This window comes from Centruroides vittatus, unplaced genomic scaffold (assembly GCF_030686945.1).
Source record: "Centruroides vittatus isolate TY-2023 unplaced genomic scaffold, ASM3068694v2 contig_371, whole genome shotgun sequence".
Classification (NCBI taxonomy): Eukaryota; Metazoa; Arthropoda; class Arachnida; order Scorpiones; family Buthidae; genus Centruroides; species Centruroides vittatus.
In genome coordinates this window covers 2567472-2809606 of record NW_027122194.1, presented here as the reverse complement: position 1 = coordinate 2809606, position 242135 = coordinate 2567472, and the positions used below count along the sequence as shown (strand labels likewise).

Below are 242135 nucleotides of genomic sequence, written 5' to 3'. Positions count from 1 at the left end.
TTATGGATTCGATAATAGATTTCATCAGAATTTCAAATCAGTAACTAATGCATGTTTGATTAAAACCGAACACGAATTATGTCATCATTCAAAAGAAAATTAATTAATGGAGAGTTTTCCTTCCTTATAACCACGAAGGAAGTGAGGGTTTGTTTCACAAGAGAACGGAAGCGTGGATAATATTACAGTTTATGCAACGTGGCCATAGTACTATAGTAATAGACCTATATATTCGTTGCTAGACCATGCACAAAATGACTCTATTTTGCTTGTCAGCAAAGAAATTATTCTACATTATAATGCTACAAAATTATACTTTAAAGAAAAAAAAAAAGAAATCTACTCGAGGACATCTACAGTCTTTCCATAATGCAACGAGGACATCTACAGCCTAAAGGAATTACAATTCTATGCAAATTTAGGGGGAAAAAATTACAAACATATTCATGCTAAGAAGCATCTTTAAATTGCTTCATTTCGGGTCAATGCTTTCTCAAAAGAATTAGACGAAATAACATTAATTGTGGGAGTTTATACAATTTATAAAAATACTTTTTTAAAATTATTACAAATTTGAAACTTTAAATATTTAAATTTTCAACCGAGAATATTGCTAAAGGAAATTAGTAACTTCGATTGTTACGCTTGAAAAGATTTACAATTGAGTCGATGCTTTCTGTCTCGTGTTCCCTGGCAAATTTACTTGATGTGTTCTGATTACTATTAAGTTTGTGACAGTTTCGCTTTAAGAACGAATCACATGGGAAAACCAAAAACAAAACTTAATTCTACGCAATTATCTAAAGTAAAACTTCGAACAAGAAGCGACTTTCTTTCTTAGATCAAATTACATTTTTCCGATTTAAAAAAAAAAAATTATATATACAAAAACATCCTTATATTTCCAAATTTAGAAAGTTTCCTTGTTTTTAATTATTACACAAGCTAAATTTCCATTCGTCCGAATTTTAGAATAAATTTTAATATATTTTTCTGTAAAAACCTCTTTATTTTTAAATAATTCTAAACTTTTAAAAAAAGTATTTAGCATAATATGCATTATCTTAATTTTTGTAATAGGTTAATATCAACAGCGGATTTAAGACATTGGAGACCTCGCTGCTCAATAGTAAAGTACTTTTCACTTTTGTAAAAAAATAGTAGATAACCTTACTTTTTTACTAAAAAAATATTAATTTTTTTAAGGTACTAAAAACAAAACTGTTTTTCTTCTCTAAAATCAGCTTTAATCTCTTAGAACAGAATAAAAATGGAAGTAAATGAGCCTTACTTAAACTTTTTTCTTAAAATTATAAGAAAAAAGTTTTTGAGGCCACTGAATCGCTGGGCCCTTCTCATTTGCAAAGTGTGTGAACAAATAAATCTGCCATCGATTGATTCTAATTTTTAAGAAGCGAATCTGTGATTATTCACGAATTTAATTATAGTAATTTATCATTTTTATGTATTTAAAGTTATAATAAATTTTAAATAAATAAGAAATTCATCAGCGATTTGGCTTTTCTGTAAAAATTTCGTGTAAAACTTAAAATAAAAGTTTTCTTAATTTTATTATAGACGATAACGGACTTTTTGATTAACAAGAAAGTTTATGTATATTTAAAGACAACTCTATATTTAATTATTTTTACTAAAAAGATTATACTATTTGCATGGAAACGATAAAACTTTATTGAAAATCCTAACAAGTAAATTGTATTTTAGAATTTAAACTAAACTTTTGAAAACTTTGTTCTCCTGCTTTAACAAGGCAACTTTAAATTGAATTTAAATGATCAAATTTAAATGCATTTATCTAATAAACATCTAAAATAAATCCTGAAAATAATAATAATTTTGATTATAAAATTTACATAAATAAATTTTAAATTCGAATAGAATAATAGTTTCTTGATTAATAAATTTTATATTTATTATATTGAATGGTTCTTACAAATTCTTATTTAGAAGGTTAATGTCAAAAATGAGAAATGTCATTGTTCACAATTAAAAAAACGAGAGAGAAGTGAAGGACAATACATTTACCAGCGGAAGAACGCGTAGTCTGCTAAGAAATCAAGTTGGCTTCTTCCTATTGTCGTAAAACAAGGCAAAACAATGCGAAAGTCAGCATCTGTGAAGCCTGACATCCACCATTCAGCTTTAAGCTTGACAGGAAGGCATCGGGAGAATAGGTTAAACAACTTTAACCCTTCTATGTCCTAAATGTATTTTTGTCATTGTGATTAAAAAAAAAAAAAATTTACAGCAAAAAGTTGAAATATGTATTCTATAAATAAAACATCTTGTAAAAACATTTTTCAGACTGAACTAAATAACTTAAAGCAGAAAAACATTTGTTAAGACATTAAAAATGTATCTAAAATTTAGTTTATAACACATATCTGTAATGGTATGAGAAATTGTGGCACCCCTATGAGAAGTTTGCAGTACATTGATGCTGCAAACTTCTCATAGGGGTGCCACAATTTGAAAATATAATTAAAAATTCTAATTGTTGCTTTACTTCTTATTACTATTTGCATAGTTTTTATATTTAAAAAAATCAATCTTCAATTTATACATTTAAGCTGCACCTTTGACATACCAGTCACATTGATGTGCCACCAAAAATTCTTTTGCCAGTAACTCAAAAAAGTTAAAAAAAAATTGGGTTAGTGCATAATTTGATTATTATTATTATTAATGAGTTTTCAATTATATTAATAATGCAAATATTGAGACATTGAAAATGACTTATTCCAAATACATGGTGCCATCTGGTGATACAGATATGACCTTATTTTTACATACTAACAATGTAAAAAATATGCATCCTGTACTTTCTAACGTATATGCAAAATTTATCTTTTAGGTCCAGGTGCTTTAAGCCCTTGTCCCTCACTTATGTAATCCATATCTAATATATTATTCTATAAATTTCAATTCTTAATATGAACAATAAATCTTTTTCTTATTTAAAAAAAAATTAAAAAAACAATTGTATATAAATAATACTTTATTGTTGACATTCAATAAAAGCATTTAGATATCTTGCAATATTATACTATCAGACAACATTAATAAAAACTTTGTACATAATAATATTTATCATTTTAAACTTTATTAAATTTTATATTAATATATGAGAATTTAATTATTTTAATTTACATGTACCGGTACATTATAATAATACACACTGAATGCATAGATGTTTTGTAATTTTTAATTGTACATAGAAAGAAATATTTAAACAATTCTAAAAAAAAACCAATAAACATCCTTGTTATAGTTGTAAAATCATTAATTTAGCTTAAAATTTATTTATTATACATTTGAAATAAATATAAAATGCTGGTTACTGGTTACACATTTATATAATTTCAAATAATTGCATTTACTATTTTCAAATAGTTTATATGATAATTATATTTAGGAGAAATGAAAACAAATTTTAAACATTTTCTTCAACAATAATTCATGTAAACTATATGAAACTAGTTTATAACTAAAAAAAGAATTAAACAGTCCATGTATTAAATCATTTAATTTACTGAATAAAATAAAATTTAAAATTTTTTATCTATAAAACATCTTTTTAATAAAAATATTATACATTTTATATAATCTAAATCATGTACCAAATGTAACAAAAGTATATTTTCTGAAATTATTATATCTTAAACAATCTTTATCAATAAACACTTTTTATTCTTGGCATAAATTCACAAAAATATATATATATTTATACAATATATATTTATCTACATTATAAAATATATTCTTAGGCACTAAAATAATCTATTTTGAAAGAATTTAAATTAGCTTTATATAATTTCAAAATAAAATATGTAATTGTATAAGAATAACAAATTTTAGTAACATGAAGTGTTATATTTTTCAATTTGTTTTATATATTAACTTTTAAACATTCTTTCTACTTGATTAAAATAAGAAGCTACTTCATATAAAATATTATTTCAATTCAAGTGACCTCTCTCACTATTTTATAATTATAACATATGTTATTTTTTTAAAAATAAATATCAAAATCAATAATTCAAATTAATTTAGCTGCTCACAATTTAAATATCAATAAAAAACTGGATTTTCTTAAATATTAAGAATAATTTAAAAGTTGCCATATACAGCACAAATAATTTCTTTCTTGTTTTGAAATTATATATCTGATTTTTCTAATTAAATATTTTATTTCTGTTTAACATTACTTCTATACAATGTTATTACAAAATTTTATAAAGTACCAGTAATTTACTATTAGTAACAACAACATTTAATATTGACAAGCAAATTATAATATCCAAATTTAAATTTATCACATTAAACATATCTCTGCAAATTGTCTGATGAAGCTAAAAAAAATCTTTTATAAACTTAATTTTAAGGAATGTCACTTGACATCTTTTATGTGATTTTTCAGGTATTTCATCATTCCAAACATTCGAACTCTTTTCGTACCTTTAACAAAAAAACATAAAATCATACATAAAATATTTTATACATAATTAAATTAATTTATTTATATAATGTTTTAAACTTACCAAATACTTTCTGTAATTGGTCATCACAGATTGCAAACTGTTTATTTTTTGGATCCTAAAAATAAATTATCATTTAAAAAATTATATATATTAATATATATACTTTTACACATACACACAGAACCCATTTATTGTAATCACTTTAAAATATTCTTTACTGATACAGTAATAACCTATTAACAACATTAAGCAATTAGCAGATCTTATAGATGGAGTTATATTTTAATTCAAACAAATATCCTCAGTTGTTAACATTAAATAGGGTAAGTCAATAAGACTATAATTAGCAGAAATTCTTGTTTTATTGAATCTGACATTAAAAGGACACATTAAAACAAAAAGTGCATACTTAAAGACTTGTTAATATAATTATTACTATTAATTAATTAATAATAATTCATTCAATATTGTTTGCTGCATTTTTTAAAACTTGTGTTTAGCAGTAACTAGAGTATAATTAAAATAAGAAATGTTAACAATATTTAAACTATTGGATTTTGTGTGTTAACACACACACACACAAAATCCAATAGTTTAAATGTTGTTAACATTTCTTATTTTAATTATATTAGATCGCCCTAAAGCTGCGAAAAGTGGGCAAGGGCTACCTCACCAGGGGCAGATGAGGTTAAGGAAGCAAGCCCTACTTGAGGAAAAGGTGTTGAGAGTGGGAACACTGAATGTGGGAAGTATGACGGGAAGAGGAATGGAGGTGGTGGATATGATGCGGAGAAGGAGGATTGATGTCCTGTGCGTGCAGGAAACGAGGTGGAGGGGAGACAAGGCGAAGGAACTTGGAGATGGATGTAAATTGTTTTATAGCAGTGCAAACAGGAATGGAAGAAATGGGGTTGGAATAGTGGTGGCTGGCGGGTGGAGGAGCGAGGTACTGGAGGTGTACAGAAGAGGTGATAGGATGATGCGAATGAGGCTGAGTTTTGGAGATGATCTACTTGTGGTGTTTAGTGTGTACGCACCCCAGGTAGGATGTGCAACAGTGGAAAAAGAGTGTTTTTGGAAGGAATTGGATGAAGAAATGAGGACACTGGAAAGAGGGGAGAGAGTAATTGTGGGAGGCAACTTCAATGGGCACATAGGGGGGCGGAACATGGGCTATGAAAGGGTCCATGGAGGCCATGGGGTTGGGGAACTCAATCAAGAGGGGGAGAGTATATTGGGTTTTGCTGTGGCTTTCGACCTGGTGATTGTGAATTCGTTTTTCACCAAGCGGGAAAGTCATCTGATAACTTTCAACAGTGGGCCTCATAGTTTGCAGATTGACTATATCCTCACTAGACGAGAGCACCTTGCAACGGTGATAAATTGTAAGGTTATACCAACAGATCAGGTATCGGCGCAACATCAGTTGATGTGCATAGACATGAAGTCAAGAATGCATAGGAAAATTGGAAATACACAGATGAAGAAAATTAAATGGTTTCGTTTGACGGAGGAGAGGGTGAGGGCGGATTATGTGGAGAGGGTGCTGCTACAAATCTCGCAAGATTGGGAAGGGGTGCAGGACTGGTGGGCATATAATGCCCAGGCTATCAGGAACTGTGCGGAGGAGGTGCTTGGTGTAACATCTGGAAAGATTAGGGTGCAAAAGGAAGGTTGGTGGTGGAATGAAGGTGTGCAACAAGTTGTTAAGGTAAAAAAGAAGGCAAAACGGAAGTGGGACAGGTCACGTACTGAGGAAGATAGATTTGCGTATAAAACGGCAAAGCGTGAAGCTAAGAGAGTAGTGGCACAGGCAAAGGCAAGAGCATATGCGAATTTATACGAGGAGTTGGATACAAGGGAAAGACAGAAGAAAATATATCGTTTAGCCAAACTCAGGAATAGGGCAACGAAGGATATTTCGCATGTAAGGCAGATCAAGGACACGACAGGGATGGTCCTACGAGGGGAGAACGATATAAGAGAAGGATGGAAGGCATACTTTGAGGGACTTTTGAATACAGAGAATGAAAGAACAAACAGAGAGGAAGGAAGCCGAAACATGGGCATGGTACAGATGGTAACTAGAGAAGAAGTGGAAAGGGCCCTAAAGAGGATGAAGAACGGTAAAGCGGAGGGCCCGGATGGAATCCCTGTAGAGGTGTGGAAGTCATTGGGGAGGAAGGGTATTGATCTGCTATGGGACCTATTCAAAAAAGTCTTTGAGCAGGAGGAAATACCTAACGAATGGAGAGAAAGTATACTGGTACCTATCTACAAAGGAAAAGGGGATGTTCAAGATTGTAAAAATTATAGAGGAATAAAGTTGATGTCCCACACGATGAAGATTTTGGAAAGGGTTTTGGACGGAAGGTTGAGAGCAGAGGTGACCATTTCAGGAGAGCAGTTTGGATTCATGCCAGGACGATCAACAGTCGATGCCATTTTTGCCCTTCGGCAAATGTTGGAAAAATATTGGGAGAAGCAAACACAGCTGCATATGGCATTCATTGACCTGGAGAAAGCTTATGATACGGTGCCTAGACAAGAGCTCTGGAGGTGTCTAAGGGAAAAGCTGGTTCCTGAAAGGTATGTTAGATTGATCCAAGAACTGTATAGGGATGTGGCCACAAAGGTTAGGAGCTGTGTTGGAGTGTCCCGGTGCTTCAAGGTGGGAGTTGGTTTACATCAAGGGTCAGCACTGAGCCCCTTCTTGTTTAACATGCTGATGGAGGTGATCACGGACGAGGTCAGAGAAGAGGCGCCTTGGACCATGTTGTATGCAGATGATATCGTTCTGTGCGCCGAGACTAAAGAGGAGCTGAGGGTTAAATTGGAAAGGTGGTTGGGTGTGTTGGAAGGGAGGGGCATGAGGGTGAGCAGGAGTAAAACAGTGTATATGTGTAGTGGGGAGGTGGATGGTGCCCGGGAGAGTGATCTGGAGTTGAGGGGAGACGTATTTCGCAGAGTCAATACCTTTAAGTACCTGGGGTCAACTATGGCGGAGGATGGAGGTGTGGATAAGGAGGTGACAGGCAGGATTCAGGCTGGTTGGAGGAATTGGAGGGATATGTCAGGTGTGTTGTGTGATAAGAGGGTGCCGCTTAGGTTGAAAGGGAAAGTTTATCGGACGGTGGTGAGACCAGCTATGCTGTATGCTATTGAGACTGTGAGCTTAAGGAAAACCCATGTCAAAAGGATGGAGTTGGCGGAGATGAGGATGCTCCGTTGGATGTGTGGGGTTACGAGAAGGGATCACATTCGAAATGAATGTGTGAGGGGGACTGTGAAAGTTGCGAACATAGAAGCAAAGATACAGGAAGCAAGGTTGAAGTGGTTTGGTCATGTGGTACGAAGGGAAGAAGAGTATGTGGGAAGAAGGGTTATGCAGATGACAGTGAGGGGGAGGAGGAGGCGGGGACGGCCGCGGAAACGGTGGATGGATCTTGTGGCGGAGGACTTGAGAGAAAGGCATCTGAATGTGGAGGCAGCCCAAGACAGGGAGCAGTGGAGACGACTCATCAGAAACAGCAACCCTACATAGAGTGGGAAAAGCTGAGGAAGAAGAAGAAGAAGAAGAAGAAGATTTTGTGTGTGTTATCAACTACACATTTAGACAGTTTAAAGGCTGACAGTGGAAAAATGCCTGTGTACTGAAGATAATCATAACAGTAACCAAAAGTCACTACAATAAGCAAAATTTTAAAGTGTATTTTAATTTATGTTTAAGCTAATTCTGACATTAGTCAACTTGATACTATTTATGAATACATTATGCAGATCCTATTGTGTATGTACACACATATATACACAGAGAATTAAAATATTTAAATAGATATTCTAACTTACAAATAAATTTCTTTCACGAGCTATTTCCCACATCTTTTTTACAACATCATGCCTGGCCATCTGAGAAAAACAAATTTAATATATATTAGTCTTTTTTAACCAAATAAAATATTTTATAAACAAGAAAGAACAAAAGTTAATGTAAATATTTTCCATTTTATTTATTTTATTATTTCATAATGTATAAAAACAATTACAGTAGAGCGTCGTTTATCCAAATCAATTTGGGACTGGAGTTGTTCGGATAACTTACTTTTTGGATAACTGATTATGTACAAAAAAATATATTAACCTATCCCATGTTGAAATTTTTCTCCGTTGCATGTCACTTCATGTTGAATTTTCGTCAATTTTAAGCCTAATGAAAATTTTTATAACAATAATCGTGGCTATTGTATCGTTAAAAATTATTTCTTTATTTTATACAAACAAAATAAATATATTGAAAAATATAAAAAGAAAAAAATTATACTTTAGAAGTTAATCTAGTATCAAAAACGTTCGATTCAGCACGATACAGTCCGACTGGAAAGCTTTTGGTTAACTGATGTTTTGGTAGATCGGCGTTTGAATAAATGATGCTCTACTGTACTCACAAAATAAACCAAACAAAATGCCAAATTATTAGGCTATTATATGGCTAAATTAAAGATTAGACACTATTAATTTGTCTAGAGATAGATTGTCTATCTCTAGACAAATGAGTTAGTTTCTAATCTTCTAACTTATAATAGCACAATAATTTGGCATTTTGTTTGGTTTAACTAATAAATCAGGTTTAGAGATGATGCTGATACTCACAAAATAATTAAAAATATTAACATTATAGATGTATCAAATTCTACATCATATTTAAACTTCATTTGTCCTGATGCTTTTTCATAGCATTTTGAAATAATTGGTTTTATAAATAAGACCTTTTCTATTTTCCATTTATAAAAACCTAATACAATTATGCATTAAAAAATATTCAAAATTTTCCACACAATTTTGGTGAAAAAATGGCATTTAATAGTCAAAATCATCTGAAAAGTCAATAGAAATTTGTAGTATGCCATGAAAACCAAGGTAATGTGAAATAACAAATCATAAAAGCTGTGATTAATTTTTTTTTTGTATAAATGCAACTAGCCATGGTTATTAATGGAGAACATTAATATCGTATTTCTGATTTGAAAAACTAAATTTCTGGAATAAACAGGAATTTCAGATATTTTTTTTAATAAATCATAAAAAAAGTTAAATCATTTTAGGAATAAATTTAAAGCCAAACACATTAAAAAATTGAAAATTTACTTAGAGAAACAGGCTTAAAAGTTCAAAACTAGAATCAGAAAGAAACTGATATCCACTATAGGCATGCTTTCATAGATAAGGATAATCTGTAATTTTTGTGCATCAGTATGTGGTAATCATGATCATCAGATTTGAATCCTTGTGATTTCTGATCTGGAACTTAAAAATATTATTTATTATTGCCTATTATGGTACTAAGATGGATGTTATGAACATGTTGTTTTATTAGTAATAATAACAATAATCAGTTAAATATAAGCAATGATAATCAAAAGTCTATATGCTTTTTGAGTAACTTTATAAATAAGTCTTTATTTAAGAAATTTGGATTAAACAGTAGAAGGGTGACAGTGAATCACAATGTCATACCTTTTATAACAGAATGCCTGAATATGCTTTTAAGACTAAAAGTAATCAATCAATTTTATCATTTGCTCTGACATATCATAAATGTACAGCATACAAAGCAACCATTTTATGTACTAACAGGATAATCTGTTACTTACAGATGAGACTATGTCTTGCCTATAAAATTGTGCTGCTGTCAACGGCTGGACACTTTAGAGGTATGAAGGAGTACATGTCAGGAGTTACAATTTGGCACAGAGTATTTGGTGCCCAAATCATGTGCACATAAAAAAACCAGACTTGTAGGTCGTCAGGGAATCAAGAACTGAGTCAAAATAAAATACAAAATGGCGACACTGTTTCTACAAACAGGTGCTAGTACGAGATTTGTGCATGCGTTGCTTGTTGGAAATTTCAAAATGCGAATGTTGCAAAATCGAATTTTGACAAACGTGTGACACACATTAGGCATGTAGTCTCTTGCTCTTCAGGATATCAGGTACAATTTGGGTACAAATATCTTCCCGCTTACCATAGCTAAGAACAGGCTGTGACAATGTGACCTGTTGTAACCACGATGTCAACAAAGCCCACCATAATCTACACCAGGACCCCGAGTACTGGTGTTGGCTTTTCCTCGTTGGTTAGTGCTCATTTTTCTCTTTTCCTTAGAAAATGGTGTGCAGTTGAGTCCTGAGTCTCCAAGACATAGTCTCGTCCAAAAAATGGTGTTGTCATTTTACTTGTTTGTACATATTTTATTGTGTTTTAATTCAATTGATTTCCTAAAATGTAAAGTTTTAGGTTTAAACTTTAATGCATTATAATTTTTCCCATGTAAATAATGGGATGTAGTAATAATTAGTATTTTTGTGCAGGATGTCTGAGCATAAACAGAATACTGATGTTAAATGCTTGAATATATTTCTTTTAAAAATATTTCTACAAGCACAAAATTCAACATTATCTTCAAAAGATCTGTTGATTCCATTATATTTAAATTTATACACAATCAAACAATGAAAGAGCCAGAAAATATTTAATTTATTAACATTTTTTGGATAGATTCATCTCATCTTCAGATCATGTTGAAATGTATCTCTAACTCAATCAACAGTGTCTCATGCAAGATCTCAACCTGACTACCCTAATCATTTAGCTAGCAGAACTCAGGCAGCCAGTTTGTAAAATTTTCTGTCTCTGTACGTGAATGTTTCCCAAACTTGGTCAAGAACCAGCACAACACCATTGGAAAGGACACAGTTCTAGCAAAGTCCAGGACATAAAATGCTTTCTAATTTCTAGTTATCACCATTTTCACTTATAGTAATCACATGTAAATTTATGCCATGCACAAAATTAAAAAATAAACCTTTGAGAGTTTTTTTAAACTCAAGCTTCATTCTTGTAACTTCAATAGTTCATGTACAATTAATTTTTGAAATCAAATAGGGATGTAAGGATAACCTTGTATTATATATAAGGCTAGGGCATCAAGGCACTTAAAAGATCGTATAAACAGTTATATTAATAAAATGAGAGATAACATATTATTTTTAGTGCCTACATGTCCTCTAATTTTATACATGTTCTGGTTAAATCAATAAATCTGGTAAATATGCACAATCCAGAATTAACAACATAACTGTCTATTGATGTTACAGAAACAATTTATTTAAGTGAGTACTTTCAACAGTTTATACTGTTCTCTTCAAGCTATATTATCATACACAGAGAACAGGTTTCTGTAATGCAAATAGACAGTTGTGTCGTTAATTCTGTATCATTGCTTGGCATAGAGTGTCTTTACATTTTATATTATGCATAATCACTAGATATTTTGCATAATAGCCAGTTTTGGTGAATGTGATAAATTAGTCATGTTTTTGTAAAATTAATTACATTAATTTATTATGAACAATAACCAGCATCCTCTGATTAAAGTGATAAATCTTACTTTTCTGCAAGTTTGAACTTGTCTCAGTATTGAGTCTGATTACATGTGTGCATAGTATTGCCAACTCTTGCAGAATTCCACTAAATTACTGGGTTTTTTTAAATGTATAATGGCATAGCAATAATGCTAGTCTAAACAGATAAATTTTTATAAATGTATAACAAAATAAAAACAATGAAATAAATTAATTACAGAAATGATTAGTATCTTTTTACAGTAAAATTAGACTTCACACACAAAAATATATGCTTTGAGAATTATAAATTTAACAGTACCATTAATTCAATTGCCTCTATGTCCTTATTGTATACTATTTTTGTTATATTATTGTCTACTTAGCATATTATTAGGACTTATTATACAGGTGTTTTCATTTCTGCAAAAAAAGGAAGTCTTATTCAGAAAAAAACAATCTTTACTTTTCACCTCGTAACTTATAATAAGTCCTAATAATATGCCAAGTCCTAAGTAGACAATAATATAACAAAAATAGTTAACAGTAACTATTTTAATCTGTACAAGCAGACATTATGGACAATAATAAAAATCAAACTGAGACTGATGTTACTAGTCCAAATCAAAACAAGAGCAGTCCAGAAATATCAGTTTGTCCTGTTCCAACAAGTAGGAGGTTGTCTGTATAAAAATGGTAACAATAAAAACATTGTACTTTATAATAAATCACTTGCCAAAAAGGTTTGGTTGTTATGTAGAATAACTGGTAAAAATAATTAATTGTATGTATTTTATCACATTAACCACAAATATTGATTATTGTAAAATAACCTATGATTATGCATAGTAACCAATTTATTAGATCAGCAGTTCCCAACCTTTTCTTCAGTATGCTCCCCCAGCATATGAATAATTGTTTATTGCTCTGTATTCAATATTTATGTATTTTTTACTACAAATTAAATTATACCAGTAAAGTTTGATTGAAAATATGAAGCAAAAATATAATTGCACTACTAAAAATACAAAATAACTACCTACAGCACTTTGCACAAATAAAATAGGAAATTTCTGTACATAGTGTACAACCATTTATTCCTTCTGAATAAAGTTATAATAATGTAAATTTAAAAAGTGTTTTCCATATTTTCACAAACTGTAAACATTAATGTGGAATTTGAGCTTATTTTGAATTGCACAAAATGATCAATGTTTGGTTCTAACTGTCAGTTCCATGCAAAGGTCATTTTACTGCCGGAGCTATGGCTTTCACTCAAGTTAGAAGGCAGCTATTCTTTCCTGCCATAGCTGCAGTGCCATTGATGCATAAACCTATACAATCAATCCAAGTCAAGCCTTCAGCACAGACAAATTTATTAAGTAAGTGAATATGTCTTTGCCTGAAGTTGTTGTTGGGACTGTTTTACAAAACACTAACTCTTCTCTTATATTTCCTTCTATGGCATATCTCCCATAAAAAATAAGCTGAGCCAGTGATGAAATAGTGATTGATTCATTGAGTTGTAACATAAATATTTGATTTTGTTTTACTTCTTGAATTAGATGCATTTTCAAATCCATAACCAAGTCATTGATTCACCATGAACTGTGTTATTTGACAGTGGAATATTTTGTAATGCCTTTGCAGCTGCTTCTCCATTCATAATGTGACACATTTCTAAAGCTGGCAGAAGCAACAAATTCTCAGCAATAGTGTGCGATTTCTTTTTTAGTGATTTTCAAAGTCACTACATAAGAAGCTTTCAACACTTTGTCATACCATGGCTTCTTTTGACATTACAGTCTTCTGCCATTTCAATTCCATCTTTTTTCTAACAAAAACTCACAATCCTTTTATAAATAATTTTCATGCACTGTTTCCAGTTATCTTTTAAGCTTCATGAGTTTTTAAGGCTGTCATTGATGAAAACTTGAAAATAAGTGACACACCGGGGCTGTTGAATGCCAGATTTGATACAAAAACAAGAAAATCCAAACTTCATATAACTTGTCATATTGTCTGCACTTTTTCTTTCCTTTATCAGGGGGGCATATACTTATGCTGTCCTGCTACTATTATTAGGTTTACTTTGGTCTTCAGATTCTGCACTATTCATAGTTCTCTTCAAATAGTAGTCCATTCTAAATATCAAGACGATTGGTTTAATTTAGTAGATTAAATAAAATATGGTGACAGTCCCAATAAGCATTAAATGTGCAACAAAGAAAACAAATAAGAGTGTGACGGAAAATTATCATGTGCTTGTGGAGGGTTATCACATTGTGTTTTTCTGTTTTTTATCCACATACACTCACTCATCAGCCATATTACCAAATAGCATTGCGTGCATCAGCTTGGCCTCCCGTGAAGATATACTGTGCCTCCCAAGGAAGGCATGCCTTGCCAGTTGGGAATCACTGTATTAGATTAACTGCAACATATACATGGTGATTCACTGGTGGAGTTCAGTAGATTTTTTTTCTTGAAAATCATTGGAAATAGGAAGATGGAACTACAAGTTTATACGACAGATGGGAACATTTTGGTGACCTTGGATAAAAACTATCTTGAAAACTGTAAGGTTTAAGAAAATGTGACCTATTACAAAAGATGCTTATTTTGTCACATACAATTCACATAATAGTTCAAAAGCACCCCTTATAATTTATGAAAAAAACCTTATTTTGTTTTGTATCTCAGAAACTACTGATTTTTAAGGTCATGCAAGGTCACTAAAACTGTCACTGTCTGCTCTATAAACTTGGTAATTAGTCCCATCTTCCTACCATCTACAATTTCAAGAAAAAAACTTCTTAAGGCCACTAGAGAATCACCCTGTATACTGTATATAATATATATAATTATTTACATTTCAATCAATATATTATTAAAAACTATTAACGTTGGTTTTATTTTGTGAAATCTTAATCAAAAAGAGCCAGATGAACTGATTGATCAATGAATATGGTTTAAATTTTTATATTGTTTGAAGAGTCACTAAAGATATTCCTATTGATAAGTTGTATTCTTATTGTACACCTTTTAATACTTTTATTAATTATGCATGAAGTGAAAATTTTTGTATATACAGTCAAACTTCAGGTTTCAAATGCTTTGTTTTTTGAATAAACTTTTGAATGCCATATTTGCCCATTGCTGAGCAAGCCTGGTGTCATTAGATGTCATGACATGCACTATCAATTACATTGTTATTCATATTATATTTCAATGTGCATGCATGTAAGATACTACTTCTGTTTATCAGTAAGCATCTCAATTGAATTTAAATCAAATTAATTAATAAAACCCATGTTAATTAACATTCACATAATATAAATGACATTCACAAATCCATGTTTAAAGGTGCTTAACTTAAGTCAAATGACAAAAATTTATTAATGTAATTATATATTATAATACTGTATTAAAAGTTAATTTAATATTTATTAATACTAGATAGCCAGTTAATTAAAACCAAAAGTAATACAATGATAATTAAAACTCTGGTTTTAAACTGAAACTGAAATTAAAAATAAAATCAAAATTAATTAATTAAAATTAAAATCAAATCAACTGAAAAATAATATGTCAAAAAGTGTAGATAAAATACTTGTCAGTCATGTTTGATTTGGTTATATTTCATGCAGGCAGTCAGAGTTGGCATTTTTATACTTAAAATATAGCTAAAAAGGTAAAAAAATTCCTGTTTTGGGGGTCGGGAATGAATTAATCTATTTTACATTGTTTATGGGAAAATTTGTTTCGATTTAAGAACAAATCGGTTTTCAAACTTTTAAGAACAAATTAAGTTCATAAACTGAGGTTTGACTGTAAAATGTTGTAATATAGAATAAAAACCAACCCGATACATTAAATTTTTCAAATGATCTGCCAGATTTTTATCAGGCTAACTTACGGCTTCTTGATGATTAAAAAAACTGGTTTTTTTTTATTGGACTAACTCCATAACTTAGTCCAATAAAAATCCAGTACATTGTTTAGAAATTCTAATATAAATTAACACATGTTAATTTATAATATGTATTATGTATTAAACATAATAAAAAATTTACAGCATATTTTTAAGCTTTCTATAAATATTACTTAATTAGAAAAAATTTTACAAATGAAAGAGTAAATTGAAATATAACATAATAGATGTATTGTATATTGAAAATAAAAAGAGATAAACAATAAAAATGTTAAAAATAAATAAATAATTTTCTTCTGCGAAAATGGATACTAGTGGAAGAAAATGTTATCCAATAAAAATAATAAAATGTAATATACTCAAGAAATTAAAACACTGAAAATAAAATAAATTTATTTTCAAATAATCATCAAATTTTATATATATATATTTATTTAAATAATAGTGCCATTACAACTGTAAAATTTTCATTTTTAAGCATAAAAATGGATTTGTAATAAAACAAGAATAAAAGACTGTTTCAAAGATATGAAAAAATTAAAGTTTAGTGTTACTTTAAGTAATAGTTTTAAAATTTCATAATTACCTCATTAGCTCCAACAACTGCAGCTAATTCAGATGATAAAATACACTTTTTTGTATATGTTGTCTCTGAAGAATATTTATTAAAATATATTTACCTTTTGTTCAAATAAAATTTTTTTTTTAATATAAAGCATTATACCTTTCTTAGTTCTTACAATCTGTTTAGGTTTTTTTGGTTCTTTTCTTTCTTTTTTGTTAGACTATTAAAAACAAAAACGTAAAATTACAAAGAAATGATCACGTAAGTAAAAAAGAAATATTAATCATTACAGTTTTTTTCACAGCTCGACTCCTGGATTGAACTTCTTCTTCTTGAAGTTTCCTTGCTAGTGCCTCATCATCTATATCCTGTATAAATAATAAAAATTAATATTTTAGTATTTTTTAAATTTATGCTTTACAGATTAAAGGTAATTAAGCAAATGCATTTTTTACATCTTAGTTTCAAATATTTTTAGGTAAAATCAAATAAAAATAATTTTAGCCATCTTTATTGACAGCATAATTACCGAATCACTATCTTCATGAGAATAACTTTTCTCCTTCTGTAAAAATGAATTTTAAAAATAAGATAAAATAAATAAATAATTAATTTTCAGATTATTTATATCAATATGTTGTAAAAAAATGAATTTCTACCATTTTTTACAGCTGTAAATAGAGAATTTGATATTGAAGCTTCTTATAGAATTTTACCTCTCAAATGATACAGAAATAAAAGTATAATAGGAGAGGCCTATCCTAAAGTCTAAAATTGAAGCATCATAAATGTATTTCAAGTTTAAAATACATTATTAGCTTCAATTTTAGACTTTAGAATAGATATATATATATATGTTATGGACAAAGTGATTAATCAGGCATTATTCATAATGACCAAAAAGGGCACGCAGTGTGATAAATATTGATTCATTTATCAAATTGACCGGTCATTATGAATATTGCTACCATCTAGTTAAGCAAAGTGATAATAATACGTTGAGGAGTGATCATCCGACATACGCTAGCCAATCGGCACTCGGTCGCATGTGTGTATCGTGTTTAGTACTGAATTTTAAATTTGCTTAAAAAAACTCCACTTATTTCATTTAGAAATATTTATTTTTTGTGAATTATTTCAAAGTACTATTAACTGGTATTCGGTAAGTTAGAAGTAACTTCTATTTTTGACTCTCACTTTTTCTATCATTAACAAATATGCTGATTTTGTAAAATTTAATTGTTTTCGCCTTTTTCTGCTATTAACTCGTTTAATCGGTTGTTCATGTCACTTAATTATTCCTTCATGATTGTTACTTTTGTCAAAGAAAAAAGATTAGCTACTGGTCACGTAAATTTAAAATTCGGTACTAAATGCAATACGCATGTGCAACTAAGATGTAAGTTCTGATTGGCTAGCGTATGTCGGATGATCACTCCTCAACTTTGCCTGACTAGGTGGTAGCAGTATTCATAATGACCGGTCAATTTGATAAATTTTTGAAATTTATTACAATGCCCAATTTTGTTGGTTATTATTCATAATGCCCATATTAATCACTTTGTCCATAACATATATATCCTTTACATATACATTATGTTGTTATATATATAACAACAATGAATATATTGAAAAGTCAAATCATAACCTGTTTCCAACAAAGAACCAATTTAAGAATTGAACCCATATCCTAGATAGGAAGAGCAAAATAAAATTCATTTGCATTTTAACAACAAATCAAACTATAGTATTGTAGAATCAATTTCTTTTTTAAAGAAATATATATGTAAAATTACATATACAATAAAAAATATATATGTAAAATTACAAAACAAATCTTCCCATAAACACTATTTGGTGCACAATGTACGTTAATAAAATATGATATAACAAGCAATTATTTATTGTGACATTTTCATAATGCCAGGCTGCAATTTTTAATCATATTTTTTAAATTAATTTAATTTAAAATATATGCTCTCCACCTCAAATTAGTAGTGTCTTTCCTCTGTACATCATACTTTTCCTGTTAGCAACAGTCATGCTATCTAACTCCTTACAGGGGAAAATTTTTAAATTGAAATTATGTTACTTCTAGTTTACATTGGAAGTTCATATACAGTTAATTGGGGCATAACCTTTCATATCTGGTCTCAGATTTCATCTATCTAATGCTGTTCTCGGGATTAAGGAAAGACAGACAAACAATAATGGGAATTTACAGGTCTACAATTTTTTCAAATTGCAACCCAATGAGAAAAACTATTCATCAACACTTCAATTTCTTTTGGTCAAATATGACAATAAGCAATTTCCTACAAACAAATTAAAACTCAATCATTATTCCAAACAGATACTTATTGAGAATATCAATATAAGAAAAGAAGACATTGTTAACTCTCATTTCATAATATGCCTCATTTAATATTGGTACACTATAGAGCTATTACCATTATGCTTGAAATTTTGTTGTGCAACATATGAATACAGTGTGAGAATTACACATCAGACTAGCTCCAGTTTTTGAGTTTTTGGTAACAGTAAATCTGGAAAAGGAGAAAGACAGAAATAATTTAAATTTCAGCCTTTTTTTACTGGAAAATTGCTAATATAGTCATAAACAGCTGGTCAGATGAATTGACTTGAGATAAAAAATTAATATCTCAATAACTTGCAAGTAATGTTATTCACAAAAAAATTTCAGGCAGAATTTTGTGAACTAAATATAAAAACAAATCAGCAAAGTAATGAGAATCTGAAAATGATTAAATGTATATAGTATAACTGAACATTTAAAAGTTGTTTCAAACATTATCATTTACATTAGTATTTTTAAATGCTAATATATTTTGTAAATACAGTCAAGTCCGCATAAGTCAACACCCGGATAACTTGACACCATCGGTTAAGTAGTCAGTTTTCTGTGGTCCCGGGCGACTTACATAGGCATTAATGTTAAAAAACTCTGGTTTACTCGACACCATTTAACTCGTCACCACTGAATAAGTCGACATGCTTTTGCTGTTCCACACTGTAATAAGTCGTCACCCCCTCCGAAAAAATGAATTCACTCTGCATGTGTGGTACGAACTCATTTTTTTTTTCAGGAGGGGAACTCGATTTATTTATTAATATATATATATATATATATATACACATATTAATAAAAACGCCTTAACATTTTATGTATAAAATAATAACAGATAAACAAAAAGAAAATATACAATCTATATCATCACACCAGAATCCAATTTTGCATTTTCTCATTCCAGAAGCATTAAGAATCCTTAGATGTTACTTGCCAACAATTGACAATTGTGAAGATGATGTTTTCAAGGCGTTCCTGATAGTTGAAAAAGAAAGTCGAGACAGTTAAGTGCTTAAAACAAACAACACTAAACGAATTTTTCAGTTTTTCATCTACAGAGTAATAGTAAATGGAGGACACAATGTATTGTAAGCCTATACTACTGTACAACACACTACTGCATTTTCTTAATTGTAGTTTTCTGTTTTTTTTTTCTAACCTTGCTTTAGTCGTCACATTGGATAACTCGACACATTTCCACTTCCCCTTGGGGTGTCGACTTATGCGGAGTCGACTGTACTTAAGAAATTTCAAATATAATGATTAGTTGATTAGTATTTAAAATTACTAAATTACAATTGTTTCATAAATATAAAATGCTTTTAATAATAAAACTGTTATTTTTATGTCAATTGTGCTTACAATTATATATTATATTTTTTTTAAGTTCTAACAACTGATGATATAATTTCTACTATAAATAATAAAAATTATTTGCACAACAATTTCAGCAAAGATAACAATGAAAAATAAGAATAAAAAATTTTGATAGGAAGACAGCTATGGATAAAAAGATCAATACATCATTAAAAATAATAAAACATAATGTATATAGGAAATTGTATCATTAAAAACTATTTCTTTATTTTGTGCAAACAAAATAAATATATTGAAAAATATAAAAACAAAAAAAATTTATACTTTAAAAGTTAATCTAGTATCAAAAACGTTCGATTCATGACACAGTCCGACTGGAAAGCTTTCGGTTGATTGGCTTTCGGATAAACAACGCTCTACTGTATTATATTCTAAATAAATCACATGAATTGTGCAGTTTTAAAATTTTACTATTTAAACTAATGGTAGATGCCATAATTGCATTAAGCACAAGTGAATCTATCTTACTAACACATTATAGACATGAATAATGGAATATGATGATAAATAGTTTCAATACATTTTATTCATGCTAAAAACATTTAGCATGAATAAAATGTATTGAAACTATTTTAAACTTATCCAAACTGCTATCATTTTAGCATGGATAAGCTAAAATTATGAATAAATCACAAGGATTTTTTCAAAAAAGGATTCATTCTTGAAAAGTTCTAAAAACAGAGATGAAGAAGAAAACAAGGTATAATCTGGGATGAAGAAAAAAAAAATATAGTTGAGTCCTCATAAGTCGACACCCCAAGGGGAAGTGAAAATGTGTTGAGTTATCCAATATGATGACTAAAGCGAAGTTGAAAAAAACCACAATACTATAATTAGTAAAATACAGTAGTGCAATGTATGTCTCTGACCATCCATCACTGGCACTAAAGTTGGTTTCTATTCCAAGTACCCCAGCAATTTCCATCGCCTTTTGTTTCAGTATCAGTCCCAAAACAGGAAGATTCAATGAACGAATTGGCTTTAGCCAACATACAAAAGCATCTTCGATATCTTTGTACGGCGACATTCTCTAGCATTTTCGAGATAGCCGCAACAAAAATCCAAGGAAAAGTTTCTTAATTTCCTCTTTTTCCATTAACAGCCAAAGAATGTAACTGTGCTATATGTGTAATTTTGAATCATGAAGGTATTTTGAACAATGTATACTGATTTTTCTATCCTGTTATTTTAAAATTCGGTCTTTCAAACATGCACAATTTGCAAAACTGCTGTATATATAAAATTTATATAATTATGAACAATTGCTTACAGAATTACAATGTATCTAGTGAAGACTGTAGAAAACTTAAAAAATATTTTTTTACTCTGTAGCTTTCACTAAGCTACAGAGTGAAAGAGGTATGTTTAAAAATATAGAAAAACTTTTTATGTATATTCTTTAATATAATATTTTACAATAAAGTAAATTAACAAATTTTTGATTTGTATAATATAATGTAATCTGATAAAGGCTATTTCTTAAATATAATTAAAGTATTCTAAATTTTTTAATCATTGAAGTTATCAATAGGTAGTGATACTTTAATCTCTAATGTCAACTTACTGTAATTAATTAATTAATCATCAACAAATATTCTAGTATACTTCTGAGGTCACTTGGAAATTCAAAATCTAATAATGCTGAATATATTTCAAACAATAAATAAAGTTTATTTCTGAATTTCATTTCTAAAGAATTACAAATTACAAATGTTTAATACAGTTATCCCAATTCAAGATCTGCTCTTTAGCCAGATGTAAGAAAATGAGCAGCTAGTTCCTAATTCAGTTATAGGTTTCTAAATAGAATCCCTTGGATGGCAATAATGAAAAATATAGTGTATTAGAATATAAAGTTAGAAATAATAATATTGAATTATCTACTTTATATTAATTAAGAGCTGATATTTTGAAAATTTCATAAAATATTCAATAAACTTCCCTAAAATTAAGTTTAATTTTTAGTGTTTTCAATCTTATATATCTAGTGTATTTTAAATGAGCTTTATATATATAATTTAATTATGTAAATAATATAAACAAAAAGTTAATTTAATATATAGTTATTTCTGCATTTCTCAATCAGTTTATGCTTTCTTAACAGCTATCAATAACTTACCTTCATATTTCGCTTTCTGTTAACTGTTTTGGTTTTCTTTTGTGGTGGTTCATTCACCTGTAAAATAAATTTCAATACATATCAGAAAATGAAAAATAAGGTTTATAAAATAACAATAAATTTAATCTATTTGAAAAACCAATGATCATATAAAAAATTAATAAATTATATATAAAAATTTGATTATTATTATGTTTAGTGAGTTATACTCGCTTGACACCAGTTACTGTGTACTATGACAGACCAGATTCAGGGCACAGCAATGCAAACAAAACAAAAATTAAATGTGTCAGTGTGTGTGTCTGTATTCAGGAATTTCCTAACAATATGGTGTATATTCAATATAGTGGCCTTCTGTATTGTGATGTATGTATTTCTATTCAACTATAATGTTCCCAGGCTTTTGTGTAGTGTGTGTGGTATGACTGTAGGAAAGAGAATGACAAGTACACTATCCATCCTCCACAGATGCCTTATTTCCTGGGCAGGTTCCATGTACTTGCTGATTTTTTCAGTGCAAGCATTTTGTATATTGTGAGTGTTTGGAATGGATATGTCTATAATGTATGTGATTTTATTGTGTTTGTCAATAAATGTGATGTCTGGTCTGTTGTGGTAAATTGTTTTATCTGTGATTATGGCTCTGTCGTAGTACATTTTGTTCGTGTTGTTCTCCAATACTGTCTGTGGAATGTATTTGTAGTATGGTTTGTGGATGTCTAATAATTTGCGTTTGTTTGCAAGCTCTTGGTGTATTATATTTGCTACTTGATTATGTCTATGTAAATAATCTGTCTGTGCCATTGGGCTCCTCGGAAATGTTGTTTAACTCCGATAATCTTATGGTGACTAAATTAAACTATGGGAGATTTTCTTGTTCACTTAGTCAAAGCTTGATTATTGTTCTTGTTTATATGAGAATAGATCTTTATGATTTTCTGTTAAAAAAAAAATGGAAGACTTGTTGATGAATTTCCCTGACGATGATATAGTTATTTTAGGTGACATGAATGCCAGAATAGGCGAGGAACTAGATAATTTCTATGCTGGGAGTAATATTAATGTTCTAAATTCCCAAAGATCTAATGACTTAACATTGAACCAAAGAGGAAAAAGTTTTTTACAACTGATTAAGTCACACGGATTATATATTTTAAATGGTCGATGTGCCTCAGACAATCCGGCTAAATTCACTTTTCTTTCAACAGTTGGTCTATCTGTTATAGATCTAATAACAGTAAATGTTTATTTACTAGATAGATTATTGGATTTTAGAGTTCTTGATATTTTCAATTCTGATCTCTTTCCAATCTCAATTTCATTTGAATTTATGACGGATAGCGTGCAGACTCTGAAACTCCCAAAAATTCGTTACGTATGGAAACAAGATAGATCGGATGACTATTTATCTTTGGTTAGCTCGCTGTATACCTTGATTAAGACAACTTTTTCTCTGGATGCGTAGAGTTACTATAATGAACTATTAAACATTTTGTTGACTTCAACTTGACAATGTGGGATGGTCAAGAAGAACGTTTCCTTGTTATCATTTGAGAAGCACTGGTTTGATCCACAGTGTCTACATTTAAAGAAATCTAAGAACCGAATGCTATGAATGTTTTGAAGAAACAAAATTATATTTGCTACTTGATTGTGTCTACGTGAATAATCTGTCTGTGCCAAGAGCTTGCAACCAGAAGTGATGTGTTGTATAGTTTCTGGCATGATGGTGATAATTTCTGTATGTGTCATTTGTGAGTATTGTATCTTTGAGTATGTGTTTTCTGTAGTTTTTTTTAGTATTTATGACCTGATCCTATATGGCAATCATAAAGCCTTCTGTCTTCCCAAAGAGGCATCCCTGAGGTAACCAGCTGTTTGATGCAGTTTTGTCAACAAAATCCTGGGTCAGGTTGTGGGTTTGCCTGCCATGGAGTATCTTTCGAGCCCACAATTATTTAATGGTGTCATGTCCATATGATGTGAGTGTAAGTTTAATGATGTGTTATTTGAGTCTGCTAGAATTACTGCTTTTATGTAACTGTGATGTTTCTTGTGTTTTGTAAAAAAAACTCTTGCAACATCTGTATTTGCTTATAATGTAGGTTTACTATGTCAATCAGGCCATGTCTGCCATCTTTATGTGGAAGGGTTAATCTTTCTATGGCAGATTTAGGATAATGTTTATGCTTAGTAAGCATTGTTCTTGTTTTACTTTGAAGTTGTTCAAGATCTGTGTGAGTCCAATGTATAACTCCAAAAGAATAAGTGAGTATTGGAATGACATATGTGTTTATTGCTTTAACTGTGTTCTGAGATTAGTGTTTAACCTACATTGGTATTATTTAATTATTTTTTGCTTTATTTGTGTATGTTCTGTTAGTTTGGTCTGTTGGAATCCTAAATACTTGTAGAATTTGCCCTCTTCCATGGATTCAAAAACACGTCTCCATTTCCAAGTGCAAAATCTCCTTTCTTTGGGACTCCTTTTTCTATGTGAAGTGTTTTGCATGTCCTTGGAGTACAAATATGCAATTTGTAGAAGTTGAAGTGTTCTTGTGTGGATGCATAAAGTTTTATGTTGTCCATGTATATGACAATATGACAATATAAACTGTGTTCTTTTTACATGTCTGATATTGTAACCATGTTGTGTGTTGTTTAACGTGTTAGATAATGGGTTCAGGGATAAGCAGAACCAGAGAGGACTCAAGGAATCGCCTTGAAAAATGCCTTGCCTAATGAATATTTGGCTTGTTTGTATGGAAGTGTTATGAATCCTGAGATTTAGTGTTGTTCTCCAGTGCTGCATATGTTTTGGAAGAATGTAATGAGTGATGGATGTATTTTGTACATGTGCAGAATATGTAGCAGCCAACTGCATGGAACACTGTTGAATGCTTTTCTGTAGTCTATATATGCCATGTGTATGTTTCTGTGTTGTTTGTGTGCTTGCTGTAGAATGACTGAATCTATGAGTAACTGTTATTATTATTAGTATTATTATTATGGTGTTGGTGGAGTATATCATACATGGCATATATACCTGTGCCTATTGCTATGCTGGACAAAGGTGATGGCTTAAATATAAAAAAAAAAACGAATGTTTTGTTTATATGTTGTTTGTGCATGTATCTGTATTTAAGAATTTCCTGACTATGTGGCATATTATGTTTAATTGACAGCCTTCTGCAGTCCAATATACAGTATGTACTGATTTGAAGCCCTAATGTTTTAATATGCTTGAGTAGTGTATGTGGTAAGATACAAGAAGGGACTACTGACACAATAAATACCTCATCCATTCTCCACAGATGTTTTATTTCATGGGTGAGTTTTGAGTATTTATTAACTTTTTAGTTTAAGTCTTTTTATGTTGTGGGATATTTGGTATTGCTATGTCTATGATTGTAATTTTGTTTTGTTTGTCAATATGATACCTGGTCTGCTTTAATGAACTGTTTTATTTGTGATTACAGCTCAATCATAGTATATTTTGTGTGTGTCATTTTCTATGAGCAACTGAGGTGTGTATTTCTAGCATGCTTGCTGGGTTTTTAACAGTTTGTGTTTATGTGCAGGCTTTGATGTGTAACATTAGTTATTTAGTTATGTTAATGTAAACAGTTGGTTTTTATTAAAGCTTGCAACCTGAAGTAATGTATTATATGGTTTCCTATATGATGTGGCATTTCCTACAAGTGCTGTTTGTAAGTGTTGTGTCTTTTAAGATGTGCTTTCTTTAATTTTCTGTATTTATGGTCTGGTCTTGTATGGCAATCACGAATCCTTCTGTCTCTTCAAAGAGACATCAATGAGTCAGTCAGCAGTTTGATGCAGTTCTGTCAATGTAATCTTGGTGGTGTCTATATTTTGTGTACTGCATTGGTTCCCAAAGTGTGCGCCGCAACTTCCTCACAGGGGCATCACAAAATAATATAAAATTTTCATAATTTTACTTCTACTTTCAATTCAATGTGATAAGATGCGACATCTAGCAGACCTGGTGCAAATCATTAACTCAGTAATAAAGGTGGCATATATAATTGCAAAATGTAAAAAGCCTCATACCATCGCAGAAAAATTCATTCTACCAGCTGTTGTAGATATGGTGCTTCCCAGTAGACTCACCAATCATTTTGATTGGTGAGTCTACAGGGAATCAGCTATCAAAAGTGCCTTTGTCCAATAACACCATCACATAATACAGCACATAGCAAAGGACCTCCAATATGTTCAGTTAATCGAAAAAAAATAAAAGGAAAGGAATTTGGGTTGCAGCTGGATGAGGATATACATAATAATAATGATACTTGATTTGCTGTGTACAGTTTTAGATAGTAATAACATTGTAGAAGAATTTCTCTTTTGTAAAAGTATCACTGCTGGTGCTAAGGCTCACAACTTGTTCAAGATCCTTGATATTTTTATATCCAAAAATAATTTGGTATCCAAATGCATTGGTATCTGTACTGATGGAGTTCATTCCATGTCCAGGTGTTATGGAGGATTACAAGCACTTTTTTGAAGCAAAGACCCTGATGCACTGTGGACCCATTGTGTTATTCACAGGGAAGTACTCAAATCAAAATATCTGAGTTTTACATTAAACCAGCCTTTAGAATATGTAGTAAACTTGATAAAAACTTAAAAACTCAGCTGTTGAAGGCAAGATTTTTCAAAAAACTATGTGAGGATATGGGATCCAAGCACACATCTTTGTTGTATTACAGCATTTTGAGAAAGTACAAAATATTACCATGAGAAAGCAATGGCTCTCTCGAGGTAATGCTTTGTCCCATATGTTTGAACTGCAACAGGAAATTTATATTTTTCTTGGAGGAGGACCACAAGTATGCCTAAAATTTTGTGAATGAGTTTTTGGTAAAGTAGCTTACTTATGTGATATTTTTGAAAAGCCAAATGCTCTGAAGCTCTCTCTTCAGAGAAGCAACATGCATCTTTTAAAGTCAATTGAGAAAATTTCAGCTTTATAAAAAACTTAAAACTATGAAAAAGAAAAATAAATGAAAATGAAGGAAAAGAATGTTTCCGCTTGTTGCAACAGTTTTTGACCTTCAATGGAGTTGATTTCTCTAGAAGTATGAAATCTATTTTTGAAGAACATTTATCACAGCTTATCACCTGGTTTGAGAAATATTTTCAAAACGGTAATATCAATAAATTTGCTTGGATTCCTCGATGAGGCTCCTTGTGTCTGGAAATTCTGATCCCTGATCTGGAAATTCTCTTACAAGGCCTAACGAATAGGCAAAAGGAATATTATCGCTGGATGGCCACGTTGAGAATCAAGAACTCCAAGGAATCATCTGAAGTAGTGGATCTGAGAGACAAACTACGACATACTGTGCATTGGATGCAACTAAATAATGTCACTCTTGTCAGGGCGACGAAACAGAAGCCATGGTTTTCATGAAGCGTGACACTTATGAAAGGGGCCTACAGGAACACTTATCACTTACCCATTGTGATAGAGTAGAAGAGGGTTTTATTGATAAGCTACATTTCAGAGTGAAGCGTTTTGCATGTACCAGTCTCGCTAAATGCTTAGCATTTAACAACTTAACTGTTGACTCTCCTGACGTCCCTAAATTGTTTGCCTTTGCAATGACACATAAACCGGGCCAACAACTCTGCCCAGTCGTGGACAAAGCAAGAGCGCCTACCCGTAATCTAGAGAAGGCAGTGCACATCTTTCTTGCTCCACACTTGGAGGGATATCCTTACACAAATCGCTAGTCTGGTGGAGCTTATAACACACTTGAAAGAGGTCACATCCTCCTATTACATCACAGTGTTGGAATTTAAGTCCCTCTACCCCTCCACTGAGCTCCCTCCCACTTTCTATGTGCTCAGGGACATCTTATTTCATATTGTCGGAGATCATGCATTGTACAACCAAGTGCTAGAAATGGCACATTTAATTTGCTATAATTCAGTGTTCCAGTTTAACGGCAATATCTACACACAGGGCACAGGAGTCCCCATGGGTAGCCCGGCTTTAGGAGTCCTCTGTGAGATGGTTGTGTGACAGAGAATAAGATCCTCCCTCAGTTCCTCTCCAACATCAGATTATATAGGAGGTATATTGATGATATAATTATTTTTTGGAAAATTGTACTGGATGTAACAGACTTGGTTGATTCTTTTAACAATCATCCCTACGGGTTAACATTGGAAATAAAACAATCTGACCTTATTAAAGTCCACTTTCTAGATATAAATATTAGGGTGGAAAATTCAGACATCTACACTTTGGTGTACCATAAGCCAGGATCTATGTCTTCATACATCCCAGTAGGGTCATGCGATCCAGTTTCATACAAGATGGCAGCCTTTAGAGCCCTAATCAGAAGAGCCTTCAACATCCAGGCTCGTGATACTGAATTAGCGTATATAGAAAGTGTAGCCACTGAGCATGGTTATCACAAAATTATACATAGGATGATACAATGTTATCGTCGTAAGCATTCAGATAGTGCACGAGAAGTAAACCAACCGATTGATAACCATCCAGACGACATGGAATGGATCCCCATCACCTATAACCCTTACCTAAGATCTATATACTCCTAGGTTGCCAGGAAATGCCAGATACGTCTCACTTTCAGGAGGTACCCTACTATTTTAATGTCTTATGTAATGAGAAGGACCCTCCTAACCCCAGCAGACAACCTGGAGTCTATAGTGTCCCTTTAAGGGATAATAGATGTGATAGGGACTTGATATATATAGGCTCTACTAAACGATCCATGGGCATCAGAATGCAAGGCAGAACATCATGCGGATATTCGTCATGGGAGAACTCCACGGCCCTTATGTACTTATGTACTACTTATGTAACAGATCCAGACATAATAGCCGACTTTACACGGACCAATCTCCTCGCTGCACCTCCCATTGAACACCTAAAATGGTTAGAGGCTATGCACATCTTTAAATCTTCCATCTCAACCATGTGCATAAATTTTAAAGAGGAAATGGTTTTGTCATTGGCCTGGCAAGAGTTGATTCACAGCACGCTCTAGCCACTCGTTGTATCTGGGCAGGCTGACACATTGCGCATGTGCGACGTAAATTTTTTGTAAATCATTCAAACTCTTAGTTAACAGCATTCGTTAATTGAATTTCTATCTAAAAACCATTATGAACCTGAAGCAGAGCCCAGAAGGGGTTCGAAAATGTTCTTTTTTTTCCTCAATGTTTTTTCGATCACACTGTATATTGGTTCCGAGTACATAATTTATAAAAAAATTGCAAAGAATCAAACAAAATTTTTTACAAATAAGCCTTGAACTGACAGCTGTCAAAATATATAATGACAATATGATTTAGAATTAAAATTGCAGGTAAAAATACAATTAATCCCTCTAGTGGTAAAAATATGAAATTACTTTCTGAACAATCCAATACTTAAACCAAAATAAGACTTAATGAATATCCTTGAAAAATGTCTTATGTATTTCATTTGTTTTCAGGTAGATATCGTGAAATCTTAGATCCAAACAAAAACATCTGAGATGTAAAAACATTGCACCAAGTAAAATCTTATGACAATTTACATGACAGTCAAAATTTTTCTTAATAGTTTTTCTTTGGTAAAAATAAGCTTGGCACTTAAAGTGATACCCACAAGATTTTTACCTGTTATTTATCTGACCATCTAAAAGGAGGTTTTTGGACTATTAAACAAATTGTTATGTCCTTCTAATCCAACTGTTTACTGGAGTTCAAGAATTACTCAGAAGCAATTTTAATTTCCAGAGTTTTATTTAACCCATATCACAAAACCTTTGGCATAGATGTACTATTGTAAAAAATATTTGCATAAATATTACTGAGGAGGGATCAGCAAAAACATTAGATCCAAAATGCATTTAAATAAAACATCTGGAAATCAAAATTGTTTCTGAGTAATTCTTGAACTCCAGTAAACAATCGGATTAGAAGGACATAATAATTTAATAGTCCAAAAAACCCCTTTTAGGTGGTTAGATAAATAACTGATTAAGCCGACTAATATTGCTATGTTTATTTTTTTTATTTGGTGCAATTTTTTTTACATCTCAGACGTTTTTGTTTAATAATTGTATTATTACATCAAGACATAAGATGATTAGGTCAGCACTTGCTGAGCTCCAATTGAATGTGCTACCAACCAAATGGTTTCAATATTCATTTTGGTTGTGTTGCCAACAAACATGCTGCCAATCAACACTTTTCATAGTTTAGAAAAATCACTATAAAAATTTTTAATTCACATAAATTTGAGCTTTTGTTATTCCAAGTAACATTTTGAATAAAATTCATTTGTTTTGATGCAATTTTATACTTATAAGCATAAAATTAAGCCATAAAACTGAAATAGCTGTATGGGAAACCCCCTGTAAACTTTGACTGGAAGTTTTGCCAGCACGTCACTGATCACAAGTAAGGCTTAAGTTTAAAATTTGAGCTTTCTAGACCCAGTAGTTTTTTTTTCTAAAAATGTATGCAGTGCTGGATGAAGGAAAAGAAGAAGAAAATAAGCTTTTTTGGCAATTTTTGCACTTCAATTATTTATATTTCAGCAACTGTTTTATAGAAAATCTTGAAATTTTGCACACTACCTAAGAAATCAATTTTCTTTCGAACAAGATATTTAGAATTACTTTAGATGTTTGGAGGTGGAGAAACTGGCCACCAGAAATCCAAAAATTGGCAACTCTGATTCCTGTTTATATAATATATATATACTTATTGTAATCTATGAGTAACTGTTCTGTAAATCCCTTATGGTTTCTATGACAGCCTTTTTGCTGTTTTGTGAAAATGTTATGTTGTTCTCTATGATTGTATATTTTAAAATTATTTCAAAAAATTCTAAAAATAAAGATTATTCTCAGATTAAAAGAACAAGTAAGAAACTACTCTTTTTTTAACCGATTTCGAGTAATTTATATTAGTGAGCAGATGATTAACTAAAAAGAAATACCATACTTCAACCATAACCAATTCTCGTTGTTTATTAGGTTTAAACCTTCGCATTTAAAAAAAATTTTTCTGGTTTTTAGATTTAGTGTAGTTGTTCATTAATTCTAAGTTAACCAGTTGTAAAGTAGCAGTTGTTGTTCCATGCTGAGAATATTTCATAACCATTTTTCTTCACAGAAGTGGGTATGTAGGGAGTCCACTTAAGCATCTATCCACAGTAAAACAGCTCTTTCTAGCATTGGTTAGGTTAGGTTAGATTAGCTTAGATTATGGATTGCAGTAGACACATAAGTTACACCATATATTATGGACATGTATCCATTCTACTGCTATTTGCAACCAGCATAGCATGCTGAGGTTGCTACACAGTGATTAGAGCAGCACAACATGATGTTAAATTTACAACATAATAAACCACAATGCCTGCACATTTTATGGACTGACAAAGCAATTTTCTTAGAATAAAGTGTATAATTGTCACAATGTGCACTACTGGGCAGAGCATGCTCCATAATGCATATGGCACATCAAAATCAAGTGTGTTTTACCCTAAATGTCTGGTTTGAAATTTGGGGTAAGTAAACAGTCTGTTCCCAGTAGGATGGTACCTTAAATAGGGGTCAATATCTAAACATTGTAAACACAATAGTGGATGAATGGCATAATGACATGCCATTGGTGCAACTAAAGCAGATTTGATACAAACAGAGTTGATACCAGCATAATGGTGCACCTCTCATTCCCAGAGATCAGTTTGACAACTGCTGGCTAGGACAACACAGCCCTGTTCCACATCCACTAGATTCACCAGATTTAACTCTTCTGGATTTTTTTCTTTGAGGCCACCTAAAAGCATTGGTATATTATGCACCCACAGCACTGCAGAATGTTGTCAAACTGGAGATGCTTACAACAGGTCTGTGAAATGGTGACAACAGAAATGTCAACCCTAATGCCACACTCAACTATTTACATCTTTGTATTGCTGCTGAGAGTGGTCATTTTAGACATGCTCTCTAACAAAATAAAACTTACTTTTTTGTAACAATTTCTGCAATATTGTCTATCCTTTATAGTAGATATTATTTGTATGTTATGCTAAATTGTCTTAAATTGATTCCCTTCAGTTATTTTAGTGCTGGAACAAGCATACCCCATATACAATGCTGGAAAGATCTCTTTTTCCCCTTGATAGGTGCTTAAGTATAAACTCTATATATATCTAAAGCCAAGTGTTTATAAATCAGGTCTCATGATTTATAACATGAGAAACAAATGCTGTTTAGCAACCTCACCTCTAGTCTGGATCAGACACTCTTGTAGATCACTTTTTACTTCATTTCTTCCCATAAACCTTAGTGGCACTAGTGGTTTACTGGATGCTTGCATTGATATTGCTCTATGGTTCATTGAAATTATTAAGCTCTCTCACCTCAATAAAGAGGGACAACACAATTTCAACTTGTGTTGTCCCACTTTATTGGTAACTAGCAAAAAGAGTTATTATTATGGTATTGGTGGAGTGTATCATATATGACATATATAGGATATGTCTGGATGTCATAAATATATTTCTGCAATATTGTCTATCCTTTATAGTTTTGGCCTAATTTAAACATCTTCAAGTTCTATCATTTTAATGGAATACAAAGATTGTGATATTTAAAGTTTAGAATAAACATTTGAAGATGCATTCCATTAAACTGTACTGTACATACAAAAAATGCTGTTTAAACCTTTAAATACAATTATAACTAAATTTATTTTAATTACAAGTCCTCACTTAACATTGCCAACAAAAATTGAGATGGTAAGAAAATGACATATATCAAAACCAATTTTATTGCAGGTTAAATGTTAAATGATATAAAAAGGATATAATTCAGTTAATATTATTCTAATTGAATCATGTTTTCAACCTCCACCATTTATTTCCCAACTCTTAGAATAGATTTTACTGTTTATAAAGAAAATTCAACAACAATAATTGTAAATGATTACAAATATACTTGTATCTTTCCTAAATAATGTTATAATGAAATGAGTGAGGACTTGTTGTATTATCAAATTTTTTATGATTGAAACTGGAAAATATTGCTGCTTCTAATAAATCAAAACATGAAGGTTGGTTCAAAAGTCTTTGGCATAACTCAAAAGTGGTGCCAGAGTAATAAATCAGGACTACTTTTCAACATAATACTCCAAGATATCTACACACTTTTTCCATCAGCAGTGCTGCAATGAATTGATTCCCTTGGAATAGAAGTCAAGGGTGTTAAAAATAGTGGTTTTCAGCATCACACCTTTCCTTGAAAACACACTCCACAAAAGTGGCTTTTTACGTTTGGGAAAAGAAGATAGTCTAATTGCTTTAGATCCAGTTTATAGGGGAAGTGTTGAATCAATTGAAAGCCATTTTGACAACCAATGCACACATTAACCTATATCTGATACATTATCTTAGTGGAAAAGAACATATTTGCTGAACTTTGCCTGGCATTTCCTCTTCAAGACCTGCATCAACTTATGCAATAAATCTGTGTAATAAGCCCTGCTGATTGAGTGTCTACATAACAAGAACTAAAGCAGAAGAACTCCACTATTCCAGAAAACTGGCATCACCTTTCCATCAGATGAGACTGGCTTGATCTTTTCTGGTGATGGTGAAGTGGTGTTTCTATTGCCAAGATTGTTGTATCAACATTCATAAATCACAGTCAGTAAGTCCTCGGAATCTCGTATACAGGACTTGATTTTCATGAGACATGTCTTGACAGACAAACTTTTGTTCAGGAGTCAGAAGTTTTTAAAAATGTACTCACTAATAATACCAAACTTAGAATAAGAATAAACTACACTGTTTTTTGGCATTAAAGTTGTTTACTTGAAAAGTTAACTACAAAAAAGCACTTTTGACATTTTGAAAATTTGATAGCATTTCTTTATAGTTAAAGTAAATGACTATAACACTGAAAAACAGTGTAGTTTATTGGGCTGCAATTTGAAAAAATTGTAAACCTATAAATCCCCTTTGTCATCCATACATCTGCTGTCTGTTCTTCCTTAATCTCAAGAACAGAATTAGATACATGAAAATTAAGACAAGATAATTGAAAAGCTTAGGAACAGTAGGCCCAATTAACTATATTATATTATATATAAACTTTCAGTTTACACCAGAAGTTGCATTATTTCAATTTAAATATTTCTTTTTAAAAGAGTTAGATAGATGACTGGCATGACTCTATTGCTAACAGGAAGAGTATAATATACTGTACAGGGGCAAGACACTGCTAATTTAAGATGAACATATAGCCTATTTTAAATTAAATAAGTTAAAAATTGCAGCCTGACATTGTGATGTCATCACAATAAAATAATTGCTCATTCTTAGTCAAAGTTTTGTAGCCTATAAGCTGAAACCTTTATCATCTCCAAGTGTTCACATATGATCCATTTAACTTTTGCAGGTGACAAGTCCAGTTCCTCTGCTTTGGAGAAATAATTCATTAGTCTTGCTTAATGGGATTCTTTCGTAGACTTTCCTCACATTTTCTTGGGTCATGAATTCAACAGAACAGCCAGGGTAAAGCTCATCTTTGATGCTCTGTCTCTTATGCTTCAATTTAATTGTCCATTTCTTGACTGCACTATATGAAGAGGTATTCTCCGGGATGTTTGTACAACACCTGCATGAATATTGTTTTGGGCTTAAACCTCTTTTTCTGGATATATTTTATCACAGATTAGATTTCTTCTGCCTCCATTTTTCACTTCTTAAGCTACCTCATTTACTTCAGGAACTTGTAACACAAAAAGGAGAGACCAATGGATAGAGATTTATATGCAACCATACAAAGACTTCTAGAGTGTGTATAAATCCCTTCTGGGTTGGCCAAGTACTTTTGGACTGATCCTCTTAGAAAACCCATTTCAGATGGTAAATTTTTAATTTCCTAAACCATTATATATAAAACAATCTTTTGTATTTTATATTGTGAAATTGCTTTTAACAATTTTGATTCAGTGTTATTATTAAAAACAGAACTAAAATTGTCTCCAAAATATTTTACAATTAAAAATTGAAACTATTCGATTTTTTAGCCTGATGATGGCCTATAGAAATAGGCCGAAAACGTGTTGTTTAAAATTAAACTTTCTCAGCGAAGATAAGGTGTTAGATTTTGTTTAAAAATTGAACTTCTTGAACAAAGTTAATACATTGATTATTTCGTAATACTAACATTATTCTAGATATATATAGTGTATATAGAAAAAAGTTTAATATCAACAATTACCTCATAATCTGATTCAACATCTGATTCACTTTGATCATCAGAGTCGTCATCATTATTTTTCAGGTTTGAAGTAATCAATTCCATCACAATGTCATCAACTTCTTGTTTCCTAAAATTTAAGTTTAAACAAAATTTTGAATATTGCATAATAATAAAAAATGCACAGTTTTTATTTTGTTTCAGTTTTTCACGATCTTAATATTAAGCAATTAAAATAATTCAAAGAAATAAAAATCTCATTATTTAATACAGATAACAATAAAATAATTTATTAAATATATTATCTAAATAAAAAAAATACAAAATTAAAAATGTACAAATTATTAAATAAAAAATTTAACTTATATATCAGAAATAAATAAACTAAATTTTAATAAACATTATTAATAATAGTGTCCAACAGTAAAAATAAATGTGAAAAATTAAATAATTTGAGAAAAATCAAAAATACATTTCATAATAAAATTACAAAAATATATACAGTAGAGAGTCGTTAATCGGATCGCCAGTAATCGGAACGATTTTCAGTCGGACTGTGTCGTGCTGAATCGAACGTTTTTGATACTAAATTTACTTCTAAAGTATAATTTTTATGTTTTATATTCTTCAATATATTTATTCTGTTTGTACAAAATGAAGAAATAATTTTTAACGATACGATAGCCTCGATTATTATTATAAAAATTTTCGTTAGGCTTAAAATCGACAAAAATTCAACACGAAGCGACACGCAACGGAGAAAAATTTGAACATCGGACAGGTTAATATATTTTTTCGTACATAATCGGTAATCGGAACAAATCACTAAGCTGAACAACCCCAGTCCCCAATTGATTCCGATTTTTGACTCTCTACTGTACAAACTTAATAGAATATTAAACTTTTTGAATTAATCCTCTTATTGCATATTTGTGATATGTGAGTTTATATTAAAATGTATTTAGTGTCTTCATGAAAACATACACAGATTTATTAATTCATTATTAGCATTTATTTATTATGTATCAACAGAGAATTGATTAACATTTTCATTCTTAATTTAATTGTATTTTACCACTAGCATCTAATTGTATAATTTATGAATTAATATTAAAAAAATGACTCGTTTTTATAACATCATCATATTGATATTTATTTTTTTATTGTTATGTTAAATTTAAAAATCATAATTTTAAATTAATTCAAATAGATTTATTTAATTTTATATTAATTCAATTAATTCAAATAGACCAGTGGTATTTAATCTATAGGTCGCGACCCCATTTGGGGTCGCGGAAAATTACCTTGGGGTCACACTGTTAAAATGTTTAAATACCATTGAAATAGATCATTTATCATTAGTTAAAAAATTTTTATATAAAATTCAATAATAAAATTTGCAATAAGATAATCAATAAAGAAAAAAAATATTTTAACATTTGATACAGTCAAACCTTGGTTAAATGCCTCACTTTTCGAACAATTCAGTTTAAAATTTTGAAAACTTTTTTGCCCTGGTAACTGTATGATAACTTGATTGCCGAACAAGTGCTCGACACAGCCAGCCACTGATAATCAACTTCCTAAACATCCTATGTTAAAGAAAGTTGAAGGCCCTACCAATCAATGACAGGACTAGTGATTCAGAAGTTAGTGGTATGGAGACCACCTCATGTCATTAGATCATATCGTAACACAAATCATTGATGACGTTGCTATTTAAATTACATTTCAATGAACATGTGAAAAAAGAACTATTTCCATTTTTTGGTATGTGCCACTGCTGAATTTAAATCAAATTAATTAATAAAAACTGTATTAATTAACAAACTCATAAAAAACACCAGATTGTAAACAAATCTTCAACAAAAACCTAATAACCGGTGCAAGTCCAATCAAATTTTTATCGCAAACGGTGTCTGAAAACGTTTGCGATAAAAATTTGATTGGACTTGCACCGGTTATTAGGTTTTTGTTGAAGATTTGTATTAATTAACATTCATGTAATATAAATGGCATTCAAGAATTCGTATTTAAATAAGTGTAAGTTAAATTAAATGAAAAATTTATTAATATAATATTATATATTATAATATTAAATAAAACTAAAAATAATAAAATAATAATTAAAGCCTTTATACCAAAACTGAAATCGAATCAATTGAGGCTAAAGTATCAAAGTATCACTCTTGATTGATTTAGTTATATTTCATCCAGACAGTCAGAGTTGAGTCGATTGGCGATGATGGAACATTTCGCTTTTAATATATATATATATATATATATATATACTGTATATTTCCGCAGATAAGATGAGGTATAAATTTTCAGCAAAGTTTTATAGTTTTAGCATATATCTGTCCTATAAAACAACCTCCAAACTATCAATGGCCTATGAATTTAGTTTAGATCAGTGATCATTATCTGGATAAAAATACTGTATAGCGTATACAGAATTATGTCCTATTTGTAATTTTTTGAATGAACAAATTTTATTTTCTGCCTTGCTATTGTTGCAAACGTTTGCACTGATTCAGGCATTCGGGTAATGCCCTTGACTATTCACAAAAACATCGTATGGGTTATTCTATTTTGTGGACATGCCCTACTCTCTAGTAGTAAATAATTATGGTTTGTCCATTTTTTTATAATGGTTTTAATTTATATAAATTTCAATTTAATTGTTTTGTATCTGTCCTATAAAACAACTCTGGATTTTGGGGGCCTTTTTTTATGATTCAACTATTGTCTTATCTGTGGAAATATATATATATAATGAGAAAGATAGATATAGATATAAATAATATAATATTACATTGCCTTTATAAGCATTTTTATGCACGAAATACAATTAAAAAAAAGTTTTTGTTTTGGGGTTGAGAACAGATTAATCTGTTTTATATTGTTTCTTACAAAAAAATTTGTTTCAGTTTTAGAACAAATTGGTTTTCAAACACCTTTTAAGAATGAATTAAGTTCAAAACCCAAGGTTTGACTAATACTATTTGGATTATTTAATGCCTTAAGAATTATTTACAAATGAAAAAAGCAGTACACCTTATATAATTCCAGCAATAAATTTAATTAACCAAAATGTTTTGACCTATTACTATAGACCTTCTTCAGTTCTTGGCATTGTTAGAAATTTTTAAAGCTAATAGAAAACACTTGTGCATCAATCATAGGGATGCTGACACATTATTGACGGCCTGGAAATATATATATGAGCTTTAATCCTCTGATAGTTGTTTATTTTTATTGTTATTTTATTTTTCCACCTTTTTTTTTGCTTGTATTTGCATTTTTATGTTTTGATTATACTATGTATTTATTTATTTCTTATATCACTTGTATTTAAATTGTATGATTTAGAACATTCTTCCTTTTCTTTTTAATTTAAATTATTTCTGTCGAATTTAATGTTTTCGAAACGTTCTTTTTATTCCTTTTTCATTTAAGTTTGTGTTCCAACTGAAGAAGGCCTATAGTAGTAGGTCAAAAACATTTTTGGTTAACTAAATATATTGCTGAAGTTATACAAGGTGTACTGCTTCTTTCATTTGATTACTTCTCCTGTTGTGTCATAATTATTTTGAGTTATTTATATTTAAAACAAATGAATTTCATAAGATTTCTGCATATACAATTAAAAATGAAGTACAATAAACATTAAAAGAAGAAAAAATGGTACAAAATCAAGAGACAAGTAAGGCATAGCATGATATTCCCAAAGAAAAGGATGGATATCTGTGCATATGCTAACAGGCTTAACTGCCATGGTAGAGATTTTGAATAATACCTTCATAACACTTGTTTTGATTTGGTTGAATTTTGCCAAAGTATATGTGCTTATAAATGCAAGTTATACTTTGAAAAAATTCAAAAGCAAGGCTTATGAAAACATTATTTCTGATCTCCATCATGGCAGTTAAGCCTATTAGCATATGCACATGGATATCCATCCTTTTCCTTGAGCATTGTCACACAAAATCAAAAGTGGGTTTTCTTAAAAAATGTTATAAATTTATTTTAAAAATAACTGTTATAAGTAATGTAATTTGGTTATATCAAAAATATTCTTTTATAATGTTTTGGTGCTTGAATGAATAGATAATTTTTAAAGGCAAATGAACTGCCAAATTATCAGAGTATAATATGGCTATATAATTAATTAAATACTAAATAATTTATTTAGAGGCAGTCAGTTTGTTTAACTTTAACTATAAATCAGGTTTTTGAGTTGATATTCATGTATAGATAATGTGTAGCATTAATATAGATAAGCATCAAATTTGATTTTAAAAATCTTATACCAGTTGATGTTGATTACTGGTATCCTAACTAATAAATCACAATGCTTCTGAGTTGTGAATCATATGACATCATATTAAAAATGGAACTGTCAACAAATAGTTGGAAAATTCTTTCCTTAACTAGTTTCTATATTTCTTTCTCTTACGTAATTTGAAACAATATCATCTAAAAAAACAAAATAATATATTTTTTATTCTTTTCGACATTGATAAAATCTCATTCTTCATATAAGGAATAAGAACAGTTTGAGACTTGATCAATCATTAAAAAAAAATTCTCTTAACAGAAGTATTATTCAAAATTAACATTAGAGCACCAATCACATTTGTAATGAACTAATACATAAATTCAATTCTATAATTTTTATACAGCTTTTTTAAAATTATTTTGATGAATATTAACTAGTTCAGTTGTTTCAATCAATAAAAATAGATTAAACAGTTAATCTAGATAGTTACTGATATTTTATAAGTGCTAATTTAAAGAAAACAAAATTCCAATTTTTTTACTTAGAAATATTTTCAATTTATTTTTTAAATCAATGTCATCAACATTTCTAATGAGAATATCTCCCTAAATAAGTATTCAAAAATGTTTATAGTATGTGTTTCACACAATGTTCAATGGAAGTTTTTTTTTTCAAATGAAGAATTAAAACTAGTAAATTCAATTATTATTATAAAGTGATACAAAAAATGACTCTAAAAAGAATGCAATATTCTCCTATGAATTTCTTTATAAATTAATTACAAATTTATATTAATTGTATATCTTTGATATCCTATATAATAGTTATAATCATTTCAAAATATTTTATATCTTTATATTACAATTCTATCTGATATCATACCCATTTAAAAGTTAATTACAATTTATCACAAAGCTAGACTGATAAAAATCAAGCAATTTTGCTTTATACTTTTTATTAGACTTGAGATTTCATTAAAATAACAATAATATTGTATTTTCCTATAATTTTAATTGTACAAATTTTTTTTTATAATTATTAATAATAGAAAAGTTATAATGAATTTAATAAATTAGTAAACAGAATATAACATTGTTTGAAATGAATAAATTTGTATTGGGTTTTTATATTAAGGTAAGCAATTACTGTGGAATAATTTGTTATTTTTCATTACACTTAATATAATTAAAGCCATATATGTGGAATACACAGGTAGAAAGAATAGTTTATTATTACATACATACACATATATATAATATATATATATATATATATACACACCCAAACATATAAATATTGATAATAAATTTAAAAATATTATATATATACAATCTAAATAGATCAAGAATTTATGAACCTTTGACTTTGAATTCATAAAATGTGATAACAATTATTCATTATGCATTTTGTTAATATAAAATACAATCAATTAGTTTTACATAAGGCATAGAAAGTCTTTAAAAAAATGTATCTACTCTCAATTTCATATACATAAACAATTTATCTAAAGACTATAATGTGATGCCAGAAAAAATTAACCTTTAATGATGATCAAGAAGATGAGGAATGCACTTCAGTGAAATTAGAATGTTAATCAATTACTAATTAGACAATCAGAGAATGACATTTCTGAAAAGGTTAAAGACCATCTTCTATACACATGTATACAACAGGATAGTGGTGCCATCTATAGATTCTTCCAGTTACTATAAAAAACTTAATATTTTACAAATAAATTTATTAGTATTTAATTAAAAATTTTCTTTTTAATTAAAAAATGTTCCTTAGTTTCAGAAATATAATATATTTTTTAGTCAAAAATGTTTATAAACTAATAATGTAATCAGGTTCAAGATTCTGTTAGACAAAATAGAAATGAAATAAACAATCAATTAAATTTATTTGATTTCAAATTAACTACTGCAGTTTAATTTAATTTTATTCATAATGATCTAAATGATAATATGATACATTCAAATATTACAAAAGAATTTTTAAAATTTCATAATTGTATTTTACAGAATAGTCCATATTTACCTATTACATTTAATTAATAATTGTAATAGGTAATAAAATATTTTTCTATTTAAGAAATTCACATGAAAAAACTGATATTATAAGAAAGTTTTTACAACAAAATATTAAAATTCTTTTAATGATATTTTTAAAACTGATTATAGTAAATGTGCTATGCTGCAGTACATAACCCAAAAAATTTGAAATTGTTAATCTAATGCACTTATAAAATTTGAATTAAATATTAAATCTCATAAAAACAAATTTTAAACATTAAAGTATTTAAATATGTTAGTTTTTATTTAAAAAATACATTATTACAAGAAAATAAAATATAGTTTTGATAATTTTACTAAAATATTATTATTATATAACTTTCTCAATTATATATTTGTACATTTAAAGTAAAAATATACAATGGCTTAACATATTTTATTTTGTTTATTTCATTGATCATATGTTAGATCAATGAAATAAACAAAATAAAATTATAGAATGTTTTTAAACTTTTAGAAAATAAATCAATTCATAGAATAATCAATATCATACTTTATATACAACATGCTTGTTTATATATGTTAAAAAAAATTATAAAATGTGCAGATAGAGTTTTCACTCTCCGAGTTTGTGAATTACATTACATAATTTAAAAATCATTCATATTTTTAGTATTACCCACTAACGATACATTGCATTGATTTATAAATAAGTTCTAAACTGAAGTTTATTTGCCAATAAAATGTACAACAATAAACTTTAATCTAATATATGTTGACAGTCAATATTCATGATTTCTTGCCATTTTTTTTGGCAACCTGTCAATTCCCTTGAATAAAATTCTGATAGTTTTGAATTAAAAACTCCTCAATGAACTCATGAACGTGGTCATCATTTTGGAAGTGTTGCCCTTGAAAAGCATTCTACAGTGACTGGAAAAAATGAAAATCTGTTGGTGCCAGGTCCAATGAATATGGTGGATGAGGCAAAACAGACCAACCAAGCACCAAAATTTTTCCTTGTGTAATCTTTGCTGAATGTGGCCTTGCATTGTCATGCAATAAGATGATTTTTTTTTTTCTGTTAACATTTGCAGGATGCTTTTCTTGAAGTTTTAGCAAAAGCTGCTCTAACTGTTGAATGTATACATTTACAGTAACAGTCTGATTATGTGGCAACAACTTGAAATGGATAATTCCTCGACAATCCCACCATACACATAACAAAATTTTTCTTCTGCGCACACTGGGATTGAGGTCCACTTAAGGCTAATCATCTTTGTCAACCAATTGTCTTTTTCAAACGACATTTTTGTATGTGATCCACTTTTAATTGCTCATAATAATTTTAGCCAAAAAAACAAGGTAGCAGCTATCGATCTTCTGTCAGCCCTTTATTCTGTTCACTGAAGTTATGCAGAACCCAAGCTCCCAGCTCGTTCACTTTTCCTAGTTTTTGGAGGTGACGATTGATGGTTGATTGGGATGTGTGCAATTTCTTTGCTAACTCCCTTGTTGTCAGGACTTTTAAAACGTCGTCATCAAAGTCTGAGAAGCAGCCTGGTCTTTCTTCATCTTTTAAGAACAAATCACTGAAATGGAATTTTGTAAACCACTTTCAAATTGTGCTGTCTGAAATTACTCCACTGTCATAGACGTTGCAAATCTTTTTTACTGTTTCTATAGCATTATCACTGAGTTTAAACTCCAACAACATGATATGGCATATGTGCATTTTCAAATGTTTCATTTTAAATGAATTCAAAAACAATATTTTATTACATTATTGACACATGATTGGATACAAACCCAAGATTAACCAACACTGTTCAGTGGTTTTATCCACTTTTTCCTTTTTGTTCAGCATCAATATTTAAGCAAATACACCAACAACTGCCATAAATGATCAGGCTAAATTTTGGATCCTTTACGGCAGTTGTTGGTGTATTTGCTTATGATATCGGGTTAGATTTGATGTATGTTTGTATCAATATTTAACATTGCTTTCCAGGTATTGTTGTTGTAATGGAATTAATATTTAATTTGAAAATACAGTACTTACTAATTTTTGTTCCGTGATATAGGGAAAAAAGTGAAAAAAGTGAATGATTTGATGTTGGAAAACAGAGTTTCAAAACAAATCATTCAATGTAGAAAGTGACAGTGCTATGAACTCATTTTGTGAAATCTATAAATTTTTATATTTAAGTTTATTTAACTTTGACATAAAAAAATTATTTTTTGTTATGGTTGTGAATTAATTAATAATAAAAATATGAAAAAATTTTAAAGAAACACTTTATATATATTAATATATATAAATGCCCCAAGAAATAAAAAATAAATTTTCTTCAGCTTTCACAATATTTTTGGTATTACGTGAAAAAAAATAAAAGCATGGGAAGCCCATAAAAATTAATAGAAAGTGTAACTAAAAGTATTTCTAAACATGAGCATCCCACACTTTTATTTTTGATCACATAATACCAAAAAATATTGTGGAAGCTGAAGAAAATTTATTTTTTACTTTTTTGTGTATTTATGTGAATAAAAAGCATTTCTTTAAAACTTTTTGTTATAATTTTTATTTTCTACCTTTTAGTTTTATGTATGTGACACTGAATTATCAAAACTTAGCATTTAATTGGAAAGTGGGTGAAAAATTAAGTTACAAAATTTTATGTAGACTAAAAAAGAGCAATGGTTTGCCTGGTGTCATCTGTTATCAATTTTTACAAATTTTAATTTTTTGCTAATTGCTAAAATAATTTGCACACTGTAAAAAAAGTATCATTATCAGAAATAAACATGCAAAGTTTCAACTAGAACTAAAATGGGAAGCGGGTGAAAATTTTGTTATTTTATCTGGACAGACAGATTGACAGACAAATTAATTTAATAAAAATGTTTATAAACACCATTCATACTGGCATTATAAGTAAATTAATTATAAACTTTTTATGAATACAGGTATACCTCACCTTACATCGGTAATTGGTTCCAAGAGAGGCAACTTAAGTCAGATTTACTTGTCACTAGGCTAAACCACAAATAATCACTCCCAGTTCTGTATTTTATTTATTAATGCATTTTTAATAATATATGATTAATAAGAATCTATTTTAAGCTTACAAACAAATTATTTTTTTTCTGTACTATATTAAAAATTAAAATTTATCTAAATTTATGAATACATGTACAGTACGTACATACTTATAAATGTACATGTTTACAATTTGGCGATGTTTACAGTACATCGCAGACACTTTATTTGTTAATGTTGTTTGCCCTAAGACATTATAAAATAAAATGATTTTGTAAAGTTAAATAACAAACACAGTTATTAAAAAATTATTTTGCAATAGTAGAAAATAAACTAATTTACATTAAATTTACCAATAAAGACCACTAAATAAGATGACAATGCAGAGTCACAGATGTTTTCATATTTCGTTCTCTAGGATTTATGATGTACAGTATTAACATTTAATGTAAGTGTATGTATTTTAATATGATTTTATATAATTTTATTCTTATTTATTGTATAGTAACATGACTTTATGTGCTTCTAATGCTTTTCTAGTGATATTATGACTTCAATATTTGTGGCGGACAGATGTAAAGTCAAATAAAATGATTTAAACTTGATTTTTATTTTTTCATACATATATATTTTTTGACAGTATAATTGAGAAAGACTTAACCTGAGGTTTACCTGTATATTATTGTGAAAAAACACAGAGTAATTGAAGTTAATGGCACTGCCTCTAGCAGAGAGCAAGAGATGTGAATTATTTTTTGCAAAAAACATTTTTCTGAGAACAAATTAATAAAAAATAAGATTCAAGGCAGGAATCCTAAATCATAAGTAGTTTATCTGTAAAAATCTGTACAGTAGTTTATTACATCCAAGGAACATTACAATATTTATATACAAGGGAGGATCAATAGATAATGTAACAAGTGGATTTCTGAACATACCTTTGTTAGTAGAAATGTGAAACTATAGTCAGACATACATAGGTAAGAACACTGTTTCCAAATAACTACCAAATTTGTCCAGGTACTTGTTCCATTGGTAATCAATGCATCCATTCCATAAGAATAGAATTTTGTGTCAAGACTCTCAATTTTGTGTCAAGACAGTCATGTGATGCACACACTCCACAGTTGAAAATTGTTGTCCATAGAGATGTTTTTTATGGGCCCAAAAGATGGAAATCACTGAATCCAGGTTCAGACTGGAGGGTCTTGACAAAAAATTCTTTTCTGATGGAACAGATGTATTGATTAACCTGTGAATAATGTGAGGTTGCTGAATTGTGCACTCAAGTCAAAATGAAAGAGAGGTGGCGATTTGTATGTGGGTGTGACAGACTCAACAAACAATACAAAAAAATATCCCAATTTACTCATACTAAAAAGGCTTATAGAAAGTAGTGCTCTTGGTGTTCTCTGCAAGTGATGAAGAAGTCCTTAAGTCTTTTGTTTTTCCGTGGAAGAGAAATCTGAGAGAAGAGAATCTATCCAAAAGAGAAAGATCCTTCTGTCATTTCAGCAGCCCTGGGGCAATGTTGTTGATGGTCCAGAAAGGAGGTGATATCAATCTGGATAGAGAAAGAAAGACAGAATTGAGGGTGAAATTGAAGATGCAACTAAGAAAGGTCCGACACTCAGAAAAATTGGCAGCAGAAACTCTCTCATTCTTGAAATTCAGAATTATTATTGTTATTTTCTGTCCCTAATCACCCATTCAGATTGGTCACTTTTCTTTGTTCTCACTTTCTAAATGGTCAGTCACTCATTACTAAATGTAACAAGATTTCATTTTGGAGTACAAGATGAGTCAAAATTAATATTTAGTTCAATCCCAATCAGAGATAGTTGATCTTGGGACTTACATAGTCTTGTCCTCCTTTACCATGTTTCTGAGAAAAGGTTTTTTTCCATTATTATTTTTTTTTTCCTTTTATGGAAGAATATATTAAATATTAATAAATTTAGTAAGTTTCCAGAACATTTCTGGAGTCTCATATAAATGCCTAGACAAATATAATTATGTGGAAACATAGTGTTCTTACCTATGTTTTCCTGACTGTAGTTTCTATTTCTACTAACATACATATGTTCAAAAATCCACTCATTATCTTATTTATTACCTTGTAAATGATATTAATATTACTGTAGTTCAATAAAATACTCACAATAACTATTTAGTTAAACTGGAGATTTTTCTAAATTGCAGTGTACAGTATATAAAGTTAAGCTCGCATTGCCATAAATTTTATGAGCAAATTCTAGATACTGAGTCAAGTATATATGTATACTGTCATGATACAGACAAATAATCATTGTAAGCACAAAAACAAAATAAAGTTTATTAAATAAATTAAAAAATTATAAGAAAAAACAAATTAAAAACCCAGTAATTATAATTCACAACAAACACATACACATTTGTTCTTAGCAAAGTTCTTGGAACTAAATGGCTCCATGAGCATCTGTTGCAATTGAACAGTTTTGAAAATGATATGGGTTTAGTTCATTGGCTGAGAGTCCATTTTAATATATGGACTGTTTATTTTGAAAGTGGTGTAAGTCTGTTTTTTCTTCTTTCAAAATATTTAAAGGTTTGCATTTTAGTTGATTCAAAAATATAAATAAAGTGTACTACGTTTGACAATGTTTCTATGACTTTATAAATTCAATTTCACTTGAAATAGATTGTATTTTATTCTGATTTCGTTTATAAATAATAACAAGAAATAAAATACTGTTGTTTATTCTCAACATTAAAAATATTTACTTATTGTTAAACTATTTTATAAGTTTATCATTATTATGAGCTTATCATTAAACACTGCTTTTCATTTAGGCTCATTATGCAGATCTTTTTTTCATTCCATCTATTTCCATTCCATCAAATTGTTACACAACCAACCATCACTGTAATAATCAGGCAGATTACAAGCAACAAATATTAAATTTGGAAATTATATGATAAGACATTGCTTGTAATCTGCCCGATTATTACAATTGATGATTGGTTGTATATTAACTTATATTTATTGCGTTAATGTGATGTTGTGTTGTTGCAATCAAATTGTGCTTTTGTTGGTAAAATTCGTAGTTTTACTCTTCTCTTATAAGAGAGCTGTCCATAAATGATATTCACACTGGAAAAAAGGGGAGGTTGAAAATTAGTGGGCATCCATTTATTTCATAATGGACAGTTTTAAATTCTATACAGTTTATGCATTTTATTATATTTATTTCAAAATTTCTTGTATGTTTTATTTCTACTTATGGTTTCTATCATTCATAAAGTGATGAAGGTTTTAATGGGGGGTTGAATTATGTTGGACATCTAAAGAGAAGAATGGGTTACAGAAACTTGGACAAACTGGGAAAAAGAGGGGGAGAGTAAAATTTCAAAAACATGCATAAGTAATTTATGGACAGCTCATAAGTGCTTAATTAGACTGCAGAAAATGAACTTACACTACTTTCATAATCAATGGTTATGCAATGTCATTTACTGATGCATGTTTAATTGATCAAAGCATATGGTTATTTTAAAATACTAACAGTAAGTGTAAATTGTTTATAAATAAAAAGTTTGCACTAAATTATATGTAAATTATGTGATTTCTCAATTTTTCCAAAAATGGACTTGCACTACTTTCAAAATAAACGGTCCATATATAAATTGAAACCCCCTTATCGGTTGGGATGCACTTGTAAAACTGAAAAAACTATCCCTTATAGAAAGATAAGCACCCAAAGAAGTTTTATAATAATTACCTTTAAATGTAGACAGCACTATTTTTGTTTACAAATAAATATCAAATGTACCATGCAAAATTTATTAATACAACATATTACATTAAGTGATGAATCATCATAAGAAGGTCAGTATTATATTTTAAAAATTCAGTTACGTTTATTTGTTTTACAATTATTGCTTATAACAGCAAGGACATCATGTATAAGAGCACATACAACAACACACAACACCGGGTTATAGTCAATAATGCACTCTATGAACTGATGACCGGTGTGTGATGATAAAAAATTTTTGTTTGTTTTTTTTTGTTGCACACCAGTCATCGGTTCATAGAGTACGTTACAGACCACATTCTTCAATTAGATACATATGTCATTGCAATGGCATGCACAGTGCTGTAATATGACTTTGTTGACAAAACAATGAATAATAAGGTTCACATGCATCAAGCTAGTACTCTCCGGGCTATTCACATCAGCCAAAACATGAGTGGTGCAATTATGACCAATCATGGACAAGCACACATCTCCCATACATCTAGAAAAAGGCATGCACCAAATTCTATCCACACATCTACAGGACTATATATTTGAGGTCTCTGACTTCAGTTGACAAACCAAAAAATTGCAAGGAATCACCCTAATGGAGGATGAATACCTTACTGTGTTCAAGTTTATTTCCCTGTACCTCTTCAATCAAATACAGCCTTGTTTCTGCTTTCTAACAGACTTCCTGTTAATCCATGTGATAAATTCCAGTGAACATCACCAACATGTTTTGGAACTAATGACCTTCTATTGTTTTTAAGTCACAACAATCAGACTTAAAAAAAAGAGTTTCAATGGGTTCCATTGAGACTCCTCTCAGGATCTGTGGTTATCAGAGAACTTGAATGAATGATCTTACCATGTTCATTCCAACATAGTTCTGAATATGAGGTATTTGATGACATCCTAATTCTCTGATGATCCAAACTTGACAAACAGAGGTTCATTGAGCATATCAATAACAACCCATATGGACTCATTTTAAAATGTGACCAGGAGAGTCATGCACAAATGTTCTCTCTTGACCTAACTAATAACTCTGAAAGGAGGATATCACCACCAAATCTATCATAAACTAGACACCAGCATCTTGTCATTCTGGCAATGATCCCATGATCTGTACACCTTCAAACTCTCAGCCTTCCATGTGCTCATAAAAAGGATCTTCATCCTCTGCTCTGACATCCTAAATACACTGAGGAATGTATATTGTATCATTACAACATGGATACCCATGGATACTTATATGACAATTAATCACCAGTTACACCTGTAATGACACAACAATCAAAGCTCACACACTAGACTTGTGAGCTATGACAGAAACTGCTCTTGTATTTACAGAAAAATTGTGATGGTTTCAACATGAAATTATACTATCATAGAAACTCAACCATGTACTGTACAAACTTCAAAAGAACAACAAGATATCAAGAATAAGAATCACAGCAGTATATAGACACCTAGTAACAGATATGGTGAGGAGTTAGAATACATAGGGGTTACCAACCACTCATTATGGGACAGGCTAAAATAACCTAAGTATATGGTTGATAAGAGAACCAACTACAGTTTGTTGTCCATGCCTCTGATATGGACATAGAAGTCAAAGTCAATGAGGCACATCTCACTCCAGATTAGTTATCTCCCAATAATTTAGAACATTTCTTCCAGAATGTTCTAAATTATTTAATAAATTATTATAATTGAAGCGTGCAATGCCATAAGGTTGTAAATGCCAAAAAACAAATTTTTCAGGAGAGAGAAAAAACACTTTTTCTAATGAACAAACTTTAATCAAATGCTAGAAAAATTATTTTAACAATTTATAGTTTGGAATAAAACATTGGGTTTAATTTCAAACACCTACGAATAATAGTAAGGAAACAAAAAAAGTTTAAAAACAGGGTTAGAGCCATAACGTTGTAAATGCCAAAATTGTGCAAGTGCATAAAGTTGTAAATGCCAAAAACGATTGCAGTCATAAAATTAATGTTTCTACAGCTGAAAAACAGTTTTGAATACCAAAAACTTACATTTAAATTATTAAACACAATTTACAAATTCAATATCAATTTTAACATTAAAAACTGACAATAATCTATTAATGACTTGAACTGGGCTGTAATCTTTATCAATAAGGTATTAATTTAGTGTAATAAAAGTTAAAACGTATTTAAAAACTTCAAATTTGAAAGATTAATGGAAGTCCAAATATCATTTTGAAATATCAAATAATAAAGTGACAGGTTAACTATTAATAAACTGGCATTTAGTTATCCGGTTCTGCTAGCATCTCCTTGAAATAGGTTTGTGCTATTGGATTTAAAAATGGTATCATTTTACCAATGTCAGGTTTCTTCTTTTGAGGAATCCCAAAATGGGAGCGAGCAAGAGGAAGTGGAAGATTTTTGAAATCATCAATGCTAACTCCATCTTTCAGCACATTAAGCCCAGTGCACCATCTTGCTGCTTTACCTCCATCTTTAGCAATCATAACTTTACCAAAGTTATTTGATGAGAGTCTAATTTGGGATGCTGTTGAGATTCCCAGGTCTTTTGTATTCAAAAATGCGTGGGCAATCGATTTAAAGTCATGAAATTTCTCAAATACGATGCAGGTAAAAGGGTTTTTGGTCCCTGCACTTTTAATGATGTCCACAAGATCCTTTAGTGTGTAGGCTTTGCATTTTTTCCTCCGTTTTTCAATTAGAGCAAAGTCTCGATCACAGCTGAGAAATGTGTGACCCTTTACAGGGTATTTATGTGTTATTTCTGAAAATACATTATTGGCCAATAACACCAGATACATGGCTATCACGTATTGATTTTTGTTTTGACCAACACAATTGTCTGTCCACAAAGTCAGCTTCTTTCGGTCACCAATAGCAGCCTCAGTAGTAATATAATGGTATATACAGGATGATATTTCCAAAGACCCTCTTCCTCCAAAATTCTCACTCCACAAACACATGCATCCTTTCTCTTTAATTGAATCGTGAATTCCAAGGTTGTAGCATGCCAATTGTTGAGCATAATACATTTCAGTGTGTGTTAATTGTGGTATATACATTTGCTGCTGCAAGTCAAAAGATATAACATACGAATCTGAGGTTTTAGCATTTTTTGTGTCATCAGACATGTCTTTTGTGGTTACTTCAGCTCTGTAATGATGTAATTCCAGTTCTGTTTTTGCTGATGCATCACCAGCTTTTATTCGTACATCAAGGCGGTCACAAGTTGAGCAAGTGTCCATGCGAGGTCTTTGAAAAGACAGATTGAATTTGGTCAGGAAAATTTCATTGTACCATTGTCGAGTAACTGGGGCTTTGCTCCCAGCATACTGTTGACAATATTTCTCAAGGAAGGCTCTATACATTCTGCTAACATTGAGATCAGGTGATAAGTACATTTTATCTGTACTTTTGGCTCGAGCATAATGACTTTCTTCACTTGGAAAACTCTTAATGTGCTCAATTATTTTTTCCGTCCACAACTGCTTTTCAGTACATTTTCGCTGGCCTCCTCTTTGATCAGTAGCATCCATTTTTCCTTCCAAAATCTTTTCTCTAATCAACTGAATTCTTCTTGCAGTAACCCCGAATGTATTACACAAAGTCTTAAGACAAACTCTTATTTCACTTCCACCGGGAAGAAGCAAATGATAACTGAAAGAGTGTTGCCTTCTACTTCCAGAAGGATGGTGGTACTTCCCATATCGTCTCCTTTTTATCATCTGGGGATGAACAAGTCTTTGAAGATAACTCTGTTGCTTATTGTAGTCAGCCAGTTCATAAAATTGTTGGAAGAGTTCCTGACGGTAAGCCAACGTTACGTTTTTGCAAGCGAAGGAACACTTGCATGTCACCTGTAACGTAAACAAAAAGTTTGACAAACTTGTTGGAAACAGTCATATACAAGTTGTTCACCCATGCATAGACACAATAACTATCCATATCTTGCAAATCTCAAATCTACGTCTATATTTTTGAAGTATTAAGTCTTTTACTTACCCCTGTTGGTGGATCCTTTCTCGGATTAACTTTCTGTGATATGGGAGAAATGTACTCTAAGCCACTATTTTTTTGTTTCTTTCGAATGTTCTTCTTCCATTTTTCTGCACATTTCTTTCTTCTTTTAGGTATTTCATACTTTAAGGAATTCATTTCACTCGTAAAAAACTCACTGCGTTACAAATTGGAATAACAAAATGATGTAAAAGTAAACCGTAACATTTTACGCGCCAAAAGTCACGTGGCTTGCGCTTTGGCGCTTAAAACGTTATGGCTTGCACATAACGTCATCTTCAAAATATAGCCACTTAGAGCGCCACAATCGCCACAATATTTTTTTGTAGGAAAAAACATTGCATTTAAAATTCATTTCTTCAATAAAACGAATTTTGAGAAAAATGGCATTTACAACCTTATGGCATTGCACGCTTCAATTATTAATTTAGATAAGAGATGGCATCTACCTCTAATGTCTATCTGTAGTACCAAATTACCTAGTTTCTAATTATTAATTATAGCATAATATTAGCCTGATTAATTACAGAAACTGTTCGGCATAGTATGAATAAGGCAGTGGTTGGTGACTGGCTTTGGTGATGGCACCTAATGTCTACCTCTAGTAACAAGTTATCTCCCATTTAAAACCTTAAAATTTAATTCAAATGTAAAATCTGGTCTTCCAATATTGAGAATTTGACTTTATAACAATTTAATTGATTATAGCCTGAAGAAGACCTATTTAATAAGACTAAAAATTTAGTTTTTATTAAATGTAGTTTATGCTGAAAATGAAAGGTGTTGAGTGGATTTATTTTTGCAAATAAATAAATAAATCATTGGTAATTTCAAAAAGCTAATTTTTATTACTTAAAAAAAATGTTTCTGGCCAAGATTTGATCATTCTCAGCTTACAGTCTTAAATTTAATAGTTTAGAATAATGTGGCATAAAATACACAAACTAAAACATGTTCAAAATTAATATTCCGAGCAGTTATTTATTTATGGTATTACTTATTTTATTTTATATATTCTACTCTATTTGTTTCAAATTCAAAAATTATAACTGTGCAGGATGTTGATTTTCAATGTGTTCTAATTCATATATTCTAATCTACATTATTCTATACTATTAGATATAAGATTGTAAGCTGAGGATAGTCAAATCTTGACCAAAAAACATTTCTTTTAATTAATAAAAGTTGTTTCCTGAAATTAGCAGTGATTTAATAATTTATTTACAGCAAAAACTATATACTTTACATTTTAAATGCAATAATAAATGAATTACATAACATTCTTCATATTCTTCCAGCAAGAAAATACTGTTTTTATTCAAATAAACATTTTCGGCTTCATTCAGGGCCTGTCTCAGGCTTCAACTGTTACAAATCAAATGCTTGCTGGGATTCTAAATTGAAACTTAATACAATTTTCTTCTTTTGATGTCATAACATTTGAATAATTATAAAGTTTATCAGAAAAGGTACTTGTTTAAATATAGATATTATTTTAATAATTAATAGTTACAAAATAATAGTAAATAATATTATTGTTATAAAATATAAATGAAATAAAATACAGGCAAAACTTAAAATTACTGTTATTTATACTAAGCCAAACAATTGCTGTAAGTAATATGGATAATATTATGCTATAATTAATAATTAGAAACTAAGTAAATTGGTGCTAGAAGTAGATATTAGGTGCCATCTCTTATCTAAATTAATAATTATAATAATTTATTAAATAATTTAGAACATTCTGGAAGAAAAAACTAGCCTGGTGCAGAAATTGGAGGTTGTGGGCTCAAGTCCCACTTGGGGCTAGTTCTTTTCTTCCAGAATATTCTAAATTATTTAATAAATTATTAAATTATTATAATTATTAATTTAGATAAAAGATGGCACCTACCTCTAACATCTACCTCTTACCAATTTACCTAGTTTCTAATGATTAATTATAGCATAATATCAGCCTGATTAATTACAGCAACTGTTTGGTGTAGTACGAATATAGCAATGGTTGGTGACTGGCTTTGGTAATACAATGTATCTCAGGTTTTAGTAGTAGTTGTTTGTTTAGTATGACTATATCAGGTTTCAGGAGGTTGTTATATATTTACTGTTATTTTTCATTCAAAGAAAAAGAATTTTTTTTTCTGGCTACATTACTGGTTATTATAAATACACTACTCAAAAATTGAACTACATATTCTGTTTTTATTTATTGTAACTTTGGTTTCAAACAAAATGAAATAATAAATCCTTATAAGCTAGCAATAAAAAAGTAATGATGGTAATAATGCAGCATAATTTTATTTTCTAATGTTGGCAGCAATGTGGTGTGCTGTAAATAAACCATACAGATTAAGTATTGTGTGACTCTAAACGAATATATAAGTACTGCAACAACATATATGTTTATTGCTCTAAATATGTTCTGTTATTATTATTATTATTATTATTTTGGAGTTATACATTGGATTCACACAGATTTTGAGCAACTCCAAAAGAAAACAAGAAACATCACAGTTACGAGGTTCGAAAACATTTGCGATTTACAGAGAGAGAGAGAAGAAGCACACCAGTCAAAGGCACTTCAGTTGTTCAATCTAATTTAACATCACAGTTACATAAAGCAGTAACTCTAGCAAACTCAAATAACATACCATTAAACTTACACTCACATGGGCACAACACAACATAGACACCATTAAGCAATTGTGGGTTCAAAATACATTCCATGGCAGGCATCTCTATGAGCTGGCCCAGGATTTTGTTGACAAAACTGTCAAACTGTCTTTGGGGAGACGGAAGGCTTCATGATTGCCATACAGGATTAGATCATAAACACTAAAAACTACAGAAAACACTCACAAATGACATACAGAAAATGTCACATTATGCCAGAAACTATACAACACATCACTTCTAGTTACAAGCTCTTGGCAAAGACAGATTATTTACATAGACATAATCAAGTAGCAAATATAATACACCAAGAGCTTGCAAACAAATGCAAATTATTAGACATCCACGAACCATACTACAAATACATTCCACAGACAGTATTGGAGAACAACACGAACAAAATGTACTACGACAGAGCCATAATCACAGATAAAACAATTTACCACAACAGACCAGACATCACATTCATTGACAAACACAATAAAATCACATACATTATAGACATATCCATTCCAAACACTCACAATATACAAAATACATGCACTGAAAAAATCAGCAAGTACATGGAACCTGCCCAGGAAATAAGGCATCTGTGGAGGATAGATAGTGTACTTGTCATTCTCTTTCCTACAGTCATACCACACACACTACACAAAAGCCTGGGAACATTATAGTTGAATAGAAATACATACATCACAATACAGAAGGCCACATATTGAATATACACCATATTGTTAGGAAATTCCTGAATACAGACACAAACTGACACATTTATTTAATTTTTGTTTTGTTTGCATTGCTGTACCCTGAATCTGAGCTGTCATAGTACAGAGCAACTGTTGCCAACTGAATATAATCCATTACACCCAATATAATAATATTAATAACAATAATAACTTTCTTGCTGAGATGAGAGAGTTCAGTAATTCTGATGAACCACAGAGCTATGTCAGCTGGAGGTCTGCTCCTGGTAGGGTCATTCATGCTAGTGAGATGTGTGGAGAAATGAAACCAAGAGTGACTGAACCCACATCTGTGGAGATTTAATCATGGTTTAACATGATTCAAGTGTAATACTGGCTTGGATGACACCTGGGTTAACAAGGTCTGCACTCTTGAGTTAGCCAGAGGCTCATATTTGAAAAATGTCAGTCTTCCTAGGCCACCAGTGGTGAAAGCAGCACTGGTCCAAGTATGGCTACTGCAATGCCTGCATCAGTTTTGGGAAACCTGCCTAATTTTGATGTTTCTGAGGCAATCCAGCCACAAATCACTAAGACAGGTAAATCGTTCTAACAAAGGACATTAGAAATGAACAAGTTTATCATCCATACTTACTACACCATCACAAAACTCTTAAACAGATATAGCAGTATACAGACAACTGTTATATCACTTGTTTTCACAATATCCTCATCTCACAGTCACTGTACAAAGGTTGTTGATCAACAAAGAACAATTATATAGGGTTGAAATGAAACTTTGTTTGGGTACTTACACAATCACTTGTTTGTGTCTTGTCGTGCTTATCAAATTTTAACTTGTTTAAGTGGTCATTATGTATACTTGCACATTTAATATGTAAGTCTAGTTACAGTTAACTTTTTAAATTCCATTATCTTTTAAGAAAAAAACATTAAAATGAAGGATAAGAAGATGCATTTTCAATATCTTATACTGTATTATTTCCAAAAAGAAAAAATGTGACAAAAACTTAAAAGAAGATATGTGTTGTATATGAGGATGATGCAATTACTGATTGAAGATGCCAGAAGTAGTTTGTGAAATTTAGGGCAGGAGATTTTTTTCTTGAAGATACACCATAACCATAGAAGATGAGTCCATAATGGCTTTAATCCAAAATGATTGGCATAGAACAACACAAGAGATAGTCAACACCTTAAAAATATCCCGAACATTTGTTGTCAGACATTTGGCTAGCTTTGGATACATTTCCTGTTAAGGTGTTTGAGTTCCCCATCAGTTAAGTGAACAAAACCTTATTAAATATTCGAAAATTTTTGAATGTCAATGGCCAGCCTAGTTGAAATAAGAATTGACCTGAAGAAGTGCCCAGAAGGGGTAACAAAAACATTTGTCACTTAAACGTTATTCACACCGGGTAATTGGTTCGTGAGTCGTAAGTTTTATTTTCTAATGGATATTTTTCCATATCAAAAGACAAAGACAAATTTCTAATTATAAATCAAATTCTGAAAATAAAATCTAAAATTTGATAGATTCCTATTTAATTTTTCAATAATAAGGCTACATTTTAGTTAACATCTTACTTGTGCACATTTATATTTTTTGTTCTAGACTGATTATTTCATTAATAAATGTAATGTTTATATTAAAATGTGTATATATATTATCAGCAAATATAGTCAAATGCCATTAATACAAAATTGAAGAGACTTATAAACTGGCACATTAACTGAACTCAACATTCAAATGCTTATCCTCACATCCATGGGACTGCAGATCTACTTTACATTAATATGGATTTCCTATAAACTGATAACTTAATAATTGAGTTTTACTTCACTTATTATATAAATGGTTTGAGAAACTGATATAAAGTTTTATTACATTTTTAAATAATCGATCCTTTTCAAACAATACGTTATACTTGATTTCTGATAATCTACTTATCAACACAATTAGAAGACAATCAATTAACTGCAATAATATTGCAAATAACTTACATACCTTATTTATATGTATTCATTATATATTCCTTGTATAAGTTACTTTTTAGGAACTTTATACATATATAAACATATAAGCAAAATGATAAAGGGTTAATGTTACCTATAGTTCCAAAATGGTGGCTCGTCTCTGATTCCAGCAAATATTGGGTTGTTTGGAAAGTAATTTCGTTTTTTCCATAGAAAAATAAACACAATATTCTTATAATAAATAAATATTTTATTGAATTATATATTGACCATTTTGGTCAAATACCTGTTGTCATTGTTTCTGGTAGTAGCATGATTTCACATTCATAAAAATTTTGATCGTTCTTTACAAAAAACTGATCCAAGTGATTTTTGACATTGTCATTTCAAGTAAATGTCTTACAGTTAAAAAAAAGTTTGTATAGACCGGAACAAGTAATAATCTGAGTGTGCCCGATCTGGCAAATATGGTTGGTGTGATAACACATCCCATCTAAGCTATAATAGTTTCTGACGAGTCACCAAACTTGTGTGAAATTTGGCATTATCATAGTAAAACACTACAGTTTGTTTGTTGATTAATTCTGGCCTTTTCTGTTTGATGATATTACTCAATTTGTTTATTCGATGTCAGTACACTTTCGAATCAATTGTCAAATTGTCTGGTAAAAGCTCAAAAAAGAAATTTCTTTAAAATCCCACCATAGAGAGCATCTCTCGTTAATAACATGTGGAACCCATATATCGAGCTTTGAAACGAAACCAATTCGTTTTAAGTAATAATAAACGGTTCAATTTAACAGATTTAATCTCTTAGTGATTTATATACGGCAGATTGCTTCAATCAGTACCCTTATTTTGTTTTCATTGGCTTCAAATGGCCATCCAGAATGTGGTGTATCTTCGATATTAAAATTGCCAGAACGCAATTTTGTAAACCAGTTTTGGCACTGTCTTTCAACACATCTTCTCCAAACATGTAGGGTAGATGTACCAGTTTTGGCCAGTAGTACCAGTTCTGGCCAGAAAACAAATTTAACTTAAAAATATAATCACAAATGAAACAAACTTTTATTGTTAACTGTGTGAACAGTTAACAGTAAAAGTTTGTTTTATTGGACAGATTTGAATATGTGGTGATTATATTTTTAAGTTAAAATTGTTTTCTGGCCAGAACTGGTACGCTGGCCAAAACTGGTACATCTACCCTACCACAGTTTTTTTCTTGTTTAAACAGCATTTTAATTTTTTAGTTATAAAAAAACAAAATATGCCGAAAATGATGCTTTCGATTTTCCAAATTTGACGGGACACCGAAAAAAAAAAAACAATTGTACAGAATCAAACAAAATTTTTACAAATAAGCCTTAAAATGTCAGCTGTCGAAGTATATAATGAAAATGTGGTTTAAAATAAAATTGGCTGGTAAAAATACATCTAATTCCTCTAGTAATAAAAAAACGAAATTACTTTCCGAACAACCCAATAGAAGAAAGGAAACAGTGGGGACACACGTTCTAACCTAACCTAACCTATTCTAATAAATTACCATAATTATTACCAACAAAATTATTAGAATAGGTTAGGTTATGTTAGGTTAGAACGTGCGTCCCCACTGTTTCCTTTCTTCTATTTGCTGGAATCAGAGACGAGCCGCCATTTTGGAACCATAGGTAACATCAACCTGATAAAGTAACTATTGCCTCGTCTTTGTACCGCACATAAAAATTTTATGTACGAATATATTTTTATATATTTTAAATTATGCATTTGTTTGCATAATCAACTATTTTTACATAAAAATAATTAAATAATCAAACTTATTAGAATAAAATTTTATATACTATTACCTTAAAGTGAGATCTGTATCAAACTCTTCTTCCAACTGTAATCTCACTTTCTTAGATGACAAAGAATTTAAGTCAGCATCTTTCAAAATTTCTAAAGAATTAAAGGATGGAATATTTACAATTCATAACACAATAATTATATAAAACTTAATTGAAATAAATCTTAATGTAAATGTACTTGTGATCCGCTTCCTTAAAACTTTTGTTGTTATTTCTGTATCCGACATGTTGACAGAAGCACGTGGTACACACGTGAATGATATGACTTATAGCCCTCTACTGGTAAAAAATCAAAATGTTTATAAATTAATACAAATTATAAATGCCGTATTAGCCCGAATATAACGCGACCCCGAATTTAACGCGACTCCAAAATTTTCATAAAGATATTTAGAAAAAAAAATAATACTCATAAAAGAATTCAAAGAAAGTAAAATTCAATCAGATAAGCATTTATTTAGGTATTTATAGCTAATAACACAGGTTACATTCATGTCAATAAAATTAAGTAATGTAAAACAAAATTAATATTACGTAAGTAACAACAAAAAACGGAAATGTTTATTCAGAATCTGAACTGTTTTCAGAATGAGAACTCATTGACTTCCGTTATTCATTATTGACTTTCGCGTTAGGGGGTAAAGCGGGTCTATTGACAAATTTTCTCGCAGTAGTACGAAATTTCTACTGACTTAACTTGAATGAGTCATATTTCTTCCCCATTTACAAACAAACCCGATGGCAATCGGTGAAACATGAGATAAATTACAGCGAGTTGAAATTTGATATGTTTATTTTTTGCGTTTTACGTATCAAATTACATTAAATTCGACACAAATAAAGCATTTTTGTCAATATAGAAATATTTTACATTGTTTAAAAGTAGAGAAAATAAAGAAAAGAAAGATGTAATAATAATTTTTCGAGCGAAGCCAAAAATTTCACAATTTTAAGATAAAAAATGGCGTCTGTGAGAGCCCACGTGACTAAAAGGCGGTCGAAAAATCACGTGACTAATGAACTTCGAACAAGCGGAGACATAGCCTTACTATAGTAGCGCTATGCAAACAAAAGCGCAGGCCTACTAACTAGATCACATGGTTGTTTTGAAGTGGTCGGTCGAGCTAGGTCTGACGTTCAGTCGCGTTTCAATCTCTGTAGGAAAATGTCCTTGTTTATATTACATTCCATTACTTAAACCCCGAATTTAGCGCGAGTCGATTTTTTAACGGAAAATAAATGGTCGAAAAATATCGCGTTATATTCGGGCTAATACGGTATAAAAGACAAAAATACTGAATATTATATTTAGTTTTGTGTAGAATTAGCTTAAATAAAAATACAGGCAAGTCTTTTGCAAATTTTTCTATGGTAAATATTTAAATACGTTTTAATCTCGCTAATCCAAACTACGTAATTATTATTTTTCAAATTAGTGAAAAGTTCGGATTAGTGGAGGCTTTTTTTACTTTTTATTTGTGGTTTTAGTCCTTTTCTCGCTCAAGGAGCCCTAAAAGGCCAGTGGATTAGTGGAATTATATATGAAAAGTCGAAAATGTCTACAAAGAAATCCATAGTTTTAAAAATGTGTAGAATTTTTGTGCACAATTATTGGACTTAATATTATTTATTTTATTATCTTGAGAATGTGTAATGGTAAATTATAATAATTGCAATTCAGAATGTTCCATTATGAAATATATATCATCCTTCCAATATTACTTTGCAAACAGAAAGTTTTCATTGCACGAATGCTGCAAGAATACTTTTTACACTCATTGTATGTTGACGGCCGGATGGCCGAGCGGTAAAGGTGGCAGCCTACCGCTCTGGGGGACCCGGGATCGAATCCGAACGGGTCGAATAATCCCCAGGAATTTTTCGGGGGATGGTCCGTTCGGATATGTCGGGCCCCGTCCCTCACCACCCGGTCGCCCCATTGTGGGCCTGGCCGAACCCATAATGGGCCTACTAAAAGAGGCCGTCTTAGTGCCCACAGGGCGGAAAGAGTTAAAAAAAAAAAAAAACTCATTGTATGTTTATATTAAAATGTATTATATTAAAAGTAATACCATATATTAATTCTGCAAATTCGTCATGTTTTTTAAAAATAATCTATGATGAGCTTTCTTTTTTGCTTTTAGTTGGAAAATTTAACGGAAAAATAAGGCAAAATTATATCGGATTAGCGAGAGTACATAATACCAAACACACTGACGACCGGAAAGGCATCATTATGGAAAGCCCGAATGGCAGAGTGCAATCTTGGAGCAGGGTCGTCGAGACCTTGTATGGAGCCCGGAGGTAAAGAGTGAGTCACGTTTGTCCCTTAGTGGATTCTTTTGTCTTTTATTCGTTCAAAACAAATTTTTGTTTTGAATAAAGGAAATACATAGAATATTTCTTTATTAATAAAAAGCAGTCTTGAAGATTTTATTTTTTGTTAGTAAAAATAACATTAGGTCTAATTTATAGTGGTAGGCGCCTAAATTTTCTCCGGAGCGGAGGAAAAATCTTCAGCTTTCCCTTCTTCGACGGTCCTACCTTGGAGTAAATCGCCTCTAATTACATTACGAATGATTGTAAAAAAAATCAGAAATATATAATAGTTTGTTTTACTTCATATAGTATTGATAAACTGTTTATAATACGCTATAGCCTATTAAAAAAGAAAATATGATTCTTTCTTTGTAAAACTGAATGAAACAAAGTTCAGTTACAGTGTTTCAAATACGAACCAATTGTTAAATATGTGTGCAAATTAAGTTAATTAATATTTAACAGAATCAAGCGACTATTGTAGCAATGTAAAAATATATTATACTTGTACTAAAATAGTTCGCGCAATTCTCTTAGCCTAAATTAATACCCTATTCATAGAAATGATAATACAATTAAATTAAATAAAATACCAAGTAACCATATTTGAGAATAAATTTCTGTTTCTTGTAAAAATTGGAATTTTATTTTAATTCGACTAATGAGCAGACAAATTAATTAAGTTTTTGTTAAAAATTTATCTTTAAAATTTCAAAGAACTATTTGCATTGTTCATGATTATAATTAGAGTAAGCTGCTTTTGTACTTGCTTCAAAACTTTCAGTTGATTGTTTAGAATAAATTATATAAATTAAGATTATCACGCACCGTTATTTTCTCATTTTTGAACGTATTTTCGTGCGACTGGATTTTTATAAATATATTAAAACAAAATAAATAGAAACAAGATTGGAAATATAAGAAGTTTTGTATTTTCTTTTTTATATTACAAAATAAAATTGTAAAAATTGAATATTTATATTGTATTACGTTTTCATCAAAACTTCCCTTGGGTGTCCTTTTTTTTTGAACGATTTGGTTATGGTAATCCTATTTAAATAATAATGAAAACATTTCTTTCACTTGGAATTTATTGCACTTTTATAATGAAAGCTTTGGATGTTTTGGCTATATCTATTAAGAAGAAAAATATATTTTAATATGCCTGAATATTCTAAAAAAGTTTTAGATAATTTAAGAACCAGAAGACTGAAAATATTAAATATATAAGTTACATTTTTTTTATAAAGATATAAATTAAATGAGAATTACAAATACATATTATTAATAAAAAGCTGTAATCTCACTGCATATTAAAACTTATAAAAAGCACATCCATTAAGGATCTTCAATAAAAAATTTCGATTATAATTTACCTAATTTAATGATGCGTAAAATATTTCAAATTATTATAATCAATAATAGTTATTTATTTTAACCTGAAATTTCTTAAAATGAAAGTTAATTACTCTCTTCTTATTTAATAATATTTTAATAAATGTATTATTAAAATTATACTTTTTTTAAATTAATAAACTATGTATTAAAAAGTTATTTTTTTGGTATTATAAAATTTTCAGAATTGTAATTTTTTTCCTGTATTTTAATTATTTTATCATTACAATTTACAGCATTATAATTTATTCTAAATATATTTAAATAATTATATAAACAGCGTAGAACATGTTTCCATTATTGTAATTAATGAAAGTATAAAGCTGTGTTTAAAATATAGTAGTAAAACGGAAATAAGAAAATTTTTAATTAATAAAATATATAAAAGATTATATATTTGCTTTTCATTGCATTATAGCAGTTATGTATTATATGTTAGCAAGACATTAGCATTATGAATTAGTCTGATTATCATATTCCCATGGCTTAATAAAAACATTCCTTCCATTTTAATTTACACAACAATTATCTATTTACATAAATTATTATATATATTAGTAATTTATATAAATAAATTAAAAACTAAAATAAAAATAAATGTCATTATTTTATAAGAAGGTTGCGATTAAACTGTTTTTAAAATTTAAATAACAAAAAAATGTAAAATGATTATTATTTTGATGCGGTGCTGCTGGTGACTTTTGTTAAGCACTTCACTTGTGACTATAAGCCTGAAGTTACTAATTTGATTAACACGCCGATTTTATTACTGAAGAAGATTAACAGTTGGATATTTAACCTTAATAAGAAATTTCTAATATTAACGAAAATGCAACTTTCTCCAGTTAAGCGAGGAAGGCCACCACTTAACAGAACCAAACCAGTGAGTAAACGCAACAACTACACTGCCACAACAAGTTCCAAGTTAATTACGGATTATAATTTACAAACGGATGAAAATATAAATGCTATTTCCAAGGAATATGAGAGTATTAGTGAAGATTTAATACCCCTACACATTCAAGAACAATCAGGTGAGACATTCTTATTATCTACTTCAGTAGCTACAGGACACGGACAATCTGTTAGACACTTCTTTGACAGTTCTATGGAACAAAATCTCCAACCTTATAGAAGCAACTAGTGATAAACTATCCAACCAAATTACTAATATAAAGGAGGAACTGAATCTAATCCATGAAAACCTACGTGAAACCAAAGAAAGACAAACTAAGATAGAAGAACAGATAACTAAATTATATCAACAGACTGACACCTTGCAGATCGGAAAAGATTTTACACAATTTAAAATGGACACTCTAACCAATGATTATAATCGTAATAATATCATATTATACAATTACCCCACTTCAAGGGCTATTACTAAGGAAGAAATTTATAAATTTATTGACTCTACTAAATACTCAGTCTGATATAAGAAGATATTTTAGAGATAATTCAACTAACTAAATTACCTAAATTGACTTTAAAAATAATCTTTGGTAATAATCAACTTCGAAATTCTGTCTTCTTTACTTACATTCGGAAAAAACAACAAAACCAACTTGAAGGCTGGGAAGATATCCAACTATCACCAGACCTTACAAAAAATTCAAGGATCAGACGTAAAAACTTACTTTCAACGCTTTATGAAATTCGAAAACTAAATCCACAGGCCAAACTACATAATGATATTATAACAACAGGAAAAGAGAAAATTACATACAATATCAATGGAAAAAGTCTGGTTTATGCAGATTCATTTTTATCATTTTCTAACTCAACAAGATCCAATAGCTGATACACTATAAAACAAAGTCAAACGCAAAGTCACTCTACTCTCGAAAATAACAATCCAATATCCGTCATAAACTGGAATTGGCAGGGACTTAAACATAAAACTTCATTTGTTAAATTTATGCTGGCTAAATATAAACCGTTCATTTTTGCTATGACAGAAACTTGATTACAACTGACAACTTCTATATATCTAATTTTAATAATTTTACGGTAGTAACCACTTTAGCAAGTAATTCAGCAGGTCCAGGTCGCCCAAGAGGTCTTTGCATGTTGATAGAAAAAGACTATGGTACAATAATTCAAGTTAAAAAAATCTATTAATTATATTTTACTTCTCATTTCAATAAACAAAAACAAAGTATTAAATAAGAATAATAATTTATTGATGATAATGCTAACTTATGTGCCGCCTGGTGATCTAACTTCAATTAATGAAATTTTCAAAATGATCGATACATGGTACCATATAACTCCTTACATTATTGTACTAGGAGACTTCAACTCCAGAATTGGAGAATTGATGGATACTAAATATAAGGGTTCTAATCATTTAATTCATAATTACCGAAAATCCAAGGACAAACAGACCAACAATATGAGGAAAAGACTAATAGAATTAATAACTGAATACAAATTATTTATACTGAACGGACGCATTAAACCAGATTTTCCTGCGGAATATACCTGCTTAACCAATACTGGTAAATTCACTATTGACTATACAATATGTTCTGATCTATTGCTGGACCGCTGTACGGAATTCATGATAACTTCATTTGATACATCTGACCACTTCCCTACAATAGCAAAATTTTTATTAACCTCATTAAAGAAGAGTAGTAATCAATTTATAAATAGCCCAAAAATAAATTACAAAATGTCAAATTATCGAACTGAGATTGATAATCGTATGCTTACCATCCCGGAAATAACGGATACTAATAATATAAAGATATCAGTGGCGTGCCGTCATTGGAAGCGGTGGAAGCGCCACTTCCACCTTCCAATGACCTTCCCTTGTAGTTTCTAAAATATAAATTTTCATATTTTAACGTACTTTAAATTAATTAAAATTAATATTTTATTATAACTGCATTATGTATCTTATTAAAAACTTCTATACTATATGTGAAAAAAACGATAAGATTGCTATTGTATATTCGAACGTCAGTGGCGGAATGGAAGCGCTTCCGAGACAGCTTTCACGACGAGAATAACTGAATGGTGTAAAGCAGCCAGAGGGCATTGGCGCATGCGCTTTACAGAGCACCAACCTCAGCCGGTTTAGCTGGTGGAAGCTACACACGTGTAACCTTTCCAACGTTTCTATTCCTTAGCCACTGGGTAAGGAGCTATCTGACTAAGTGAATTGTTTAAGATTGAAAAAGTAAAGAGTATTCAATGTTATTTTTATGTACGTTTTTTTGCAAAGTTATATTTAATTACAGTATAATTAAAAGAAAATTATAATTATATTGACAGATTTTCAGTCATAAAATCTTTAGAAACTTTATCACTTTTAGATGTTTTTCATAATACTAAAATTATTAACAATTTTTCCAAGCGTGTTTTAATTCTTTAAATTAAGTAAATTTTATGGGAAATTTTTTGATTTATCTAAATTACGTAGCGAATCGCAATATTTATATTTGTGTCCGGACTATATTGACAAGTAACTCTTAAACATAAAACATATTATAATTAATGTCGATTCGAACAAATTATAAAAGAATTATATGATTTAATATCATTAATTTTTACGGTACCATCTACCAGTGGGTCTGTTGAGCGCCGTTTTTCGACCAGGGAGCGAATTCATACATTGGCCAGGAACACTCGGTCGGAGGAAAAATTGTCGTCGCTAGCGTTGCTTTCTTCTCCTCTCTGGTTCATATGGAGGTTATAGCCTTATATTCGCCTTTCCTCCGAAGAGTGGTGCCATGATCGCTATGCGACCGAAGAGCCAGCCGTTTATCTCACGGCCTAAACGTATGCGCGGGAAACCGTGCCTTCCGGGAGGACTTTTATGGGGAACTGGCCTCCTATTCAATCGTTATTGGCTAGGAGGAAAACTCCTAGCAGCCAGCTTGTCCGAGTCGCGGCGCGAACCCACGACCGAACTTCCCAGTGTTTAAGGTCTGGTCACCACTAACTATGAGCGGCAATGGAGACCACTCGCCCACTGGTGGGGCTAGCGTTGCTTTCGATAGAAAAAGTGCTTTTAAATACGTCGATGGAGTCGATAAAGTAATTAACGACTTTGCGGAAAAAATCGCCGAATAGAATTAGTTTATAAAAAATTTAAAAAACAAGTTTTTCTATCATTGTTTGTATCGTATCAATTTGTATTATGTATGTATTATTTGTATTTTAGAACTAAAATACATAAATTGTTTATTTTTGTCATTTCAAGCATTTGTTTAAAACTTTTATGGAAATGTGAAGTTCCGGACAGGTCTGACCCGTCACGAAAGACGCGAAAAAAAGGTTAATTTAGAGAAATATTTATTAGTTTAAAAAACCATAGGTAAAAGTCGGTTGTAGTCGGACACCCATTGTTTATATCAAACTGCCAGGCAGAAACCATAAATCGCGGAAGGAAGTCGTCCTATGATCGGTGGAAGATCGTATTCATCTTCGATTTTGACTTTTCTCGCGCTCCAGGTAAGAGTCTCGTTACGTTTAGTAGCCAGGGACCAACCACTCGGGAAGCGTGATTGAGGGAGAACGACCAATCAAATGGACGAAAGAAAGAACGGAGATTATATTAATCTCCGACAATCGAGGGCACCTGGCACTCGGTTAACGTTCCTAATAACCAAAACGCCGTGTGTCAACGTGCAAAAAAACAAAAAAAAAAAAAAAAAACAGTTTCTCGTCTATTGTGCCAACCTGTAACCCGTGCCACTTCGGACTTAGACCGTGTCCCCGACGCCAACAGAGGAAGTCTCCCCGTGCCCTACAGACTTATCATCGCCACTGTCCCGGAGCCATCTTCAATCGACCATCGAAGAACCATATCGACGCCCAGGATGTCCGAACGGCTGATTGTCCTAAAGCAAACTATTTTGTACATAGTATATGTTTATTTTATGTTTCTTTTTTTCGGCTTTTGTCAGGTACGTCTCTTCCGCCACCACGCACGTACGAATGGACCCTAGGCCATCACTGACGCGCAATTAACTGATTGCCCCTGGAAGTCGGCTTCTTACAGAAACACAGCTTCCCTATCATCAGATGTCACGGCATGCCACTGAAAGATATACAAGCTAATGATGATGACAATTTTAAACGACTACATATCCCTTTAAAAGTAAAAGTAACCTTCAAAATAAAGCTAAAGAAATGTGGTTTGACTCTGACTGTTACAGAATGAGAACGAAAAAACGAGTAATTAAATAAATTTAGGCAAAATCTTAATAATGATACTTTTGAAAACTATAAAAAAGCTAAACGATCCTATAATAATCTACTTAAAACTAAAAAATCAAACTATCTTTGCAAAATTGAACTAAACCTAATTAAAAATAATAAAGATGGTAAACTGTTTTGGAATACAATACGAAGATTTCGGCCTAAGTTAATCGGAAGTTCTATCACAGTAGACTGGAAGGAGTTTTATCAAAGATTTCCACAAATTCATACGGAATTATCGTTAAATACAAGTTTAGAAGTTTACAACGAAATTTTAGATTCTGACTTTACTATTACTGAATTGAATAATGTCATTAAAAAAACAAAAAGTAAAATAACTCCAGGAAATGACAATATTCCAACTGATTTCCTAAAAATATTACCACACAATTCTAGACTAAAAATATTAAATTTATTTAATAGTATGTACAAATCTGCTTCCTATCCCGATTTCTGGTCTCAGTCATTCTTACTATGATCTATAAAAAGGGCGATCATTCCTCTCCTAGCAATTACAGACCGATAGCATTGTTATCTACTATAAGGAAATGGTTTACCTCACTCCTTGCAAACAAATTTAAGCTATGGACTAAGATTATGGAATTAGAAGCCGAATTTCAATATGCATTTACTGTAAATAAAGGAACCGAATTTGCAATTTTTACCTTATTAATGATAGTTCAACTTTATCTATTAAAAAAAACATAGGAAAATATATGCTTCCTTCATTGATATACAAAAAGCATTCGACTCAATATACGTTCCTCTGTTGGTGCATAATCTGAAATCCTGTGGTGCAAGTTTCCGATTTACTTCAGCAATTCTTATACTCAAACTATAATATCAAGATAAAACAAGGCAATAATATCTCTCAAACTTTAACTTTATCCCGTGGAATTCTTCAAGGTGATCCTTTTTCTCCTTATTTATTTAACTTCTATCTCATAGGTATTGATCACCTTTTTACCGAATCAACTGATGGAATTGAAATAGGAAATAGAATTTTTCATTACATTCTTTTTGCGGATGATCTTGTGCTTCTGGCTCCAACAAAGATTTCATTACAAAGGAAAATTAATCAACTTAATAAATTTCTTCAATCACTACATTTAACAATAAATTCGACCAAAACGAAAGTCATAATATTCCGTAATAATTGCAAAATATCTGAAAATAACACTAAAATATATCATGAAAATACTCTTTTACAAACTGTAAATGAAATAGACTATTTGGGAGTCAAATTTGATTGGAACCTATCCTTTAAAGCACATTTTGATAAAATAAAACAATCAAAGCAAAGCAAGCCATAGATAATCTACTATTTGTATGTTCCAAGTTGAAAACTACTAATTTGAAAATTCATATTAAACTATTTAACTCAACTATCATACCCATAATATATTATGCAAGTCCAATATGGAGTTTAGATTATATTTATAAATTGGAATATCTTCACGTCTATTATTTACGCAGATTATTTCATCTGGAAAGAACTATTCCAGGATATGCTTTGCGGCATGAAGTAAACCGAATTTGGTTCTTCCCGTTCTTACTGAAACGTTTAATAAAATTTTACTACAGAATCAAATTTAAAAATGATAATACTATAATATATTTACACCAACAAAATATTAATCAAAGTAAAAATCAGAAATTTAAGCATCTATAGCATTACAAATTAAGCCAAATCCTAAATAGTTTTGGTGTATCGGAGTCATTATTTAAAGATAACATTAATGATTGGAAATTTGGATATTCACTTTTAATAAACTCCGCAATTTCCAAGGTAATAAACAAAGATCAAAATTCACTATACCAATGTACTGTACTTATCACCCATGATATATTGATTTATTACAAATTCCGTCTTCACAACCTTATGTCACAACTAGTTAGTTTAAATGTAAAACGATTAATAATTCAACTCCGTTTAAATAAATATACTCTTTTTATTAATAATATTTATATTTACTTAGCAAGATCTTATTGCACTTTATGTAATTCTGAAGAATTTTCATTATATCATCTAATTCACAATTGTCAAGAACTTCATAGCTTGGTGACTATTATAAAATACCTCAAATATGCAATTATAATTCATTACTCGACTTCCAACTTAATTGAAATAATCTCAGTAAAACGAATCCTTACAAAATATACAATTATTTTGTTAAAATCTCCGAAAAGTACTATTTGAAACATTAAAATTAATGATTGTTATTGTATTCATTGTCTTTGTAATTATAGATGAAACATTATGTATGCAATCATAAAATCGTTGTTTATAGTGTTTAGACTTATCTTTGTACTTTAGATTTGCTAATTTGTAATCCTTCGAACCACTTGTATTATTCCCCCCATAACAGAGAAATTGTTCTCTTTTTGTATTGCTAATTTGTATTGTATTATTTTTATGTTATTAAACTCTCTATGATTATTATTATTTTGATGCATTTATTTGCAAGAGAAATGAAAATTTACTTAATTAAAATAAAATTAAATTGACTTTTATGTAATTTAACAAATTATAAATCATTTGGAACAGTCTGATTTATAAAAGTGTATTTATTTTTTTTAATTTAATTTTTAATGGTAAATAAAATTGTATAAAGACCTTTTTCTTAATTGCTAATTTAAGAAAGATAAGTAACTTCTAGTTATAAAAACTAAATTTTTAATGATTTAATCAAATCATTTGACATTTAAATATTATTTTTTATAATTAAAAATATAATATAATACTTCATTTTAGTAGAAAATTTTGCAAATGAATCATTTAAAAAATAATAAAGCTTTATTTATGATTTAAAAACATCTCAATATGTTTTTAATATTTTTCATTCATAAAATTGGAGATTAATTCAAAAATATTGAATTAATAAAGATTTTAAATGTTTTATATTTTTTTGTGAGCTATTTGATATTTTTTAAAAGTTTATCAACATAATAACTTTTATATTGTAAATATTATTAAAATTTATTTATATATTTCTTGTTGTTATATAGATTTTTACAATTTTAATATAAAATATTACAAAAAATTAATTTATAGTAAATAATATAATGAAAGTATAGTATTTTCTTTGTTATTTAGGTATATGTATAGCAGAGGGTGGGGAACTTTTTTAGCCATTACTCCAAAATATATTTGTGTAAGTCGATATTACCTTTCTCATTTTGAAAAGGAAAAAATCGATACAAATTTAAATTAAACACTATTTATTGAATCATTTTACGAAAATGAAAATAATAAATAATTTTATTTGGTTTATCTATTATCATTTTGGAACACAATAATTTCATTGAAAACTTTTACTCTTTAGATTTTGAAGAAACTCCTTATTACCCCCAATAATTTCATTTTTACGCCATTTGGGGTAATTTACCCCGGTTCCCGACCGCTGATGTATAGGGTGGACCAAAAGTCGATGTGATTTTGAAAGAAATTTGCAGAAGTATTTCAAAACATTGTAATTTATGCCCTAAACAAAAAACGAATCTCACTTTGAACAATTTTTACAAAATTTGTAAGTAATAAAATATATGAATAAGACAGCAATTTAGTCTTTATTTGACTTTTAGACAAGTTTATATTTTATGATATATTTTAAAAATCGAATATATTTTTTAATATTTATTATTTTGTATACATTTCTATTCTTCAATAATGTATATATTAAATAAAATTGCAAATTTTGGAGGTTTTATAGGGGGAAAAATAAATACTTCAGGATATATATATATATATATATATATATTATTTAATAATAATAATATTTCCTGAAGTATTTATTCTTTTATTTTATATTACAAAGTTTGATATTGTTTATAATATATAAAATATATTAAAAACATAAATTAGTATATAGTATAAAGAATATATTAATTTTAAGAATATAATTTTAAAATTTTTTAAAAATAATTTTATTTTATCCGAAAAATAATTAAAAGATATTTATATCTTCTAATGACAATTACATAAAATATTTCTCGGAAACAACGTTTTTGATTTCTTATAAAATATAATTTAAAAGTTTTGTCAATACTTTTATTATAAGAGTGCTATTTTGTGTTGGATAAAAATTTGTTCAGCTGCAGAATGTCGGCTTCACTGAAGCGTGGTACACTAACAGGAGATCTGAAAAAGCAGGGAAAGGTTATCTTTTAAAACTAATACAGCAATATTTTACGAAATATTTCGACAAAAAATTTATCATAGAAGATACTTATATGAGCGTAAAATTCTCATGATATTTCACGAATGATGATGGTATCTTCCTCCTCCGCATCCTTACATAACTACTCAATAAAATAAGAAAAAAATTTATACATTTACGATAAACTTAAATAAATATAAAAGTGATAAAATTGGATTAAATATAATATAAAAAAAACTTGCTATTAAAATTATGAAACTATTTTCCGGATCAGTTTTTACCAATAGAAAAACCACATTTATAGAAATAGAGATGTTATCGATCGAGAGATGGAGCCACATGTAGTTATTGATAAAGTGGATGTTTGCCTTCATTTTCCTCTTCGCAGCTTTAGTTTGTATTTGGCTTCTGCCAGTTCTAACCATAAACTCACTTTCCTTAAGGTTAGACGATCGAAATTTATCGTTCAATAACATGGATTACGAAACTTTCCAACATATATTTCAAATCGACACGTGCTTTTCATTGACTCAATATTGAGTGACTGGTGCAAAGGTAATTCTTTATAATTGTTGTTACTCTAGCTCATTATGTATATCACATATAAACCTTATAGTCAAGGAACGATTCGATAAGTGATCTTGCTTTTAGTTAAGTAAACATAAGTGAATATAAACCTTACTATTTAAATTAATTGAAAATAAACAATCTTTTATACCACAGAATAATGAACATTATTCACTTAAGAAACACAAATATAACATTTATTGTATATGAAACCAAATATAAAACATATTTTAATAAATATAAAAGAAAAAACTTATTCAATAAACATATAAAATATATTTTTATACATTTATCCACTGTTTAATACATGTTTTAGGCAACTTTATACAGTGTATACAGTTTTTTATAGCAGTTATTTATATTGATGAAATAATTGGATATATATTTATTTTCATGAATATAATATAATTAATTTAGCTTTTAAATTTTAAATATCATTAATATTAAAAGAAAGTTTATAATTCCTAATTATTGGGAGAACAAATGTTATTTATCCTGTATTTATATAAAAACAGTATATAAGAATGAAGAAGAGTTTTGTGATGTTATAGTATATTATGTACAATATTATATTTATTGTACAATCTTCTTATTGTAAATATATTAAATATACATTATGTGATGTATTAAAGAAAATAAGATGATAAGTACAATTGTTTGTCTATGATTAAAATTTCTGATTAAGAGATAACTTTATAACAGCATTTTTCTAATTTACGGAGGTTTTCAAACAGAAAGAATGTTATATTTATTTTAAAAATTTATATTTTATTTTTATACAAAAATAAATGTGTAAAAATATATTTTTATACATATTCTTCCATTGTTTAACACATGTTTTTAGATGACATGTAAAATAAAAAATGATATTACAATAAAAATATATTAACTCTGTGTTTATGATATATCTAAATATTTTATATCGATTCTTATTTATTTATAAGAAATTATTTACCTATGTACAATAATTGAATATAAAATTGATAAATGTACTGTACACAAGTTAAATAATATATGTATGATATATATGATCTCATATCTGTTAAATTATGAAGATATATATATGTATTATATATGTATTTGATGTAAAAATTCAAAAACGATGAGTTAAACAATACAATATTACATTCGAAATGGTTAGTTACGCAGTTTTACTTTTAAAATAGATAAGAAACAATGTTTGTATAGGGCGTAACGTTTACTTACTTACCAGAATTTCTATTTTTATTATTTTATTTTTATTATAAATAATATAAATAAAAGAAAATTAAGAAGGAAAAAATGTAATATTTTTAATAAACACTATCGCCTTGACGATTTTCAGAATGCTGCATTCTACTTCTCAGGCTTTAGCCATGGATAATACCGCAACAAAACGTAATCCTTTCGATCTCTTCGCTTCTATATTCAGGTAATAATTCTGAAAGGTTTGCATTTTATACTTTACTTTCCTTTTATCGATTGGTAATAAAATCAGTATCAAATCATTGGAGATGTTGGATATCAACAAATCTAGAATTGCTAAGTATCTGGTTTAGATATTCATTGTGGAGAGTGGTGAAGTAGCGTAATACTTCACTCGAAACCATTTCCTTTGAAGTACGATGCTAGTTATACAATCGTTCATTGCCATTTACTCGAAGAAGATGAAAATTTTAAGTGATTTAGAGAATAGTTACCTGAAAATTTTGAATTATTTATTTCTTTATTACTATTTTAAAGATAATTTAATTTAATAATTAAAATATTTATTATTAATAACTAACTTTCTAGCATATTTATATAAAGTTTTTAGTTCTTTAAATGTTTTTATAATAGTTGAATTTGAAAACCAGTTTATTTCTATAGAATTTAGTTAGGGATAATAAAAGCTTGAGTAAATAATATAAATATTGTTTCTATGGAGAAGTAAGAGTCGTAGTTGTAGTGTGTGTTGCTTGTTTCCGTAGTTATCTGCTTTGTATCTGCTCTTTGCTTCTTCGAAGATTCCGTCACTATATCGATTATCGTGATTGTGACCTTTACCAACCTTTTATTTTTACTTTCTCAGACGAAAAACGCAAGAATCTGACAACGATAACATCGAAAGTGGAGAAGATAATATTGAAAATAGAAATTCTTCAAATCAGGGTAACGATGAGATCGTTAGTAAAAAAGCACGAAGTTCTCCAGTTCCAATAACAGGAGGTACCACCCATTATGATCGAACTCCCGAACTATCACGCAGCTCCTCGCCAGCTTCCGTAAAAACACGTGATGTGGATAGCGATATGGCCGCACTTAGATTATCCAGGCAAGATAACCCTTATTTGCAGCAACAGCTGGAAAGAATGTCTTATCAAGAGGATATTCAGTCGTGTCAATCTTCCCGTTCGACTTCTCCACAAAAATTGCCTCAACTAAAATGCGAAGTGGACAGTACGGAAGAGGATTGCGTCAGTCTCCATCAACATCTGATCAGGAGCCCGCCTCCGCAGTTTCCTCAAAATATCTCGCAGTTTGTCTTTCTTAGTAAATCTGATTCTCCTCAGCACTTTCACCGAGAAATGCAATGGATCGAAGGGAATATGGTTAAAACTATGAGCGTATCCCCAACTGTAAGTAGATTATCTGCCTTACAAATTGAATTTTGTCTTAGTCAAATTATTTCTTAAGAATTCTTATATTTTAAATATCATTTACGCGATGTTATAAGCTCAAATTTATTCTGCTGTTTATTAATAAGTGCTCCCTCTGCTTACAGACTTACAGAGGTAGATGAGGATAAACATAGTCTCAACGCTCTCCGAAAGACATAAAAATATATGAAAAAATCAATAAAATACATTAAAATTTCACCACTTATCAAAATACACTTTAATTTATATCGCTTTTGTATTCTTTTTAAATAATAGAATAAATTTGAGGTTATATATTTGAGGTGCTCTATCTAATTAGCAAAGGTAGGCTGTAAGACAGGGTATCAAATTGTCCTGTCTTCCAATCTGCCTCTGATAATTAGTTAAAGGAAGTAAATTTCTGATTATATCTATATTACTTTGTTTTTAAGTATGCTTAAAAGCATATCACATGTTTAAACTTTGTTAAAATTCACACAACAGTGAAATATGCCTAAATATTGACAGATCTCTACTAGAACTTTAATCTTTACATGCTACAACTAAACGTTTTAATAGCTATTTTAATGGCCAATTTTATTCATCTGATTTTCGTCACGATAAAAATAAAACACTTTCATATAAAGAATTGCTCGAAATTATTATAAACAAATAATTTATTTTGGTATGCGATGTTGCATTTTTTTTCTTATGCGAAATATTTTATAAAGATAATACAAATAAATTATTCATAAATACCGAAAGTCAATGTACAAAGGGAGGGAGGAGTCGTCGACCTTCAATACTTTATCAATCACGTGACGTTAATTGGCCAATCTCAAAAGGCAACACATTAAATTGTCGACATATCGAGCGATATTTAATGCAGTGTTTTTTCTTGGAATAAGATGGACTTCTGCCAAACGGATAGAAAGTGATTCTTGATTATAAATATCAAGAAAGAAGTATGTAGAAAGAAATACCTACAGTGATAAATGTAAATATCATGAAATCTTTAGGTGTTAGAGAAAGTTGTATTATCCAGTAATATAATTTTAATAATAAGGAGAAAGAAATCATTTTTCAAGTGACAGTATACAATTTAAGATTGAATTATACGAAGATCGATTATATCATTAACTCCCTCAGTGGGAGAGAATCAGGTGCATCCTCTTTTATGTTCTGACTCATTCCCTACAAGTTATTTTTAAGAAATGATGCAACATCTGTGTGGAATACAAGAGCTCAATATATTCTATACTAACATGTCAGCCGAATAGGGAAGTAGTTCTATATCAAATAATACTCTTCTGATATTCTGAACGGATGTTTTTTTCATTTGAACCAAATCTTTGAAAAAGTAGACTTCTACTCCGAGTAGCTGATACATGCGGAGAAACATGATTTACAGGGGCGCCTCTGCATCTAATAATAGCATTTAATGTATTTTCATTCGTATTTACAAAAATTGTTCAAAAATGAATATTTTGTTCTTTCTACATTTAATATTTGTATAATCTATAATCTTATTGTTATATTTGTAGCAATTTGATTCCTTGGAAGGGCAAAGATTGAAAGATTTAAATCCTCTTATGACAAAAGCCGGAGTCGATGCCTTAGATCCCAGAGTGAGGGAGGTGTTAGAGTTTCAAAGACAAAAGTATCATTCAGGTCAGAGCAATTTATAATATTAATGTGATGATATAGCCTTTGCTTTATCCTAAAGAATGTTACTTTTTATCGTCGTTATGACAAGAAAGCTTTTATTTTTTCTAACATAAATTTCGTGTGTAAATATAATTTTTTTCACGATTGGAAGGAGCGAGAGAGAGAGAGAGGAAAAGAGTCAGCTAATACAAATAATATATTTTATCTATTAACGATGGTATCGTTACCACACAGAGTTTAAGGGCATAAATTGTTGTTGGCATTAATCACGTGGTTTTGTATTACACGATTAGAAGAGTAAAGATGACGTTTTAAAATAACAAATATTAGGTAATTAAAGAAAGGATTTAACATTTATGTATTAACAAGATAACAACCTAAAGGAAATGATGGTATAATGCGAAAGTATCTGGCAGGAGGCCAAAGACTTTATCTCTTTAGTGGTTAAGGATGGAGTACTTCACAATAAAGCCGTTTTAACTGTTCGTCTTTTGTTATTCTGCGATTAAAAGAGAAAAAAGAGATCTTTATCTTTGCTAGAATCCAGGCAGACACTTCTTTATGGGTTTCGTTTCCTCTTACAGATCAAAGAAGTTTCGATACTCACGTCTCTGAACTCGGTACGAGAAGAGCATCGGATATATCACCAGTACCCAATAAATTCCTGTCGATACCTTCAAAAACGAAGTGGTTGGCCAAAGCGGGATTTCGTCCATTTTCATTTCCTTCGGTACCTATGGTTACTGGATCTTTACCTGGCTTATCGGGAGTTAATGGCGATGTCGATTCTAGATGTTTGGCACCTGTTAAGGATAATCGACAGCTAACAGGTAAGATATATTATATTTTACCTTTGACAGCATTCGATTTCTCTTATATAACACCTAATAATTGATGGGTGACATTTATTTAAAAGTCCCTTCTTACGAAGAAAGAAATAATTAATTTTTAATTAAAAAATAAACATGATAATTTATTTTGAATATGTTATATTTAAAAATGCTTATTTTTAATTATCCATTTAATATATTCAGGTAATACAGGATAGTTAAAAAATCATTTACCTATTGTAGAGATCAAATTTCTGCCTTATTCAATTGTTTGATTGTGTAAAACTTGTTTACACTCTCAAATGTATCTTGAATACTCGAAATAAAAGTGGGCAAGTGACGTTTGGGCCACCCTGTATATATTAATGTGATCGGATACGATCATTAATTATAAAAATATAAGAAAAATGTTTCATAATGCAAAATCAACGTTGTAAAAACCGGAAAATGATAACGTCTCTTTAGAATTTTGATTTATTATTATGAAAGTGTTTTTTTTTTTAATTTCTCAAGAAATATTTTTATCAAAAACGTTTATATTTAATCTCGTTACATTCATTTTTATCCTTTTATTTTTTCGAAAAATATGTCATTTATTTTTAAATAGTTTGCTTTATGCAAGTTTCTGTATATAAATAGAAAAGCTAGAACAATAAATTTCTAAGACAAAATTTATATAAAATAAAAAATTGTAAAACTTTAAATAACCGACTGAATTCTTGAATCTTTTTGAATAATTAAAAAAAAAAAACTGAACTTTTTATGCCTTTTTCTTTTTACATTTTCTAAAATAATGTCTCTAAAAGAGTGCTACATGATACGTCGTAGGTGCTTTTATACATGTATATTGTTGGAATAATTTATTAAATTAAAAATCAATTCGAAAAGAAACACATTTGTCACTAGAATTTCTGTCTAGAATAAAAGAATAAAATACAATTATACTGATATTATTTAAACAAAATAATTATCTTTCCGCTATCTTCATCGGTCACTATATAATTAATTCGTCCTTAATTTAACACAGAATGGCTTTAAATTAATTCGTAGTTTTATGCTTAGAAATTAATGTTCTCGAAACATGAAAAAAAGAAATTTATTAACTTTTTTTTTTCAGGAGGACCTCATTTAGTAGCATCGTCGTCGGTTCAAGATTTATGCACCAATAACCATCAAAAACAAAGTGTATTCGCGCTGTGCGGCATGAATCATACTAGTAGCTTAGAACCTCTTATAAACAGCCGAAGTAAATCATCTTTGGATTCGGGATGACAGCGGAGAGTGTTTAATTATGGACACAAATAGTTAATACTTTCTGTGATGAATAATTGCCTTTATTCAACACAACAGCTTGTATATATGTGTAAAACACGTTTTGTTGCTTGTTAAAACTTAAAGGCAATAATAAAAATAAAATATTAAAATAACATTTTTAATATTTAGTTTGACAATTCTCTCAACAGATTTACTGAATGATAACATTTATCTGCTTGGCATAATAGTAATTTCGATAGAGTTTACAGGCATATATTTAGAAAGGCAAACATTTAAATATTTATGAAGTCTCTTCCTTATTTTTCTTTTTTTATTTGAACTATTTCACTTAAAAACAATAATAATTTAGTTTATTATTTTATTCTTCCAACGTTTAAGTAATTTTTTAAATAATATACTTTGTAAAATCAATTTTTTAAAAACCCATTTATATGTAAAATAAAAATTTTACGCGCTTTATATTTATGCAAGGAACTTTAATATATTATTTTATTTTTTTTTATATTTATAAAATTATATTTATTATTATTATTCATTTCATTTTTATATGTTCGTGCTGAAATTTTTTTAAAGAAAATGAGTATAAGGAAGAGAGGGAGGAGTAAAATAACGAATAAACTGCAGGCAATTTTTCTACGAAACTTACTGGTTTCTATACAAAAGCCAAAAGAGTCGTCAAAGAGACAAACTGTATGATGGAAGAAACTCCCTCTCGCACACACATATATAAAGTCTACATGATAGATGTCACGGAAAGTAGCTATTTAAGCATCTACAACTTTCTGAAAGCGATGGTTTTGCCAGTGTTCTGTGAAAATCGGAAGCGATAATCGTATCTTTAATACACGCCTTGGACTGTTCGGAAAAGACTTATTAAGCCACGTAAACCTTCGAAAACTCTCTTCTTTCCTTCTTTCTCCCCAACATCAGAAGCGAAGTAAGCCGGAATGGGTACAATTGATCCGATTGTATCGCTAGAGTGTGACCTTCGACTGTTGCGGTTAAACAGTGACGTCATATTCGATCGATCCCTTTTAGATTGTGGGAATGATTCACTTCGATGGGGAACCTCGTCTGATGCTCTTGGGAATGTCTGGATACTGATGAGAATAATAAATATTGTCTGGCTTTAATAACAAGAGGAAAATAAATCAAAAAATTTAAACCCTTAATTGTAAACTGTTCTATAAACATAAACTACTTCCTGTTTTTTTTAAAAAATAGTTTAAGTTAAATACGATGAATAATTGTTAAAACTTCCATCTATACGCTTATAGATGAGTAGTTTTAATTATATACAGAGTTGGTCTTTCGCTTTGAATATTATCATTTGAATATGAGGCCCTAAACTATACTCCATTGCACGAGAACTTAAGCCCCTAGCTAAGTTCTTATGCTAGGGGGTACAGTTTAGAGCTTTATATTCAAATGATAAATACAATAGCCTGTGTAAACCAATCAAAATCCGATCCTGATTTACGTAGATACAGTGTGTGTGTGTGTATATATATACAAAGTTTACTATTTAAAAATTAATTTTATTAATTTAAAGATGTATTAATGGTTACAGAATTTTAATAATCGATTTATTAATATTTTTGAATCGATAATTTTGAAAATCGCGTGACGTTATTAAAATACAAAATTATTACTATTATTTTATCTTTATTTATTATTAATTGTATTATTTTAAGATTTATTTTTTATTGATAATTATGTATTTTAAGTAAAATAAATTTTAAAATGATTTTTCTACTTTTAAAAATTGATTCGCTACATCGTGGTGCCATCTTAAGTATAAATTTGAAACTAAGATATTTAAAATTTGTTAAAATTTAAAAATAAATATAAAATAATATTTTATTAATATTTATTAAAACATTATCGTAATTAATAATAGAGATTAAATATCACGTGATAATTTGAATATTTGTTTACTGAGGACTTGTAGCATAGCATTAATGTTTTATTATTGAAAATCATTTGTATTCAATTATAGATGGCAACAGTCACACGATACGGTACACGTAATTGCAATTTTAATTTCAGATATATTCAAAGTCTCTTTTTTTTTAATTCTAAAACACATACAAAAATAAATTTTGATTAAATAAAAAAGTTATATAATTAGATAAGTTATTATATATTATTAGAGTATATTTTTATTTAATTATTATTTTAAAAATTATGTAATTTTTCTGGCAACACTTAATAATTATCATATAATTAAGTTTTAAAATCGATCACGTGATATTATTTTTCGTTTAAATAATTAAATATTACCTTTGAAATAAACTATATTTACAAAAGTAAATTGCATTATAAGTAAAAAAAATGTTTAAAAAATGTTTCTTAACTTCGATTCGACACGAAAAATAAGAAAAAAGGTTTCAAAATCGATCACGTGACGAGCCGTTTTTCTATTGGTAATTTGAAACGCCTTCTTCTACGGTATATTTTCACTTTATAAACACATTAAATTTTAACGTAAAGATTAAAAAACAGTGGTATAATTAATTGGCGTTAAGCGAGGTTAACGCACCATCCTACATAACATACCAAAGTTTAATGCAATTCAAAATACTGTATAAAAGACGGGGGCGACCGCTATTGGCGTAGGTTGAAGTCACGAAGTCATCGAAGCGGCGGTTCCTCAAGCAGCAGTTTTTGGAGAGTACAACGATAAGATGTCCACTCCAACTATCCAAGCTCATCTGTCGCCCGAATGGAAACTTCCTTTAGTCAAAAATTATCAAGAAGATAAACTAGAATTGGCTTTTCTTAAAGATAAAAACCCGCAATCGCACGATTTAATGATCATCGCCGCCGAAACGGGATTAGATATCCAGGAAGTTAAGGTAAAATTCTAAAAAAAATAAAACAAAAATGTTGTTATATAATGATTATACAGAATTATTTAATTATTATATTTTTTAATAATGCAACATCTTTCTTAATATTAGCTTTAGTCGTGGGATGTTTGTTTATATTAGTTTCTCCGAAAGAGGATCAACTGGAAATGTAGTTATTTTTAGTGCGGAGAATAATGAGCGTGCTTCGTGTTTTTTCGGATAAAAAGTAATTTTTTCTTTCTTAAAAAATTAAAGAAAAATATGATCGAGTTATTCAACCGATTGTTTACGTTTTAAGAAACTTTTCGTGTAAATTTTGACATCGCGTGGCCACATTTTCCAAATTATTTGATTGATGAAATGCGTTTTAAATACAGGAAATTAGATTCATACGTCCCACATTTAGTTTGTTTATTTTTCTTTTGAAAATATTTCTGATGGATGATGATGATGATGATGATCAGTCCCGGATTTTTTACTTCTCTTAACCTCATGTTTTAACATAATAACATATAAGAAGTCTTTCTTCTCTACCGAATAATAATGAATTTAATAACATGAGGTCCTAAACTCTAACTTGTTTAGTTTATTCGACTCTTGATGATGATAAACTATGCAGACATTTTCCAAATGATTTGGTTGATAAAATGTATTTTAAAGAGCGGAAACTACATTTATATACCCTATATTTGTTTGTTTATTCTCCATTTGAAATCCCTTTTGATGATGATCAGTTGATTGATATTTATTATGGCCCTAAGCTATAACATTTAAAAGACCTTTTCCCTCCACGAAATAATGAATAAAATGAGAGTCAAAAAACTGAACCTTCGCAACTAAGTGGTAGTTTAGTTTAAATGTAAATCCAGATTTGATGATGATGATAAAATATGGCCACATTTTCCATATTATTTTATTGATGAAATCTGTTTTTTAACAACAGAAACTACCTTCGCACGTCCTATATTTAGTTTGTTTATTTTCCTTTTGAAATCCCTCGATAATGATGACAACAGAATTATTAAAAATTTGAAAGTTTGAAGACGATTAAATTGGCAGAAATAAGATAAGAATTATAATTTTTTAAATGATTTTCATTCACTCCAAACATAATATTATTTAAATATTATTCATATGCGACGAGTAATGATAGTGTTAAAAAATGGTTTCTGGGTGCATACATATACTAAAATTAGCATCGGATCCTCTTTATCATTTGACACGCATTTGATAGGTAAACTTGGAAAGTTGCCATTTTGGCACTTCTCTCCGATGTCATAATTGACTCGTCTAAATCAATGACTATGTTTGTCAATAACGATCAAGTTTCTCGATGATGGTCACTTATAGGAGGTCACAGCTGGATTTTTATTATCCCAATAACGGTGGAACCAACTGGAGAATTTCGTGGTAAAATTACACAGAGAAGTCCCATATAATTTGATTGAACGGTTAGATAGAGGTTGAAAACATTGAACTTGTGGAAGTTTAAAAATAGTGTCTATATTTATATATAGGGTAGACAAAAAGTGTGTCAACTACAATAAAAATTAAATCTGCAATTATATTTCTAACCTATTCTGAATTTTCTAAACACCTATTTACATCAGACACAAAACACAGTTAACTAACTTAAATACAAATAGACCTACCTTATGTTTTCGGTTAAAAAGTTACAGAAAACTAGCAACGTCAAGACAGATTTTGTAACTTTTTTTTACAAAATATCTGAGTCATTTTATGATAAAATTCGTATATTTTCTATCTTTGTACGTCTATTTTTCAACTGTTAACTTTATTCGTACAATAACGACAATTTTATCACGATCAATATATTCCTATTATGATTGCATCGTGAATGAATGCTTTCTACTATAATAATCGGTAGTTATATTGTTATTTTTAGCATTTAATATCGCAAAATTATACTGCTCACGGTTATGATTCTCGTGTCGAAACCAGGTAATAATCCTACATTTGTCGATAGAAAGAGATATGTGTAAAGATTTAGACACATATATCAGTTCAACGATCTTGCAGATGTAATAAAATAGTGAAGACAGACAGACGTTTCGTAACCGAACAATAAGTAACCTGTTTATATATATGAAAAAATCAATTTAAAAATTTTTTCGATAAGGATGATGCGGGATGATAAAATTTTTCTTTCTAATAGTTGATGTTCATCTATAAAATTTTGGATTTAGATGAATGGTCAACGTACTCTTCTATATATAACTGTCACGGATCTATAGAACCTTTAAACAGTATGCGGTTACAGAAATAATCAATTGAAAGAACATAATATTTCACTATTATTTTGATGTTATTGACGTAAGAAATAGAAAATTTTAAATAAATTGCGCTCGTCTCGAAATGCGTGATTGATAAATCTTCCTTCTTCGATTTATATAGGTATTTAGTAATTTTGAAATATATATATATTTTTTTCAGGTGTGGTTCGAACATAGATTGGCAAAATGGAGACAATCTCAGGGTCTGCCTGCTAATGGAAGTTTTGTTAATGCCTGACGTAAATTCTTATTCTCGAATAATCGAGAATATTGTTTTTTAAATTTATTATTATTAATAAAATTTTATAAGCTACATGTTAATTATAAATATAGAGTAAGTTATTTCAATTTATTGTTTAAAAGAGCTATATCTCGAGACGGTGAAACAATGAGGAATGTATAGATGATGATTTATATTTTTTTAATTGAAAATTTCATCAGGAAAAGAGTTAATAAAATTATTATTTATTAAATAATCAAGATTCGTGTTCAATTTTAGAAAAATATGAATTTTTTTCCTCATTTTTAAATAGAATATTATGATTTTTATATTTTATTGGCTCACTCAAACTTTTATATTATATGCCTTAAATTATCGAGACCGTACATAAATTTTAACGGAAATGATGGTTCTTATCAGTTAATATTGGAAAATTTCATCGGTTCATGCTGAAGATTTGATATAATGAATTAATATTTTTATATTTCAATAAGAGATTCTTAAGTGATTTATTTTAACTGCAATTTAAATTATATATATATATATATATATAAAGATCAGGACAATGAACCTGTTCTAAATGTCCCTCCCTTTCACGTTTTGAATGGCATACAGATTAGTAATTATCTTTATTTTGTCACGAAATGTATGGACTGTATATATATTTTATACAACACGCCTAAATTTATAAAGCTAATTTTTAAAATGTTTTATACTGCTACTAATGAAAATATAATTTTAATTCGTTTTTAAAAAAAATGTTTTCGTGTTCTTAGAGAATCAAAAAATAACAGAAATATATGCAATTAATTGTAGTTTTAATTTCCAATTATATTTTTACAGCATAGAAGTAGAGAACAAAAAAGAAACTTGACTAATTTAATCTGAAGGTAGAAAATTCCAGTGAAATTCTTCGTAGTTTTTCTACAATAAAAATAAATATTATAATTTTAGAATTTTAAATTCAAATAAAATATAATTTATTCAAAATATATTTTACAAAATAAAATATTAATTTAAAAACTTACTTTAAATGACCATACGTGGCATCCCTGTTTAAAAAGAAAAAAATAAATTTGAGTTTATGAATTATATTTTAAAAAAATTTAATTATTATTTTAAAATGTTAAATTTTAAAAACTTTTTACACAGTATAAATTGATCAATAATCGGAAAAAATAAACATAAAACGTTAAGGATTGAATAAATAAAGTATTAAGTTTAATAAATAATAAAAGTAAAAAGTTGAATGAATTTTGTAGGTGTATTCTATAAAATTTTAAAATTTTATTAAAATGATAGTGTATTTGAAAAAAAAAATTTCTAATAACTAAAGCAATATTTAAAAAAATATGTAAAAGCAATCAGTATTTATCATCATCAAATACAAAAATAATCAGTAAAATTTTTCAAATTGATTTTAAATATTAAAAAAATACAGGGGAATATAATTTAATATATATTAAAAATTTAGTATGTTCAATTTGTTCTACTGTCTTTTTACCAAATAAATTAGAAACGAATTTTACAAGAAATTCATTAATTTATAAAATTTTTTTATCATTATAATTAATACATTCAATTATTTGAATTTATTGTATACAATTGAATGCATCTATTATACAATGTGCAGAAAAGACATGCATCAGTTTTCTTTTCCAATTGCATTATCAATAACATTAATAATGTTATTGATAATGCAATTGTGAAATTTATTTTAATAAGAATTAATAAAATAGTGTATTCATTTAAAAAATAATCTAAAAATTTTTACTTACAGTCTTTCAGAGTTCTCTTGGCTATAAACAGAGAATTTATTATTAAATAAATATTATAAATAAACTATTTAATTTATATATAAATTTAATAAAATAGAAAATTTTTAGTTTGTATCTTTAGATATTTGCTTTTTGAAGCCAGAATTATAATTTTGGCAAATAAGAAAAAAATAAAATAAAATTGACTAAATAATTATCTTATTTGAATGAATTAGATTTATTAGAATTTTAAATGATCATAAAAAGTAGTAATAATTGAAAAAATGAAATAAATGCTAGTATAATGTATGTAACATTTTACATAAAATAAATAATATATAAGAAATTTAATATAAACTATAAGATATATCTTCAGAACTTCAATGAATTAAATGAATTTGAAAAATGGATACAATTACTTTTTAGTGTCAATCTGCAAATTTTTCCAACTCATTTGTAATATGAGTTGAATTAAAAAATAAGCCACATAACAATGAGTGAGTTTCAGACAGGACCACGGAGAGGAGAGAGATTGAGATTTTATCATAGGCCCAGAGTAAAACCTAGAGGCTCCTAATGGTTCTTACCCATATAAACTTAACATTATTTCTTACTAACAGAAAATAAAATCTTTAAGATTGCTTTTTCTTATGAAATATGTAGAATGTTTCTTTAGCTTTTTGTTTTTTGAACATAATAAAGTAGTCTGCTAAAATGCAAAAAGGCTCCACTTGGATCCCTTTTGCATTTTAGCAGACTACTTTACCCTTGGATCCCATACAGACTCTCAATGGCCCTGGTTACAGAATATACAGAATAAGTAAAATATGCTCATTTTAAATAACATTATTATTAAATAAAATAATTTATAGTTCTTTTATACTAAATATAGTTGAATTTTACTTTATTTTTATAAATGACAGTAATAAGAATATTTGTAATAAAATATTATATTTTATAAATAGTTTCAAAGGATATATCTTATTGAAATACATAATTTTGACTTGTAAAATCTTAAAAGTATTACAAATAAATTATTTTTGTTTGTTTTATGAACATAAAGCATTGCAAATAAAATAATTTTGCAACATGTATAATAATATTTGTATCTACAATCAAAATGTACATATAAAAGACTACAATGCAAAATTAAATTATTACTATTATAATTAAAATTACAGTTAAAATATAATTTCAATGATTCAAAGATACAATTTTTAAATTTTCAACACACTTCAAAACTTTATATAAATTCATTACAATAAGAATTTTGAAATATTTGGTATTAAGTTTATACTTATAACTGATGTTATACAAATAATGTTATTTATGTATGTATAAGTTAATTATTATATTGAAAATTTGTGATCATTATCATTAATAATCAATATACAATACAATTACCAATACCATTAATAGTAATATTAATTATATATATAATATCATTAATAATACAATTATTAAAATACCATACATAATTTAATAAATTTAATTATAATGCAATTATTACTAATGATTATTTTTCAAAACTATTATTAGAAATAGTGTTTAAAAATGTTGAAGGAATCTGAATACAGTAACTTTAACTGCTTTTAGAAATATTTTTAAATAAATTTACTAAATTTTCTTATTAATTTAATAAAATATATCACAATAAAAAATCAGACAGTATTATCAGATCTGAATAAAAAGATGCAATAATTCTAAAAATAAGAACATTTTAGATAAATAATTATAATCACAACATCTACAGAAAATTTTCCTGGAGGACAAAAGTTGGAGACAAATAATTATATCAATAAATTTTTATTTAATTTTTTGGGGTTTTCTGCAAGTAGATTATAGAATACAATATTGCACCAAAACATCCATGGTCAAGGGTGTACGGTTACATATCTCAATCATTTTTATGATTATAATTTGTAGAATTTTTTACTAGATTCCAGGGAAGGGCAAATACCCTGTTTGCTCTCTCTACAGAGAGCCATGATTATAATTCATTTTTTAAAATGTTTTTATTTAGTGTTTGATTTTATTAAAATGTAACAAAGAATATTAATTAAAATTACTCACCCTGATCAGATCGTTTGACTATAATAAATAAATAAATTATAAATAATTAGTAATTAAGAACTTTATTTAATAAAAAAAATATATAAATGAAAATGAAAATTATATGATTCTATTTTTAATTTTTTTTAACTTATTGATGTCATACAATATTATGTGATTTGTGGCATTTGTTTTATTTTATTAAATAAAAAATATAAATTAAAATATTAAAATAAAATGTTGTATGGTATCTACATATAATGATTCAAACTTACTTCAGGATTCAACACTTAAATTTTTATTTTATAAACTTTTTTGAATGTATATGTGAAATAAATTTTTAAGATCTAATTTTAAATACAAGAATTATTTACTAAACGTATTGTAATTTAAATTAAAGTTATATTATTTTATGAAAATACTTTTTCAATATATATTGATAGCCATTTTCCCTTTGCATGTTTATTTTAAAAATATCAAAATTATTTTTTGTTTTGTAACTTATTTGCTGTTTTATTTGCTTTCTAATAAAATTTATATACATTTAACCTCTAATAATAAATATTTCTTTTCTTTTATTTGTATTATTTATCATCTTTATCTTTTCATACATAGGTCAAGTCTTAATTAGACATATCATTACCATCTCTCTGAACAATAACCTTACTAAAAAGTAATTTGTAAAATATAGACACTAGAGTCATTTTAAATTTACCCTACAAATTTGATACATTCAAAATAATTCTTATTGTTTTTAGAGTATTTTTAACTTGATTTGAAAAAAGTTTTTAAATGTGATAAAGACAATTAATTTAAAGTATATATATTATAATTGATTTTTAACAAAAAATACATAAACACCAGCTTTTAGCTCATGTGTTCATTTGATTAATTCCTTTTCTTTTTCACTGTTTATATTATTGATGTTTCAATTATAATAAATATCATTTAGACATTCTAATGATATATATTATAGTTAAAGATTATATTGTATCCATTACAACTTTTCTCACTCTTAGGTCTTCCAATACAGACTAGAATCATTTGGTTTAAAATACATGGCAATGAAGTCTATTTGTTAACAATTTAAATTGTCCTTTGTATCCATGTGATACTCATTCAGCTTACTTGTTTTTACTTTCTTGTTATCTTTAGTTTATAATTGTTTTTAGCAAGATTTGACATTGCAACACCATCTATTGTATTTTTAAACAGTTATTTTTAAACATTATCTTCAAAGTTTTTTAACAGAAGTCTTAATCACACAACAATTGAACAATGATAAACAGTGTGCATAATATTTAAATCAGCTGGCCAAATAGCCAAGATAAGTAATGCATCATCAGCCTATTGCTCTTGAAACCCAGGATTTAACCCAGGTAGTCAAAAAAAAAAAAATTACAAGAAGTTTTTGGGTAGGGTCTGTTCCAGATATGTTGGGCCCATTTCTCACCAGCCACTTGCCCAATTGTGGGCCTGGTCAAATCCTTAACAGGCTTGCTAAAAATAAGCTTTTTTTTCCTCTTTCTGTCTTGTGGCACTATTTGTAAGTTATCTTTTAAGACAGTTTCTAAACATGGATGCCAATTTTAAAGAACAAATATTTTTTGGGGATCAACTGGATTCTAGTCACATAGAGCTGACATCCATGCTCCCATATATTTTTAAGCAATTTAAAAGATTTTTAAATATCTTTTAAAAATATAAATGTTAAATTCAATAACAATAATTTTAGAATAAAATCATTATTAGATAAAACATAGTATTAATTTTATCTGATTTCATCACAGTTATTTAAAAAAACTGCTTAATTCCACAGCAATAATTAAAACTTAAAATTTATAAAGAATGCAAAATAAAATTTTAATATTTTTATTGTTACTTTTTATGTACAGTATACCAGTATATGTATTTATGAAATAATATTAAGAGAATAAAATATACTATAGATAGGTATGAATATTTGAAAATTAAAAACATTTTAAATGATAATTTTAATATTTCTATTATATCAAAATAAACTTTAATAAATATTTACCTGCCATTTTTGGAGCAGCTGTAATCATGAAAATAAATTGTAGTAGAATTAGTATTCAAATTTAATTTATTTAAATATAAATAAATTTTTAAATATCTACTTTAAAATATCTTAAATAATAAGCCCAATTTCAGGATAATTTTTTAAATATATTATACATTTTAGAAAAGTAGATGTACAAATTGTTTTCAAAATACTTTCAGAGTTGCTATGTAAAGGATTATTTATGAAAAATTGCATAAAAAGAATTATGTATTGAAGTACATAAAACATTTTATCTTGGTATTATTTTTAAATTGAATTTTATGACACTATAATTGAAGCAAAATTTAACAGTTGTATTTAAAAGTTAGTAGTAAATAAATTAATTATTGAATTCTGGATGCAAACTGTCTGAATTCGTTGAATTAAAGTATTATTATATAAGTAATATTTCTCAAATATTTGTATTATAAGTAAAAATAGTCGACAATTTAAATATATTATGTTTTTACTTATTAAAAATTTGATAATTAATTGAAATTAAAATTTTGTTAATAAATATTTTTTTAAAAGTAAATAATATGCAATAAAATATTTTATATATTTAAAAATTAAATCTCAAAATCAGAATCTCAAAATTAAAAAGCATTAAAGTTTTGAGATTTTTTTCTTTTAATATTTTTCAGTTTTATTCTTTTTCTAGCATTTCAGATAAAATATGGTTCTTTTGAATCTCTAAACATTCCTATAAATAGGATACTTATGCACATAATAGTCATACAACTATTATTCTTATATTAAAGATGAAAAATAAATAAAACATAATTCAAAATAAAATATATAATAATTAGTTAAAGAAAATTTGTTTTTTACAAACTTATGAATTTGAATATAAAAACAATTGATATTATTGTATAGTAAAATTAAATAAAAGTCTAAATTTTGATGCAGTCAATCGAAATGTCCAAAGATGCCAAAATCATTGACATTTCTGAACATCTTTGACATCCAATAAAATGTTAATGCAAACTATACCCTCACTATGCAAAAAATTGCTGTAAGTATTGTAGATATGAAATATAAATAAATGATAGAAATAAATCTTTTATTGGAAACAAAATTACAATAAAATCTGTATTTTTGGAATATTGTTTACAAAATTATAATGCCAAATGTTAGATTGTGGGCCAAAAATGTTTGGGAGTAGAATCTTATATAAAGTGTGTTCTAATAAAGTATTTCTTTGTTTTAATATTATTTATATGAATATAATTATTAAAGTTTACTTCAATCATCTCTAATAAAAATCATTGATATGTTATTAAAAATACTTTAGAAATATATTTTACAACTGCTATCAAAAAAGCTTCAGAAGACTAAATTCAGATGCATGATAAGATACAAAAAAATCATAGCATTTCAAAAACAATTTGCATTATATACTCTATAGGTTTACATACCAAATGTTGATTATATAAAATTAATTAATAGTAGACCTGTATCTAGAAATTAGAATTTGAAATAAAAATATGGCTTAAAGTTTTCATTAATTTTTTTAAATTATCATCACTTAAATAATAGAAATAAAACAAAAATTATAAAATTAAATTTAAAAAAATATATTATTTAATGCTAGATGTAAAAATGATTTTACTTAGGTTACATAATGATTGATTTCATTATTAGGAAAATTTTGAAATTAATTCTAATTAAAAATTTAAAATGATTTAAACACTATGAAAATAAGAAACTTTGAAATAAAAACTTTTTTAACTGAGATAAACCTAAAATTTACTATTATTAACGATTAAAATTTTATTTATTGAGGGTCTATAAATGAAAAACGTTTTTGTTTATGATATAAATATTATCTGTTTTTATAAGTAAAAAATATCTATTGGAATAATTTAATATTAAATCATCTTATGTGTATGTTAAAAAGCATTAGTTAAAAAGGTTATATGACAGATAACTATGTTATGAAATTATGACAACATATTCTAATCATAATATAATGGCAAAAAATAAATTTTATGTTAAGAAACTTTAAATAAATTTATTAAAATACACTTACCTGCTTTCCTTTTAGGAGCAGCTAAAATTTAAAAAAAAAGTAAATTTTAATTTTAAAAACTTCTTACATTTTAATATAAATTATAATTTATTATTATTATAATTTTAAAAATGAACATAGAAATATAACATACCTCTTTTCTCGCCTGTAATAAAATCAATAATAAAAAAGTTTTAAAATTAGATTATAATGAAAAAATTTAAAAAATTTAAAATTTTGCTTTTATATTGATAAACTTATCTGAACTTAATTATTATTATATTATGATAAAATATAAATAAAATTGTATTTAAAATTTCCATTTTAGCCTATAGTTGCAAAATATATAACTATATATTTTGCAACTATTATACTCACAATATAAAAATTAATGCAGTAATCTAACTTATGAAAATTGAGGTGTATTTTCATATTTTAAAAAATTAAAAATTGTAATTTCTCTAAAGTTTATTTTGAAAAATATATAAAAATTAAAAAGTATTTCTTGTATTAAAAACATAAATATAAATAATATGTAGAAAAAATGCCTGAAATGTTGAAAATGTTAACATATTCAAACTAAAAGAATTCTAACTCAAATTATATTATTAATGCATGATTTAATATACTATTACAAAACAAATTATTCTAACATTTTCATAAATTAATTAATTAATAATTGATACATAAAATAAATATTTAAATGTTATTTTTGTATATGCCTAATTACTTTTATGATGATCTTTAATTTTTAATAATACTTTTAATTTTTATAAATTCATTAAATTCTTAATTAATAGCCATTATTTATAATTTTATGTTTATTACATTATAATTATTAATGATACATACATAATTAATTATTACTGTAAATAATAACTATATTATTATATATCATTAAAATTATTTTATCTTTTATAAAATAATTTTAATAACAATCTAAAGTACAGTATATGGATATTTGAATATAATACAATAAAATTTTGAATTTAACAAGTTTCTTTATTGAAAATTTTTTACTATTATAATATATATATATGTATATATAAAATTTCATAAATATATATATACTGTATATTATTTTTATTTAAATACAGGTAATACTTACTTAAATCAAACAAATCCTCTAAAGTTTCATCCTCATCTTCAGGAGATGATGTATCTGATTATGAAAAAGAAATTGATTACATTTTAACAGGAAATATATTTAAATAATAATAATAATAAATGTATACATTATCAAATATAATTGTTAGAAAAATATTCAGTTATATCAATTTCAATAAAGTAATTTAATTGTCACCAAAATGTATTTTCATGTATTAAAAACACTAAACCATAATTTCTTTTATTTTGCACGTGGGCCTGATATTGCACAGTTCCCGACGGAATTCGAACCCGGATCCTACAGCACTAAACGGTCTTATTGCGCTGCTACTTGACCGCTTTAAAAAATGATTATTAAATTGCAGAAATGATTTACCTCTTTTCTTATCGTCATCTTCTGTAACAGAATATTAAATTGAATGTAATTAAAATTACTATATAAAGGTGTGTACAACATTAATATTTAAATTAACAATACCGAATACAGCATCCAGAAATTCATCGACAGCTGAAAATGGAGATAATATTTTAAAATTACTAATTAATTCATTGTATTTTTTCTAATCATAATAATTAGATAACTATAAATAAAAATAAATCGTTTTCTGTATAAGTTTTATTAGATATAATTATATGTAGCAATGAGCCGCCATGTTTAGTTCCGATGTTAACATTCTATTCGTTAAGTACTGCGTATCGCGTTATTTTATTAAATAAAAAATACTTTTTTGCGTCATATAAGATAAAGTTCAATAGATAAATAAGCGTTTTAAAATATAAACTGTAAATGCAATGTTGTAAAAAAGGACTAAATATGGCGATATGTAGCCCCCCAAAAAATCAACATTGCCATCTAGTAACAAATTAAAAAACTAATTTCTGGTTTTATATTAGATTAGAATTAATATTAGAAATTCTACTTTTTCTTGAAACTGAGAAATTAAATACCTTCTTCTACATCTTCCTCTGTAATATAAGAAACATTAATTTTATTACATTTATATATAATAAATATATTTACAAAAATATAGATTAAAATTTTACCTGTATCGCGTTCGACTCGCATTTCTGAAAATAAAATAAATAAGTTAATTAATTAATTCAAAACTGTAAATGCTTTGAATTAAAATTAAAATTATCAACATTAATAAATCTTATATGTAAGAAGGAACTGAGAGAAGCGAAAGCATTTAGGGCCTCTTTGGGTTCCGAACCCAAAGAGGCCCTAAATGCCTTCGCTGATTCTTTTTCTCCTTGATTCTTGTATTATAATGCCTGCTCAAACGTCGGATTTTCGGGCCTCAGACCCAGGCCCGAGCTTAGAGGCGCTTGGCACTTTTAAATTTCTAAGGAAATTTAAGATCTTTTTTGCAAATATTTTGGGGCCCCAATAATCCTTAATTTAATCTCCAATTTTTTTAATAAAAGAAAAAAACTTACTAGATAAATCTCGAACAAAACGACTCATATCTAAAAATATATATTACTAAATTAATTATTTGCCATAAATATTTATAATGTTAAATACTAAACTAACAATTAACACAGACCTGGTATGAATGAATTAACTATGCTTCTGATTTTACGAACGTTATGAACACTTTTGGCTTCTCCTATTAAGAAAAAATAAGAAAAAAAAATGAAGTTTTTACGCTTTCAAAAAATGACTCTAATTGAAAATTTGAAGATAAAGAGTAAAAAGTTATCCCATTATTAATTAATCTAGAGAGCTTATTGATTTTAATTAATGTATTCTAATAATATTACTTACCAAGAGAGAAAACCACGACTAAGCAAAGAGCGATGCAAAACACTTTCATCTTTGAATTGTGTAAGAGTTGGACCTAATGTTGAAGATAGATACGTTTAATGATTACGATATCCGGTAACGACTTATACAAATATAAACTTACTTCTGAACGTTCCTGAATTAACTGATGAAATTTTTAAAGTATTTACGAATTTATATCCTTTTTCTAATTATATAAATGCGCATGATCAGATTTTTGTTTTATTATACGTTGCATACTGTTTTTTTTTCCTGTCTTAATTCCTGGACGGAAGCTGTATTTTGCAGATAAAAGTTCTGTTACGTTTCCTTATAGTTTGATAAAGGCCAATTAAATGTTAATAGGAATTTCATTAAATGATAAAATTTCGTGAAATTTTACAATTTATTATGTTCTAATATATATATATATATATATAAAGACTAAGAAATATTTATTATTATTTTTTTTTTGTAGATTTGGCAAATTCTTTACTGTAATAAGGGTTTTATGCATATAATACATCCATCTATAACATTAAACATTAAGGTTAAGATTTCTATAGCACATTCTCTTGTTATCTGAACTCAGTATTACGTAATTAAGTGGCATTAGTCATCTGTTAATTAAACGTATTAAAAATTAATTAATAATCTCAGTTAATATTCTAATATTTTTCATTATTTAGATGATTTCTATGTGTTTAGACATTTAAAGGTAGATACCAGACATATTACAACTATATATTTTTGGTCAGCATTGTTTGTCGTAGGATTCAATAAGTTTATTACCATAAAATATGATAAAATATCTCAGAATATATGAAGTGAAATTTAAAAAATAAAAATGGAATTGTATTTAGATTATCATAGATAAAATGAGATGCTGTGCATCATAAGAAATTTATTTTGCGTAAGTATAGTAAGTTGAAACAGAAAAAGTTGTAGAAAGAGTATGAGATGATAATTCTTCCTGAAAATGTCAAAATTTCTGTAATATGGCTTTATTAAGAAAACACCGGAATTTACCGCTTTGTATATAACAAATTGTCATTTGCATCTGCAGAACATCTAAAGATCAAAATGATAATAATATTTTTTCTTCGGTGGCTCAATCTTTTTCGCAAAATTGTTTATTTACTGTATGTATTCAAGAAGATAGCTCCCAAATTTTATCATAATCCATTCATAAGATCTCGTTCCAGATAATACAGAATAGGAAAAGTTTTCAATCATCTGTAATTTATATTTGCTATAAAAATATATATTGTCTATATATCAACCTTTTTTCCCCATTGAAAATATATCAACGTTCGATAAAAATAATCAATAAAAAATTCTCAATTTATGTTTTGTTTTTTGACTCATTCCGTCCTAAAGGAACTAAGAGGGCTTTTTTTAGGCTCATCGTGTGTTCGGCCAGGCAGGTTTTTGTTTGAAGTTTAGTCATAAAGAAAATTTAATTTTTAAGTTTATTTATTTATTATTTATTACAACAGAAACCAAAAAGCAATTATTTGAAAAATTGTTGAAGTATGGAGGACGTTTGTATCTTGTAATCTGATTTTTATTATTTTTTTAAACGGATGCCAATGAATTTCCTATCTCATAACGTATTCAAATATTCAGAATTTTAAAAAATGTGTTATTATTACTTTTTTCTTATTATTACTTATATATTTATTTTAAAACAATTGAATGTAATGTAAATTATTAATTTAAAAGGATATGGAGAACAGAAAAAATTCTAATATTAATAGTTAATACATAGACTGAAACATAAAACTCATTAAATTTTTGATGAAATTCTTTTAACAATTCGATTTTATACATTAAAAATGTATATAAAAATTTGAAATTTCAAAATCAGATTAAAATTTAATAAACAACAAGAAAATTAAACATAAGCAGAAATTTTTGAATAAAATTATTTTATTATTTGTAATTAATTTTATATGTATATAATTACATATATTTTGCAGTTTTAAAAAATTATTACAAAAGTATAATTGCAGATCAAGGCTAGAAATTAATCTAAATGAGATCAAGGCTAGAAATTAATCTAAATGAGATCAATGCAGAATGATAAAGTAAGAAATTAATTCAGTGAAGCTAATTGCTTAAAAGTAATTTCGAGTGAAAGTTTTATGTTAATAATTCGAAAAATAATTAAATTATTAATTTAAAAACATAAAAAGTTATATTCGAATGTTAAATTATAATATTTAATTATTAAAAGTTTCTGAAGATATCTATAAAGGAAACAGTTCAGTTCAGCATCTGTTTTTAGCTGAATTTAATTATATCATATAGAAATTTAAATCTAATTTGATGAGGGAAAACAACCCTATTTTAAGCTAACATTGTCTCAATGTAATTAATTAGAAATATATTGTAATGTCTAATTAATTTTCATTTATTAAATATAATAATTTTCGTTTTAATTATATAGCTTATTAAATTTTAATCCTAATAATTAAAAATCGAACCACAAACACGGAAATCACATGGTCCCAATTTCCGTCTTTGTAGATACACATCAGAAATACAGGATGGTTTAATTAAGAATTTCCTTTATTAAGGTGTATTATTAAATATTTTATCTTATCTAATTCAGTGTGTGTTCCTTTGTGTAGGCCTTATAAATTATTTAGTTAAGGGTTATAAATGAAATATGTTACAAAATATAAACCCATTAATTATAATAGCCTACTACATTATTTGGTTATAAAATTATAAAATAAAAAGTATTTTAAGGTAATATCTTTCAGAATATTTTACATATAAAGTTAAGATTAATAAGAGAATTTCAGACAAATTTATATATGTATATGTTATATAGGGTGGCCCAAAAATTAGTTAGCCGAAAATCTTTAAAGATTATTTAAATAATTTTATGGTATTTCTAATGCTACGTCTCATTTAAGTCAAAAACTTATAAAAGTATTCAGTTCTTCAAACTTCATATATAGGCCCACATACGTATAAAACTCATCTCTGCCCTCAAAATTGAGCGTTTTGTTATTTTATAATAATTAGAAATATAGAACGTTTTTATAACAAAATCTTATAATAGATGGCCCCATACACAATTTTATTTACAGTATTTATTACGATTAATATTTATAATATAGAAGTTATTTTTTTAAAATGAAATCTAATAACAGCCGGGAAAGTTACGCAACTCGTTGCTAGACTTCATTGATAGTAACTATATTAAAATTATTTTACTTTAAAACGGTTAACTGGGTCATGAACCATTCTGTAATGTTAGTTATCTCATATTATCAGTGAAAGTTTTTTCTAAACTTTCGTTATTATAAATTTCCACTGTCTTTCCTTAATCTCAAGAACGAAGTTAGATAGATCAAATACGAGACCAGATAGGGAAACCTTAGGGGCAAGAAGCCTCAACTAACTATATACGAACTTCCAATGGAAACCGAAACCGGAGTGTTTCCCCTGTAAGGTGTTAGATAGATGACCAGCACAACTCTAGTGTTAAGAATGCCTTTTTATCATGTTCATCGTGGATTTGACCTAACCCATAATGGAGCAGAAAGAGGCGAAGGACAGGACCCAGAAAATCTGGGTTAGTACAAAAAAAATTTATAAAAATGCCTGAAACTGAAACCAAGCTGGAAACCTAATCCTAGCCTAACCCAAGTGTGACAGTTTAGTACCATTACCGCTTCTTCATCTAAGCATTAATATTATTGTGTACAGATTCTCATATAATAAGAAAAAAATAGAGCATAAAAAAAGCATTTTTTAAAAATGTTTTTAAAAATGTTGGGAGTTGAGTCACCCACATATATAATTATTAAAATATATTTACATATATACTGTACATCTAAAATATTATTTACAAGTGATATTATTTTAGAAAATTTAAGAGACTGAGTGAGGACCAACTTCAGAACAATACATTTACACACACACACCTAAAATATCCATGTGTAATTGATATTACTGATTAAATTCTATATTCAGTTATGTTTATCGGGTTTCGGGATGAAGAAGATGATAAGCTGGGGCCACTCCTAAAGCATCATTAAAATGCAGTCATTGAATTTAGGTATGTCCAAAGTTTCAGCTTTCTTTCTTAATTAGAAGTGGATAAAATTTTGAAATTTGAGTTGCAAGATTTGAGGATATAATTCAAATAAGTTTAAAGCGTTTAAAATAATAATAATAAAAGAACAATTATTCGGATTAAATACATTTGTTTACATTTAAATCCAGATTTCAATACAGTTCAAAATAATTAACAAACATGAACAAGAATTTAATGAAATGAATCTGTGAAAACTTCTTGCAGAAAACATTCAGAAAAGAAGGTTCTTATTAAATTTTTAATACTATATTCTAAGAATGCATTCTCGGGCATTTTTTCAATTTTCTCTACTTTAAATAAAAGCTTTTATCAGTAACTATATGAATTTTTAAATTTAAAATGCAATGTAGTATGAAATTAAGTTTTTAAACATCTCGTTTCATTTCTTTCTTATTTCATTTTCATCTAAAATAACAAAATGCAATGTAGCTTTATTTAATTACATATAATACGTAGAAAAGGGATAAATTTTCCGATAAGATTTTGTTCAGAAATTCATTAATTTTTTTAGATATATTAATTATAAAATACTGTTTTTAATATGATTAATATTTACTTTTTAAAGTAAAGATACAATAATCAACATCCCATGAATTAAAAGCGAATTTAAAAAAAAACTTACAAAGATTTCAAGAAAGTGCCGATGACTTCACGACTTCATGCCGACGAGTGCCGATGACTTCAGGAAGAATAAATCGTAATAGTAAACAAAAGCCAATTTCCAAAAGCTGCGATTGAATCGATACTGGTAAGAAAAAAAACTTGATACAGAAGATCCGGACTTTTTGATATTGAAGATGCCGCAGCAAACCGTATAGAATGGAAGATATTTGCTGCGCTAGAATATTCAACTATAATTAACGACATACAACGTTTATACCTTAAAAAGTATACAGCATATGTTAGTTAGTATGAAGGAGTTTCAATAATGCGAATTGTCCATTGTAGGTAAAGATATCTTGACACGACCGACTGCAAAACAGACATTAGCCTATATGAGATTCCTGAAAATTTTTTGAACTCTGTTTTCCCGAATGGCAAGCTGACGCCTCGGCCATTTTACATCAATAGAAAGAGCTCACATTCAGCCGATTACAGGTATAGGGCTTACAATCTTTTAACCCCAACGTGATACATAGAGTAATTACGTAATTTGTGTTTATGAAAACTATTAACAATTAGCAGAAGTTACGGAAATTACGAGTTGCAACGACAATTGACATAATTGTTACAAAAATGATTATAGCATTTGTCCTTCTTGTCAAATGGAAAAAAATGATTAAAGCAGAAAACTTGTTACATTTTCTAGATTTATGAATGCTATTTCTATTCCTTTGTCAATTTCCTACAAAACCAGAAATCTAATTAGTATGTTTATAGTGCATCACGTTAATTTAATTACAAAAATACGATGGCGACGACGATTAATTTGAACTTTATGCAGGGATTTTTAAATTAGAGCGGTTTTCTGAAAAAAAACATTATTTTTCTCGCGTTCAACTACGATTGGGGTTAAATTGTTTTTTATTTCTGTAACCAGCTCAATGTAAGCTTTCGATTGATGTAAAAAAATCTACCCCGATCTGACCATAATTTGTACATCTTGCTCGTTAGACAATAGATGCCATCCCCTAACAATATAAATTTTGCAGTAAATTAGTAAATCATCCTATAAAAAAAAGGGACATATGTGAAACATTTAATCGAAAAGGGTCTTGTCTGGAAAAGATAGATTTAAAAAATCTGCTTAAGTAAAAAATAAATCTTGGATAATTCTTTATGAACTTATAAAAGAGAAGGAATTGATGACCAAACAGGTAATGTATAATCTACAATAGACTGGACATTAGAGTGTTTGCGTAACACAAGGTTCTCTCTTAACCTTGCCTTGTAACCTCACGAGGTTATAAAGGAGCTGCTTTAAGGACAAAAATTATAAGGACTGTCACTTAAGAAAATAGTGTAAGGTCCGTGTTTTAGACCGATCAGAGCTCAGTGCATGATGACGTACACTGAACCCCAGCTTCCTTTCATTAACTTCAAGAACTTGTCGCCATTTTCTTTTTGCATTTCTTTAATTAAAATAAATGAATTACGAAAATAATTTCATATACATATTAATTTGAAATTAGCATTTCATATTAATATAAATTGACGTAAATTTAATCGATAATTACCATTTTGGAAAGGACACGGAATTATAAAGTTGCTCATGCTTTATAAAAGCTTTTTTAATCGAAGACACTGATAAATATAATTGCTTGTTGTGAACCAAATAACAACTGATTTGGTATAGAAGCCCTGTTTATTTAGTTATATACATATGACATCGTAACAAAAATACGAGCAATTATTTATGGTTACATCGTCACAGTGCTGGACTGCTTTAGATCTCGATGTCAATGTTCTTGATTTTAGTATTGTCTTGCCCCTGTACATCATACTTTTCGTACACAAGGGAGTCATGCCGGTCATCTATCTTACTCTGTTCTGGAGAAAATTTTTGAAATTGAAATAACGCGATTTCCGATGCAGACCAGAAGGGGCTTCTGGCTATTTAAGCTTTCCATATCTGGTCTCGACTTTCATCTATAATTCCGTTCTCGAGATTAAGGAAGAATATGTGTACATTGAAGAGGAAGACAACAGCAGTGGCTGCAAGGACTCAGAACTGACACGTGTAAAATTTTTCATGCAAAAAAAAAAAAAAAAAAAAAATTGTGGAAATAAAGTGTCTGGGAAGAAATATGTCAGAAACCAAAAATTTAATTTTTCTTGGGTCCTGTCAAAGGCAATAACTGGCAATACACCAAAAACTTCAGAATAACTTACTGTTTTGGAAAATGAGAGCAAAATATGTCCATGGGCAATGAAAATAGTTTTTTTTTTTTTTTTTCAATTTTCTCAACAGTATGAATTTTGACATGTGCTGTTTTTCGCAAGAAAAAGGCCTAGTATTTAAAATGCTATTTATTTACGTGAAATTAGCATTATAATTCTTACTTATGCATAACTTTCGCCTCTTCATTTTGGGGGTAAAAACTATTTTTTATTTTTTGACTCTTTTTACATTGTGTGCCCTAAGAGAGATTTTTTTTTATATCAAGCTTATCCTATAATTTGGTCAGATTCACAATAGGTCATCCGGGCGGTGTGGGACCAGCATATCCGAGATGAACCACACTCGAAAAACTCCTGGGGCTTTTCGATCAGTCCAAATTCGTTCCCGGATCACTAGAACGGTAAACTTACACCCTAATCATTTTTCCAAAAGGCCATTGATATCCACACTTTTGTGAATTTCCTTTTTATCCGCATTTCTAAAAATTGTTTTTTCATTCCAGCGGCACCCTTTGTAAAAATGGGAAATGTCCATTATTGGTAACACATAACGTTAAATTTAGAATTCAGAAGTTGGTTACTGAATATCGGTTATATTGATTTTACACTTCCGATACTACATTTTCAGCATCATTTTTTGATTCCAATACTCATTAGCAGCTAGCTTCGTTCTTCCGTATCTTACGGATGACGTGTATCTTTGGCTTTTGTCGTCTGTTTATTATTTATTATAATCTACAGTTTATCCATCTACATAAATTCATTGAAGCTATTGTTTACTTGATGAATAGTGTCTATGCATCAAGTAAACGACTAATTTACCAGTGTTCAGGAGTTTTTCCATTCGTCTACTGGGGGCCTCCATTTTATTAATGCTGCAAAACATTTTTAAAGTCCCACATTAATAGTCCCATCAATCATCTCTGACTTTGATAATTATAATAGGTGGATTGGTTTAAGCTATCGTTGACGTTCAAAGTTGCCTTAATTTTGCTGCCACTTGCATCGGCCTTACGTCACCAGAATTCCAAATTTAAAGGCTTATCACAGTGTGTTATTGCAGTTCCTATAGTTAGAAATTTTTCAGGACTTCTTTCTTAACACTGCACACCGAATTAGCTGGGGAACCCTCGTTATGGGGTTACACAATATGGTAACCATACATTAGGCGAAAGTGAAGTTCCGTCTAAAATTAATTTTAAAAAAAAGTCGAAAAACTGATAAGAATGGACAAGATATTATGAATACAATGAGGATTACTGTAAGATTACATAAAAATATCGATTATATAACATTTATAATTTAGATAACACTAGATTAAATTATAATTGAATAAATACTAAATCTAAAATAATCAAGAAATAGAATTTATTTCATAGATAATATTATGATCATGCTTTAAATTAGTCTTTTTATATTTTATGTTTTTAAAATGTAAAAATATATTTTTAATGTTTCTACAGATTTAATTAAGCACACTTTATAAATGTCGAACGATTGACTTTAAAACAATTTATAAATAATAATTTTATCAAAAAATGACTGATAGGGTGTCTATAACTGATATGTAGTATTTTATGTCTCATGATAATATACAGTATAGAAAAAATATGTTTTTTTATATAAAGATAATTATGCTGTGATGCAGATTATATGTTGGCACACTTTATTATGCTGTTATATCATTAAAATATGTTTAACATACATGTAAATGGCATTAAGCAGAATCATTTAATACTTTAATTACTCAATCATGAAAATGTCAAGGAGATAAAATCAGAGGAGTGTCCAAGTTTTATGGTTGCTTACATTTTTCACACGATAGCAGAGAAAAACTATGAAAAATCAAAGTTTGATTTTGAGGGTAGAGATGAGTTTCATTAAAAAATGTTTAAATGCGAATAACCAGTAAAATCTTCATTAAGTCCGTACCCACTCGAGATATGATACACGACTCTCTTCTATCTCTCTACTCGCCTTTAACCACCAAAATTTAATAGCATCAATCTCTCTAATACACAAACCTGTCTGCAAAATTTCAGAAATTTTCGACAAAAGGCAAAACAAAATTCAACCTATAAAATAAATAAAAAGTTATTTCATTTATAAAGATAACTTTTAAAATATAAAATAATTAATTAATAAATAGGATTTAAAAATTACTTATTTAAATGTTAATAGAATTGTACACAAGAAAGCACAGCATATATTTAATTTATTTGTTTAAATTTATATTTAATATTAAAAATAAAGAGCAATAAATTATTTTAATGCATTTGTATTCAATTTTATTTAGTAAAAATTCATTTTTATACAGTATTTTGTTGAATTTAAAATTATTAATTAATTGAGTTAATCAAGTGATACTTGTATATATATATATACTGTATATTTTAAATTTTATATGTGAGTAACCGGGCGGGTAAGGCCAAGGTCTTATCCCTTTACCGGCAACAGTTTGGTTAAAACTGCTCACTTTGTCAGTGGATAGGAGAGGTGGGTAAGTCGATAGGTGTCTCTAGTTCGATTTAGACAGGTAACCAGATTTATAAACAATTAATATATCTCTAATTCTAAGGGTATACAAATTCTGACACAATAGGCAATTAAATGCGGTCATATACAATCATATAAAGTGATGCGACAATGTAGCTCGCAATACGCGTGCCTCGCTTATCTATGGACCTAATCTCAATGCGGAGAGAGAGTTTACAACTTTCTAATAAAAGGGATACATCGGAGAAGGATAATGGCGAGTCTAGCCGTCTTCTGATGCATATCCATTCTATGGCGACATCTGTTGAGAACCGGAGAGATATCTGCTGTATGGCATCTTGGCGGGTGAATAGAGCTCTTCTATGCTCTCTGAGGACGAACACTACTTCATTGGTACTTACGGATATAATATAAAAAGTTCTCGAAAATGGAGTAAAATATTCGCGAAATCACGGATTTCACATATATAATGTTATGTATTTTCGATGCTCTTTTTTATAGCTTGTGCCCCTTTTTTATAGTCTGCATGCGCCGTTGGTCCACACATATTATATGCTTGATTACGTAAAATAAATATTAAATTACTTGTCATGAACTGAACTGGATGTTATACCAACATATGAATGGAACTTCTTATTTCATCCCATATAATGCTGATTATATTTAAGATATCAGAGACAAACGGATCTTAGTTCGACCGTTCTGCCGGGTCTCCTGTCCTATTACATACCACAGAGATAATTTTAAATTATCTAAGTACATAAAATTCATGTTTGTTTGTGTTTTAAGCATGTGAAAATTATAAAAAGTCTGTTGAAATTTGTAAGGATTTTTAATAATTTATTAGGTCTCTAAGCCGTTTTGGGGGCAGCAAGTTGTATCTGCTATTTTCTTCTCTGGTTACATTTTATACTGTCTGATTTTCCATCGAGATATAAGATAATTCTGATAGTCGCTACATTGATAAGTTTCTTGAACTTAGCAAGCGCTTCCCTGCTATTAAGATGAGTAATGATACACTTTGCGCTTTTCCGAATTCTATCCGAACATATTTGATTTGGACATTACACTACTACAGAGTGAGTTTTTATCTTGAGACAATGAAATGTCTTAATTAGATCTCATTATTTCGGAAAAAAGTTTAGACAAAAGTTGTAGAGTTTCCAAGAAGCAATCAATTGGTGACCTTGGATGTGACCTTGACCTGATATTCGAGGTCATTTGAAGATCAAGTCTGTTTTTTCAATGGGAATACATAATTTTGATCCCACCAATGGAAAGAGCAGGAAATTTCAGAATCGGATATACACTTGACCTTAAGATCTAGGTCAAAGATCAAGATTATTTTAACGTTAAAATTAAAAGCTTTTCTAATGGGAAACCATACTTTTTATTACTAGAATAAACAGGGAGCTGAAATTTACATTTTTTTTTTCACAACCTTATTGCTTTGACCTTTAAAAGCATTCACTACTTTTAGCTCTATTGGAGAGTAATGTCATGAACATAGAAGTTTTTGCTCTCTTTGAGATGCTTATTTTCAGTAAGTCCCCTTGCCTCTCACTATCGAGTTGCTTGTTTTCGGTGAGTCACTTTACTTCTCACCGTTGCTTGAGATATTGGTTTAGGGAAAAATTTTATAACAAATGTTCAAAATGATGCCCTTCCATTTTGATGCATTTGTTGAGCCACGCTTCAAATGATCGCGCTTGAGATGACCTTCAGCGCTCAAATTCGGGGTACTCAAGGTTATGGCTGATTGTGAAATTTCCCGCTCTTTCCATTGCTGGGGTCAAAAATATGTATTCCCATTGAAAATAACAGACTTAACCTTCAAATGACCTTGAAGATGAAGGACAAGGTCACCAGATTGCCCCTTCGAAACCCTACAACTTTTGTCTAAACCTTTTTCCAAACTAATGCTATCCAATTAAGATATTTCATTGTCTCAAGATAAAAAACCTCACCCTGTATTTATACGTATTACTATAATTTATCAGTGAATGATAAAGAAGATAATTAAAAACAGAACACAAATATGATATTTATCCGAATATAAAACAACTTGTTTGTTCACAATGTGAATTTTATATAAAATTCATTTGAGATGCAGTTTAGTTTTAGGAATATTTTTGTAAGGATTTGATTCTTACAAATGATATCTACATGTTTAGTATGGAATACCTTCTCTAATTAATAATAATCATTTACAAATACAAGAGAAAAACGTATTTGCACAAAAGCTATTTAAAAGCATTCCCTAACCATTAATCTATAATTTACAACTTACCCTGTAATTATTCTATAATTACAGGTAAGTTGTAAAGTTTTCTTTAAAAGTTGTAAAGTTAAAGTTCTAAAGAACATTCTACATTCTATTCTATCCAACACACTAATCCATTTAAAATGTTCACGTTTGACGTCTCACGAAGGGTCGACAGTACAGTAGTTCAAGACTGTGAGATGGCTAAGCCCCCTATAAAATATGATAGCCCCCAACTTTATGCAGCAGTGTCCACATGCAGTATATACAGTACTTTCACCTTCATCCTTTATACTGTTATTTTTTTACAAGTGAATAATATTACTTTGCCAGTAAAGGAAAGAAAAATATCAGTTATTCATCACAATCTCATTCTCTGTGGCGTGTTTACGTCTTATGTCTTACGCCCAGCGTTATCAGATAATTTAGACTCATTTTTAATAAATTAAATTAATGATTCAAACATTTGTAATATATTTTGAACCATAAATCTTACAGATAAAATATAAAGTTTGCGTAATTTTATAATCAAATTTGCAATAGTTAATCTTTATAAAACATGACGTAACAGTTGATATGCGTCAGCCTTTGTATTCTAAAATATTATCAAAAGTTTATAGTCGAGATTAAGCGATCCGTTCTTTCTGAATTGGATTTTTACTGTTTAATTTTGCAATCATGGCTAAAATTTGCATGTTACTTTTACTTTTTCTTTTAATTTCTATTATTGGAACTTCAGTTTCAAGAACGGTTTCAAGGCCAGTGGGGAGAAAAGTTCTGTTAATATCGTTTGATGGATTTCGATGGGATTATTATAAAAATTACAAGACTCCTAATTTGGATTATTTGGCTAAAACAGGAGTTCATGCTCCTACTGGTATCTTGGCAGCCTTTGCTACTAAAACATTCCCTAACCATTATTCTATAATTACAGGTAAGTTGTATAGTTTTCTATTCTTTACATTATATACAAAAGAATTTAACACGAAAATTATAATTGACACATGTGCAGTACTTGCTAAAGAACCAGGATTCGCAATCTCAGGCAAGTTCTGGTTCTTGTATGTCAGCCTCCATCCCTCCCATTGGAAATGTCTATAGACTATTATACATAACATTATGGATATTTTCACATATTTATTTTAAATATTATATATTATTAAAGGGGAATAAATAAGACTTATAACTAAAATATAGTTTTGTTGCTTGAAAAATAAGCAAGTTCTGTAATTGTAAAGTTTTAATATAATTCTTAGAATTCAACATATTCGTTTTTTTCTTTCAGAACATTTTTATATCTAGATTTATATGTACATTTTCTATAATATACTTCTGGATGTACTGTACTGTACCATGAAGTAATCTTACTACTGTACTAACAAATTAATATTTTAAATATTTCCTTATTCACAAGTTATTTTTCCGTTATATTATTCAATAAATAATATTTCAAAAATTATTTTAATTAATTAATTTGTTTAGGTTTGCATCAAGAAAGTCACGGAATTGTAGACAACACCATGTATGATCCTGTTTTCAACAAAAGTTTTAGAATGCATAATACTAAGGATTCCGCATGGTGGGGAGGAGAACCAATTTGGGTGACAGCACGTAAACAGGGTATGCGAGTAGGAGTATATTTTTGGCCTTCTTCGGATATCAAAATTCAAAATATTCGTCCGAATTACTTTTTCAAGTATAACATTAAGACCCCTTTCGAAAAACGTATAGATACGGCAGTAAATTGGTTGGCAAATGATCAAGTTGAAATCGCTTTAGTGTATTTTAATCAACCAGACAATATTGGTCATAAAACGGGTGCCATGAGCGAAGGAGTTAGAAAAACAGTAGAATCTTTAGACAAACTTGTAGGATATTTATTAGAAAAACTTTTGGAAAAGTTTCTTTTAGATCGAGTCAATTTAATTATTACTAGTGACCACGGAATGGCAAATATTACAAAGAAAGAACATTTAATTGCTTTGGAGAAATATGTTCATCTAAAAAGAGAAGTAAAATGGATTCCTGCGGGTGGACCTGTAGTTGGAATTTTACCTCAGGAAGGTAAATTAGATATAGTATATAATAAATTAAAACACGCTCACCCTAATATGAGTGTCTACAAGAAAGAAGAGATTCCAGAAAGGTGGCATTATAAAAATCATCGAAGAATAATGCCAATCCTTGCAGTAGCAGATGAAGGATATTTAATTGCTAGGGTATGGTTAATTTTATAATAATTTATTGCTAATTATAAATAATTGTTTCATAAAAACAAGAATGATATTTTATTTATCACTAAATTCATATTTCATTTTTAAATATAAACTAATAAACTTTATAACAAAATTTAATGTTATAAAATAATATTCGATGCTTTAATTTGTTAATGATTTAAATTTAATATTAATTAGAGATTTTATTGATATTAATCATTTTTGTTTTATAAAATTTTTAATTTAAACGTCGTGAATAAGATTTAAACTCTAATTACAGAAATACAGAGAAAACAGCACTTTGGGTCAACATGGTTATGACAACAATTTAACATCTATGCGACCCATATTCTTCGCTCGAGGGCCGGATTTTAAAGAGAATTACAAAACGAGAAGTTTCGATATAACAAATATTTATCCATTGATTTGCTATTTACTTGGAATAAATTCAGCACCTAACAATGGTTCTTTGACTGAAGTCAGTCATATGCTAAGAACTGTTTAAAGCTTAAAATTTTATAAATTATAAAGTTATCTATTCAATGTTTCTTCTTCATTATAATTTGTAAGTCGTAGGGGATGTTTATCCAGTACCGGATAAAGTTATACATGTCCCTTTATTGCCAGATAGGTGCCATGATTGTTCAATTAAGGTTTGAAAGCTAAGTTCTGACTTGTAGTCAGGAAAATCTGGGAAAAGATATTTGTGTATGATGGTGCATTTCTTGTTGCATCTGTGAAGTATTTAAAGTTTTGCTCTGTGTGTTGTTTTTTCGGTTACATCTCTTAATATATGGCGTACACAATATTATCATATTGTGTACGCCATATATTAAGAGATAAGAATATATTTATGATAAGAAATATGAAATTTAAAAAAAGTGTTATTATTGAGTAATAATATACTGTATATCATAGCATGTTAGTTTTCCAATATCAGACAAGGACAAAAATACATTTTATTAATACAAATCTGCATCAGTCACTTTCGTTTTTTCATTTCTAGCCCATAATGTCATTTTCAAGTGATTTCCAGAAAGTACTTGAACAAATCTACCCCAAATTTAAATGAAAGAAGCAGAGGTCATTAATGATAAGTGAAAAGTTTCACTTCTCGTTCTACTCTCAATTCCTCTACGGAATTGAAGTTAGAAGAAAAGTTCATAAAAGTAAAGCAAAATAGGAAAATCTGACTGCAAAGACTGCAGTCACAAAAAAAAACTGCAAAGAAAAAGAGAAATAAAATGAAAAAATATCGAATTTTTACTCTAAAAAATAAAAAGGTATAGTCCATTTTATGCAAAAACTAAATTTTAGGCTTATATTAAATATAGAAGTCAAGAAAACGTAGACTTTTACATATGAAACCTGTGCATGTAGATTTTCTGTGTATGGAACTTGGTGTTTTGTTATCTTATCGTGTTTTCTTTTTGGTGAAATGAAAACAATGATAAAATCTAATTTATTGATTTAGAAACATTTACTGCCGTTTTAAGAATTTTTCAATTATATTTCTATTATTTATTCCAATATTTAGCACGCAATATCTATCAGATACTGGAAAACGTTTTTTGTGATGAATTTCATTGTATTTTTATTTCAAACTTTAAAAATACCTACCTTTAAATTTTTGTATTTTAGTTCAGTATACTATTAAAATATATGTCTAATTATAACATGACAGTATTACTTTTACGATCCGCTTATCACTTTTTTACCAAAATCGAAAAACCTTAGGTGTCCGGTACTGGCAAACTTCCCCTATATAACACTTTATTTTATAAAGATGAACTGTATATAAACTATGAATAACAAAAATTTAAAATAAAATACTCAAATTTGTTCTCATTATTTATGCTTATTTAAAAATACATATTTTTGTTTAAAAAAAAGTATAGATGTATAATTAATTTTAATTATCCAAATGTGGATATGGCCACCTTTGGAATATCTTATTAAAAGTAAAGCCTATGATTACCGAGAAATGCTTAATTATAATTGTCTTGACTTTTATAATCATTTTTCAAGGGGTAAAGTAGATAACATTTGTATCCTTATGACAAATGTAGAGCCATAACAAACCATATCTGAAAATAATAGCGAGGATGGGGCAAACTTCGACTGCAACCTCGCTAATCATTCTGTGTGGATTTGTGTGTCTTGTGATGGCAAAGTTATTTATCTAGCTGGATGTACGTGCATGGTTGGTTACCCATTCTCTTCTTAAATTTTTATCACGTGAAAATGAATGTAACTAGAACGGTTGAGTACTGTACAGTACATGGTAAGTTTGCAGATGTGGATGACGTTGTTGGGACCTTAACGGAGCCGTAAAGCGTGTGTATAGGAGCAAAAAAGTCAAAGGAACCATACCTCTAAATATGACCCTTCCAGAAATATAGCCCCCGAAATTAGTCTAAAGCCTACTTCAGAAACTACAGGAGTCAAGCTGCGTGCTCCGCTAAGCCTATCGCGTTTAATACTCAATACAACACAGTGATCAGACATTCTAACGATATTTACTGGAAAAGAATAAAGAAACACTCAACCCTTTGCAAGATATTCGCCTCTAAATGTGGAACCCGACGGCGGCAGTTCCGGTCGCCATCTTGCTTGCAAGCAAGTTATGTTATAGGCACGGCGATCAGTGCCTATAACAAATAATAGCGAGATTGCGGCCGACGTTTTCATCGCGAAAACGTGAACGTCAGACGTTCAGCGCTGCCTTCCTGTAAGCCATTCCACTGACGTTCCAAACACCATTACAAGAAGGCGTCGCTGAACGTCCGATGTTCACGTTTTGCGATAAAAACTTCGGCCGCAACCTCGCTATTAAGTGAATTAACTTCTACTGACCGAAAATAGTTTATCCTGTGTACCGTTACTGCTTATTCTCCATGTTCCGCTATCACTCGCCTTGAGCCAAGCTCCGCATGTAGTCGTGAGCTTCAGTGCTAGCTATCACTCGCATCTCAGCGCCCAGATGGGAGCGAGCTCCCACGTCTTCCTAAAACTATATAACATCAAGTACTCCACGAACAGTCAAGTGGACTACTCGAAGCCGACATTGTCGCGTGGGCTAAGTATTGTTAGCAATAGTTACACGCGTTTATCTTTGTCTCGCGATTGCGTGCGGCTGATTTCAGGGTGTAATATCTCTCGAAGGGTCACATTTAAAGATATGGTTCCTTTGACGTTTTTTCTTTACTCTACAGCTCTGTACTCTACAGCTCTACAGCTCTACAGCTCTGTTAAGGTTCCAACAACGTCATTCAAATCTGCAATTGTACCGAATAGATAAACAATCTCGATGCGTCATGTTTTCGTGTACAACGCATACAGCTTCAAACCACTTATAAAGATCTCTCTGGCTATTTTGGCAACTAAACACTGCATAATATTTACCTGAATTAGTATTATAAGGATTGCAGCCGATGAAAAACTAAAAATTGTAGACCTACACTAACAATTAGCGGTATCTTAATGGCTGCCAAGACATACACTCTCTTGTGGCAGAATTCAAAAACAAGTTCATTAACCACCAAAATTTAATAGCATCAATGCCCGTTATACAAAAGTTACTGTGCCAAATTTCGTTTATTAAACTTTACCCCATTTGAGATATTAAACGAAATAGATGCCAACATACACATCTGTGAGATAAGCCGAGAGTCACGGAATGATACCAGGTAACCGATTACTCGGCACAAAATCGGTAAGATTCGACTTCGATGTTCTAGGATGGCTTTATTGAGCTTATTGACGATCAAGATCGTGTGACCCGACACCAGTTGGTCGATCTATAGCGGATTAACACGCTTACATTATTATTTTAAAAAGAGGGCCAAATCTCTTACTCACGTGACTCCCCACTCGCTAAAGTTTTAAGCGAGTGGGGGGAGTCACGTGAGTAAGAGATAGGATGTCTTGTCGTGAACGAAACCACCAACACTCAGTTAACAAAGGAATAGCAAAATTTAATAAAGTAAAGTTCAAAAAGTCCGATGCGTCACTATTGGCGACCGACCCGGTGCGCCAATAACATCAGATAAAGTTCTGTGAGTCCGGTCGGAAAACACCGTTGCTCAGGTCCGTCGGGAAGACACCTTGCGAATCTCTCGGCACTTGAAGGGTCCACTCGGGTCCGAAACGATCGTAGAGACTTCTCCTCGCCAACCGTCCGAATAGCGTAACGTGGGCGAACTGCCGTCCGAATGGCGTAACCTCGGCGAACTGCTACACCACCTGTCTCTCTCTCCCCTTTTTCCCACATTCCGAGCGTCAACTCCCCTCTTCCCGCCTCGATCTCTGCCCTCCACACTCGTCGGCTACGGGTCGGATTACCACCTGGTGTTTACCCGTCCACATTCCATCAGTCTCTCCCTCCACCGTCTTCTTGTAACGATAATCGTTACCAGACCTACAGGGAAGGGCGGGAATCATGTTTACTCGATTCCACCCCGACACCTCCCCTGCCGAGGATCAAACTGTGCTCGCTTGAGCCTGTTTGATACCCTGCACCTTGCCGTTACAACCTTACAAATCGCGGTGGTCCGTTCCGATCGGACTGACCCGTTCTCCGGAACATCCGGGAAGAGATTCACCCCCTCCACGCACAGAGATGCGACCTACACCGTCCGACTCCAAACGTGAGAGAGCGTCCGCGTAACCGTGTAGTTTCCCCTTCCAGTACACGATCCGTATGTCGTAACCTTGCAACGCGAGTGCCCACCGTGTAAGTTTAGCACTCTGTGGTGTGGACAACGTCAGATATTTCAAAGGATTGTGGTCTGTGACCACTGTGACTGGTCTCCCATAGATCCAGTAATTAAACTTGTGGAGGCCCCAGATAATTGCATAGGCCTCTTTCTCGATGGTAGCTCATCGGATCTCCGCCCCCTTTAACTTCCGACTAGCGAAGGCTATTGGCCTTTCCTGCCCTTCTGGCGAGAACTGCGCCAAACAGACGCCGATAGCATGATTCGATGCGTCCGTGAATAGGACGAAAGGTCTTTCCGGGTCCAGAGAGAATAGTAACGGAGCTTGCCCGAGCTTCGTCTTTACCGCCTCAAATGACCTCTCGAGCTCCCGATTCCATTCGATTGTTTTCGGTGCTCGGCGAGCGAGCAGATTGGTGAGAGGGTTCGTCAACTTCGCGAAATCCGAAATGTAGTCCAGATAATATCCGCATATACCCAAGAAGCTCCTGAGTTGCTCCTTCGTCTTGGGCAGAGCTAGAGCGGTTATTGCTTTAACACGTTCCGGATCCGGCGCGTGTCGTCCGGAGCCGACAATGTGTCCTAGATATAGAAGGCGCGGTCTAGCGAACTGACATTTGTTGGCATTCACCGTCAGTCCGGCGTCTCTTAATGCCCTTAACACCGCTTTGATGTGGGTCAGGTGTTCTTCCCAACTCCGCGAGTAGATGGCCACGTCGTCAATGTACGCCAAGGCGAAGTCCTTGAAAGGGGCCAACACCAAATCCACCAGTCTTTGGAATGTCGCGGCTGCGTTTCTCAGACCAAACGGCCTCACTTCCCATTCATACTGACCGCGATGCGTAACAAACGCTGTAAGGTGTTTACATTCATCCTCTAACCGCACCTGCCAGTAACCCCTACAGAGATCGAGCGAGGTTATGTATCTGGCCTCAGCTAACTGTGTGTGATAAACTAATTCGGCGGAGGGCACCATCGGATATCGATCAGGCACCGTGGCGGCGTTCAGGTGCCGATAATCCACGCATAAGCGCATTCCACCCCCTTTTTTGGCTACACAGACTATTGGGTGAGCTCATTCCGATACGCTAGGCCGGATTAGCTTTGCGTCTATAAGTTCCCCTATGGTCTCATCCACCTTATTTCGCAAAGCTTGCGGAATCCGATACGGGGCGAACCGTTTCGGAGTCCACCCCTCGGTAAGGGTTATCCTGTGCGTCACTAGGTTTGTTTTTCCCGGCTTACTCCCGAATACCGAGTGGAATTCCTCTAGACCTTGCGTAGGCCGGTCTGTGCCGATGCCGGGAGGTGTGACGGAATCTCCCCAATCTCTCCGCTCTTTCGTCCACGGTCGTGTAACTGCCGCGTCGACGGTGTCTCCACTATTTCCCCGAAACTCGCGTCCGAATCAAATACCACTCCAATGGCACAAATTTGCCTTTGGTATTTTCTGAGTCGGTCCACGTGGACCAGTGGTCCCCAACCCTATGCCCGCGGGCACCATGGCGCCCGCCAATCGTTTTACGTGTGCCCGCCACTGTGCGACCACGATAAAAATAAAAGTATTTTGATTTTCAATAAAATGCTATGTAAAAGTTTTTTCACTTTGAATGATTAATTATTCAAAAGTAGAAATGGCGTCCAACACAGATGAAAGCACAAAGCGAAATGCGACCGATCTCTTTTTCCCCTCCGGCAAATCTGCACCAATTGAATTTCTCATACCTGAAATGAAGTAAAACGGTCCGTTCTGAATACCGTAAAATCAAAGTAGGGAAACGTGTACGGCCCGTAACTTGGAGTGACCTGGAAATTTCAGCAGTCGCTTACAAAAAAAAAAAAAAAAAAAAAAAAAGGTCAACAACCATCCGTGTGTCAGAATTAATCTCCGCCACGATATATCTCGCACCATCTAAAAATATTCCTGGGTGACACTACGATATCCGCACCGGTGTCACCCATGCTAATGTCACATTATATAAGATTTGTTTAGAAGCAACTTATTTAAATGGGACCCCAATTTAAATTTTGTCTAGGGCCCGCTAGAGGCTTAATCCGGCGCTGTTAGCTATGTCCAAATATAAATTCACCTTGAAAAAAATAAATGGTGCCCGTCGTCCAGCCGGTATTCTGGAATGTGCTCTTAGGTACAAAAAGGTTGGGGACCCCTGGACCCACTTCGTCCTACCGTCCTCTAGTCTTATTCGGTAGCTGCCCTCACGCTCTCGCCTTTCCACTATGGCGGGTCCTTCCCACCGATCGTCGGATTTGTTATCAGGATACGTTTTTCTCACCAGGACCGTGTCTCCAATCAGTGGCGTGCGGTGACATTTGATGATAGGGAAACTGTGTTTATGTAAGAAGCCGACTTACAGGGGCAATCAATTAATTGCGCGTCAGGGCCCGTTCGTATTCGTTTGTTCGATAATCCAGTAAAAACCGTATACTTCTTTAAATGTATTTTTAATAGATTGTCTGACGTACTTAATAAATAACAGAGGTAATTATATTGAATTTTCTTATTAGATTCAATAAATTCCCCATGCCCTGTAAATGCCAATTCTCGCTTTGAGAAAAAACATATAACGTCTATTAATTTAGATATATCTATTAATCGTAATTATCTGGTTATAATTTTCAATATTTATTTTATATTGTCTAACAATGTTAAATTATATTCTATTTTGATTTCCAAATTGCTTCAATTTTACGAAAGAATCGCCATTCATCATAAATTTATCGTCAAAATGTCGAAATTTTTTGTCGACGTATTTATATTTAATTCAGGCATTGGCTCTTTTAATAATGTTTTCTTTTTCATTATATGGTCTCGAGCCAAAACTTTTTTAAAATAAATTTTTGAATCACTAGCCACGATATAAGGGCTAAAATTAAAATTATAAAAAAAATTTACTTGGTAAAACAAAATGTGTGACGAATATACATGCCTAGTACAAAAAATTCTTCAATTGTACCAATATACTTTTAAAGAAACTTATAATTAAATATAACTTCGTGAAGAAACGTACATAAAAATAACAAAATATTCTTTACTTTTTAAATCTTAAAACAATCTACTTAGTGAAGTAGCTCCCTACGAGAGGCTAATGAATGAAATCAGAGACAGTCTAGGTAGGTGTGCGCGTGTCAAATCCCGAGGGTACCGATACCGGTCAATGTCAAATGCCTGTTTTGTCGCATCACTAGTATACCTCAAAGGACGCGACAGGGCTGTTGTAAATTTTTAACGTTTATCACCGTAGCTGTAAAAATCTAAATATGTTAAACTTAACAGATCGTTCGTTTTCTAACTAATTCGTTTTAGGACCAAGTGTTCACCGAAATTTCCAAAATTTACAACTTTTCGGTCACTCTCATTGAACTGGAAAAATTTCTGTCTTTATTACATCTAATATTACGAAGAGATCAGACTCCACTGTACTCGGCAAGAGATTGGTTCGGTTAAGCTTCTGTTTAAGTAAAATTTCGGCTCTTTTATCGGGATTTTATTTATGTTTCTAATTCCCTAATCGCTTAATTACTTAACTACTTCTTAAGTAGAAATAAGTTGAAACCGGTTACTTTGTACTCGAATAATCTGTAGTCTTGGGAAAGAAGTGGAAAGAAATTTTTACGACAACCGATACATAAATCGTAAATTTAAGGAAACTAAATTCTAGAGCTATTTTTGTACCATTGTACGTTTCATTCATTAAATTTGGTTGTAAATGATGCTGCTAAAGTAACAGTTAATTTTTTAACACTGTACAAGAATTGTACATGTTTTTTTTTTTGCATTCCCTTACAGATGAGACATACTAAATCGTAATATCACCGGTTTAACATTGAAATCCGTAAGTAATATAAGATGCAAGAACGGAATAAACGCGGAATAAATATATCGAAATATTTTAATGGATTTTTTTAAAACTCCTGTCAACTATACAGAACTATCATAAAAACGTGCCAGTAAACTCCTATCGGTTGGGTTAAGTTATAAATCTAGTCTAGGGTGGGCAACCTCTTTTATAACATGGACCAGAATAAATTTTACGTTTTTTCCGCGGGCCGTAGTAGTTAATCGACGCATTCTTGTGACTCGTAATTTTTTTAGTTCGCAAATATGAAATAAATAAATAAAAAGTTAATTACTACGTTTATTTCTCTTATCGTTTTCGAAAATTACAAAGAATTGGAAAAATAACTAACTATTAATTAGTTCTTTTTCCAATTTAATAATCTATTAAAGATCTCGCGGGCCGGATAGAAACTTTTCGCGAGCCGTAGCTGGCCCGCGGGCCGGGGGTTGCCCGCCGTTGATCTAGTCTACTCATGATTCACATAATTGGACGAGGGCGGCCGAATATCTAGCAGGCAGGCGGCTAACAGCCCACAACCGGTCCGGGATATAAAATTAGAAGCTTTACGTGTAAAGCATCCACCAGCTAAACCGGGTGATGTTGGTGCTCTGTAAACCGCATATGTCAATGCCTATATAATCTGGCTGATTGGAAACTGACCCGGTTCCGACACTCCTTCCACCACCGAATTATTCGAATATACAATAGCAATCTTATCGTTTTTTTTCACATGTAATATAGAGATGTGTAAAAGATACATAATGCAGTTATAATGAAATATTAATTTTAATTAATGCAAAGTACGTTAAAATATGAAAATTTATATTTTATAAAATACAAGAAAAGGTCATTGGAGGGTGGAATCGGCGCTTCCATCGCTTCCAATGACGGCACGCCACTGAAAACTAACCCTTTTGTAAATCGTTAATTTATTGTTTGATTTAACAATTGTTTTAAATTTGAAAAATAAAAACTTGCATTATTCGGAAAAATCACAATTTCCGACTGGCGTCCTCTTAACCCATTAGTACCAAATAAGTCATAGTTTTAACCCCAAACACAAAAAAAATGAAGAAGTTTTACCGATCTTCTACTCGCCATTCTAGAAGTATCTTCGATCTTCTACTCGAATAAATAAATCGGGAATAAATCCCGAAATTTTTATTTTTCCTAAATTCCCGGCACATACCATTAACTAAATCCGTCGTCAAATAGACTAGAACGGCACGCGAATCAAATAATCGGATCGTTCGGTGTTAAATACATTAAAATTCGTTAGTTATTTACCGGGTGGGGCCAGCGTGCGGTCCCTTTCCGGTCTTCGAACAAAAGAACAGCCCGAGCGAGCGTAATTTGACTAACCTGTTGTCTCTCATTCCAGTTCCTTCTGTCGAAGATTACAGACGACGGTTTAGGTAAGTCCCGTTCTTCTTGTTTTGTCCAGTGTCAGAAATAAGTCTTTTATCCTGATTAGTCTTTAATTATTTCTAAATAACGTATATCGAAGTTAGTTTAACAATTTAAATTCTAAATTAACGAAATTGTCGGCCAAGGGTACGCGTGTCTAACCATGGCAGCAACATCGGTTCACAAAGCAAATGAAAAATTTACCGAACTTTTAAAAACGGCCAAGGCGTCGTTGGACTTGTCAAAGAACTTCAGCAAGGAGCTGAAGAACAAAATTTTCGCCGACCTAAATCGGGTAAATCGATAAGTGCTAGAGCTTACCAGTTTTTCCTGCCAATACTCACTTTGCTCATAGAAGTACCGATCTTCTACTCGCCATTATCGAAGGTATAGAATTGCCAGATGACGGCGCACGTCCGTTCGCCGTTCACGTTTTGGGCTGAACACGTGCACCTCAACCTATCTATTATATTACCTCTGTAATAACTTGATTTATGCAAATCAATTTCTTTGGGCGGAAGTTCAATCTGAAGAAGTGTGGCACTAGGTTTACATTATGGAGGATACAATGATGTGCTGTGCTGTGCGCGGAGTTTGGCGCGTATTCTCTATTTATACTATTTTTTTCCTCCAATAGGGATTAAGGTCAGGAACACACATGCGTAAAATTCGGCGTAAAATCTAGCATAAAACAGAAAACGTAAAAATTTTTCTGAAATTTTGGCTGAAACAGAACTGAAAAAAGAGTAGAGCATGTCTCTACTTTTTACGCTAAAATTCCTCCAATAAAGATAAGTCTTTTCTATGACGTCAAAGTTAACACGTGGTTTTTATTCTAACAATGGCGGCAATGAGGATTAACCTTATAATTGCGACGGTCTCGAAAAAAACAAAAAATAAATGAAATAGTGGGCTTTATCGAATCTGTTTGACACATCAGTGTCATGTATAAAGACACTGTATTTAAACGACGTTTGCGGATGGCTATAGGCGCAAAATTTTAAATAACAGGTAGATCTAGTAGAATCGATATATAGGCCAAGTGTTTAGATCACACGTTCTTGAATTCGGAATACAAATGTATTAATTTAAATTTTCTATATTATAGGCGAGGAAGCGGAGAAAAAATGGAAGGTATAAAGGGATAGATATATGAGAGGAAAAAATTAATAAAATTAGCACTGTTACTGGCAGTGATGTTTCCTATTCGGCCAGAATTTTTACGTATGTGTGTTCTGGCATAAAAGCGTAAAACAGAAACTGAACTGAAAGCTGATTTCTGATTCAGTTTTCTGCCACACAATTTTACACATGTGTGTTCCTGGCCTTAGAATTAAGATCATTTGACTGGGTGTCATGATGAGTCTTTTTGGTTTAGTCAGCCCTTTAGTATGAGAGATAAAGATCTCTCTCAGGAACTGACTGTCAAGATAGGAAACATTTGTTCCTTGTTTGATTTTTAGCTTTGATAAAAATTTCGAATTATTACATTTAATTTTAAAAGATTTTCTATTAATTTCTAGAATATTTTATCTATGTAAAATTCAGAATCTGACACATCCATGGTATTTTTTTGGGGGTTCAGGGGTTTATTAAATAAAATGGAATGTAGTGAGTATGGTTGAAAATATAGTCATAAATAAAGTTTAACCAGTACGATTTATGATATATAGGTATAATAAAAGTACTTGTGTTTTTTGTTCATAATTATAAATTATAAATTGAAAGATTTTGTAAGCTTATGTAGACCTAAAAAAGAGGATGCAGTAAGACCATTGTTTGGCTCGTATCATAGATATACAAAACTCCCTAAAATTTAGTGTTTTATAGTAAAAATAAGATAAAATAAATTAAAGTTTATTTTGATAAATATTTAAAAAGTCACATTTATTTATTTTATTGATTATAAACATTTTTTTTTTTAAATAAGTTCTGAAGAGGAGTGAAGTTCTACGTTTGTAAATGGCTCCACTCACCTCTCTCATCCTCAATGCTTAGTGTATGTCAACGATGACATGAAATGCTTTTATAAATATTTTCTTACAAAAAAAAAATTAATTTGTAATATAAAAATACTGCATAAAAATGATTTAATGACAATTTATACACGATTTTAAAAATATATATTGCAATCTCAATAAAATACATTACGTTAAAAAAAGTAGTTTTTCTAAATAAAAATTTATTTAAGTACTTTTCACTGAAAATGTTCTATCAAATTTTATGATTGAAGATATAAAAAGATATATATATAATAAATGCACTTCAAACATCAATTTACCAGCGCAGGTATATAAACGTATTATCTTATCCTCCTACCTCATCTTTTATGAAGTAAAAATAAACTATAAATTCAAAAAATTTCTAGCACAAATTAGGCTTAATACAAGTAAAAATTATATTAATTTTGAAGCTTAGAAGTCACTTTTGCAATTAATTAAGAATCTCAGTGTTGCATTTTGTTAATTGATTGCAAAGTACTTTGTATTGTGAAGCTTAGAAACAAAGTTAATTACATAGGTTAATTATCATTACTGACCGAACACCAATAAATATAAAAATTATTTACAAATTGTACAACACTGTTTATGATATAAGCACCGGTAATAAATATAATAACTGTAAAGATAAAAATATTGATATAAGGCCTTTAACAATACGTTAACTCAAAAACATTTTGTTCTCAAGTAAATCAGAAAGTGATGTTATAAATTAGAACTTTGTATAGTAATTTTATTTATACAAATTTAATATTAAAATAAAGTCTCCCCCTTAAAAACTTGCCTTTATTACAATACATTATTATTATAAACTTATAGATTACAAACAGTTATTTGTTATCAATAGCCATTTTAAATTATACGAATGCGAATGGCAGATATATAACAACTGCCGCAATTAAAGTAGTAGTTTGAAATAAAACTAATTTTCAAAAAATAAAAAGAACAATGGCAGATGTTTCAATTTTCAAATTATATATAATTAGGTAAAAATAGCGTGCCTGTAGTTTTACGATTGTTTAAAACTGGTAGGTATTTCTTAGGAAAGAAAACTGAACTTCGTGACATAGAGTTTTATGTTTCGGCTTCACACGAAAACATAAATGTGGTGGCATGCTTCTAAAGTTCTGTCTAAAGCAGTTTAAAACTCGCAAATTCAGAGAGGACGTGAATGTCCGAAGTCATAACTGACAAAAAAATGTCAAAAAATGATTAAAACACCCATATGTGCGACCAGTGGCATACCAACTCTAGCAACCTATTAATTAATTTTGACCAAAAAGTTAAAAAAAAAAACATGAATTTTATTACGTAAAAATTACAACGTGGGCTACGTGTATTCCAGGGTTGCTACTACTTGGAGCCCGATCAGGTTCCTTATTTAAAGTAAGAATAGTTTTTGGGTGGATCTCGGAGCTTATAATTTCGGACCCTGAGACGTGGTCTTGCATTTATCAGCACAGCATTGACATCATCAATACTGACCATGAACGACCAATCATTCTTTTTAAACTATTTTTCCGTTCTGTTCAGTATTACACAGATCCCAAAAAACACTTAGCAAATTAATACATTTAGTCAGTAAGAGCTCCACTGTCTGATTTTGTTCCAAGACATTAAAGGTTTATAAAGAGAATAAATTGAAACTTAAGTTTATTTGTGTTTGTTTTTTAACTAAGAACATTTATGATATTACGGCTTTGTTTAAAATAATCTTATACTATATTAAAGAGCACTCGAAATTGTTCTGTACATCAAATACCCTCAAATAGATTAATAAATATTATGAAACATTTTTCTTTTGGGAATTCAGAAGCCAAGTTTGAATTTAAATCTAGAAACTTCAGAATTATATCATTTTAAAACTAAAAAGTCTGTTTTATTTGTAGAGTAATATAAGTATGAGAAAGAGTATTAAAAGCTTAAATATTCCATTCAATTTTATTTTTATTTTTAAGAGTAAAATTAAAATTCTCAAACAGAAATTTTAATTTTTAATAAGTCTATAAGCTTAAATTTTTAAAAAAGTTTTACTTCAAATATTGATAACTTTATTTAAGACAATAAATACCTAAACTTATTCTTTTTTTAATTTTTGAGAAGATGTCTGACCGAATCCAAAGTTCCATTATTTGGTGCAGGTTTAATACCTAATAAGTGGCATATAAGTGGATAAACATTAACAGTTTCGAAAACATCAGTCTGATAGTTTTCTTTGAAAGCTGGACCTCGAGCAAAAAAGATAGGGCGCATTGAAGGTAGAATATTGTCATAACCATGTTGACCGAAGGCATTGTCTGTTCCATATTCCTACAAAAATTAAAATAAATTAATAATGTAAATATATAAATGTAATAGCATAATTTTATATTTTTATAATTCAAAAATATGAACTCATTCGAGTGTTCATGAAATCCTAAAGCTCTGCATATTAATTAAAATAATTTTTTAATTTGTTAATATGCTCATCTAGCTTGAAAAATCTATGCACAGTACAATAAAACCTTCGTTTAAAACCACCTCCACAAACGATCAAACCCTCTCTAATAAGTTACTTAAGTTAATTATAGGAACTCTCTGACCACTACTACTTTCAACTTATCAGTCTGGATAATCCCTATTACCTTGTAAGTACTAACAGTCAAAAGTGCAGGCAGATAAGCCACCAATCAACAATTACCCTTATCTATTCTGAAAATGTGCTTCTTTCCAATCCTTTATAATAGACCGAAATCTCTTTGGAATGGAAGGTGGTCGTCTTAAAAAGATTTTAAATCTTGTACATCATAAAGAAAACTCAAATATATACAATAACAAAACTTTTTAAAATTGTTTTTTCTGTGTTAAAATAAATATCAAAATATTTGGCCTTTGAGCAATTATAAGGGTTGTTTCACACTATGACCGACTGGGCCGACCGGTCCGACTCGCCCGAGCCTATAATCGGGCCGACTAGTAGTAAAAGAATTCACACTGAGTACGATTATGTCGGTGGCCGACTCGTAAGGACCAATCGGAACGCGTCTTACAGATCAGAACACTAGCCAATCGTGGTAAGTTTTTCAATTTAAACAGAAAACATGGCCGTCTTTATAAGGTTGTCGTGTGTTCGCGGGCTAACGACACCATTTTAGCATTTTTAATGTCGCTTTCTCTTGTAAATGAAATGTATTATGGTGAATTAAAGTAATTCGTTTTGTTAATATCGATGAGTGCCTGCGTATTTCTTAATAAAGTTGTTCTTAAACGAAGCAAATAGACGGAAATAAAAAATCGTTCGTAACTTTTAAACGGTTGATCGTAAGTAATATTTTTTTAATACCAATCGATTCAGCGTATCAAATTACATTTAGATATGTCTACGTCTATTCGTTAATATGAAGTTTAAGACTATTTTTTTAGCTGGATACCTTTCGCTTTACTCTAACCAATTATTTTTTTCAATGTCGCCTTTATAATCGGCTCGCCGAATATCATAAAGCCATGGATATTTTTTAACTTCGTTTATTAAAGCTTCCGAGAAACTTTACCTTCCGCCATTTTCTAACTTCGGATAAATCTAAACTCTGATTGGTTATAGCTTCGAAGCTCTCATTGGCTGTAGCTCACCGACTGCTCCGACGCGACTACAAATATTTAACTTTTTAAATCTGTCCGACTGGAACGACCAGTCTGTCGACCGACTGCTGTTGCCATGGCAATACAACTAGGAGTCGGACCGGTCGGCCCAGTCGGTCATAGTGTGAAACAACCCTAAGTCTTATCTGTACATTAAACTTTGAATTTTTAGTATTATATGTAAGATTAAATAATTAAATCTTTTGCTTAAATAATAAATATTTTGCATTTACAGTAAGTCCTCTACTTACGAACTTAATCCGTTCGTAGCGGTCGTTCGCAAGTCGAAAAGTTCGTAACTCGAAAAGACGATGTTTAACGCGAAAACTCAAATACAACGTTGTTTTTACAATTATGTAATGTTTAGGCTACTTGAATAATGTTGAATTAAGATTGTTAAAGGGAAGTATAAATTCAAATCAATCACATGTACAGTACAGTACATTATTTATTAAAATTACTCATTTAAAACAACTACAAATGTACATATGTATGTACTGTAAATGTTTTAACGTAAAACTTCAAAAATAAACTTGACTATACATAAAAAATAACCAACTTCACTTTAACCCGCCATCTGTCAGCTTTGTTCGTAACTTCGAATGTTCGTAAGTAGAGAACTGCCTGTATTTATAAAAATTTATTTCATTTTGAAAAATTTAGAGTGTAATTTATAAAACTGTCCAAAAGTAGACAATACTTACCTTCATATTCGGTTATTTTTGTTCATTCAAAGAAATATTTTACAGATTTCGATTAAAATATTATATACGATAGATTGTTGTAAATATATCTACGTTATAATACATAGATTTTATCTACACTACTGGTTATTAATGTGTTAATTTATATCATATTTTACTTAATGTACTAGTGTTATTTCAGCTACCTATTAGTGTTGTTTTGCCAAACTTATCACAACGACTTTGGTATATTATGTGATAAGTTTTGCAAAACAGAATTAACAGGTTGCTGAAATAACATTGTAGTACAATTTATCAAACAAGAAACTAAATGGAACATCAATGTAATTAAAACACTTCTTGGACGACAAGAAAGTGATGGAGGACCAATTAACAACGCATCCACCTTCCACCGACTACATAAATCCATCGACATTTCGTTACCACTCAGCGAAGAATCCGAGGGGAACCACCGAAATTAATACGACTTTATACATTGTAAACAGAAAAGTATTTGTAATCTCTCTCTCTCTCTCGTTTAAACAAAATGGATGTAATCTTCCATTTGATTCAAGAAAATAAATAGATTATTGACTGAATTATGTGCGTAGCCACTCTCTGTCGGCACCCACTTAATTTCCAAAAGAACGTTAAATTAAAGAGTTAAATACCGTATTTTTAATTAAGAAAATAATTTAAACAATTACATACGAGAAGAAAATATTTTGTGAAAAGATATCCTATTTATCAAAAACAAAACAAATAACCATTTCTCAATGTTATTTACAGGATGTTATTTCCAGAAAATATTTTCTTCTCTTATGCAATTGTTTACTGTATTCATTCATTAAATAATTTACTGGAATTATCATGAAATCTTCTGCAATATCTATAGGAAATTAAGAGATTATCCATTGCTATCATCATTACCAATTTTAATTTTCGTAATTATCTAAATTATCATGATGATTTTAATCGTTATTTAGCATGAGTTTCTTTTTATGAAGTTAAAAAAATGATTTGAACATAAAAAATGCAAGAGTATGATTTGTAATTAATATTGCCATTTGAATTGTATAATCCTGAGTTTGATTTAAATATTTAAAATGACCGGAAGTTTAAAAATTGTTAATTTTAATTGAATTGTTTTTGGTTTTTTTAAATAAAAGAAATTGGTTAAGAGCTTACCTTTGCTATTAAGTAACCTTGATCTGCAACTGCGATAATTGGCATGATTCTTCTGTGATTCTTATAATGCCATCTCTCTGGTATATTCTCTTTCTTATAAACTGTCATATTAGGATGAGCATTTTTCAGTGTATTATAAACTCTGTCTAATTTTCCTTCGTGTGGTAAAATTCCAGACACCGGTCCACTTAGTGGAAGCCATTTGATTTCTTCTTGCACCCGAAGATATTTTTCTAATACGATTACATCGGTTAAATTGACCATACCGTGATCACTCATAATAATGAGATTAACTCGATCGAGAAGAAAAGTCTCCAAAAGTTTTTCTAATAGAAAACCAACCAATTTATCAACAGTTTCCACCATTTTTCCAACAGCATCGCTCATAGCTCCAGTTCTATGACCAGTTTTGTCGGGTTCGTTAAAATAGACAAGAGCCACGTTAACCTGATCGGTTGCTAACCAATGAACCGCAGTTTCAATTCTCGCTTCCATAGATACAGTATTGTTATATTTAAAATAATAATTTGGAAAAGTATCTTTTATAGGTATATCAGAAGCTGGCCAGAAATATGCTCCCGATTTAAGACCTTGTTTTCTAGCAGTGACCCAAATTGGTTCTCCTCCCCACCATTTTGGGTCCGGTTTTTTCATTTTGAAAGTTTCGTTAAAAACTACATCGTACATATTATTATCCACGATTCCATGACTTTCTTCGTATAAACCTAAAAAAAGTTAAACCTAAAGTTTAGAATAATAAATAATATATATATATATTTAAATTTATATTTTAACTATAAATAAAATATTTATATGTTGCATATAATAAAAAAGACATATATATATATATATACATACTCGACATCTTTTTTTATCTATCTTGAGGAAACCGTGTTTTGTATTTTCGTTTCTTTTCTTTTCTTTCGAAGACACAATGTAGTGACGTAAACTTAAACACTGGGCGAATTTTTCATCCTTTTTATTCGGTTGGAACGCTTTTTTATTACATAACGCGTTTCGGGCCGATGCCCCTCTTCAGCCAACTAAACATTAAAAAGTGAGAGATGACTATATACAAATATTTAAAATAAATATCGTGACAGTATACATAATTAGTTTTTTAGAGGTTGTTACCTTCTAAATCCTGGTAAGAGCTTGTATACCGTTAAAAGCTGGTCCGTACCTCATTCGGTAGTTTAGACGGATGTAATAGTCCAAGGGTACGAATCTTGATAAAAATTCCATAAAAAAGGAAGGTTTAGTATCAGTCTGTAGAGGTATACGGGGTTATTCTTTTACAAACCATATTCGTGAAACCATACCTGAGATTCGTCTTCCGGTGTGTTGTCTAACACTGAGCTCGTACTCCTCCACCTCAACTGCGGAGCACGATCTATTTTTAATTTGCATATGTCTGGTCGAGCATTAGCAGGGGAATGTTCCTTTTTTTTATTTTATTTTTTCGTTTTTTATTGGTTTGTTTTTTTTAGAACATAGCACGTGGCCATTGCTATTTTTTCCCGCTTTTAGTATTTTTAATATTTGTCGCTATGCAAATGACGTAACAGATCGTAAAACAGTTTTTTATTTTATAGTATATTTTATAGTAATTTAATCCAGTTTTCATTGATTTTTATGCTTAGATTAGTATTTATGCAGGTCTTATTTTTATTTTTAATGATTTCTACACTTTCTTTGAGTTTTCTGTTGTATGTCTTCTTTTCTCTATGTAAAATGCTTGTTTTAGTATCATCGATTTTACAGTTATTTAACACACAATGGTCATGGAATACTGAGTTTAGTCTGTTGTACTTTAAATCGGCTATATGTTCTTTCACTCTTATTTTGAGTTTTCGTTTTGTTTCTCCTATATAGAAGTTGGTATTTTTGCAAGTGCATGGTATCTTGTAAACTATGTTTTTCATATCTTCTTTTTTTATCGTCTGTTTCTTTTTTCTTTGTTTCGCTTTAAGTCTAGATAACAGGTTTACGTATTTTGGGGCAAGTTTTATATTATTTTTCCTCATATCTATGTCGATTTCTTCATAAAGGTTCCTAATGTATGGGAAGCTGGTATATTTTGGTTTCGATTCGGTTTTTTTATCTTTTATTTTTGTTTGGTTATTAGTAATTTTATTTTCCCATTTATGAATCAGTCTGGTTGGGTACCCGTCTAGGGCAAACTTTTTCTTCAATTCGATGATGTGTTTGGGTTTATTAGTTTCTTTACTAGTTAGTACTTACTAGTTCTTTACTAGCTATGTAATAAAAAAGCGTTCCAACCGAATAAAAAGGATGAAAAATTCGCCCAGTGTTTAAGTTTACGTCACTACATTGTGTCTTCGAAAGAAAAGAAAAGAAAAGAATCTTTTTTTATGTTTGACTCTTCGCCCTGCGGGCGCAAAGAGTGCCTTATTTTGATGATATCCATCATAGGTTTGGCCAGGCCCACAATGGGGGTGACCGGATAGTGAGGAAAGGAGCCCAACATATCCGGGACAAACCAACCCACAAAAAATTCCTAGGAATTTTTGACCACCCGGATTCGGTCTCGTATCAATTAAAATTAAATTAATTAATTAAAAGCAATAAACTTACCAGTTGCAATCGAATAGTGATTTGGAAATGTTTTCGTAGTGAAGACAGCTTGAACACCCTTGGGTGCATGAATGCCAGTACGTGCCAGGTAATCTAAGTTTGGTGTATTAAATGTTTTATAGTAATCCCACCGGAATCCATCAAAAGAAATAAGTAAAACTTTCTTATCAGCATTTTTATCGTCTATAGAAGCGCATAAACAGATCGTAAATGCTGAAAACAGCAAAGGTAGTAGCATCCAAATACGATCCATCCTTTGACTGCACTTTGAAACAACTGTTTTAAAAGTCTGCAGCTGCTTTTATAACTATTATCTGATTATTTTAATGCTATCTACTGTTATCTGTTATATTTATCATATAAATAAAATAATTGTATTTATATGATAGTTAAACTATATCTTAACAATCTGTTATAATTATTATAACAGATAAATGAACAATACTTTGATTGCATGCAGTATAAAATAGATAATAGGATATATTATGAAACTAAGTCAGTTGTTTTAATTCCCGCTTATTGTTTTGTTTTATTTACTAATCATTTCCTCTTACTACATTTTAACATAATTAGTCACAAATATAAACTGTAATATGTAATAAAACAGTTTCTCAATTTATTTTTTATTTTTCTTTCAATTATTCATAAAATATATTTATTTACTTAAATAAAATCTTATATTTAAAACGTTTTAATAATTATTAAAATATAATAAAAGAAAATTCTATCGCACTTTAAATTTAACATTATCAATGAATTATCTTTGTCACTATTATTTAAATTTCTAATAAAATAATTTTATTTTAAAACTCTTATTTGTTTAAATGAGTAATCTTATTTTAAAGTCTCGACTTGTTTACACGGATATCATTTATTATAACAAAATTTTCTTAATTATTATCTGCAATAAGACCAAAAACACGAGATAAACATCGTTACTTTATATCCAAATACTGGTAATGCTTTTTGGATACAAGAAGAGAGTTTATTATTTCTACTGTGATGATGATGCGAGTTGATATAATGTCCTTGATGGTTGTGCTATACATGTTACATTATGTATTATGAGACCATTATGGTTTGACGGACTAAAAGCAGGTTTCAATCATACTATTCCCTCCGTTTATTACAAGATAACAAAATGGAGATTTTACATTATTTCTCGTTCTACATCATATATAGCCAGAAAAGTAATAATATTAAAATGAATATTACTTATCGAGACGTCACGGTAAAAATACTTACACAAAAACAATACTTTTAAACGATAATTTTAGTTAATGCTCTTATCATCAGTTTCAATATCTTAGAATTTTGGAAGAATCCATCCGCATATCTGTATTATATTTTAATATCTTATCGAAGTATTTTCATAACGATCCATTTATAAACATGGATTTTCGCACCGTCGTCGAGAAGATCGGTACCAGCTGCCATTATTATTTATTTACTTTTATTTCTAAACAGAAGATATTATTTAAAGGATGCTATTTATTGATCTGTATCCCAATCTATAAACGATCTTATAAGAGGTAACCGCTTAGAGGCCTTCTAAAAAGTTCTATATTCAGGAGTTTATAATATATCCTTTTAAATATCTTGTAATAGTTTTTATATCCGTAGAAATTGGCTGATGATCGACACACTCTATCAGCTTTACAAATACCGGTTCCTTTAATATATCAGCTGCACAGGCATCTGTTTATTTGTTTTTCATATCTCGCTTCCATCTTTATTTGTCACATATTTATTTACTTATCTTTTTATCATAGTTTAGTTTAATGGTCTGTTGTGTCAAAAAACAATGATTAATTATCTACTATCCATATCCTTAGACTAGTTTGTCATTTCGCCTTTCGTAAATCGATCCTTACAGCATAATAGAATGTATGGATCAATTTCGCAAGATGGAACTATTCGCTAGAAACTTGTCTTTAGTCTTAATATACCGCAATAATCAATATCTTTTATATTAACAAAAGTAAATATATCAAAAATTATTATCTATATTATACATATTAGATTATAAGTATTAAATGCTTATCTTAAATCTTTCTCATTTTCCAAAATATATTTCGCAGAAAAGTTTTAAAACAATAGAATTCTAAAATATAAATGCTTGACTATATACAATGTAATTAAAGATTTATAGATCAATTAAAATAATTTTAATTTTATTAAGGAAATAATTATTCATAATAATTCACATAAAAAAGTTTTACAAATAAATAAATAAATCTATAAAATTATAAACACGTCTGTTTTAAAAGTTTTATATTCAACAAGTTAAATATAAAAATCTAGAAAATTAGAACATAATCATAACTTATACGATCATAAAAATAACCAAGAGTAATTTCTAACAACGATGTAGGAAAGAGATTAGGTTGCCAGACGTCTTTTATTTCGAAGGACAATCCTTTATTTTTAGCTAAACTGTGCTTAATGTTAGTAAAACGAGAAAGATCGCAATTTCTCCTTTATTTTCATTTTCAATACTGTACCTATAATTAGTAGCGGATTTTAGTGCAAAGTAAATCAGAATTTCTCGAAATGTAGCCCAAAAAGTAGTAAGTTGCCCAAAGGTATTAGTCAAGAGCTCTACGAATATCTCAATCTGCTACTTGTAGCCCAATCATGCAATCCCGAAATCCAGCCATATTTTATGAGACAAGAGGGGAAAAAGGTAAGGTAACTCCCGAAAATGTGTTACCGTAAAAGCAAAGCCGTATTGACCAGATTAGAGTTGTTCTTGGTCTATTGTTCTCTTATAGTATGGAGGTACTTCAACTAAATAAACGAGTTAACATACGCAAATCACAGTTCGGACGGAATTTTCACCTCGAATTTCGAAGTAGACGTATTTCGAACAAACCGAATTCCTGAACCTGCAAATCTCTATATTCTCGGTCTAGACAAAAGTACAGTTACGAACTAACGGGATTTCGAACTATCGGAGTTCAAATTAACGAAGATTTCCTGTGTATCAATCTATGACGAAGGGTATCCTTCTTAATAGAAAGCAATGGTTTACAGTTAAATATTTTAAATCCCAAATTAAACTAAAATTTGCAAATATTTATAGTCAGTATAAAAGCTATAATTTTTAAAATCTAAAAATACAAACAGAATGTTTAATTATTCTTTTACAGTCAACTACCAAGTTATTCAAATTTATTTTTACTTCCCCGGTTGTTATATATAACAGAGGTGAAGTAGACAATCGGTCAAAAAATAATCTATTAAAATTTTTACACTTTTGGACTAAGAGGACCTTGAAACGTCGAGAAATGCAAAAAATTCTGGATTTTTCCTGTATGTATAGATGCTAGCGTGTGTGGGGAACACGACTTTGTTCACCCATTTTGAAACTTAATAGTGCCTGTGATTTTTGTCGAAAATTTCTGAAAAATTTTAGGGAAATTTGTGTATTAGGGGTTACTGGAGTTATTAAATTTTGGTCGCTAAAAATCAGGGGGTAAAGAGATGAAACCCCTCTTCATAGAATGTTGCCACCAATGACTTGAGATAGGCCCTAACGTTGTTTTGAAGATCGTCTTTAGTCTCGAGCCTCGGTCCTCCTAGCCATGTTTTCAATTCAAGAAAGAGGTGGAAATCGCTCGGCGCTAAATCGGGGCTGTACGCTGAGTGTTTAAAGGCGGTGAAAACTTCCATCCAGCTTGGAACTTTTTAATGTGTGAAGATTCCCACTTCTTTTATGAATTGAAAACTATGTGAAGATTTGTAGGGTTTTTTAAAATTAATTCCACAGAAGAATTAATCTTAAAAATCCCTCTAATTTTGCTTTTAAAAATAAAAGTATATTTGAATAGAATATTTAAGCTTTTAATACTCTCATGTATATTTATTACTCTACAAATAACATAGATTTTATACAATATTAATTTCTTTCTTTTATATTTGCAGAATATGCCAGAAGTCATGAATTTTCTGTTGTTTGTTGATAATAAAATTTGAAGTCCTTGGAATCAGGAAAAGGGCAAAACAAACAAAAAGGGTGACCCAACTGTTCCAATATATGGGGACTCCTAAATACACGATTTAATCCTAACGTTACGCCTATACAGGAATTACAGTTCGTACTATTGACAAGAGCCTAATACCGAACACGGAATTGGTATACAACATAGTAAAAGCTAGTAGGCTTTAATAAATAATCTCGAATACTGTATACACATTAAATTTTACATCAAGTTTAGATTTAAACATCTTTCGGATCCTACACGTGCCAGCAAAAATGGAGCAGACAAATGCAAATGGAGCACGAGAATATTTAATTCAAGTAAGTAAATAACTCTAAAAGTTTTATTTTTCGTTAACTATATTTAACGTAACAATTAAAAACGTCCCATTGTTACGAAATAAAAATAATATCTACAAGTGTTTGCTGATATTAGTCTGTTTAACCGATATCAATTTACAAACATTTTTCATACGATAAAATAATTTGATTTAGAATTATAAACATTTTCCATAAAAAATTTCGATAAGGCAAGTTTAATCCTTTCTCCTTATAAGTATATTCATTGAAATCCCATTAGAATGACGATAATTCCTTTCAGTATGTGTGAAGAATTGAATGCATCTAAAAGCATGCATTTCGCAATGCTGGGTGAACATACAGCCGGATTATGGAAATATAACAAGATGACTGATATAGAAATTCAAGTCAAAGAAAATTGCTTTTCTGCCCATAAGGCAGTTCTCACTTGTTATTCTCCTTATTTTAAGAAATTGCTTATGGAGCCATCCAGAAATTCTCTTAATAAAGTAAGTTCATTTAATAATTTTTATTGTATATTTTATGCAGCGGAGTATCCGGGATTTTGAGAATGTGGATGTTGTTGATAAGGGAGATTAGGAGGGATCGAGATATAAGAAAGGCATTACTAATGGATCATTACACTTGTGGAGTTCTTCAAAGACGTCAGAATGAATGACGCCAGTCATATTTTATAAGACAGGAGACTAGCCTTCAAATTTCTCTTTTATAAGCACCGTTTTTATTTACATGAAGGCATTTTATATGCGAGACTGAGCGGATACATTTAAATGCGGCGGTCACGCACTTTTTTGGAAAGAGAGAGAGAGAGAGAGAGAGAGAAAATCCTGTAATAAGCGGATTAACTGATAAACACCATGGTCATCAAATTTTTGATAGGTCGTATCCGTGAAGGGACGGAGAATGGAGAAAAATAACGGAGCATACACGCACAGTTCTCACCACTTCGCATTCCTCCATCTGAAATTTTTCCTCCTCACGCTCCTTCCCCGGAGACCTTCTCGCAAATCTTATTTGGTAGATCGTTGGATCTTCGGCCTTTCACTAATACTTCACGAAGGTCACTTCGGCATTGATTTCTTCGTCCGAAAAAAAATTTCTTTCACCTGTCTCTCCGATGACACCTATTGCTTTAATCGCGATCACACGAATCCAGTTACTGCATAAAATATCCTATTGACGGATACATGATTCTTCGATCATTTTTCCTTTTTTTTTATACAAATAACTGAGTTCTTGTTCGTTCAGTCACCGATAAGTGCGAATTCCTCAATGTTGTGATGGGGCTGACTTCACAGACCTATTAGTCTTTATCGACCACGATAAAGGCGTATAGGCCGCTCAGGAAACCCAAACTCGTGAAACTTTCTGATAATCTGGATCTTTATAAATTTTCATAATGACACATCACCCAATCGCCTCCTTTATGGACCAGGCCGAATGTATGACGAGCACGAAAAAGGCCTCGTAATCTTTACGGGCAGAAAAAATTTAAAAAAAAAGACTTTTATATCTTGTTTTTAACCGTATTAATTTAATGTTTTATTAACTTTTATCAGATAAAATTGAAATCTGTTACTCCCAAAGCTTTTGACACATTATTGAATTACATGTATACTGGAGAATTAAATTTAAATTGTCAAACACTGGCAGATGTATATCAAGCATCCAAAAAGTTAGAAATGTATGAAGTTACCGAAAAGTGCAATTTGGTAAATTATGTTATTCGATTAACTTAAATTAATTTTATTATCGATGATGCATTGTGTTTTCATCTTTATCGGCAGTTGTTGATGGATTCTGACAAAAATACCACAAATCTTTTATGCATCTACGTAACGGCAAAAAGATTAGGACTTCGTGATACGTGGCAACGAGCTTTAAATTCTATGGCTAAAAGATTTGAAGACGTAATCGTCTGTAAAGACTTTGTCGAATTGGATATTGAACAAGTCTGTGAATTTCTTTCCATGGATATAATTGGTGCCAGAAGGTAAAGCTTATTAAGCAATATGCAATGGCTATATACAAAAACCAGGATAGTAATAAATTATATTAGATTTACAAGATCTAATATAATTTATTACTATCCAATTGACGAAGGATGGATTGCCGGATCATGTATGAAGAAACCCGAATTTAAATCCGGTTCCTTCATGCATGATTATTATCTGAAACTTGTATACATATAGGATATTTATATATATACATATATACAGTATTATTCATAAGTTTTTGATTAGTTCTCTTAACCATTCATTTGAAGTAAAGTTTCACATATTGTATAGATTCTAATCTATATTTTTAAAAAAATTGTTTTGAATTAGTGAAGTAATTGTATTTCTGGCTGCTTTAAAATGGCTCGATCACAGTTATCTGGAAAGAGAAAAATATATTAAACAAGTAATGGACAACATCAGATTTTCTATGATGACTTTAGAGGAGATCGTAGCTTGTTATCATCCACCGATATTGCCTGGAATCATAGAACATGTGTTCGTGAGAAATCTTATAACCGATGCTACGTGGTACGATTTGGATCTCGTATTGGAATCTTATTAAATATTTGTATCTATATAATGTAGCATTTTACAGTTATATTTCTGCAAAGATGTGTGGACAAGTTACAAAATTCACTGATTACAATAACAATCCACGACGTTACCTACTTAGCGACCATCCTTTAGAACTCTGGGTTAGTAATTTAATTTTATTCTTTTACAATACATAGATTTTATTACTAAGATTTATGAAGTTTTATTAACACTTTACAGAATACATCTGAGTATGACGTCACTTGTGAAACATTATTGGGAAAGAAAACAAAAGCAGCAAAGACGATTCAGTCGTATTTTAAACGTTATCTTTTCGCTAAAAGATTTAACAAAAGAACAAATGAAATTGTAAAAATTCAAGTAGCAAGTCGCAGTCATTTACTCAGAAAAAGTTCAATAAATTCACAGAATTTAGAGGTTTGATAGTTAATCGACATTTATATTTGTCATTCATAATGTCATTATGTGTCTTCGTCATCAGGATATCATCAAACATCAAGGAGAACGTCTCGAACATTCAGAAAAAATCGATTCAATTGATTTGAATAGAATCGATACTTTAACAATGGATGCTTCATTGCAAATGCTTGTAAAAAATAATAATAGTCCTGCTGATTGGTCTAAAAGAGTGACTATAAATTTGAGAAAAGTTACGGGACCGATACAACTAAGAGAAACTCCCGTTTTATTAACTATAGGTGGAATGAATCCAACTCAATTGCAACAGATGGAGTGTGGTGAGTGTAAATACATGTATATTTAAAATCAAATAATTAAATCTTTTAATGATTATTATCGTGTTATTTTAGGAATTTCTGTTTTAAGATATCATCCTATAGAAAACAAATGGGAAAGATGCTGCAAGTTGCCATTGCCACGCCATCATATGGCAGCTGTTTGTTTAAGAGAGAATATTTTTTGTATTGGTAAACTCTTTATCAGTATATCATAATAAAAAAACTGATTTGAAAGTTAATAAAATCATTTTCCTTTATACACACATTTTAAAAATGGTTTATTTTTAAAGGTGGATGCGACTTGAGGGAAACACTAAAAGGAAATATTGTATCGACATCATCGTGTTTTAGGTTCAATTACGTAAACGAAACGTGGAACTCTATGAAATCTATGCATCATTGTCGTATGTATCACGGTGCTGCTGTTTTGTTTGGAATAATTTATGTTGTTGGCGGAAAAAATGAAAACAAGCAGTAAGCAATAATGTTTATATTATTTAGTTTGTTTGAAAACAAAATAACGAGTTATTTAAGCACTTCAGAAATGGGCAGTGAGATGAGTTTCCTAAAAAGTCGAAGTCCCAGCCATAGGAAATATGCCCACGTATATCCTGTTTGTCGTTTATGGAACATGGAGTTTTATTTTCAAATAGGGAGGACATCTATGGTAAACTGGCCCCTATTTAGGCTTCAGATACGTAAAGAAAAATCTGAAAAAGTCCCTGTAGCAATCATGGCAGGGCGCAAACACGCTATCGTGGCAGCATTCAGTAGTTTTATCTCTCGATCACTAGTGGTCCTCAAATTGGCACATGGTAATCTGAGTGAGACATCAATGATCCCTCGCTACCATATTACTAAGTTGAAAACGGAACTTCCTTCTTTATACTCGTTGCCTTATTTTTCAGGCAAACCAAATAAGCTAAATAATCCAACTCAAACTTTTGGTCACTTAACATTGATTTTAAAAAATATATATTTGTCATTTATTAATTCTTAAGGTTATTGTCATCAATAGAATGTTACGACATTAATACAGATGCTTGGTTTGAGTTAAAATATCCTCTGAATTGCCCACGAGTTGGCATGGGTGTAGCTGCTCATAATGGTTTACTCTGGGTCGTCGGAGGAATGATACACTTAACAGAAGAAAACAGAGTTTATATTGTCAGAGATATCGAATGTTTCGATCCAAAAACAAATCAGTAAGAATCAATAAATAACATTAAAATTTTTGAATTATTTTTGATAATGTTTTCTTAATTATAGTTGGTCATTCAACGTTGCAAAATTACCAATGCCGGTAACTTTGATGGGTTTAGTGGAACACGAAAAGAGATTATATATCATAGGAGGATCGGGGAAACGAAAGAATCATATCTGTAGTTTATCAGAGGTATATTGCTATGACGACGAATTGAACGAATGGAAAAAATGTACCCCGTTGCCTTCTGCTAAACACGGATTGGTTACAACTTCACTTGGTTTGTATTCTTATTCTTAATAATTCTTATTCGACCCCTTATATATTCTTAATAATTAAATCTTACTAATAATATAATTAATTCTAAATGCTTCCAGCCAAAAGAATATATGTAATCGGAGGTTTATCATCTTTTCAACAAGCAAACTACTCCGATTTTATCAGTTTAGAAAGCATGAAAAAGTCATGGTTGGCACGTGAACCAATGCCATTTCCTATCTGCGGTACAGCTGTTGTTACTTTGCCAACTCTTAAAAATTAAATTTTTGATAGATAAAAATTTATACATTGTATTTTCAGCATAAAAACAAATCTTGATAGACAGCATCTAAAGTTTACTTTATAAAATTTTAATCTTGATTGAAATAAAAAAGATTTTAAAGTCTAGTGTTATTTATTTAAAAAAATTAAACTAATTTAAATATTGAATAGGCTAATTAATGTACTGCATATATGTAAATTTTTTTTGCGCATCCTCCATTTATATGGTAATTTCTAGATAGTGCCAGATTAAAGAATTATGATGAATTTTTCTGTTAATCTCTAAAGATTTAGTATGGTTAGGATCTGCGTACAAATCTCGCTCGTATTTCAGTATTCCTAACTCTTACCTAAGATCATTAAAGATCTTCGTGTTTATCGTATATTTCATCATACTTGCAATAAGGTAGCTGGTGATTGTTTTGTTTTGTTTATCGAGAACACTAAAAAAAGGCTGTTTTAATCTTACCCATCCTTGGATTCTCGAGATCCACAATGTGGGCTGCCGGACTGTATGGGACAGGACTTAACTTTACGATTATAGCAAATCTTTTCAGGATTTATGTATATAAATCCCGAAAAAATATTAATATAGACGAAGTTCCGTAAATAATTTCATTATTGCGTTTTCAATAATGCAAACAATGTTAGTATTGTCTAACAATATTTACGGAATAGTTCTGAAAGTGTTTTCGAATCGAGATAAAAGATGCATATTTGCGTTATATTAATGGTATTTTTACCATTATTTATTTTAATTTATGCTCCTGTGGGGCAAAACCATACGATACGTCGAAAAAAGAAATTCGTGAGTGATCCAAGCTCGTTGCTCCTCGGTTCTCCAACGGAGGAGGACGTTGCTTACGACAAAGACTTGAAGAATGTATTTTCAACACAGTTTAAAAACAAAAATGGCGTCCTTGTTCCACGAAGCAACTCGAAAATTCGAAAATTGGACTGGCTCGTGGGACCGTCGACTCAAAGGAATAAAGAATCACCAATGGACAAGGATCGAGATCATGACGACTTTGAAGAGAAGCGAGGTGTAACTCAACCAAAAATAATTAAAAATTTAAGAAGTAAAGTTTCGAAGCTTCCTTCTTTTATAGAAAATTACAAAAAGTACAAAAATTTTTATTTTATGCGAAAATATGCAAATAAAGAGATCGAGCAAATAGGAGGAACGGAACAAACGAGAAAATTGGATGACAACGTCGAATTTTCGGAGAAGAACGACGATAAAGATCGTCTTAATACAATGTTAATTGGTCCAACGAAGCAGGAAGGTGACGAAAATAAAATTTCAGACAGTCTTAGAAGTGATTTGAAAGTGAACAGAAAGCTCACAGAACAAGAAATGAAAATCATAATGAAAAAAATCGGCCGTGCCATATCCAACGTATTGGTAGCTTACCTTATAATATCATTGATACTTCTATTTACTACTACGTTCGTGTACATCTTCTTTAAGATATTTCACGAGAAACAGTCTAAACCAGAGAAATGCGAAGTACTCCAACAACCAAAGTCCATCTTTTACGACGATATTGATTCGTTTCCGCATGATGAGCTCGAAAAACAGATACCAGAATCGGCTTTTCACGTCAGTTCGGAAGAGGCATGCAAAGAAACTGTTTTGCTAATGGAAGAAACATTGGAAGACGAAGATATTGAAGAAAGAACTCCGTTATTATTTCCAAAATCAACGTCACCGAAAACCGAAAAGGAAAAGTATCATTCTTCTTCGTCGTCGAATGGGACCGAAACTGTACAGACGACGACCAAAATTAAAAGTCCCGAAGACAGCGGCTCATCTGAGAAAGTGGAAGAAGCCAGATTCTACAAATATCAAAAGAAAAACAGTTTATACGAAGAGGATACTTGCGACTTTCGAAAATCTTCCGGTGCGCCATCCGAAGAGGAAAGCATCTCTCGTGTTTTCACGAAGACGAGCAAGGATGCTGGTACATTGCAAGACATAAAAACACGGGAAAATGATAATTCCATTAAAGAATGTGGGTCAGAAAAGAGCTCAGTTAACAAAATTTCATTAAACAATCAGGCCCACGATCTGTACACGGTCCATACCATCGAATATAACAACTTACCACCAGCTCTTCAAATGAATAAAGGAAGCTTCAAGAACTCGAACCGAGTTACTCATTCTGGAGATACATACGAAAGATCATCTATGGAACGTGGTATAAATTCCAAAGATTATTTTAAAGGAAATCACATTGTCTTAAGAGCATCGACTCTCGAGGAACTTAACAAATATAGAGTGGATCTCTGCACAATTTTGGAAAAAGCGAGCGAAAAATGGGTGAATGAAGAAGACAATTTCGTAAAGGAGCAAATGGATTCACGAAATGGAAACAAAGATTTGCTGTCGAAGGATAATCAACCGAATCGTCAATTAAGAACAGAAAATACAGAAATTGCACCAGATTCAATCGAGAATTTAAATACTGGAAGAAATTTTGTTCGTAAAACAAAAAAAATTTACGTAATTAGACCTATACGAAAATCCAGAGAGAAGGCGACTAACCGATAACAAAATTGACTTTTAAATAATTAGTTAATTAATTTTTAAATAGATTATTAATTACTAATTTATTATTTTGAATGAGTTATATTGAAAATAAATATTTTCAAAATTTGTGTTGTCTTTTTAAAAATATACAGAATCACCCACCTCTTTGTAAACAGTACGAGATTTTCTAAGCTTTTTAAATGCTAGTGGCTCTTTTCCATGCCCATCATGAGTATGGCGTATGGCCTATGGCCTAGCCCATGATACAGATGGAGAGTGCTAAGAGAGGAGTCTCAACGTATGCATGAAAATTTCTACATCGACTTGAATTTAAAGTGGTTCCCTAGATTGGAAGTGTCGTCGTCGTCTTCCACTAATTATTATTGGTGTTAGCCTATTACTATGAAAGACCTAAACTAAAACCCAATTTAATCTTTTTGATTTACATTGGGTAGTACAATCAAAATCAGAACACGGACAGTGCAGCGTCAGTCATACAGGAAAACCCGATTCATACGCCAAAACTTGTAGACAGCAAGGCATTGCTTCCATTTTCAATCTTACTGGTCGATCCTCACCCCCGCCTGTAATGGATGTATTGTACTTGGCCATTTTTGAAGGTATTTAATGGCATATCTCGTAAATTTATATAATCTATTTGCAAAATTATCATCAAGATTTAAAGAAAAACAAATAAATTTTAGTTAATTAATAATAAAATCATCAAATATGCATTGCACGTTTTACTTGCTGGAAACTTAAGCACGTAATTATTGATATTTATTGCCTTTTAAATTATATTATAAATTTTATTTATAATATAATTTAACAAAAGTAAACAAAACAGGATTATAAACAATAATATAGCATTTAATATATCGCTTGGTAATGCATTACAAAACAGATAGGATGGAGGGCAGGTAAATTATATAATTTAAGCAAACAATTTATTTTTACAAAGATGTCAAATATAAAAGTGCAAATCTAAACAAACATAGGTTGTTCAAAAATATATTTACAATATTTAATATATTGTCCATCTTTCGGTTAAATACATAACACTAGAACGTTCTAAATTTTAGATTAAATTATGCAGTTCGGCATAATGCCGAAATAACAATTTGTACACCGATAGATATGGCATACAAACAATTCTAGTTTAGACTTTGATCCCTTATTAAAAAATATATCTTGGTATGACTCCTCAAAATTAATTATGGATACTTATAAAGTACAAATGACAGGTAAAACTTTTAAAGCAGATTTCCTATATTACTATAATTTATCACGAGAATGACAAAGTAAATGAAATGGGAATGAACCGTGTAGAATTATACAATTAAATTACTCCATTATTAATTTAAATAGACTTAATTTATATAGATTTGATATCCCTTTCAGAATCAAATAGGGATAATCAGAAAAGCTGCTGATCTGCACGTGTAAATTTCTTCACATCAGAAAGTCTTGCGATGTATGGCCCTAATATTTTCCTCGTCGTATTCTTGTTTTGATACCCACATTTTCTTAAATGTATCGAGAGATGCTAAAATAGATCCTCTGAAATAGTAAAAACAGTTTTTATAAAATATTTAAATATATTTAATCAAAAACACATATTATACAACTTAAATGTTAAAAAAAATCTAGATTGCTGATGACTAAAAATATCATCATCAATTTAAATAAATAAAATTAATTATTATTGTGCTAAATGTTTACTAAAATGTGTAAAAAAATCATAGAAGTTTAAACTCTAAATTTGCTGTCAAATGCACTCCATGTGTGCAAAAATAAGAAATCTATTTGAAAAGTAATGAATTAATAAAATCTTAGGCACTTAACATTCAAAATACTAGTTAAGACTGATAACAATTCCACATTACCATTCAAATGTTGAGGCAAATATAAAAGTGGATCAATAAATAATCAGCCATGCAATTGCTTTTGGATGGTTATTTATTGATTCATCCTTACAGCCTGAAAAACTATAACCATTCTCTGATTAAAAATGAACAGAAATTTTATAAGTATATTTTAACAAATGTTTTTTGGGACTTTCGATTCAATATTAAATGATAACAAGATTTGTGACAACAATTAGCAGATTTTACAGCAGTTAAATTTATTCTAAAATATATCTAATATGCAGGAATATGCAATAAAATATTGAATACACAACATAGTGATTTAAACATTTAAACTTCTTTCCATAGTTTTCATTTTAATTAATTTATTAATTTGATTTGTAATTTTTTGAACATTGAAATATATTTCTTTTTATTTCAAATCAGTGTTCTTCCCAGGCCCTTTTGGCTCAGTGCACTGCCTAGCTGATTTACTGACTAAGTATAACAGAAAATTTATTGTCGTAAACTTCTATTGTAATTATAAACTTACATATTCAATATATTTATATGTTTTAGACTTTATAAAAAAATCTTTTAGACAATTATAAAAAAAATCCAGCAATGAGTTATGTAAATTTCCTAATAAAAAACTTAAAATTGCATGTGATACCATCTGTTGTGATACTTTATTGAAAACTTATATTATTAATTATAAAATGCAAAAAGGATGGAGTAATTTAATAGGTTTAATTTTCAGGGTAGAGATGAATTTTATAAAAAAATTGTAAACTGTAAACGCTAAATTGTAAATTAAATTGTAAATGCTAATAAGGAGTAAAATCTTTGTTAAGTCCAATCCTACTTGAGATATGACACACAACACCCATCTATCTCACCACTGTTAACCTTTTGCCAAAATTTAATAGCATCAATCCCCTAATACACAAACCTCCCTGCAAAATTTCAGAAATTTTTGACAAAAGACACTAAACTTCAAAATTGTGCCCCACTCACACAGAAAAAACCCCAAACTTTTCTACATTTCTTGAAGTTTCAAGATCCAGAGTCCAAAAATGTAAAAACTTAGGGAGGTGTTTTTGACTGTTTACCATAATTTAACTCTGTTATATATAACAGCCAGAAAAATAATAAGACAAGCAAACTGGCAACAAATTTTTGGTTTCACTTTTGATAGTCATAAAACTGAAAATACATTTTCTGGAATACACATGAAAAGTGCAAAGAAGCCTATTTCCCCTGGCATAATTAAATGCTGGGCAGCCTACCATCGTACTGACAATACAGCATTGCCTTGATTTTGCTGTATAACTTTTATTAATTTCATTTTTTTGATATAGACAAAAAACAAAGCAATCAGTTGCAATTCACTTATAGGTGTCCAATTCATGTATTTCTTCCTATAAAACACACCCTTTAAATAAAATTTTCAGTGTAGAAGTACCACTTAAATGTGATTTGTAAAAATTTCTAAGAAAGCAATCAAAAATTCATTTATGTTGATTGATTCACAGATATCTGTAAACAAAACTTCAAAAAATTTTTATTTCTAACTAAAGGAATTTTGAAAAAAAAAAAAAAAAAGGGATTGAATGCGACTAACTTTCATATTCAATAGATAACATAGATAAAAAATAATAAAATTCCACATTTGTAATTACAAGATTGTTGATAAAGACAATTGTAGAGGGCTTTATGAAATGTTATGTTACAATCAACTTGGATGAAACAGATGGCGATGTACTGTTCAAGGAGGATGAAGAGCATGATGGCAATAAAATAGGAAACAGAAATTATGACAACAAAAGTGGTAAAGTGTTGTTTCATTTGACTTTTCAATTTTTCTAAATGTAAATTGAATTTTTTGTGTGCAAATAAAATTAATAATAAAAGGTCAACTTATATTAAAATCCTATTTTTTTCAAAAAGTAAGGATTTTGGAGTCTACTTTTTGAAAAAATTGAGGATTGATTTATATTTGGGCTAATACAGTGTAAACTCATGCATTATGAGAATGGAATATCAAGAAAGATGGAGACAGGCAGACAGCAAGGAAGAAACACATGTGAACAGAAGAGATTAGAAAAACTGTCTGAAGATCAGAAAACATCAGATTCTAAAAACAGATTTTATATAAATTTATATATAATATATTATTATACAGGGTATCCTGTAAGCCTGAACCCATAGAAGTTTCTCATATGACTGTTTCATTTCAGGAAAACAACATCACTGACTACGAAGGAATCCAAGTGATTTTGATGATGGGGATCTGCAGTCCCCATCATCAAAATAACTGAGAAGTAACCAGAGAATCAATAAGCTTCATCCATACTGTAGACCAATCATGGACAGATGAGTTGGTAAGTTTATTGCCAAATTTAAGGAAACTGGGAGTGTACTTGACAGCTTTGCAGCAGATTGCCAGAAACTGTTACAGATGAGGAAAATAGTGCTTAAGTGTTGGCTCATTTTGCACTGAATCCATTGAAGAGACTTTTGTGGACTCAGTGCAAACACAAGTTGAATGAAATTGGGATCTATATATATATATATAAATATATATAAAGTATATTTATTTGTATAGAAAAAAAGACTGTATTTATGAGGGTTGATCAAAAAGTAAGGTTACAAGGCTGATATTCCTGGAGTTTCGTTTGTTATAGAGAAGTGAGAAGTGTGCGGTAATTTTAATACATGCAGTTGGCAACTTGCAGAGTTTCAGCCACCTGCCACTACAGCGCTAGTTGTAGGTAAACACAAATGGCAACTCGTTTGGAAAATTGGTCTCGCAAAGAAATTCGCTTAGTTATTCAATTTCTGTGGGCAAAATATATAACTGCGGCTGAAATTCACTGGCAGCTGGTAGAGGTTTACGGAGAGATTGTAATGCCTCATCAGCATGTCGCAGAATGGTGTTGGAAGTTTGCAGCCGATAAAGAAAACATCACTGATGAGGATCGCAGTGGCTGACCCAGCACGGCATCAACAGATGTCAACACAACTTGTGTGGAGGAGCTGATTCAAGACAACAGGAGAATCATGGCATATGATGGTAGAATTGGGAATGTCGTTCAAAAGTGTTCATCACATTGTTCATGATATTCTGCAATACTGGAAAGTTTGTACCCAATGGGTTCCACAAAATCTGTCCAACCAATACAAGGAGAAGTGCATGGGATGGATCCAGTGACTTTCACCTGTTTCCTCTCTTGAAGAAGAACCTAGCAGGACAACAATTCTCTTCAGATGAGGAAGTGGAACACTTCCTGGCTGAACATGCAAGGACAGGATTTTACCAGGAGGGAATTTTCAAACTCATCACACAAAGTGGCAAGTGCCTAAACCAATATGGAGACTGTCAAAAAATAACCTAATGTATGTACTATCAGTTGGCTGTATTGGTTGTATGAAATAAAATGTACACTTTTCACTGCAAACTTTGTAACCTTACTTTTTGATCATCCCTTGTACAAATAACAGAGAATTTTTAGAATATTGCACAATACTTTTTTGTCCACCTGGCTACTACTCCTTTATTCTACCTGGTTAGTGAAAATTTTTAAAGAGAATACACTCAAACCTGTTTTTGTGTGGTCTTTTTTTGTGCGATTTGTTTCGTGCAATTTTTTTTGTGTGATATACCAATTTGATTGAAATTCACAGACCGCACAAAAAAAAATCACACAAAAACAGGCTTGAGTGTACTTCAAATTATTTTAAAATTTCTACTTACCCTATCCAAGTTGAATATAACCTTTCTTGTGGAGCTGATATCTTTAAGAAAAAAGTTATCAAATTCAATTAAAGAAAATGTCTTTAAATTTTCAAATTATTTTTTTACATTGAACTCACTCTGATTTTTATATCTTTAGGGGCGATTTTCTTCACTTCACTTAAAAGCCTATCACCAAATCCTAAAAAAATATAAATTTTATTTAAACAATTTTCTAACTAAAAATTTTACTTTCAATATTAAACATGATATCCTACCTTTAAATAAAGTAGAACCTCCTGATAGGACTATATTTTGATACAAAACTTTACGTAAATCCATATCAGACTTATGAATGGAATAAACTAATACTTCATGAAGTCCTTCAAATTCTTCTCCTATTAAATCTGGTCTAAATAAAATTTCGGGTGCTCTAAATCTTGCCGGTCCAATCTAAAGAATTATAAAAGAAAAATTACCATGTTTTGTATTATATTAGAACATTTTGTAAAAAAAAATTATAAATAAATAGATAATTTTTTCGACGTATATTCTTAATACTTTCTAATAACATCAGTTTGTATTATGTAAAAGCTTAGAGAAATGTAATAATAAAATTAGACAAAATCTATTTTCATTACAGACAATATTAAGAAATAGAGCAACAGAAAGAGAGAATTAAAATACATTTTTACAAGTAGTTAATTTATTTAATTACAAAAATATTGGTAGTATTTTCAAGAGAAAACAATTTCATGAGCATAAAATTTCATTTATTAAAAATAGTATTCTGTAATCAGCTGTATCGTCATTCTAAAATTGTCAGTAAATATTTATTAGAAATTACATAAGCTTCTTTGTTTTGTTTAATGTTAGACAAACATCATGCTAAATGTAGTCATATGATTATTCTGTTAAGTAAAACTTAAGTAAATAATGAATTTGAAATTATTTCTGATCATCATTAAAATTTTGTAGTGCTAATTGTTACCAAATTCAGAATTATCAATTAAATAAAATTAATTTTTATTCTATTTAATTATTTTTTTATAAAAATATATTTTAAATATAATTAATTGCTATTATCATTTGTGTAAAAACTTCTATCAATGTCAATTAGCATTAACTAACACAATAAAACTAAAATACTAAACAACCACTCACCACCCTGGGATATAGTTACTGATGTATTCTGAACCAATTATGGTGTGTAGATGATGAAAACAAACAAAGATGAATGTTTTCGTCATCTACACACTGTAATTGGTTCAGAATACATCACTAAAATACTAAGTAATTCAAGATGAAAGAAAAGCCACATAAATAAAACCAGTATTCTCCTCTAAAAAGTATCAAGAAAATAAGCTAACCTCCAAAACACTTCCATCTGGAAGAACATATTTGCCTTTTTCTGTTTCAACTGTCTCTTCTTTTTGTGGATTGCTTGCCAAATAACATGCTCTCTAAAAGAAAGATACGTTAGAAAAATTGGAAAAATGCAAAATAATGACATCTAATCACTGAATTTATCTAACCTCTTTTATTGTTTTTACAATCTCAAATTCAGCAGTTGTATGAAAATTAAATCCTTCTTTACGCAACAACAAACGCAAGTAGCGTGAAACATCTCGACCTGCAATATCTACCCTCATTATACTATGAGGCATTGCAAAACCTTCATATATAGGAACAGCATGTGTAACTCCATCTCCAGAATCTAATACAACTCCTGTTGTACGTCCAGTAGCATATCTATTAAAAAAATCAATTTAATGAATATCAATAAATAGAATTAAATTTGTAAGTTGTATTTGTATATTTATTCTTTATACACAGTAGATTCTGTTTAATTAGGCCACTGGTTAATTGGGGCAACCTGATTATTCTGGCCAAAATGCAAAGAATAGAAATAAATCAATGTATTTAATGTAAATTTCCATTGCTTATTTGGGCCTAGTTGCCACTTATTTGAGATAAATGCAATGAAACTAGAGGCACACTACATCAGTTAACACAAGTTGTGCTGCAGAATGGGTTTAAAGTAGAAAATGATATTATACAGATATTATTCTCAAATTTACTTTGCCAAAAAGAAGTCAGGTTGGAACAGAAACAACACTTTGTTTGATCTGGTTCATTTACCTAAAGCAAAAGTAGTTTGAACTCTACAAGAGGTTCCTGGAAGAAACTGTAGCAAGAAGCTAAGTAAAAAAAACCACCAATGGCATAATCCATTTCATATGTAACAGATCATACCATTGGTTTGTTTACTTAGCTACTTACCACCTAGACTTTGTAGTGAAAAACAATCAAGATTGTCAAGTTGGGCTACTTATAGCTAGTTTAAGCTATTGAAAAATTAAAAGTACCTTTTACAATTTAGCTAGATGCAATTTTTTGACTATACAAATCTATATTTGGCAGTGTAATGGACTAATAAAATTTGTGCATTTGTTTATCATTATTTATTTAAAAATTTGAATATAACCACATTGTGCCATGTGTGGAAGTGGCAGAGTGTTCTCTCTTAATGCTTGCTCTTCTGGTGTTTTTCAAAGATTGTAATAAAAAGAAAAATTCTGTCTTTAATTAATTAATTTTTTTTATTAAATATCTCTTTTTATTTTTGTGTGGCCCAATTAAGCAGAATCTACTGCATTTATATAAGTATGTATTTGTTTGTTGAATTAATGTTTCTTATCCTTTTTTCTTTATTTATTATTATTAGTTTACTATGATTATAATCTATTAATAGGACTTTTAAACTGATGTAACCTCTGGTTGCAAAAATAAGATTTTATTTGCACAGGTGCAAATAAAGAGTTTTCTTTAAACCTACAGATTAATAAAATCTCTCATTTTTGCAACCAGAGGTTATACCATATCAGTGTAATAAGTCCTATTGATAGATTTGTCATAGTAAATTAAAAATAATAAATATGTATTTGTGTTACATTGTATATAACCAATAAAAATTCATTATATGACAAAACTTAAATATAGTTTACTTAAATGCACTTACAAACTAAGTACAGCTTGCATTGATATAAATAAAGCTGGAACATTAAAAGTTTCAAAAAAAATTTCAGCTGCCTTTTCTCGATTCTTTTTGGATTCAAAGGTGCCTCAGTTAAAAGAACAGGATGCTGTTTTAAAAAAAATAAATTTGATATTTATAATAATATATTTAAAATTTGATATACACTTTACAATTTAACATAAAGAAAATGAATATAAAAATCTCTGTAGATATAACAACTCAATTATAATATTCATTTATAAAATCTCTTTCAGCAACTAAGTGTAGCTAAAACAGATTTTATTTCATTTGGTTTAATTTAAAGATTAAAAAAAATTGTAGAAAAATAAATTATATAATTAAAATATACATTAATACCTCCTCAGGATAAGTTTGGAGTTGCTCTTTAGAATAAATGTACTGCCAGATTCGCTCCATATCATTCCAGTCAGTCACAATACCATGTTCCATTGGATAACGAATACTTAATAAACCTCTGTGTTCCTGTATATAAATCAGATAATTAATCAACCACAGCTGTCAAACATATGATGAAAATTCCATTTAGTTATATACAATCCATATTATTTCCAGATTTTGCAAACACGAGTCTATGTAAAGTGAAAATCAACTAAGTAGTCAAGAGTTCAATTATGGTATTGAAATAATGTACTTAAAGTAAACTAATCACTGCCAAGTTATTTTTAATTTCAAGTGAAAACAGAAAAATCTATCATCATCAGCCTGATTAAAAAAATATTCATGCTTTAATTTCAGATTTATGAAAATTAGACCCACAGAAATTATGAAGAATTTGTATGCAGAGCCTAAAATATTTGTTGTTTTGTGGATATTATCAATCAACAAGTATATGAAAAATTTAGAATCTACTATCAATTAAAACAAACTAGGACAATTTTTAAGCAAAGTTTAATGGTATCAGCCTATAATTATTGAAATTTTCAATGTATGTTAAGAAAAAAGACTATACTAAGTATGCTCTATAGAACTTTCAGAACTATTTGTTATCAAATATAAATTTAAAAATTAAATTATTAACTATGATCTTAACATATTTTGAATTCTTTTTATAAATATTTTGAGAAATGTATCAAATTTACTATATTCTTATTCAGGATCAAACAAAGTTTCTCATCATCTTTTGTTTTCCTTCAAGTATCAGATTTTCAAGAAAACTGATATTTTTTAAAATTTTATGTTAAAAAATTTTACAAAGTTCTTGTAAAGTTTCTTGGAAGAACTGTGTTTATATTTTATAACCATAAAACTATTATTATTCTCAAAATCAATTCAACACATCACTTTGTAATAATAAAAAGCAAATTAACTTTCAAAATAAAAGACTACTGACTAATTAATTACTTTGTAAATAAAATTAAATAAAAATTTGAACATTTTTCAACTATAAAGGGGGAAAAAAAAATTGTGTAAAGTACAAAATTATTACTTTCACAAATTTTACAAAAGAAAATTGCAATAAATAATTACCTCTGCTTTGGGTCCAACAAAAATATCTCCTTCTAATGCTCCTGCCATTACTCTGATGTGTTTCGGTCGTCCAATGCTAATTAATTAAATAATATAAAATTCAGAGAAATAACATATAGTTTAAAATTTAAATATTTATTAAAAGCAAATTATTGATATTACATTTTTACTTAGTTTTTTTAAACAATTTAAACAATTAAAATTTATAAAGTTCATATAAAAAAAAATCCTTAATTTGAAACTTTTAGGATTATTTTTCATTTCATTGATAAATTAAATTTTTTCATAAGTAATAGCTTGAAAATTTAATGATACTGTAATTCAAAATTAAAATTTAAGAAATTAGAATATTTTATTTTATTTTTAGATATAAATATAGCTTTTAAAAATGTATTCAAAGCTTTTCTGACAATCAATCAATTAGTATTTCTTTTAAATTAGAATTACTTTATAAAAATGATTTTTTTTGTCTCCATAAAAAATTATTCATTATGAATTTAATTTGAAATTATTATGTACATTTTTAAAATATGGTCAAAAAATTTTTATTTGTTAGAAAATATACCCAAGGTCTTATTAAGCCAAAGTCTAAACTAACAAAACAGGCTAAAATTTGGATACATTATGAGATGAATAGACATGTAGGTAAATGGTTATGATGATGATCAAATGGTACCATTACAGCCTAGAGCAAGTATGTGGAAACATTTTAACCATTTTAGTCATGTCCCTTTTAAGGCTATCAATATTCACATATCTTTCCTCCCTAGACTAGTATAAACAGAAATGTTTTACTGTTAGTAGAAATACAACAACAGGAAAAATAAATTTTCTACAAATTATTAGTATAATTTGGAAAACAAATACACACAATTACAAATCTAATGCTTAAAATAAGATTTAAGATGTATTTGTGTTTTTTAATTGAAAGTGAAAAAATTCTGCAACCCTTATGAGCATTTTCAAGTCCCAAATGTAGGGCATGTTCCATGAAGTGCACGTTACTGAACTAGAATAGAAATTAGTACTGCAAAGAAAAACAAAGATTGGTTCAATAGTTTGTTAAAAAAATGCATTATCATCAGAAAATTCTTGTTGGTAAAAGTGATAGAACTGATTGTACTATGTTGGGTTAATGTATTGAACTATGAAGGAAATGCTAAAAATAGAGTAGGTTGGCTATGATCCTGCATGTAAAAGGTTACTATTTGTTAGTTTTGGATGGCCCAATCTCAACTAAGCTGACAGTACTTCCTCTTTCTGGTTTTGTCATTGACTGGAACTTCTACATAACTAAAGCAAGCTTAATTTGGCATAAATTATTTGCAATAAGTCCTCTAAATTGTTAAATCCTATTTATTAGGTTATCTAACACTATCTAATAAATTATTTGACTGTTGTTCCAAGTATGTCTGCCATTTGTGATAGTTATAAGAGTTTATACAATTTTAAGAATATAAATTACTATTAGTAGTCTTGCTACTGTATTTTTCATTGAAGAGCTTCTTATTAATAATTTTAGAAATTTCAAAAATATCTCATATCAGCATTGTCCAATGCAGTCTTCAAAAGAAATTTTTAATGGTTTGTTAATATGTTCTCAAAGGCATTTGATAAATGCCAAATGGATTACATTGAGCTATAATAATGCTACTAATTACTAATTAAATGTCAAGATTGGAAGAGATTTGGGTAGCATAACTGGCAATGTGTTGACATGGCAAGTGGGAGTTACAGGTCTGAGTCCTGCTTCAAGCCAATTCTTACCTTCCAAAACCTTCTAAATTAATTATTAAATTTATCATGTGATGGCACCTAATGCCTATCTCTAGGCCAAATTATCTGACATTTAATTAGTAAATAGTAGCATTATTACAGCTCAATATAATCCAGTAATTGTTTGGCATTAATCTACAAATCAGGTTAATTGATGTTTACATTTATGATACATTTGATAACATTTAAATTTAATCATCATAATTAAATAATTTAAAATAAATTTTCTATTTTCAGTTATATTGTATTAAAACTGAGTTTGTTACTTTACTTAATTTTACTTTATACACAAATTATTGCATTAAATTTTGTTTGTGATCTTTATTTACTAACTAAAAAAATTTGGCTCTTAAGATATATTGATATCAGATAGTGCTGTATTACATATTATAATTTGATGAAACATATATAATTTAAATTACACACAATTTCATATTTAAAATTACAATGTAACCTACTTTAAGTATAAAAAATAAAACGTGATAATTTTCTTTTAGCATAAATTAATTCAGTCTGCTACTTTTGATTATTGCTTTCTATTTCATTTGGCTTTGTTCACTTCATGTGAACTAAAACATTTATATAAAATATTTATAACTAACTCTAAAAAGACAACTTGATTCAGTAAGAATATAAAACAATAACAATAAATTCTATATTTAAGAAAATTTTTAAATTTGATTAAATCACAATAATTTGTATTGACTGACATTCAAAAATCTTTAATATTTTTTTAAATTTATAAATGTAAATTTTAAAATTATATAAATAATCTGTAAGCTTATGATTTGTGATCATAATTGAAAACAATTGAAGAAAATTCTATTTTCCTTAATTTTCTCTTATTTCTTAATACTATAGATAAATATGAAAACTTTTATATTAAAACAGGAATAAATTAAAATACCAAAAATGTATAGAAAAAGAAACACAGCTTAAGAGTTAAAATAATAATATTTAAAAAACACTTTTTTAAGATATTATGAAATGCATTTGATCAAAGACTTCTAAAAAATAAACCTTCACATTACTTAATATTAATAAAATTAAAAAAAATTATATGTAATAGTAAAATGTAAACTACTTACTAATTTGGAAAATGACATTTTGGAACTTGATCACCAGCAAAGCCTGCTTTTATTACGCCAGAACCCTAATGATTGATTATAAATGGTAATTATTAATTGATTTAATTTGGAAATTACTTATTATATAAAATTAAATATTAAATTTTATAAATTCTGCTACAGCAAAAGAATATAAACTAGTGATAGGATAACCAATGATTTTCAGTAACAGTAACACATATGTGCATAATCATTAATTGACAATAATCATTATTTTAAACTGTAATCATTATTACAATTTATAGTGCTAGAGAATAAATTAGTTACTGGGTCAGTGATCAAAAGGCTACATCAATACATTGGTATCAATCTGCACATATATTTGGGGAAGCAGGCCAGGGTCAGGTTCCCCAGGACAAGGAAGGGAAGTAGAAGCATAAGTCCGATTTACTTTTCATCTGCTTGGTGGAAATACTACTACTGATATTGATAAATTTTTATACTTTAGCATATGTTGCTTCAAACTGTTTTTTATTAGTGATGTAACGAATAGTATATTCGGCCTCAGCTGAATACCGAATATTCGGCTTGATTAACACACACATAAAAAATTAGCGCGCAAACCTCATTATGCAAGGATTGCGCACCCTGCTCTCTGTTGGCCCGATGTCACTATGATTTTTTCTTCCAGTAGGTCTAAATTATTTAAATTAATTAATTAAATTATAATTATTAAAGTTAATATGAGATGGAGCCTAACGTCTACCTCTAGTGCCAAATTGGTTTATAATTTATGTAATAGCCATAAATAGCCCAATATGATTTGGCAGTTGTTGGTATTTAGATGTAAGTTATAACTTATAAGTTATTTTATTTGCAATCGATCTTTTTAACTCTTTAATTAAGCAGTAAAATTTTATTTTTACTATGTATTTGTAGACTGAACAGTACCCTAAGGATATATAGTTTAGTGGAGACATATGGTCTAGTTTCTCCCCAGATGTGGAACAGTTCAAATATATTATTGGAGGGTTTCTATTTGTGAAGTTTTGTGATATTTTGTTGCTATTGTTTTTGTCAATATTTTTAAAATTAACATGATTTCAAATGTTATCTTTTGCATATAATGAGAAATGCTCATTCTTTGCTTTATATATGAAATAAATTATATAGTAGTTACTCATCTTCTAGAAATAAATAATTATTTCATTAAATACGATAAGTTTCAATAAAACATTTCGTAAATCATTTTAAAATATTGTAAAAAATATTAATATATACAAGAATACGAATATAACGTAATTAACTAAACAATAACACTAATGCCCGATACATTCTAACCTACATGCCATCAATGCCATAAGATATCAGGCTAGATAAAGGCTATAATATTATTTTAATTACGAAATAATTTACTAGAGTTAGACGCTATTTCTTTATTAACTTTAATAATTATAATTTAATGTTTAGCATTAATAAAAGTTTCCAAAATGATTAATTTACTGTGTTTTTGTTATTTCTTACTTCTGTTTTTAGGTATTCGGCCGAATAGGCCGAATACTGGGTAGTAAATGAATATTTGTTACATCACTATTTTTTATATACAAAATGAGAAGAAAAATTTCTCACTGTTGGGCTTTGAGTGGATGTAAAAAAATACAATGTATTATTGTATACAGTGTACCCAATTCTACTCTCAATTTTTGTAATATGGTAAAGTAACCAGATCCTGAAATATAAGAAGCAAGATCATGTGACTTATCTGACATCCAGTTATTCAACTGGATGTCAGATAAGTCACATGATCAATTCCAGTAGATGATCATTGGTTTTCTGTTTCTGACATCATAAATGACAGATTTTACAATCAATCAATGAACATTTTACTTATCCATTTATTCTTATTTACAAAATAATGACCTCCAGCAATAATGACAATGAAAAGTTCATTATGGCTCTGAAAGCTTTGTTTGCTTTAACTGCTTTTTTAACTCAGATAATTAGCAAAAACTATAAACTCTCTTTTATAATTGATCAGCAAAACTATGTTACTTGCATTTGGTACATAGCAGTGTTTTCAACCACCAGTTCATAAAAAATTTGACTGTACTCATGCTGGTGCAGATGATTGTGTGCAAAATTTAAATAGATGTCTAAAGTTTACTGTACATACTTTGTTACATAAAGTAACTCTAAATATGCATGTATAAAATAAGCATAATTCACAGCTGCATATAATTACAGGCCGACATGTAAAAAATACACTGAATTTTAATTATTGGATAATTATTTTTTTTTAACAGTTGGATTATATTTTTATAAATAATCCTAAAATTTGCTACTAGGAAATGAAAAGACAAATATTTTATATTTCAAAGTAGACAAAATTAAATATTTTATTTATAGTTGAACCAAAATACATTAAAATTTTTTGTAACAATACTTCTTATCAAACATATTTGCATTAAAAACCAGTTATATCACAAATGATTTCTATAATTCATATTTAAATTGACATATATAATGATCACTGTATAATAATGTTTCTGTTATCTATCATTCTTCTAGATATTTAGTTTATGATATTTAGTTATGGATGTTACCATCAACTAAAATGATTCAGTTACAGAAGATAAAAATCAGCTGAAATGAATTTAAATTTATTCAGGTAAAGCCTTTTTTTTATTTCTACTAAATTATTTTTTTAACTTTCTTCAACTTAGCTGTCACCTTTTACTTTTTTCTTCAAGGACTTTCATTTTAATTACTGTGATTATTAAGTCATATTTTTATAAATTATTTAAAAAATTCTCAACACAAGCTTAAAATATTGTTTCATTACTGATATTCATATATATTAAGTATCAAAAATCAAGTTTAACTGAAGATATCTTAATTTAACACTACAGTTTTCATTCAAAATTCAAATTGCACATTTGAGGATAAAGCTTAAAAGCTTTAGTTAATTGAAAGTGTTTTTTCACTTGGATTTTATATAACTTAAGGAATTGAAAATGTATTTTGAATAGGGTCTGATTAGTATTAGATAAATCAAACTTTATTTAAAATATGGAATATTGAAGATATAGAACAATTTATGAAAGAAGCTGCATTAAAACAGAAATGTATCTTAAATGACTTATTTGGAAGAAAATGCAATATGATAATGTAATAAAATTTTTTTTAACTTAAAGCTCAACAAATTCAATAAACAAATGCAGTCTATATAGAAACATGATAAATTGTTACTGTACAGTACTTGCCATTTTTTACTATATCTGAATACATCAGTATATCAGAAAAAACAAAAAATAAAAAAATATAATGGACACAAATGTGAATATAATCAATAATTTCAATGAAAAAAACTACCAGTAAAGGTTAAAACAGAAAACTGTTCAGGTTTAAAATTACTTCTTTTTAATTATCAAACACTTCTAAGGTTTAGGAAAAGATTTAAACCCATCTCATTTATTACAACTACTTTAAGTTATATACCAGTATATGCAAACTGATTTGTTTTTGTTATTCCTATTATGTAATTGTTCTATAGAGAAAATTGGTCCAAAGTAAAACATGAACCTACAACTCTTGCTTACCAGTTACACTACACAGATTTCTGTCTGATCTTTGCTTCCAGAACTTTATCAAGAGATGGCATCTAATGCCTACTTCTAGATCAAATTACTTAACATTTAATTATTAATAGTAGTATTCTTACATATAATATTAGAATACCAATTTTCTGTAAAGTTTGTTATTGCTTCATTATTTTAAACTGTTAACTGCAAATATATTCTAGACATTATTTGATTTTAAATTGTTTGTTTGAAATCAAAGAACAAAGACAAGAAGGAATCTCGTATACAGAGTAAATTTAATATTCTATTTCTAATTAAATCCAATCATTTTTAAAAATTTTATCTTTTGTTCTTTGTTATTTTAACTTGTTAAGTGTAAAAGTATATGTTGGCTTTTCAGGCAAACTACTTATTAGTTACGTTTTATCCTTTTGTATTGCTTATTCACATGGATAACTTTCTTTACCAGCTTACAGACAGCATCAAGATCTACACCAGCCATACTCAACCTGCAGCCCACCAATCCTCTACGTGCAGCCCATAACATTCAAATTCATTAAGTACTTTTTTTTTTAAACTTCTGGAAATCTGGCAAGAGTTTTAAAATCGCAAGACATAGGCAACCCTTGACTAGTTGATTTCTGCACACAGTGCTTTTGTGACTTGTTTGTTTTAGTTATGTAATAACATCAATGTGTGCATTTTCTCTTATAATTTTAAGTGTCAACTATGCTAAACTGATGCAAGTGACTGTTTTAAACTGAATAGTTGTGTGTCAAAAATAATTTAATTACCCACAATAGCAGGAGTGCCTTTAAAATACAAATAAAAAATATCCAAAGAAAACAGTGTTTCAAGACAATTGGGAAGAAGAATATTTTGTTGTGCCAAATACACACAATTTGGCAACTTGTTTGATTGGTCATGAAAGTATAATATTAAAAACATATAATAACAAACATATTGTTTGTCATTACACTACGAAACACAAATCACTTAATGACCTTTCCTTGGAAGTGTTTAATAAGAAGTGAAAAGTAAACTTTCTTTAAGAAGTTATTGCAACAACAACAAAGCACAATTTTAGTGGTGTTATCACAAAATGCAGTGGTGACAAGCAGTGGCACACCCAAGGGGAGGGAGGGTCAAGGGACCCTGGTCCCCTCCAAAAGAAAAACAAACAATAGAAAATTTTCCAAAAATCTCTTCTTAATTAAAATTCATTTTTTAAATTTATATTCTGTAGTGTCTTCTATTTCTATGCTATTTATAAATTAGTAGTCATCTAAGGTAAAAATTTTATTGAAATTGCATTAAAAATTTTTTTTTTATCTGTTCAACTCAGCTCCCAAAGAGTAAATCCCTGAATGTGCCACTGGTGACAAGAGCATCATATGAAATTTGTTACGTACTTGGTAAAAATCTGAAACCATTTACAGACAGAAGTTGTGATGAAATGTTTCATCAATGCTTCCAAAAAATTATTTGATAATTTTAGCAATAAAAATCAAATAATATTGCATATTAAAAAAATGCAACTTTCTGATTCTACCTGTATTAGATGTATTGAAGATATTGTAAAATACATTTGTGATCACATCATAGATTTGAAAATTGTAAATATTTTAGCTTAATTTTTGATTCTAGTACTGACATTTCAGCAACATCACAATGTTCTATTTTTGGTACATACTATACTGAACAAATTCAATTCATGAAAATTTTTTTTGAAATTTTTTCTATGAAGAATCAAACCAGAGACATCAACTCCAGCAACAAGTTGCTTAACTTTCCCAGTAACATTTAAAATTTTGGTGGCACCATTTGTTATGATATTTTATTAAAAAATCTTTTATATTTTTAATTATTATAAAATGGTAAAAAGCTTAATTTTTAGGGTAGGAATGTATTTTATAAAAGTTTGTAAGTGCTAATAATGAGTAAAATCATCATTAAGTCCAATCCCACTCGAAATATGACCCACGATCCCCTTTATCTCCCCCTTCAACCTTTAATCACCAAAATTTAATAGCATCAATCTCCCTGCAAAATTTCAGAATTTTTTACAAAAAACCATAGAAGTTATTAAGCTTCAAACAGGGTGAACAAAATGGGTGCTCCACATACACACTAACATCCATCCATACAAAAAAAAACATCCCAAATTTTTTTTCATTTCTTGATGTTTCAAGGTCATCAAGTCCAAAAATATAAAAATCTTAGGGGGATCATTTTTTGATCGATCGCCATACTTTCTCCCTGTTATATATAACAGAGCTGGAAAAGTAAAAATTAGTTTATATGTGTACTGATGGATGTCCTTCGACAACTGGATCTGAAAAAGGATTTTTCCTATTGAAAAAGAAATACAATTAAACAAGTTTCTTTTCATTTCACCATATCATTCATCAAACTTCGCAGCATGTATTTCCACGCCAAAGTAGATGCCATGATGAAAACAGTCATAAATATAGGAAGTTATACCAGGGAACAAGAACTGAACCATAAAAAGTTAAAAAGTGTCTTGAAAGAAACAAACAGTAATTATAGCAACATTCTTCTCAAACTTTATGCAATGGCTAAGAAGAGAAAAAGTTTGAGATCAGTTTTTTCTTTATGGCAAGAAATTACTTTATTTTTATAACAAAACAATAAAGTTAACAGCAAAATTGAAAATGATGAATGGTGATGTATTGTAGCTTTCTGTACATCAAAAAAATCTTAGTGATTTCAATCTCTGTTTATAGAATAAAAATAAAATTATTTCACAAATTGAAAGAAAATACTTTATTTTCCAAGAGAAACTAAGCATTTATTGCTCTATGATAGAGCAATAAATGCTTAGTTTCTCCTGTCTTTGCTTACTAGAAGAAAATCTATTCTACCCAAATTGGAACATTTATTACAGTACAACTTTTTGTTGTTTACATCAAAAAGTGTAAAAAGCAACCAGAAAATAGGATTATTTCTTGAGAGGTTGTAAAGATAATTTACAATTCAGTTTAATGAATTCTGGAAAAATTTTTGTTTGCTTTACTGCAAAAAAATTAATGTTGTGATAATGATGTTTGGCCAGGGCAATGGCAAAATTCACTTTTTCAGTGTTCATTTTAAGGCAAATCAGCTGTATCATCTATGATATTAATTTTTAATACAGCACCTTAATAAGTAATAATTTGAATTTATGTTCATAGATTTGTGCTTTCACTCTGAAAGCTTCTCAATGCTACTAGGCACTGCCCACCTCTGTTTGCCAAAGAAAAACTTCCATCAATTTTAACATTTAAATTTTTCATAGGTTTCAATATATTGATAAAGCCATTAATAAAACAGTTTCTTACATGAAATAGACAAAGAATAGATTTGGAAATTTGAATACAGATATGCTGGAACATTGCTTATGTATGCACAAACTGGATCAATATACCATCATAATACAGAATATTTCATTCTTAACAAAAGAAGATAAACCTTTGATAAATACAATGCTTAATAATTGTTATCTATCATTTATAGTTACAGGTAGACTGCATTGTGGTACAAATGACTTCATATAATCATTTGGTCATTGCCGGTGTTCTATGTGTAACTGCACATTACCAAAATGAGCCAAAAAAAAAAAATCACAAAGAATTCATTGCAGAATGATATAAAGGTAGTGAGATGATTTGTTTTAATGCAATGCATTCTTTTGTGAAACAGAATATAGTATCTAGATTTCAGGCATGATATATTTTCTACATGTGCCATTTCTAAACGTTTGTGTCTTTTAATTCATATTTTCTATAATTTGTTTATGATCTTGTATGGAATCATATGTCTCCTCAAAAAAGTTCTCCTGAGCTAGCTAGTTGTTTGATGCAATTTTGTCAATAATCAAGACTAAACTCAGCAGGATATTTATCACAAATCTCTTAGATCAGTGCTATTCAAACTGTGGTCCACAGACCATGATGGTCTGTAAACAATTTATCACTGGGCTGCAATGAGATTTCAGAGTCTATTATGTTAATAAAACTATTTTAAAATGTCTTTAAAAGTCTATTTTATTACTTTTGTTTTTCTTTATTATTTAAACACTTAGTTCTAGGGGTGACCCTAGCTGAATAGGTGATTAAAATTGGTCTGGGAAATTGAAAAGGCCAAAAAATAATTTTTTTTTAAAAATGATTAGAACCAAAATCTTTAATTGTATTTTTTTGCTAATTCATTCTAAAAAACTGCATTTGAACCCCACTCTCCCTGTTTTATAACTATTTTGTTTTTTTTTTTTAATTCCAAAAACTACTAGTCCACAAGGGATTGGAATAAAGTCTAACAGGAGTGTCCTAGAACATAACAGCTTAATGTCTATGCTTTTTATATTATTATTATTATTTTTAGTAATAAGAACACAGTATATATATAATATACAAGTGAAATCAACATATTTACTAAACTTAGACTAACTACTTTGCAATTATATATGTATTTTATTTGCTATTAACATCTAGTACTCATTACACTGTCAGACAGCACACAGTTAATACAAGAAAAGTTATGGACATTTCATTTCTAAAATAAAAACTACCAATGACATGGATTTTTTTAATGACCTTTCTCACTCAATAACATAATTACATCCTAAAAATTGTTTATAACAAGTAGAATATTTTAGTTTAATCCAAAAAATAAATAATAAATAATGTTCTTTTCCTGAGTTATATCCATGTAATTTGAACAACAATATTGCAAAACTCTTCTATAATGCTCTAGAACCATACTTAGTATCTAAAGATTTCCATCTTTTTTAATTTCCTCAGCAAAATATCATGAGTGATCAATCAATATATCAATATTCATAACAAATGAAATAGTTGAAAAAGGTAGATCATTTCATTCCATAGACATGAAATCTCTCCATCTTGCAAAAAGACAAGCAAAGGACATTTCAGTACAGGACTGTTATGTTATATCAGCAAAAACTGATACTACAATCACAAAAAACTTGTACACACCTTAAAACTAGCATAAACATTTAATAAAAAGGTTGAAAACATTTGTTTGTTAAGTGTTTATGATGATTATAGAAGTTGAGTTTTAGCATTTTTGTAAAAAGTTCCATTTCACTTTAAATCTTCATAAAAATGTTAAAAATTTTATTATGCATACATATGGTAGAACTCCAAAAAGAACTAAATTACATTTCTTATAATAATTTCATGCATTTAGAAGAGACAAGACTTGCAATTTTGCTTACATAACTCAAAAAGATTTTCTATATAGTCATCACTATTTTAGTAGAGAATGACACACAAGAATCATTCTTAAAAAATGGGTAAAGGGTAAAAAAAATGTTATGTAAAATTTTTAATTTGTCCATTTCAGAATGTTAATACATATATTAACATTTCCTATCATTACAATCCTTTTGATTGATCATGCTTAAAGAAATATAAATTTTAATAAAATATATTTTCAATATTGAAAAAGTAATATTTAGAGAGAGTAAATATAAGTCATCATTTTTATTTATCTGATAAAATCCTATATACGAATGAAAAGTATGTAATAGTAATAACAAACAATAAATTCAATTTGTTATCATTAATTACAACAGAATTATTGTTATGATTATATCACAAAGACAAATTTCTTTCATTTCTAATTAAATAATGCCCGACCAATGTTACAAATGAATAAATCAATCCGGAGCAATTATATCTTCTAACAAAGCATATTAACATTACAATAGACTTGGAGATTCCATTGATTCTGTATTGTATTGTGTACAATATGGCAAATGTATGGAAATGTTATAAGTTCATTTAGAAATTCAAAATGTTATGGAGTTGTTCTGTGAATTCTTTTGATAAGAGTTTAAAAAGCATTATCATAATGTAAGATGTACATATGGCAATGTTTTATATTTTTCATTTTTCATTTTATTCTAATGTTATTTAAACTTAAATTCCTTTAATTTATGTCAGAAATGCCAATTGAACTATGACTCATACCAAGATGGCGAGTTGTTAAATAACCCTAACACTTAATTTTGAAAATACTTGAGTAAAAGATTGTACCGAACAACCATGGTAAGAAATTCATATATATTCAGAGTTATCAAACTTACATTATCGATAACTACAGGTTGATTAACAATAACATCGTACGACTCCATAATTTCCAATAAGCAGAAGACGCCTGTTATTAATCCTGAAATCCAACAGAGGTCGCTAAACTCGCTCAAAACAATACATATAAAAAATTATTCACATTTCGTTTCGTATTTTAAAAATTTAATAATTATTTTAAAAAATTAATAAATAAATATTTTTTTCGATGTTAAAATTTGATACGAACTATTATTTTGTTTCTAAAATGCAAAACTCGAATAACATCAAACTGTAATTATTCCTAATAATTAATTATTGAAAAATTTTATATCATATATATTTAAAAAATAAATGTTTTGATTAAATTAATATTAATATAGAAAAATAAAATCAAATTGAAATAATAAATGTTTATGATAATCTTCGTCAATTTTTTAAATATATATTTATATAATCAAATTTAATCAATTTAAAGAAATTTAATTGAAATTTTTAATAAAAACATTATTTATCTTTTTAGTTTCATTATAATTAAACGCTTTCTTATAATCATTTTTGCGGTTATGTATTGTAGGTTAACAAAATGGATGTTGTAGGAGGAAGCGAATTGGGAATGCATTTTAATAGGAATTTAAGGTTTAATCCTCTTCCTGTAATACCTCCAGGTTTAGAATGGTTATATACAGCATGTAGAAACATATATCCACAACAACCCAATCCTTTACAAGTTACAGCTGTAGTTAAATATTGGTGAGTATTATACATGATATGCCCTACATTATGCATTGTGAGAAATATTTGACAACTAACAAAAATCCTGGTAAATAATTACCATCAATAAACATATGAAACAAATTGTTTATTTATATATAACCAATGCTATTTAAATTTGCAATAAAATCTGAAAGTATTTTACAAGTTATCAGTACTAAACAATGGTATATGATATATGATCTGGCTAAGTTATATATACAGTATTTTCAAAAATACACATGCTCTAAAATTAGGTTCTTGATTGGAGAATATTATAAGGATGCAAAAATATTGAAATTTAAAATTTACACCATTGAGATATAGTTTTAAACTGATAGGAATTACTTTTTAGTAATTTGTATATATATTATTGTGGTGCTTTTATGTTATGGGTTTGCACGTTGTGTCCCAATGTCGCGCTATGCTCTTTTGGGTCGCCAGCTATTGTGTTGCTTGTGGACTGATGCAACTTATCCTGTGGATTATGATTTCAAATAAGTTTAAATGATAAATGCAATTTTATGCATTAATGCAAAAATTAAAACCTAAGTAAGAAATTTTTGTTTTTATAATGTTAAATTTATCGGTTAATATTACCTATGGTAGTGAACATGGTGGCCCTTCCGTCTGATTGTGCTTCTGACGGACTCCTCCCAGACGGGAGCCGCCGGCAGGCTGCTGTGCATTTAACATTACTAGTTATTGATTCACGGTAGTTCTTGAACAAACTAAAAAAAGAAAAAAAAGGAAACGTCTACTAAAAATATAGTTAATCTAACGGAAATGAATCTAACCTAACCGAAGCACTGCTATGTTCGCTACCATTGGTAACATTAACCAATTTATCATGTTAATTTTCTATAAACACAATTGTATAGGGTGAACAAATGAAAAGTTTACTTGTGAGGACTATACTTAAGGTATACTCAAAAATGCTTACTAGTTACACTCTTTAGACTGGGTGTCATTCAAAAAGATAACCTATAAAATTTATGATGATTTATCGGTTGCTACCAGACTCTCTGAATTTCAAGGGTGGTTTAGAGAGTGACCAACCTAATACCGATGACGTCGTTTACTACTACCAACTACCCGAGTGGTAAGCATTTCTGAAGACCTCTTTAGTGATGTTGGGGTTGGTGACAGCTTACCAACTTGTCATACATCACTGATTTATTTATTTATAGTTTCAAATGTTATTTTTTGAATGTGTAGTAAATAAATGTTTAAAATTTGAGTATTTTTCAAGATGTACAGCAGGACATAGTTAATGGAGTTGCCAAATATATTCCTTATAAGTAAATTTATTATTTGATTTATTTATATATTTTAACTGATTTGTGAGACTATAATTAAAATATAAATTTCTTGCAATGTAATTAGTCTAGAAACTGTAGGGATGCCAGAAATAAAATTTACACCTTAAAATATGTTCCAGTAATAAATTTTAAAGTGAGAGTTTTATTTCATTCATTTATAAATTTCTTTAAACAAATCTTTTGTCTTTAAGTAGATATCATTTTGATTATAAACTAAAATATGCAGATGTAAAAGATAGTTATTATGAATAAAAATATCTGACATTTGAAAAAATAGTTAAATGTTCTGCTGACAACTATTTTTGCTGTGATTGCATAATGTATTTTTACTGAGTAAATGATCATTTTAATAAGTTTTTGAACTTAGTATACAAATATAAAAAGCCTTTATGTATTGAACTTTCATATCAAATATAAAATGTTTGTAATGTAATGTCAGCATCAATATCTTGATAGAAGCATGCACTAACACAATTTTTTGGCTATGGTGGTCAATTATTGGAATGAACATTTTAAAGTAATTTTCTGAGTGTTTTATCTGTAGTTTTTATTTTAATTTTTTTTGTTTGACATGATTTGTCACTTGCTGTATAACATTGCTTATAGATTAAAGGATTACTATAAAATCCTAATATTTTTATTTTATATCTGAATAAACTTAATGAATTTTTAGCATTCTATACAAAAGATGCCATTAAAGATTCTTCATTAAGTAAATAAATGGCTTAAGATTAACTTTATCAAAACTGTATACTGAAAATGTTTTATATAAATTTATATTTATTAAATCAGATTTAATAATATGAAACAAGATGATAATCTTATGTTTGGTTTATATTATTAAAAATAACAAAAAATAGGCTACACTTAGACTTCATAATTTTTACCAATTTTGGCTATAAGAAATCAAAAATAGAATTGTCAGAACATTTGAACATTTTTGTCATACAATTAAAATATTCAATTCTGTTTATGTAACTATTGAAAAGATTACATAGAAGTCAAAGTAAAAAGTATTTACTCAAAACACTGAAGTTCACATTTTAATATCTTAGAGCTTTCCTAGTATGTAAAATCATCTTTGGGGACATTAAGAATCAAAGTAAAAAGTCACATATTTGATAAAAATCACATTTTCAAGAATATGTTTAAAAGTATTTATTTAAGGAAAAGTTAACATTACAAAAATTAAAGTCATGAAAGAGAATTGTTTCCTAATATTATTTTTTAATTCAGTGTTGTTCAAAATGAATGTTTATAGACCATTGCTGATCCAGAAAGACTTTGCATGAGATTCATAGCTGTGTATGCTATATCCATTCTTTTGGGTTTTATTTTATTTTATTTTCAATATTTTACGTATTATCTTTCCCTTAAATGTTCATAAATCCTTTTTTCATGCCATTTTATATGACTACTCTTCAAATGTTATATTTGAAGAGTAGTCATATAAAATGGCATGAAAAAAGGATTTAGTCCTAGCACATTGTTTTATCACCTAGAATAGTTTGAAACATCTTATTTCCAATTACTTTGCTACAAAAAATCCTTATCTAGCCATAATCTGGCTGAATTCTATACCTAAGTTACAATTTGGACTAATTTCTGCTTTGATTTATATGGCAAGTAAATTAATACTTCAATAAGTTTCTTAATGATTAAATGTGTGAAAATGTAGAGTTATGTACTAATAAAATAGATATTTTTGTATTTAAAGTCTCTCCACAAATATCTGTTTTTCTAGATGTGCATTTTCTATGAGCTGAGTCAATATATACAAGCATGCAGATTCCACATTCTTTTGTGGTTTTGAATTTTGAATACAATTTCAGAAGGTTGAGAAAAGTAAAATTGGTGTACTTTTTGACTTGGGATAAATATTTTAAAATAAAAAAAAGGAGAAATTATTCAATTTTTCTTCATTTAAAAGTAATATCAGAATTATATTAATCAGAATCTTTCATTTAAAAATAATATGATTTTTAATGCATATATTACAGTTTAGACTCTTGAACAGTATCAAGCTTCTTCTAATCAAAGAGTTCTTTAATTATTCTAAGTTTGGAAAAAATTTTAAACATATATCATTACCAATCCACCAATAGCTTTCTATTTTTTTAATTTTTATTATCATATTTCAAAGGATTATGAAAAACAATGAATTTAAATAGAATATTATAGAGAAATTGTCAGTTTCTCTATTATAGAGAATAAGAACAATAATAATTATATATAATTTTGTTAAAAAATAAAAACACTGATTTTATCATTTCAATGCATTAAAATATTTTTAACAAAAAGAAAAGTATTGATAATATATTGAAATTTAAAAATGTTTTGAATTTCAATAAAAAATACATTTTAATTCTTTAATAAGTCTGAATGCTTTGTAATTAATATATTTTAAAGTAGATTAACTATAGTAAAATATGTATTTTGGGTTGCATGTTAGATTAGTCTAAGATATTTGCTCTTGAATTTTATACAATACATTTAATCTTCTAAAACATACTAAATATGATTATTATTTAAAATGAAGTATTTATTTAACAAATTTTTTTAGTGTCTAGAAGTTAGTCTGTTCTGATTTCTATTTAAAGTGTCATTCAGTTGTACTGGAACATTTTTTTTTTTTTTTGCTTTCAAACTAAAAAATTTTTCTTTCTTTAACTTTAAAGTATTTTACAGAATGTTTAGATTGTATTAATTTATAACAAACTTTAATATAAATGCTGTTATTAATAAATTAACATAGATAGTGACAAACATATGTAAGCTTAAGTAGAATTAGAATCATTACTTTTAAATAAAAAACAATTTTATTTCAAATAATTTTATCACCAAATTATTGGTAATATTAATAATAATAATAATAGAATGAAAGTTTATTCTTTTGCTGAAGTAACAAGTAATCGTATACCTGAAGATTGACAAGATCTTTTTTGATGTTTTTAAATGTATTTTCTATTTAAATACAGTACCTGTATAATAAAAATTATTTCTTAGAGTATTTGATTCATAACAGATTTGATAAATAAAATTAGTATTCTGTTTATAAAATGAAGTCAAATGAATTTCAAATAATAACTGGATAGATCAAAAAGTAATTTAATTATCATTAAGCATTTTAAATTAAATTTTATTACTTATTTATTATGAATATGTTAAAATATGATGTTATTTTAGTATTTGGGTCACTCTGAAAAATTTTAAAAAATTGCCAACCATTTTGCCAGTTTTAAATTCTTTTGCCACTCCAAATTATTTATTGCCACCAGTTTACTAATTAATTAATACAGGTGCTGATAGCCTTATCAGTTTGAAGTCTAGAAAGCAAAAGTAACATGTTAAGCTGTCACTTAAAAATTCAGAATTATTGAATAATTCTGAATAACATTTGATCACAATGCTTTACAGGTTCTGTCATGTCAAAATTTGTATATTTTAGACTACTGAAAAAAATATCAAAATGAAAAAGTTCCCAATCTGAAATGCTGGGTGGTATTGCATGAAAACTGCCTTTGGTTCTCATTGTCACTTCTGGCTTTCCTGTCCGAACTTGCTGTGTGACATTGTGACATCACTAGATGTGTGGTGCATGGGACTCTCATCACTCAGGAGCTCAGCATTCGGCTGTTTTTCCTGAAGTGTGCTTTGTGATACAATTTCATGTTGAATGTTGAAATAAGCAGACTACAGTTTTTATCATCACTTTAATAAAAATATCGCCAAGTGACGATTTTGGCACTATGCAGTCCAACCACTGAATATTGTTCATTTAAATTGCATTATAAAATGTTTATTTTATAAACTTTATGAATAATAACCAATCTTGGAAAAAATTTCCAATCTATATAGTATACTTAGACATTTCCCAAACTTTTGATTCAGTTATACCAAATGAATTGCAAAAAACCTTACATAATGAATTTGTTGTAAACCCAACTATAATAGCTTGGTTAAATAATTTACCTTTTGAATACCTACAAAAACACAAATAAATGATAGACCTATACTTCAATAACTTTTCTCCCCATATAGTAATACAACACGAATTTATCCTCAATAACTTGTACAGGTATACCTCGTCTTACGTCGGTAATTGGTTCCAAGAGAGGCGACGTAAGTCGAACTTACTTGTGTAGTTATGACGTAAGTTGTAGTTTTGACTTACGTCGTAACTAAACGCCAATAATGAGCACTTAAAGACCGCTAAATAAGACGACAACACATAAACACAGATGTTTTCACGTTTTGTTCTCTAAGATTTATGATGATTATACTAACATTTACTATAAATGTACATATTTTAATATGATTTTATGTGCTTTTAATGCTTTTCTAGTGATATTACGACTTCAATATTTGTGGCGGATGGATTCAAAGACGAATTAACTGATTTAAACTTGATTTTTATTTTTCCATATACTTTCTTGACAAACGACGTATAATCGGGAACGACATAACTCGAGAGCGATGTAACTCGAGGTATACCTGTACTTTATATCCTACATAAATAAAATTTTTGATCAGTTCTTATAATAATGTGTGGAAGACATTAAAGCTATTAACAGTGACTCAAACATTGTATAAAACAACCTGAATATTCTGTATTTTAAACTACTACATCTAAATCTCTTAATCAACTTCTGTAAAATTATTATTGATTTTTGTCCCAATCAGGATCCAACCCAACTTTACCTTTAAAATTTACCATCATGACCTCATTCTTGTCAACAGTATCAAAGACTTTGGTATTCACTTCTATTAAATTAACCTTCAAACATCACATTGACATCTTTGTTAAAGGTTTGGCCATAGCATGATTGCCAATACATTTTCTCTACAACAGTCTTATGCACAGTCTCCTTTAGTAACTTCCAATCATTAATTGATTAAACCAATGATTGCCTAAATATTCGGGCTAGAATATGGCTATAATCAAATAATTAATACAAATAAATTTGGTACCGAGGTAAGTGTTAGGTGCCATCTCTTAACTAAATTAATAGTTATAATTTTTAATAATTTAATAAATAATTTAGAACTTTCTGGAAGAAAATAACTGACCTGTGGTGGGGCTTGAATCCACAGCCTCCCCTTGCTGTGTGGTGTGCAACCAATTGCGCCACCCAGACTTTGTTTAATGTATTATATATACATTAATTGATTATTGCCTTCCAATCTAATATTCAATTTCTAATACCCAAGAAATTTCTAAAACATCTGCTTCTAAACAAATTACCAAATTTACCATGTATAGACTGTCCTGACATTGTTTTTTCATGTCTAGGCTTCCTGTATTTAGAAGATCAAGTTGTATACTTTGATAGAATCCTCACTTACAAATTTTTTAATGGTGTCATTTCCCCTTTTTATTTTAATGTACACATCCTAATAACTCATTTTTTGTGTTTTTATCCTCCATTTTTCAGATTTAATATCCTAAAAATCATTTTTTTTTTTACAAATTCATTAACCCTATCAAAAACACTGATAGAGTTAAAAGGAATTTTATAAGAATGACCTATTATATCTAGACTTTGGTAAATTTAAACAATACTGTAGAAAAGTACAATATGTATTAGAATTCATTATTAATGTTGTTATTGTTTTTATTTTGGGACAGTTTGTTGTTTGCTTGAGACGGTTCATATTGCCTAAATGTCTTCTCCTTTCTAATACTTAGTAGATAAATAAAGTATATGGGTTCAGATGCTAAAAGAAAAGTTAACAGTTTGATGTTTAATATTTTATTATTTTTTCAATATTGTGTGATAGCACAAATATTGTAATATTATTTAGTTAAAGTAAGGTGACCAACTTTTTTATAATGAAAAGGAGGACACATAAATTGAAGGAAAAAATATTGTAAATAAAAGAAACATTTTATTCATTGCAATAATAATACACTATAATAATCTCTACTGCATGCGCAGTGGCGTAGCTAGCATGGGTGACACCCGGGGCGGATATCGTGGTGTCACCCTTCTTAACTGTTTTATAAAACAGTATCAGATTATTGAATTGTAATATGCTCGCACTCGAGCAAACTTGAATGCTATATCGAATAAGCAATATCATCACATAGGTTTATATTGACTAGCGTGAATCTGTTGACCTCTTTTTTTAGTCATGGGTTGTTGGGTCGGTCGAACTTTCCATGACTTAATGTTAAAGCGCGTTGTCAAGGTTTATTTCGCAACTTATTTTTTCACAGTCGGGTGACACCCGGGGCGGACCGCCCACAACGCCCTCCTCGGTACGCCTCTGTGCATGCGTATGTGCCGTGTTGTGTTTTGGTAAAAAGTAATTGCATTTTGCTGCACTGTACTGAGCCTTGATGAACTGTCATGTCAAATACAAACACATCACATCACATTACATGCAATGGATCGGCTCGGCATCAATCAAATATGGAGATTTACAGATTAATCTTCAAATATCGAAAAGGAGGACATTTAGGAGGACACTTTTCGAGGGAGGACAGAACTTACAAAAGGAGGACGGTTGGTCACCTTAGTTAAAGTGCAAGAAACACTAATAATATCATATGTAAATGAAGTTTGCTAATTAACTTTTAGATTGATAAGGAAAGTGAGAATATTGTGAGAAAAAGCAGGGATCTACAGAATTCCTATTGTTAACATAGAAGTAAGCAAAAGTTTGAAGAAATAGGGATTACTGAAAGAATACTTATTGGTATTTATAAAAATTCAGATATTCTCTTCTTTATTGGAAACAGTTATATTAATCAAATTTGGAAAAGAATATTGTTTATCAACTTAATTTTATTAAACACGCTATGACGAAAGTGAGATACTTTCTACTTTTAATTTTTTTTTTATATACAGTATATTACTAAAGTCATTTTAAAAGTAAACTTGCAACTTGAGTCTGGTAGGAAAAATTCTTTCCAAGTAGTTAATTATTTTTAAACTCATTCTTTTTAAAAATTTTGAATATAGAGAAAATTTTGAATTTTGAATATAGAGAAGAAAATTGATTGTAAATTTGTTGTTACATCTATCTTTCTTTACAGTTTTGACCAGTTTAAACAAAGACTTATATAAATTCTTGATGTTTCTAAGACACTATGTATTTCTATTGTACAGTTTGTCTTAAAATTCTTGATACTCTGTACATAGGTGCAACTTCTAGAATGTAAGCATCTGGAGTAGAGTACCAAACACACAAAATTACTAAATATAGATACATAGTTAAGAAAAAAAGTTAGTTTGCAGAATTTTTCTCTGGAATGAGATAATGTTATTTGTAACTTTTTACAAAGTCGTAAATTCTTATTTTTATTATTCAATAATATATTGAATATATTTACTTAAATGTGTTACCAGAAGTACTGTATAAAAATAGTTGAATATTAATATGAAAAAAGAAGAGTTTTTACTCTATAACAGGGGTGGCCAACAACTCGATTGCGATCGACAGTCGATTGCAAGCCAATTTTGGTCAATCGCTAGTGATGTCTTGACTTAATGTATTATATTTGTAACCGAACGCAATTGTGTGCATGCAGTTATGACTCGACTCATAAGCAGTGAGTGCACTTCGTACTGAAACAGTGTATAAACATAGTATGTATTTCACACTTCCCCCTCTCCACTTAGACTATGCCTATGACAACAAGTCGATCACGACACATTTTTACAATAAAAAGTAGATCTTATGTGCACAAAAGTTGGCCACCCCTGCTCTATAATATAGTTTAAAAATGAGAGGAAAATTTAAGAAATAAAATTATTGATAAAATCTATGATTAATGTTATTAATGACATGTACAGATTAGAGAATGTTGTATGCAAAAGTCTTTTGTGATGTTTTATGAATTTATCTTGATAATTTTAAACTTATATTACATTAGATAAAATAATTTCAACTAACAGATTTGTTATTTTAACTTAAATCTTTTGTGACCAGAGGGTCAGTGACTCTTTGATGTCATGTCTCTACTATGTCCCATCAGCCAGACACAGAAGTCGCAATGGCTGTTTAATTTCATTCGAATTCGTTACATGAGTAGTTGCATGTATAGGTGGTTGGATTCAGGATGGAGGAGTGTGAGACAGCGTGTTGGAAGCAAGACACTTAGATACTAGGTTAACAAAACAAATACCCATTTATTTTTTGTTATATGATCTACATGCTAACAGTAGCAAACAAATAGATATCAGATACTAGAGTGACATTGAAACTTTCACGAAAGAGAGAGTTTACATGAAATCACATGTTATATATACCTGGAGATAGAAGAACTTTGTGGATGGGATGATCATTCTGTTGGCAGAAAGGTTGACAATCAAGATTCAGCACTATTGGGACAGTTTGAAGAACGTTGAAATTTCTTGTCCTGGAGTCAATGATATTCCTTTATCGGAGATTCCTTTTTCAGAAGAGATGGGTGATATTCCTCTATTGGAAGAGGTGATGATTGGACTATCTCATTGGAGGAGCAGGCAGTGACTTTAACTATTGAGGAACCAGCGACAACTGCCTGAACTGGCTGCTATTCATCATATTAAAATGATAAAATATGGCCAGGAGGGCAGAAGGTCGCAGGAAAACGTCTGTCAGTGATGAGAACACATAAGATGAGATGCTCTTAGGTAGAAAAGTTTATAATTATTGCTGCTGACAATATTGTATTGACTAACTTTTCCCTTTTCGTTGATTAAACTTTTGTTCATGAAGTCTGAGTTCTCACACTTTTATACTCTGTTCATATTGAGCATTTCTTTGAATTGAATAACTTTATTAATATATTTCAAGTGTTATTGTGTAAAATGCTTTTATTTGTAAGATATAAAATTATTTTTCTTCTTTATAAAACTTCAATCATTTATGTAATATTTTTTAAAAATACTTTAAAATTATTAATTTTATTTGCTTTATATAAATTATTTTGTATTTTGATTATTTATTTAATTATATTTCAAATTATTTCAGGTTGGGTGGACCTGATCCTTTAGATTACATTAGTATGTATGCAAACCCAGGGATTCCAGACAAAGGAATAAAACCACATTGGCATTATATTAGTTTTGGGTTGTCTGATCTTTATGGAGATGGACGAGTTCATGAGTTTGTAAAATTTTAATTTATTCCAAAAATTATTTAATATAAATTATAAGCTATTACTAAGACTAATACCCAATCTTTTGAAACTTGGCTATATTATTATTTATTGGCAAAGCTTAATAAAAAGCCAGCACTTCCAAGTTCCTTGGTTCATCTTCAGAGATATATATGTAGTGTTTATGAAACCGTGCCGGTGCTTATTCTGCAACTTGAACACAAACTATATGGTGTATTTTCTCGGACACATGGCAAATTTCATCACTAAGTTTTCCTCAGTTCAACTGAGGAAAACTTAGTGATGAAATTTGCCATGTGTCCGAGAAAATACACCATATAGTTTGTGTTCAAGTTGAAGATATATATGTATAAATAAACACTAAAAATATGATTAAATTTGAAAAAGTTTAATGTTTAAACTATAGAATTTGGAGAAAACAGTGTTCCAAATACTTGAACCAAAAGTCTTGAAAGTACTCAGGATATTTTTAAAAATTTGCCAGGACGAATTTAACAAAAAATTATATTTCTTGAAACTATACAGGATGAGTCAATTTCTTTCAGTCCCTTCACATGCTGTTGAGGTAATAACAATTCCATGGCAGACTTGACCTTTTATTGTAGGCTACTCATCCGCCATACAATGCAAAAAAGTTAAAATAGTCCTCTATAAGTAGCCTACAATAAAAGATTGACTCCATCATGGAATTGTTATTACCTCAACAGTGTGTGAATGGACCAAAAGAAATTGACTCATCCTGTGTGTATAGTCTCAAGAAATATAATTTTGTTTTTACTCAGGACATTGTTTTGCTGGTTTTTTTTATTACTAACATTAAACTCTCCAATATAGTTCTTTACATTTTATGTAGCTTAAAATAAATTATTGTTCTTACTTTATTTCCATAAAACTTAAAGAATTAAAATTATTTCCTTGATTAACTTGAAAAATATTCTTTCTAAATTTTAATAAGTGATTATAATTTAAAATAATATGAAAATTTTTCACAATTTTAATTATTTTTATTAACCAATAAATTTAAGATAAACAAATGTGACATATGAGAATATTTTGCATATTAAAAATGACTGAGTGACAAACTGGATTCTGTTTTAAAAGATAGTAATACCTTGATTTTTCAGCAACAAAAATTCTCTTTTAATAGCATATATTAATGTGTTTGGATATTTTAAATAATCTTCATGCACTCTCAAAAATAATAAATCATCGTATTTAGAACATATAACACAGAATGCATGGTTTATAATAAAAATGAAAGGACATAAATTTTCCGAACTTTCAAACTTCAATATTACAGAATTTTTAGACAAAAACAATCTAAATATATAATTTAGATTGTTTTTAAAATCAAGTCTGATGCTTCAGAAAATATTTAAAGTTAAACTCAATATGTATTTATTTCTTAGTTAAATATTTTTATCTATTAATAATTGCAAAGTTTACATTTTGTTTTATTGTATTCATTATTGAAAAGATTGGTTTTTTTGTTAAAATTATAATGAAGTGAAAAAATGTTAAATTTTGGTTTTTTCAGTTGTTATGCTTTTTTTTCTATAGAAAAGAAATGTAAAGTTAATTTTACGAATTTGAAAATTTAGTGTTTCTGGAGCTGATACACCAAGTGGATTTGGATTTGAATTAACTTTTCGCTTACAACGCGAGCCAAAAGAAACTGCTCCACCTACATGGCCTGCGGCTATTATGCAAGCATTGGCAAAATATGTTTTTCAGTCAGGTATATTTTCAGATTATTAAATTTAAAATGCTTTTTGCTCATAAAGCATGTTTAGAAACTTTTGTTTTATATTAAAATTTTTATATAATAATTAATTTTAGAGTAAACTGTCATATTTCAATTAGTTATTTTAATCTGTCTTCAAAATAGAAAATACACTATGTGCTGGTGATCATGTTTCCTGGCATTGTTCGTTAGACAATAGTGAATCTCGAATTCAACATATGTTAATGACTGAAGATCCTCAACTAGGAACAGTAATGACGCCATTTGGACTTGTTACATTTGTGCAGGTTGCTATTTTGAAATATAAAATAATTAACATATTCTTAAATATGATTGCTCTTCAGAGTTAATTAATTAATGTTATCTGCAGATTGTTGGTGTTTGTTCAGAAGAACTTCAAGCAGCTCAAGGATGGAATGGGCCTGGAATTATTGAAGTAATGAAAAGTGTGCCTGGAGCTGGTGGGCCATGGTTAATTACAGACATGAGAAGGGGTGAAAATATTTTTGAATTAGATCCAAATGTACAGGTAATAAAATAAATAAATGAATAAATGTTAAAAAGTAAGTAAAGTAAAATAATTTTGATCTAGTGGTAGTCTCTTTAATCCGAAAAATTTACGGTAGACTGTCTCACAGCTAAACAGGTTCAAAACTCCTTTATTGCCTTTTTACATATGCATTTCGGATCAGTGTTATCATTTCTGATTCCTCTTCAGTGCTATAAAAACAAAGGTTTTATATTAACAAAACTAACGCGAGTAGGAAACAATAAAACACTTAAAAAACCCCTTTCCAATACCTTTAAGTTCTTCACATACTCTCTAACACCCATACAGCACTCTCGAGTTCTGTTTACATTGCCATTTTTAAAAAAAATTTAAAAAATATGGGTATTTTCCCTTGCACCAGTGTACCACAGTAATACTACAAGTAATTACCAAGTTTTGCATCTAATTAACAATTCAATATATTTTTATGTACAAAGTTTTAAACAATACATACTTACTGGCCTCCTTTAAAAATATTCCAAACCTTTACACATAAAATACAGCTACTAAAGAAAATTTAATAAAATAATTTTATTGTATAATTCTGAAATAATGTATAAATAGTCCTTGGTCCAGACGTTTTTGTTCTAATATAGTCCATTAATGTGGACAATTTCCATATTACATTGCTATTTTTCAGAGTAATGTGATTCTAAATAAGGTTAATCAAACTTTTTATATAGAACACAAATAGTAATGTGTAGTTCATGAAATATATTTATTGCATTAAATAAGGATTACCTGTACATATATAATTTGTGCAAAAGTTAATAAGCAGAAATATTTTACAGTTATGCCAGAAATTTATTGATCTGTTGTTTAATGAAAATTCATTAATTTATGTATAGCTTGTGTTAATGGTTAATAGTTTGATTTTTAAAGATATTTTCCAAAAGAAAAATAAAAAGTAATAATAATTTTTTGTAAAATTATAGCATAGAAATTTAATATATTTATTAATAACAATGATTTAGTTGTAAAACTAAAATTTATATAAAATTTAATTCTATCCTCCACTAACTGGCTGCATTATATATCATATCACCGAACACACCATCAAACCTAAATTTTTCACCAGTAACAAAATGTTGATCTTCTGAGACTTGCTCTGAAGAACAAAATGTTTTTAGTTGTATTAAATTTTGTTACTGGATGGAATTTAGATTTGATGGTGTGCTCAATTTTGTATTATTAATATATAAAATTTATTATTTATTTTCTTCCAATTAGAAAAAATTTGTCTCATTTATATATATATATATATAAAAGAGGGGGCCAGTATCATACTGTATCCTCTGCATTCATTCTAGCTTCCAGAAAAGGGAGAACCAAAAAAACCCGTATTTTATGTTGCAATGTACAGCCACTTCAAAAAGTTAAGAATAATTTAACTCTATCACAGAGTTCCAACCCTTGAATGACAATAAATACCATATTTTACAGACTATAAGACGCACTTTTTTCTTCGAAAAATTGCCTCCAAAATTCAGGTGCGTCTTATAGTCCATAGCGTCTTATAGGTATTTTTTTAAAAAATTGCTTAAAAATTAAGGTGCGTCTTATAGTCCGTAGCGTCTTATAGTTTGTAAAATACCATAGGTGAAATAAAAAATAAAAAAATTAAATAAGGGGATATTTAGCTTGATCTTTTAGTATATTTTCATCTAAAAAAAAGTAATTTCTAAATAACATGTTAAAAACTCATAAATTTTTACTTAAGTGAATGATCATCAAAAAATTTAGAGTAATATGAAATAAATTAATAAATATTTTCCAATTATAGGTAATAGTGATTGTAACTTACTCCAATTATGTAAATTTTATCACAATATAATTTGCATATAATATTGTATAAATTACACTCGTGCAATTGTCACAAAAGCAGAATAAACATCATTGGCGAGAAATCACAATATACTTGGATCAAAGAGCCAAAATTATTATGAAGAAAATACCAAGCAACAATAAATAGCAAGGAAAGTAAACTGCAGTTTACAGTGCAAAAAATAAGGTTAATGTTACCTTAGGATCCAAAATGGCGGCGGTGAGATTTTTTCCCTACTTCGGAGACTACTACGGGGAAAAAAATTTTCCCTAGAGTCGTGACGTCGACGCCGTTGAGAATTTTTCCCCGTTCGGTTTCGACCCTGCGTTCGACGTGGCCGAGTTTCCTGTAACCTCGAAACGGACGGTAGTGTGTATTTGCGACGGTAGAGGGAGCTTTTTCGTAGCGTCGTGCGAGAGTAAAATCGGCGGGAAATACGTAGGGGTGTTACGAACGAATATGCAAATGCATGATCTACGACGTGATTCTGTTCCTTTCAGGGCAATTTTATGCAAATCGACTAGTTTCCAGTTGGAATCGTTTGCTGTAGTGTTGCGACGAATTGCGTATTGGAATAATTGCTGTTTTATTTCGTTACGATATTTCATTCTCGCACAATTTATTATCGGTAAACGTATAGTTTATTTGCAATTGTTCGATAATGAGTAGTTTTGCAGATTTGAGTTGCAACGACGAATTTTGGTCGAAATGCACCACCCGTGATTTCTCCATGTTAATTGAAGACGACTTTTTGGAACCAGGTTTGCCTCCCAGTATCGATAACGCATTGAAATTTGCTGTAAAATTAGGCATACAGCCGACCGAGTCCGTTCGCATTCATTGCGATTCTTTATGCAAATTATACTATCGGAGTAATAGAGAAAGCTGTTTCTTGCGATGTAGTAAGTGTGGAACGAAGACCTCTGCCTTTGATGGAACATTTAAAAGTAAATTTGGCCACATTTCTTGGAGTTGCATTCTGTCGTTTATATGGCACTAACTATGTCTGGAATGTACGGCAACGACCTCGGCGATTGCGGCGGGCAAATCCAGAAAAACGGGAGTCGATTGGTCCAATCACATACGGTTGGTATTGCTTATAGCTTTGAGTAATTTGACATCGTTTAAAAAAGGAGTGCCGAATAAAACGGTGGAAATCGACGAGACCGTAATATGTAAAAGAAAGTACGAGAAAGGGCGTATATTTAAAAATACGTTCGGAAAGGAAAAAAAGATAGGAAGAAGCAGGCAACCACCATCGAAAAGTGAGTAAAAAAATTCTTTTTTTTATTGTTTATTTCGGTTAATATCCGCGGAGTGTGCAGAGAAATTCAAGATGGCGGCCGGAAACGCAGCCATCTTGAATCGAGGGAAAATTTTTTTCCCCGTCGCAGTCTCCAACGTAGGGAAAAATTTCTCCCGCCGCCATTTTGGATCCTAGGGTAACATTAACCAAAAATAATTTAAAAATTTGATGAAAATGGAAGTTTAAATGCTGAAAAAATGCTCTGGTAGTTCAAATATTATTTCAAAAAGAACAGAAATCAGCACTTAGAAAAATTGTAAAACAAAATAGACATGCAAGCTTGCAATAGATGTCACAAGAATTGAAGTCTGTAATTGAAAAACCAGTTTCAAAAACAACAGTTTACAATTATTTGAAGAAGATGGGTTGTTATAAAAATGGCCAAACTAAAAAAGAATCCTTGTCTGACAAAAGTTCAAAAGAAAAAATGATTGACCTGGGCCAAAAAATGTGTTTTACACATGAACCAATGGCAAAAAGTCATCTTTAGTGACAAAAGTATTTTTTGTGCTGATTTAAATAATGGAGGGCAAGTTTGACATTTGAAATGTGAAACCAACAATCCAGATTGTTTGCAACGAGTCATTAAATTTCCTACTGATTTATGATTTGGGGTTCAATTGACTATAATAGACTTGGAAAATTGTGTTTTCTTAATGAGACAGTAAATGATGTGTATTATAATATTTTAGAATATTTCCTCATCCTAACAATGAAAGATCATTTTCTAGATGATGATGTAATCTTTTAATAGGGTGAAGCTAAACACCGTATATGCAAAAAAGTCAAAGAATGATTTATATCTAAAAAAATAAAGCTCTTGAATTGGCTTGAAAATTCACCAGACTTGTCCCCAATTGAAAATATTTTGTCAGTTTGTACAAAACAACTGCAAGAATCTAACCCAACCAATAAACAAGATTTAAAAGAAAAACCTACAAACTTTCATCTCAAATTGGTCTTGATACAATGTCAATCACTTGTTGATAGTATGCCAAAAAGAATAAAATCTGTAATTCATAATAAAGGAGATGTAACTAACTATTAGAATAAAATATTCTGAATTTTTTGATTATCATTCACTTAAATTTTGACTTTTTAACACTATTTAGAAATTAATTTTTTTACATGAAAGTATAGTTAAAAGACCAGATTAAATATCTCCTTATTTAATTTTTCAAAATTTTTTTATTTCATTTAGTTATTGCCATGGAGTTAACTTAGATTATTCTAAACTTTTTGAACTGGATGTAAGTAGAATAATCACAACACTTGATTTACAGAGAATTTGTAGCCATGTATCAATGTGTCAAATTTGTCAAGATTGTATCTTAGTCTCTAAGATAATTGGAATTAATATTCCACATGGTACTATTAATATTTGATAGTAACAAAAGCATGGAAATAATGTCTTTTCAACCACTTTAATGATATTATTAGGTACAAAAATCTGATTACCCATATAATAATCAATAATTCTCATGGTTACCATTAGCATCATTGACCATTATTGTGGCCTATGTACAGTGAAACACTTTGTTTCCTATATAATATATATATAATATATATATATATATACTGTATATTGAATGTGGTGAAGTTACTCTCATTCTTAGGCCTGCTGAAAATTAGGACAAAACTCATATGGCTCACATAATGTCTTTTGATTCTTGTTATCTTGCTTGGGCCATAGGTAGTATCTTTATAATGTGTGAGATCCTCATCCTTCTCCCAATGATCCCTGCAATGCTTTTGCAAGAATCTTTTCACATTATTTAGTTTGCCTTCTAGAACTGGGACTCCAATATGACTTTGGGTTGAATTAATCAACATGTAAATGTCTTTCCTTTTTTCAGGATGCTCTTTGCCATACCCATGACCAATTTCATCATGTTAGGGAACATGTTTTTCTTTCCTAATAATAACACTTCTCTTTTTATCCACTATAGCATTGCATTATATGTCAAGATAGTGACAAGTTTTTCCCATTCACAGTAAACCCTACCTTCCTTCATACTTCTGAATAGGAATATTCCTACCATTTTCTGTGGTGGAAGTAACATTTTTTCTCCCTTGTGGTCTTGAAGAAACTTGGCTATTCGTTGAAGCACATGGTATGTTTAGATCTGGAGTAAACTTAATTTTTAAATGCACATGGTATCTTTTGAAACTTACTACTGATTTCAATGTCTTATAACACAGCACATGGTTCACTTTTCCTAGTCCAACAATCGTCGCTTGCTGGGCCTAGTAATGTAGATTTCAATTCCATGCCTAATAATCTTTTCATTGATTCTTTTTCTCAATTTTTTTAAAAATCTGATGTGCTTCCAAAAAGAATTCTGCTATTTTAAAGTATTGTAATTATGTTAATTATTATCTAAGAATGTTATAATATACATTAAAACATTGGAAAACTGTCCAAGTTTCATATTCACCCATTACAATTTCTCAGTGTGTGCAACTTATGTAACTTGGTACACATTTGACTGATACTCAAATTCTTCCTAAACTCACTACAGTTTATATCCATTGTCATACCTCTCACAGCAGCACAATCCAGCTGCAGATTACTCAAGTTGCACAATGATTAATAATTTCAACTTTGTGAACTGCAGAACACAGATCACCTCTGTTGCAGAGTTACCATTTTAATTTATTGCACTTCCTAGAGATAATAGACAACAAGACATTTTAATGCAAATGGGAGATGAAACTCAAACAGTTACTTTATCAATTAGTGTACATTGCTTAATTTTCATACTTCTGAAGTAATAACATAATTAATACAACTTTAAATTATTGTATTCATTTTAGAAGGCTGTGTATATGTATATGTATTATATATATAATTTGTATATAATTATTTTTATATTATTCTGTTTAAATTATTATTGTTTGTATTACTTATTATTTTTTATTTATTATTAATTAATTATTATTATATTTTTGATTTCCTTTACTATAGTCATAAGGAAATTATTCATGATTTCAAATTTATTAAAATGGCTTTATATTATGAATGGATTATTTAGGAGACAGTAGATAAAGGTATTGAAACAGAAGGATCAAATTTAAGTGGAGTAAGTGCTCGATGTCAATGGTCAGAGAAAAGATCCTTAACTAAAGATTCAATTCGACAAGGAAATATTGAAAGTGATGTAGAGCCTTCCATTCCACAAATTTCAGAACTAGGTAAATCAAATTTATTATTTCTGATATAATTATTAAAAACTGATTTAAACAAAAACTTTAGAAAAAAGACTAATACTTAAAAATCAAAAAATTATTAACTAGAATTGTTTGATATAATAGATTATACAATTTAACTTCTTGTATTAAATATTTTGAAACATTTTTCTGTTCTATTAGATATTAAAGTTTAAATTTATGAGCAAGATATTATTTATATACAATCATAGTTTAACTTAAAAGATTAATTATTACATTTACAAAGGAATAAGTTTATAAATTTAAAATTTAAGGTTATAGCATTCTATTTGAAAAGCAAAATGTTTCTAAATTTCTAATTACTTTATAGAAAATGTGAGCATAATAGTATGTTTTCTTGTTTTATTGCTAGTAATATGAATTTTTTTTATATTAAATATAAAATTATTATTAAAATAAAAACTACAAATTTCATTTTAAAAATATATTTCTAGAATCAGAACAAATCAAAGCAACACTTAGGAAAGGATTATTAAATACAAAACGTGTCTTACCTCCAATAAAACCAACAAATAGGAATTCAGAAGTATCATCAGTCATTGATCAGTAAGCATTTACAACTATAGTATTTCTAAGAATAACATAAATTTTTAAAATAATATTTCCAAATTATAGAAATGAAAATAACTCAAGAAAAGAATCGTTTAGTAGTAATGCATGTAGTGAAATGGCTGCTCTAGAAAGTAATGAACTTCTTTCAACGAAGACATTAGAATCAGTGCATTTACAGTTTAATTTAGAAGCTGGAACATTATTACCATTAGCCTTAAGGTGAATTTAATATTTATCTTACTTGTAATTAAATAAACAACAAATATTAATTTAAAAGTTTTACTTTTAGGGGAAGACTTAAACATGGTCGCCATTTTACATTTAAAAGTGTGGAAGGAGATGTTGCAATTACTCTTGTGGCTCCAAGTGTAGTTGGTGCTTTTGTTGATGCAGAACATCCATATGCTGCTCATGGACCATGGCTTCAAGTAAGATTTAAATTAAAATGCATTATTACAAATTAAAAGAAATATCAGCAATTTAAACTAATGTACTGCAAATAATGATTAAAACAACCAGTGTTTAAAATTTAAAGAACTTGTTAAAACTGACTATGATTGTATGTTATCAGCCATATATTGAGGCTGATAATGTAAAAGGAGAGCTTAAATAATACCTGTTTATCAAAAAATAAGTACAACTAAATTATAAGTGAAGTTTATATGTTTTGGAACATGCTAATTCTGATAAAGTATTTGATCCTGACAGTTAAGTTAAAAATGTTTATTTAGAATTGCAGATTGCATGTGTGCTTTGAAGAAGTGGGAAGCATGTGATGGCATTCAAAAAAGCAGTTTGAATCTACTTATAAAAAGCTTCACGTCCTTTGATTATTATGTTTTTCCCTTCTATCGATATAACTATCAATTTGACTATTAATAAAGACTTATCCCACCACAATCAAAAAAGTGAAAGATTACAACTGTATTTTTTAATTAACTCCAAAATTTTGGGTCTGTTGACCCTCTTTATCTTTTGTTTGTATAAGTCCTCATTAATAGCCAAATTGATAGCTATATTGATAGAAGTTGAAATCTATTTTCTTATAGATTAGATACTTTGTAAATTAAACAGATAGATGATGATAATTTAAATTAGTATTGCTAAATTATCTGAGAAGTTTATACAGGATGAACAAATGAAAAATTTCCTTTGAGTATGTAGACTTTGTGATAATGAAGAGAAGTCAAATACAGTCAAACCTCAGTTTTCAAACTTAATTCATTCCTAAAAGTTGTTTGAAAACCAATTTGTTCTAAAATCAAAACATATTTTCCCATATGAAATAATATAAAATGGATTAATCTGTTTTTCCCCAAAACAAAGTATTATTTTTTACCTTTTTAGCTGTATTTCATGCATAAAAATGCCTACTATATCTATATCTATAAAAATCTATATGTATATCTGTTTTATATATATATATATAAAGCAAAATATTTCCATCACCACAACATTCTTTAACACAGAAAGGATAGAAAGATAGAAAGTGGACCATCTGTTCTGTGGACAGCTCTTGCAGAGTAGCTTGTTCAGCGACTGGGACAAATAGGGCATTCAAAATTTTGTACATAAATAGAGGCATTTGAAACCTGAGGTTTGACTGTATTGTCTTTAGGTGCATGTAAATTAAATTTTCAAACTAAGTGTTTCTTGTATCATGTAACAGGGCAATAACAGGCATGGCAAGCTTTTATCATCCTTGCAAGTAAACTTTTCATTTAGTTACCCAGTATGATTAGAAATTTTTTAGATTTTTATAACCAATATCAGATTTTAATGATATATTAAATCTGTAATAATAATTGACAAGAGTCATTACTGAACTTTGAGAATCTTCCTAAAAATTGTGAAAATTCTTTTCAGATCTTGTTGACAGAAGATACAATTGAACAGATCCTTCAAGATTTAACAGAACTATCACAGCCAGATTCTGTAAGTTTAGTTGATTATTTTATATAGTTTTAATAATTAATAAAAAATACAATGAAATCAAAGTATTGGAATGATAATTCTTTCATTGCTTTTTTAGTAATTTGAATACAATAAAATTAATATTTTATACTGCAACTCAGTAAAAATAAAATTAAATATTCTTATTTTGTGAAGAGTAAATTGCTAACATTAAACTGAATAACAACATTTACTTCTTGATATCTGTAATTTGTTTGAGAAAAATCAGCCATTCTTTAGGGAAACATTAACTAGGAGCCTATTTCCCATTATTTTAAGTGGAAAAACTATAATGAAAATATAATTTAATATCAATGTTAATGTCAACCACACTTATATACAGGCATTTATGTATTTTACATCCTTATAATATAAACATTACTTTCAGATCACCAAACGGTTGCTTTCTATGTACTAATCACATATAATCAGTATGACATATCGTAAAAATATTGTAGTATCGTAGTATAAAAATGATATTTATTTGTAAAGGCTTATCAGAAATACCTACTGTATTTTAGAATTGTTGTGCCATTTGACTTTTCCCTCTTATATAAATAGTTTTATTAATTATGTAGTTTTATTAATTTTTTTAGTTCAGTCTTATTACTATTTGTTAAATATATTTAAAGTCTCTCTACAATTAAAATAATACTGTGAATTCTTGAAGATATCCTAAACTGATTGTTTTTGTTTCTTGCAGCTGGTATTGCCAAAGACATTTTCATGGCCGGATAAGAAGTTATCAATAACTTTACTTCAGGAAGGTTATTGATGGTTGTCTTCTATTCATTAGTCTACTTTTATAAATTACAATAATGTACAGAAGTATTTATCTTCATATTTTTACATAAGAAAATTGTTACAAAATATGAAGTTTTAAGAGATGAAGTTTTTTTAATTGTCCAGAAACAATTAAAACTTTCTGCAAAAGAGTATGTGTGCATGGTATAACTTTTGTGCTTGGTTTAAATTCATTCATAATATTGGTTAACAATTTTAAGACAAAGAAATGAAACTGTTATACAAAATGCAAATGTGATTTTTTAAATCCGTATTTTCTAATTAGCATTATTATAAAACATCCCTTAACCTGATTTTTAGATTAATGCCAAACAATTGCCAGATTACATCAGCTACAATAATGCTACTAATTACTAATTAAAGATCAAGTAATTTGGTCTAGAGATAAGCTTTAGGTGCCGTCTCTTGACAAATTTAATAATTATAATTAAATTAGAAGGTTCTGGAAGAAAAGAATCTGCCTTAAGCAGGACTGCAATTTCTGCTTACCATTAGGAGTTGTGGGTTCAAGTCCCACTTTGGGCCAATTCTTTTCTTCCAGAACCTTCTAAATTATTAAAATAGTGCCTAATTATAATTCAATTAAATTAATAACTCTTGATAAATTTAATAATGCCTACTTCTAGGCTAAATTACTGGACATTTGATTAGTAATTAGTAGCATTATTATAAAACACAGGATGATCAAATGAAAAATCTTACAAGTAGCACAAGGAGTTGGTGGCAGCGAAGGTCAGACTAGAGAATGTTTTGAGATAGTCTCGCTTGTTGTATCATCAAGTGTGACTCAGTATTTCTATACCTAACTCCTCATGTTATGTGATCATCCAGTACATGTAATATAGATAAATGAAAAGAGAAAATTAATTATCAATTCCTATCAATTGTAAAAAATAAAGTTACTGTTTAAATAGTATATAATTGATGTTTATTGTATAAAATTTCCATTAAAAAGTTAATTTATAGTAGTAGTATTAAATTTGTTACATGGTTTGAGCAGTTTTATTTACAACATTAAAATAAAATTTCTAATGATTAGTTTTTATTCAAAATTAAAGTATAGTCTTATTTTGTAATTTAACTAAAGTTTTTATTTTTAAATATAAACAAATCTATCAAGCTAAATTAAGTATGCATTTAATTTATAGTTAATTATCAGTACAAATTACTGTAAAAAAGAAATTTCTCTGTTCAAAAAAAATCACTTGGTGCAAATTGATATAATTAATCTTTAATTAAGCATGGTCAAATTCATTGAATAGCTCATTTCACCTGAAATGTTTTAAATTCAAATTAAAAAATTTGTAGTTAAAATTTACAAACTGTTCAATAATGATGGTAAATTATTATGTAATAGATTATTACACAAAATTTCCTAGTTCTATTTGTAATATATGTATTTATGAAAAGATTTTATATGGATGAGGATAAAATGAAATTGAATTCTTGAAAATACTTCCTATATTTATTGAAAACATATTTCTTGACATATTTTTAAACATAAAAAATTTAATATTGTAGTTTGGTAACAAGCCATATAAAAATAAGTTTAGACTTTCACATTCAAAGTCATGTTGAACGTTGAACCCAATGTAACATTTTAAAAACAGAGTGTATTTTCACTTTTATAAGAGACCAATATTTGGATGAATGGAAAATTCAAGTATGGCAACTTTGCTTAAAGCATTCTTTTTATAACTTGAGTGTGATTTGATATTTCAAAACAAATTCCAGTAACCTGTACATAATGTAATTTTAGATTTAGTTTGTCATTAACTATAATTGCTTATTTTGTATGCATTACTTGCAAGATTGTAAGCATAATATAAATTTTATACTTACGGCATGTCCAGAAACTTAATATTCTTAATGTGCCAAAGTTATGTTTTAATAGTAGTTTTCACAATTTTATAAATAAAGTTGTGTAGGATTATTTTTTAGCAATGTGTGATGTGTGTGTTTTAATAAATTATATCACAAATAGTAGATAAATGCAAAATAGTTAAAGTTGGCAATTTACTTTATAATTGCTTGGACACCTTTGTATACTATTCTTGTTTAGTCCATTGATTGACAAGGGAAATTCGAGAGAATGGATAAATGTATATTTTTAGTTGCAGAGCTCCATTAGAAAGAGAAACAGATCAACGATTGATCTTGTTTTCAGTAAAAAAGTAACTCTAAGTCTTACACATTTGATCTGATTTATTTCTTCAAAGATTAAATCTTTGTCAGTCAGGCAAAACATGTTCACATAATCTAGTTACTGTAAATCAACATGCTAATCAGTTTTTTCTATTTCAAACAGAACAAGGAATGTAAAACTGACACTTCTAAGCAAGATTTTTTGTAATGCAGTTTTACTTTAGGATATTACACCTTTTATGGCATATCTAATTGTGCATACTATTCTCATAATCTTTTAAACTTTTCATACTATTAAGCCATATAAAAATAAGTTTAGACTTTCACTTTAGATCATTTCACATTCAAAGTCATGTTGAACTTTGAATGTGAAATGATCTAATGGTTCTATCCCTATTGTGCTCCATGATTAAAAATAGAACATGAATGCCTATCAGATTATCCTAGTTTGGTTGTACAATTGCTCAATGCATTATAAAATATTTTTTTACATTACTTGAATTTTGAATGCGAAACTGAAAAAATAATGTTTCATTAAAAACCACTTCTGTCGAGGTGTTCGGTCTAAAACAAATGTTTTTGACTCCTTTCATAGGCCTAAGTCAAATTTTAATGTATAAAATTAAAGGTTTGAAATGACAGTTCTAATTCATGTTCTTGCAATGTTTTTAAAAAATTTGAACAAATACATATTTTAGTTAGATATTAAGCAAAATATATATGCATAAAATATTACAAAATTTAATTTGGAGATAAATACATTGTAAAATAAACTCAATAAACAAAATAAAATAAGAAAAAAACAAAAAAAAAGGAAAAACAAGGGATCAGCTTAAGACAATGCGGTGTAAGTCATGGATATACTCAATTACTTAGAGTACACTACATATCTGATCACTGTATCAGGCTATCCACCAGTGAGTACCATGGTTTTGATAATGTTTCCTTTTTTATTATCATTTCAAAGACCTGCCCTCAAAGTAGGAAATATTTCATACACTTCTAGTGTTTTTAGCTTACGGATTTCAAAAAATAAATAATATGTGGTTTAGTTTTTGATATATCTGTCTGCTAATGTGAGTTTGAGGTCTAGGATGTAGGCTTGTCTGTGGCTTTCTTGATCTAATTTAACAGTTAAACCGTATTGGTTGTTATTTGGCTTAACTTTCCATATAATCAAGATATCAACATAACATTTGTAGAGGATAATGTTACACAAGAATTTATGTAGGGTTTTAGATTCCAATGATTTAATTACCAGCTTGCAAATGTTTTCTGAAAGACTGGCCATTAGAACCCTCCAATACATATAATGGATCATATAATACAAAAAGTGACCAGTGTCACTATCTGTATTATATGATCCAGTCTATGTTTCATTTGAATAATCTTTACATATAGTAAGAGTGCTTCTTTGTATTTACCTTGCATCTTTGAACATTAAAAAGTCAAATAATAATTTTTTTTCAAAAGCAGAGTCCACATAAAATTTATGTAAAATGTTAATGCTTTTGTCTATCTGTGGATTATATGGATTAAACTAAGTTTTTTTGTTTACTAGTTTTAGTAGCAGAAATTAACCTGTCAGGATCAGACACACATTATTAACTAAAATACACTGGCTAGATTTTTGTACCTCAAAGCAGGTCAGAAACTTGAATGTGTTGAGTGTCAAAATGCTGAATAATCTGGCACTGACGATACTAGATGAGATCAGTGTCACCATTGTCATTTCAAAGCTATTTACTATAGCAATGCATTCTAACATATGCTTGATTTCATACTAATATTTGAAAAATGAATGAATTTTATTCCACTAATTTAGGGTTTATAAATGATTAAAACATTATTATTAATATTTTATAGTGTAAACAACTAGTTTGGAAACATTTTTTGTAAGCATGTTCAATATGCAAATTAACATTGTTTAAAAGACAATTATCAAAAATGATACAAGCTAGACCTCAGCTATAGAATTCTAAGCTATTGATAATTGCAAGCGATTCATTGAATTAGTGCTGGTTAAGGGTATTCTTTTGACTATTCTTTTTCCTAATCAGGTTAACTGTTTCAGATTTTGAATAATTGTAATTTTATAAATAATAATAAGCATTTTATTCTGTGCAAATATTGAATTTGAAATTTCTAATATTTGAGGTTTATACTAATTACTGTTGTTCCAGCTGCAATATCTTTCTTCATCTGCCAATGATATTTTTTGTGAGTACAAAAAAGTACAAAAACTTAACAATCTTAAGTCAAAAGAAAAGACTTTCACCAGAGTTCATAAAAAAATCAAAAGAAAAACAAATTAATAAACTATAAACGCTAGTATTGAACTTTCTGACTAGTTGTAGTTTCTACTATAAAGTTGTAGTTTTAACAATAGTTAGCACAAAGCTCTAACTTCTAACCCTAAATTAATGGGATAGGGTTCCATTCATTACACAAATGTATGATATTATGCAAATGAAGTACTGAACTAGCTGTGAAGTGTTCAGATAGCAGTTGAGGTCTAATGTAACTCAACCCTTTAAACTCAAAATAATTGAAACAAAATAGAAAATATAACTCTAAAAAATCTCTCACTACTTCACAAGCCTAATAGATTTTAAAAGAAAGATCAGCATAAAGATGTTTATTGGATAGCCAACAGCAAAGCTATAGCAATATTTTTGGCTCCCATGGCAATGCGTTAGGTTTTCAGTGCATAAATGTTTGCAAGGCATGAGGAGTGCCAAGAGATCCTCACCCCTTTGCACTTGCCCCATTGCTACAGCTCTGGCCAATAGACATTCATGTCCACTGAATGTGAACAATTTACTCCACTCAATATACTTCATTCTCACTATATAAATTTACACCTTTTGTCTTCTGTATCTGCTAGACCTAAACAAGATTTCCCCATCTGGATTTCCTGACCTTTCGGTTGGTCAGGCCACCTATTTAAATGAAAGACTTTGAGCTGAGTGGAAATGTAGAATAGGACCAAGGCACATTGAGTCAGGAGATGTCAACTTTGCAACTTTTGGATGTTCCTGGCTTATTCTAGACAAGAAACAAGACAATGGCATCTTCCAAAATTATGATCTCTCAATCTAATTTAGTCAATCTCAGACTTTCACTTCCTTTACAAGCTCTACTGGAAAGTAGTAGTCCTGCCTAAGTCTTTATTAGTACTCCTCAATTGTAAGTTTTGTGTATATATTGTGTAAATTATGTAAATCAATTCATATATATTTGCATTTATGTCAACAGAAAAGTCACAAGTTCCAACACAGAAAGCCATACTTCATCAAATTTTGTTCTCCAGAAAAATCATTTCATCCAATCCAAGGAATTAACCCAAGCCATTTAATTTCAGTAAACTCTTATCATCTGAAATTAAAATAGTCAAAAGAAATTAGACAATACTAAAAGATGCTGACAATAAAGATTTGTGTTAACAACTTTTTGTGTGTTGTTAACACATCTTTACAACTCATTTTACTTTCCTGGCTGTTATGCATACATAGAAGGGACAGTATTGGACTTGTAAAATTTGACCATCTAAGATTTTTGCAAATCATATTTTGAAAACCTTCTGAACCCAAAGCAAAAAGAACAAATTTGTGTATGTGTTGGCATCTATTTCATTTAATATTTCAGGATCGGAGTAATGATGATGAAATAAAATTTTGCATGGTAACTTGTGTATAAGGGACATTGATGCTATTAAATTTTGGTGGTTAAAGGTCAAGAGGATGGGGAGATAGATGGGAGTCATATGTAAATATAAATATCTCAATAGGAATTGGACTTAATTACAATTTTACTCTACTTTGAACATAAGTTAAGCTAATAATCTCTCCTCTGGCCAAAATGCACTGGTGTAGTCACTCTTTCCAAAGATCAAAAGCAGGACACTGCTCATTTTCTGGAATGTATCAAAATATTCTGTCATGGAAACTTCAATTTCATCCTCTGTGTTAAATTTGCTACTATTATAAAATATTTTCTGAAATTAAAAAATAGAAGTCACACAATGCCAAATCTGGTGAATGTGGCAGATGTTAAATGATTCTTATATTATTTGCTTGAAGAAAATCAACAGTCTTCTTGGCAGTGTGTGATGAAGGATTATCATGATGCAAAATTTGACCTCAAATTTTCAATGACTCCAGAATTCTAGGAAGACAAATTGTAGTGTACCAATTAGCCGTCACCGTCTTCAGTTCATCACACTTAATTGCTTTTGCCAGACCAGTGCTGCAGGAAGAAAACAGTAAACATGACTTTATTGCTCTCTGCTTTTTCACAGTTATTGGAATTGGATCATCTTTATGGAACCATATCTGACTTTCTTGATATGTGAGACAGTCATAAAATGGTATGTCTCATCACCTGTGACAATCTTGGAAATAATCTGATGTCCACTTTGGTTCAACATTTCTAGAGTTTTCTTAGAGATTCTGACATGCCCTGACTTTTAGAAATTTGTCAACTCATGGAGACACTACTTTTTTAATCATAACTCCTTATGTGGAATGTCTGCAACTGCAGAGGCTCCAATCTGTAGTCTCTCCTGTATCATTTCATAGGTACTGTACATCTTTGGTCTTCTGCATTCATACATTGGACAGCAGTTACATTTTTAGGGGTTATACTTCTTACCACATGGTTCATCATGGTAGGTAGTATAACCCCTCTGAAATTTTTTGTACAACCTGAACACAATAGTAAAGATTGAAATTGGCTTTTGGGGATGATGATCCAATCATTTATGTGAGGCAGGGATCTCACCTTCCTGACAGAAAACTGGCTGTCCAACTAAAGCCAATAAATGGGTGACTTATTTCGTAAACAGGACCAGGGCTGCAGAGGAACGGGATGTGATACGATTTAATTGTTGCATTCCCAGAACAAATTCACGCGTCCCCGGTCATGTATTGTGGAAGTGATAGATCGACAGTCATCTTACACAGAGTTCAAAGCAGAAATTTGCAGACCCTCCTTAGGAGGGGGTGGCAGTTGGGACCAATTGGACTCAGCTGCACCTTCTCCGAATCAAAAAAACACATTAGACCAAAATTTATGGAACCGTCACTTGGGGAAGAGTGCAATCCAATTTCAAAATAGAGTGGCCCAGATGGGGTGTTCGGCGACCCCACGGCCCGAATTGTGCCCCCAGCAACAGACCAGGGACCAATAGAGTTACGGGGAACTACCATTCGGACCAACCAAAAGGTGGGATTTTGGGTAAAAATCATATAAAAGCCCAAAATACCAAGGACATGAGGAGATTGGGAGTCTAATAGTCAGGCATCCAGACCAGGATCATACGTGAAGCACCAAAGACGAACCTTCTCCAGTTGGAATTCTTAATCTCAGAGACGACCCCTCTCCACATTGCGACATACCTCCACCGGATTGTGTAACTCATCCATTGTAAGCATGTCTTTACCCAAATAAACACATTAACTTTTGTTAATTTGATTGTGTGTGTGTGTGTCTCTTTGTTTCCAGCAACAGATATCCCCATACATCAAATGACTTCTCGTGTCATTCTGACCGATGATGGGAAAAGCGAGGGACCAAAGCCTTTAACAATAAGGGTGTAACTATGCAGATGCGAATTTAGAGCGAGTGAGAAGTTGCAAGAGATTTAGTTTTCGCAAAGGAAAACCATGCACAAGCAAGAATCGAGAAATAACGCTGGCGAGAGCGAATTTCTGGTTCTCGCACATATCTGACAGGTTTTGATATTTATCGCGTCTCACCTCTTCTCACCACATATTCTCGCTTGCTCGCATCTGCATAGTCGCACCCTAAGGCGAGTGGCATCGGACCTAAAACCTCACATTTATAACAATCTTTGTCATTCAGTCTATTATAAAAATCATAGTAAATCATTGCAAGAACTGCTTCTCTAGAAAGTTCCATTATTACTATTAGAAAGGGAGTCAATCTCACTTAGATTAAGGAGATTGATGAAATTTGTTTTTTCATAATGTGTCATATGAAGATCATTATTAAAAAAATACACTTGAATTCATCATAGATGGTTTTCTTGTATTGCAAAACTTTCAGAGTAACCCTCCTATATCCTAATAAGAAGTACAAGATTATTCAATCATCAGGTAAAATAATTGTTTTCAAAAGCTAACAAGAGAAACTTGGGTTTAGCAGACGATAGAGACTTGAAAATTACTGTATACAGAGTTCCTACTCAAATTTTTGTTTTAAATTCCATGACTTTCCCTGACCAACTTCATTCAAATTCTCTTACCCTGACATTTTTTACAGTATGGCAAATTGACAAAATATTACAAGGAACTTCTTTAATTTGTGCAATATGCTTCTTTTTCTTTAGTTAAAATAATTTAACTTAGTGTAAAGGAGTGTTTTAAAGTTAGACAAAATGATCCAGGGAAAAATTATTTCAATAATATGAAATTTTCTTGTCAAATCTCAAATTTTACTTTTTAAACTATTTTTTTGTATTCATTACTTGAAGTTCATTCTTCACTGAAATTTTTGAGCCTTATAAAAATTCATTCTGAAGTCATTGTCATAAATAAATTTTGCATTTTTGGATGTCAAAGTCCATTAATTACTATGATAAAAATGATCATGGCACTGACTTCAATTTTACTTCTATCAGTCAACATATTGCTTCAAGTTTATAACTACATTCTATCCTATGATGACAATGAAATGTGCTTAAATCAAAACGTTTTTTAATCTAAAATATTTTTATGTTATCTTTCAATTCTGTTGCATGGCAAATTGTATGGTAAACCTATTTAATTATGTGTGATTTAATTTGAATTTTCCAAACTAAGTAATAATAATTAATTGATTCATAAATGATGGTTTTATTTTTGTGTAATAAATTTTGGGGAACCTTATGGAAACATACACAAATGTTTGGGTAAATGGGAAATTTTGGGTCCTGAAAATGTTCTGCACCCCTTTTTGTAAGTTTGCTTGCACCACATTACTTCTTTCTGCCTGCAGACAGCTACATTACACTTTGTCAACCAAATTGTGAGCAAGACAGCCAAGGAGGCAAATTCCTTGACTGTTTCCAAATACTAATGAAAATCCCTGAGGAACCCACCTGGAAAGTCAGGGATACCTATACTTTTAAACAATTTTTCAACTAATTGGTCCCCGGTTTTGTCTTTATATAAAAGTTCACAATAAGAATGGAAATCACAGATTGTCAAGAACTGTTGAAATTAAACTGGCATCAATCTACCAATGTTTGACATATGCAGTGTCTGGATACTATCCAAACCTGAAACTAAAAACCTAGTTTAGCAAGTTTAATATCAAAAAAATCTATAGAACAATGGTATCAAAGGTAAGCATATTTTTGAAATGATATTCATGGGAAACATGAATCAATTATACAGTAAATGTATAACCTAAGAAACAGGAATTACAAATTTTAACAAAATATCATTTATATTATTTTCAATTATTATTATATCATATATTATTATTATATCATATATTTAGTGTTTAATCAAATTTTGAATGTTTAAAAATCACTTTTACACTAATAAAAGCAATTATGTAAATATTTTCTCCTATTTATTTTGGGTTCTTTAGTTTGTGTGCATAAAACAAGCTTATTAAAAGAATGCTTAAAGTTTGAATTAAAACAGCATCATCATATAATAACCTCCCTACACAATAATTTGCTATAGAAACAACTTTTATTGCTAATTTTTTAATATTAAGTAAACTAAATATTCTCTAAGTATAAATTTACAGATGTTAAAAGTGAGCATATATTTCTCTCTTAATTGAAACACACTGTAAAATAAAATAAATGAGAACATATTATTATTATTTGCAATCTTGTTTGAGATATGTAAATGAAAAGAGATTTTGTATGCATCAATGTATAAATGCATGATGCAGAAATATATTAAGCAAACACATGCTACAATTATTTTTCAATGTCAAAATTTTAGGTAAATTATACTTAATCAGTATAAAAAAATGATCATATTTATTTAAATGATCTACAAAGGATAAAAACACAATTGAAACATAAATTTGACATTTTATAAGTGAATGAGACAACACTCATGTAAACAAATTTAGTCATAAATCTTACATTAAAAGTGAGTATTAGCATATATAAGTATATTTGAGAGAGTCATTCATATTTAAAAAGATACATTTACTATATATAAATGTGTAATTTTAATTATAGGTCTGTCAGTTATATTTGATAATGAAATCTAAATATTCTTAATACTTTCTGGTGAGTCTACTAACATATTAAATTCAAGATTTTATCTTAAATGATGAATGTTGAGAACTTAAATGATGAATTATGATATATATCATAATTAATACAAATGTTGATTTATATGGACTTGGATTCATGAATGAATTATTTACAAATGATTAGCTATCAAAATATTTTCCTAAAAAGATTTCTCTAATATAAATCAGTCTGTTCCAAAAATTGGAAGAAAACCTGACAGTTTTTTTTAATAGACATTCCAATGATTTGAATATCATACTTGAAGAAGTGTCCATGATTTGTTTTAACAAATCAAGCTATAAAACAAACTGTAGGTTACAAAATTTAGTATGGAAAACCACAGCAATGTTATAGGTCACCTTGGAAGAAAATTATCAATTTAGATCCGTTTCCGTTTAGATGAACTGGGAGAAAGATCTCTCTGACGTTTCCTAGTGCATATCTGTATGTCTGACTCATCTGTTTTGCTATGCAAATCCTGTTTTGCGTTTTCTTTTCTGCTATTCCTGTAATTAAATAAATAAACATTTCAAATTTTTAAAGTAACATATTAATTTAATACAAATATAAATAACTTATAATAATCAGGCCAAATTTTAATAAATAATAAAATGTTGAATTTTTTCAGGCTATAATTATGTATAAGAAAAATAATAGGATCCACTTTAATTTTTAAATTTAATTCTAAAATTATTAATATTAGTACAAGAGAGCAGTCTAAATGCCTGCATTTTAATTAATGAAATAATGTAAGTTTACGTGATGTCTAGACTAAATGTTATTTGAAAAAATCTAGCCTTAAATAAATAATGTAAATTTAAAAGAGTTTGTTGTTTTGAATAAATACAAAGTTAGATAAAATTAATTTAAATATTATCAATTAATGTTACAATTTGTTTTGTGAGATTTATTAATTTATAACAGTAAACAATCAGACTAAATCATTCTTTAGTTGCATTGTGTTACATTGTCAGCATTGTATTGTGAAAATTGTCTTTATTTTATAAACTTATAAAAACTATATTTTATCTTACCTTACTTCCTTTGAACTATCTGGTAAAGGATTTGATTCAGAAGTTTTGGTTTTTATTTCTGTATTACTGCTTTCATTTTCAGTACATGCAGAAATGGAAGCCAAATCACTGTCTTTATTAGAAAAATTTGTGTCAAGAGATTTTGATCGAGTCAGTCTGCCAGAATTTTCTTTTTTATCATGTACAGTTTCTTTCAATTCTTGATTTTCTTTTACTTTTTTTGCTTTACTCTGTTCAATTTCTAAATTCTTTGAATGCTTTCGTTTTGTCTTCTTACTATTCATTTCAGCTTCTTCATTATCACTATTAGCAGAAGAAGAATCATCACTTTGCTTAGCCTCTTGATTAGAAGCTTTATCTGAATGATTGGAAGAATCAGAATCAGCACTACTTGAACTACTGCAAGACCATTTGCTATTATTAAAGATAGAAGAAAATTCATCCGATGCATATCGAGGATTAATTTTTCTCTGTCTCCGAAGCTCCCATTTAGGTTCTGTTTTAGGCTTAGAGCTCAAATTTTCTTCTTTGTTACTCTCTGTAATTTAGCATAAAATTATTATATTATAAAATTATCAAAATATGAAAATATAAAAATTTTAAAATATTCCGAGATTTTAGATGTATATCAAAAGATTTTAAATTCGTTTTTTAAAACATTACTTTTTTTACCAAGACAACAAAAGAAATCTATCATGCCTCTCATTTGCATTTTTAATTTTAATTTCAAACAATTTGATATATAAATCTAAAAAGTTTTCAAATGTATTCATGTGTAATGTAAAATTATTTTTATTTTAGTCAATTTTATAGCCGGAACAGTATTTCATTATTAAAAGTGACATCATCTAATAACTCTAGTCTTCGTTGATGTAGTTGAAAACTTTTATAATGAGATTTGTTGGTATACTCTATCTCAACTAAGTTGATAGTGACGTAGATGATGTAAATGACATAACATCATAAAACCACTGTGAAAGGTGAAAAATACCCAAGAACTCCAATATACTTGCACACAATATAGTTCCATCATAAAATTCATTTACAGAAGTCCTTACATTATATAATTATTCACAATAAACAATATGATAATACTTTGTTTATTTTAAAACTATTAGTGTATGAAAACAAACAAAGTACACAATAAAGATATAACCACTATTGTATATCAGTATTGATGTCATTATCAGCTTAGATGAGATAGAGTGTAGTTTGCTAATCTAATTTGCTTTTTACAAGTACAAATATTAAATCAGCTGAAAAGTCTAGACAATCTTCTTAAATAATGCAAACATTTATATTATAATTATTAGAGATTCTGTTTCCTACAACCATATATACTATAAACATAATATTGCTTTATCTTTCATAGTTATCTTATTGAATTTGTTGTTCTGTTTCTGAACAATAAATTTTTCCAACATCACTGCTGTGAAACTAAAGGAGAGAGCCTTAATTGAACATAAGATCAGAGATTTACTTCGGGATAACATGTTTAAAAAATTATGATAAAGAAATGAGAGCTTGAAAAGTATTAAATGGTTTTGTGTTAACTTTCTAAGAAACATCAAGTCTCTTAACTAACTATAAGGAGGGTGTCTAGGAGTTGCTGGATGCATATAAGAAAATGGAATGCCACATGTCACTTAAACTATGCCTTTTGCATTCCCATTTAGAATTCATTCCATCCTAAAGTCAATCATAAGCAAGAATATAAAACTGTTAGTTCTTGCAAGATATAACAAGATATAAAACTGTTAGAAAAACATTTTTAAGGCTTCTGGAATGAATCAATGCTGGCTGACTATTGTTGGATGCCCAACAGTAAAAAAAACCAACAGTCAACTAAACAACATTTCAGCACTTAATTCAGTGTAATATATTTCTCCTGAAGTTTATGGTTGTAAAGGTTGCTGGTGAAGAAAATTAACAACTAACTTTTTTTTATTTTAGTAATTTTTTCTTTCTGGAACTTACGGCTAATACATCTGAGAAAAAAAAACTCTCTCCCCACTTTCTCAAGAATCACTTACTAAAAATATAAAAATGTGATCTCAGAATAAAGATAAAGGGATTATGAGTGACATAGCAAAACAAGTAATTATTTCATATAAGGTGCTCCACAAAAGTATAGAATTGCTCAAAAAATTGGTCTTTTGAGGTCAGAACATGCTCTAATAAATAGAAATAGATTTTTTAATGCATAGTTCAGCATCTAACTTGCAAAAACATAATTTTAGAAAACTAATTCATGGCTGACTGCAGAATAGTGATAAAGTCAATTTACATAAGTTTAGAATCACCAATTTCTTGCAAGTTTTAAATGCAAAAGTATTTTTTTTATTATGCTTCATGGTACCCATTTAACAAATTTGAGAAAGGGAAAATTGTAGCTTTGAGAAGCACTGGTTCAAATCATCAGATAGTAGCAAACAGCATCAAACATTCAAAAAAGATAGTTCAGCATTATTTGTCAAATACTGCAAATTAGGGACCAAAGCGTACAAGTGGATGCCCTTCAAAGCTTACCCTCCAAGACCACAGACAAATTACTAATGCAGCCTCTAATTCCACTGCATCCACGCGTAAAATTTGGGAATTCAAGAACATCACAAAACTGTTCGAAATGTTTTACATAGCAACAACAACATTGTTCAATCTTAAATGAGAGTGCCCTGCTCTTAAGCCTGAGCACAAAGCTTCCTGATTGATTTTGCTAGGAAAAATATAGTTACTCAATGGAATGAGGTAAGTTTTTTGTTTCGTTTAGACCTGTTTGTGCTAGCACAAGAAATAACAATCTTTTTGTTGTATAGGTAATCTTTTCAAACAAAATAAAATTAATTAAATGGTTTAGTGTTCTACTGGCGAAAAGAGACCAAGTACTTTTTGTGAAGAAACTTTGGTGAACACTTAAAACAAGCAATTGTCACTACTTGAAACTTCCTTGAGGCATCAATCATAAAAAACCTTGTTGATACCATGCCAAATCACATTTTCAATGTTATTAGTAAAGGCAGTAAGCAAATAAATTACTCAATTAAACTATTTTGTAGTACTTAATGTGTCTTGTATTCATTTACTAGTCGATTCTATACTTTTGTGGTGCTTAAAATCAATTGTTTTACAATTTCTGCTGTTTGCTACGATATAGGAAACTATGAGTTTCAACAAATTATGTTTTCATAAATCCTGAGCAATATAAGAAAGGTAGCTACATCATATGTGTAATTCCTAACCTTTATAAAGTAAATTTGCAGTGGTTCTATACTTTTTGGAGCACCTTATTCCAAGCTAAAAAAGAAATTGATGTTCAGAAGGTATTCATTTTTGCTTAAATTACAAATTCCTTTTAATCATAAATTACAAATTCTTTTAGAACAACTGTCAAATATCCAGGTGTTGGTAGAAAACATTGATATGGCACTTGTAGCTTTGGAATCTCAGATCTTGGTACTTGAAGAGGAAAGAAAAATGTTTATACTAGTTTATATAACAGTAAATCATTGAAGATATGAAAAAGTGTTGTCTACACTTATTTGAGAGACTGTCAAAGTTGAAAGATAAAGAAAAAATAATATAGTGATTTCTGGTCTTCCAGATAATAGAAGTGATAAGGATGCTATAGTTTTGGTGCAAAATTTGTTTAAAGATAGTTTAAAAGTGTCTGAAGTAAATATTAAGAAGGCTTATAGAGTTGGTAAGCTATCATTACAAAAAGACTGGTCATATGTGAGCTGACAAATCCAGAAGATAAAAGAAAAATTTAAGAATACAAGGAATTTAAAAGGTACTAATATTTTTATAAATGATGATTATTCTGTAGCTATTAGAATGATTAGAAAGAAATTAAGATTATATGCTAATGAATTACATTTAAAAGGCACTAGAAGTATTAAATTTTGTTATAATAGATTAATAGTAGATGGTATAATTTATGCATGTAATTTAGATGACAAAATTTATCAAGTTAAAAAAGAAAGATATTTTTGTATTGAAATCTATATTACATCAGTCTAGAGTTGTAATATTATTATTAATAGATAACAATATATTATATCTAATGGACATTAAAAACATCCTCTTAGTTGTCTTCATGTTCCTCCTGATGATAAGTATGATAAATTTTTTTCATAGATGTACTGGAGATTTTGGATGAATATATAAATATGACTATAATAATGTTATTTTATGTGAAGATTTTAATGCTAGAATGGGACAATCAGAGCATATCTCAACTATGTATGTGATAATTTTAATAATTATAAGCTTCTTACAAGAAACTCTAAAGATAACATTTCTAATTATTGTGGAAAATTGTTATATAATTTTTGTATGGATAATGAATTTATCTGTTTAAATGGCATTCTTATCATTGACAAATATGGGAAGTTTATCTTTTTTTCTCACAATGGAGCTAGTATTATTGATTTCAATTGGTTTCAAATAATCATTTCTTGGAAGAAATTGTTGACTTTCAAGTTTTATCTATGATAGGTTCTGATCATTTTCCTATTTTGACATATTTAACTAGTACCAAAATGATAGCTAGGAAACCTTCTCATGTATTTGCACTTCAAACTTCAACATGGAATCCTAATGTTGCTGAATTGTTTACAAGTTTATCAGACTCATTAATAGATCAGAATCCTATGATCAAACTGCCTTTGGATATTTTTATGGCTATTTTAACAGAAATGGCAAAGCAATTGAGTATAATTTTTTATAACGAAGGGAATAATGCCCATTGTTGGTAATGTCTCGAATAAATGGTATGACGAAGAATGTAGCTTAATGAAAAGGGAATTGAAACGATTATTTATATGCTGAAGAAGAGTGATAAAACTGCTCATTTTGTGTATAGAAAACAATTCTCTTCATATAAATACCTTTGTCATAAAAATGATTGAGGGTGTGCCTCAAAAAATTGTATTGTTTCTTTTTGTATGTTTAAAAGTTATGAATATAATTATATAAATATAGAAAGATATTTTTGTATGTTGTAAAAATTTGATATATTATAATTTGTATATTAATAACAATGTTCATACTAATGTATTTCCCCCTTGTAATGAATGAATATGTCTAATACAATACATAAAAAAAAATAATTTCTCCTCAATTTTAATTACTACTTTTAGTTTCATTTTTAATTATGTATCAAGTTATTGTTGATGTAGGATTATACAACTATATTACTATTTATGTATATTTTCAGCATTTTTTTATAATAATCATAATTTAAAATCCTTATGTAATAGAAAACTGAAAACAGTTTTGTAATCATCATGAAAAGTTAGTCTAGAAAATACTCTTTATATCTAGAGATTAATAAAAATCAATTTGTAGACTAGTGTTAAACATACTCTAAACACAAATATTTATAATATATTTGTGATAACTAGAGTGATGATGATGTGAACATTTAATATTATCTCAGTAATACAATCTGAAAATTTATTTTCAAATTGGAATGATCATTTCAGCTCATTAATCTTGATGTTGATGATTTAGAATCTTTCTAAAATTGCTTTGTATTTAAAAAATAATAATAATAAGTTTACATTCTTACCTTGTAGTACCTCCTGATTTTGATCACCCAATGCAGAATTTTCACATTTCTGAAAAATTTGAATAAATTTCTATTTAGTTTAAAATAATAATTATGTTAAGTGTAAATTAGTTATAAGTAAATTTTAAAAATTTGTACTTATAGTGGAGCACATTTATAATCTCTCAAGGTATCAGACCAAAATTACAACCAAAAAGAAAAATTAAAATCTACGTCAAGATGGATAACAAAAATAATACAAAATTAATAATATACAAACCTCAGGCTTATTATCACTAAGACTTTCTTTACTTTTGTCATCTTCAATGACAACTTCACTATTCTCTTTCTCATCACTATCCTGGGATTTGGTTAATTTCTTTACTAAAGATAAAATTTAGTAAAACAATATTTTAAAAAAATATCAATTTACATTTCAAATTAACTACTATAATTATTTTTGACTTGCTCTCTTTCAATGGCACTTTCTTCTTCTCTTTGTGAGTAATATCATCTTTTGGTGGTAATTCAACTTCTTCACTGGAAGACAGACTGATACGGTCATCAAAAGAAGATAAATCACTGGTATGAACTGAACTGATTGTCACATCAGACCAAGCACCTTCCTCTTCATCTCCAGCTGCCAAATCATGTAGGCCATCCTAACAGAAAAATAAATACAATCAATATTAAATAGAAATCCTCAAAATAATTAAAATATTAATTTTCACTTACCTATACCAACCTGGGAGCTTTTTGATATATTTTTGTCATTATCCATTGACTGCAAATCCATCAGATCCTCCTTTATTAGCTGAATTTCATCTTGTTCTGTAATCTGACTACTTAATTCTGATTTCTGCTTTTCTTTCTTAAAACCTTCAAAAATATCTTCAGAGCTGCTTTCTTCTTGTGATGGTGATAGCCCTAATATTGGCCTTGAAGTCTCTACAATATCATTTTCTTTGCTGCTTCTTGATTCTGCCTCACTGCACACATCAGGACTAAAGGTACTCATACAAGTCGACTCTGTTTCACACTCTTTACTATCAGAACTACTCCTAGATGTTTTAATATTTTCAGATTTATTCTGAATATCAGCAGGCATTTTTGACTTTACATCATACTCTGATTTTGATGATTTACCGACTGATTTCATTACTTGTCCTTCAAATTTTAATTTTGAAATATTTTTGTCTTTAATCTTTTCATTCTTTTTTTCTTCTTTTTTGGTCACATCATACATTTTATCAATCTTATATTTTTTATCAGAATTCTTTTTCTCTGAAACTTTATCAAGTTTAGATTTATCTTTTTGAAGTTTTAATTTCTTTTGATTTTCATATTCCTTGTTAGCATCATTTTCCTTTTTCTTTCTCTTTTCCAAAAGTTTATTATGCAGTTTCTCTTTACTTGTTTCAGATTTTTTAAGGCTTGAAACAGATTTAGATTCAATTTTAGTTTTTTTATTTTCTGAATGTTGATCAGACTTATCGTCTTGTTTCTCAACTGATTTTGATTTATCAATATTCTTTTTATCAGGTGTTAAATATTTCTGTTTATCTAATGAATCTGTTTTCAAAGTTATATTTTTGCTATCTTCTGGTTGTTTCAATTCAATACTTTTAGATTTTATTTCACTCTTGGAATGCAATTTCATTTTAGTATCTGAATATTTCATTTTATCTGAAGAATGTTTGATAATTTTTTCTTGAAATGATTTCATTTTAGATTCATTAACTGGAGATTTAGTTTTTTCATTATCATTTTTACTTTTCAAATCATTTTTAAGTTTAGATTTATCACCTTTGCCTACTTTCTCCGGTGTTTTAAGGGATTTCACATTAGAATCTGATTTGTTTTTAATGTCACTTTTGTGAGGTTTTATATCTTTGTTATGAGAAGAGGATTTAATCTTTGAAACCGATCCTTCATGTTTATGAAGTTTTCCATGACTTTCTTGTGATTTTCCCATTTTCATTTTCATCAAATCTGAACTTGATTTACTTTCTACAGACTTCTTTTTATCAATTTTTTCAGAATCATGCTTTTTCAAATCTTTAGTTTTTGATGAATCTATTTTTGACTTCTCCCCAAATTTGTGCTTTTCCAATCTCTTATCTTTTTCATTCTTAGTTACTTGAGAGACAGTTTTCTTACTAGTTTCAGTTTTCAATTGTTCTTTCTTATCATTTGCATTCTTTGGTGTTTCTTTATCACTACATTCAGATAAAGTTCTGTCTCTCTTTATTTTAACTTCTTTATCTTTTTCTTTTAAAGCCTTAGGTTTTTCCATTAAAGACTGATTATCCTGTTCAATTTTTTTCTCAACAGTACTTTTATTTTCTTCAATTTTTTTGTTATCATTTAAATCCTTATTTATTGACTGTAAATTATCTGTTTGATCAACTTTAATTTCTAATTCAACATTTTCATTATTTCCTCCTTTACTTTCAATTGGAGTTTCTTCAGATTTCAATTCACTGTTTAACTCATTTGTTGACAATTGTATTTTTTCTGCAACTGTAGATTGATTATCATCATCTATAAATATTTATTATATAATTAATATTAAAATTTCAAATTGTTACTTATTCCCTTGATAACCTTTAGTGAAAAGCATAAATTTTGCTGAAGAGAACAATCATACAAGGAACATACCAATGTCATAGCCTTATGTTAACTTCATTTTAATTTTATTTAGCAGCTTATGTACACAAAATTGATTCATCCAGTACTCATTAACATAATTCTATTAAAGTCGAAGATTTGTAATAAAGCACTGAAGAGAGGCAAGAGACCCAAATTTCATTTCCTTGTACAGTACAATAAAGTTAAAATAGTCAATCACTGCTGTGTCCTTGTATGCTTTGCTCTCTTCAGCAAAATTTATACTTATCACTAAAGGATAAAATTTCAAAGTTTATTTTATTTAAATAAAAAATATTTTGTATAACTTTTATTACAGTTTCAAAGGATTAGGGAAAATTATGCATATAAGTAAAGTTGTACTATTTATGCTTACATATATTCAGGATAAGTCATTAAAATTTAAACTAGGATTAACATATGTAAATAAAATTATATTATTTAAGATAATCCTAGTTCAGATTTTAATGACTTATTCTGAATATAAGCAAGCAAATCAAAAATTAAAACAGTAATAATAAGTTTAATAGTACTAAGTTTAGTCAATATTAATAGACTAATATACTGTACAAGAATAAAGGTCTGCTAATTTTGATTTTTGTTCTATATATTCTACTTAAAATGATCCTGTAATATTGATGTAGATTATGAAATTTCTAACAAATATTATTAAAAATATATCATTCCTGAAAATGACAAAATTAACACAACACTTTAATCTACATAGATATACAGTATCTGTAAGACTAAAACATATCTGAAATCTTGTATTTTTATTTTTTTCACTTGTATAAAATAATTTGGTGAAAATTCCATATTTCCTGTTATAATTGTTCACTGGACAATGTTTTCCATTTTTGGTGGTCAATTGTTGAGATAAAAAAATACTGATGTTGCAAGAAGGAAAAAAGTATGATTCCAAAAGAGATATCAAACTAATATAAGAACTTGCATAAACCTAATTAAATTGGGATATTGTGACAAATATATGAAAAATAATTTGAATAAAGTACCTTAATCATCTTAATAAATTTTGATATTAATTCTCGATATCATTAATATTAAATGTCAATAATGATATTAGCCAGTACAGTGGTGATCGGTTAACGAACATAATCCATTCCAAGACTGAGTTCACTATCCGAATTGTTCATTAACTGATTATCGATTTACCATAGAACTTTATGGGAATTTGAATAATCCGTTCTGGAGACCCCCGAAAATAAAAAAATTATATACTTTCTTACTATGTTTATTTATATGTAATAATAAAAATACATGCATATACAACTATAAATACATGTACGAACTCGCCTGAAGATGACGACAGTAAGGTTTGTCGAAAGTACTTGCGACAAGCAAACGTGGATATAACGCTGAACTCAGTGAACTTTTCGCAACGTTTATACGGTCTTTGGCAAGAATATTGTCGTACCAACACATGTATATACAGTCTTGCAAGAAATACAATAAGTCATGTTTTTTCTGTTTGTGGGGCATTAAAGAATCTATCCATTGTCAATTGCTTTTCTCTCTCCTTCAGGATTTTTCAGAAGTAATTAATAGCATTGTTGTTGTAGAGATCCCTGAGCCTATTAATCTCAACCTGGTTTGGATGCCATTCTAAGACAGTTGTTCTGGCATCCTCTCATTTCTTCAAAACATCTTTAATAGCAGATGTCGGCATTAATCCTCTTTTTCAGAATAAAACATATCGCGCCGAGTTTCTTGGTGTTCTTCATTCAAGAGTTCTTGGCAGTCTTCTGTCGTCAGATCCATTTCAGGTGCCATTATGAGCTCTTCAATGTTTTTTATTTCTCAGATGTGATTTTTGTTACTCCTTTAGCTTGTGGATCTTCTTGATTATACAGTATCTTTCTTAGATAAGATTGAACTGCAGCCTACTGTAGATCTGTTCAAGCCATACTGCCCAGCAACATCAAAAGACATCTGCCCATTCTCTCTTTGTTTTACCTTTGCTTTTATACTCTCATCTTTCGGAAATAAGAACCAACACAAAACTTAATGAGTGCCTGCCCAACAGTCTCACAAATACTATTAAAAAATTCTTTCTGTCAGAAAAATAAAAGGCTGGAATTACAAGGAGGAGTTTCAAAGTTCAGAGGAATACTATCTGATCAGTATATACTGGGTTGAGTGTCAATATCAACGTCTCCCGCACTCCAAAAAGTTTTGAATTGTTGCCTGAAGACAAAGGGAAGTCCAATTCATATTCATTATTTTATGTCACTTCTTGTGTTCTGTGGTGTTCATTATCCAAATATGTATTGTTGTTCGAACATAAAAATCTTTTGTGAAAGTGTTCATTATCTGATTTTTTCGTTAACCAATCACCCACTGTATTTACTTTTCTGGTTTTGATATTGAAAAATATAATATCAATAGTACAATGGTGCATTATCCTATGGGCAAAAAGGACAATTGATGACAATCCTGTGGGCAAAGATTGGTTTGAGGCCCCTTGTTGGTGGAGGTCCCAAACCAATCTTTCATAAAAAACTATTTCCCAAAAAATTCCCATGTAAAAAAATGTCAGAAGTCAACAGTGTACATGGGACCTTCTAATTCAAATTTACTTGAACTCCATGAAATTATAATGTACCATTACAATAGTCAATTATTCAATAATATCAAACATTGTTAATATACCAATATTTACCAGTAGGTGAACAGGTGCAGTTTACTTCACAATACAAATTAGATGGGCAATTATTACAAGAAATACAATAAGTTCATTTCAAAATAAGATGCGACAGTGACATTATAATAAAATCATTCATTATCATATCAGCTGTAAAATTTCAGCAATATTTATTGAAAATTAATATTAAAAATCTTCAATGAATCAGCATCAACAGATCAGTTCTTCCTGATATTTGCAACAGATGGGCTTTGTAATTTCAAATGCAAAGAAGGCATTTGAAATTACAAAGCCATCTCTCAAAGAGGTTTCTTAGGCTGAGACTCCACTAGCCTAAAAATGAGAGTAAAAACCGTCACCATAAAAACTTTTAATCACATGACCTATTTGCATTTGCACTCAGATTGTGGTGGAGGTCCTGCCCTGCTAGCAAAGATTTTATGGCGACGGTGCTGTCAAAGTTACGCCTATGCGGTTGTATACATGATATATCGATATAAAGACAATGATTATATTCTACGAGTTTTTTCTGTACTATAATTACAAATGTAGTAAAAATAATATCTTTACTTTCATATATTAACTTTTATTATTGTATTATTAAGATAATATACAGCACTTATAAGCTCAGCTTTTTTATTACATACTCCTCTAAATTGAAAGATTTTCCTTTGGCAGTCCATATTGCGTGTTTTAGGCAGCCATTATTATAATCAGGATACCGCTTGTCATAGATACGTAAATACTTTCAGATGTCTTTGATAAATCTTTCCAGATCTATTCTGGAGTAGCCACGAGAGAACATACACAAAAGCTTGTTTCTGCCATTTTCGCACTATGTCACAATGAACTAGATTTCAGTGACTTCTGATTGGTGGGATGGTTCCATTTTATGGCTGTATTTGTGTTGAAAGTTGAACACTGCTCAACTCGCTTTTACACTGGTTTTATGAACTGCTCAGGCGTAAAATATCATGGTTACGTGATTAAAAGCTTTTACGGAGAGGGGTTTTACATCCATTTTTACGCTAGTGGAGTCTCAGCCTTACACTTATAGACTTGCATCCAGTAGGATAAGCATTTCAGAACTTTGTTGCCATCGTGCCATCATGCAAAATCTTGTAGTAGTGTATGTTTTGTGTTGTATAATTAAAAAACAACAAAGTGATTTTTTTCTTCACAATAGTCACAATTTCTATTATTTCACATTCACAGTATGATCTCTAAAATGTCACAGTAAGATATTATCAATCATCATAAGCAATAATTTGTCAGTTTGACTTCCTATTTCCTGACAGTTTTTTCAAATATAAAATCTTTAAGACTGTAGTTTCAATTCAAGCATATGAATGCATTTATTGTTAGTTGTTAGACCATCTAATAAACTATTTAATTCTATCATTATATGTAAAAATGTTATTTCAGAAAATATGCATTCATAATTGTTTAAGCAATTTTCCACAAATTAGATGAATAAATCATATTTTTTGTTTCAAAAATTTATCTTTGGCAACAGTTTTTGTTCTATACAATTTTAAAATTTTGTTAATTGACAATTTTGATGTACAATGGAACCTTGCTCAATGAGCACCTCGCACAACAAGTATTTTGCATAATGAGCAAAACAAATTGTAAAAATTTGCCTCGCTTAACGAGCAATGTTTCACATAACAAGTGATGAGGAGAGGGGAAGTCCTGAATTTGGCGCATGTGGCATGCTCCATCAGTCTGTGTTTAGCACTCATTCTGCTAGCATCTTAGCGTCACTTGTGATCACATATTTTTCCAAACTTGTGTTCACACATATTACTTATAAATATCAACAACCATAGCTTGTTATATAATAAACATGCCAAACAATATGCCAAATTCTTGAGTCATTAAATTTAATGACTGATTCCAAATTAAATTTTAGAAATGTCTGAATTAAAAATTAACTATTTATAATTATTAAATTTAATACAAGATGGAAACATAACTGCCTACCTTGTCAAATTAATTAATTTCTAATATTTAATTATAGCCTTTACATAACCCAAGAATTTGGCATATCATTTGGAATGGTTATCAAATATATTAGCTGTGATTTTTTTTTTGTTTCTGCAAATAGAATTCTCATTCCAGGATGGTTCATTCCGCGCTTGAAGAAAAGATGATGATGATGATTCACGCTCCTTAACAGTGTATAGTGTACAATTTTTTTTTGAATAAATGTTATACATAAAACATTTGAGTATTTTTTGGCATGGAATGCATTATCATATTTTACATTAATTTCTATGGGAAAAATTGTTTCGCTTAACGAGTGTTTCACATTACGAGTAAGACTCTGGAACGAATTATGCGCATTAAGCGAGGTTCCACTGTATTTTGTTGTTTTAATAAATTTGTTAATTCATATCAGAAAAATGCTTGTTTATAAACATTTCTGAACTAAACAGGCACAAATTCTTCATTGTCTCAACTATATACTGCCTAACCAAAATTTCCCAGTATATAGAAATATGTCAGGATTCTACATTATCAGATTGTGCAGAATCAAGTCATTCAGATTTTAAATATAGAAAGTTTTACTTTTTTACACAGTTTGTTAAATTTATTATTTTTCTATGCTTATTTTGTGTAAATAAAGTTTAGTTCTGAATTTGTACATTAAATTTACATCTCTGAATTGTGTTTTGGTCTACTGTATTGGAAGGGAAGGAGTCTAATGGCATATTCCTCCTCCAGATGTCCCATGGTGCCATCTTACCCAATGCCATAAGAATAAGTTAAATAACAAAAAGGACATTAATATTTATATTATATAATATAAAACTGTTAGTAAATATATTTATTTATATGTCTAAGAAAAAAGAAATTTACCTGTCTTAACAATCGAACTGGTTTCAGATAATAGTTCATTTTCACTAGATTTTGGTTCTTCTTGTGGTTCAGGTGGTTTTATTTCTGAAACTTTATCACAATTATTATTTTCAGGTGGAAGAGGTGGTGGAGGTGGTGGTGGTGGTGGAGGTGCTGATGTTGGTGCTGGCGCAGATGCTGGTTCAGGCTGAATATTATTCAATCCCAAATAATCTTTCACAATTGTTTCAATTTTAGGATAGAATACTTGATAAATTTTAGGAGTTACAACCTGTTCTACTAAATGATCCATACCCCATGCTAACATACCAGACCTAAAAAAATGTTTATTTTCATTATAATAAATAGTAGAACCAATACAAAGTATTTTAAACACATAAATGATATAACAGGGTAGAATATACTAATAAGAATATATTTGCAATTCTTTTCAAATAATTCATGATGCCTAGCAAAAAAAATAAAATTTTTAAAAATTATAGGATTTTTGAAAAGAAATTATATTTGAAAAATTTTATTCTTATTTTTTGACCATTACACATTCAAGAACAGTAGTACAACTATAAAAACATAATCCACAGATTTATAGTTAATACAGTCAAACTTTCATATTATGAACTTGTATAGCAAATTTCTCCTTATAATAAATTTTTGCATTTTACACAGTGCTCTTTCAGCCAAAGATATAAGTAAAATTTCTATATAACAATTTTTTTAAAATTTGTAAAAATTATTGGTCATTAAAATCTGATTACATCTGGATTGAGTTCAAATTTAGGTTCAATTTCAAGTACCACTCTGTAAACCATTTGTAAAACTGTGGCCCAAGTGCAAGAAATACTAGTCATTAGCTTTTAAAGTCATCACGTTATCTGCCCCAGGTGACTCTGGTTGAAAAAAAAGGGGAGAGAAGTTATCTATCAATGAGAGCATCTGGGTCTAAATGATTTGCTGTTAACAAAATGTTTTAGAATTACAGTATTTATGTATTAAAAGGGTTGACAAAAGTTTGAGCCTTTCAACCAGGAGATCCTCACATTTCCTAGACAGTCAGGCACTTGAGGAACCAACTGGGGACTAACCATTCCATCCTATTGGCGAGTGACCCCTAATATCCATTCGTCACTCACCAATAGGACATCCTGGCAGTAAATAGCCAATTAACCAGGCTATCAAAGTGAACGAGAATGGGCTGCTGTTATAGGATTAACCAACCATAATGGTTCTGTTTATTGGTTAAAACTTTTAAACATGGTATATTATATTAATAGAAAGTCAAACCAGCTAGGACATTATATGGGTCAACAAGGTCCCCACTGAGTTGGTCAGGGAACCAGGACACATAGTGCTAAATATGCTACTAGAATACAAATCAGGGCTGGTACTATCAATGTCAGAAGTCTGAATGGAAAGGAAGTAGAGCTAGCTGAAGAGCTAGAAAAGCATAATGTACAAATGGCAGGTATCACTGAAACCAAGAAAATTAAAGTTGGAGAGACAAACCTAAACAATAAATATAAGCTAATCTACTCAAGGAATGATACTCAATGCAAGGAGGGTGTAGCTATAGCATTTACATCTGTTATGGAAGATAACATTACAGAATGGGAAGCACTCTCTAGCACTGAGTATCTTACTAATAAAAAAAAATTTTGAAAAATTAATAGATTTTTCTTTTCAGAATCTTATCATATTATATAACACGTCTTAACATATATGTACACAGTATAATTTCTGAATAGTGGATACTGCAGGACCAAGAAGTTTGTCCTCTATTCAAAGGTACTGTACATACCAGTGGCCATATTGTATTTTAACTTGGTCATCCATATGGTTTCTTTTAGTCGTATTGCATGTACAGTACAAACTCATTGAACTTGCAACAAATGTCTTTAATAGCACATTTTGTACTTCTTTTTATTGTAGTCTTGCACCGCACACGCTGACTGCACACATTTTTCATGTCCTCTGTCACCTGTGATGTCTTCTTTCTGAAATTTGCATACAAATCACTTTTCTACTGAATTGAGTGTTCGTTATACAGATCGCAAAAAGCCCTTTTCTACAATTTCATGGCTGTCTGCTTAAAAATTACACTGTTGCTTAAGTTTTGCACACCAGTGTATTTATCTTTGCAGCTGTAAAAATCACATTTTAATTGAATTCTAAATAGCAAACAGATTGTGTAATTATTAAATGGAACATAAAAATTACGATAAAACATAAATGTTGATTAATTATTAATTCATCAAAAACAACCTGAGAGGAAATAACAAAAAAGAAAAATGTTACTGTTATTATGAACAGAAGGGTGGACAAAGGTTGGTTTAACTCAAGGATGAGCAACCCACGGCCAGTGGTAATATTTTTTGTAGCCTGCCTCGCATAAGGGTGCGACTATACAGACGTGAGTGAGCAAATTTTCTGAGCAGGAATATGTGGTAAGAAGAGGCAAGATGCGATAAATATCAAAACCTGTCAGATATGTGTGAGAACCAGAAATTCACTCTTGTCAGTGTTATTTCTCACTTCTCGCTTGTGCATGGTTTTCCTTTGCAAAAACTAATCTCTTGCAACCTCTTACTCACTCTAAATTCATGTCTGCATAGTTGCACCTAAAAATATGAATTAGTATATCAATTTCCCAGCTTAAGGAAGTATGCAACAAAAATTCAAACGTTATTTTTACAACATATGTATGTGAATAGTTTTTCCCGCAATGAATTTAGTAAAAATTAAAACAAGAAACTGGCTAACAGACACATCAAAACTAATTTAAAACTAGCAGTGACGAATATTTAACCAAATATTTCCAACATATTACATTTACATCAGTTCCAGAAGCTAAATTAAGTATACCTATGCTAATTTATAATTATATATGAATAAATAATTGTGATTTACCAACATTATTTTCCTCTTTTCTCTTGTATGCAGCCCGCATAAGTTCAAAAGTTTTAAAATGTAGCCCTTACACAGAAAAAAGTTGCCCATCCCTGGTTTAAGTGACAAGAATTTGAATGTGATTTGCTAGCCATTTCAAGGGGCAAGAAATGTAGGGTAGATGTACCAGTTTTGGCCAGTGTACCAGTTCTGGCCAGAAAACAAATTTAACTTAAAAATATAATCACCACATATTCAAATCTGTCCAATGAAACAAACTTTTATTGTTAACTGTTCACACAGTTAATAATAAAAGTTTGTTTCATTTGTGATTATATTTTTAAGTTAAATTTGTTTTCTGGCCAGAACTGGTACTACACTGGCCAAAACTGGTACATCTACCCTATTCGGTATTCTTACATTTCTAACATCATTGACGATCTAAGTGACTAATAAAAATTGACATGGTGATTTGTCTACTTTGTAGTTATTGAATAGGTGTAATTTTTCAAACATTTTTGCTTTTTTCAATAAATGATTTGTTAAAAATTACTTTAGCCACTACAAAGCTGTTAAGATCATAAATGCAAGAAAACCGAATATCTTCCTATACTTTAAAGGAAAACATTAGTTTTAATTAAAATTTGCTGTTACTGGGATATAATAAAGTTCTGTTGAGTTGATTATCCCTCCCAGTGATTCTGAGAGTTGTTTTATTGTGTTACATACACTACTTAGTATCAATACAGTGTCAGAAATTTTATCAACAGACAATATACTTAAAAATTATTTTTACATTTGATACTCATTTAAATTTGAGTAACAAAAAATAATAAATACACCATTAAAAATAACTTACTCGTTAATTGATCGCCGCAGATTATCACGAACTTGATTTTTATTGAGATCTGTGCACCATGTTTGTTCAGAGAGAAATTTTGAGACATATATCTCCACTCTTTGTCTTAAATTCTGATAAGCAGGCTATAAGAATAATAAATAGAATTGAATAACAAATATTTAAAATTCAAAATGTAAATTTCTACTACTGAAAATTTAAAATCACATGAACCAAATAGAGTTAATCAAACTGATTTTTTTTCCAAATTTTGAATATTTATTATATTATAGATACAAAGCAAAAAATATAAATTATATTATTTTACATGTTTTAATAGAAGAAGAAAATGAGACACACCAAGTTTTTGATGTATAACAAGCAAAAAACACTGTCTTTTGCTTTTATTTTTAAAAAAATTAAAAACATGTTACAATTTAAAAATTGCTAGCACCTTTCAGTAAGACAAACTTACTACAGTCAAACCTGTTTTTATGCGGTGGATAGGGACCGCATTAAAAAAAAAATTGCACGAAACTTCACGAGTGGCTATAAAAAATAGTTTTCACAACACAATTAAAAAAATATTTTTTTTTTATGCGGTCAATAGGGATCGCATAAAAGAAGTCTCACATAGAAAATAACTCAAAACCGTACGAAATAGAATTTATTGACAACAGATGTCAGCACTTGACTGCATCGTCTCGTCTATCGTCTGTTTTACATATTTTTGTCCAGGTGGTGTTTTGTTGACTTAAAAAATAAATTATTTCATTTTTCGCATATTCATGCAATAATATTACTATAATAAGTTCATTTATGCTATAATAAGTTTATTTAGCTATAATAAGTCAACGTGAGACATGACAAATTGCACGAGACTAGTCGCCAACTATACCGCACAAATAAAAAATCGCATTAAAAAAAAATCGCACAAAAAAAGACCGCATAAAAACAGGTTTGACTGTATTATCAGACAAAAAATATATATATACCTTACTGATATTAAGTTACCTCACTATTCTACTACCAGATAGAGTTAAAATCTAGCCAATAATATCACAAATAAAAAATATTGTGTTAGACTATATGTTAAAACAATATTTGAAGTTTAAGAGAAAGAAACTAAATTTTTCAGCACGATTTGACTTAATCAAATTCATTAGAAAAACAGGATTACCTTTATTACTACTTGGAGTAGTTAGTTCAGTGAATAACAACTCTATTAATTCAGGTTTAACAGATTGTTGATCTGATATTTTTCCTACATTATTTTGTAGATATTAATTATACATTTGTGCTAGATCACAATTACAGTAGACTCTCCATTAACCAGAACTCAAGCAACTGGCAAATATCGAAAAAATAATACTTATCTGTACATATTAAATTCTGATTTTCAGGTAGCCAACTGTTTAACTTTTTCTCACAAAGAAATGTTTTCATCATGTTTTAGGACAGCTGCAGTATCTTAATGAATGTAAGTCACTGTTCTAATTGAATTCAAACATTTTTGAACTTTTATATCATTTTTTTGATAGATCGAACAATAATTTAAACTATATGTTTTTATTCTAATTTGTTAAAATCAAACCCCATACCTGTTCAGCATTAACATCACTTCTCAATTCAGCTAAAAGTATTGATTTTCACACTTATATCACACTGTCTTCTTCATTCTTTTGTACTGCTATTGTTAATTAATACTTTAAATAAAAATTAAAATAATTTCTAGCAGAAATTAAGTTTAAACTTGGTGTGTCACACTGTAAGTAAACACACACTTCATGTACCAATGTTTGTCTCCCATTTCCATCAATTCATTATGTATAAACATACTGATTGGTTGGGATCTATTGTTATTCAAATTTTGTGTTCTCATTCAACTCAAGTCTGTTTTTGTCTTAATTTGTTTTTAATTATTGTATTTCATATTAATATCTAATACAGAGTTTATGGTATAGTATAGTATGGCGTATACCAGGGCTTCTTAAACTATGGGTCGTAACCCCATTTGGGGTCACTTAGCGAAATCTTGGGGTCATGAGATTTTAATGCAAAATATTGAAAATAATTTGTGAGAGTTTGAAAATGGCATGCTTTGTGTCGTAAGTTTCGTGAGTTGCACTTTGTGTCACTTCTGACACAAAGTGAGACAATGATTCAGCAACACTGATTGTAGTGTGAACTAGTGTAGTGTTGTTACTTTTCAGTGTATTCAGTTGTCTCTGTTCCATTGTAACACAAGAGTGAACTGTGGTAGTACACCATTATTGTTTTTGCAAATTTGTATATATTTTACTCATCAATCGCACACCGTGTTAAATAAACAGTAACTTCTCACCAAAAAACCAACAACGGTGCGTTATCAGATGTAATTACAATTTTTCACAAACGTTTTTGAACATAAAAGTTCTTCATCGGGTGAAAAAACGGACAACTTATACAAAAAACGTTCGATGGAACAGATTTTCGAAAGAGCCGTGCGCAAGATTCGAAATATTACTTGTGCGGTTGTCGTCACCGCTGCGCATGGGCGGAAGTGGAAACTTTCCTGTAATGTCATCCGTCATAAATGAGCATTTGCCATGTGACGGATAACGATAACTCCTCTTTGCCGTTGATACATTTTTTATCTCGGGCGGTTTTATGTATGTGTACCGCCTCCATCCATCTCAAACGGTGTATAAGGGGTGTGATGTGGATAATCCTGGCCTCGTCAAACCTTGGCTGTATATCCGGATCTGTGGCGTAACGTGCCAAAGCGGTTGTACATCTTTGATGACGGATGTCTGCTTTATGTTCTTTAATTCTCACTCCTAGCGATCTTTTAGTGAAAATAAAAAATAATTTAGTGAAGTTTAATTAAATAAAAAATAATTTAATTTTAGTGAAGATAAAAAATGTATCAACGGCAAAGAGGAGTTATCGTTATCCGTCGCATGGCAAATGCTCATTTATGACGGATGACATTACAGGAAAGTTTCCACTTCCGCCCATGCGCAGCGGTGACGACAACCGCACGAGTAATATTTTGAATCTTGCGCACGGCTCTTTCGAAAATCTGTTCCATCGAACGTTTTTTGTATAAGTTGTCCGTTTTTTCACCTGATGAAGAACTTTTATGTTCGAAAACGTTTGTGAAAAATTGTAATTACATCTGATAACGCACCGTTGTTGGTTTTTTGGTGAGAAGTTACTGTTTAATTTGTATATATCTTCAATAAATATGTGTATTTTCATTGTATTTCATATGTATATTGCAAAATATTTATATATGTTTATTTTATTTTTTGGGGGGGGGGTCGCAAAAAAATCACAATCATAAATGGGGTCGTGAATAAAAAAAAGTTTAAGAAGCCCTGGCGTATACTATTAGTTAGCCTTATTTTTAGTAGACACTCTCAAGCAGCTAGTAACTACATTAAGTAGAAAATAGAAAAACTACAAAAAATATAAAAAAATAATGTATTATATTTTGGTTTATAATTTTAAAATATCTGTTAATTTGTTTTAAAAAAGTATTTGAATTTGTGATGTTGCATTCAAAAAGTTTTCATTACAGTTGTTCTATTTGAATTCTCAAAACATTGAATTTTGTTGATTTGAAGATGGGACTGAGAATCCTAAAAGGCACTTAATCCAAATAAATATCCTGACTCCTTTAACTGCTTTTCAGTTTCTTTTCTTACTTTTTATCAATAGAGTTATCTTTTCCAGTATAAAATCAACTTACTTAAACCAAATAACCGGAGCAAAAATGTTCTACTATTGCAAACGTTTTCGACACTCCTTCTGGGCTATTCTTCTGGCTTTTACGTGAAACTGTTGCAAGCTGTTCATTCAATTTTCGAATTTCAATTTAGAAGGCATTCAATTTCTGATTCAAAACGCGCATGTATTCTAAGATATTCAAATATCGGATATTAGTATGAGATTCGAAATGCACACTAGATTCAATTTAAACCATTATAAAACCAATATAAAATCAAATGCTATCATCGATTAGGACTTGCCATGCCGTGGAAAGCGACATTTCATCTTTAAAATTAATGCCATTGCCTCCAACGTTTTGAGGTGATCATGATGCAGGGTGGTGAGGATGATACGCGCTTCGTTAAAGTCAGCTGTGATGTCCAGGTCCGTCGCATAAGTCGAAAGGGCTATTGTGCATTTATTGTGTAGTATGTCTGACTTATGCTCCTTTAATCTTACTGCTAACGTCTGGTGGAGCCAACATATACCATTTCTCTATCGCATCTGCCATCTCCTACCGGGACTCTGTAGATCTCCAGTAATCTGTCCAGATTGGGATGGTCTTTTCCACTCCTTAGTATGCTGTAAATGGATGGACATCTCCTGTACGCTATATTGATCTCGCACTTCTTGGCAACTACATTATATATTGATATCATCTATGTTTCTCCTATATAGGAGAATAAGGGACTTATTGTTTACAAAAATAGATGATAGATCAATGCACCAAAATATATTAGAATTGGCACACTTAGCATGTTATAGTTTGGCATTCCAGTTTAAAGGGATTGTGTACATACAGAGTAGGGGTGTCCCTATGGGCAGTCCGTTATCCAGAGACCTATGCAAAATGGTGGTCGGAAGGTTGGAAAGCAAAACGCTATCTAACTTCCTCCCCAATATTCTCCTATATAGGAGATACATAGATGATATCATTTTTTGGAAGACGAAACTGGATCTTATATACGCAACGAACGACAATCCCTATGGACTATTTGTTGAGATTGAACAACACAGCCTAGACAGAGTCCACTTCTTGGATGTGGACATCATAATTGAAGGATTGAACATACTGCTGTGTATCGAAAACCAAATGCTGTCTCAACGTATATTCTAATAAGATCCTGTGATCCCTTTTCTTATAAAATAGCAGCCTTCAAAGCATTGGTCAGGAGAGCATTCACACACTCTTCCACTACACAGGTGTTAATGCAAAAAATAAGAAATATAGAAGGGATAGCCATTGAGCATGATGCAACAATCTTATACGTAGGTTATGTGAAAGCTACAAACATACACAAGAAGTAGTGTCTAGTAGGATGGAAATACCGAACAATGAAAAGGAAAATGATAGGAAGAGAATCCCCCTCACTTATAACATGCATTTAAAATCAATATACAGTAGAGAACCGAAAATCGGAATCAATTGGGGACTGGGGTTGTTCAGATTAATGATTTGTTCCGATTACCGATTATATACGAATAAATATATTAACCTGTCCGATGTTCAAATTTTTCTCTGTTGCGTGTTGCTTCATGTTGAATTTTTCTCCATCGCGTGTCACTTCGTGTTGAATTTTTCTCCGTTGCGTGTCATTTCGTGTTGAATTTTCGTCGATTTTAAGCCTAACGAAAAGCCCGAAAATTTTTATAATAATAATCGAGGCTATCATATCGTTAAAAATTATTTCTGCATCTTGTACAAACAAAATAAATGAAGCGTGCAATGCCATAAGGTTGTAAATGCCAAAAAACAAATTTTTCAGGAGAGAGAAAAAACACTTTTTCTAATGAACAAACTTTAATCAAATGCTAGAAAAATTATTTTAACAATTTATAGTTTGGAATAAAACATTGGGTTTAATTTCAAACACCTACGAATAATAGTAAGGAAACAAAAAAAGTTTAAAAACAGGGTTAGAGCCATAACGTTGTAAATGCCAAAATTGTGCAAGTGCATAAAGTTGTAAATGCCAAAAACGATTGCAGTCATAAAATTAATGTTTCTACAGCTGAAAAACAGTTTTGAATACCAAAAACTTACATTTAAATTATTAAACACAATTTACAAATTCAATATCAATTTTAACATTAAAAACTGACAATAATCTATTAATGACTTGAACTGGGCTGTAATCTTTATCAATAAGGTATTAATTTAGTGTAATAAAAGTTAAAACGTATTTAAAAACTTCAAATTTGAAAGATTAATGGAAGTCCAAATATCATTTTGAAATATCAAATAATAAAGTGACAGGTTAACTATTAATAAACTGGCATTTAGTTATCCGGTTCTGCTAGCATCTCCTTGAAATAGGTTTGTGCTATTGGATTTAAAAATGGTATCATTTTACCAATGTCAGGTTTCTTCTTTTGAGGAATCCCAAAATGGGAGCGAGCAAGAGGAAGTGGAAGATTTTTGAAATCATCAATGCTAACTCCATCTTTCAGCACATTAAGCCCAGTGCACCATCTTGCTGCTTTACCTCCATCTTTAGCAATCATAACTTTACCAAAGTTATTTGATGAGAGTCTAATTTGGGATGCTGTTGAGATTCCCAGGTCTTTTGTATTCAAAAATGCGTGGGCAATCGATTTAAAGTCATGAAATTTCTCAAATACGATGCAGGTAAAAGGGTTTTTGGTCCCTGCACTTTTAATGATGTCCACAAGATCCTTTAGTGTGTAGGCTTTGCATTTTTTCCTCCGTTTTTCAATTAGAGCAAAGTCTCGATCACAGCTGAGAAATGTGTGACCCTTTACAGGGTATTTATGTGTTATTTCTGAAAATACATTATTGGCCAATAACACCAGATACATGGCTATCACGTATTGATTTTTGTTTTGACCAACACCATTGTCTGTCCACAAAGTCAGCTTCTTTCGGTCACCAATAGCAGCCTCAGTAGTAATATAATGGTATATACAGGATGATATTTCCAAAGACCCTCTTCCTCCAAAATTCTCACTCCACAAACACATGCATCCTTTCTCTTTAATTGAATCGTGAATTCCAAGGTTGTAGCATGCCAATTGTTGAGCATAATACATTTCAGTGTGTGTTAATTGTGGTATATACATTTGCTGCTGCAAGTCAAAAGATATAACATACGAATCTGAGGTTTTAGCATTTTTTGTGTCATCAGACATGTCTTTTGTGGTTACTTCAGCTCTGTAATGATGTAATTCCAGTTCTGTTTTTGCTGATGCATCACCAGCTTTTATTCGTACATCAAGGCGGTCACAAGTTGAGCAAGTGTCCATGCGAGGTCTTTGAAAAGACAGATTGAATTTGGTCAGGAAAATTTCATTGTACCATTGTCGAGTAACTGGGGCTTTGCTCCCAGCATACTGTTGACAATATTTCTCAAGGAAGGCTCTATACATTCTGCTAACATTGAGATCAGGTGATAAGTACATTTTATCTGTACTTTTGGCTCGAGCATAATGACTTTCTTCACTTGGAAAACTCTTAATGTGCTCAATTATTTTTTCCGTCCACAACTGCTTTTCAGTACATTTTCGCTGGCCTCCTCTTTGATCAGTAGCATCCATTTTTCCTTCCAAAATCTTTTCTCTAATCAACTGAATTCTTCTTGCAGTAACCCCGAATGTATTACACAAAGTCTTAAGACAAACTCTTATTTCACTTCCACCGGGAAGAAGCAAATGATAACTGAAAGAGTGTTGCCTTCTACTTCCAGAAGGATGGTGGTACTTCCCATATCGTCTCCTTTTTATCATCTGGGGATGAACAAGTCTTTGAAGATAACTCTGTTGCTTATTGTAGTCAGCCAGTTCATAAAATTGTTGGAAGAGTTCCTGACGGTAAGCCAACGTTACGTTTTTGCAAGCGAAGGAACACTTGCATGTCACCTGTAACGTAAACAAAAAGTTTGACAAACTTGTTGGAAACAGTCATATACAAGTTGTTCACCCATGCATAGACACAATAACTATCCATATCTTGCAAATCTCAAATCTACGTCTATATTTTTGAAGTATTAAGTCTTTTACTTACCCCTGTTGGTGGATCCTTTCTCGGATTAACTTTCTGTGATATGGGAGAAATGTACTCTAAGCCACTATTTTTTTGTTTCTTTCGAATGTTCTTCTTCCATTTTTCTGCACATTTCTTTCTTCTTTTAGGTATTTCATACTTTAAGGAATTCATTTCACTCGTAAAAAACTCACTGCGTTACAAATTGGAATAACAAAATGATGTAAAAGTAAACCGTAACATTTTACGCGCCAAAAGTCACGTGGCTTGCGCTTTGGCGCTTAAAACGTTATGGCTTGCACATAACGTCATCTTCAAAATATAGCCACTTAGAGCGCCACAATCGCCACAATATTTTTTTGTAGGAAAAAACATTGCATTTAAAATTCATTTCTTCAATAAAACGAATTTTGAGAAAAATGGCATTTACAACCTTATGGCATTGCACACTTCAAATATATTGAAAAATATAAAAACATGAAAATTATACTTTAGAAGTAAATTTAGTATCAAAAACGTTCGATTCAGCACGACACAGTCCGACTGAAAATCGTTCCGATTACCGGCGATTCCGATTACCGAAGTTCCAATTAACGAGTCTCTACTGTATAATGCAATTACCAAGAAGCGTGAAATCAATATAGTGTACAGGAGATGTCTGTCCATTTACAGCATACTAAAGAGTGGAAAAGACCATCCCAATCTGGACAGATTACAGAGTGGTCAGAAGGTTGGAAAGCAGAACCCTATCTAACTTCCTCCCCAATATTCTCCTATATAGGAGAAACAGAGTCCTGGTAAGAGATGGCAGATGCGATAGAAAAATGGTATATGTTGGCTCCACCAGACGTTCATTAGCAGTAAGATTAAAGGAGCATAAGTCAGACATACTACACAATAAATGCACAATGGTCCTTTTGACTTATGCGACGGACCCGGACATTACAGCTGACTTTAACGAAGCACGTATCATCTTCACCACCCTGCATTGTGATCACTTCAAAATGTTGGGAGTAATGGAAATATTTAAGACGGGTTGCAAGTCGCACGCATTAATTTTAAAGATGAAATGTCACTTTCCATGGCATGGCAAGTTCTAATCGACGATAGCATTTGATTTTATATTGGTTTTATAATGGTTTAAATTGAATCTAGTGTGCATTTCAAATCTCATACTAATATCCGATATTTGAATATCTTAGAATACACGCGCATTTTGAACCAGAAATTGAATGCCTTCTAAATTGAAATTCAAAAATTGAATGAACAGCTTGCAACAGTTTCACGTAAAAGCCAGAAAAAGAGCCCAGAAGGGGCATAGAAAATGTTCCCAATAGTAGAACATTTTTGCTCCGGTCATTTGGTTTAAGTAAAGTTGATTTTATATTCATCCCAGTGTGTTAAGAAGTTAAATATCTTTTCCAGTTTTAAGAGATTAGTATCCCTAACTAAAATTGGAATTACTTTCATTCCTGCTAGTTTGCATTCTCCCATTTTTGGCCAGACCAACAATGGGACAACCAAAAGTGGTGAAGAATAGGGCCTAACATAACCTGAAATGGATTACTCATGGGTTATTATTCAGATTCAATCTGGAAACTAAGAGGAGTAGACTGACACTTTAACTATCTCTTTCTCATCATAATCATTGTCATTATCATCATCATCATCATCAAGAGCAAAGATGTTAATGTTAAATAAGATAAATGTTTCCAAGTTTATGAGTTTTATTTTGCTCATCACAATTTTCAGGTTAGAGTTTAACTATAGAGATGCTCCTCTGCTTATGAACAGATTAGGTTTCAAAGGTTTTGTAGTAAGTCAAAACTAACCTAGAAAGTACATTTATACACAGAATAACCACGTATCAGTATTTGATCCTTCAATGCACTTAATAAAATACATTGTTTAACTGTTCACTACAGCTAAGTAGCAGGTACTTCAAATGCATTTTTTTTTTACCTAATGCACTTAGTTTTATAATGTCAAGTTTAGTTTCCACAGTAATAGAGCTCCACTTCTTTCATTTATCTCCACTGTCAGATTTGCTATTACATTTTGGATGCATTTTTGAAGCACTAATCATAAAAGTTTATTAAAAAATTGCAAACAATAGCAAAAAATGCTAACATTACCAACTTTCACACCACCTCACGTGCAGCAATGAAACTTCAGAATTATGCTACCCAAAACTGACCAACGAGGCTTTTAGTTCCAATGCAACATTACTAAAATGATGATACAAAACAGAAATGCATTCTCATTAATTATTTATTACTGGCTAAAAACTAACTCAACTCCACCCCACAACCAGCATGAGAAGTTCAAAATCTGTGTGAAATTTAAATTTTAGACGTATGGTCAAATTGCTCAAGTTTGAGAGTTTAAAAGTAGGGGAGCTGTGTACTCTGTACTGTTTTTCCTTACCAAAATCTCTAATTTTACCTCTTTCCATTAAAAATTAAATTTTTTAGAAATTATTTTTTACAATTATTCCTTACTTTTAGAAAAATACATTTAAAAAACTTATTTCATATAAATCATTCAATCACTAAATGCATGAAAAAAATCATGAGTGATAACAATAAAGAGACCATTTTTTCAAGATCAAAAACCAAATACATACCAGATCAGTATGAGATTTGGTTTATAATGTTGAAAAAAGCACATGTTTAAAAGCAGCTGCTATTGTTGCTGTGATATATATCAGTGATTCTTAACAGGGGGACCGCGGCCCCCTGGGGTCCATAAGAAGTTTGCCAAGGGCTGCCAAATTATGCAAAATTTCCTTCAGAATATAATAAAAAGAAAATTGATGTATAACTGAATATCATATTGAAAAGTGAAATAAGAAAGATAAAGTTTTCCTATTTAGTTTTTTTTATTTATTGTTTATTTCTGCATACCTACAATTTTGTTAGTACAGAAGAAATAAATGCAAATCTACTTGCACTGCAGTATTTACTTCTTTTATTCCAAAGTAATTCTAAGAAATTAAGGCTTGGAATTTTAAAAATAATTAGGAAAAATAGTACTTTGAAAATTTAAATATTTTTGCAAAAGATATGCAAAATCTTTACAAGTTGTGGGTGTTTTAGTTTTAGTTTAGTTTTAGCATCTACTTTGGATCCATTTATCAACATATTTCTTATTTTATTTTTTGTTAAAAATTAATGAGTTTTCACGTTTAATTATGAAGTTTGAATGTTATTTAAATAGATAATGAAATAGTAAAGTTATGATTTACATTTATTATATAAAAAAATAAAGCAATAATAAAAAAATCAATTTATTATAGATAATTTAACAAATATAAATTATTATAAAAAATGGGGGTCACAAAAAATTATGAAATATTTGGTGGGCCATGAGTATAAAAATGTTAAGAACCACTGATATACATAAATATTTGAAATGGTTCTCATTGTTAATAATTGGAACTGTATTTTGTGTATTTCAACTTATTTCTTCAGAATTAAGGCAGTATTGCAGGGACTGTGTCAATATACAGAGGCATTTAAAAGCAGTTATCCCTGCAAGGTAGCTTTTTGTATGACGTGCATAATTAATTAAATCTTTATCTCTACTTTAAATGCTTTTGTAGTAGCAGTTATTAAGATTTCCTAGTATAATCTTATATTTAATATTGTGGCAGCACCCGTTTAAGGTAAGTCAGTCACACAATGTACTGTAGTTTTAAGAAAATAAAGTTCAGTTGTTCTAGAACAGACTTGTGCGTCTCAGATCAATCCACCCATCAACAATGGCTGTGTTCAGCAGACTTGACAGTTCTGTAGCTGTAGAGTATTTTTCTGCCGAACACCCTCTACAGTAGTGCTTTTTCGGAACACGTTCAGTGTTTTCACGTCACATTTGGTAGTGTCTTTCATTTATGCTACCCAAAACTGACCAATGAGGCTTTTTGTTCCAACGCGACATTACTCATCGTTCAGCACAGATCCAGGCTTCTACATAACAGATACTGATTTGCTTGGTTACAACTGTTGAGTCTGCCGAACACAGCCATTGATTTGTGTCTCCACATCTGTAAACACATTTGGGTACAAATACGGCTCTGAATGAGGGACTTGCAACAATTTTTATTGAACTATTTTGTATTTTGTAATAGAAAAACAAAGATTAAAACACAAAAATAGCAAAAGTAAAGGAAATTTTTTAAGCAAACGTATTTATAATTTTATATGTAAAAACTGGAAGAGGATAAACTGGAACAAACAGGATGTAAATCGGCGATTCAATTCACCAGTTTATCTACTAATATTGAAGTATTTTAATAATTATATGCATTAAGATATCGGTAAAAATGATCAATTGCTATCTTTTCAATTAAAATTGCATTATTATTATTTTATTAAACTTACCTTGGTATCAAAATCGGCAATACAATCCCTTCGGAACTCATCAAAAATTCCTTGCGATTTCAATTGCCCAACTATTGTATTTACTACAGTCGAATCGCTAGATTGAACATGTGCTAAATTATTTTCCATTTTTTAAAATATAATTATGACTTTATAACATTTTTTTGCCCGAAAAAAAATAGTTATATATTCATCAAAATGGCTGCCAGTAGGGCGTATGTGTTATAAAACAAAACAAGTGTAACAGTGCCATCTACCGTTAAAAAATTAATCAAAAGAAAAAATTGCAATAATGCTGCCCACATCGCCTTGTGTTAATATTTTTTATAGACAATATTCAGAAACTCTTCCGTAAGGGTGCGATTATGCGGACGCGAGCGAGCGAATGTTCTGAGAGAGCGAGAATATGTGGCGAGATATGGCGAGACGCGATAAAATCAAACCCTGTCAGATATGTGCGAGAATCAGAAATTCGCTCTCGCCAGCGATATTTCTCGCTTCTCGTTTGTGCGTGGTTTTCCTCTGCGAGAACTATATCGCTCGCTATCCTCATCTCTGAAACTCTTTTTCAAAATAAATGTATTTTATATTTAAATTTTTCCTTCCGTTTATCACCATTCCGTTCTTTCTTTTCATTTCCATTTTTGCATGGTGTGGTCTGATTTCAAGTAATGTAAATGACCTAACATTGCCGGCTTGGAGAAGACAAAAACAAATCTGGGCATGGAAAAACCCCAAGAAGTTTTTAGAGGTGATCTGTCTCAGATATGTCGAATCTCACCCCTCACTTGAATTCTGGTGAATGTTGCCTGGCTGAATTCACTACGGGCCTAAAAAAATGGTCCTCCTATTTGTTATCAACAAAATGGCTGAATGGCGGAGCGGTCAAATGTAAACTACCGTTCTGGGGGACTTGGGATCAGTGGCGTAACGTGGGTGTCAGCCGCCCCGGGCGGCTGACACAAACGGGGAAAATTTCGCCCCCCTCTTAAATAAAATACGGGGAATCCCTACAAGTCAGTACAGCGGCGTGCCGTTATTGGAAGCGTTGGAAGCGCCGCTTCCCTTGTATTTTCTAAAATATAAATTTTCATATTTTAACGTACTTTGAATAATTAAAATTAATATTTTATTATAACTGCATTATCTATCTTATTACAAATTTCTATACTGCATGTGAAAAAAAAATAAGATTGCTATTGTATATTCGAATATCAGTAGCAGAATGAAAGCGCTTACGAGACAGCTTTCACGGCGAGAATAACTGAATGGTGTAAAGCAGCCAGAGGGCATTGGCGCATGCGCTTTACAGAGCACCAACCTCAGCCGGTTTAGCTGGTGGAAGCTACACACGTGTAAAGGTTGGTTCACATCTACAGACACAGTACGTGGCAGACACGTAACAGCACAGACATAAAAATATTATTACATACATTTTCAATGGGCATATTTACATATACCGCGCATGAGCGGATCGTGTCCGCACAGACACGGGCCGGCACCGGCCAGCATTGTCTGCGAGACTGTTTTGTTTGTGCCGGCCCGTGTCTGTACAACTCTGTGGGAGTCGGCGCGGTTAGTATGAACGCCATCGTCGACACGCACAGACAGTGCTTGGTTAAAATGATGAATAAAGAGAAATTAATTGAATTAGTTCGGGAATATACATTTCTTTATGATTTAAGTGCGTGCACTTCCGAGTATGCCTGAAGGCGTCTGTGCATGCTGGGTTGTATATGTGAAAACTATTTTTTTTTTTTTTATAACTCTTTCCACCCTGTGGGCACTAAGAGGGCCTTTTTTAGTAGGCCCATTATGGGTTCGGCCAGACCCACAATGGGGCGACCGGGTGGTGAAGGACGGGGCCCGACATATCCGAACGGACCATCCCCCGAAAAATTCCTGGGGATTTCTCGAGTCGTTCGGATTCGATCCCGGGTCTCCCAGAGCGGTAGGCTGCCACCTTGACCGCTCGGCCATCCGGCCATGTGAAAACTATTGTATCTGCCGTGTCTGCCACGTACGGTGTCCAGGGCCGGATTTACATAGGGACATTTGGGGCCGGTGCCCAGGACCCCCACAAAACTATGTTTAAACATAATTTTTTCCCCTATTACTGCGACAGCCTAGTGTGGCTTAATCATGAAGGCCACATACAAAGAAAACCAAACCCGGGAAAAAACCTATGAGACATCGGAAAATTTCGAGAAAAATTTTACATAGGTAATTTTTCAATTAAATTAAAATAATTAGTTTTACACAATAAAATATATGTATGTTTACAATAACCTTATTTTAAAATGAAATTTACAACTTCCTAGTTGAAATCTAGTTGAAAGTACAGTATTTTGTGTAAATTTTCTAAATCATCAAATTTGCCTACTCTTAAAGGGAGTCCCACCGAATTTGTGCCCAGGGCCCTGGATTGGTAAATCCGGCCCTGACGGTGTCTGTAGATGTGAACCAACCTTAATGCTTCCAACGATTCTATCTCTTAGCCACTGGCAGAAAGCTATCTAAGTGAATTGTTTAAGATTTAAAAAGTACAGAGTATTCAATGTTATTTTTATGTACGTTTCTTTGCAAAGTTATATTTAATTATAATTTTCTTTTAATTATACTGTAATTATATTGACAGATTTTCAGACGAAATCTTTAGAATTTTTATCACTTTTAGATGTTAATAATTTTAATATTATGAACAGCAATTTTTCTAAGCGTGTTTTAATTCTATAAATTAAGTAAATTTTATGGGAAATTTTTTGATTTATCTAAATTACGTAGCGAATCGCAATATTTTATATTCGTATCCGGACTATATTGACAAGTAACTCTTGGACATAAAAAGTATCATAATTAATGACGATCCGAGCAAAGACGTACTAAAAGAGTTATATGATTTAATGTCATTAATTTTTATGATACCATCTATCAGTGCCTCTGTTGAGCGCAGTTTTTCGACCACGAAATAAATTCATGGCCAGGAACACTCGGTCGGAGGAAAATTGTCGTCGCTAGCGTTGCTTTCGATAGAAAAAGAGCTTTGAAATATATTGATGGAGTCAACGACCAACGACTTTTATGATAAAGTAATTAACGACTTTGCGGAAAAAATCGCCGAATAGAGTTAGTTTATAAAAAATTAATAAAACAAGTTTTTCTATCATTGTTTGCATCGTATCAATTTGTATTATGTATGTATTATTTGTATTTTAGAACTAAAATACATAAATTGTTTATTTTTGTCATTTCCAGTATTTGTTTAAAACTTTTATGGAAATGTGAGGTTCCGGACAGGTCTGACCCGTCACGAAAGACGCGAAAAAACGGTTAATTTAGAGAAAAATTTATTAGTTTAAAAAAACATAGGTAAAAGTCGTATGTAGTCGGACACCCATTGTTTATATCAAACTGCCAGGCAGAAACCATAAATCGCGGAAGAAAGTCGTCCGATGATCGGTGGAAGATCGAATTCGTCTTCGATTTTGACTTTTCTCGCGCTCCAGGCAGCGTCGTAACTAGTCGTAGCGTAGTGGGGGCCGCCCCTGCCGCCCCACTACGCTACGCCACTGCTTGGGATCGAGTCTGGTCAAGTCGAAAAATCCTCAGGAATTTTTCGGGGTGGCCCTTCTGGATATGTCTAGGCTTCATCTCTCTCCACCTGGCCGCTCCATTGTGGTCCTGGCCAAACCCATAATAGGATTGCTAAAGAGGCCTCTCAGTGTCCACAGAGAGGAAAGAGTTAAAAAAAGGAGGGACAATATGAAGATGGCCAGTTCGTAGTTTTTGCTTTGCTTGAATTTTCTTGTGAAATATTGAGTATTTAATTAGAGTATTTAATTCTTGACATAGTTTAATAGTCTAAGCTACTATTATTAACTTAATATAATAATCATAAAAGTTACCTTTCTGAGTCACGAGGAAAGCTGAAAAAACTTTTATCAGAATTTTCCGTTTATTACAATTATGGCAATTGACAACCAAACAATATCTTCCGTGACTTTTTGCCATTTTGATAATTTTCTTCATTTCACTAAAATTATCAGTAGTTATTCCAAAAAAATTATAACAACAGTAAACTGGAAAATTCACTGAAGACGTGGCAAAGAAACTCAAGTAGTCAAGAGCGACTAAATAACCTAGCAATTTTGTGCATTGAAAATGATTTAGCTAAACAAACAAATTTTAGCGACATGATCAAAAAGTCGCTTCGGCAAAAGTCAAAAAATTTAATGCGAAATAATTTAATCGATAGTTTCTTAGGTTTTGTCTTGTTTATGTACTTTGTTTTTCAATTTCTGTCATTTTTTCAGTTCTTGTGTTGGTTCCTATTTTGTTTTTTGTTTTTAATGTGTTCGTCATTATAAAATTTGTTGCGTTCAAAAGAAAAAGAAACTTTTCCCCTTCACAATATGGTGGTATGTTCTACAGTGGAATCACTTCTGGCTTCAACTGCGCAGCTAGTAGCAGCAGAGCGCTGCCGTTTCAGTTATATATTATAGCTCCATGCAATTTCCCATAAAAGATCTTCCGGAAGATATTCCTCTCCGCAGATCGCTTATTTGTCACGTTGCCATATATGAATAAACTAAATCATATAAATCTTAATACAAATTTATTATTAACACGTTGTCTACATCTCAAAAAAAAGAAAAAAAAATTTTGTTAAAAGATATAAAAAGCATTTGAAATTTAGAAATGTTTATATTAGTGTAGTAAATTTAAAATCATGCATTTAAATAATTATTTAGTTTACTATTATCATAACATGAACAAGGAATGGAAAGAAAAGAACGTGACAATCGTATTAGAATCCTAATCTTAGAGGGAATATTATAAACTGAAAATAGTTTTATTTGCAATTTTCATTTTTCCAATTAGCTTATATAATTAACAGGTGTTTTTCTTGACGGCCGGACGGCCGAAGCGGTGTCAGCATACTGTTATGCAGTGGCGTTCTCCGGACCCGGTGCGGACCAGATTTGTAGACCCCCGAAAAAATTTTTCCGGTCTTTTTTCCTGATTTTGGGGCCCCTATAAACCTGTCGCTTTCCTGGGGCCCGGTGCGGACCGCACCTACCCCCTAGCTATGCCACTGCTGCTATGAAAGACTGGGATAAAATCCAGATGGTCGAAAAACCCGATATTTTCTCCTCGATATTTAGGGTCCATCTTTCACCACCCGGACATTTCGATTGTGGACTTGCAAACTCAGGACGGGCTTTTTTTTTTAACTCTTTTCTCCCTGTGTGCACTAAAAGAGTCTCTATTAGCAAGCCCATCATGGGTTCGGCCAGGCCCACAATGGGGCAGCTGGGTGGTGAGGAACGGGATCCCCCATACCGGAACGGATCGTCCCCGAAATATTCCTGGGGATTTTTCGATTTGTCCGGACTCGATTCCGGGTCCCCCAGAGCAGTAGGCTGCCACGGCCATCAGGCCGTCAACTCTGGACGGCTATGGAATAACGGCCCTCTTAGTGTACATAGAAAGTAAAAAGACAAAAACTAAGAAAAAATATCTTTTATACTTTCAAATTAAGAAAAAAAATCATTAATTAAATAAAAATTCCATATTTATAACCCTGAATAGAACATTTAAATGATCCGTTAAGTTATGATTTATGAGCAATTGAAATTATTAAAACTTTTTCTGTAAAATTGACATTATTTGAACAATTTTTTCGATAAAATACTCGTAGTTTTATTTACAAAATTTTTTAACTTAATTTGGGAATAATTCACTCTATCTAGCAACTCTCAAATAAGAATTCATCAGAGGGCGCTGTGTTTTATTTTGAAATGGCTTAACGTGTTTTCGGTTAACTGTCACGTTGCTTTATTGAGAATATGGGAATGAAGTTTAAAAGTACAAGTAGTTATTTTTAATTTTTAACAACAAATTCGGAAAGCGATTTAAAAGAAAAATATAGACGTAAGGTAATATTTTAATCCAAATGGTGATTAAAGAATCTGTATTAATTAGAATTTAAAAGTTTTAGGTACGTTTTTATCGTATTTTTTTGTTTATTGCAAACTTAGGTATACCCAAACTTATAAATACAGCAAAGAAAAAATTATGTAGCTAATAATTATGCCCTAACCTAAAGAGTGTTCATGCACCACTCCAAATTCGAAGACACCTTGTCTGAATTACAGCACATCCAGAACATAGCCACCTGACACGGGTATTGTCAAAGATTAATTTATAACATTGCGTGTGCCTATTCACAAGTAAATCCTAGTGACAACACTAATACATGCACTCACAACTCAAATAACAATCGGTCTCTAGCTGTTGTTGAATATAACCACCACCTCGACTCTATTTACAGAGAAATTGCAACATATACAAGCAAAAAGATTGCATACAAGAGGCCTAGTACTATATACTACCTATTGTGCAATTGCAAGGACAAAATGGACAAAAAATTGCCCCCAGGTGTATACTCTGTTCCACTATGGGATGACAGGTTTCAAAGTGAACTTGTGTTTATTGGTTCTCCACGAAATGCTCTCTCGACAAGCATCTATGCGAACACAAATATGACATCGATCACAACAAAGACACCACTGCCCTATCCATTTATGCCTCGACCCCGGACATAAGAGCTGACCTTCACAATGCTGAAATGATCAGACCGCATAGAACACATACAATCTCTAGAAACTCTTGAAATATACAAAGCCAGATTACATACTATCTGCATCAATTCCAAGGATGCTATTAATATATCTCAAGCTTGGAAGTTCTGTTACGAAGAGGAAGACAACCCCCCACAGCTCTATTTAACGTACACTTCCGTCCCTTTATTTGTGTATATAATAATTATATTCTTTCATTTGTGCTATGCATGCTACATATGTTACCGACATGTATGCATCCGTGGCAATGCACGTGCACAATGGTTTTAAATGCAAGATTGGAAACATTCTAAAAAAATTTTTTAAATCATTGCACATAACTGTTCTTATAATCTCAGTATTTGTAAACCTGATGAAGACCGAATACTAAGATCAAAAACGTTTATTTTAATTAAATATTTTTACTGGATAGTCAAAGGTTTTAGTGAGACATTTGTATATTTTCTAGTATCCTTACAAGGTGATTAACTTTTTCTCAAGGATTCATTCAAGTTACTAGTGTTTGTATTTATATTCACTACTAGGTGTATTAAGAGACACAAGGCTTTTTTACATCTTTATTTCTGGTTCTTTCATATGCCGACACACCGTTTAATATCGTACATATGTACGATATTAAACATGAAACTCACAACAATAGTAATGTTATATTTTAAACTGTAATGATATTTTAACAATTTTAACTGTAAATACACAATTTTAAACGAAATGTCCATGTATCGATACCACCTGGAAGAAATCTCACATGTTATGGTATGTCGTACTTTGTTATGATAAAACAATTTTAATATAAGAAACTTATAATGTGTTTTATTGTACAGCCGACAGAAGAGAGACCTAAGCCCAAAACGCGTATCGGCATATGGAAGAACCAGAAATAAAGATGTAAAAAAGCCTTGTGTCTCTTAATACACCTAGTAGTGAATATAAATACAAATAAAGAGAAGACACGGTCTCGGAATACATATTACTAGTGTTTCTTACAGGTCGCAAAGCACTTGGTGTTGGGTCGAGAATAAACATTTTCTACACATGCTTCTATATAAGTTCAACAAAGGTGTCACAGTTACCAATGCTATTAAATGATAACCACACAATGTTATATAGGTAAAATATAATAGAAAGGATGGCCTGGAAATGGTTTTTCTTGCTTTGGAAGCAAGTTTTTACTATAATATGTGCTTATAGTGATTGGTTAATAAATTTTTAAGATGACCATCTGATAGTGTTGCCACCCGTCCTGTTTTTAATTCATTGTCTGGGTTAACAATTAATTTTGTCCGGGATTTTGTAGCAACCTGTCGACCCGTTTTTTTTTCTTCTCAGCTCTTTAAAGCTGTTATTTCGTTATTTCATTTCTTAATTTAAGTTGCTTCTACACAACTTTAGAACCTAACTGGTGTGCATGTTATTCTTTGCACGGTAAAATAACATTGCACATGCGTCAGGGACTGCTGTTCAAACAAACCTGACCTGCCATCCAGGTCAGCAATTTTGAAAAGCTGGCAACACTACATCTGAACAAAATTTATTTCAAACAATACAAGAATTAGCCATTGAAATGAAATGTGATCAGGCAACAATTGTTCAACAATCTGCAACATATGGGGTAAGATCTAAAAGGCACTGTTATTCGGAATGCTATCTCCAATATGAAAATTCATTAGTGGATTGCTCTGTGCTATAACGTTTACCCTTTACACAATATAAATGTTTCTGGCAGCATTGATAGTGGCAACATTTCTTGTTGAACTCATACAGAAGCAAGTGTACGAAATGTTCTTTCTTCTCGACTTGGCACACTATCCTTTGTGACCGTATTAAAAAGAAACCAGTAATTTAATGAATTCAACAACGTGGGAACACCACACTACAAAATGACATAATTTTGATGAATTCCAACAATTCCATTGACGAAAAATGACATGGCATGAACTTATGCATCAACCAACTATTTTATATTAAAGAAATGTACTTTAAATTAAAATTGCTAATATTTGCTAATTAAGTGATATTAGAATATAATGTAACATGATATTTATTGATTAATATGGAGTGGAGTGGACAAATAATTCAGAATTTCATTTAAAGTAATAATTTTTATGCATAAAATATAGTGTATATAGTATTAAATGGATAATTGACAATTATTTGGAAATTACATTGAAATGCAACACACATACACATGTACAGTACATTGCAGGTTCAATTAAATGAAGTTCTGACTTCAGTAGGACTAATAACTGGTCAGATTAATGAAAGTGCTGGCCAATACAGAAATGATGAAAGAGGGAATAAAATTCAAATTGCATATTTAATAAAAGTCTGGTACTACATTATATGAATCATTTTCTTTCTCTTTTCACATGCCATGTTTTTAAACAATAAAACTATATTAAGAGAGATTGCAGATAGGAAAATAAAACACAATCACTGTATATGTATATAGTGCAAGCATAATTTGTCTGCACTAGTGAAATCACTAGTGCAGCAAACAAAAACATCAGCTTCATTGACAAATAGTAATAGAGATGTAGATAAAGTAGCATTTATAGATGTGTATGTGCAATACAACATTCAATGTAGTATAGTCAATCCTTGTTATCTGCTGATTCCAAATCTGTAGATTCACTTAGCCACAGTTATAAAGTTATAACTCATTTTGTAACACATGGTTTGATTCGTGTATATATGACCATAAGAGGAAGTGAAAAAATTGTAAGAAGTATTGTGCAGTATGATACTTCTCAGAAACATATCTACAGGGAAAGCTACAGGGAAAGTCTTGTTTCATATTTTCTCAACAATGGCAGTGAAGCTGTACAAATGTACTGTATGTGCTTTAATAAGTACTCTTATGTGAAAATGTATTGTAATGAGTTTAATAGATAAAATTTGTATTTTTGACTTGCTTCACTCTAGAAATAGTAGCAATCATAAGAAGAAAATGATTTTTAAAATGGTCCAAATATTGGGAATTTTTTTATTTGAAAAATTATTAAAAAGTACAAATTATATAAACAAATAATCATCACTAAATAAACAGTAGTAGGTTTTTTTGATTAAAACTAAACTCAATTTTAGTAAAAATTTTAAGCAAGATATTGTAATTTTAATGTTTCTAATAATAATAATAATAATAATTCTATGGCTGTCGCAAATCACATACAACTTGGACATCATAAATTTTTGTTAAACAACCATAAAATACCTTTATAAAAAATATGTATAGTAATATGGGAATTGTTTTTTGTAAAAACAATACAAAATATTATTATGGATAGCAAAGATTGTAGTGAAGATTGGCAGAAACCTGACTCCATTTATCCTATGGGATCAATGCTTTAGTAAGTATAATTTCTATAACTGTAGGACTTTCCAGAAATGTAATCCTTGCAGATAATGAGGATTGACTGTATATTATGTGGTTAATTCAAATAACTGAAGACTGGATAATGAGAAATATTCTACTGCATACATAATAATAATTGATTTATGATTCATAATATTTTATACATTGATTTATTTATTTAATTTTTGGAACACTGTGTTATTAATATTACTAATTATTTGTTACAAAATAATAATCTCTTTTACTGAAAGTTTGGCAGTAGTTAAAAAAATTCAATATGCATTTAAATCAAAATGATTGCTAGAGTTAAATTCTGATTTTGACTTTTGATCATAGATTGCAAACAGACATATTATAATTAAATCATTTTTATATAATTTTTTAATATAATTACTATAATTAAACATTGCTTTAGTAGTAATTAAAATTTAATTATTGTAATGTTTGTTCGAAAACAAATTCAGTAAAAATGTAATAAAATTAAAATTTTCAGACCTTTATATAATTGTGTAAAATAACAGTCATTTTAAGAAATAAATATTTTATTGTAGGCTCAAGATTGTATAAAAGAATAAAAAGGAGGGTGAGAAATGACATCTACTGTTACACTCAGTGAGGAACAAAAAAGAAGAATAGAAGAAAACAGAAGAAAAGCTCTTGAAATACGTGCTGCAAAATTACAAAAGCAACAATTGAATTTTTATAGTTCAAAATCTGATGATAGTAGACTTCCTTCTAAGAAAATATTTTCAAATAAAACATATAGCAATAATAAAAATGTGTCAACAAGCAACTGGAATCGTAACAACAATAAATTATATAAAAAAGCTAATTTTCCAACATCTGATAAACAGATTACAGGAACATGTGTTCTTGTCTCACGTTCACGTTTTATGGTTGAAATAGGGTATCATTCTAAATTAATTGAAGTTTTTCGCACTATTCCTAGTAAACTATATGACGCCAAAGAAAAAAAGTGGACTTTTAGTATTAAAGATCATAATACTCTTATAAAAGCTACTAAAACTCTCTTTCCTGAAGTGGTTATAAAACCACTTCCAAAAACAGTTGTTAAAGTTTTTTCAAAAGATGAAGATCCTGAAATAAAACTTTCTCAAGATCTTTCAGTTTTGGATTCCACATTACTAGAAAGTTTGATGCCTTTTCAAAAACAAGGAGTAAGTTTTGGTATTAGTCTTGAAGGAAGAGTTTTGATTGCAGATGATATGGGACTTGGTAAAACAATTCAAGCAATTGCAATTGCAAGATATTACAAAGAAGATTGGCCTCTTCTAGTTGTTGCTCCTTCATCTGTACGTTATACTTGGGTTGAAGCATTTTTGAATTGGTTACCATTTCTGAAAAGGAGTAATATAACTGTTGTTAACACTGGCAAAGATGAAATAGGTAATAATAAGATTCTCATTACAAGTTATGATTTACTAAAAAGAAGAGCAAGTGAATTCTTATTAAAAAGATTTCAAATTGTAATTATGGATGAATGTCATTTTTTAAAAAATATTAAAGCTGCAAGAACTGTTGCTGCAAAACCAATAATGCAACAATGCAAAAGATTAATTATGTTATCTGGAACACCAGCTCTATCACGTCCTATAGAATTGTATTCTCAGATTTCTGCAATAAATCCTGAAATTTTTCCCCGTTATCATGAATTTGGTTTACGTTACTGTGGTGCTAAGAAAATGCCTTGGGGTTGGAATTATGATGGTTCATCAAACATGAATGAATTGCAGCTGTTATTAGAAGAAACTGTTATGATCAGGAGATTAAAATCAAATGTAATTTCTCAACTTCCACCTAAATCTCGTCAAATGATTCTGCTAGATCCTCATTCTATTCGAATTAGAAAAAAGTTTTTTGAATCAATGTCTACAGATTTGTGCAGAAAAGAATTGAAAGCTATGGAACGTAGAGGAATATTACTTGAATATTTCAAAGAAACAAGTCATTCAAAATTATCAGCTGTATGTGATTATATTAAAGACTTGTTGGAAGGAGGGAAAAAATTTGTTTGCTTTGCACATCATAAAACCATGTTAGATGGAATATGTGAAGCAGTTGAATCAACTAACTCTAAATATATCAGGATTGATGGCTCAACAAAATCTGAAGATAGAAAAGACTGTTGTGATATATTTCAATTTAATGATGAATGTAGAGTTGCCGTGTTAAGTATAACAGCAGCCAATGCAGGTATCTCACTTACATCTGCACATTTAGTAGTATTTGCTGAATTGTTTTGGAATCCTGGTATATTAACTCAAGCAGAAGATAGAGTTCATCGTATTGGTCAAGAAGATTCTGTGGTTATTCAGTATCTCGTTGCTCAAGGTACAGCTGATGATCATATTTGGCCATTAGTTCAGAGAAAATTGAATACTTTAAATAAAGTGGGGTTTGAGTAAAGATAATTTTTTTGATGCTGATATGAAAAGGGCAAGAGATCCTTTTCAACCAGTAATTTATCAGTTTATGGAAGATACAAGTGGTGATGAAGAGTTCTGGACACAAGTTATGAAGGATGAAGATGCAAAGTTAAAGGATAAATTAGGTACTGAACCAACTACAAAAAAATCAAAAGTACATACTTTGCATGATATGTTTTCCATGTAATATGTATTTAAGATATGCATTTTGTACCTTTGTATAATTGAAGATTTAAAGTATCTAATCATTGGTAATTTTCATATAATTGACATTGTTGATGTAATGCAAATTTACTTCAGAATATTTTCTCTGATTATAAGATAAAAATTTTTACTTATCATTATTAAAAATGTAATTAAGAAATTACTTGAATGCTACAGTGAACAAAATTATTTCATTTTCAATATATTAAATGTAATTTTGAACTATTAAACAATTGCCACACTTTATAATAAAAATTCTAATGAAATCATTTAGTCTCTAGTAATTTTTTTTTTATTGTACAGTAATTGATTTTTAAAATGTTTAATTTAAATAACCATGACTAAATAGTATCCTGCATTTGGTATAACATAAGCTGAGACTTGTGCCATTAAATCAAAATAAGAAATATTGTTAAACATGTTTTCTGTTTTATGTTCTACGAAAATTATATGAAAATGCTCCTAAATTTTACAGTGATTCCCAGTCTGACCTAAAAGCTCTATTAAATCCCAATTGCAATAGCAATAAAATCACATATATCCAGCACCATATTAAAAATCTTGTAAATAAGGTAACTTTTATATTTGTTCCTGGCCATACTTGTATACTATGAAATGAAAAAGCCGACTTTGAGACAACTGCAAAGGACTACACTCGTATCCTCTCACGTAGCAGCCTTAAAAATAACTATATTCATGACAACGCTATGCAAAAGTGGAATCAACAATGGTTGAGCAGAAAAACTGG

General features: G+C 29.9%; 12 protein-coding genes across 14 annotated transcripts; 7 read left to right on the top strand and 5 right to left on the bottom strand.

The window, feature by feature from the left end:
- Window positions 1–3144: 3144 nt before the first annotated feature.
- Non2 (upstream activation factor subunit spp27 homolog Non2) lies at window positions 3145–60177 on the bottom strand. Of its 2 annotated transcripts, XM_067270563.1 has the most exons (11): window positions 60081–60177; window positions 59903–59993; window positions 35561–35669; window positions 22269–22325; window positions 16934–16969; window positions 16695–16772; window positions 16564–16624; window positions 16426–16490; window positions 8352–8411; window positions 4563–4617; window positions 3147–4479 (listed from the first exon to the last, which is right to left on the bottom strand). In XM_067270563.1, the coding sequence occupies exons 1-11, from the start codon at window positions 60127–60129 to the stop codon at window positions 4412–4414; spliced, it is 729 nt and encodes a 242-aa protein (XP_067126664.1). In that variant the 5' UTR covers window positions 60130–60177; the 3' UTR covers window positions 3147–4411. The 2 variants fall into 2 exon arrangements, with proteins under 2 accessions (XP_067126665.1, XP_067126664.1); XM_067270564.1 differs by lacking the exons at window positions 59903–59993; window positions 60081–60177 and adding an exon at window positions 41361–41478 and having other exon boundaries at window positions 3145–4479.
- A 13169-nt stretch (window positions 60178–73346) lies between these two features.
- LOC136975502 (uncharacterized) lies at window positions 73347–80079 on the top strand. The gene is made up of 6 exons (XM_067270562.1): window positions 73347–73545; window positions 74882–74968; window positions 75608–76154; window positions 77699–77825; window positions 78407–78652; window positions 79770–80079. The coding sequence occupies exons 2-6, from the start codon at window positions 74883–74885 to the stop codon at window positions 79922–79924; spliced, it is 1161 nt and encodes a 386-aa protein (XP_067126663.1). The 5' UTR covers window positions 73347–73545; window position 74882; the 3' UTR covers window positions 79925–80079.
- Window positions 80080–82538: 2459 nt separating this feature from the next.
- Window positions 82539–86155, top strand: LOC136975433 (homeodomain-only protein-like). The gene is made up of 3 exons (XM_067270488.1): window positions 82539–82785; window positions 85234–85312; window positions 86137–86155. The coding sequence occupies exons 1-2, from the start codon at window positions 82615–82617 to the stop codon at window positions 85309–85311; spliced, it is 249 nt and encodes an 82-aa protein (XP_067126589.1). The 5' UTR covers window positions 82539–82614; the 3' UTR covers window position 85312; window positions 86137–86155.
- LOC136975432 (uncharacterized) lies at window positions 86095–96225 on the bottom strand. Its single transcript, XM_067270487.1, has 15 exons — window positions 96196–96225; window positions 96054–96126; window positions 95833–95895; window positions 95723–95752; window positions 95327–95350; window positions 95231–95248; window positions 94761–94790; window positions 94659–94679; window positions 94284–94337; window positions 93197–93217; window positions 91141–91158; window positions 89124–89141; window positions 87072–87092; window positions 86322–86345; window positions 86095–86217 (listed from the first exon to the last, which is right to left on the bottom strand). The coding sequence occupies exons 2-14, from the start codon at window positions 96100–96102 to the stop codon at window positions 86323–86325; spliced, it is 390 nt and encodes a 129-aa protein (XP_067126588.1). The 5' UTR covers window positions 96103–96126; window positions 96196–96225; the 3' UTR covers window positions 86095–86217; window position 86322.
- An 8761-nt stretch (window positions 96226–104986) lies between these two features.
- LOC136975429 (ectonucleotide pyrophosphatase/phosphodiesterase family member 5-like) lies at window positions 104987–130516 on the bottom strand. The gene is made up of 4 exons (XM_067270483.1): window positions 130056–130516; window positions 127458–128182; window positions 124040–124278; window positions 104987–105083 (listed from the first exon to the last, which is right to left on the bottom strand). Exons 1-3 carry the CDS (start codon window positions 130306–130308, stop codon window positions 124057–124059), a joined length of 1200 nt encoding a protein of 399 aa, XP_067126584.1. The 5' UTR covers window positions 130309–130516; the 3' UTR covers window positions 104987–105083; window positions 124040–124056.
- LOC136975501 (ectonucleotide pyrophosphatase/phosphodiesterase family member 5-like) lies at window positions 108383–110783 on the top strand. Its single transcript, XM_067270561.1, has 3 exons — window positions 108383–108701; window positions 109250–109986; window positions 110264–110783. Exons 1-3 carry the CDS (start codon window positions 108446–108448, stop codon window positions 110486–110488), a joined length of 1218 nt encoding a protein of 405 aa, XP_067126662.1. The 5' UTR covers window positions 108383–108445; the 3' UTR covers window positions 110489–110783.
- Window positions 130517–134632: 4116 nt separating the features above from the next.
- Window positions 134633–139395, top strand: LOC136975469 (kelch-like protein 2). Its single transcript, XM_067270529.1, has 12 exons — window positions 134633–134846; window positions 135918–136070; window positions 136146–136351; window positions 136686–136886; window positions 136954–137053; window positions 137133–137330; window positions 137395–137650; window positions 137723–137839; window positions 137941–138124; window positions 138652–138855; window positions 138920–139134; window positions 139232–139395. The coding sequence occupies exons 1-12, from the start codon at window positions 134640–134642 to the stop codon at window positions 139393–139395; spliced, it is 2205 nt and encodes a 734-aa protein (XP_067126630.1). The 5' UTR covers window positions 134633–134639.
- Window positions 139396–140073: 678 nt separating this feature from the next.
- LOC136975468 (uncharacterized) lies at window positions 140074–141948 on the top strand. Its single transcript, XM_067270527.1, has 2 exons — window positions 140074–141298; window positions 141371–141948. The coding sequence occupies exons 1-2, from the start codon at window positions 140104–140106 to the stop codon at window positions 141946–141948; spliced, it is 1773 nt and encodes a 590-aa protein (XP_067126628.1). The 5' UTR covers window positions 140074–140103.
- An 828-nt stretch (window positions 141949–142776) lies between these two features.
- Arp1 (Actin-related protein 1) lies at window positions 142777–164687 on the bottom strand. Its single transcript, XM_067270485.1, is given in 12 exon segments — window positions 142777–143487; window positions 147532–147572; window positions 147651–147712; window positions 147789–147963; window positions 148881–148973; window positions 149046–149262; window positions 150533–150620; window positions 150623–150656; window positions 150908–151033; window positions 152039–152114; window positions 154903–154967; window positions 164575–164687. Coding segments are annotated over 12 exon segments (1128 nt in total). The 5' UTR covers window positions 164623–164687; the 3' UTR covers window positions 142777–143384.
- On the top strand, window positions 164417–188627 carry Su(fu) (suppressor of fused). 2 transcript variants are annotated; one of them, XM_067270481.1, is made up of 12 exons: window positions 164417–164536; window positions 165132–165307; window positions 175594–175728; window positions 177343–177479; window positions 177630–177772; window positions 177856–178014; window positions 184202–184361; window positions 184832–184943; window positions 185013–185168; window positions 185239–185377; window positions 186816–186884; window positions 187606–188627. In XM_067270481.1, the coding sequence occupies exons 1-12, from the start codon at window positions 164534–164536 to the stop codon at window positions 187675–187677; spliced, it is 1461 nt and encodes a 486-aa protein (XP_067126582.1). In that variant the 5' UTR covers window positions 164417–164533; the 3' UTR covers window positions 187678–188627. The 2 variants fall into 2 exon arrangements, with proteins under 2 accessions (XP_067126582.1, XP_067126583.1); XM_067270482.1 differs by lacking the exon at window positions 164417–164536.
- Window positions 188628–197837: 9210 nt separating this feature from the next.
- LOC136975426 (biorientation of chromosomes in cell division protein 1-like 1) lies at window positions 197838–228942 on the bottom strand. The gene is made up of 9 exons (XM_067270480.1): window positions 228741–228942; window positions 216624–216748; window positions 212882–213195; window positions 205451–207249; window positions 205175–205367; window positions 204986–205089; window positions 204727–204775; window positions 199155–199692; window positions 197838–198626 (listed from the first exon to the last, which is right to left on the bottom strand). The coding sequence occupies exons 1-9, from the start codon at window positions 228867–228869 to the stop codon at window positions 198500–198502; spliced, it is 3378 nt and encodes a 1125-aa protein (XP_067126581.1). The 5' UTR covers window positions 228870–228942; the 3' UTR covers window positions 197838–198499.
- Window positions 228943–234537: 5595 nt separating this feature from the next.
- On the top strand, window positions 234538–241650 carry Marcal1 (SWI/SNF-related matrix-associated actin-dependent regulator of chromatin subfamily A-like protein 1). Its single transcript, XM_067270479.1, is given in 3 exon segments — window positions 234538–234679; window positions 239288–241150; window positions 241152–241650. Coding segments are annotated over 2 exon segments (2043 nt in total). The 5' UTR covers window positions 234538–234679; window positions 239288–239326; the 3' UTR covers window positions 241371–241650.
- The last annotated feature ends 485 nt before the right edge of the window (window positions 241651–242135 follow it).

Coding starts and splice junctions, on each gene's coding strand:
- Non2 (XM_067270563.1), bottom strand. CDS start 60,129: ATGTCGGATACAGAAATAACAACAAAAGTTTTAAGGAAGCGGATCACA. Junction 8,412..16,425: donor CAGTTGTTGGAGCTAATGAG/GTAATTATGAAA, acceptor TGTTTTTCTCAG/ATGGCCAGGCATGATGTTGT. Junction 4,480..4,562: donor CCAATTACAGAAAGTATTTG/GTAAGTTTAAAA, acceptor TTTTTGTTAAAG/GTACGAAAAGAGTTCGAATG.
- LOC136975502 (XM_067270562.1), top strand. CDS start 74,883: ATGCTGCATTCTACTTCTCAGGCTTTAGCCATGGATAATACCGCAACA. Junction 77,826..78,406: donor AAGACAAAAGTATCATTCAG/GTCAGAGCAATT, acceptor TTCCTCTTACAG/ATCAAAGAAGTTTCGATACT. Junction 78,653..79,769: donor GGATAATCGACAGCTAACAG/GTAAGATATATT, acceptor TTTTTTTTTCAG/GAGGACCTCATTTAGTAGCA.
- LOC136975433 (XM_067270488.1), top strand. CDS start 82,615: ATGTCCACTCCAACTATCCAAGCTCATCTGTCGCCCGAATGGAAACTT. Junction 82,786..85,233: donor TAGATATCCAGGAAGTTAAG/GTAAAATTCTAA, acceptor TATTTTTTTCAG/GTGTGGTTCGAACATAGATT.
- LOC136975432 (XM_067270487.1), bottom strand. CDS start 96,102: ATGAAAGTGTTTTGCATCGCTCTTTGCTTAGTCGTGGTTTTCTCTCTT. Junction 95,896..96,053: donor AGTCGTGGTTTTCTCTCTTG/GTAAGTAATATT, acceptor TTTTCTTAATAG/GAGAAGCCAAAAGTGTTCAT. Junction 95,351..95,722: donor TTTTGTTCGAGATTTATCTA/GTAAGTTTTTTT, acceptor TTTTATTTTCAG/AAATGCGAGTCGAACGCGAT.
- LOC136975501 (XM_067270561.1), top strand. CDS start 108,446: ATGGCTAAAATTTGCATGTTACTTTTACTTTTTCTTTTAATTTCTATT. Junction 108,702..109,249: donor CCATTATTCTATAATTACAG/GTAAGTTGTATA, acceptor TAATTTGTTTAG/GTTTGCATCAAGAAAGTCAC. Junction 109,987..110,263: donor AAGGATATTTAATTGCTAGG/GTATGGTTAATT, acceptor CTCTAATTACAG/AAATACAGAGAAAACAGCAC.
- LOC136975429 (XM_067270483.1), bottom strand. CDS start 130,308: ATGGATCGTATTTGGATGCTACTACCTTTGCTGTTTTCAGCATTTACG. Junction 128,183..130,055: donor TCACTATTCGATTGCAACTG/GTAAGTTTATTG, acceptor AACTTTTTTTAG/GTTTATACGAAGAAAGTCAT. Junction 124,279..127,457: donor AAGGTTACTTAATAGCAAAG/GTAAGCTCTTAA, acceptor TAATTTTTGTAG/GAATATGGAACAGACAATGC.
- LOC136975469 (XM_067270529.1), top strand. CDS start 134,640: ATGTGTGAAGAATTGAATGCATCTAAAAGCATGCATTTCGCAATGCTG. Junction 136,071..136,145: donor TTACCGAAAAGTGCAATTTG/GTAAATTATGTT, acceptor CTTTATCGGCAG/TTGTTGATGGATTCTGACAA. Junction 137,840..137,940: donor AGAGAATATTTTTTGTATTG/GTAAACTCTTTA, acceptor TTATTTTTAAAG/GTGGATGCGACTTGAGGGAA.
- LOC136975468 (XM_067270527.1), top strand. CDS start 140,104: ATGCATATTTGCGTTATATTAATGGTATTTTTACCATTATTTATTTTA. Junction 141,299..141,370: donor CGACTTTCGAAAATCTTCCG/GTGCGCCATCCG, acceptor GTACATTGCAAG/ACATAAAAACACGGGAAAAT.
- LOC136975426 (XM_067270480.1), bottom strand. CDS start 228,869: ATGGAAAATAATTTAGCACATGTTCAATCTAGCGATTCGACTGTAGTA. Junction 216,749..228,740: donor TTGCCGATTTTGATACCAAG/GTAAGTTTAATA, acceptor TTATTCTTATAG/CCTGCTTATCAGAATTTAAG. Junction 205,090..205,174: donor GAAAGTGCCATTGAAAGAGA/GCAAGTCAAAAA, acceptor TTTTATCTTTAG/TAAAGAAATTAACCAAATCC.